The sequence below is a fragment of the Mytilus galloprovincialis genome, chromosome 7 (genome assembly GCF_965363235.1).
Source record: "Mytilus galloprovincialis chromosome 7, xbMytGall1.hap1.1, whole genome shotgun sequence".
NCBI lineage: Eukaryota > Metazoa > Mollusca > Bivalvia > Mytilida > Mytilidae > Mytilus > Mytilus galloprovincialis.
The window spans coordinates 63,655,867-63,895,977 of record NC_134844.1 but is presented as its reverse complement, the minus strand read 5'-3'; the positions used below and the strand labels follow the sequence as shown (position 1 = coordinate 63,895,977).

Sequence of the window (240,111 nt, the reverse complement as noted above, 5' to 3'; positions counted from 1 at the left end):
AACTGCCCTTGAAGACATAGAAAATACAATTAATGCGGCGTTAATAAACGTCGAAAAATGTATCAAAAGTCAAGAGTCGACTGGAAAAGGATTCGAAGAAAACGAAAGAGTCATCAGGCAAAATATTCTGGAAACACGAAAAAAGCTTAATAAGCATCTCGATCTTCTGCAACAAAAACATATTCAAATCTAAAGACCAAAAGTTTCTTTTGTCGATTGGCATACGAGGAAGCTCTGGATAAGCGTAATTTAGCAGATATAAAACTTAGTCAGCTAAAGAGAGAAATTGAGACGTTAACAGAAATGGCTTCTGATGTGCAAGTCTTCCTTGCAACGCTTGAAATCGACAAAACTGTGTCCGATGAAATACGATTTATCAAAGCCATAATTAACAGTAGTAAGTAATTTGAAATCACAATAGAAATCGACTCTACTTTTACGTCGTTACTCAACTGTGTCGACCAGCTTGGAGTAATATCAATTGAATAAAGAAACTCTGAGTAAGAATTCAAAGATGTAAAACTCGATCAAGCTCAAAGGCAAATATGTTTACCGACAGGAAGTACAAATCAAGTGATGGCTTTACAGCTTCAACAAAATGTAAGATTTTTGAGACCAGATGTTGAGTCAGGCGTGTCTGGATGCTTGATGCTATCTAATGGTCACATTTTGATAGCAAACTGTTTTCGATCGCAAATAATTATAGAATACAACGAGCGAAGTTACTTCGTCAGCTATATTCCATGTTCAGGCACTCCCTTTAATCTAACATTGATAGATGATAATCGTATTGCTGTTACCTTTGCATTTAACGACAAAAAAGAAATTATAAATATGAGAAACACACATGCATAAACGATAACCCTCGAAAAAAAATGCCTAGGAACTTTATATTATGGTGAGAACAATAGGAATAATTGTGTTAGACCTTTCAAGAAAAATCTTAAACACGGTGCCATTGGATACTGAACACTTATGCAACATTGCTACGTCAAAGGATAGAATATACTACACAAACGAACATAAGAACACTATACACTGCTTAAGTCTGAGCGATTCGGGATGAAAATTTCAGAAACTCAATTTTCGGCTCTCCCTTGACACCATTTGCGAGTATGGTCTTGAGGAAACGATGATAGTCCGTCGGAAGGGGACGATAAATGGCTGACCCGTGTTAAGAGAGAGCCATATCTCTTGCACGTTAAAGACAGCCTTGTAAATTTCGAAAAAGAGTAGGCTAGTGCCGCTACAAGGCAGCACCTGCACCCGCAAAGTGGGAAGGGATTAATATAAGTTGCAAAACTTGTTTCCCAATCCACTATTAATAAATATGTTTAAACTAATAATCTTTCTATCATAATACAAAATGGAAAGAAGAGTAGGATCCTATTTGACAAACCTGGTAATTGGATCACACCATGAGCTGTATACTACAACGTAGACAGGAACGAATTATTAATATGTAGTGAAGACAGTGGCACTGGTGCAGTGTACCAAGCTATTTTGGGTTAACTATAACCTAGATTACACATTGTTGTTAGTTTGCGCTACTTGCTTCAGCAACATTCTTCCACATTTCATTTTTGCATTTAAAATTGAATGCAATATACTTGTCTTGGTTGTAATGAGAAATAAGTATCAATAGTGTCAGATTCTTATCGAGAATAGTCCGAAGTATTCGATTTTTGTAAAAGTCATGCATTTTCAGATTAATTTCAATTCGCTATTTCATAACTTATGAAATGATTTATTTTTTGTTGTTATAGAAAATGGAATTTTGTACTGAAATTTGTTTTTCGAATTTGCTCAAAATCATTCTTCTTTCGTGACTGCACGAAGAAAATGTGGATGAACAGTTTAAGTCGACACTTTACCAGTGTGACGTTCAAAATCACGAATTCCAAAAAATGGGTGAGGACTTATTGGTGGTTTACCATACATAAGACCTGTTGAAACGGTCTCAGATATTTGGAAACCAGAAAAGTCGTCTTCACGATACATTTACCGATTATGACCTTTAGCCTATTGTGAAATTCACACTGCGGCTAATGCAAGAATAACGTGATAATCTTGCTCAATCCACTCCCTCAGTTTCGTTCCGTTTTCAGTTCATTTGATGACATAATGTGTTTTAATATTTTTCTTTCTTGTTTTTATATTAATAATTTCTATGAATATTATATCCAGGTTTTCATAAAGATTGACACATTGTTACTTGTTGCTAATGACCTATACGAAACATCTTCTTTCGAATCATATCAAATAAACAAATTCGTTTTTTTATAAATCTCTATTGACATTGAAATGATTCAGATTTTAAATGTTTGGTATATAAATGATTGATGATAGACTTATGTTTGTCTTGTTTTCTTTTAGCTATGTTTTTTTTTTTTAATTCACATGTGGTCATAGATGATCGCTTAGTATCTTCTCACTTTGGGCATCTCTATCGGGTAGACTTGGTAACCATATTGTTTTTGTTTCGATTTAAACTCCGTTTACTTTTAATGCTACCAATCATTTAATCCATTTGACTTCTTCATTAACAAGTCCGACCAATGATTCGTCTTGTTAGTAGATGGTGATGGTTTTTAGAAACTCTCGATGCCATATCATAAGTAAGTCACGGATTGTTATGATTACATAACTATATTTTCAAATGCTATTCTACATATATCAAGGAAATTATTTTTTAAAGTCAGTGTACGTTTAGAAAAATAATTTGTTCTTTTCTAGAAAAAGATGATCTTATTTGTTTCAGTTAATTTGTTGAATAAGTGATTTCTTAATATTTTTGAAATCTCAGGAGTTATCTGAAATTCATGAGTTGGCAAAGGAGTTTTTTTAAAGAACTATTATTGGTTAGGGATTTGATCAAATCTTAAAGGCGTTTTGAGTACTATTGTTTTTGTTTTTTTCCCTCTTTTTTAGACATGGCGTCTCTTTTAAGATAAATAATACCAGTAATAGAAACAAATCCAAGATATATTTGTAGGACTCTAAAGTGCGATGGGGACGCTAAAGTACGATGGTCACGCTAAAGTGCGATGGTTTACGCTAAAGTACGTGGTTTCATACGCTAATGTGCGATGGTCCGGGAAAATATAGACGTAAAAACGTAGTTCGATAATGACGTCGGTATAATAGAGATACATGTTTTCATGCAATAACTATAAATTGTCTTCTAAAACATAAGTTCGTACTGTGTATTGTAGAAAAAACATGCAAAAGGAGAAAGCTCGGCAAACATTGCATTTCTCTCGTATTTAGATTTAAGCTTATCATACATATTCCGACAATGAGCGAATTAGGGATTTTTAATTTTCAGACAAATGTAATAAGAGGTAGGTTGTAACATTAGAGTGAACGGCAATCTACACCAATGATTCAAATATTCAATACGCTCCGAATTTTAAAAAAATTCATTTTACATGAAATATAATATTAGCAAAACATAAATTACCTTGATAGCAAATTATTACTTGGTCGGACTTGTTAATTTAGAAACAATTACTTCCGCCTACCGGTAAATTGTAAAGCCTATCACATATGTTATACCTAAGCATAATATAATATAATAGTTTTTGCAAAAAGACTTTTTAAACCTCGATGTTTTAATACTTCGAATCTTACCCTTTGGACTATCACACTTTAGCGTGATACACCATCGTACTTTAGCGAACAAACAACCAACGCACTTTAGCGTGAGACACCATCGTACTTTAGTGTAGACCATCGCACTTTAGCGTGACCATCGCACTTTAGAGTACCATCGCACTTTAGAGTCCTACATATGTATTTATTTTTGAACAAAACTCTTGATGATAGTTACATGTATCTAGACTTCCAAATTGTATTTTTTATTCATCACTGACTATATATCAGAGAAGGATGTAAATCTTCTTAAACTTTTGTTTGAATTGTTTTGCACTTAACTTTTGGTGGCCTTTTATAGCTGACTATATATGGGCTTTGCTAATTATTGAAGGCCGTACGGTGACCTATAGTTGTTACTTTCTGTGTCATTTGATCTCTTTTGGAAAGTTTGCAATTATACCATATCTTCTACTTTTATGTAAAAACGGATGTAGAAATCGAATACTAGTAATAAGGTGATGCTAATAACGCTTCATAAATTTGCTACGTCTATACAGGATTAAAATGTATAAAAAAAGTATGAATTTCTATCAATAAAAAATGCAATGATAATAAAGACAAAGGTAGGAAACAATGATAGATTCCTGGGCGATATACTTGCTATAAAACATACTATTACGTTCGATTAATATCATTTATGTGACCTGGAAAACGATTTTACTTTACGCTGAGTTGTAATTTCGTTAAACATTTTATAAAAAACTAGATTCCTGCATTTTTGAAAATAAAAATGTTAGATCATGTCAGTGTGACCGCTATACATTTTTGAAACATTGTTTTTTTTACGAGCATTACTTAACTTTATCTTTATAAATATATTAATTCAATCACATATCGGTTTTATCCCGGTTGTAATTTGAACATAACTCTAGCTAAGGTATTCACACGTGTTTATGACAAACATACGCACACATGGCGTTATATGAAATCCCAAAAAATTAACGAAAAGGTAAGAATCATAAAAAAAAGACGGGTCCTAATTGAGATCAATGTTTTTGTGGTCATCCACTCGCATTATCTTATATATTTGTTATTACAAAAACATTAAATTGTAAATTAATAACAGAAATTTGTTCTCTTTGTAAATTTGAATATGTCTATTATTTATAATGATTGTATTTAAAACGTTAAAAAAATACAATAATTGTACAATCAATTATTCGTATGAAGAGATATTCGTTCAAAAAGTAGTTCATCGTATTTATTATTTTCTCAGAGTTTATCTAGTCTTATATTTGAAGAATAAATCTGTCCTGACAGAAAGGGTACAAAAACAGAACAGATTGTATGCTTTAGAGTCGACATGAATAACTGGGAGATATAAATACAAATCCTCTGTTGAAAAATTTGTTCCCAAAATCACATATTTTCTAATAATTGAACCCATTGTTTTATCAAAGTCTTCATCAAAAATGTTTTGTCATAAAAGTATGCAATATACTTATTTCTAGCTCACGATATTATATTTTCCTAATAACATGTAAAGATAATTACAGAAAGTTGATGTAAGTGCGATATGTGGATGAAACTTTTATCTATTGAATTTCTTTTATTAGCTGCAACGTCATGATTTCATTGATAAAGAGTATTTGCTTACAAAGAAGCTATTAAATCAACATGTCCAAATAATGAAATTGAAATCACCGCTTCGTTAATTTGATGGACGCCATCACAAGATGGTTGGCTGTTATGGAATCTAAATTTCATAGATGATAGCGAATATGTTCCTAATGTCGTTACTACAATCCCGTCTGCTAAAAAACGAATGTAACCTACCGAATTAAACTTGTTAGCGAGTTTGTACTAACATAAGCAGTAAGATGGGTGCCGCATATGGAGCAAGATCTGCTTTCTTTTTCGGTGCACCCGTGATTATCCCCCGTTTTTGGTGGGGTTCGTGTTGCTAAGTCTTTATTTTCTATGTTGTGTTTGTGTACTATTGTTTCTTTTTTAGCCATGGCGTTGTCAGTTTATTTTCGAATTTTGACTAACAGATTGAATGTGCCTCAGGTATTTTTCGTCTCTCTTTTATAAAAGTCTAACATAATTTCAAAATTCTTATACAGATGTACTAATAACATAAGTATATATACAAAAATTGTATGCATGAGCATACGTTTTATTTGTATGTACTTTTCGGAAATGTTCTGAGCAATATCATTGTGTATGTTTGTGTATTTTTTCTTCTTTTTATATTCACCAACAATGTTAGCAAGGATAACATCTTTTGCAGTATTTCTATGTTTAGAGCTTAACTTTTAATAAGGATTTATTATCCATTGTCATAATAAATCATATCTTTAACAATAGTTAGATAGAGCATATGTCTTTTTCTTGAAAATCAACACATTTTTTCATGACTGAAATAGCATAAATTGTTATTTTCTTCAAAATGCAATGAAAACAGTTCAGTAACTATTTGTTTTTTTACGGTGAATTCAGCTATTTGACGGCTATAGTGACTATAGTAGATTTTGGATTTTCAAACATTATATCGATCATCACTGAAGTCACACTATAAATCAAATAATAATATAGTGCAGTAAAATTGATATTATTTATTCTGTTAAAACCATTGTCAAGATTGTATGTATATGAGATCAAAACACTGAAATTGCTTTCCATAACTCCAAACCTTTTTCATACGAATTTATTTTATTAGAATGTGTATTTCTACGACTAGTGTTTTTGACAGCGGTAAATCAACATGTTTGCCTGAACAACTTAAAAATCAAACGTTCAAAAATATGACCTTTATAACATTTCATTGATCTGCGCCGAAAGAAGACTGAATATCTGTTTTACCCATCTATCAAAAAAATGAACCTTTAAAATTAAGAGTTTTACTGCAATAGTTGGGTTAAAATTACAGTCTTAACCTTTTAAAATTGTATTGATAGGCGATCTTCGAAATTCTTCATTAGAATGTACAAAATGTTTATTGTGGGGCGAATAGAGTTTCACAACGGGTAAAGACGTTTGCTTTGTTCAATTTTAATTTTTTGCTGTAAAATGGGTTTTGAAAATAATTCTTGAGGTATAATTGTAATATGTTTGCTTTGTAATTGATTTTTACCCGCACATATAAAAATAAGAAGAAATAATTGACAATGAAACACCCCCACAGAGACCAAATGACATAGATAGGTTCCCGTACGGCCTTCAACAATGAACAAAACCTTTCGATTTTGATATATATTCATCGTGATTCATATTAAGCAAGTTTTCCAACAATTTAATTTGGTAAAATCCTTTTTTATAAAAGTTTTTGAGGTTCTTTGAGATACAAAGATTTAAAGAAAGAAACTATGTAAAGAACAGATGTGGCAATGGTGAACTAAAAAGGTGAAAAGGGCAACAATTTCAGTTCAAGAGAGTATCATGGATAAATCAAATACGTCGAAGCGTAAAAAAACTAACAAAAGCACCTTTTTGAACATTTGCAAATGAGGTATTTATAAATACAGTATATATATATATATATATATATGTGTGTGTGTACTGTTCAGTATGATCCAATGCTCTATGTTGATGACTGCACTTGCCTTTCTCGGATTCGGCTATACTTTTTGGACCTTTTGGATTATAGCTCTTCATCTTTTATGTAAGCTTTGGATTTCAAATATTTTGACCACGAGCATCACTGAAGAGACATGTATTGTCGAAATGTGCATCTGGTGCAAGAAAATTGGTACCGTTAATTATATTGACCTATATTGGTTAACTTTTACCTATTGTGACTTGGATGGATAGTTCTCTCATTGGCACTCAAACCAAATCTTCTTATATTTATTTTGCTAGTGACTTATTTTTTTAACACAATAGACCACCGCATTTCTACCCCGACAAAACTAGATACTATTATTTGTGTATTTAAGACAGTATTACAAAACGGATTCCAAGAAGGATAAGATTGCTTTTCAAATTTTATTTTTTTGTAATTTTAATCTTCAAAATCGTAAGTTTGATTTGTAAACACTGAATATCGTATCACTTTCGACCACAAAACAAATATTATAATAAATAAAAAACGAAATGCAGTTTACTTCAGCTGGTAATAGAAACAAACGCCAATTCTAAACTTATATTTTTTTAACAACTTACTATCATTACAACAGTAACTGGCAAATGTCGATGGTCTATCTATTACTTCAGGAACAACATTTTCAAAATGGCTGGGTGATTGCATTCCACGATAAATGTTGTCCCTTAAAATGTCAAGTGTACTAGTAACTGTGGCAATTCTTTCATTCAGGTTTGACCATTCGTAGGAATGATTTTCTGTTTTGCCCAATGTAATGTGGATTGTCACAAATGTTTGGTTTTTAAAATTGGTTTACCTCTGGAATTCGATTGGTAGTATTTTGTGTTTTGGCATGATCTAAAAGATGCGTATTTTGTCGAATTCAGATTTACATTAACAAAGATCGCTATGTCAGGAAAAAATACTTTCGATAGCTTTCATCGTTCTGATGAGATCACCTTCTTGGAATGTTGTTATATTTGCCACACTCATGTTTAGAATCATGTGTCACCAGAAGTATCTTATATCTAAGATGGTTGACATCAATTATCAAAATTTCAATTAAAACCCTACTGGAAAAATAAATACACTTAAAACTTGTAAAACATATACTTGAAAATTGTATCAAAATTGATATTCCCATTTGCGTCAAATAAGTAACGATGCAATGTTGCTTCCATAACTTTGCATTTGGTCATAAATTGAAATATATACGGCTCCCTCAATTTAACACAATTTCACAAACAAGATAGTCAACTGAATTAATAGTCAGTTTAACAGTTTGTTTGGAGCCACACGCATGAAATATACCTTAAGAATTTAACCCAATACATTTAAATGTTCAAAACTCACCTTTATATAAAGAGTGCGATAGATTTTGATTGCTTTTAACTGTGTATACTACGGAAGCGTATTAGCGCTACACATTTTTTTCCTATCGTTGCGTTATAATGCAAACCTTTGCGTTATAACGCAAATATCTTGATTTCAATTATTCATTAAGTTTTGTATATATATCCGTCTGTCATTCATTTTGGATGTGATTTACTAGTAAATAAAAAAAGAAACATACATACAAGGCCAAATCATTATAATAAATATGCAAAGGAAAAATGGAATACTTGAAGTGCAATTGTACATAATAGTACGGCGGCTTTGTGAAAAATTGTGCACATCCTGCTACAAGCATGAAATTTGGCAAAGACCTTCCTCAACTATTTCTTTTTTTATTTCCGATAGTGAGGCATTTGAAAAAAATCTCTCACTTTCGGTTAAATCCAAAATTGCGGACATCAGACTTAAATCAGCCCAATATCGAAGGCTAGTATGTGAAAAGGTGTTATTAACATGTTACATAATAATATTTGGTACAAACCTTTGTTATGTACTACTTTTAGATATATGATATAGATTAGATGTCTTCAAAAACCTTTCGTTCCGGTAAAATCCAACATGGTGGACATTGTACTAAAATAGCATGAATAGACTTATTTTTAAGGGAAGGTAATTGAAATATGTTTTAAAGTATTGCTACTATCATTACTGTGGATTCATTTATTTTCGTGGGTACCAATTTTCGTGGATTAAGAAAAACTTGCATATTCGTGAATATTTAATTTCGTGGTTTTGCTGATGTCTGCATACAAACCTATAGAAAAATTATCATTCGTTGAATATTTAATTTCGTGGTTTGATTGTGCCCACGAAATCCACGAAAATTGGTATCCAACGAATAATAATGAATCCACAGTATATTGTGCAGGAACCTTTCTTTGATGCTTCTCATGGATACAATGTACAAGACATATGTCTTTAAAACCCTTACCTCCTGTGATATCCAATATGGCGGACATAGAAATATTGATAATTTTTCATTTTGATATTCAACTTTTTCAAAATGTAAAGAAAATGTTTTTTTTTTTTTTAAGCTTGTCATTAAACTTTTGGCTTCTAGTTTTTGCTCAAAATCACTAATTCTATTCAGCTTTATATATATGTTTAAATACAAAGTTAACACTTCGGTAAATAAAAACCAATATGACGTAAATTACCAAGATGAGTCCTCGATCCATATCTTTGATGTAGAGTTTCGGATAGATTGATTAAAACAAAATAAAATCATTAAAGTTATTAAACATCTTTAGAATGACTAATTTATGGCCGCGAATACATGTTTATTCACAATCGGAGAGCTTATTTTCCGAATTTACAAAGATCGTGGTATTGTTTCTTACATCTATAATATACAAGCTCCTGATAGGATGAAGAGGCCTCACAAAGGGTTATCCACAAGGGTTTCCATGGATCATATTTTTCCCTTCGCCTTTCATTAGCGTCTGGTCTAGTTAGCATAGGAACCAATACCAAGCTTGTTACTCATTCGCAACCGCCATGGTATATTGCACGTTTTACCTACTGAAAAAGATCACCGAGTCGTAGGAATAGCCTCAATAAGTATTTCCTCTTCCAAAAACACGTGTTTTCTTGCTTCGTTAACCCCATCTGATATGTTTGTTCGATCTTACAACAAAACCACGTATCGTTCTATCAATGACATTGTCAAATACATATCTGGTGATGTTGGCTGATCAATCATCATTCTAAATGATAGAGTCACATCTTCAAACACCATCCATGTCACCAAAGCAGTTCCTTTTCCAGCAAACGTGTAATCTCTCAATGCCTAATGTATTTGAAAGGTCATTGATAAATATATATCTGAAGCTTTTCCCACTTCCAAATGCAAGCCAAAGTTCGACTGCCCCTATGTCACTGAATAGCGAAACAGCAATGACAGCAACATCAGTATCGACTGTTCGAGTCATGACTCAGTTAAGTCTGTGTTTCACTGCATCAGACACATGCATCTTGATTCAAGTGTCAGCCTCTTCATGTGAACATGATGCTTAGCTTGAAACATCAATATGGTTGATAACACAGAACATCCTGAGCAATTGTTGCTACAACTACCTTTTCCTCAAAATCTATTGAGCAAGCTGTTTCGAATGAAAAATTTAAAGTTCTTTCTTATTGTCATCATCTCTCAGAAAACTTTGCCAATTTTGAGGATTTTGTTTTGACTGTGGATTCGTCTGTGTATTCCCTTTCCCCTAAATGTAGCTCTTGCTTCTTATAACAAATGCGCAGGATATTCTATCTTATCTACCTCGTGATGTATTTATCCCCATGTTCACATGAAGAGGCTGACAATATAATCATGGTGCATGTGTCTGATGCAATGAAACACGAACTTGCACGAGTCATGATTCGAATACTAGTAGTTGTTACTGATGATGCTGTCATTACTGTTTCGCTATTCAGTGACAGGGGTAGATGAACTATGGAAGTGTTTGGGAGGACAAAAAACTTTGGATAAATATATATCAATGATCTTTCAAATGCACATGGCAATGAGTGATTACATACGCGTATTGTGATTCATGTCTTTACTGGATGTGACTTTAAAATAAAGAAGGATGATTGATAAGCTTAAATCACCGCGGTTTAACTGTAAGATCATACAAACTTATCAGATGGGGTTAACATGGTTAACGAATCAAGAAAATAACTATTTGCTCAAAAGGAAAGACTAATTAAGGGTATTCCCTCAACTTGGTCTAGTCTTTTCAAGCATGTAGAACATGCAATATACTAAGGCAGGTGTTTAGGAGGGCGAGCTTGGAATTGGCTTTTATGCTAATAAAGTGCAGGCGCTAATTGATGGCGAAGGGACAAAGAGGATCCTTTTAAATACCTTTTTCTAAGGCCTCATCATTTTGTTAGAAGCTTGTACATTGTTGATGTACTGAGGAATGCGGTTCAATGCCAAAAAATGCTACATCCTAAGCATCAGCAACAAAAGCCATGAAATTTACAGTTTAAATGGACAGATACTACAACAAGTCAAGCATAACCTGTACCTAGGTCTACAAATTTCGAAAGACATCAAATGGACCACCCACATATTAAACGTGGCAAAGAAAGCAAATTCAACACTAGGCTTTCAAAGAATAAACTTGAAATATCGCCCACAAGATTGCAAAAAACAGCTTACATCTCGCTCGTCAGATCAACGATGGAATATGGAGCCATTGTATGGGACCCCTACACGGTAAAAAACATAAATAAGCTAGAAAGGATACAACGTCAAGCGGCAAAATATATCATCATAGATTACAAGTCAAGAGAGGACGGGTGTGTCTCCAATATGCTTGCCAAACTGGTACTACAAGACCTCCAGGCAATTGCAAGACGAACAAGCTAGAAGTTGATATTTATGTACAAAGTGGTTTAGGGGCTGATTCCTGCTATTGAACCAGACGAATTTCTAAAAAAAAAAAAACGTCCTAAGAGAAACATAACTGCCAAGAAGTTCGAAGAATACCACGCAACAAATATTGTGGAAAAGCAAGTAAAGAATCACTGTAAGTGTTTTGACATTCCACTTAGCAACAATACTCAAACTCATTCTTTGTAAAGACAGTGATCGCGTCGAATCAGCCAGACGACACTGTAGTGCGCGCATCAAGCATAGACAGCGTCAAATCTGCTCTTATGCCTCTTCGATAAATCGGCGGCGCTCTCTCAAACCGTTTTATTAAAGCCAGAATTGGTATCGACAACGTATTCATACACATACAGATACAGATACAAAGGATGTCGCGGTCGTTGTTAATGTGGAAGATCGGGTCTCCCGTGCACTGCTTTGTTTGCATGTGGTGGTGACTGTGAATAAATATGTATTTTTAGCCAAATAGTAGTAATTTAAAACATGTTTTAGTAATTTAGTAATTTTATTTTTTGTTTTGATCAATCTATCTAAAACTCTAAATCAAAGATATGGATTGAGGACTCATTTTTAAAATTTACGTTATATTGGTTTTTTTTTATACCGAAAGTGTTATTAAAAAATTTACAACAGAATTAAATTAGTGGTTTTAAGGATAACAAGAAGCCAAAAGTTTACTGACAAGCAAAAAACACCAACATTTTCATTACATTTTGAAAAAAGTTGAATATTAAAATAGAAAATTGATATTTCTATGTCCGCCATTTTGGATATTACCGGAAGTAAGGTTTTTAAAGAGATGTGTCTTATATATTGTATCCATGAGAGGCATAAAAGAAAGGTCCCTGCACAATGTTATGATAGTGGCAATACAATAAAACACATTTCAATTACCTTCCCTAAAAATAAGTTTATTCAAGTACTATGTCCGCTATGTTGGATTTTACCGGAAGTAGGGTTTTTGAAGACATCTTATCTATATCATATATCCAAAAGTAGTATAAAACGAAGGTTTGTACCAAATATTATGTTAGTAGCATGATAAAAACACCTTTTCACTTACTAGCCTTCGATATAGGGCCGATTTTAGTATGAAGTCCGCCATTTCGGACTTTACCGGAATTGAGATTTTTTTTTCAAATGCCTCCCTATCTGAAATAAAAGACTAATAGTTGAGGAAGGTCTTTGCAAAATTCCATGCTTGTAGCAGGATGTGCACAATTCGTCTGAAATATGCTTGTAGCCGCCAGACTATAAATTAAGACTGATTTGTGCGTCAGAAAAGTATAATATGAGGCAGGCATTACCTGTGAATTGGGACGAAGTCTATGATTTTTTTTTAATCAACAATGTTAAAAAGAGAAATGGAAATACCGTAACGTTTCCGATTTTGGTTTGTTGTTAGGGATTTTCAGTTGTGACGTTATTTAAGTTATGACGTCATATTCAATGTAAACAAAGAAACGGTGTCATCAGGTAACATTTTTTTTTAAATGAATTAGTATTAGTTCCTTTCTTAGACTGATAAATATACATTTTATTCAAAGTCTCATGTAAACAAGACCGAAAACGGAAGTAGATTTCTGCGCAGAGCCGGAAATTAAAAAACGCAACAAAAAAAAAAAATTGAACGAGTTTTCCCGATTTTTTTTTTTTTTATATATTGAATTTTCTACTGTAATAGGGGACTTCGTCCCCATATAATTTAACAAGAAAATAGATGTAGTTTAGTATATAGTCATTTTCAAATTGAAGATCAAAAATTAATGTCATACAATTGCGAAACCTCCAAGTCAAATAGACAAAATGATCTTTCTGCTTTAAAATGAATTAATAATAAGGAAAGATTTTTTTAAATCTCAGAATATGATCAAGATTCTTTGTTAGAAAGTCATTCAATTTTCATTTCAATATAAGGAAAGATTTTTTTAAATCTCAGAATATGATCAAGATTCTTTGTTAGGAAGTCATTCAATTTTCATTTCAATATAATGAAGTATTAAGATGCTTGGGTATCAATTTGAATAGAGAGAACATAATTTTATTAATAAAACATCTTCATTCTATACATTTATTGCCAAAGGGTAGCTTGTTTGAATCTAACCTACTTTACACAGTTCTCAAACGAGAGCTTACTTTGGAAGTATATTTATATTCGGTTATAGCTATATTAGCAGGGTTAATTTTTTTCTTCGGTATAACCTCAATTTACTCGATTTTCAACATGGATATCGTTTTGGGGGGGGGGGGGCTTTATAGTTTGTTGTTCAGTGTGAGCCAATGCTCCGTGTTGAAGACCATACTTCGGCCTATGATGGTTTACTTTTACGAATAGTGACTTAGATGGAGAGTTTTCATATTGGCACTCATACTACATCTTCTTATATTATTCTGCTCATTATTAGTCAATGATCTAATTATATATATACAAGCATTTTACTTTGCAATGACAACAAAGGTGATAAATCTTAATATATACAGTCTCCTCCATTAATAACTACTGTTTCCTTTGAATCTTATATAAGAAATAAGATAAAACAAATGTTTGCGTTATTTCGCAAAGGTTTGCGTTGTTACGCAAAAGTTTGCGTTATAGCGCAAATGATTGCGTTATAACGCAAAGGTTTGCTTAATTTCGAAAATTGTTTGCGTTATAACGCAAAGGTTTGCGTTATATCGCAAATGTTTGCGTTGTAACGCAAAGGTTTGCGTTATATCGCAAAGGTTTGCGTTATAACGCAAAGGTATATTGCAAAGGTTTGCGTTCGTTATAACGCAATGGTTTTCGTTATAACGCAAAGGTTTGCGTTACATCGCAAAGGTTTGCGTTATAACATAGGAAGAAAAAAATGTGTGGCGCTAATACGCTTCCGTAGTATACAGTAAAAATCACCTTTATATACAGTGTGCTATTTATTTTGATTGCATTTAACTATGTGTACAGTTATCACATGACTATTTGTCCTATAGTTTTATCTACGTTTCTATTTCGGTGGTGATCAATTATGTAAGTATACCTGAAAAAACATTTATTCTTAACAATAACACGGTGTAGGATGTGTCAAATGTTGTCCCTACATAAAATATTTAAGGTTTGCCGCATTTTTATTATCATTATTATCATATAATAATCACGTGTTTGTTCACACATGATATCTTTCATGATAAAACGCCCATTGTTTAAAGTTCAATCGTGAATTGTAAGCTACACTCTATCGTTGTTGTCAGATACTGAGACACAAGGTAACTGTATACAGTATTTTCCTTACATTTTGTCATTAAGATCACATATTTTTTAAATGTGTAGTATTATTTCTAATCTCATTTATGCATTATATAAATGTCGCTATCACTATTGGCAACGTCAAAAGACATTATTGGCAAAAATTATATACTTACTGCCTTATAATAACGATTTATGACTTATAGCTTATGTATATCTTTGATGAGGTTTTTTTATGCGGCACATGTTCTATTTACCTACCACGAAACCTCAGATTACCATAATTTTATTAAGGGTTCGTGTTGCTCAGTCTTACGTTTTTCTATATAGAGTTTATCAGAAATGTAAATATACGTGATATTGGTGGTCCATGAACGATGACGTTTTAGATTAAAGTTCCTGAATTGCATGGCCAACAACTATAGCCGCTGCTCTAAACAAGAGTTCGTTGTTTATTTTCCTAAATATTTCCATTCTAAGTCAATCACTATGCACTTTACTATGATATTATTACGTGATCATTTTTGTATTGGCTTTGTTATTGGTCAGAGGTTTGCTAAATTGGACTGAGGCGAAATCACGTAATGATATCTTTATAAATTAGCTACAGTGTTCAGCGATTTTTTTGTGTGTGTTTTATTTCCTTTCAGTAGATTTTGACATTTTTACAAGGAAAGTGAATTATCAAAATCTTAGTTTACTTTGATAAGCCAGCAATTATTTCTGCGCATTATCTTATAAAGATTATTAGCGTGAGTATAAAAAAGACGATTTGGTATGATGGCAAATGAGTGTCTAGTAGGCAAAACAAAGCAATGCGGAATTTACTCGAATTGCCCGTCGTTAATTTTGCTTTTAATAAAAAAAATTTGAAGAAATAGCCTTTTCGTCTACACAAACTAGAGGCTCTAAAGAGCCTGTGTCGTTCACCTTCCTTGGTCTATGTGAATATTAAACAATGGACACAGATGGATACATGACAAAATTGTGTTTTGGTGATGGTGATGTGTTTGTAGATCTTACTTTACTAAACATTCTTGTTGCTTACAATTATTTCATCTATAACAGTACTTTCTGTGGAAAATGTTATTAAAAATCTTCATATTTTAAGAAAATTGTTAAAAATTAACTATCAAGGGCAATAACTCCTTAGGGGGTCAATTGACTATTTTGGTCATACTGACTTATATTTAGTTCTTACTTTGCTGTACATTATTGCTGTTTACAGTTTATCTCTATCTATAATAATATTCAAGATAATAACAAAAAACAGCAAAATTTCCTCAAAATTACCAATTCAGGGGCAGCAACCTAACAACCGATTATCTGATTCATCTGAAAATTCCAGGCCACGCAGATAGATCGTGACCTGATCAACAATTTTACTACCTGTCAGATTTGCTCTTAATGCTTTGGTTTTTGAGTTATAAGCCAAAAACTGCATTTTACCCCTATGTTCTATTTTTAGCCATGGCGGCCATCTTTGTTGGTTGGGCGGGGCACCGGACACATATTTTAAACTACATACCCCAATGATGATTATGGCCAAGTTTGGTTAAATTTGGCCCAGTAGTTTCAGAGGAGAAGATTTTTCTAAAAGATTACTAAGATTTACGAAACATGGTTAAAAATTGACTATAAAGGGCAATAACTCCTAAAGTGGTCAACTGACCATTTTGGTCATGTTGACTTATTTGTAGATCTTACTTTACTGAACATTATTGCTGTTTACAGTTTATCTCTATCTATAATAATATTCAAGATAATAACCAAAAACAGCAAAATTTCCTTAAAATTACCATTTCAGGGGCAGCAACCCAACAACGGAATGTCCGATTCATCTGACAATTTCAGGGCAGATAGATCTTGACCTGATAAACAATTTTACTGTGTCAGATTGGCTCTAAATGATTTGGTTTTTGAGTTATAAGCCAAAAACTGCATTTTACCCCTATGTTCTATTTTTAGCCATGGCGGCCATCTTGGTTGGTTGGGCGGAGCACCAGACACATTTTTTAAACTAGATACCCCAATGATGATTATGGCCAAGTTTGGTTAGATTTGGCCCAGTAGTTTCAGAGGGGAAGATTTTTCTAAAAGATTACTAAGATTTACGAAAAATGGTAAAAAATTAACTATAAAGGGCAATAACTCCTAAAGGGGTCAACTGACCATTTTGGTCATGTTGACTTATTTGTAGATCTTACTTTGCTGAACATTATTGCTGTTACAGTTTATCTCTATCTATAATAATATTCAAGATAATAACCAAAAACAGCAAAATTTCCTTAAAATTACCATTTCAGGGGCAGCAACCCAACAACAAAATGTCTGATTCATCTGAAAATTTCAGGGCAGATAGATCTTGACCTGATGAACAATGTTACCCCATGTCAGATTTGCTCTAAATGATTTGTTTTTTGAGTTATAAGCCAAAAAACTGCATTTTACCCCTATGTTCTATTTTTAGCCATGGCGGCCATCTTGGTTGGTTGGGCGGGGCACCAGACACATTTTTTAAACTAGATACCCCAATGATGATTTTGGCCAAGTTTGGTTAAATTTGGCCCAGTAGTTTCAGAGGAAAAGATTTTTGTAAAAGTTAACGCAGGACGACGACGACGGACGACGGACGCCGGACGCCAAGTGATGAGAAAAGCTCACTTGGCCTTTCGGCCAGGTGAGCTAAAAAGGGGATAATAGAAAAAGATATAAATATAAATGCATATCTGTTTATACACAACAATATTACACTGCAAAACATAATATATATAACAGCAAAAATACATTTAATCGTCAATGAAGTGTAAATGAAACTATTTGAAATTCTATAATTTAAACTTTTATCATCAATTTCTTTATGGTTTTGGATACCTGCTTTTAGAATTTTTTAACAAGAGTAGCATATAGTTCTATTAACAAGTTAATTACGGTATTATATACACAAATGTACAAATAGGTACGGGCAAATAAAGTTTATATGTATACTTTACGAAAAAATGGGATATTTTTGATCAAATTGAACTTGTACAATTTTAAAGATTCAGTAATCAATCAAAGTGTCTACTTCAGTCGATTCAATTTGTTAATGTTAAAGATACAACATACATTTAGATATTCAGACTGAACAGTTACACAAATGCGTCTTCTTCAAGTTATAGAATTGTGAAGATTTAAGTACTTTTGCTTGACTTGATGATGCTAGCATTCGATACATGTACATTGTATTGTCAACAGCCCGTATTTATGTAACAGAAATTTTCGATTTTGTATTAAATAGCTGGAAGTTAACATTTTAACAATTATGTAAAACTGCTATAATTTTGGGTCAAAAAAGGGTCTTACTGGACCTCTTTTAATTATCTTGGAGACAATATATACACATAAGTACAAATAAAAATGTTAAAAAGGTTTACAAATTAACAAAAATACTCGAAAACAGATTTTTTTTTTTAAATGCACCCATACGAATTTCTTACGACACGAGGGAAATTAAAGTAGACATATCTAGATAATGACCAGCCGTGTGTTATATGTGAAGATTTACTCAATACTTAAACGACTGTTTCCAGTTTTTCATCGCACTATGACATGTATAAAGAAATAAAAAACGAGGCGAGTTTCCGATGGAGTTAAATTGATGAACATGATTCGATATTTAAATTTGCCGCGATATACGTAACATGTGACAACAGCAAAGATGTCAACCTGTGTTATATTCCCATTTTGGGCAGTCATTATATACATCTTTTTCCAGCTACCAACATACTGTTGATTTGACAAAAACACGAAACGATTACACAGGTTAGTTAATCTTTCCTAACACTTGATATTTCTCCATTACCACATTTTAAGTTATATATAATAATTCGTCGTCTCTTGATCATATCGTCGCTGGGCTTCTAAAATATCGTATATGACTTTTTTGGCTAAAAATACTTTTTAAAACCAATGGTCTGGGCGGGAGGAAATCTTTGGTATAACAAAATAGCATACAGTTAGACCGATCAAGATGTGTGAAATAAGACAAATTACGAAATTGCCAATGTCAGTTGTTTGTAAAGTTTGCTTCCAAAATGTTGTATGAAAACTTGAAAATTGTTGTAGAATGGCTTTTGGAAAAAAATAATTGTACATTTCTTTATTTCTGTGAAAATTAATTTAAGTTCTTAGATAATCCAGAAATGTCAAAGTTTTTATTTCACTGCTATTTACAAAAATGTTCAAGTTTCCATACGACATTTTGGAAGCATGCATTTTGCCAACATTTTCAAAGCCTGTTTGTGAGATATTTTTTTCTTGAAAAAAATGTAATTTACAACATTTTAGAAGCCCAGCGACGATATATCTTTGTATTGATTTTAAAATCTTGTTAGTTTTTGGATGATCAATATATATTACATTTAGATGAAGTTCAAAGAAGTTAAAGTTGTTTTGTTTGTTTTTGGTCATTTTTTTTTTGCACAGATGAATTATGTGTTTTTTTCTCATGTAAGATACAATATATCAAATGAAAATTCTATTTCTACTAATTTATGTACACATATACAATGTAAAAAATATATACAATGTAAAAAATATCCAATCATTAACTGAAAAAAAAATGGCAAAAGCATTCCAGCTTTTGTCATAAATATATACTCGTTAATTTTGATAGCAATTAATTTTTCAGGGCTGTATAAAGATACTATTTTACAATGTTAAAGCTTTATTAAAATATTTGCAGTTGAAAATATATTGTTTTATTTTAATTTGCAATATGATTTTGTAATATCCCCAAACAGAAAATGTTTAATGGTAAATGGAACACTTATACCATTGGACTAAAACTTTGAGTCAATTTCATCAATGAATGTTTGAACAATCTCACAATTCCAAAATAAATGTGCAATTGTTTCTACTTCTTCTTAGCAAAAAAGTACAATTTTGATTGTCAGTGACATTAATTTTCTTAGTAGTTAAACATGTGCTGATTTATTCTATATTGTAACCACTGCAGTTTGGTATTTTTTGTGACTATAAAAGTTAATTTGAAAATTAATCTCCTTTCATTTTCATCTACATTTAAAATTTTATCGCATTTTTCCTGACCCGTTGAAACTATCTTATTTCTAATTAATAGTAAATACATGTCTTCAGTTCCTCTTTTAAACAAAATCTTGGCAAATAAAGGAATAAATGGAGTGACTAGTTTATAATTATCAAAAACATAGCCCTTTCTTGCATTCTTTACAGCAGAAGTTATGCTGTTATATTTCCTAATATTTCTGTTATTTTTGAATTTTTCTTCTAACTGTTCAAACTGAGAATTTTTCCAACATCTGATACAATGTCATTAATGAAAAATATACATGTACCTTTATTAAACCAGTTTTTATAAAATACAGGCTTATTTTCTATTTTTATACAAAAATCCCACTTATTCTTTTCTTCTTTATCAACAATAATGTCCCATGCAAGGAATACATCATACCAAATATTATTTTTTATATTGACTTTATTGTCTGACAGATAACTATTTCCAAACTTAAATATTTTTTCTTGATTTATTATGGAAAATTAAACATTTTTTTTTATTGTCAGATTGAAAAAATTTTCGAACCCATTTAGATTTGAGTTCTATGATGAAGGAGCTAAGATTGATAATTTTCAATCCACCTTTACTATAATCCTTTTGCAGCAGCTCTTTCTTGACTCTATAAACAGGTGAATTCCAAATTAATGTAAAAATAAGCTCATTTATATATTTTTCACATTTTTCTTGATTTGGATTTGGCAATGTAGTTTTAAGGTGATTAAGGACAGGTAAAATCAGAGTTTTTACAACTATAATTTTACCGATTACCGTAAGATTTCTTTTTTGCCATATTTTGATTAGATTTTTTTTTTATCTTCAAAGCCCTCTCATTATAATTGATGTCAATAATTTTATCGAGATCCACATCAAAGTTAATACCCAATAACTTAAATGATGTTGCACCCCAGGATAAAGATCTGTTTGGACTAAGTATGTCACTACAATATTTTTTTACTCCCAATTCATTTCAAACCACCTTTGTTTTAGAAATGTTTATATTTAACCCTGAAAGTTTTGCATACCAATCTAATTCATTGAAATTTTCATTTAAGGACTGTTTACTTTCATCTAAAATAAGTGAAGTATCATCTGCAAACTTTGATAACTTATTTTCCATCCTAGTCACAGTTATGCAAGTAATAATTCTATTCCCTCGTATTCTGCAGCTAATTGCCAAAATTTTTGCACAAATGTTAAAAAGGTAGGGATAGATGAAATTTTATTATAAAATACTTTAACCCAGTTGATAATAGATTCACCAAAATTGAAAAATTGCAAAAATGACACCAGAAAGTCTCAAGATAGAGAATCAAATGCTTTTTTCAAAATCAATTAAAAACAATAAACCTGGAATGTTATGTTCTTCTGAATACTGTAAAAGATCTGAAAACAATCTGATGTAATCCCTAATAACACTTCCACTGATAAAGCCAGTTTGAAACTTTTTTTAATCTACTAGCAATAACCCCTGGACCAATTTTGTATACAGTATTGAGCAAGGAGATAGGTCTCGTATTTTTAAGTAAATGGCTTGGTTTATTGTCTTTTGATAAGCATGCAATGATACCCTGCCTTTGAGTCACTTATAAGTGTCCCAAATTTGAACCATAATCTAAGGATTTTACGACAAACGATTTAAAATCGATCCAGAAAAACTTTCAAAATTCTGTCAAAAAAAAAATCGGACCGTGATTTATTATTCATTTTCTATAAAGTAATGTTAGCTTCAATTATAGTTATAAATTCAATTGTTCAGCCACTGATAATTATTAAAATTTAAATCTTTAAAATCTCTTTCTAAATCACTCAGTTTACACTCATTGCCATATTTATTCCTTTTTTGTACAAATTTTCATAGAAGTCTTTTATCTCCTTTAAAATAATTTTCCCATCGTCCATTTAGACTTTGGGAATTATTTTGATTCTAAAATATTTTGATTGAATGATTCATATTCATATGTTTTGATTTATAAGAGTCTGTAATTACTCAAACATATTTTACGTGAACAGTGTAAAAATTCAACTACACGAAAATTTTCATATTACGTATTGATAAACGCAATAGCAGTGCTCCTATTTTCAGATATCGTAAATATAAAAAAGAAGATGAGGTACGATTGCCAATGAGTCAACTCTTCACAAAAGACAAAATGACACAGAAATTGAAAACTATAGGTCACTATACGGCAGTCAACAATAAGCAAAGACCATACCAAATAGACATCTTTCAAAGGCCCTGAAATCATAAATGTAAAACAGGTACCGGGAGAATCGTATGAATTCCAAACTAAGCGAGACTGGTATGTCGACAAAGTATACGTCAACTGCTACGTATGCAGCACATTACATTCCAACTCATTCACAATTACAAATTTGATAATAAGACACAATTTGTTAGATTACAAATTAGACGGCTATACTTCTTTTTACAGATATTTGACCACACACATATGTCGCTAGTGAGATACATACAAATCAGATCATACAACCATTTCGCGATGATTACCTTAAGACACGTGAAGTACTAGTCGTTTTTCTTTACAAATATGTTGGAGTAGTTGTTGTTTAAGACGCATCCATCCGTCAAGGAAGTTTGTATTGTATAAACGCCATGATATTGAGGAGATCATATGCTATTGTTGTGAACATAAATAGAAACATGTTGCCAATTATTATAGGGATAGAACTTTGTTCTAATTGAGATTGTGACAAGGTGATGACTGCTGTATCCCTATTGTGACAATTTTACCTTTACTGTCTGTTTTGTTCACGCATCGTTGTAAATATAATGGAATTTGATGCAACTGTCTAACAAGTGAGAGGTTTAGCGCTATTGAACCAGGTTCAGTCCAAAATTGTGTATGTTTCAAAATGTCTCTACCTAGTCAGGAATATGACAGTTGTCCATTCGTTTGATGTGTTTTATCATTTGATTTTGCCATCAATTTTTTGATAAGGGGTTTTTCGTTTTGATATTTCTTAGGTAAGAATTTTTTTTATTTTTCTTTTTTCTATACTTTAACAAGATTATGTTAATGAACATGTACATATGGGTCAATATCTTTAATTGATTTTACAAAGGCGGTATTGGTAACGTTTTTTCCTGTAGTTCAGTCCATATTGTAAACTTGGATATGTATGATAGCTCGTTTCGAAGCTGTATTTCACATATTTGGTTAAATTTTCGGGGTACGAAGTGAGATATCTTTTTCCGTAAATTAGCACACCCGAACATCCTTTCGTGATGCGGCTCCTTGTGGTAAAATATCCCCTTTTTAACACAATAAGTTCGTTGAAAAATTAATACTTTGAACACATTTAATAGCTCCATAGTTTTTACACATTTATTCTATGTTCCTCTACTCTCATAAAAACATGTCCAATATCACTACACAGAGAGTTTTTGAGTTTGTGTGGTAATGGCATGCTTTTTAGTTTTTCATTTCGATGCGCATTAGGGATGTTGTCCCATATGAATAACAAAATGTATTTCTTTCATAAATATTTTATTCAGGACAATGTCAACCAAAATTCTATGTGGTCCATGCAGATATCAAGACAACATTAAACATGCCAAAAAATGGTGTACTAATTGTGAAGAAGGGTTTTGCGAGGACTGTGAAAAAGTTCACAGATCTACTAAGATGTCTAGAAATCATACGCTTATATCTTTTTTTAGATTATCAAAAAATTAAAGGCGTTGCCATAAGCCAAACATGCGTAGGACATGGAAAGAGATACGATCTTTACTGTTCCATACATGACAAACCTCTCTGCATTGACTGTGTTGATCAGCATAAAAGTTGCCCCCAGCTCGTGTCTTTGGACAATGCTGCAACTAATGCTAAACAGTCAACTGCCCTTGCAGATTTAGAAGTTACCATTAATGGAGCGTTACAAAATGTCGGTAAATGCATAAAAAACCAAGAAACAAATCATAAAGAATTTGACAAACAAGAAAGTCTTATCAAGAAAACTATACAGAAAACGCGAGAAAAACTTAACCAACATCTAGACATTTTGGAACAAAAGCTGATACAAAGTCTTTCTACAAAAACTGCCGTCTGTAAATCAACATACGGTAAAATACTAAATCAGTTGAATAAAGCAGATGAAAAGTTTAGCCAATTAAAAGAAGAAACAGAGACTATGAAACAAATGGCATCAGATGTACAAGTCTTCCTTGGAACGCGTGAAATTAAAAAAACTGTTTCCGACGAAATACAATCTATCAAAGGCATAATAAACAGTACTAAGTATTATATCAAAATAGATATCGACTCTTCTGTAACATCAATACTTGATCTTACCAATCAGTTTGGTATAATTTCACTTATGGAAAGAAAATCGGAATATGAATTCAAAGATGTAAAACTTGATCAAGCTCAAAAACAAATGTATGTACCGGCCGGAAGTAGTAATCGAGTGATGACTGATAAGGAAATAAAATGTGAGGCATTGATCACTCATTTACCGGAACAAGAACAGATAAAAAAAATGCGTAAAAAAAACACAAAAACTACTTTGTATAAATAATTAAATTGTAATAATCAAACCATTGACACTACTTTTAATATTGTCATCTCAGATACTTTTTTAAATAGGGAAATGTTGTTTGAAGAAGTAGTAAATTCTATTGCTTACAATAAAAATTTCAAGGCACCAGGTATTGATCAGTTGTCAGTAAAATTATAAAGAAATAATGCATAGATGTTAGTTTTCCATAAGTAATTTAATATATGTTTCAAATATGGAAAAAATCCTTCTGTATGGGGTAAAAGTAATATAACCTATATTCCTAAGTCTTCAACTTTAGATCCACGATATCCTTTATCATACAGAGGCATAACTTTAGCGCCCTGTGCTTATAAATTATATTGTAGTATACTGAATAATAGATTAATGTATTGGTAAGAAATAAAAGACATTATTCAAGATGAGCAAAATGGCTTCCTTAAAGGTAGAAGTACGATTGATCATCTAAGTACAATAACTTCAATTATTGAAACTAGAAAACTGAAAAAGGTTATCAACATTCACAGCTTTCATAGATTTTTAAAAAGCGTATGAGAGTGTTAGTACAAAATTATTGTTGACTTAATTTGATGATGATTTAGGAATAAGTACACATTTTGAATTACATTGAAAGATATATATTTACATGTAGAATGTTGTATTAAACATAATGGCAATATGACAGATTGGTTTAGCGTTAATTCGAGTTTATACAAGGATGTTTATTATCGCCTCTTATGGTTAATACTTTTATTGATAGTTTAATTGATGTAATGAAAGCGCTAGATATTGGTGTAGACATTGATGGTGATAAAGTTTGTTTTCTTTTATATACTGATGACATTGTATTTATTGCTGAAAATAATTTACATGCTCTATTAGATGTATTAAGTAATTGTTATGTTACCAATTGTATAAATGTGAACTTAGATAAACATAAAGTTGTTAATTTTAGGAACAGTTCGGTTCAGCAAACATTTTTCTTATACAAAGGCTGTCTAGCACTGCGCTATCAGATTTTTTTATGGGTGTTGGCAAGTATATGCCAATTGATGCTATTAACGGGGACATGGAATAAAACAATAGACATGTGTCTTTAGGCACTGGGCAAGATGTAGTGACATAAACAATGACAGAATGAATTATAAAGTGTTCAAATGGTCACATAAAAATTATGTAAATAATAAGAAAAACTGGTGAATAGAGTCCGAAAAAAAAAATCAATTTTTAATTGTATACCAGCATTACAATTGTGCTGCATAAGAATACTGTTCTACAACTTGAAAATGTTTTATTTAATAAATATATGAAGATTGGCAAACGATTGTATTACTACAGAGTAATGGTAACACGCTTTGTACTTTTATAGATATATGAAGATGTGGTATGAGTGTCAATGATGCAAATCTCCATCCAAATAAAAATCTATAAAAGTAAACCATTAGAGGTCAAGGTACGGTCTTCAACACGGAGCCTTGGCTCACACCGAACAGCAAGCTATAAAGGGCCCCAACAATTAGTAATGTATAACCATTCAAACGAGAAAACCAACGGTCTAATCTATATAAAAACGAGAAACGAGAAACACGTATGAACTACAAAAACAGACGACAACTACTGTACATCAGATTCCTGACTTAGGGCAGGTGAACATTTGCAGCAGGATTAAACGTTTTAATGGTACCAAACCTTCTCCCTTTTCTGGAAAAATAGTATATAACATCACAACATAGAAAACACACTATAAAATATCAACTGGAAGGCTACCTCAATGAAAACAACGCAAATTAACACATAATGAACGAATAAATTTGATCTACGATACCTGAACGCTAATTCATAGTTGATAAAATTTATAAGGGATAAATAATTAAAGTCAAAAGTAAATAAACAGGTTTGAATAAAGTTAAAGTGAGATACCACTGTGAAATATTAAACAATTTATAGAAAACTATCACTTTTGAAAAAGGCTGCGTTATATCCTACACAGGTAAATGGAAATAATTTTGTCATAACGTATACTTGATCGTCTGTGTGTATAAACCTTTCGATTAGGAATACCAAGAAATTTCTTTAATACCAATAAAACTAATCTAACACTTGGTATATATGGGTTGAATATCAAAAATAAAACTATACAATTAGAGCTAGATAAAACTTCCTGTACAGGTGCAAAAACAGTATTTAAGGAGAAATGAAATAATTTGTATGTTCATAGTTCGAAAAAGTGAAAATTGGTAGTAATTCCAAATAATCAAAGCTGGTATATAAAATAACAAAAAGCTATACACAATATTGTACAGAGTTTTATTTAAAACAAAATTTGTCTATTAAATCTAGAAGTGTTAATGCAAAATTAAGATGTTGCTGGGCGCCACTTTAAATAGAAATATTATAGAAACTGGTGAAACTTTAATAAAATATTAAATGTATAATATAATTCATAGCTGTGTTTCAATTTGAAAGATTACTGAGCCTAAAATTTAAACGAATTGTTGAACGAAGAAAAAATGGAATGAGTTTACGATGAATTAAATTTAATAAATATGATTCGATATTTAAATTTACCGCGATATACATGATATATGTAACATACGACATCAAACAAGGTGTCAACAGGTGTTATCTACCCTTTTGGTATGTCTCTTTATCCAGTTACGAGGGGGGCAAGGGGGTCCCAATAACACCAAAACAGCAAATTGATTTGGCTCATAACAGATAACAAGGAATTAAAATGGACAAAAACAGATAACAGTAAATGAAATATTAAAATAATTCGGTCTTTGACAAATCAGTATTTCTTATTACGGATATAATCCTTTGTAATGCATTCCATTTTCTATGACTTTGTTTTTAATATTAATTTATGTATCTAAAATGTGTTTAAATTACTACTCAATATATTATAATATTTTTTATACGCTCGTTTACGGAACGTAACATGTCGGACATTACGTGAGCTCCCTTTTTGTTTTTTATTAAATTTCAGATTTTCAGTTTCTGGGTAATGACCTGGTTTTTATTCAATAAAATTTGTGGTTTTTTTCAGTTTTCTGATAATATCTCAAAAATGCTTTCACAAAGCAAGGAATTTTGGTGAATTGTTTATATCTATAAACATGAGGTCACTTTCAATTTTTATAAATTTTAGATTTTACGTTTCCGAGTTAACGGGTTTTATTAATTAAAAAGGGGGGATTATCCAGTTTCCAGACATTAACACAAAAAATGTTTTCAGCAGTTCTCATGAAACTTTGCCGAAATGTTTATATCTATTGTTGTAAACTCCCTTTCGATTTTTATTAATTTTAGATTTTATGTTATTGAGTTAAGGGATTTTATTCATTAGAAAAAGGTGGTATTTTCTAGTTTTCAAAAATAACTCAAAAATGCTTTCAGCAGTTTTCATGAAACGTTGGTATATTGTTTATATATATTGACTGAAGCTCCCTTTGTTGCTAATAAAAAAATGACCTAAAAGAGTTTGAATATTCTGACTTTTTCTAAATGACCATTTAATGATGTGTGTGAATTTTTCTTAATAAGACTATGAGGCAAGTGGTATATAGGGTAGAAAAATCAAAAGCACCAATTATAAGCATGCAATTTATCAAGTACTTCGAACGAATTTTAACACTCCAAAAGCAATTTATTCCACTATTTTCAAAGGCCTTATTTGAACAATTTTTTATCAGCTGAGGTTTTTGACTGTACCAAGCGTACTAGTAAGTAGAGTACATAGTTTAGTAGGGAAACAATGGCTTGAAATGAAATAAATCTTTGTTTGTAATGAGTTATGAGCAGCTTCGGACACAAGTACATGGTTGGAACTTTCATTGTATAATGCATTTGGTTCTGCTTTGAAAAGAATCACAGGGCTGAGTCTATGTACCATGTTATATAAAAGGTTAAGTGGTTGTTAGGACCTAGTCCTTAATTGAGATCCTTGTCAGATATTCCTGGCCATATGTTTTCCTATTTGTCATATTAAGAATTGTTTTTAATATGTTCGTACGGGAAACAAGGAACATTATTCTCATACAAATATTAAGATAGTTCTAAATACACATTCATAAAAAAAATGGAATTTATTACAAAGGATAATCATAAGATATACTTGAATTGTCCTGGACCTCACTTCTGAGATGGGTATATGTAAATGGAATCCGTCTCTGAATACGGGACAAACATGTTAGTAGTGGTGGACCCCAATGTCCAATGATCTTCAATTTATACCGAATATTGACTGTCAAAAACAAATGTTAACATTCCAATTTTCAATAACAGTTAACAGCAAATACATTATCACAATAACAGATAACAAAAGAACTAAAAGCCCAATAACAGCTAACAACGAATAAGACAAAAACAGCTAACAGCAAATATATTTTCAAAATAACAGATAACAAAGAATTAAAGTGCCCCATAACAGCATAAGAGTTAAAGCCCTTGACCCCCTCAGTTACCAATATACTGTAATTTAAAAAAAAAACCAGGAATATAAAATAATGACATATATAAACACAAAAGGGAGGGAATATAATGAAATCTGAAATGATTTCTTTATTGCTTTATTTGTATTCATCTAACAATGTCTTACAAAAGGATTTGGCAAAAGTCTCTGCGTTATGGAACCTACACAGCGGACAGATGGATATATGGTATATTTATATCATATGCGGCTAGGAATAGTAAAAAAGAAACAAAATTATATGAGATAGCTACACACATGGTATGTAAAAAGAAAAAAGAATAAAAAATATAAGTGTGTTATTTTGGGAGATTACTGAAATAAATATTTAAACGAATTGTTGTCTGTTTGTCACCGCACTATTAAGAATAAAAAAAAATGGAATGAGTTTACGATGAAGTCATGGTGAACATGAACCAATATTTAAATTTACCGCGACTTACGTAACATATGACAACAACCTGTGTTATCTCCCCTTTTTGGGTGGTTCAGAAGTTTATTTCCAGCAGATACTTAATACTTATTATACATGTTATATGTCTCTTATTCCATGTACCAACATACCATTAATTTAAAAGACCATAACGGTTAGTTAAGTTTGTTTTTGTACAATGCATATATTCTGAAAGAAACACTTTTCATGACTCGAATGGTGTATGGAACAAGAAATTTGAGAATGAATTGACAGATAAATAAGCGTTTGAAGCGGAGAGGTGAAAAATGTAGTTGGGTACCTTCTCGTAAATATACGTTGATAGTGGCTATTCCAATGGATAGAAACAAGTACCTGTGCGACCTACACCAAAACAAAACAAGCAAAAAACTAAGTTTTACTACCTCCATTGATATTTCATTTTCTATAAATTACTAGTAGTAATCGTTCATAAAATGATGAACTATTCCAAACAAGTAGGTTTTGCAATATCAAAGTATAAATTGCCTGCATGAGCCGTATTTGGTAATTTTTTGGGCTAAATACTCTTGAGCTGTGTGTTCGATATGGGCTACACACTTTTTTGAATCGAGTGCCACTGATGAGTCTTGTACTCACATGAAGACAAAACTCGCGTATTGCATATCAAATTATAAGTCTGGTATCTTTCATGAGAGTTTAACGCCAGTTATATTTCAAAAGATTCGAGTAAACATCAGCTTGTTGATAATTAAATCTCGCAAATCCCTTCAAAATATAAAATAGCGTGTGAATGATATTTTTATTGCTTTTTTTGTACATGTTGTATTCATCAAACATTTGTCTAACGTATATTGAGAAATGTAAAAAGAAAATCGTCATGGAACTTTCACAGTGAACTGATTTATCTAGTTTATTCATTTCACATGCAGTAAGGAATAATTGAAAAGAAACACAATTACATTATATAAGAACATAATATAATCAAAAGTAATTCCTTCATGTTTTTATTTTCTATTTTGACTGCCGGCCTCATCCATGATTATATTATACGGTAATGTTTCGTTCTTCATAATAAATTAAAGGGAAACAATATTTACATGTACCCTTTTTTTCAAAGTATTGGTTAAAAAGGTCCTATTTTTCTGATATTTCATATATTCAAGTTTTTTGTAAAAAGTTATCAAAGGTACCAGGATTATAATTTTGTACGTCAGACGCGCGTTTCGTCTTCATAAGACTCATCAGTGACGCTCATTTCAAAACATTTATAAAGCCAAACAAGTGCAAAGTTGAAGAGCATTGAGGATCCAAATTCCAAAAAGTTGTGCCAAATACGGCTAAGGTAATCTATGCCTAAGATAAGAAAATCCTTAGTTTTCTTCGAAAAAATCAGTTTTGTAAACAGGAAATTTATAAAAATGACCACATTATTGATATTCATGTCAACACCGAAGTGTTGACTACTGGGCTGGTAAAAGTCTGTAATCATTTAAAAATATTTTTAACGTGAACAACCCCAAGAAAATTTCTTGATCACTATAAGATGTATTAATAAAAGCAATAGTAGTTTACCGATTTTAAAATTTTGTAAGTTTAAAAAAAAAAGAAGATGTGGTATGATTGTCAATGAGACTACTCTTACAAAAGACAAATTTACACATACTTTAACAACTATAGGTCACCGTACGGTCGTAAAACAATAGGCAAAGACCATACCACTTATTCGTCTATTAAAGGCCTCAAAATGCACATATAAATAAAGACAAATGTAGTATACTGCTGTTCAAAAGTCATATACCAATTGAGAGAAAGCAAATCCGGGTTTCAAATTCAAACTGAGGGAAACATATCAACTAAAAAGAAACCAAGAGAATGAATAGTACTCTGTGATAAGTGATACCTGGGTAAATCGACAAAGTATATATTCTGCTATGTATGCATCAGATGACATGCAGAATCACACTAAGTAACAACGTCAATTTAATTGATTATAAGACACATTTAGTTAAATGGCAGATTAGACAACTATACTGGTATTTACAGATATTTGACCACAAAAATATGTCGCTAGTGAGACACCTTCACATCGAATCGGACAACCAATTTGTGATGGTTACCTAAAGACATGTGTAATACCGATTTCAGTCGTTATTTAAGGCTCTCACCCTTATTAATGAAATCTTTATTGTATGAACGCCATGACCTTGAGCAGATGATGTGTTACTGTTGTGAACATGTTGCAAATTATTTCGAGGGCTAGTACTTTTTTTTCTATCTTTGCGATGAAGCCTTCAAACTAATAATCTATACTTTACTAACCTTATGTTAAAGTTCTGTTACATATGAATTACAAATTGTATTTGTTTTATCGATATTTTATTCAGGACAATGTCAACCAAACTGCTATGTGGTGGTTGTGGATATGAAGACAACATTGAGCATTCCAAAAAAGGATGTACTAATTGTGAAGAAGGGTTTTGCGAGGACTGTGAAAAAGTTCATAGATCTACTAAGATGACCAGAAATCATACGCTAATATCCGTTTCAGATTATCATAATATTAAAGATGTTGCTATTAGCCAAACATGCGTAGGACATGGAAAGAGATACCATATTTACTGTTCCGTACACGACAAATCTCTCTGCATTGACTGTGTTGATCAGCACAAAAGTTGCTCACTGGTGCAGTTGCCGCAAATGCTAAACAGTCAACAGCCCTTCAAGATTTTGAAGATACCATAAATGAAACGTTACAAAATGTCGGTAAATGTATCAAAAGTCAAGAAGAGCGTGATATCGAACTTGACAAACAAGAAAGTTTTATCAAGAAAACTGTACATCTAGACATTTTGAACAAAAATTGATAAAAAAAATTCGAATAAAACTATCGACTGTAAATCGGCATTCGCTAAAGTCCTACGTCAATTGAATTTGGCAGATGAAAAAAAGAAATGCAGACTGTGAAACAAATGGTATCAGATGAACAAATATTCCTAGGAACACGTGAAATATTCAAAACTGTTTTCAAAGAAAAATACAATCTATAACGAGCTTAATTAATAACAGAAAAAGTTTTGAGATAAGTATAGACATAAATCGTACAGTTGCGTCTGTACTCGAAAGTGCCAAGCAGCTCGGAAACATATCAGTTATAGAAAAAAAATCTGAATATGAATTCAAGGACACAAAACTTGATCAAGCTCAAAAGCAAGTATTAACAGGTAGTACTATAGATTTACAGCGGAAAGGAACATTTAACTTCAGCAATAAACATGCAGTGAGCAGTTGTCTTATATAACCGAATGGTCATACACTGATTGCTGATTTTTGCTCAAGGAATCAAATAATGGAACTTGATGATCAAGGTCAGTCAGTTGGAAACTTGCATTTTTCAGAGAGGCCTTATTATTTAACACTTATAAATGATGATCATATTGCAGTTACCTACTTCTCTAGTAAAAGCATAGAAATTTTGAACTTAAAACGTGTGCCCAATAAAATAATAGAATTTGAAAAAGAATGTTGGAGAATCTCCTACCAAGATGATAAGCTCTATGTAGTGGTTGACAAAGGTATAGTTGTTTTAGATCTTTCAGGACACATTTTAGATTTACTGCCAATATACACCCAAAAAGAAAAGCCTTTTGCTACCACCAAAGACAGGATATATTTCACAAATCCTACAAAAGGCTTTGTTCACTGCATAAGTCTTACAGGACAGGAATTAATTGTCCGAGAGATGTCACTCCTGCAAACGACCAGGACGTCTTTGTTGTTAGTAAGAATGATCTTTCTATTATACAACAGAATGGAAAGGAGAGTACAATATTACTGAGGCGTACTGATGGCTTGTTGAAACCAAGAGCTGTATACTACAACAAAGACAGGAAAGACTTATTAGTGTGCAATGAAGGCAACGGGCATGCTGCATTGTATCAAGTTTCTGTAGCTTGGTCTATCTAAAACAATGAATGTGTGCTTCTGTGTTTGCAACATTTAAATAACTGTAGATCATTTCATATCACATACCATAATGACACTTCAATGATTTACTGTGATGTTTATTTTTCTGTAGCTCAAACATGGATATTGGAATTATGTTTCATTGAATAGAAGATGTCTCACCTTGTAGAAAATCCCATAGAAGACACGACGGCAGTAGGAACATATCCGTTATCATCTGCGAAACGGATATCCAATAAAGGTCAACCAACTTGATGGCGTCCGTAAAAATTTCAATGTTTTTTTTTCAACTTCACCACTTGTAAGTCTTAGTTTGATAGCTAGCTTACTTTTGACCAGGAACTATATGAGCTGTATCATTTTTCTAAAGTTCGATGGGATAAATTCGTTCAAAAAAGTCACCAAAGGTTTATTTATTTGTTTATGATTGCATCTGTTATACCACACAGTGTGTCCGGTGGTCTATAGAGTGCCTGACCTATGAGCTAATGATTGTTTTTGTTCAAATAGTTCTATTAAAATTTCAAATCTATATTTTATGTTATGGTTGCACGGCTTTATTCAATTGTGTGTTTTATATGCGATTGATGGATTGTTATTACAAGCCGTTCTCATCAAAACTATGTTTAAACCCTTTTTTCGAGAAAAACAAATACACATTGAGATTTAAAAACCTAAAATAACACACTGAGATTTTAAAAAGACACATTGAGATGAAATAAATTGAAAAACACACACTGAGAATTGTTAATTACACATTTAGATTTTAAAAAAAATACACACTGAGATTAATATGCAAATTAATAATGAATATTCATGAGATGAATCATTCAACAGATTAATATCTAGATCTCAAGAATTCTTGTCATTATAATGAAATACGATTCCTTCCACCAACATTCGTTATAAGTTTCAAGACATAACATCGCTCATATTCATAATTTTGTTGTCTTTAATTCAGATCATTTCTACCGGTGTATCGGGATTTTATTTACTTAAAACCGAATAAGCATGGGTCTCTTTTCAAAAGTCTACCAACTGTTACCCTGATTTCGCAAGGTAATCTTTTATATTTTTGTTACGTTTGTATGCTATTATAGACACTTGAGTAAAAATTTTGCGTTCTTTGTTTTTTTTTTTGCAGATTGTTCCAATGTTTTATTATAATTTTAATAAAGTTTTTCACCATTTGGTTATATTTTGTAATAAGAGTAAGTGGATATTTTTCTTGTTCTTGTATTACTAAAGCTTTTTTTTATAAATAATTTGGAACCAAATCGAGGACTAACGAGTTCTGTCCCCTAGTTGTTTTAAGCTTGTAATAGATTCAGATTAAGTATGCTAATTAAATATGTGCGCATAAAAAGTGCGCACTAATCTCAGTGTGAAATTTTAAATTCTCAGTGTATAATTTCAAATTCTAAGTGTGTGTTTTCAGTTTATTGATTCTCAGTGTGTCTCTTTTGAAATCTCAGTGTGTAATTTTCAATTCTCAGTGTGTGTTTTTCATTTTTGTAATCTCAGAGCGTCTTCATGAAATCTCAGTTTGTAGTTTTTCATTCTCAGTGTTTAATTTTTAATTCTCAGTGTGTGTTTTGAAGTTTTTAAATCTCACTGTGCTTTGTTGTAACTCTCAGTGTGTAAATTTTTCGAAAAATGGTTTTGACGAGAACGGCTTGCCATAGATTGTTTTATATGTTTTGTGTACGTTTTTATGTTAGATGTGTTTTTTACTATGTCAATTTGAAATTAATATATAATGTTTTCTTATCACTTGAATGAGACACATTATATTCGACATGCGTATAACCATGACGTACTGAAAAGAATGACGTCAGTTATGGTCAGCAGCTTGATACATGTGACAGTCATAGTTTCCAATGCTTTAACCCGAATAATCCAGTAGTTATATTACGATCACTTCGATCACTCCTCGAGAAAAGTAGTGGATAGTGGGCGCTGAATCATTCGAGTTACTATTCGTCCGGCCATCCGACTGCGGATGCGCAAATCTTCAATATCAAAAAAGTGTCATGTGATGCGGAAAGTGTCCCGGATGAGGTGTCGGATAACACACGCGCGTATGCAATGGACGTTTTGCATTACACCATGTTCAACCCAAACACTTTCTGAATATGTCCTGTACCAAGTAGGCAATATGTCAGTTGTTATCACGTAGTCCATTTGTATGTATGTTGGTGTTTGTTTTTGTAGAAGTTCAATGTTTCTGTTGTTCCATTGTGTTACCTCTTATAGTTAAATTGTGTTTCCTTCAATTTTGGTGTGTGTCACCAAGATTTTTTCTCAGCCATTAAATCGATTTATGACTATTGAATAGCAGTACACAACTATTGCCTTTATCTATTACGCTATTACAAATGTGTACATACAGGTACAGACAAATAAAGCGTATGCCTATATTTTACAAAAATGCGATATTTTAAAATAAATTGAAATTATATTATATATAACTGAGATGATTAAATAATCTAAAATGACAATTATAAATGATGATTATTCCAAAAATTTAATTTTCCATAGGCATATAAACATTTTGAAATAGACGGATGACAAAATATAGAAAAAGGGTAAACGAAGTTTGTTTTCTATGACTTTTTTGTACCGATTTGTTATATCAAATTGAAAAAAGCAAACTGAAATGACCCGAAAAGGGTTCTATATATGTATATTTATATGCTTAATGTAAGATTTTTTCAAGCCTTGTATTATTTAGGAAGATTATCTTAACTTAGTTTTCAAACGATATTTCGCTGTTTGTCACCGCACTATAAACATGATAAAGAATAAAGGATTGGATGAGTTTTCGATGAAGCAATTAAATGAACATGATTCAATCACAGGGATTTGTTACTATTTGCTGGGTTTACCATGTTTACTATCTATGGGAAATCCTTAAAAAAATAACAAGCCCCTGTGGTTCGATATATTTATATTTACCGCCGCGATATACGTTACATGTGACCACAACAGACCTGTCAACCTGTGTTATCTCCCCATTTGGGTGGATCAGAAATATATTTCCAGCAGAGACAAATTACTTATTATACGTATCTTTTTTCAAGGTACCAACATACCATTAATTTAAAAGACCTTAACGATTACATGGATTAGTCAGGTTTGTATTACTAAGTCTACCACTTTATAATTTTCGATCACCACATTTCAACTTATATAATATAATCATTCAGTCCTTTAAGCTGGGGTCACACATTCACGATTTTTACTGCCGTCCTTGACAGGACCATTCCCGATTAAAATTTGTCAAAAGTCTGATCAAGATCCTGTGAATCGTGGATGGAAATTCGATTTGTATCTTTCGCCAGGTAAAATTCGACCGAGTCTGTCACGACTGCGTCCCGATTCTACCGAATGTAATCCGACAGAGATCAGATAGTGACAAGACAGTGAACCGACGCTTACGGGAGTTATCCGTTCGAAAACTGTCGGCATAATCGGGATGATCAGGTACTGTCGGAACGTAATCCTATCACGGTCCGCTCTATCGCATTGCAAACGGCTTTGTCTGGTCTCAGTCGTATATTATTCTGTTATTGTCGGGACTTCTTCAGATCATTCCCGTTCCATAGGACACCGTCCCGAATACACAGAACATTGTTAGGAATTCGATCCGATACAGCAGAATCTGTCACGACATAGGCACGATTGTAATCCGACTAGACAAAATCGGCTGAGTCTCCCCGAATGTTACGGGACGCACCTAACTGTCGGGGTGCTTTGCCGAACTATTCGGACCCTTCCCGACCAGTAGGAATCTGTTACGAACTAAAACGACTGCGTTCAGACAATAATAGGACATTCCAGATAATTGAGGATACTAATCCGACTTTTTCACTTTTCGTGTCGTATCGCTGTCTGATCTCAAACGGGAGCAATAATCGGCAATGTGTGAACCCCGCATTAAATTTGTTCATATATTTATCAAATTGTTTTTACCATCCGGGTGGTTTTTGGATGTTTTCTGAAAATAAATAACGATAATATTGAAAATTGTTTGTATATTCTGCATATCATTCGATTATTTTAAGATGTCAGAAACAAAGCGAAGTATTTATCAGTATATAATTCTTCATTGATTTTACTTTCGTTTTTAAATTCTTTTATATTTCTTCTCCACAGATGTAATCGGCCTTTCAAATATCGATTGCATGTCAGAACACATTTTGTTATGACTCTTCCCCATCCCCTACCACCATCACACACACATGCGAACCCCTTTATTCCCATATGTATGGCCTTCACCCAAACAAAACAAGCAACAACAGGTTTACTAGGTTTGACTACCTCCATTGATATTTCATTTTCTATAAATTACAAGTATTTTAATCGTTCATAAAATGTCGAACTATCAGAAACAAGAAGGTTTTGTTACCTAAAAGTATAAATTGCCTGCATGAACCGTGTTTTCGTATTTTTGGTTCTTTAATTTCTTGAACATTGTGTTCGATTTGAACTTCTATTTCATTTGAATCGAGTGCCACTGATGAGTCTTGTATTCACATGTAGACAAAAACTCCCGTCTTGTATATCAAATTATATGCGTGGTATTTTTTATGAGAGTTTAACGCAAGTTATATTTCAAAAGATTCGAGTCAACCTCAGCTTGTTGATAATTGAATCTCGCAAATCCCTTGAGAATATAAAAAAAGTGACAAATATAAACACACAACTGAGGTTACATGTATATAATAAACTCTCAAACGTAGTACTGGAATGATCATTTGTATTCATATAAAGTTTGTCTTGTGTAAAGATATGTCAAAAACCCTCTCGTCATGGAACATTCACAGCGGACTAGCGCTGATATACATGTATCTGATATATTTATAGCATATGCATTAAGGAATAATTGAATAGACACGAAATGATAAGAAGTAGCTACACTTTTGATGGATATATAAGACGAAAATCATCAGTAAAAATAGAAAGTATTTCCTATATGTTATTATTTTTTTTACCGCTGATTTGTACCAAGATTACAGGGATAATTTGTTTTATTCATGGTAAAAAAAAGAAAAATGGCAACAAAAGAGCACAACTGTTGTTTTGTCGATATAAGTAATAATACGATATTTACGCTTACCCTCCTCTTGAAAGTATTGTTTGCAACGTCCAATTGTTCTGATAATTCATATTATCTTACCTCCTATACATTTCCAGGAATATGATTGGTTAAAAGCGTCCGCGTGCAAACCGTGTATATTTGATATTAGGTTAGTAGGGAGGCGGGGCTTATCTCATACACGGTTAGTAGTGGAGTTACGTCCCTTTATATTCCATATTAGGTAAGAAGAGGGCGGGGCTTATTTCATACACGGTTAGTAATGGTGTTATGTCCCTTTATAAAAACAAAACGTTACTGAGAAAAAATCTTAAAAGTTCCAACCTACGAAGAAATTGATGATTTAGATTGAAATAAATTCATAAAACACATTTAAACCTTACAAGTCGTTATTGTTGGCATCTGTTTTTGTAGGATTAATGGAAGTATTTTCTTAATGCTAACAGTATTGAAGACTTGCTCATTTTGAGAATCACTAGTCTTAATTTCACACGTTCAGATAGTCGGTAAGATAAATTCGTTACATAGTGTGCTAGTGACCTAATACGGTATATATGGGGTCAGCAAATTCCATATGGGGATTCGATCTTCGCTCTCACCCCATATGGAATTTACTGACCCCATATATACCGTATTAGGTCACTAGCACACTATGTAACTAATATTGTTACTGAGATTTTAGTAAGAGTGTAATCATTTAAACATATATTTGAACGTACAGTGTAAAAATTCAACTACACGAAAACTTTTTTGTCACTATAACATGTATTATAAATGCAATAGAAGTGTTCCGATGTTCATATCTTGTAAATATAAATATATTTTGTTTATCAATATTTTATGCAGGACAATGTCAAGCAAAATTATATGTGGTCCTTGTGGATATGAAGACAACATTAGACATGCCAAAATATGGTGTTCTAACTGTGATGAAGGGTTTTGCGAGGACTGTGAAAAAGTTCATAGATCTACTAAGATGTCCAGAAATCATACGCTTATATCGATTTCAGATTATCAAAAAATAAAAGATGTTGCTATAAGCCAAACATGCATAGGACATGGAAAGAGATACGACCTTGACTGTTCCGTACACGACAAACCTCTCTGCATTGACTGTGTTGATCAGCATAAAAGTTGCCCACAACTTGTGGCATTAGATACAGTTGCAGCGAATGCTAAACAGTCAACTGCCCTTGCAGATTTGGAAGATACCATAAATGGAACGTTACAAAATGAAGCTAAATTTATCAAAAACCAAGAAATGAAGAGTAAAGAATTTGACAAACAAGAAAGTCTTATCAAGAAAAATATACAAGAAACACGAGAAAAAGTTAACCAGTATTTGGATCATTTGGAACAGATATGGATTCAAGATCTTTCGACTAAATCTTTCAATTGCAAATCGGAATATGGTAAAGTTCTAAATCAGTTGAATTTAGCAGATCAAAACCTTAATCAATTGAAAGAAGAAACAGAGATCATTAAACAAATGACATCAGATATTCAAGTATTTCTTGGAACGCGTGAACTCAACAACACTGTTTCAGAGGAAATTAAATCTATCAAGGCAATACTCAACAGTGCTATGTATTTTGAAATCAAAATAGATATTGACTCTTCTGTTATATCAACTATTGACCTCTCCAATCAGTTTGGAATAATATCACTTGTAGAAAAAAATCTGAATTTGAATTCAAAGACGCTAAACTTGGTTTCGCTCAAAAGCAATTATGTGTTCCTGTAGGAAGTAGTAATCGAGTGGTAAATCTACAGATAAAGCAGAAAACAAGAACTAGAAGCCTAGGAGAAAGAGCATTTGTGTGGGCATGCTTGCTTTTACCGAATGGTAATTTTTTGATACAAGATCATTAAAGAGGGGATCACATAATGGAATGGGATGAGCAAGGTTGCCTCGTCCGAAACATTTCCTGTTCTGGCCAGCTGAATCATTTAACATTGATAGATCTTGACCGAGTTGCAGCCACCTACTCAAATATGGAAATAATCGATATTATTCATTTGCGAAATCAACAAGTGCATACAATAAAAACCAAAACATATTGTGAAGCAATATTTTACCAATATGGTAAGCTTTTTGTGGTACAGTTTAAGATAGGAATAGTGGTGTATGATATTTCAGGGGAAATCTTAAACGTGCTGGAAATGAATACCCAAGGCGTTAACTCAATTACGACTACAAAGGATAGGATATACTACACAAGTGGGAATACTATACACTGTTTAAGTCTGACAGGTCAAGAAATATGGGAGTATCAAAATGATCATATTAAATGTCCAAGAGGTATAGCTGCAATCAACAACACGGACGTGTTAGTTATTGGTTGTTTTTCGAATAATCTTTCTGTTATAAAAGAAAATGGACAGAAGAGTACCATTTTATTAAGGGAAACTGATGGATTAATCAGTCCAAGAGCTTTAAGCTACAATAAAGACAGAAACGAATTATTAATTTGCAACAGAGATGACGGGAGTGCTGCAGTGTACAAAGTTATTTTAGGCTAATTCACCTCGGTGTTATAATTTGTATTGTTAAATAACAAGATTTTTTTTTTCATTGACCGAACATTACTTAAAGACTGAGAGATGAAGTTCACAAAGAAACCAAAGGTTGCAAATTTAAAAAAGGAATATGAGATGCATTCAGGTTATAGTGATTGCATTGACTGTAATGAACTTAACGGCCAATTATCGTCCCGAATTCTTTGGTATAATTTGAAAATGGTTAAACAGGAACTCCATTTTAAAATTGTTTTTGTAGCATATGGTAGGTTACCAAAAGTTGTGTGTAACAACAATAATTCGAACTTTTACTCGTCTTTTATATGAAACGAAAAACGAAGTACTAGTGAGGCAATTTGTGCTCTTTACTTATCAAAAATAGTCGTTAAACACTCTGATTCTATTTATTATTAGTTTTGCAGCAACAGGAAAATGAATGTGTCTATTGAACTAAACACTTCGTTATTTGACGAATAATTCAGAAGGCCTTCTGATTTCTCTAAATCTATAAATAGAAGACGTCAACAGAAACAGAAGTTTGGCCTTTAGCTGTCTGGATCAATTGAGTGCATGCCTCTCATATATTCGACTGAATTGGAACTATAGAATCTTTGACAAACGTAATGATGTCAAATTTCCGATTGCCAACTTTCGTTTTTGAAAGATAGTAAAATGTATTTGTCCAATCGTATGGCAAGATTATAAAAAAGAAGATGTGGTATAATTGGCAATTAGACAACTCTCCGCAAGAGACCAAATGTCACAAACATTAATAGATGTAGGTCACCATGTGACCTTCAACAATAATTGGTTCTGAAGACTGAACAGAAAAAGTAAAAACACAAAAATACCGAACTCCGAGGAAAATTCAAAAAGGAAAATCCAAAAACAAAAGGCAAAATCAAAAGTCCAAACACATCAAACGAATGGATAACAACTGTCATATTCCTGACTTGGTACAGGCATTTTCTAATGTAGAAAATGGTGGATTGAACCTGGTTTTAAGGTAGCTAAACCTCTCACTTGTATGACAGTCGCATCAAATTCCATTACATTGTCAACGATGTATGAACAAAACAAACATACTCAAAGAGTAAAAATGTCAAAAATAGGGGTACAGCAGTCAATATTGTGTTATCATCTTAATATCACTATAAAAACAACAAATGTAACGAAGAATCACAAAAAGGCATACATCAAATTTAACATACTCATTTTGCTTTTCTTGTACCACTTAATTTATGTATATAAAGTCTACCCGTAAAGGAAAGAAGGTTTTCATTGCTGGTGTAAAAATGCGCGTTTGAAATTCGTACAGGTAGACATAAAAATAATTTTGTCGTTAAAAGTATGAACAAAACAAACATACTTGCATCACTATAAAAACAACAGAAACCGTGCAAAATATATCCTTTAATCCACAAAAAGCTAAAAGCCTATCGAAGTGATCAAGTTTTCAATACTTAGTATTAAGATCTTACTTCCATTGTCTATACAGAAAATAAAACGCCAACAATAACAACGCTTTAGCTTTAAAGGAATAGGTCCGGTAAGGGCCGATTTTGGCCTCAAATTTCAAGTTCATCTGACGACATATTTTAGACACTTTTTAAACACTTTAGTGTCTATTTCAATTGATTCCATTAGTTTTTGTGAAAGATTTTAACTGATTAAGGCATTAAAAAACCCCCGATTCAAGCTTAAATATGAAAAAACTGTTAAATTTGCCAAAAATCGTCACTTTTCAGATGGTTTTTGTCAAAAATGAAACTGGCCGCATCCGTGTTCACCCTCACCCTTTATATATATTATGTATAATCGTCTAATACAACTTGCATTTCAATATTATGAATGAACACGAATGCGGCCACTTTCATTTTAGACAGAAACCGTCTAAAATTTAACTAAAATGCTAGTTTTTTTTAAGGTTTCAGTAATTTAGCATGACGTTATGATGCTAGTACCCGATATATGTGCATTGTATTGTCAAAAACAGCCCATATTTATGTAGCAGAATCATTCTACTTTCAAATAAATAGCTTCATGATAATATTATCACAATTTTGTAAAACTGCTATATTTTGGGGCCAAAAAGGGGTCTTACTGAAACTACTCCTTTGTTACATGGATTTATAATATTTCAATCGTCCATTACATGTATCATTTTTTTAGTCTGTTGAATCCTTTCGGATTTGTTTTTTTGAGGGGAAGTAACTCCGTTATGCCAACAAAAACAACTTGTTAGCTTTAATTATGGTTAATGAGCTTATTTCAACCTTTAATCGTCAATTTATTCGTCTGCTGATTCCTTTCCGATTTTCCCCAAGTTTTTTTAATAGGGTTGTGGCATCTTGTTTTGTTTTGAATGTGAAGTAACTCCTTACTAAACCCAAATGGTAACTAACCATATATGGTAACTAATCCTATATTGTTTTTAGGACATCCTATATCAAATATACATAGTCACCACGTGTAGTCCTTTAACCAATCCTATCTCTAGAAATATATAGGAGGAAAGATAAAGAATAATAATAATACAAATTTTGGGCACAAACTAATATAAAACAAGCGAAGAATGTTTATTTTGCGATTAATCTAATGAAGATATTGAACACATATATTGGACATGCCACACAATAGCAGATCTTAATTTACAAGTATAAGTAAACAAAAATGAGGGAAAAAAGGGAAATGATATAAAAAAAAATCTGTATTTAAAGAACCAACCTATGAAAAATCAAATAAATTTTTCGAGACTAAACAATTATTCCAAATGCATTCTAATATGTATGAAAAGAATATATATATATATTCTAAATAAGCATGTCCGTTATACCTATCTCTGCTGCCTGGGACCCCTTGCTTTTATAACTAGATTAATTTATACAGAAACAATTCAGCATTACTTTATGTTATATTACTGTGTATATTCTTAAGCTTTCTCCACACCTTCATATACATGTATATCCTATATGTCATGTTGCAATACGTTGTTGATAGTTTTAGTTCTTGTTTGTGCTGATAACTGCCTGTTTTTCAGTATCTATTTGTGCGTTTGTGCGTGTATGAATTTTTTTTAACAGCAAACCATCTTTGCATCAATGTTTAAAATGTCAACTTTTAAGACACATTTTTAGATTCTATGTTTCCACACACCAAAATTTCAGTATTTTTCATCTATTTTTTTATTTTATTTTTCGTTTGTTTTTATTTTTTGCTTTACTTGTTTTATTTAGTATTTTCTCTTCTGTTGTCTTTTTTTCTTGATTATATAGTTCTCTCTCCTAGAACAATACTGTGTAAATAATGAAAACATAATAATATAGTAATGCATATTTCAGAATTTATATAAATGTTTAATGAGGCCGGATAAGGAACATGTACAAATGTACTTTCTGTATCAATTAACAAAATTATGTATTTATTCAATAATTTATGAAGAAATAAAAAAAAAATGTGACATCTGACCTTTACTAGTATGGATTTGTGTTCTAAGTTTGGATTAGTAGTTCTCCTCTTATGCTTGATGTGTTTCACTCAGTTTTAGTTCGTAACTCGGATATGTTTTTTACTGAATCGATTTATGAATTTCGAATAGCGGTATACTACTGTTGCCTTTATTTGATTTAGAGACTATACATGCAAATCAAGAGGCACATATCTTGTCGATGCACTCAATCTCGGTCTCATGCAATTACCTTATATTTTTATTTTTCATTTCAACACGATTTGTATCTTAATGTTCAAATGAATTCTTTAGATGTCATAAAACATTTAAGCATACACATGTTGAACTTATGTATTGGTAAAATCAAAATTCTATATCAAAAGTCAACTTGTTGGTGGAACTAAGGAACACAATATTATACTTGTCTAATGTTGAAGTCCTGAACATGTAGATCTTTAAGATAATATTTTTGTTGCTATGTTGCTGCTTTGCTAATTGAACGAATTTAAACCATTTCATTATAAGAATACTTAACATTTAACTATTATTACCAGCATTGCCTCTAAGTAAAATAGGAGGTAAATGGCCTATTAGACTGTATTTAAATACTCAAAGATATCCTTGTCAAATTTAATACGTTTTCCTGCCACAAAATAATATATAAAATATAGAATATTTTGTGCACCTTTTCCTTGATTAAATATCAGAAAATATTATCATTTTAGGTAAAATTAAAGGTACAAAAATATGACCATAATTCAGAACAACAAATCCCCCTATGTTCAAATATGCATGCAATTTAAAGTGGGCAAACCAGGATGACACCCTTGGGAACTCCTCAATTTTAACAGTCTCTCTTGAGCAGGAAAGCAGGAAAAACATAATATGAGTTAAACGTACAACAGTTTTACATACATAAATTTAACATGCAATTGATTTTACCTGATAAGCATTACAGTATAGCACATACTCATTAACGTGTGTCCAGTTCACTGACTGACATATGTTGCTTTAAACTTTAAAACTATATTAATTTATTGAACAAAATGATAGTTATCATTGGAATTGGACATTATCGATGTGATTAAACAAAAGTTGAAATTATCCTGCAACATTAGTATAGATTATTAAAGTATAAAGCACATGTGGTGAGTACTAATGTATTACGAAACATGATATATGTGGTACTTGCTAATCTACATAATTTGCAAAGACATATATTCAAATATCGATTAAAATACAAATATTTTTTGTTCACTAAGTTGATCCTCAGATACAATAAGATTATTATATATGGAAACGAACACATCTTTAGTTAAGAGCAGTACACTTAAGTATATCTTACTATATTCAATCGTTAAAGAGTTCAATTTTAAGCTTACCTGGCCCAAAGGGCCAAGTGAGCTTTTCTCATCACTTGGCGTCCGTCGTCCGTCGTCGTCCGTCGTCGTCGTCCATCGGCTGTCGTCGTTAACATTTACAAAAATCTTCTCCTCTAAAACTACTGGGCTAAATTTAACCAAACGTGGCCACAATCATCATTGGGGTATCGAGTTTAAAAAATGTGTCCGGTGACCCGGCCAACCATCCAAAATGGCCGCCATGGCTAAAAATAGAAAAGAGGGGTAAAATGCAGTTTTTGGCTTATAACTCAAAAAACAAAGCATCGGAATCGGACAACCCGTTGTTAGGTTGCCGCCCCTGAATTGGTAATTTTAAGGAAATTTTGCTGTTTTTGGTTAATATCTTAAATATTATTATAGATAGAGATAAACTTTTAAACAGCAATAATGTTCAGCAAAGTAAGATTTTCAAATAAGTCAACATGACCGAAATGGTCAGTTGACCCCTTCAGGAGTTATTTCCCTTTATAGTCAATTTTTAACCATTTTTTGTAGATCTTAGTAATCTTTTAGAAAAATCTTCTCCTCTGAAACTACTGGGCCAAATTTAACCAAACTTGGCCACAATCATCATTGGGGTATCTAGTTTAAAAAATGTGTCCGATGACCTGGCCAACCAACCAAGATGGCCGCCATGGCTAAAAATAGAACATAGGGGTAAAATGCAGTTTTGGATTATAACTGAAAAACCAAAGCATTTAGAGCAAATCTGACATGGGGTAAAATTGTTATTCAGGTCAAGATCTATTTGTTCTAAATTTTTCAGATGAATCGAACAACCAATTATTAGGTTGCTGCCTTTGAATTTGTAATTTTAAGGAAATTTTGCTGTTTTGGTTAATATCTTGAATATTATTACAGATAGAGATCAACTGTAAAAAGCAATAATGTTCAGCAGAGTAAGACCAAAATGGTCAATTGGTCTCCTAAGGAGTTATTGCCCTTTATAGTCAATTTTTAACAATTTTCATAAAATTTGTAAATTTTCACTATCATTTTCCACTGAAACTTACTAGACCAAGTTTATTAAAGATACAGATAATTGTAAGCAGCAATAATGTTTAGTAAAGTGAGATCTACAAACACATCACTATCATCAAAATACACTTTTGTCATGAATCCATCTGTGTCCTTTGTTTAATATTCACATTGACCAAGGTGAGCGACACAGGCTCTTTAGAGCCTCTAGTTTATCTGCATATATACTTTATATCCGATCGCAGAAAGAGTAGTTTCAATTCGTTTTTCATGTACAATTTCAACAAAGCCTCTACTTTATAGACTGCATATTCAGTTTAACTCAATCGAATTTGCATTTATTACGGATTTTTCAAATAACCCATTTAAATTAAATAACTATTGTATTATTCGAATTATATGTACATACAACTTATCAGTAAGAATTCTACTTCGTCAAAATTATCTCCCCATTACGTCAGTTAATTTCACAATCGTAGAAATGGAAGCCATAGGTAGAAATGACGCGCTGCCAATTTTGCTCTTGAAAACCGATAAATTTATCAGCATAGTACCATTACAAACAAGACCTACATTTAATGCACATTGAATAAATTGTGTGTTCCGGTGTATATTACAGTTTAATACTAGAAAAACATTTATTGTATTATATAAGCAGTGATTTTTGTACCAGTGCCACACTCTAGTCTTGGGTAGACTAGTGCAATAGTACACTATTAATATATCATTTGTTGATATGGTCACTTTTGACATACATTTTGCATGGACAACTAGATGCATGGTTTGTTTTATGGACATGTATACCATTGATTGATGCTTAACAATGGAGTCATTGGATAGGTTTTGTACAAAAAGGTTCAGAGTAATATATAAATTATAAATAAGAAATTGGTATGAGTTCCATACATTTAACTCTATAAAAAGAGACATTATTTTTTTGTCATTTACAACTTACGAATGAGTTTGTTCAATCACATCTATAGAACAACAAGGCTTAGGCTGGTCCGACTCGGAGTGTGAAATGGATGGTTGTAATATTGACTCTGTTTCCGAAATACTTGTGGATAGACTGTTTTTTGTGTTCCTTCCTTTTCCCTCTTTGACCACTTTTTGTGGGAGGTGAAGACTTGGTACTTTATGAACGGATGTACGTCCTTCTCCTCTCGGAAAATGATCTGAACAGACTGAGGTGTACGTTGATGGTTTAAAGTCTTTCCGACTAATTGCACGTAGCCATGCCGATCGTACGATTCCTTCTTTTGGTAATTTATGTAGTTTTATTGTTCTACCAAATCTCCCTTTGTCTCCGGACTTATTGTGACAGTCTTTGATGGCACAATAGTTAGGTTTCCCCATTTTCTTATTCTACCGGAAATGGTTTGACACCTAATAACAAGAAAGACAACTCCGACAACGAACGATAACTCTCGAAACCGCAAACGGAGAATATGTCAGTTGCATTTTAAAAGACAAATGTATCTTCTAGCTAACGAGCATCAGTTAATGATCTTGTCTGCAATGATACAACTTAGAATTATTGTCTAATCGGTTGTCAGGTGAAATTTTTAAAAATTTATAAATATTTAATAAAAATTCTCATTAAATATTTTGTGGAAGGGCAAACTAGATTTTTTTAGTGGTTGAAAACTATAAACCTTAGTTATCACACACAAAAAATACCAATTTTCGAAGATATGTATTTTCATCATCCAACTTTGAAAGAACTTTTACTTTTAGTAAAAAAAATAGCTATTTGCACACACCTACTCTGTTTTTAGGATTCATTAGATAGGTATTTCACTTGACCCATATATTTCATCTTTTAGTACCGAGATTGTTTATGTTATAAAGTCAACCTGTAGCTTTGATATATAAAAATTATAGAATCTGAAGCGAGATGATGTATCAAATATTCTTGCTTTGTACGTTTTCAAGACAAAATATTCAACTCCAACACGCTCTAACATAAAAAGGTGCACTCGATTTTTCTTTCGATACAATTGATACCCAGTTTTTAATTTTTTTTTCTTGAGTCACATAATGGAAAGGCAGACACGAAAATTACTGAACTTTTAGATTGATATGTTCTCCGTCCGTGGTATTTTATTTTTCAAAACAATCGGAAGTTATGCATTTTCTACATCCAACTTAATAGATACCCATGTCGTCTACTTGATATCTAATTGTTCTGCTTAACTATGTAATAGAGATAAATTGAAACCTTATGCAAATGGCGTTTTTAAAATAGAACACTTCGTAATTGCGAAGAAAATTGTCATTTTATTTGTTTCTATTAACGTTTATTTTTTTTGTGACTATAGTAAACATTACAGTAAGCATTTATCGCCTTCTTTACAAAGAGCTTCGAGTTTCCGCCAGTAATAGGAATATTTTTCAACAAGTGGCTCCTTATCAAAAAAAAATTTAATCCTGTGGATGCTTTCCACGGAAATTCTTTAACTTTACTATTGATTCATGTATCCATTTTACTAACATTTGCCAATTTTTTTCCAATTTATATACCCGCTATACAAATACTGTAATAAGAAAATCCTTAGTACTTCTATTAATTCATATTTTTGCAAACAATAAATTTATAAAAATGACCATATATAATTATATTCATGTCAACACGGAAGTGTTGACCTATGGACTGTTGATACCCTCGGGGATTAAACGTCTACCAGCTGTGGCATCAACCCAGAGGTGTAAAAAGGTACCCGGATTATAATTTAATACGCTAGTCGCGTGTTTCGTCTACATAAGACTAATCAGTGACGCTTCTATCAAAATAGGTAGAGAGCAAAAAAAGGAGAAAGTCAATGCCATTTGCTATTGAAATTTCTATCCGACTATCGTTCTAAGATACAAGTAAAAGGCAGAGAAGTAAGCGTCTTGCGTGGATAATACTTTTAAGTATGTGATAAATCTTTTTAAAAATGTATCTGATATTTTCTAACAAATTTACCAATATTAAATTTCATATAGGCAATTATGTAAACGATTTTTTTATCAGAACAGTGGCAGCTACAATCATTTGTGCATAAAAATTCAAAAAAAAATAGTGTTCTAATTGTGAAGAAGGGTTTTGCGAAACTGCGAAAAGATTCACAGATCTACAAAGATGTCGAGAAATCGTAAGACGATATCAATTTCAGATTATCACTTAATAAAAATCAAACATGCGTGGAACATGGAAAAAGATACGATCTATACTGTTCGGAACTCGGTTAATCTATCTGCCTTGACTGTATAAAAAAGAGGATGTGGTATGATTGCCAATGAAACAACTATCCACAAGAAACCAAAATGACACAGAAATTAACAACTATACGGCCTTCAACAATGAGCAAAGCCCATACCGCATTGTCAGCTATAAAAGGCCCAGATAAGACAATGTAAAACAATTCAAACGAGAAAAGTATCGGCCTTACTTAAAACAAATGAAAGAAAACAAATATGTAACACATAAACAAATGACAACCACTGAATTACAGGCTTCTGAATTGGGACAGGCACATACATAAATAATGTGGCGGGGTTAAACATGTGAGCGGGATCCAAACTCTCCTCCTAACCTGGGACAGTGGTATAACAGTACAACATAAGAACGAACTATAAAAATCATTTGAAAAAGGTTTAACTCATCAGATGGTCAAAATACCAGTGGACGCTGGTGTGATGATCAGCATAAAAGTTGCCCTCAACTCATGTCCTTAGACAAAGCTGCAGTTAATACTAAACAGTCATCTGCCTTTTCAGATTTAGGAGATACCACAATTGCAAAATGTCGATAAATGCATCAAAAACATAGAAACGAGTGATAAAGAATTTGACAAACAAGAAAGTCTTATCAGGAACAATATACAGAAAACACGAGAAAAACTTAACCAACATCTTAACATTTTTGAACAAAGGCTGATACAAAGTCTTTCTACAAAAACTACCGTCTTTAAATCAGCATACGGTAAAATGCTGAATCTGCTGAATTTAGCTGATCAAAAACTTAGTCAAATAAAAGAAGAAACGGAGACTATGAAATACATGGCATCAGATATACAAGTCTTCCTTGGAACTCACCAAATTGACAAAACTGTTTCCGAGGATATAAAATCTATCAAAGGCATAATCAACAGTGCTACGTATTTTGACATTGAAATAGATAAAGACACTTCTGTCTCTTCAATACTTAACTCTACCTATCAGTTTGGACTAATAGCACTTATATCAGAGAGAAAACATGAATTTGAATTCAAAGATGTTAAACTTGATAAAAAAAAATTATATATATACCGTCAGGAAGTATTACCCGAGTGATGGCTTTACAGATAAAACAGAAAGTAACATTTATGGGATCAAAAGTTGAGTCAGGCGTTTCTGTATGTTTGATGTTACTTAATGGCCACTTGATGATAGCAAACTGTTACTGACCGAAAATAATAGTGGAATGCAACGAGCTTGTTCAATACGTCAGCCATGTTTCCTGTTCTTATACGCCGTTTGATCTAATGTTGATAGATGATAGTCATATTGCTGTTACCTATGCATTTAAAAACAAAATATAAATTATAAATCTTAGCAACACACATGAACAGACGATAACCCTCGAAAAATATTGCCATGGAATATCGATCTACACAGATGGTAAACTTTATGATATGGTGAGAACAATAGAATAATTGTGTTAGATCTTTTAGGAAAACTATTAAACACGGTGGCATTGGATACCGAACACTTATGCAACATTGCTACCTCAAAGGAAAAAATATACTACACAAACGAACATACTAACACTTTACAGTGCTTAAGTTTGAGCGGTCAAGAAATATAGGAGTATCACAATGAGTCTATCATTCAACCATTGGGTGTAACTGTATCTGACAACCAGGACGTGTTGGTTGTTGGCTCTACATCTAATAATCTTTCTATCATAAAACAAAATGGACAGAAGAGTAAAATCCTATTGGACAAATCTGACAATCTAATTAACCCACGAGCTGTGTACTACAGCATATGCAGGAAAAAATTATTAATATGTGGTGAAGACATTGTTACTGGTGCAGTGCACCAAGTTATTTGGGGCTAATTAAAACATTTCTAACACTTAATGGTTAGTTTGTGCTACTTGCTTAAGTGACATTCTGCCTCATGATTTTTCCCCATTTAAATCCGTATGCAATATTCTTATATTTGGTTGTATTAAAATTGAGAAAGGAAATTATGGAATGTGTCAAAGCGACAACAACCCGTCCATAGAGCAGACAACAGCCCAAGGCCACCAATGGGTCTTCAATATAACGAAAAACTAAAACCGAGTTAACACTACAACTATAAGAGACAAACAATGAAACAATAGAAACACTGACGTTTAACAAAATATACGACAATGCAACATACATAGAAACTATAAGATAGCAAATGCCATTTTCCTGACTTGGTACAAGACATTTAAAGAAAAGAATGGTGGGTTGAACCTGGTTTTGTGCTAACCAAACCTCGAACTTTATGGCAATAATAATTACAAGAAAAATAATATTGAATGGTGTAGGTTACTGCGCTACTAACTGCACTATTTAACATGTTTAACTACGTGGGCCTTTCGTCCAAATCAAACAATGTAAAACAAATAAATAATTTACTCATAGGTGCGTTAAAGAAAAATCATACAAATAATGCCTGATTTATTATCTTTACTTTTACATACGAGAAAATTACAAACAAATAACAATCACAAACAACAAGACACAAAATGATATCCGATCAGAATTACAAATAAAACTTTGTACCTAAACACATGAATGCAGGATAACCAAATTCCGAGATACGTCTGTAAGCAATTCAAATTCAAACTCAGCAAAACAGTCATATTCGGGAATAGGTCATTTTCGGTACTTGAAAGACCAGACGACGTTAATTCAGGTAAAATACAATATAAGACGTGGTCAAAATGTTGTCCTTTGTTAGTTTGAAAACAGACACGTCGTATAGCCAATTCGTGATGGTGTTCATTAATTTTGTAATCTTTCATCATCATAACTTTGTTGGAGCAGTTTATTTATAAGGAGCTATGAAGTCCGCATACTACATGTATGACAATGCACGATAATAACGTATAAACTGATATATGTTAACACGATGGGGCAGAGGGTATGCTATTGATGAGAAAATGGAAATGATAATTCGGAAGTTGAAATCGTCCCGTTTCTTATAAATTTTAGTGCGAAGTCGTCAATCTGTGTCAATTTTGAGGAAGAGATCAAGGTATGAAGCAGTCATCATAGCATCAGTTTTATCCTTAACTTCAACTTCAATGGAATATATGATATGTCAGTTTTTGGTGCAATATTGGTTATTCTGTGATAGGACGTCATTATAATATATCTGAAATTGAAATTAAAGACTTTTCCAAGGTGCCTTTTTTCTTGCCTTTTAAAAGGTTCTACGGATTTTGCTTCAAAACTTTTGAATAGATGACTCAAGCTTACCACTAATAACATTTGATTAAATGATTTTCCTGTTAGCAGAATATTCTTTCCACAGAAATCGTCAAACATGTATCCAACGCATGTCCTGGACTAGTGTATTATATAGGATTAGTATATTAAATTCAGGAAACACAGTTGGACAAATTCAATCGGTGTTATTTTTTGGGACAAGAAATGCTCGCGGTAATGCTGTTAGAGTTACACAACGTGTGAATACATCATGTTCACTGGCTTTTTGTGCTGTACAGGGTCCTTTTAATAATTTTTTGCTGTATACTTGTACTCTGTTTGCCTTGTAATTGATTTTAACTCGAAAATATATTAAAAAAAAGTCGTGGTATAATTACCTCTACATTAGAGAACAAATGACATAGATAGGTCACTGAACAGCATTCAATAGTGAATAAAACCTTTTTAGTTTTTAATATGAATAGGGAAAAAACTTTAATGATTGCTCGGTTTAATCATATTCGCAAGTTTTCCAAAAATGATTTGTCATTATATCTTTTTTTACACACGTTTTTGCTCTAAGATAAAAAGATATTTCAAGAAAGCAACTATGTAAAGAACATATAAGTTAAAACAATGGTTAACTTAAAAGGTGAAAACGGCATCAATTTCAGTTCAAGATAGTGTCATGGCTACATCTAGTACGACGAAGCATAAAAAGGTTAAAAAAAAAGAATATTTGTGAACGTTTGAAAATGAGGTATATATGCAGTGTTTTGTCAGTGACTTATTTTAATACAATGGGCCACCACATTTCTGCCACTACAAAACTAGTTAATGTTATTTGTGTATTTAAGATAATTTTACAAAAACCGATTCAAAGAATTATAAGATTGCTTTCATTATTTTTTGTAATTCTAATCTAAGAAATCACAAGGTTGATATTAGATTGAGAATGGAAATAGGGAATATGTCAAAGAGACAACAAGAGCAGATAACAGCCTATGTCCACCAATGGGTCTTAAATGCAGCGAGAAAATTCTATATGTATACTTCATTAACATCTGATTTTATATCAGTTTCGACCAAAAACCTATATTTTAACAAAAGTGTAGTACAGTAGAACTCCGTTGGTAATAAAGAAACCGGACTTACAAAATAGAAGTACAGTGACTCAATAAAGATACAATACGATACATACATGATGTAATTCTATTACGTCATAACACTTCCGGTATTAGATAAAAGAGTAATCGGCCTGAGAATTGTGAAGGACTTGTACCAGTCCAAACCGATCAGTTAGTATGGGACCTGTTATGGCCCAGAACTAGAACTAATGACAATAGAATGAGACAATGTCAGACTACTGTAGTCAGAGGGGCAACTTATCTGTCCAAAGTAGTTAATAGACTAGACACAATTCTAGGTAAAGAAGATACTCAAAACAAACCTGAGTTGGAAGGTATTCTTGATGACTGTATGGACTCTCTTGCTTTATTTGGTCATGCCAATAAAGAAATATGCTTAGCTAGGAGAGAACTCATGAAACCTGATGTAAAAGATGAATATAGTCACCTGTTTAATAAAACACAACCTTTCAATAAATGGTTATTTGGTGGAGATGTCTCTAAAACAGTCAAAGACATTGGAGAATGTAGTAAGATTTCAAATCGCCTTTCAGTTGGTAACGGTTATAGCCAGTTTAGAGGCGGTTTCCGTGGTGGATGGAGATCCTCATGGAATAGACGCCGTGGTAGAGGCAGAGGCGGAAGAGGTCGTGGTAGTGCCTCAAGGTCAATTGACAAATCTGAGTCAAAAAACTCCCGTTGGACTCACAACAAGTACAGGAATTAGATGTTGTGAGTATTAACACAAATGATTTTCAAGCAGGAAGATTGAAATTGTTTGTTAATGAATGGAGAAAATTAACATCTGATAAATATATTTTAGATGCGGTTCAGCACTGTTATATAGAATTTACAGACAATAGACCTCCTATACAAAATAAAATGTCAATTAGAAATTCCAAATTCAATTTAAAGGAAGAAAAAATTGTTGATATTGAAATTGAAAAATTATTAAAAATGAATGTAATTCAAGAAGTTGAATCTGAAATAAATGAATTTATTTCCCCAATTTTTGTAAATTTGGTAATTCTAATTAATTTAGTAATATTTTGTCGTTTCCTCTGATGTATCCATACTGAAAAAATAGTGGCATAAACATGATAAAGTAACAAACAAATGGAAAATTCTTAACTTGAAATTACTGTAATTACAAAAGTAAAATGCCTAATGTCTATGTATAACCAGAGACATACATATATATATGTCTCTGGTATAACTTCAGGAACAATAGTTTCAAAGTGGTTACAGAGCTTGTTATTTTCAATTGTTTCTCCTTCAAATGTGACTAAGGCCGTGTTCACACCAAACGCCGTGTAGAGTAAACATGTTTACAATTAGTTTAGTGTAGTGTACACTGGTTTCACACTACATTTGTTCACATCTATACACCTTGTTTAGCTACCTGTACATAAGATTTGTTTCCACTTGTAAACTATATGTCATTTAAATGTTCATTACGTAGAACTGAATTCAAAATTTTTGGAAAATTTTTCTAGTGGTAAGGTAACAACCATTTGACTTCAAAAGGGGGGTGGGGGATGGGAATAGAAATTTTCCGATCCCCAATTTGATTAAAAAAAAAAAGGTCATACAGATGATAAAAAAAATTATTCTGAATCAAGAGTTTCCCCATACATTATAGTGTTAAATATTGAAAAAAAGTATTTGATCACCAGCATAAAAAAAAAAGACTAAAAACGTACGCGCGAAAAAAAATCTGACTCAGATAAAAATAATAACCCTCCCCCTTTTTTTAAGCTAAGTGGTTGCTACTTCATGAAAGCCATTTTTATAATTTGCAGTAGTTTGAATATACTAGAGATGTCTCGATAACGCATTAGAAAACGTTAGATGCAACAGCATTCTTACAGCCGAGAAAAAAGGATTGAGATATTAGGGATCTCTACATTTTTATCTTTTCTGTTCGTTTCAAATGGTATTTCTTCTCCAAGGAGTATTTGGTAAAGGAATAGGGTAAAGATTTTTTAATTTATTTTACGTGTTATTTAACGGATCTGAGATACTAGACAAACATATCATTTACCTCACACTTTTTTTAGTCATGCATTTATGCGTGAATCGTTTTTTGAGTAAAGACCAGTGGCGAATATTTCTGTGTACGTCAAGTCGATTCGGGAAGACCTTTTCAAATGAATAAGGCAACAACTATTTACTTCATTTTTTGTGGAGGGGGAGGTGGGCGTGAGCTATTAATTTTTTTCAGGACAAATTTTGGTGACAAGTCGAAATTATTAGCATCATATATAGTGACAGCTGAGGGTGAAACAAACAAATTTTTTTTCAGGGCCAAAAACTGGAAACATTTTTTGTTTCCAAAACAGCCATAGCCCACCACCCCCACCCCCTTGCTTTTATGTTTTATACTCAACTAATATAGCCCCCCCCCCCCCCCCGAAAATCAATTAGTTGCTGCCTTATGGGTTCGGCAATGATGCTGCTTTGAGTCTGGATTAGTGGTTAATAAAGTACGTTAATTTTTTTTATCAAAAAATAATCTGTAAAATTTAGACAACTAATAATTATCAAAAATAGTTTCCTCCTTAAAGGTTGCATTTCTGTAAATATTGACAATGCAATTTCCCATAGGAACTCCTTTTACGGCTAAAACTGTACCACTTTTACTATGAAGTTTTGAAAAAAATCTTATCCTAGAATTGAAAGTTCATTTGCACCACAATTTTTTTCAAAGGTCAAAATATAGGGCTGTGCGGCATATTTTCAACGTGTATATGCCCAAAACTTCTCAGAGTTGAAACTTATACTTATTTTCTTAACTACCCCTACCTCGAATGAAAGGTTACCACAGATTTCAATGTAAACAATAAGCACGTGTTTATTTACTGGTAACATTCCCCAGTTCTGTCTCTGCGATATGGAACACAGAGAGCATAACTGGGAACCAGTATGTAAACAAAATTAATTTTCTATGAATATTCTATTTCTCCCCAAAAGAGGCGTGTTGTCAGAAACAGCTGTATTTACAAAGTGCAACCTATACAGACATTTATTCAAATAGAAAACTCTCTAAAATCAGTTTTTCTCACATTATGACTCATTTATCAGAATTATAGTCTTAAAGAAATCACTGTGTATACTCTAAGTTTTTCTTTACTATACATTTTATACCCCCTCCCCTGTTGCAATTTTTTTAAAGAATTTGAAAATAAGACTTTCATTATTGCCAGCTTACCCTTTTTACATATTTTCTGATAAAAAATGCCTAGAACCTGATTAAAACTGTTTTGATAACATATTGAAAGCATATCAGAATATTATAAATGTAATGTTTAGCAGTCAATCATCACAACATTCAAGATTATATAAAGTATCCAATCCAGCCTCTGTCTCCAGTCCACATCTTACTGTATACCTATTTGTCAATTAAAGAACACATTTTCTGCCTCAAATGGTCAATTTAGAATTCTTGTCACAACAGTATCATCTGTAACCATATATCTGACACAATTTAGCTACTATATATACTAGAAGTGTTCAAACAAAGCCATATTTGCAATAGTTGTATGTATGCAGATACCAGTCTGAGATATAAATTCACTTAAAATGTTGTAGAGATGACTGCTAACATCTGATTTTTGCATAACTTCCAAACATAGTTATTGTTTCTATATCAAGAACATTAAAATCAGAAAATCATACCATTTACAAGTTAAATTATTTGTTTTATGACCCAGGGGGTAGGCAATTTTCTATGTTTTTTGCCCCTGGGGCCTCAAATTTCCTAAATCATTCTGCTGTTTCTAGCAATTTGAAATATTTAGTACATATTCAGGATAGAACACACTATTGTAAGTTTTCTTGAGATATTTTTGTTTTTCTAGCTTGTATTTGTTATGCCGTGGTGACAAAAAAGAAGAATTAGGTGTTGCGGCTTAATTTTGGGTTATCGAAAGGACACAAATACTCCATAAATAATATTCAGGAAGGATCTATGAGTTTCAATGACTGCGAAGAGTAAATATAAGCACTTTTTAACAATTTAACTTACAAATATGCAAATGTTATGAATTAATTTTGTATCCAGGACTTTAAGTAAACTATGCATACTGTAATCTGTGAATTTATGCTGAGTCATCATATCTAAGGCCCAGGATTCTATCAATCTTCATTAAATATTTATAAAACTTCATATTTGAGTTAATTTCTTTAAAATCTGTGAAATAAAGCAAATTTGGTTAAATTCTGAATGTTCCCCTTTTTCACCCTATATAGGTTGCATTTCTGTAAATATTGACAATGCAATTTCCCATAGGAACTCCTTTTACGGCTAAAACTGTACCACTTTTACTATGAAGTTTTGAAAAAAATCTTATCCTAGAATTGAAAGTTCATTTGCACCACAATTTTTTTCAAAGGTCAAAATATAGGGCTGTGCGGCATATTTTCAACGTTTATATGCCCCGAACTTCTCAGAGTTGAAACTTACACTTATTTTCTTAACTACCCCTACCTCGAATGAAAGGTTACCACAGATTTCAATGTAAACAATAAGCACGTGTTTATTTACTGGTAACATTCCCCAGTTCTGTCTCTGCGATATGGAACACAGAGAGCATAACTGGGAACCAGTATGTAAACAAAATTAATTTTCTATGAATATTCTATTTCTCCCCAAAAGAGGCGTGTTGTCAGAAACAGCTGTATTTACAAAGTGCAACCTAAATATATACACGATAAAACTAATGTCCTAAATGCCTAGTTTTGTGTACACTTAACCTACACAAGGCTTACATCGACTATCGACTGTGTGTAGGTAAAACATGATTTAAACTACATGTAAACATTGAGTTTTATCAATGGGAACGCAATTGTGTTTAGTTTACGTGTGAGTTACACTAACACAACACCGAATTTAGGTCAATGTGAACACGGCCTAAATTTGCAACTCTTACAATCAAATTTGACCATTTGTAGGAATTATTGTTCTGTTTTGCCTTGCTGAATGCAGTTTAACGTAAAGCTGGCTTATTCTAATTTTTTTTTACCTTCCGGTGGTTAGGTGTCTTCCTCCAAATTGGATTGTAAAAACAGTGAACCAAAGGTCCAGATCTTCTATCAAAATAGCAAAATTTGATGCAGAAATGCAGATATTTAATATGAATTTTCATTTAAAAGAACCCATTTATAAGAATATAACTTGTAAATATTAATATTTTTTCAAATGTTGATTTCTTTTGTTCGTTTTTTTTTTTTTTTTTAAATTGCCATTTTAAGGGGAGGTAACTCTAAAATAGTGCGTTTTCTGAAGGATTCTACATGGAATTGTCCTATTTTGTATTTTAGCCGGAAAAAAACTCACGGTGACCCTATCTTTTCTTTTGAAATTCTCAAAGCATTGTCTGAAAGCTATCTTTTCCTATAAAGTATTTAACAATTCTATCATTTTGTTTAATTTCTAACCACAAAATGGTTTTCCCCCCTGTATAATCCTTACAAAATGTGTCATTTTGTCGCGTCCTGTAGCTTGAGAAAATTCGCGGCAGCCTATCATTTTTATTATATATTTCAACATATATCAATAGATTCTACGTTTTGGCAAAGTATGAACAAATTCTATAATCTTTATTTTAGACTCCCATACCACCTTAAATAACTTTCATCGTTCTGATGAGATTTGGAATATTGTTATATTTGCCACACTTGATGTTTATTTTTCAAATCATTTGACGCCAGAAGTATCTTGTATTCATAAAGAGGGTTAAAATTTACCAGAGGGACATACGAACTCATAGATCAGATCGAAAATACACTGCCAACGCCATTGCTAAATAGAAAAAGACAAGCAGACAAGCAGACAAAAAATAGCAAACAAGACACAACGTAGAAAACTAAAGACTAAGCAACACGAATATCACCAAACACTGGGTGTAATCTAAGGTGGTACGGAGATGTAAGCAGATCCTGCTCCACATACAAATCCAAGCAAGATGTTCGACATCAATGATCAAACTTTTATATTAAACTTTATATACATGTTTACTTATTTTAAAAACTTGTTACACATATACATGAATTCTATTAAAATTAACATTCCCATTTCCGTCACATAAGTAACAATGTGATTTTGCTTCCTTCACCTTGCATTTGGTCATTCATTGAAGTATTTTTGGATGCCTCATCTTACATGTAACACAATTTCACAAGATACTTTATGTAATAAATCTTCAAATGAATCAATAGCAATTTTAATGCCCAACCTACGATAGTAGAGGGACATTATCTTTTCTGGTCTGTGCGTCCTTCCGTCCATTCGTCTGTCCGTCCGTCCGTTCGTCCCTCTTCAAGTTTTTGGTCAAGGTGGTTTTTGATGAAGCTGAAGTCCAATCAACTTGAAACGTGGTACACATGTTTCTTATGATGTTCTTTCTTATTTTATAACAAAATTAGACTTTTGACCCCATTTTCATAGTCCATCGAACATGGAAATTAAAGTGGGAGTTTCAGGTTAAAGTTTTTGGTCAAGGTAGTTTTTGATGAAATTAAAGTCCAATCAACTTGAAATTTAGTACACATGTTCCCTATTGGTTGATTTTTTCATTTTCTAGGCGAAATTAGATTTTTTACCCCATTTCACGGTCCATTGAACATGAAAAGTGATAATGCGAGTGGGGCATCTGTGTATTTTGACACATTCTTGTAAACAGTATGTTTGAAGCTAAATAAACGATAATATACTTGTCAAATAGCCATTAGACAATTGTTGAATAATTTTATAACACGACGGGTGCCGTATACGGTGCAGGAAATGCTTACCTTTCCGGAATACCTGATTTCACTCCTGGTTGTTTAGGAGTTCGTGTTGTTTCTTATTTATTGTTTATAACTGTTGATGTAAATGTCTTTTGGTTTTGTGAGACTTTGTTCAATCCTTAATTTTGATTGTTATTGTCTCTTAATTCAAAAAATTTAAATGTTTAAAAGTCACCTTTATATACTGTGGGGTATAGATTTTGGTTGCCTCTATCTGTGTATACAGTTATCACATGACCATTTGTCCCTAGTTTGATCTACGTTTCTATTTCAGTGATCAATGTATTATATCTTTAAAAACAACAATTGTTCTTACTAATAACATTCTGTATGATATATCAAATATGTTGTCACTCAGAGTAACATAGATTATTTAAGGTATACCGCATTTTCCTTATTATTATTATTATTATTATTATTATTATTATTTAATAATCACGTGTTTGTTCACAGTTTATATCTTTCATGATAAAACGCTCATTGTTGAAAGTTCAATCCTGAATTGTGAGCTACACTCCATCGTTGATGTTAGTTATTGAGACACACAGTAACTGTATACAGTATTTCTTTTCATTTATTTTATAATGAACACATATTTTTCTACGTGTTTAAAATAACCTCTATTCTCATTTGTATTTACTATGGATTCATTTATTTTCGTGGGAATCATTTCTTGTGGATTGGGGAAACCATTTTCGTGGGTATTTGATTTCGTGGTTTTTCCAATATCTGCACACAAAGCCTATAGGAATTTGATCATGCAATTCATTCATTCAATTTGATTTTTAACGGTATTATGAATTGGTTTGATTGCATTTAAAAGGTTTTGGAAAAAAATGTTTATCAATTTTGCGCATGTGCAACTATTTTTTAGATATTCAGAATGATTTGCACCCACTACCAGGTCACAATGATGTAAATCATAGTTCATCTTACAGACGAGGATTTGAATTTCGTAAACATATCTTGGTCGTCATTTAATTCCTTTAAAATTCTGTGTTCCTTTATTCAAGTAAGAGTAACTTTTATGATGCCACTGTTTAAAAACACACCCATTCAGTTGAATTGATCAATCATTCGATGGATAAGGTAAAAAAAAAAGTGGTTAGCTTTCAAAATTCTGACCAAATGCAATTATAGCTGCAGATCACACACTTTTGGAATTAGCTTAGCAAACTCAGTGGGAATGATCAGATTTGTAGGGAAAATATTAATTTATCGTAATGTTTGGTGAATAGTACATTGGAATGCCTTGTTTGAAAAAAAATGATGCTATATTGCATGAAAGTGAATGGACTTGTGTCATCACTGACGCCGATATTGCAACATCTAGAACTTCATAACAATTTCATGTATATTCAAATGTACTTAGGATTAGAAGTGCTCATCAGATAAATGCTTGTGTTTTGCTTGAATCATTAATGTTTAAACGGAGAAAATATAGGTCATGACTCTGTGTCGTACGAATATTTGATAGACTGATGTAAGAAAAGTTTGTCTTCCCTCTCAATCAGTTCATATCAAGCATGATATCGTATTATTTTGGTTCAGATCGTATTAAGTATGCTCGTTGGTTACTGATCCATCAACGATATATGGCTTTCTTTTTATGAACATCACACACAAGGTGGCAATGGAATTTGCAAATGGTAATTTCACAGTATGTAACACTAGTAAGTTGTCTTATATAGCAAGTCATCAGGCACAAAAACAGAATGATGCAATTGTGAAGGGCGATGTTGGTGCCACCGAAGATCCCTTTGAGACGATGGATAGAAGTCAGTAGATTGGTAGATAAATGTGAAAGATCTAGTGGTTTCAGTCATTCTAAAATAAATGAACGACAACATGAAGAATCTACGAAAAAGAAAAGTATTTCTTTAAAAAGTATCATAGACTTTCTAAGTGATGAACGAGTTTGGTTTGCCAGCAATGGTTAATTCAATATTTGATGATTATGCAAGTGATGTCATACTGCCTTACATAAAATCTTGCACCAATAAGTAATAAGGGAGAAGACATTGTATTTGATGTTTCCTAAATTAATAATTTAAAGACTGGACCGAGAATAGGCAAGGTGCTTGTGCTAGACGAAAAGTTGTTTGTTCTGGTAGAACGCCAAGACTTTGGAGTAATCTCTATGAAGATGACAACAAAACGGAATGATTCAAGTTTCTTGCCGACAGAATTGTTTCTTTATAGACTGATATGTGAGATATACTTTGCAATGTCACAATACGGATACTTCCCAGCTATCCCTATAAAACCACGTACAAGTAGATACACGTATGTTTGTCCATGATAAGCTTGCTGCTGGGAATGGTTGGTAAAAGTAATTTTATGTAGTACTGACACAGATTTATTAGTATTAGGGATTGCAGCTCACGCAGTATTAGGTATGGACAAATTGTGAATAGGTCTTCGAAGAAACAAAAACTTTCGATGGATTTATGTATATAATACATCAAATGTGTTTGGTCCTCGTGCAGCTGCTATTTTTTTCTTCCATGCATTCATTCTATGAATGTGACACTGTGTCAGCATTTGGTGGGAAAGTGAAGAGGTCAGCTTGGCAGACATGTGAAGTATTTACAGATGTAACTGGTGTTTTTTTCTGGCTTTAATTTTGTATAAAGACACAGACATTGACATCATAGAAGCATTTGCTTGCATCATGTGCGGCAACATTAACATTTGCTGTGAACAAGGCACGATTTGAATCCTTTGTCAGGAAGCAGCGTCCTGATGATGCCATTCCGGCTATAGCTACCAGAGGTTCTCTTCCGGAGCACATCAAATAAGAAGCATATCAAGATGGACTCAACTGGATTTATGCATTGGCACATGTTCCAAGTCAAGAACACTTGGTTTGGATGAAAGAAAAAAAATAATGACAGTTTGAAACTAAAATGGACTTCTTTGGCTGCTGTTGCACCCTAATATCATGAAATTTTGAAATGCGGATGCAAACAATCCAGAGGTGTTGATAACTATAAACAAACTCATCATAGATACCAGGACTAAAACGCTACCCTTCTTGTCTTCTATGTACGGGTTTTTGTATTGCTAACATTCAGATAATCATAAGAAATGTAACCTATCTTTTTTAACCAAACTAGGTATTTGAACTAAACAAATTGAGTAAGTGATATCTTTTATAAATTAGAAGAAAAGAAAAATAAAAGAAGTTTTCAGCATTGTTTTTGCCGCCATTTTAGAACCAGCAGTCACTTTTTCGTCATGTATGTATTGTTTCATCGTTTCACAGTAATCTGCGTTTAAGAAAATCTAACATTGAGTTTTATCTACAACACAACTCTAAAAGGATTTACGAAATGTAGCCATTTTCAACGTTTTTGTCACAATTTGGGAACCGGAAGTCACTTTTTCGTCATTTATATATTGTTTTATTACACTTTAGGAACTGTTATTTACGTTTTATCAAAACTTACTTTGGATTATACCTAAAGCACAGCTTTCAAATGATTTACGAAATGTGGTCATTCTTAACGTTTTTTCGGCCATTTTGGAACCGGAAGTAACTTTTTCGTCATTTATGTATCGTTTTATCGTTCTGTAGGAACTGTTATATACGTTCCATCAACACTTTATTTGTAATGTACCTAAAAAAAAGCTTGTAAAGGATTTACGACATGTAGCTTTTTTATATGACGCCATTTGCAAAATGAGCGGTGGCCATCTTGAAAAAATGGAAATTTTTTATGGCCTGCAGCTGATTTATTTTAATTATCGTTTGGTTAACCTTTATATTAAAATTTCATGCTTGTATCACGATTTGCACAATTATCTCCATAATATCTCTTACTATATCTAATACCTAGATGATTATATCTTGTTTTAGAAGTACTGATAATGTATTTATTCCTTTGCAGAATTGTTGATTATATATAAAGTACAAACCATAATATGTTAATTTCCTTGAGGTGATATACAGACCTGTACCTAGTTTCTTAAGCAAATCACTTAAACCTGCGGCGTTTCAGATAATTCATCATTATCTCTTATAAAACGAAAATTGTATGCTTTCACCTCAAATCGATAAGATGTGGCAGATCAAATTATTGTGATTGAAAATAAACTCATCATATATACCAGGACTATATTTAGTATATACACCAGACGCGCGTTTTGTCTACAAAAGACTCATCAGTGACGTTCGAATCCACAAAAGTTAAAAAGGCCAAATAAAGTACGAAGTTGAGAAGCATTGAGGACCAAAATTCCTAAAAGTTTTGCCAAATACAGCTAAGGTAATCTATGCCTGAGGTAGGAAAGCCTTAGTATTTCCAAAAATTCAATATTTTGTAAACAGTATATTTATAAATATAACCATATCAATGTCAATTCATGTCGCCACAAAAAGTGCTGACTACTGGGCTGGTCATACCCTCGGGGAAATAAATCTCCACCAGCAGTGGCATCGACCCAGTGGTTGTAAATAAACTCATCATAGATACCAGGACTAAATTTAGTATATACGCCATACGCGCGTTTCGTTGAAGTTGAAGAGCATTGAGGACCAAAATTCCTAAAAGTTTTGCCAAATACAACTAAGGCAATATTGAAACAGAGGGTTAATAATGCAATTGTACAAGGAAAAACATTTAGGAAAAACCTGTAGATGGTCTGTTTTGTAAATATTGTTGACTTAAATGTTGTTGTCACTCATTGTTGAACACTATCGACTTAGAAGATATTGACACTCATTATGTATGGATGTTTAACTTCTGTTACCGTCTGTAGTCTTAACTGGTATGCGTTTATTTTTCTACATTGGTTAGAGGTATAGGGGGAGGGTTGCGATCTCACAAACATGTTTAACCCCGCCGCATTTTTGCGCCTGTCCCAAGTCAGGAGCCTCTGGCTTTTGTTAGTCTTGTATTATTTTTATATTAGTTTCTTGTGTACAATTTGGAAATTAGTATGGCGTTCATTATCACTGAACTAGTATATATTTGTTTAGGGGCCAGCTGAAGGACGCCTCCGGGTGTGGGAATTTCTCGCTACATTGAAGACCTGTTGGTGACCTTCTGCTGTTGTTTTTTATTTGGTTGGGTTGTTGTCTCTTTGACACATTCCCCATTTCCATTCTCAATTTTATTGTTGAATATTAATGTTTATTTCTCAAGCACAGCTTATTTTGTGGTTTACAATGAAGTCTTCTTGATGTTTTTTTGCTAAAGTCATAATATTTTGCCTTAATGATTGTTGAATTTCAATGGTGATGTTTTCGATATCGGAAGAACTCGTGTGTATTGAAAGGGTAAACGCAAATCATATCCATAGAATACTGTAAGTTATTTGCTACATGATTGTTTGTGAAAGAGTAGTACGTTACTAGTGTTAGTTGAGCAACTTATAACTTTTCCGTAATTTAACTTGATGTGTGCATCGTACGGAATATGGGTCGGCTACCATTGTGTGACATGATAAAACAAAGGCGAAAGATACCAAAGGGACATTTAAATTTAGACGTAACAAATAAACTGAAAACGAAACGGGTAGCTGGAATCATCTCTTTTGACGTTCAGTTTTGTTCCTAACCTTTCTCCATTTTCAATTTCTTGGTTTAAAGCAAGATATAAAGCAGACTGAACTGTACTTCAGTGGTTGTCGTTTGTTTATGTGTTACATATTTGTTTTTCGTTCATTTTTTTACATAATTTCATAAACAAGGCCGTTAGTTTTCTCGCTTCAATTGTTTTTCATTGTCTTATCGGGGCCTTTTATAGCTGACGATAAGCGGTATGGACTTTGCTCATTGTTGAAGGCCGTACGGTGACCTATACTTGTTTATGTTTGTGTCATTTTGGTCTTTTGTGGATAGTTGTCTCATTGGCAATCATACCACATCTTCTTTTTTATATCAACTGTTGCATCCTTCATATCAAATTAGACAAGATAGATGCGTGCTGCGTGGTCAGCAATTTTGAGTTGAAAAAAGGTATAATCATGTTCAGGGTCTGTATTGTAAAATTCCGCTCCGTTCTCATTAGTTATTGCTGTTTATCCATATATAGTCTTAAATCTATCAATCAATTGCAAACAGTAAAACTCTGTCAGAGATCACATGTTAGAATATTTTTGTGTTTTCTAGAACATTGAGATTGAATTCTACTGTGAATATCAATTCACGGATTCTTTCAATTTTCATACTGTTGACTTACATCAATGGCAGAGGAAACGAGTTTTTTAAAGTTTGAAGTGTTTGTGATACTTTTGTAAATACGGTGTTGCATATTGTGGGAAGACAAAAAAATAGAAAAAAAAAAATGTCAACATTGTTTAAAAAACATTTGAGCGTTTTGTGTAATGGGTTTAATGGGATTATGTGTTGCAAAATGTTTTCTATAGATAGTCAATTAATTACCTAAATTATTGGCTACTTTTTCCACGTTTTCAAAAGTTTCATTGGTGTGCATGTCTTTTCTTTTTCAGTGTTTTAAGAGCATAATCAGTAAATGTTCTACGTAGTAAATAACCAACAACTAAACAATAAAAAAGCACATTACACTCATTAACATACTGTCGCAAATATTCAAAACAGAAAGTCCTTTATCAAATGACAAAATATATATCTCAGCAACATCAAACGAATTGAGAACAATCCTGAATTGTACAGGTATTTCCTTGTTAAAAAATGGTGGATTTAACCTGGTTTAACTGCTAGGAAAAGAATAAGGAACGAACAGGTAAAAGGGAGACAGGGGCATACGTATCAACTGTGAAGTTTTAACTCAACTAACACGAGATAAGAAACAAAAGAAAGAAACATCAACAGGTGCAACGTTTAAAAAAAAGGAAGGAATAAAAATTAAATTAGTAGCATGGTTATTTGAGTGCAGAGACGGATACATCTGCTCTAACCAGGTAATTTCCCCTCACATAAAAACTTAATTTACACCAAAGACAAGACAAGAAAAGAAAAGAGTGCATAACAAGGGGGAATCATCTTAAAGGCAATAAAGCAGGAATAAGTAAGCGTGTGTCAATCGAGTGAAACGACGGGTCATACGTGCTAATATAATTTTGTCACAACACGGACCTCATTAGTTACGCAATTAACAAGGAATGCAAAGGAAACGTTATAAAGGTAAAACGTATAACAAGCATGAAAAATGTTATAAAGAGTATAAGGAACAAATAAGTCTCAGGATAAAAGTAGAGCGCGGAAATTCGACCTGACGCGCTTACTGCATAATTTCGCCTATAATTTACAAGAGAAACAAAAAATACAAAGAAAATTATAAAATAGAGTAAGTATAAGAAAAACAGAGCGAAGAAAAAACGAATACGTAGCAAATTACTAACTGTATCTGTCGGGCGCATACACGGGTACGTTGACGCGAATATGGCTATTTTAGTTCAATGAACTCGTAACCTACAATAAAGACAAGAAATAAAAAGGGGTTTCTTTTAAAGGTACAACGTATAACCAGTGAATAACGTACTAATAAGTAACAGGGTAGCAACAAGAAAAGACATATGTAAAAAGGGTGCAAGTGAAAAAAAAAGGAACAAATAAGTTGTGAATTGATAAGTAATAGGGTATCTATCGGTCATGAAGACGCGCTAACAAGGTTACTTTCCCTAAATGAACTAGTTATTAACACTAGAGACAAGAAAATAAAAATAAAAAACATAAAGGTGAAACTTATATGAAGTGAACAACGAACTAATAAGAAACAGGATAGCAGTCGAGCATGTAAACGAGTATCTTCTCGTTAGCACCACAATAATACTTTCTTCAACCAAGCTTCTGAGGGGTCAACGTTTAAAAAATGCGCGGATAAACAAGAGGGTATCAGTCGCGCGCGTAAACTGTTAGATATGTGAAAAAGTATAAGTTCATCTCCACAAACGAAGATTGAAACACAGTCAGGAAAAGAAAGCATGTTTTATGGTTAATTTTCTGTTTTACAGTCCTTGTATCATATCGATATGTAAATTACATGCTGATGGTATTTGTGAATTTAAATGGGTGTCATTTGTAAAATCTATATTTGACAACTCAGGATTAGGTTATATGTTTTTCAACCAATACATTGATTATTCAACTTTCAAACCCGTTATAAAACAGATTCTTCAAGATCAGTTTCTTCAAAAGTGGTCCAGTAATATTGATAACTCGTCTCGTGGCGAATATTATAAGTTATTTAAATCTCAGTTTGGTCTGGAAAATTATCTATTACGTCTTCCAGAGGATAAAAGAATCTGGATTTCAAAACTGAGAACATGTAACCTAAAAATTCCTATGGAAACTGGCAGATGGTACAACATCGCTAGAACAGATCGCATATGTACCTTATGTAATGAATCATGTATTGGTGATGAATATCATTATTTATATGTATGTAATAATAGTTCTATTACTGAACTTCGGAAGAAATATATACCGAAATATTATGCAACATACCCATCTGTACTGAAAATGCAAAATATGCTGTCATTGTGTCACTGTCAGTTATTGTATAATCTAGCTATATTTATTAAGAAACTGTCTACCTTCATTTAGAAAGATGCATGTATCTTACAAGTTTTATTATCTTTAGAAATTACACTTTTGTTAATAGTTACCTGTCTATTCTGTCATTTATTGTATTTGATTTGTAATTTGTCCTCATGTAACACATATTTTGTGTCTGAGTGTAAATAAAGAATTGAATTGAATTGTACTGACGTTAGGTCCAGAAATTATTGAAGCGTGTTTTTTGCATCTAGCTAGATAAAAATCAATGGATTCAGAAAAGTAGTCACTCAAATAGATTGAATTTCGACTTTAGACCATTATATTGAAGACATGTGTTACAGTTTACCCCCTTTTTCCAATGTTTTATATCAAATATAGGAAAATTGTTTTCTAGGTCAAAAAGATTATATTTTACCATTTTGCCTATTGTAAATCAAATATATAGGGGATATAAAAAAGAAGATGTAGTATGATGACAACTTTCCACAAGAGACCAAAATGATACAGACATTAACAAATAAAGGTTACCGTATGGCCTTTCAGCCATACCGCATAGTCAGCTATAAAAGGCCCCGACATGACAATGGAAAACAATTCAAACGAGAAAACTAACGGCCTTATTAATATGAAAGAATGAACGATGTTGTTTCTGTATCTATACATACACATGGCACAACGGTAAGCCTTTTTTGCAAGTCAGGACTTAGAATATACACCGCGGAAATTTTAGATTTTTAGCGTTGGCCTGTACACAAAATTCTCTTGTATCTTTTTTAGTCCAGCAGGACCCCACTTGCTATCAATTTCAACACCATAAACAAGTGACAACTATTATAATGAAAGTTCATGTATTTTGACTGCTGTATCCGATTGATAAGTAGCTAGTTGGAAATATTATTCGACAGTGAATCTCAGATTGTTTTAAAATATCCCAACAGATACCAGACGTTCTCAACCTGACATACTTTATAACATATTCAGCCTAAGAAAATAATGTTCGTAAGAAAAAGTACAAAATGATTATTAAATATTAACTTTTTATTTTGATTAAGAAGATCACTTATATAGTCATATGTAGATTACGTATTTATGAACTCACTGTCGTGTTGTCAAATACTGACTGAGCTGGCCGCACTTACTTGCGGGAGAAAAGTCAATCCGATGTGATTTAATTATAAACTAAACCAAGTAATGAACGAGACATGTCCTCATTCAGTTATCTCTGGCAAGATATTCTCCTATTTAACAAAATATTTTCAAATTGACAATAAATTGACCTACATGTATCTATCTTTTTTACCTTTTGTTCCAGAACATTTCAACAGGGTGTGCCAGGAAACTTTCTAGCTCACCCATTTGCTTGAGATTCAATGGTTAATCAGGCGTATAAAAAGCGAGTAAGAAACAAATCAGTAGTAGTTTTAGTAAAATACCATTTCCTCTTACTCGCTATCATTTTTAAATTGTTAGTCGCGCACCAAACATTAGAGACGAGAAAATAATCGAAAAGAAAGCATTTAGAATAAGGTGCATTGTATAACAAACAAATAAGAAAGTTTTAAGGACAAACGCGCAAACACCTCCATAAAAAAATTTACATATTCCCAAAGACAAGGGGAAAAAAGGGGGACAAACACATAATGCTGTTAATAAGTAATAGATTATCAGGCGAACGTGCAAATAGGCATACACGCGCTTACAAGGTAATTTAACTTATTCACACCATGAACGAACGCCAGTGACAAGAAATAAGATAAAAGAACATCTAAAAATGGAATGTCATTTTTAAGGCAACAAAGTGACATAAAAGATTAATTGAAGTTTTATTTCGAAACATGTGATTAACTTTAAAGCTTTTAATAGATTTGCATTGACTTATACCACATTACTTCTATGTGTATTACATGTCACAAAAAATCATCAAAACTGTAAAGGTTAATCTTAATATTTGATTATATTTCAATAGATTCTACATTTAAAGGAACATTATACACCCTCAAACAACTATAAGAATCATATTTCCCATATCAAACATAAATTAAAAGAACTCGCCAATGAATTTGTTCTTGTTCCGGTTGATAAAGCTGCTAATTATTTCATTATTGTTTGACGGAAATTGAGGTTCTGCAAAGGAAAATCACGAGTTCACCAACATTACAACTGACTCCATTTTCGGAAAATGAAATCTGTAACAAACTTAAACTTTTAGTTACTTATTTGCAAGTAGAACCAACAGTTCCAACTATTAACTGAATTCCGAAGCTGCTTGAAACACCCTTCAATACAAATTTATTTCGTCTCCAAGCTAATGTTCCACTACTTAACTGTCTATTCTACTTACAAGTTCACATGGAAAAAAAACCAAAAACCTGATAATAAATTGTTCAAATAAGGTCTTTGAAAATATAAAGTGGAATTAATTACTTTTGGAGTGTAATAAAATCGTTGGAAGTACTTGATCAATTGGTTTTATATATTGGTGATTTTGAATCTGTGCAAAGGTTTGATTTATTTTTTATATATACCCCTTTGTTTCATATTCTTATTAAGAAAAAAAATCACACACATTAAATGGGTATTTTAAAAGTCAGAATGCGAATATATATGTCAAAACTCTTTTTATTTCATTTTTAAGTAAAAAGAAACAAAAGAACTATGTAAATTGCACTAACTTTCATATTATAATTGCCCGTGATGTTTTATTAAATACATGTTTGTTTGCATTGGAGATTCAGTATATCGTCAACTTCAATTGGGACTATCCGTGTACCACTTATTGTGGACCTGTTCATGTACATTGTTATTAGTTACATATTTAATAACAATTTAAGATATTTGGATGATATATTGGCTCTAAATAATGACGACTTCAGTGTGTTCAACAAAATGATGTGCATATTTTTGCTAAACTATTGATACACTTTTTCGGTCTTTGCATTATTTTATTTTAAAACCAGCTGTTGGCATTGTAAGGGTTTGTACATTTTTGATGGTGTGATACAAAACCGCTAACGGGAGGACTGTGTGTGATATATATTTGATGGACACATAATCTTTTAATCAATTTTAAAGTCTGGAGCTGGCATGTCAGTAACTGTGATTAGTCTTTTATGTATCATTGTGTTTTTTTTCTTTTGTTAACTATTCTGACATCGAATTCGGACCTTCTTTTTTGCAGTTTAAATTTGGGTTCTTTCATATGTTTCGGACTTGAGTATGGTGCCCTTTATCACATTTTTGGCTGCAATATTCCTCGCTGTATTGACTAACCACTGGTGGCTTTTAGCTGTTTCCCGCTGTTTGTTCGGGTTGTTGTCTCTTTGACATATTCCCCGTTATTATGGATTGTTAAACACTATTTTGATGTTTGTAAAATGGAATAAGTTATTAAATTTGTTAATTGTTATTGACTGATTCATATTAACTAATAATAACACAAGAGCGGTTATGCGTATGAACACAGAATATAATACAAAAGAAATATGTATTATATGTCTCTTGTCAAAAACAAATTCTTGATATTTAATACAATTGCAGTTATATATTTGAATAAGTTTCAATTGAAGTATTGTGAATTTTGTATAAAGTTTTGTTAACAAATGAAAAGGAATTTGAAACAGATACACTATAATTTTATTTTACTCAACTTTCAAAATGTATTACTGATCCATAGCGATATTTGATTTTAGAGGAAGTTAACATGCAAACCTTTAGTTTTTAATACAAGAGTGAATACAGATACATATTGCCGTTTTGGATAATTCTTGATACATAAGAGCAAATGCTTAGACTGGTAGGGTTATTTGAAAACTAAAAATTGAAAATATTTTGAACTTGACAACCTTTGCCAATTATGGCCAATATTCATATAGAAACAATTACGGCCAATATTCACATAGAAACAATTATGGCCAATATTCAAATTGAAACAATTATGTTCAACAAGCACTTTGTAAATATTGACCGCGAAAATTAAAAATATGGCTTACATAAATATATAATACCAGATGTCATATTACTACGGGCAACAAATATTTTTAGATTTTTTAAAATATTTAAAAACCTCAAATGAAAAAAAAATCATGCATATGTTTTTTTATAACTAAATGGTTAGTTTTCATTTTACAAACTATGTAGATATACGTTTTCTGAGGAAAATTCTTTAATTTGTCCACATTTAGAAGAAGTTTACTTATTTTTGATTACTTGCTTGCAGGAAACAATTCGCCGACATATTTTCCGTATGTATAGTGACCAGATCGTAACCCTCCTCGTATAAATCTGGTGATCGCAATACGTATGGATCTGTCATTAAAATAAACAATTATCTGATTGTAAATAAAATTGAGAATGGAAATGGGGAATGTGTCAAAGAGACAACAACCCGACCATAAAAAAAACATCAGCAGAAGGTCAGCAACAGGTCTTCAATGTAGCGAGAAATTATCACACCACGTCCTTCAGCTGGCCCCTAAACAAATATATACTAGTTCAGTGATAATGAACGCCATACTAATTTCCAAATTGTACACAAGAAACTAAAATTAAAATAATACAAGACTAACAAAGGCCAAAGGCTCCTGACTTGGGACAGGCGAAAAATGCGGCGGGGTTAAACATGTTTGTGAGATCTCAACCCTCCCCCTATACCTCTATCCAATGTAGAAAAGTAAACGCATAACAATACGCACATTAAAATTCAGTTCAAGAGACGTCCGAGTCTGATGTCAGAAGATGTAACCATAGAAAATGAACAAAATGACAATAAAACATAAATAACAACAGACTACTAGCAGTTAACTGACATGCCAGCTCCAGACTTCAATTAAACTGACTGAAAGATTATGATTTCATCATATGAACATCAGGCAAAATCCTTCCCGTAAGGGGTTTTGTATCATACCATCATAACATATATGAGAAGAACATAATCCGCGTCATGCCAAAAACTAGTTTTTGAATAAATTGGTTTATTTCCGATGCAAAGACCCTGTAAGTGAATCAATAGTAACGCAAAAATATGCAATCTTTAATGACCTGACAACAGTATCGTAACTATATCCCTTCTTAATAAGTCTATTCAAAGGTTTTGTTAGTTTCTGAGGTGAATACTGACACCTTTGTACTTTATAAAGAATATCTACATAAAAAAATGGATGTGAAATACCTGAACGTATAAGAAGTCTGCATGTTGAGTTATATTTACGAATGATGTCCTTATACCGATGATAAAATTTAGTAAATGTTTTGACTAGTTTGTGATATCGAAAACCCTTGTGTAATAATTTTTCAGTGATACATAAATTTCTCTCGTTAAAATCTAAAATATTGTTACATACACGAGCGAATTCAAGTTGAGATATATAAACACCGTAAGATGGTGCCAAGGGAACGTCACCATCTAAAATGGATAATTAACGATAAAAAATGAAAAATCATCTCTTTTATCATAAATTTTAGTATTCAGCTTTCCGTTAGTGATATAAATATCAAGATCGAGGAAAGGGCAGTGGTCATTGTTAGTATTAGCTTTATTTAAAGTAAGTTCAACAGGATAAATTTCTTTAATATACATACTGAAGTCGTCATTATTGAGATCAAAAATATCATCCAAATATCTAAAAGTATTATTAAATTTGTTTATAAGATGTTGTTTCAATGGGTCTTTGCTTATTTTTGCCATAAATTGTAACTCGTAGCAATACAAAAACAGGTCCTCAATAAATGGTGCACAGTTAGTCCCCATTGGAAATCCGATAACCTGACGATATACGGAATCACCAAAGCGAAAAAAAATGTTATCTAGTAAAAATTCAAGGGCATATCGTCGCTGGGCTGCTAAAATGTTGTAAATTACAAATTTTTCAAAAATGTTTTTTTCTCACAAACAGGCTTTGAATATTTTGGCAAAATGCTTGCTTCCAAAATGTCGTATGTGAACTTGAACATTTTTGGAAATAGCAGTGAAATAAAAACGATGACATTTCTGGATTATCGAAGAACTTAAATCTTTTTCACAGAAATAAAGAAATGTACAATTATTTTTTTCCCAAAACCATTTTACAACGGTTTTCAGGTTTTTATATAACATTTTGGAAGCAACTTTACAAAGAACTGACATTGGCAATTTTCTAATATGTCTTATTTCACACATTTTGATTGGTCTAACTGTATGCTTCTTTGTAATACCAAAGATTTCCTCCCGCCCAGACCATTGGTGTCAAAAAGTATTTCTAGCCAAAACAGTCATATACGACATTTTAGAAGCCCAGCGACGATATATAGTATCAAAGCATGTCCAATTGACATAGTTTTTTTGTTTATTGCTACTGAAAAATGACCTAAAAGAGTTTGAACATATATATGCACATTCTGACTTTTTAATTGCCCATTTAACTAGGTGTATGATTTTTTTCTTAATGAGAATGTGAGGCAATGTGGTATACAGGGTAGAAAAATCAAAACTTTCAACAGATTCATGTTAAACACGTGCTCAAAACCCTGGTTTTTGGTTATGTGTTTACTATAAGGTGACAATCGGTAAACTTCGGCTTTAAAACACGACATTTAATGAGCAGCCATATTTGTTCAATCATAAAAGACAGAGAAAAAAAAATGACGATTATACGATATATTTGCGTAAAAAATGACCAAATCGTGCACAGAGTTAATTCTAAGTTTATGATATATACACGCATTGGTTCAAAAATTTGATAAACATTATTTTTCAGCACTCACTGGTTTTATATGACTTTAAATGAAATCAATATAACATTTGGATTTCATTCACTAATAAAACGAAGTAATTAATTAAGCATTGATATCAATATTTAGTTTTTACCGCGAACAAGTAATTGTATAACTTGCTTTCGTCATGTCGAAGCTTAATGCTAGATCAATTGGGAGTGAACACATTGATATGTAAAATTAAAAAGACATGATTTATATATTTATGTATTCGACTTTTAATTGGTTTTCAATATAATTGCAAACACTCTAAGAGGGAATTGTCTTGTGACTTTTATAGTTTAAAGTTTTAATGTACTTTGTGTTGATCATATGAATCAAGCTATTTACAACTGTTTGTATGTTGTACTGATAAACACTGCCGGACTGTTGAAGGTTTGGTTAAAACATACCTTTTTGGCTGTGACAGGTGTTTCTTTTTTTGTCATATTTGATTTTTTTCTAATTTATATGTTGGTATATTTATCAATACTTTTTTTTCTCGATTCAATCATTTTCTATTTTTCCATAACGGATACGTAATTTTACAGAATGAATATTAAGCTGTATAGGGACCTTCATTTGCTTCCCTTCTCATTGATTGGTTTCTAATTAAAATTTGTACAACAAGCAATCATGTCCCATTTACATACTGATTTCTATTGAACTGTTTCACACATAACATTATCGAATGCATAGCAGAAAATCTGAAAACATACTTGAACACATTTCCTCTAACTCGCTGTCATTTTAAAAATTTGTTTTGATATACAAGTGCAGTAAAGTTCTTTCCAACACACGCGTTCGGGCATATATTGTATTTATGACGGAGACACAAGCTAATTTGATACGTTAAAAATGGTATTACCAATGTAGATTTATAAAACAGTAACGAAGTTCAAATCGATTAAATCAATCAAATTATGTATATCTTGCTACTTTTGATGTTCATGCAATGTTCTCAGGGTAAGCGTCTACTTCCTGGAATACATAACCCGTCATGCAAATCTATACTGCGAATAATGAATTCAAGCAACGCAAACGTACTATTGGAGATATGTAAACGTTATAAGATATAATGCAACCATATCATTCACATATTTTATGTATACTCTCTCTTGCTCAGCAATGTTTATTTACATTGGTTTTTTTTGTTCAGGGCCATGACAACCCCTGTTTACTGCGGTCCTTGTGGATTTGAAGATAACATTAGAAATGCTAGGAAATGGTGTACAAACTGTCAAACAGGGTTTTGTAAAGACTGTAACAAGGTGCACAGATCTACTCAGAAGTTTAAAAATCACCAGCTAATATCGATATCAGATTATCAAAAGATAAACGTCGTTTCTACAGACCAAACATGCGCGCTACATAGAAAAAGGTACGAACTATACTGCTCCATACACGACAAACCTTTGTGCGTTGAATGTGCCAACACGTCACATACTTGCTCTGAGATCGGTTCATTGAAAATGGCTGCAACAAACGCTAAGCATTCATCAGCCATAGATGACGTAGAGGAAACAATTAATAACGCATTGAGAAATGTCGGTACATTAATCAAAAGTCACGATTCGTGGGAAAAGGACTTCGAAAAACAGGAAAATCTTATCAAAAGAGATGTTCAAGAAACGCGAAAAAAGTTTAACGATCAACTAGATCTCCTTGAACAAAAAATCGGCAACTGTAAATCTACTTACAATTCAGTTCGAAATCAACTGAATTTCGCAGACCAAAAAATTAGTCACTTAAAAACAGATCTTGCAGCGGCGAAGAAACAAGCTTCAGGCGAAATGGTCTTCTTACGCATGCTTGAAATAAACAAAAGTGCTACCCAGGAGATAAAATCTGTCAAAAGCATAATAAACAGCCTAAAGTATTTTGAAATCAATTCCGAGATAAATCATGTTATAACATCATTATGTGATCGCCTTATTCCGCTTGTAGCGATGTCAGTTGCAGAAATTAGCAATACATTAGAATACAAAGATTTTAAACTTGATCACGCTCAAAAGCCAGTAACTAGAAGTAGTAAATGTGTGATAGATTTAAAGTTGAAACAACACATTGAATTCGTAGATTCAAGTTGGCCTAGGAAAGTATCAGGTTGCTTGATACTATATGACGGTCATATTTTAGTTGCAGACTTTTGTGAGGAGAAACATATAATGGAATACGACGAAGACGGTCTGTACATCAGAGATATATCCTGTTCTGGTGACCCGTACTATTTAGCACTGATCGATTCGGATCATATTGCTGTAACCTACCTATCAAGCAGAATTATGGAAATCATAAATATTAAAAACGCACGTGTTAAGAGAGTAATGCTCAGATGTGACTGTAGAGGTATTTCTTATCAAGATGGTAAGCTTTATGTTATAGTGTATAATATTGGGATAGTTGTGGTAGACCTTTCGGGTGAAATTTTAAACACACTGCAAATTAAGACCGATGATGTTTTTGACATTTCGGTGTCCGAGCGTAGAATATACTACACACATGTACTAAATAACACTGTATACTGCATAAGTCTTACCGGAGAACACATGTGGGCGTACCGAAATGAGTCTATTATTTATCCCCGAGGTGTAGCTGTAGCATATGACCAGGACGTGTTTGTTTTAGGTAGATATTCTGACAATATTTCCCTGATAAAACGGAATGGAAAAGAGAGCAAGATTTTATCGAGGGACATTGATAAATTGATCAGACCAGCAGCCTTGTACTACAACAAAGATAGGAAAGAACTATTAGTATGTAATGAAGGGAACGGGAATGCTGCAATATTCACAGTTATTGAAGATAAGTGAACCTCAACAAAAGACTAAGAGCTTTATTTGGAAAATCATGATTGACGTTTCAAAGCCCGAATTTTATTCTGCTCTACTTGAGGATCTGTCTAAAACTATATACAAAGTTTTGATTTCAGATTGCCTGATCTATATACTGTATTATACTATTAAATCTGGATACTTACATGTTTTAGCCGGTTTGTCTCCGAACAATCGTCTGAAGTATTGTATAATAACAAATAGTTAAATATGTAAAAGAGCTACGAAGCTGGTTTCTTACCGTCTACGGTTTGTATGCAGACGGACGAAAGTTTTCATTTATTTGTCTTGCATTTATCCATGTTATGACAACGTGGCCATGGTCAACTTTCACAACTCGAACACCCAAACTAATTATCAAACGTGCACCGCTTCATCAAACTCACCTCAATGGAAAAAAAAGATAAAAAAAAAAAAAAAAAGAAATATAACAAACTCAAAAAAATATGTTTAATCATTAGATTGCCTTTTTCATTTCCTTAGAAAATTCCTCCTTTTTCGCGCCACCCGTGTCACACAGACAGAACTCGCTCCACTTAAAAAATAAAATATAATACATACTAGCACCACCGAAAAATGTATGCAATCATAATCGAGTTCGAAATTGTGTTTTAATAGTTATTTCCTCCGTTCTTGGAGCATCCGTACCATGTGCACACAAAGACAGAACTTAGCAGTCATCTTTCGAGAAAAAAAAAACCCTAAAAACACCGAAAAATCTTTTCATAATCAGTGTCAAGGTTGTCTTCTTCGCTGAGTTATTTCCTCCATTCTAGGATCTAGGATCACATGTGTAAAACCTAGACCGAAGCTTCTAATTGTACATTTAAACTTCTATGGAAAAAGGACTTAAAAACTTATGCTCCTGGACGTAAACACAGTTTGAATAACACGTACCCAAGCTGTGTTATCACCAGGATAGAACCACCGAGCTAGGTTAGGAAAACTAATCATCCTTGTCAATAAAGATTTTAGTCGAGCACACCTACTTCGTTCGAATTTGAACTCATATCCTCAGTGTTGACGGCTTGTTTTACCTTGTATCTCTTGAAATGTTTTGTTCTTACGATATATACTGAAAACGTCCCGTACAGTTTCTGCTGTCATAAACAAAAAAATCGTCCACCATACATTATTAATTGGGATGAGTGTTGTAACATCAGGAACGACTCACTTCATACTTACTGCTCGAAATGGATAAAGCGAACACTGACAAGAAATAATAAGATTTTTTCTTAATCCAGTAATTAACATACTTGATATACGTATTCCACATTTTACTACTAACAACAACCATATTGTCACTATTTCTCGTATCAAACATAAGCTAAAAGATGGCTATGCCACCATATACATGTACCTGTCATACTATAGCAAGCAATATAATTGCGATCGTCTGTATGTATCCTATCCTTACGCGGTTGAAATTACCCAATCGTATTCGATATTTCGGGTCAGCTTGTTGAGAACTTTTCCGGAAAGATCTAACACAAATATTTCATTTCCTCCAGTCAGTACCACATACAGCTTACCATCTTGGTATTCCACAACAATCGTGCCCGACCGGTATTTTTTCTTACGTCTGGGTTATACTCTGGGTCAATGTTCTTCAACTTTGTATTTATTTGGCCTATTAAACATTTTGATCTGAGCGTCACTGATGAGTCTTATGTAGACGAAACGCGCGTCTGGCGTATAAAATTATAATCCTGGTACATTTGATAACTAATTATACAGATTTATACTACTTATGTTCTTGCTAGAAATGTGAGTAAAAGCAATTTGATCTGAGTTTAACAGAATGTGACCATAAGGTAATATAAGACCACTAGGAATTGAGTTTCGGCTTCCTGACATTTTTATTTTACATTTTTGTTTCAGCTGTAGACCAATTACACTATTACTTCCCTTTGCTGGGTTAGATTCTTGAATTTGAGCTTGATAAAGTTTTGCAAATTTTGAAAAGCAACTCAGATTTTCTTTCAATCACTGATAAAACTCCAAACTGATTGGTGTGATCTACTAAAGTCTTTATAGTAGGATCTATCGTCGTGTTAATCCCAAATTCTTTTGCGTTAATAATTGTGCATTTTATGAATTTTAGTTTCGCCGAAACCACTTGATTTATTTCACGAGTTCCTAGATTGACTTGTTTATTTGAATCCCTTTGTTTCATTGTGACATATCATTCTTTAATCTGCTTTAGCTTCTGTTCTATTAACTGCCATTGATCCAGATTTGAACAGTGTGTAGCTTTGCCGGTGGATGTTTTCTTTTTAAGATTTATTATTATTTGATTTTCAAGGAAAGCTAGACGTTTATTTATATTTGTATCGTATCCTTTATATTTTTCTTGATCAGATTTTCCTGTATTTAAATTGTTCTGTATTACGTTTTTCATCTTTGGTAAATTTGCCGACATTTTCAAATGCCCCATTGATTTTATCTTCTAAGTAAGTGAGAGCAGTGGATTGTTTGGCATTTTCTGCAGCTTTGTCTAGAGACAACAGCTTTGTGCAAGTTTTATGCTGATCAATACAATATATGCAAAGAGCTGTGTCATGTTTGGAAACAGTAAAGATCGTATCACTTGCCATGTTCTAAGCATGTTTGGCTGACAAACATTTTCATTTTTCGATAATCGGAAATTACTATTAGGTTGTGGTTTTAGGACATCTTCGTTGATCTATGAACCTTTTCGCATTCTGCAGAGAATCCTTCTTCACAGGTATTACACTTTTTCTTTGCATGCTTAATGTTGTCCTCACCATTGATAACGTCAGTCATCACCTGATTAAAAATAAGTTTTTATGTCTATTTATCTGTAATGTTTCAATATTTAGTTCGTGTTTCCAGCCCAGTAGTTAGCACTTCTGTGTTGACATGAATTATCATTAACATGGTCATTATCATAAATTAACTGTTTACAAAACTTAGAATTTTTAAAATGCTAAGGCTTTTCTACCTCATAAATATATTACCTTAGCTGTATTTCGTTATTAGGAATCGTTGGTCCTCAATGCTCTTCAACTTTGCGAACTTTATTTGGCCTTTTCAACTTTTTTTATTCGAGCGCCACTGATGAGGATTTTGTGGACGAAACGTGCGTATGAGAGCCAAACATATTTTTAGGGCAAATTAAGCTAGAATGAGCAATAATCCTTATAGTTAGTCCTCGGATATACTTAGTCATATAAAAAAAGAAGATGCGGTATGATTACCAATGCGACAACTCTCCACAAGAGTCCAAATTACATAGAAATTTACAATTATAGGTAACCGAACGGACTTCAACAAGGAGTGTTACTTATTGTTAAGTGTTTCGTTTGGTTTGTTTTTTTTTTTTGCTTTAGAAGACATACCTTCTATTTGATATAGCTATACACTCATGGAACAAACGTGAGCTCTCACTAAAAAATATCTTATCATTTAAACTTAAATCGATATTTTTCAAAAAAATATTACCGAGTAACAGTATGAGCGAATTTTATAGAAGAGATATCAAAAGATGTAGAAAATTTGTTTATTTGGCAATAATTTTCACGAGATTAGTTTTCACTATTTGATGGGTTAAACACAAATACATTTTTTTTACAATTTTAATTTGGTTAGAATATTTAGGGAACTTTTCAATAAATATTTTCTTTGTGTTCATCTCGGCAAAAAATCAATATGAATAATATCAGACCAAATAAACAATACAACTTTGTACATTTCTACATCTTATGGTATTTAAACATATAAATCAGTTCTGTGTTGGTTTTTTTTTTTTAAACTATTTATTTTAGTTGATAAGACATTGTAGTTCTGTGTATTAGACTTTAAATACAAAACATGGAAGTGAAAAACAATTACGCAAGTTCACAAAATATTGTTCACCAACAACATAAATTATATGATTCTTTTATTGAATGGACTTTCATTTTCTATTTTGGATTATCGATACATGTATCTATGCTTTTGAAGAGAAAGGTTCGTAGAAATAACAACTAAACGTTGATAAGAAAAGTCGTCTTCCTGCAAATAAAATTATATATTGCAGCAAAAATACCAAATATCAAGAAAGTATACTAGTATTTTATCGAATTGTTTTGGCGTAAAGTTTCGTCTGGAGTATTAAATTATAATCATGGTATCTTTGTACGTCGCTAATAACCACGTTTTAAAGTTTTACCATGTTTTATATTTGGCCTGTGTCGACGGGTCAAAGCATAAATTAATTTCTTATCCCGTTGTTGTTGCTATAAATGAGAGTCTTCAGATCTGATCGATCCAAAAACGAGTTTAAATTAAAAGACAGAAAAAACATTTGCAATTTGTGTTTACCTTAATTGTACATGAGAAACTCATTGATGAAAATTAAAATAAATCATGGTCTATTCCTTTCATACACATGCACAGCCAAATATTCTTTGTTATGATATTCTTTATTATTAATTACATCTGATAAAACAAACATTATTTTCTTACGGTATTTGACAACTTACTACAACCAGAAAGCTTTGGAGTCAGTATATTTTTCTTTTCAAATTCAAAATCAAAAATTATTATTTTTTATGATCAAATGTGTCTTCACATGACATCAAAGCAAGTTCTTTTAAGTTCTCTAGTTTTCTAAAATTGAGCACTGCATGTAAAAAATCAAAATGTATTTGAGCAGCGACTTCTCTTTTAAAAACTTGACATAATATCTCTTGCTCCTGAAGCCCCTTTTAAAATTCAACTTCTATTTATAATTTATTTGCACTAATTATAATTTCGTTAATGATTGTCTTTGATTAAAATTTTCACATAAAAGTTAACTCTCAAATGTTCCTGCTTATAAACTTTAAAATATTCTATAGGTTTTCAATTTTGTCAATGCTACTGATTTACTCTTTCATGTCTATCATCAAGTATATCGGTTTTAAATATTTTAATATTATTAATTCGTATATTTTAACAAATTTGATTCGTTTAGCATGTTTAGGGATAGGCAAATGTTAAACTATATTTTCGAAGGTAGAGAGAAAACGGCGGACAGCAAAAAGCATATTGACCGGCAAAAAGCATATCGCACGGTTATTTTTAGAATATCTAAAAACCGATATACTTTGTAACGTCAAGTAATGAATTTCAGGATATTGTTGAACGTTTTGAAACACATGATATCTGTGATCGATTATTTGACGAAAAAAGTCTCCAAATACATAAGATGTCAAAAAAAGGAAACGAAATAACAACTAATATTTTTAATTCGTATATTTTAACAAATTTGATTCGTTTAGGGATAGTCACATGATAAACCATATGTTCGAAGGCAGAGAGAAAGTGTCGGATAGCAAAAAGCATATTGCACAGAGCATATTGCACGGTTATTTTTAGAATATTTAAAAACCGATTTACTTTGTGACGTCATGCAATGAATTTCAGGATATCGCTAAACGTTTTGAAACAAATTAATGATATCTGTGATCGATCATTTGACGAAAAAAATCTTCAAATACCATAAGATGTCAAACAAACCAAAAAATAAAAATAAATAACAACTATTATTCCATATTGGTATTATTTTAGTAGGCTTTTCTATATGAATTGGATTTTGAATAAAAAAGCATATTCACCTGTGAAAGTGTTATTCACCGCGCTAAACGTCACGCGCTTTTACATGCAACGTTATGGTAAAATGTTTCATGTAAAAAAAAAATTGGTATATGTTTGTCATTAGATACATTTTCTTCTCTCGGACTATGGAATAAAACAATTACTGTCTTTTGTTTCGGTAAATATGGGGTTTTATTGACTTTTGAAAAACTGATATTCACTTCGGCCGTCGGCCTCAGTGAATATCATTTTTTCAAAAGTCAATAAAACCGCATATTTACCTCATCAAAAGACAGTAATTGTATAATATATGTTGTTATAGTCAAGGAGACAATATGATATCTTTCAAACAAAATCAAATGCCGATTTTGATTCAAATATGCACATTGATAATGGTCTGAAATTAATAATATAACAAATATAGCCTTTGTATGAGGTCAATACAGGATATATCGACCCAGAAAAGTATATCGACCTCGGACTTCGTCCTCAGTCAATATACTTCTTTCAGGTCAATATATCCTTGTTTCGACCTCGTACAAAGGCTATATGTGTATATTATTCTTCAACATATACATATAAAAAAGAAAAACAATCTAAAGTCAGAAGGATTAGACAAAGATGCGGTTAATTGTCAATAATTTAATTTTGGATGTAACACATTTTCTGATTGGCTGACGTTATTTTGTTATCAGCCAATAGACATAATGTAGTCATGTGACCGTGACGTCATCAACGTTTTTTCATTGTTTTCTACGATTTAAAATGGAATTTAGAATTAAATTATAAGAAATTGATTGTAATATTTTATATTGTTTTCCTTCTATTCGAAATAACACAAAAAATGTGGTGCACACTGTTGATTACCACGCTACGCGCGTTATTCAGTATGCACCAATTTGTTTTATGTTATATCTTCATTACATGCAACAAAAGCGTTGTGTTCATTGTACACAGCTTATCCAGCAGGGCTTCGGAAATTATTTTCACAATGCATCCATAAAAATGCACCTGTCAACCTATAGCAATCTACACTGTCATTGTCATCTATGTATATCCTATTTTAAAGGTTGCAATAACCCAAGTGTCTCTGGTATGTTTTGCTAGCTTGTTAACAACTTTTCCAGACAAATCTAATACAACTATTCCTTTTCCTCCAGTCAGTACCACATAGAGCTTACCATCTTGGTAGGATATTCCCCGCCACTCATGTTCAACCGGTATTGTTCTCACGTCTGAGCAATATAGATATATAATACGTATTTTCTTGCCACTAACGTGGGTAACAGCAATATAATCTGATTCAATCAGTGTTATATTAAACGGATTATCACAGCATGGAATTTTTCGAAGGTACTGTCCGTGTTCGTCAAATTCCATGATACATCTCTTTCCATGAGTTTTAACTATAAGCATATGACCATTAGATAATATAAGACAACTAGGAATTGAGCTTTGCCTTCCTGATATATTTAATTTAAGTTTGTGTTTCATTCCAATAAAGAAGTTACTGCAGGATTTACTGTCATGGTAATCCCAAAATGTTTTGTGGCAGTAATTGTGGTTTTAATGAATTTTATTTCCGCCAAAAATATTCTGTTCATTTCACGCGCTCCTAGAGAAACTTGCGCATCTGATGCCATTTTTTTCATTGTTTCAATTTTTTCTTCAAATTGCGTTAGCTTTTGTTCTACTAAATGCTATTGATCCTGATTTGATGTGTGTAGCTTTACTGGTTGTAGTTTGCTCTGTAAGATTTATTATCATTTGTGTTTCTAGGAAATCTAGATGAGTATTTAGATTTTTCCTTGTTTCCTTTATATTTTTCTTTATCAGATTTTCCTGTGCTTCAAATTGTTCTTCATTAAGTTTTTTCTCTTTTAAAATTTTGCTGACATTTTGTAATGCCCAATTGATTTTATCTTCAAGGTCAGAGAGGGCAGTTGATTGCTTGGAATTTTCTACAGCTTTGTCTAGAGACAACAGCTTTGAGCAAGCTTTATGCTGATCAACACAATCTATGCAGAGAACTATGTCATGTAGAGAACAGTAAAGATCGTACTTTTTGTTATGTTCTACGCATGTTTGGCTGATAGAAACATTCTTATTTTTTCGGTAATCGGACATTGTTATCAGGTTGTGATTTCTGGACATTTTCAATGATCTGTGAACCTTTTCGCAGTCTGCACAATAACCTTCTTCACAGGTAGTACACTATTTCTGTGCATACTTAATGTTGTCCTCATAGGCACAGGGGTCACATTTGATAACTTCACTCATCGCCTGAAAAATATAATAAATTAACAGCACCAATTTTCTTGCACCAGATGCGCATTTCGACAATACATGTCTCTTCAGTGATGTTCGTGGTCAAAATATTGGAAATCCAAAGCTTATATAAAAGATGAAGAGCTACAATCCAAAACGTCCAAAAAGTATAGGAAAATCAGTGAAAGGAATCAGAGCTTTGCATGAGGGAGATACATTCCTTAATTTATAATAAATCTAATATTTTGTAACAGCAAATTTACAAGTGTTTCTATTATTTGTCTGTAATGTGTAAATGTAATCTAACGGTTGAAACAATGTATGATTCGCGTTTCAATACCAGTGGTCAGCATTTTTTTGTTGACATGAATTATCATTGATTATATAAAACTTTAAATCTATAAAATACTAAGGCTTTTCTACCTCAGGAATATATTACCTTAGCTGTATATGGCTTAACTTTTAGGCATTGTTGGTTCTTAAAGCTTTCAACTTCGTTCTTTATTTGGCTTTTTCATCTTGTTTTTGTCGAGCCTTCGACTTTAGTCGAAAAAGCGAGACTAAGCGATCCTACATTCCGTCGGCGTCGTCGTCGGCGGCGTCCACAAATATTCACTCTGTGGTTAAAGTTTTTGAAAATTTAATAACTTTCTTAAACTATACTGGATTTCTACCAAACTTGGACAGAAGCTTGTTTATGATCATAAGATAGTATCCAGAAGTAAATTTTTCAAAAACAAAATTCCATTTTTTCTGTTTTATACTTATAAATGGACTTAGTTTTTCTGCGGGGAAACATTACATTCACTCTGTGGTTAAAGTTTTTAAAATTTGAATATCTTTCTTAAACTATACTGGATTTTTACCAAACTTGGACAGAAGCTAGTTTATGATCATAAGATAGTATCCAGAAGAAATTTTGTAAAAAAATAAATCCAGTTAACATAATATACAGTCTGCACTTTAAGTTTTTAAAACATTTATTCGATTCATAAACTATCCTGAAATGTATACCAAACTTGGACAGAAGCATCTTACAATCAAAAGATAATATCAGTAGGAATATTTTTATTGATTGTTTTCCTCATTTTTGTTGAGCCTGTGAGTTACAGCAAAAGTAGGCGAGACACTGGGTTCCGCGGAACCCTTACGAATTTTTTATATAATGAGTCTTTTGTAGACGAAACGAGCGTCTAGCGCATATACAAAATCTCAATCCTGGTATTGTGGATTCATTATTATTTGTGGGATATCTATTTTTGTGGATTTTGTGGATAAAGGTAAATCACTAATTCAAAATGTACAATGAAATACAAATGTTCTATAGACTTATAAATCAAATAATCAAAAATATAGTCCTAGATTCAGGCCCGTAGCCAGGAATTTTCAAGGGGGGAGGGGGGTTCGTTGGACTCACAAACTCGACTTTAACAGTCACAATTCGGACAGAACATTGACTTTAACATTGACTTTAACAGTGCTTATTTGTTTTCAAGGAGGGGGGGTCGCCCGAACCCCCTGGCTACGGATATGAGCTTCTAAAATAATCATGAAATATCTAGTCTGACAAAGGAATTTTCTCTATATAAACGGCCAAGTAATCGCATAACTAAAAACCCTATAAGAGGCTCATTTGACAGGTAGTGAAAACGACATATATTAAACGAAACATGAGTTAAGGTTTATGAAGAATATTCAAAAGTTATACATTATTGAGTTACCTTGTTTGTCAACATGTAACAGTTGATACAAATGGTTGATTGTTATTCACAGTTGAACTTTGAGCAATGGGCGTTTTATCTTTGAAGATTGTACATTTGAATAAGTAAATGATCATACGGTATAAATGTGTGATTATTCTAATTATGCCATGTTAAAATGAAGAAACTTTTGTTATTATAGCAAATTGTTATTATTATTATCAATTTTAAATTCACAAAATAATACTGAAGAGTTTTGATAAACTGACATTTTCAACTAAAAATTTACATTTAAATCATTGTTTTTAGACTTGATAGCAAACAGATGTTTTAAACACATAAACAGCCCTGTGAACATGATGAAGCAATGCGTTAGTAAAATGTCGGTTTGGGCAATACCGATAACCATAGGCGTATTTGGCACTACTTTTAGGAATTTTTGGTCATCAATGCTCTTAATCTTTGTTTGGCTTTCTTTACTATTTTAAACCTGAGCGTCACTGATGCATCTTATGTTGACGAAACACGCGTCTGGTGTATCAAATTATAAGTCTGATATTTTAAATAACAATAATCATGCCGTAATGTTCTATTGTATTGTTAATTTGTGACAATCTCTTTCCTAAAAGGGGGCGAAAAATACCAGAGGAACAGTCAAACTCATAAATCGAAAATAAACTGACAACGTCACGGCTAGAAATGAAAAAGACAAACAGACAACTAATATATAAATTAGACAAAAAACAACATAGAAAACTAAAGACACAAACCCACAAACAACTGGGGGTTATATCATGTGCTACGGAAGGGTAAGCAGATCCTGCTCCATATGTACCACCCATCGTGTTTCTCATGTTATTACAAAACCGGTAAATAGTCTAATTCGGTAGGTCACACTCAGAAAAATGGAAGGGAATTGTAGTTACGACGTAAATGATAATAATTCATGAGTTGTTTAGTATTTTTGCACTATTTTGAAGAAGTTTGAAGCCTTAATGAAAACATCTCTAGCTTATGGGGTAAATTGAAGGTCACATGAAAATGGATTCATGGAGGTCACTTGCAAGTCAATAAATCATCAGCTTTATATTTTAGCTTATGTTGACAAAATTGAACTAACTGGCTACTAAAAGCGAATTATTATTTCACTTTTATTAATGATTGAACAAAACAATATCATGTTTTTTTTTTAAATAACTCGTAGCTAATGCTACTTTAAAAGTTGTGGTGAAAAGGTAACAGTGCAACTTGCTTCTATTGTAATTTTCTTGATAAATGTGTATTAATGTACGTTTTTTGATTGAGTTAAGCCTGTCAATTGATATTTTATCGTGTTTTTTTCTATGTTGTGATGTTATGCTATTGTTTCAGAAAAAGGGAAAAGGTTTTGTACCATTAAAACGTTTAATCCCGCTGCAAATGCTTGCACCTGTCCTGAGTCAGGAATCTAATGTACATTAGTTGTAATTTGTTTATGTAATTTATACGTGTTTCTCGTTTCTCGTTTTTTTTTATAGATTAGACTGTTGGTTTTCCCGTTTGATTGATTTACACTAGTAATTTTGGGGCCCTTTATAGCTTGTTGTTCGGTGTGAGCCAAGGCTCTGTGTTGAAGGCCGTACATTGACCTATAATGGTTTACTTTTTTAAATTGTTATTTGGATGGAGAGTTGTCTCCTTGGCACTCACACCACATCTTCCTATATCTCACACAGTATAAACAAACAGAAGAAATTTAATTGTTGTCTAGAAAATACCTGTTCGTCAGTGTGAGGCTATCAACGTAAAATACTGATAGCAGGCTTTTGTAAAATTGAGTTAAGCATTGGCATGTTGCATAGTTTCTTCTGTTACCTATTCTAACATTCAATATCGACTAAGAGTTAAATGGTTGAGATCACACAAAACATGTTTAAATACTCAGCAATTGTGTCCCAAGTCAGGATTATTTAACCATCGTTGGACTTGTTTTTATTTTAAAATTTTTGTTCATTTGTTATGTTTTGGGATTTTGTGTCGCTGCAGATCCATTTGTAGCATTATGCTGTTTTTTCTGTTCCTTTATAGGTTCTCTCTTTGACTCATTCGCCGTTTTAATCACAAGATATACTCCTCTGTACTTTTTTCTTCTTACATGCTTATGTAGTATTGTCATCAATGAATAGATTTTATCCAGAAAAAAAACCACCAACCAGTGTATCAGTGACGTCTTGTCTATAAGTCAAGTCAAATAGACTAATGCCACATCACACTCAATCCGTACACTAAATACTTCTGACCTGTCATATACAGAATGTGGATTCCTATTTATTTGCTATGCACAAGATTATGTTTTTTTCCTGACACTTAATCCCGTCTCTTAACTATTTCTATTGGATGATAGATGTGTTCAGATTGACATTTTAGTCCTAGAAACATTTTTTTTATTACCCCTCATTGGCTTGGAACTCGCTTTCATGAACAGTGAGTTCTTTCAGTTCTTTACTTCATGTCTTTATTGCTTTTGTGAGTTGTTTTTGTACTTTGTATTGTTATGATGACCTAAAGCGCTTTTCGCAAAATTTTGTTTGTTTCTTAGTTTGTTCTTAAATTATGCTGTTAAAACCATTGTCAAAGCTAAGGCAAAGGGTAGGACGCTGGAAAACATGTTATCCCTGCCACATTCTGCATGTGGCATCTGTACTTAGTAGTTGTCTTTTGTTGTTTTATATCATTTAGATTTTGTTATTGGTTTGGACTATATCAGGCTGTTACTTTTCTCGTTTTAATTGTTTAACATTTATCAGTTCAAATCATCAGCTTGTTATGCAGTATGGACTTTGCTCATTGTTGTAGGCCATACCCTGGTCTGTTAATGCTTACTTGTACATCGATTGTTCTAGGTTAGAGATTTGTCACATTGGCAATCATACAACGTCTTCTTATTTTAATGTGAACCACTATGCCAGTTAGAAAAGCAATACCTATGTTATATAAATGTAATTGCAAATTAGACAAAACTGATAACACTCAAAGAAAATATATATAACTTTATTTTGGTACATCTGCACCATCATAACTGACATTATTTACATACAATATATATCCCTGATAAGTACAACAAAATCCGAGACAAAAGCATTGGTATGCGTTACTATGGTTACAGATAAGTCTGAGACAAGTCTTGATGTGTTTACACTGAAAAAATCTCACAGAAGTATCTTGAACTTCCAGATCAAGTTTATGTAAGTGGTGTAACTTTATGTTGGTATTTCATATTCACGTACCAGTAGCCTAAGATGAATTATTTACCCCTTATCAAGTTAAACAATGTTATCAATTACAGTGGATTTTTTATTTCCATGGTTACTTATTTTTGTGGATTTAGGAAAAAAGTTGTATTCAGAGATATTTGATTTCATTGTTTTGCAAAAACTGAATTAAAAGGTCTATAGAAAACTGGTTCATCTTTGAACATGTAAATTTATGGTTCATCTTCTCCTGGAAATCCATGAATATTAATACCACCAAATCCCATAGATAATAATGAATAGTATACTACTTTCAATTTGTGATGCATGTTTACTCAAAATACCTCCCAATAGTAGGATGGCAAAAGTGGTTAAAAGGTTCCTAGTTTAAGTGATACCATGTGACAAATGTAAAAAAATAATTGAAATCAAGGTAATTTAACTAAAATTGACAGATTTCAAAGAAATCCAACCTGACAGTGGGGGATAGTTAACAATAGGTAGCAGTGGAGACACAATTTCATTTAGATAACAATATTGAAGACCAAGGCAGCAATTTAACAAAAATGTCAATTACTTTGTCTATATAATCAACAAAAAACAAATAGTTATAATACAATGTAACAAATATAACATTTGGTATGTGTACTGTCCTTACTACTTATACAAAAAATTTACAGCCAATATAACATACAATTATAAAATTATCACAGTGGCGACTTGAAGCGATATTATCATACAAACTTAACATATAACACTGTAATAATCATTTATAATATTGATAATGATGACGATAATATGGATATGTTCGTGATAGGTCTTTGAACCTTATCAGTTTGAATGAATGTAGTTCACTGTTTTCACCATTATAATGTGTAACTGACAACTTAAAAAGGACAAACAAAATCAAAATGAAGAGGTTGAACATTATATTTTAATTATAATTACACACTGATTAAATATTGAGGTTATTTTCTTTATATTGGACTAGAGGTTATAATGTGTCAATAAATATGATGCAACAACAGAACATCTTAAAACATACTTTGAAGACCTTGATAAAAATGTGCTCTATATAAAAAAATATGATTTCAACAAATATATTCAGGGGGAGGGGGAGATATTTGTAAGTATTCTTGACAAATATTCTCCATAGTTATCATAAGAGGTGTTGGGAGCTTACAGTACATGTTAAAATAACTGTTCCATATAAATAAACATAAACTAATTTCATAATTCATACTTCAAAACAGATCAAAATTGGAATGTGCCACTTTATAAAATGAAAAACTGAGTAACGTTCATTTGCTGCTGTGATGAACATATGTACCTTATCTAACGTCACCGTTATAAAACCTTGTAACTGATTTTGAGATCATGTCAAAATAATAAGTACCCTTTGCACAAAAAGTAATTCAGACAGCACTAATATATAAAATCATTATTAACAAAACTAGAGACTGTATAATCAATCTGGTATCTTTAACCTCATGAACTGGTTAGCATACTTAGTATGAAATAAGATTAACATTTCAAGACTCATATATCTTCTTTGTTCTAAGGCTTGTATGTAAATAAATTATATATTAACTAATGGTGTAGAATATATATCCAGTGGCAGCTTAGTGACCGTTATAACTATAACGTACCTTCTTTGAAATAGTGGGAGGCGGAAAGGGGATCTGCAAGTCTTCTTATTCTTAAGCTCTTACAAATAAATCATAGCTTCTAGTTCAACATTTTTAACATTTCGAAGTACATGCATTTATCTACAATTGAAGCCAGCTTTATGGAAGGCTGTTCACAGTGATGGACACAGAAATTACGGCTATAGCCCATACTGACACACTAGACCATTAAGTCTAATTTAATTTAATTTAATTGTGTAAAGAAGGTTAATGCTGTTGATCTGGTTTTAAGGAAAATAAACAGTGTAAATAAACAGCCATATCACAAAAATAGTTGGTCCCAAAATGACAAAATGAATAACAATAACATGGTTCAAACTCATTTTTAAAAAGTGTCACAGTTATAAAACAAGAACTAAATAGTTCTTGTCTGGAAAACAGTTTTTCAATTGTTGTTTAGCTCTTTAATACTATACTTGTTCAAGAGGGGGATATGAAGCTATTAAACCAGATTTATTACATTGCAATTGGTTGCAGTAAAAATCCAGATTATGCAGTCCAATTAAAACTGTTGATTTTATGAGTGAAAAAAGATATGACACTTACTTTACATGGATATATGACAAACTATAGTATGCAGATGAATTAATAAACAATTCAGATGAATTAATAAACAGACTACAAAATTAATAACAAATATGAGATCCCTCTGGCATGAAACTTTTTTGAGAAGAAAGTAAAAATGTCTACTTCTTTATAAAAAAAAATATATTACCAATATATTTCAAAACTTGGCCAAACTATATCATTTTTAAGATTTCCATCCTTTATATATTCTAAATATAACTTAAAAAGCAAACTATTTACTTGAGAAACTAATAAAAAATAATGAAATACTACAAATATTTGATGCTGATCCATCTTAGATAATTGGATAAAAGTTGTTTTCATTTAATAACAAATATAACTTTGTTGGTAGCAGAAGATGAAAATCTTAAAACTGACTTGTTTTTTGGCTGTAAAAAATAGAAAGAACAGAATTGAGCATAAATAAACAACATATAAATGAGCAACACATTTTAAGAGCATAAAGTTAAAGCATATAGCAATCAAAAAGGATGTGTTTATAAGGGCATTTTTTATGCTGAAATTTCACTGAAACCAAGACTTTAATCTATTATATTTGTGAATGTATCGAAAATGCCATACTTCTTAATGTCAAACAGAAACATTAAAAGTCTAAATATTGCTTAAAAAATTAAAATTGCAACATCCTACTTTTTGTGTTTTTATGATATATTTTTATTGACATATTGAGAATTAGAAGTAGGTCATTTATCAGAGCAGAGCTTCTGCCATGTATACCAAAACCATTATATGATACTTGCATACTATTGGCATTTCTAAATCACCATTTATGGGCAAACCTAGCAGTATTTAGTCATTTAAGAATAGATATCCAATAAGTCCCTTCTTTTATTCATCTCATAATCTCAGTGAATATTTAAAGTATGTGAAAAACTATTTCATGTATAATTCTCAGGAATTTGAGTGACTACCTTATTTTGGCAAATAAGTTCCTTAGCATAGCAAGTCCTTTGTTGTGAAACATTTATTTCTATTTCAATGAGCACTGGCAGAACTTGTAGATTTATAGCAGATGTAGGTGTAATTGATTGATTTAATATTAAGAAAGAACTACCTTAATTTAGGTTTTGCAGAAAATTATCAAATAGTTAGCCATCCTCCATTTAATGCCATTTTAATGTACACTAGTAACTGACCTTACTTACAATAAATATGCTGATGCAGATGAGTGCCATTGTTTTTTTTTAATTAATCAGTAATGGATCAATCTCAACTAATTTATGCATCTTGCTTCGTATATTATGGTTATTCAGATATAACAATTATATCATGACCCTTTTTGAAAGAGAAATACAGGTGAAATACATAAACATATCAATTTGATCTACCGGTACCCAATTTGTACAAAAGCACCCTCTGTTAAAGTGTATGAATGAAATTGGAATGAATTATCTCCCTTTTGGAATTTATCCAGTATGCCAGTATGATACATACTGGTACCCTGCATACTGGTACCCTGTGTCTGCTGAGTTACCAGGAACGGTCTATTAACTTCCTAGTTATCGTCTGCTGTTTCCGAATGTTTGTTATAATTTTTTAAAGTTAATTTCAGTGTGTGTTATCTGTACCTCTTGTACATATAGTTTTCACTTTTACTTTTAGGACTGCTCAATTGATGTGTCCGGGGTTTCCAGTCCGGATTTGGTCCGCCAGATTCCCACAGTGTGGTCACTAGAAGTGCAAATAAAAAAGCAAAATGAAGCAACTAAATAAAACGAGAAATGAAATTCACATGTATGAAATAATAGATAAAATAAAATGGTTGTTGAATCTGGCTTCTCAAAGTACTTGATATTTTTGACAACGATATAGGTGCATTAGGCTCCATCCTATCATTAAAACAAATATTACATTGAAAACATTTGAAGCCAGATTCAACAAATCTGAAAGAAAAACATAATCAACTGCAAATAAAGAGTAAATGGCATAGATTCAAAATGAAATATTCTATGAAAAACAAACTTCACAACAGACAAAGCAAAACAGAATGTATATCTAGCAATTTAAGCTTGTTTTATTCTTTCCTATGTTTGCAGAAGCCATTTTGCCATGAAAATACTCTATGCAAACATTTCATCATCCAATCAAAAGCTTTATTCAAGGTCATAAAAGGGATCATTGAACACAGACAAGATTCTTCTTCAACTTAACCTTGTAAAACAAAATATGAAAATAACCCGATACTGTTAATTCAGAAATCAATGTGAAGTTTTCATTAATGAGAATTATGCCTCTGGATTAGTATTTCAATTAAAGAACTCTTTTTCTGATATATATATGAGGCATACATTTGCATTCAAATTTTCATGAAATTGCAATAGTTAATCTCTCATTTATGTCAATTCTTCAAACATTGCAATAATAAATGAACACAATAATTTTTGAATATACAGTATATATGCTACTTCACTCTTGTCAGCTTTAGATTATATCAAATATTATTTTGACATTTGGGGATTGGGGATTTTGAAAAATAAGTTCCTTTTTGACACATATGATATTAGTTTAGGTCTGCTTGTGGAAACACTACTTTTAATTTGATATGCACACTTTTGTTTATCATACCTGCCAACTTTTCAAAATGCCCATGGGGGTTTTGGGTGCAAGATGGCTGTCATAGTCATAAAAAACCTTCAAGGGGGCCTTCAAATAAATTTTAATGTTGTTTTTTTACTTCTTCATACCTTTACAAGCCTAAAGTCATTGTAAAATTAATTGTTTTGTTTAAAATTGCTCTTTCAAAATTTCAATTTGGGAGCCTCCATAGGGGAAATCCCCCGCAAATAGTGACAGTTGGCAGGTATGGTTTATATCAAACATACTATTTTGCACTCTAGCAATATTTATTTATCTTCAGCAGGCGAAAGAAAAACAAAAAAAAGTTTATGTAGAACGAAAATCATGTTTAAAATTTTAAGCAGTTTGTCTATAATGATAATCACTTTATTTTTCAGATCTTGCACCATTTCAAATAAAAAATCCTAAGTATACAAATCACAAGACACTGTACTAACATACATGAAGACACATCATGCATCATGAATCACCAATGTGTGTATACATATACTAAGTGACACACCTTTATATACACACAACACAATTTGATTGTCATAACAGCAGTGTATAACCAATAAAACCATCACCTACACATTTAACATTATACACTTGGTAAAATTTGGACATGGGACCTATATCACCTTGTATTTTTATAGACCATTATAAATATTAATAAAATCATGTCAAAATACCACAGCTCTTTTATTTCAGAAAACTGTGAATATATTGCTTATGTTCTATTTATAACACATTATGTGACAAACTTTTAAGTCATGTAATCCAAATGACAAGTATTTATGGAGGTGATACATATATGCAGTATATATCGTGAATATAGATGAATGGGTATATACTACATGAAATTTTAATGGAATGGATATCATTATGATGTTTTGAAATGACTTCTTTGAGGAGTTTGTTATTTGACAAATTTGATAAATGTAGGTGACCTATGTATATGGGGATTATATTTTTTATGTTATGATTGAAGCTTAAATGTGATGATTTTTACAAATAGTTCCCATATGTGTATGAACCTATGACTTATGGTGATTGTGTTATTGCATGGCTGATAGCAGTTACTTGATGGACAATATTGGAAAAAAGTCCAATTGTTAAAAGTACCAAAGTAAGGAATATTTACCCTTATTTGAAACTCCTGAATTTTTCATTGCATAAGCATGAATGATGGTCTGGAAAGGGGGGGGGGGGGGTCATGATTTTTAAATAATTCTTTGATTTTGAATGCTATTTTTCTTAAATCTTTATATTATAGTAACAAATGCACATTAATCTCTATTCTATATCTTAAGGTCCCATTTCTCTAATCTTTTCATTGAAACCCATTATTTCTCGATTCATCAAAACACATCCACGTTCTCATATATACAAAGAGGAGTCTTCTTCAAACTTTTCTGAGTACATTTAGTGGTAAAGGAGAAAAAGACACATCAATCTGTCAGCATTGAGAATAAGATAAATGTTTGATAGAAGACAGAGGCAAAATAAGGAGAAAAACAGAGAGAAATTTCTATAACATGCAGTTCAACAATCATGTCCATCAAATACATTACACACTAGTGTCGGAATTATATTCAAATAAATGCAGATTTCGTATGATTTTATGTGTGACAATCTACATAATACTTTCTGTGCATACATTTCTTCATTATACATAAAATTAGGATACATCCATCCACATTGATGGATTTGAAAGGATTTATCCACAATAGTGGATTTGAAGGAAAGATAATAATTGACAATGATCGTGCAATGGAAAACTAAGCAAAAAACGAGGAAAGTATCAAATATAAAATTCACATGTTTGTATTCTGTTAAACTGCCAGATTTTCACTGCAGAATCACTGGAAAAAAGAAATAAATGCAACAATGTTAAAATTTTTGTCTAATTTTTCTCCTTGCACTTATAAGATGTATAGATATGATTGAAGATTTTTATATGATACAGCTGACTACAATCAAATGAATACAGCATCAGAAAGAGAGCATGGTTTGAGGATCCTTTTCAAGTTCATCTATTTAGACATAAAAATGATGAATGACAATAACCACAATCAATTTAATGTTAAATATTGTACATCTTGGAGGGTTGCACAAGGGATCCTTACCAAAAACCTCCCTCATTTAACTGACCCCCTCCTCCCTCATCCCATTTTCTAATCTGTTTCCATCCTCTCATCTTATGATTGTTATCTTATATTTATCCTTCAAAATCGTGTTTAATGATCAAGGTTCATTGCAGATAAGGCATGAAAACATGTACTGATGAAAGCACTTGGATAAATCATTTTTCTGTTTTTAAAAGTAGTCCATATCCTCCCTCTTATCTGGAGCAGCTTAATAATTGAACATGAACATTTGCTATAGAACATATAATTATCCTTAGTTTGTTAATTTCCAATGAAGAATTTTTTCAAATCTGTAGTTTTTAGAAATGTTATTATAATATATGCCAAAATTCTTGTGTTAAACTTACTAACCTTAACATATGATAAAGTTTTACCCTTTTGATGTCAAAACCCTCCTCACAAGAAAATATTTTTTTTAGAGATTAGCTTACCTATTTTTCTTAAGAGATTAGCCAACCTTAATGTATACTTACTTAGAGGCAGTAAATATGGCCGACCCATTGGTTGCTATGGCATTTATAGGTGATGTATGAGCCTTTACTTCACCCATACAATGACAGTTATCCACATTCCACAACTTAAGATATCCACCACGACATCCACTCAATACAATATTAGAATCGGGTATAAAACTTAATCCACATATCCAATCCTTATGTGCTTGGTTTATAGACTGAAAAAATATTTAAAAGTGAGAAATGAATTATCTCCCTTTGGCTATAAAACAAAATATTTTCAGTTTTCATACAAAACTTTGTAGAGAGTATTTTTGAACTACATGTATTCTAGCCATTGATTTTCAGAAATTTGTGTTGGCCTCAGTGACTAAGTAGTCTCGGTAGTTCATCTACAGAACTCACAAGCCTGTCAATACTGAGGTTGGGAGTTTGAACTCTGTATGTGGAAGATGGGTTCATCTCATTCCAGGGCCTTTTACGTGGTATGGGTTTTTCTCATTGTTGAAGGCTATATAGTGACCTATAGTTGTTGACCTGTGTGTCATTTGTTATCCTGTGAAGAGTTGTCTCATTGTGAATCATACCTCATATTTTCTTTTTAAATCAACTCCAAGTGTATTGGACTAGGATTGTTCTAACCAACTTCAAAGTTTTAATTTGAGACATTTTTTTTTATATTTTACTGTTCAGTCTCTTTATGATAAATAATCTCTTCACCTAAGAATATTGATTGATTGGTGTTTAATGCCATTTTCAACACTATTGGCTATTTCAAGGCGGTCAGTTTTTATTGGTGGAGGAGGCCAGAGTCCCCAGAGAGAACTTCTTACCATCTGTGGAAAATCACATCAGAATATGATGAAATACAAATTTCAAAGTCTTTTGCTTGACTGCGTTTGGGATCAAACAGATGTCCCCTGAAATCATGATGATTATAGTTAAGTAAAACCATAAGGGATCTACAAAATTTCATACCATTACCTGTTTTAACGTATGTGTTTTTAAATCCCACTTTTTTATACAAGTATCTCTGGAACCACTAAATAAAATATTTTCTTTTATAGCTAACGACTGTATACCATCATAATGGGGTGGTTCTAAGTTATACTTAGGAGTTAATACCCCTGCCTTGTCATCTGTTACTTCAAAAATCTGGAAAATAAAATTACATATCAGTTATAAATGTTTTTCATACAATATATATGTAATTCAACACTTCCAAACTGAAACTTTTGATTCTTATAATACTTAGTTTCAAATAATTTGAAAATAAAACTTCTGCATGAGTATTTTTTCAATTTCTGGATCTACTTTCATGAAGATATTGATGGTACCATTGTATACACAATTTTTGTATGGGTGTGAGATTTGTAATTTATTACTGTTGAATTGTAATGATAGTCAATGTTATTAATATGTAAGCAATGCTATAAAATAAAACTTTATTGCACAGCACATTACCAGGGCTTCAAAAAAATATTTGAACCAGCCAGACTTTTTTTGCTGTCTTTCCCTGATTTAAATCCCTTCAGACTTAGCAACAAAAGGCAACCATAGTAATCAGTAGAGCATCATATAAATAATGATTGACACAAACACAGTATTTGACTTGGTTTTTAATATAAACTAGATATTCTGGCTTTTACTGTTAAATTCACAGTGCACCATTCAAAGTGTGCAAAATCAGCGTACTAATATCTGCCAGAGACGGATATGTAAAGTCAGGGTTTGTTTACAAAGCAAGATTGAATTTTAAGTAGCTCTTTCCACTTTGTTTCAACAGGAAAAGACTGGAAATGAATGTTAGATAAAGGTGTCAATGATATTTTTAGCATTTTTGAAAAGTAGATACAGTACAACCTGCCTAATCCGACACGCGAGTTTTCAGATATCTTGCTTAAACAGACACATTTTCTGGTCCCAAAATATACCTATCCTTGCAAAAAAAACCTGAGTATTCCGACTCCCTGCTTAATCAGACATTTGTGTCTGGTCCTCCAGTGTGTCCGATTAGGCAGGTTGCACTGTATAAGACGATGTGGTATGAGTGCCAATGAGACAACTCTCCATCCTAGTCACAATTTTTAAAAGTAAACCATTATAGGTTAAACTATGGTCTTCAACACGGAGCCTAGGTTCAAATCGATCAGCAAACTATAAAGGGTTCATCTCTATTTGCTCCTTTGAACAAGGCCATCATGATAAAAACTGGTACCTACTTTTATATAATGATCTTTAGAACCAGTTATGACAACATCATTATCCTTTTGTTGTTCCACAGCTAACACCATAACTGCTGCTTGATGCCCACCATTTAATTTACCTATTGCACTGAAACTATAAAACAAACAAATTGATTTAGTATTTGCTGTCAAATTTCATTGCTTCAAACTACTGACACATATTTGCTTTTGTTAGCACCTGTCCAAAGTCAGGAACTTATTTCTCAGTGGTTGTTATTTGTTGACGTGATTCAAAAGAGTTTCTTGTTTTTTATATAGATTTATTAGACTGTTGGTTTTTCTGATTGAATTGTTTTACACTAGTCATTTTTTTTCCTTTTAAAGCTGTTATTTCATGTGAGCTAAGGTTCTGAGTTGAAGACTTATAAATTGTTTACTTTTTACACATTGTGACTTGAGTGGAGAGTTGTCTCATTGGCACTGATACCACATCTTCTTATATCTATATAGAAAATAGGCAGACGCCTGTATAGTGGAATAATCCTGATAAGAAAAATTCTGAATTTGATCTCTAAATTTCTGGAAAAAAACAAATGTGATTTTACAAACAAAATGTAGAGCACAGTTATGTCCCTTTTCATACAAAAGGAGAGATAATTAAATCAAATAATGATGAAAACTGCACCAAACTTACGTAGTAAGATCCCAAACTCTGACCATACTGCCTGTAGCACTGTATAATGTATACCCATCACAACCTAGAGCTATGTCATTGATATTATGTTCCCCTGGGGGTAGTTCACTCTGTCGTATACCAGACTGGAAATTTACAGGGCCATCATGTGTTAAACCAGACGAACTGAAAAAGATTTTTTTAAGATAAAATTATGAGCTTCCAGAATTCAAGATATGTAAACACTTGCCATTGATGGATTCAGCTGAGTATATCACAAAATTAGTGCAATCTATACAGTACTAAATAAAAAATAACAAATAATTGAAATGCCATCATTTCTTCTTCTGAGATGACATTGTTTTGAGCTTAAACACTCTATTTTTCAAAGGATTTAAAAAAAAAATCTTTAAGGGCATCAGAAAGTATAAGATCTCTGGATAACATCAATAGAAAAAATATTTATGAGAACAACTTTTGGTATCGAATTCTCAATTTAATATAAGTGCAACAATCTACATTTTGATCTGGTCTTCAATATTTTGAAGAAAAAAAGTTTAATTCAACAATAAATGCTTTTGGAAGTGTTTGAACTTTAATAACATTAAGCCATGGACTAACTATTGATTTGTCAACTTAACATTGAAGACCCATTGGTGGCCTTCCGCTGTTGTCTGCTCTATGGTCGGGTTGTTGTCCCTTTGACACATTCTCATTTTATTAACAATAAAGATTTTCAAAACACTAGTTTTAGGTATCAGTGTTTACTATCCTATTGCTGTTATGTGTGTTAGATAAAAAGTGTCCAATAAGCAGGTCACTTTGGTGGATAGTTGTCTCATTGTCAATCATACCACATCTCCTTACTTCATACAGATTAGTGCTGTCTTTGTTTTATTGATTTCTATAGTACATTTGTATGTTATTTACACAGGATTATATAAAATCAGACAATATTTGAAAGGATATTATTCCCAACTTAATGGTTTAGTGTCGTTAAAATTTATTCATATAATCCTATTTATACATTTTATTCATTTTCAAATGATATTAACATGATAAGGAAGAAATCATGCTGATGCCAAATTTTCATAGTACTGAACTTACTAAACTTTTACCAGATGTTTTTCGTTCAAAGTTAAGTGCTTTCATTTCCAGAATGTGACTATTTAATATAATTTTGTTTTCTGTTGGCTAAAGCATATATCAATCATGTAGTTTTGATATGTCACTTGTACTTGCACAAACTTATCTAGTTTGTATATGAGTTGTTCAAATTTATTCATTTTTTTGGTGGCCTTTTAAAACTTGAATTTTTACCAGTGAATAATTTGGTAGGTCTTTGTCGCAATTACGTCAAATATAAACAAGAATTTGTTAGACCGTTAGTTTTCCCGTTTGAATGGTTTTACACTAGTAATTTTGGGGCCCTTTATAGCTTGTTATTTGGTGTGAGCCAAGGCTCCGTGTTGAAGGCAGTACATTTACCTATAATGGTTTACTTTTATCAATTGTTATTTGGATGGAGAGTTGTCTCATTGGCACTCACACCACATCTATCTATATCTAAGAATGTGTCCATAGTACACGGATGCCTCAATCGCACTACAATTTTTATGTTCAGCAGACTGCGAAGTTGGGGCCAAAACACTGATTTTGCATTAAAATAAGAAAGATCAAATCATAGGGAACATGTGTACTAAGTTTCAAGTTAATTGGACTTCATCAAAATCTACCTTGACTAAAAACTTTAACCAGAAGTGGGACAGACGAACCAACAGGTTGACTGACAATCAGATTGCTGAACAAATGAACAAAGGAACAGACTGAAAAACATAATGCCCCTAGGTGGGGCTTTAAAATATTTGTTATACAAACAGATGGAAAAACACAGATTATTGCAACATAGCCCTACTTAGAAAAAGGCAGCAGTTTTCTTAAAAAAGTGAGAGAAAAATAGCTTACCTTAATGTTTTGATACACTGAGTGGCATTCATACGATAATCCCACACATTAATATAAGACTGTGACACAGTAAATACAAGATTCAACAGTTCATTATATTTAACAGATAAAACATTGTTAGGATGGCCAGCAAATGACATGACCTCTTTCCCTGTCTGGAGATCCCACGCTTTAGCTGTGCGATCTACAATATAAAGGTTTTGTCATATATATATATATATATCAAATATATTCTTTCAATGTATCCAATAACACAGTAATATTTATTGCACATACATTTTGAAAATATATAAAAAATATTTAAAAATGAAATATAATTTTTTCTTGTCTTTTCCCTGACTTGCTAAAAATAGATGATTTTGCTTTCTATCTTAAATTACTACAATTTATTAACCTGAACGGGCGCACAGACGAACGGATGGATGAACAAATGAACAAACGAACGGAGCACAGACCAGAAAACATAATGTTGTATTTTTTTTAACTAGCAAAGCAATTCCATGTATATGTTGTCCTTTATTGATGTGGTTCAATAAGTGTTTCTCATTTTTTAAATAGATTAGACCATTGGTTTTCCAGTTTAAATGGTTGAACTTTTGTCATTTTTAAGGCCCTTTATAGTTTGCTGTTCGGTGTGAGCCAAGGCTCCGTGTTGAAGAACGTTTTGATCCTGTATTTACGGTTTGATGAAAATTTCCATATAGGCTAGTTTTTGCCTGCTTAAATCAAACATGTAATAAAAAAAATACCTTCATGTGCTACTTTTTGAGTTAAATGAGGTCGAAATTTTGTATATTTGCATAAAATTCGGATTTGTGGCCGTATTTTCACTTTCGAAAGAAAGCCATAACTTTTTTGTTTTAAAAGATAAAAACAAATTGTTTTTTGTTAGATAATTTGTAATTTTTGTATTTTATAAGTATCCTAAAAAATTATGCATTTTTTATTCAGAAATAACTCATATTTATCAAATGGTCATGAATTAAGAAAAAATCGTATTTTTTTGCTGTATATTTATCAAAATTAAAAAAAATCCTCTATTTACAGTTTTATAAAATTTGGTCCACATAATCTCCCTGCAAAATGAAACAAAATGTTGTTTTGAAAAATAGGGGTCCATGCACTCGTTTTCAAATTAAATCAGTTTGAATGACAAAAAATAGTCGAAAAATGCATCTTTTCCAGATATGTCATAGTTTGACGTCGCGAAAATAACATTTTACGTTAGCAACGTCATTACCTCCCCTGTAACTGTATCGTATGCCCTTAATTGTTTACTTTTACAAATTGTGACTTGGATGGAGATTTGTCTCATTGGCACTCATATCATATCTTCTAATATCTATTTACCAATACACTTACCTTTACTGCTAGTAAACAATAAATCGTCAGTAGCATAAACAGACAACACAGCTTTGGAATGTCCCTCTGCCATATGTGTACAAGTGACAGGAGCCGGTTTACCACTTGTCATTGTAATCTTACCCGTATTTGGATTAGGAACTATATTCCCTCTGAAAAGTAGAGTTAAGAGTGTATAAAGTTTTAGGAGTTGAAGTTTTAGGTCAAATTTACTACTGTATGTTTTCTCCCAATTTTGTTTTTACATGATTCTTCATAGATAGAAAAAAGATTGCAGTCATGCCTTTAATAGTAGCAAGCTTGAAGGCCGAATGGTGACCTATAGTTTTTACTTTTATGTGCCAATTGGTCACCGATGGAATGTTGTCTCATTGGCAATCATGCTCCATCTTTTTTATATTGTTGCTGTTCAAAAGATGACTTCTTGCAGTTTCATCCTAAATATAGTTATAAGCTTTGACAGCTGGGATTAAACTTTTATCAATTGGTGTAGAGAGTCTTATAACAACAACACTTTAAGGACTGCTGCAGAAAATTTATTGATCGACATGTTTCGGTGCCTAGGGCACCGTCATCAGGATAAAAACAATACATAAAATCATGTTGAAGTAAAAAATCGGGTTGTTAAAATTTAAACGTCACAGTGTCACAATGGTAAGTAACGTTATTAATAGCAACGTACTGAAAGTGAATGTGAAAGTTCATTGTAAGTATGTAAAAACACTATAAAAATAAATTAAAAATAAAATGTTTTTGTTGTGAAAATGTTTGTTAAAATTATTCTGCTAACATGTGTTTGTCCTCTTGCATCGTGGAAAGAATAATACAATTAGTTGTCAGGCTGTGTATAGACTGTATAGGTTGTGTGGTCTGAATTATCAATTAGATACAAATAAGATTCTCAATAATATGAGCAAAAAAACTTTAAACAATAACTTTAAGCTTGTGGGTGTGAGCCAAGGCTCCCGGCCGGGCGTTGAAGGCCTTACTTTGACCTTTAAAGGTTTATTTTTACAAGTTGTGTATTTGATGGAGAGTTGTCTCATTAACCCTCATACCACATCTTCTTATGTCTACTTATAGCACAAACCTATTTGGAGGGTTTAAAGATGGGGGCTGTGTGTTACTAGTCAGCCGTGAGAACACATTGTCATCTACAACTCTGGCTCTCCGAGATAATGTTGGTGACGAGGGTGGTGTTGTGTCCGAGGATGTGGTCGTATCCCTGTAAAAAAACAAAAAATATATAATTATATAATTAATTACACTTTAAGGTGGTACCTAACACTACAGGGAGATAACTCTGCAATATCAGCTAAATGTTTTATCATACTGTATTGTTCAGGGAATATTAAGCTTCTCAAAGATCAAAACTAGTGTTTTTCCAACTGCTATGTAACCAGCATAATTTTTTTGATAAAATGCTTGATTCAAATTTTATGAAATTTTTATATTTTTTTCAAAGGGTCAAAATAAATACTTTGTCAAATTTTTATGAAAATTAAACAAGCCAAATTAATTTTAGTGAAGGTGTAGGGTTACCACCTTAAATAAAACATTTGTACTAGTATACCAATAGAGATAAAAAAAATAAATATTATTATGTTATGGTCTGAAATTTGTTTATTTTCAAAAAAATTCCACTGATTTTTTTTTACATTAATAGTAAAATCAATATACCGTAGAATAACATTCAATAAATAAATTTGAATTATTTCAATATTATGCACCTCTTTTTTTATTTATTTACATCAATGATAGTTAAATCTACAAAATAGAAAGTCAAATTGACCACTTAAATCTATTTGTATCTAAACGTCTATTTGTTTTCATGTTTATAGTAGATAAATCACTTAGTGATATAATTTCCGAAACCATTTTCACAGTAGAATAAAGCTTTTCATCAAATTTAGACATGACATATTACATTACAAGCAATTTTGTTTTTAAATGATTAACAATTATTGGAAATAGTCAAAACAAAATAAAAACATGATAAACCAATTAACCTCGGCAATGATCCAACACCAAAAATTACTAAAATAATATCATATACCACCATAAAAATTTATCTAAAAATCAAAAAATGAATAGAAAAACGTCTTCAAATTCCAATTCTTTATCAGTGATATCCGTTAACAAGTGTCAAAACTTGACTAAAACAATAGGTCTCGTCATCAAGGTTGAAATGACAAAAGTGTGAAAGTAATGAAATGAGCGTGAAATGAGCGATACAACCGAAACTGATCTTGTCAGCGTATAGAATCATTGATAAAATAAATAGCTTGAAATCGACACTTACACTAAAAGGTGGGGTTAAGTAGAATAACATAAAGATCAAATTAAGTATAAATCTCAAGATTTTTGTCTTGCAACCAATATATACTTTCATACTTTGGCATTAGCAGAGAATCTGCAAGCTGCTATATATCATACAAAATACCAGATAGATAATAACATTGTCAAACTAGTTTTGGAATTAGCAAAGATGTAAGTTTATATATATTTTTTAAAGATATTTTCAGAGTTTTTGTAGTATAATGAATGAAAAAGGAGGAATAAATTATTTAGCAAATTGTAAAAATTATGCTTTTTCAAACATTCTTTCTCATTTTGTGCGCAAAATAGTTATATTGAATATTGGAGCTATAGCATTTCTGAGTAACTGCATGTAAGAAGGCTTTGTATTCCATTTTGATATATTCATTCTTAAATATATTGTTGCAAAATATAGTATAATAATATAAGTAACAGAAATCTATTTATCTATGACAAGAAACAAGAATAAAGCAAAATGTCAACAAAACATTGAACCACATATATAAGAAAATTATATATATTATAAATAAACTGATAAAGCCAAAAAAGATATAAAAATTCTATATTCATAAATCCTTAATTCATAATACCAAATGAAAAAAATCCCCAAAACAAGATCCAAAAAATTACCATTGGATGCATAATTAAGCCATAACAAATCATTCTGCCTCCATGCTGAAGAGTTATCTGCCCTTTCAAGGGGAGGTTACCTGATTAAAAGATACACATCTGCACTCTTAGGCCTCTCTTTTGGCAGTGAGTTATTAGGTCTTAGTCTTCTATTTTATAGTAATGATACAAACATTTAAAAATGTAAATTAACAACAATATTATATTAGAATAAAAGCGCACTAGAAATAAGATTTTAATTATGTTAATATGTACTTCATCTCCCTTTAAGTGTAATATTATACCTACCCATGTGTAAACCAGAATGTATTATCATATCATTCTTTGGTTTTCACATTTTAATTGTTTTACATTTTGGTTTTTGCTTCATAGCTTACTAGTGATTTTTCTCATTGTTAAAGGACATTTTAATGTCATATAGTTGCTTTCTACTATGTCTTTTGGTCTCTGGTGGACAGTGACGTCTCATTGGCATTAATACCACATCACCTTCTCTTTAAACTAATTAATTCTAACTTGTATTTCACATTCAAGTTTTTTTTTTTTTACTATTTACATAATTATTAAGCACATTTACTATTGATTAAAGGATAACAGATTCTGAATCCTTTTATTAAGCTGACCAGAAACCGAGGCTAACAAGTGTATCTCAACATCATTCAATTGTTTAAGGTGATACAAGGTTTGAATTGATTATTGACGGGAAAATTGGCTTTAGATTAATGAAATGTTTGTTATCATGTTACTTTTGTGCATGTTTTCTTTTTTTTTTTTGCAATATTGATTTTGGAATTTGATCATAGAGAAAAATGCCTTAGATGCTTATTTTTGACTGAAATGCCTCTATTTTAGACATTTTTATCTACTCATGCATCAAAATTGCACTTTATTACAACAGAATGCAAAATCATAGACTGATGCATAATAATCGTTGACATAAATGCAAAACCTGAATTTCTTAGAAAGTTCATATAACCTTTACTAAGGTGGCATATCTCATTAAGGAATCACAATCAGAGGAAATTAAAACCATTTAGAAAGTTTATGGGAAAACAGATAACACAGAGAAATACTGATAATTAATCAACACTTGCTAATTACATACATGGTAACATGGTAATGTTTTCGGATTTTAAATGGTTTTATTTCTCAATTATTAAAACAGATAGCATACCAGGCACTTCCTTGATAAGACATTAAGTATTGTTCCAGGTCTACTTTTTATCATTTCTGCTGTAAATTCAGAAATTAATGTGTACATTCATTATTGCAAATCACCGGTTACTAAGAAATACATTATCTGCGAAGGAAAGTCACAATTGGGAAATTATATCAATAATTGATTAATTGTCAGTTTTTTACACCACATTCAGCACTATTGACTGTATCTTGGCTGAAACATTGTTTGAATTTCTTTTTCTAGCTGCTTAATTTTAACAATTAGGTTTGGTGCAAAATGTCATCTGATTTTAAATAAACAAACAAGTAAGATAGATTATTTTGGGTTCAGAAACCTATCAAACAGCATGAATACCTTAACTGTGCTTTGTAATATCAATAAAAAGTTATCTTAACTGTGTTTTATAATATCAATAAAAAGTTATCTTTTAAAAATAAAACTTTGTAGCCAACTTTCGCTTTTTGTCTAATAATTTTGATTTCAATTAAGGGAACTACCAAAGTGATTTTTTTCGTCTAATTTACATCATTAAACTTATGGCACTTATATAATTATATATAAATTGACTACATGTTTGAATTTATTTTGGTCACAATCCAATATTACTAAAATAAAAAATGTCTAAAATAGAGGCATTTCAGTCAAAAATAAGCATCTAAGGCATTTTTCTCTATGATCAAATTCCAAAATCAATATTGCAAAAAAAAAGACAACATGCACAAAAGTAACATGATAACAACAATTTCATTAATCTAAAGCCAATTTTCCTGTCAATAATCAATTCAAACCTTGTATCACCTTAAACAATTTACTTTCATCTTAAAAAAAATTGAGCAATTATGCCGTTTATCTTTGATGCGTTAAATTTTACAAGTTCTTTATGGAGCTGTTTTAACATCCTGTAACGACAGCAGACTGACATTAACCACACTTGTTAGCAATTATCAGGAAAACAACAATCAAGATTTATATTTGAAAATTTGTTGCATCTTAAATGTTTTAAGGATGGACTGGAATTACAGAATTTCAGGTAAAATAATTTGTCATTTAGGTAGCTGCCAAGGGCGTCTAAATTTTAAAGATGACACATTTTTCTTAAACTTCTATAAAAGACACCTTGGTCAAAGTTCTGTCAAATTTCAATACAAATGTATTTGATCCTGCAATTTCATGACTTAAAATCATGTTTGCTATTTATTATGTCTCCAGAAAGCACAATTTGCCTTGATCAGAATTCCAGCTCACAAACTCAGTGTTCATTTACTACTGGTTGCTGTAGATGAAATACTTAAACCACTCAGCCACCATCAAGGCCCCGTAATTAAATGGATGTTGTAGTCTTAGATGAATTAATCTGGTACAAGTATATGTATATCATAATTACAATTATAACTTTTCAGAAAGCAAAATAGAGACAGTACAGGACTGCAAAATTCCAAAATGTCTGAGACTGAAAATAAGAAACACATTGAGAAGATTTTGACAAAAAGGGGCATAACTGCTGCTTACTTTTCAACCTCTGGAAATGTTGAAAACAAAGTATGGCATCATATGCAACAGCCTGAATCAATGACGAAAGAAGACTCTGGAGTTTTCCTGGGAAGCAGCGATGAAGATCCAGATTCAAGAAAGAGTGATGATTTCCAGACACCAACGCCAATATCAGGCGAAGATCTTAATTGTGAAAACATCATTTTAAAAATAGAACAGCAGACTACACAATTGACTGAAATAACTTTGCTAAAAAGTCAAAGCAGCTTCAGGGGAATGAAAATCGTTAAATTTGACGATAGACTTTCCATTATAAGTGAAAAGTCCGCAGAAACTGACTCACAGGTACCCTTTGTAAGAGATATTCACATGGAACAGAAAGTAATTGTCAAAACAAAACAAATACAACACCCGCCAGGAACCAAGACAAAATCTCCAGAAAGACAAAAATCTGTTTCCCGTAAATTGTCTGCTAAGAGAACAAGAAGGAGGGTCAAATTATTCCAATCACCAAACAGAAATGTTAACCTTGACATTCCACAGTTGTACCAGCGACAGAACACTACAGAGTTACTTCATCTGTATGATGAACAGATTCCAGTGGCCAGAGCTTCTGTGAACAGAAAGTGAGTAACATCATTCAATAAACGTTTGGGAACTTAGGTTCATACTGTACAGACAATGACTGCCAGGTCTTTCGTACAGTTTCAGTTACATAACCACCATAAGGGTCTTCTGGGTGTGTTGGTGTTCACCTCTATTGTTGGATGTCATGCGGTTGATTTCTAATGGGTCAATAATAAGGAGAGGATGGATTGGTGCTTAATATTCAATGTCAAGGTCAATTAAAAGATTCTTAAATTGGTACTTGCTGCTGTACATCTGCCAAACACATGTTATTTTAAAAATAGAAACTCAAAGACTATAGTCTCTTAGTCAGATCTTTTCACAAACTTTGCAAGCTTGCTAGTAATTAAGTCTGACTCTGTATGTTTGTGTAACATGTTTTTTTTGCCATCAATAGCTTCTTGTCTTGAAAATTTTGGTTGTGTGACCAGATATTTTGCCACATAAAACATCAACAGCTTAACTTGCCTATACAAATCTTTTCAAGACTTGCCAATAGGACAAAATATTACAATGCTGGTGATTAATTAGATATAAGAAGATGGTGTATCAGTGCCAATGAGACAACTCTACATCCAAGTCACAATTTGTAAAAATAAACCATTATAGGTCAATGTACGGCCTTCAAGATGAAGCCTCGACTCAAACCGAACAACAAGCTATAATGGACCCCAAAAATTACTAGTGTAAAACCATTCACAGTCTAGCTCAAAGTTATTAAGACCTATTTATGTATAATTGACATCACAATGCTTTTATATAAATTTCATGAAGTGCTGAGCAAAGAGATAACAACACAGTGAAAAGTGATCAATAAGGTTATTGATAGCAAGATGTGCATTTTTTTTTTTTTAAATTTCGCAAATTTTCAAATTACTGTTATTTTTTTTATTTTCAAAAGTACCAATTTTTCTGATTATTGATAATTTTGACAAAGTCTGCCGCATTTTCGCGCCTGTCCCAAGTCAGGAGCCTCTGGCCTTTGTTAGTATTGTATTATTTTAATTTTAGTTTCTTGTGTACAATTTGGAAATTAGTATGGCGTTCATTATCACTGGACTAGTATATATTTGTTTAGGGGACAGCTGAGGGACGCCCTCGGGTGCGGGAATTTCTCGCTACATTGAAGACCTGTTGGTGACCCTCTGCTGTTGTTTTTTATTTGGTCGGGTTGTTGTCTCTTTGACACATTCCCCATTTCCATTCTCAATTTTATTAAAGCCTTTTTTAAATTTATACTTCATTTGCTTTGTTAACATTTAAACATCAAGATATACTTGTACTAACAAAATCCATAGAAATTTTACTACCCCACAAATAATAATGATTCAACAATATAAATGAACTGAAGCCTTTTTTCTTTTAACTAAAACTCAAAATAAAGATCTCATATAAACAGTATCTTTCATAATGTAAGATAATTTACAATGTTTCATTGAAAAAAGCCTTGAGATGATCCTTAATATCTGATTCATTTAAAAATTATCACGTCTGATCACAAATGATTTCCAAACTTTTAAAAGCAAAATGACAAACCTAAAATATTAAATTTATGATTTAAATGACAAAATGACAATATATCATTATGCCCTCTTCAAAAGTGCACAGATTATTGACGGCTTTTCAAATTAAATTTGTGTTAATAGGAAAATGTTAAGAGCAGATAATTCAATAGGGAACCAAAAACTATAATATTGGTATTGTGTAAAAGGGATATAATTTAGACCTAACTATATAAACAAATTACTTCGGTAATAAATATTCTTTTTAAGTGTAGAGTAAAGAAGAAAAGACTATAATGCCAATAAGTACAGTGTATAAGAATTGGCTGTCAAAAAGTACACTTGGTGGCTAAGGCCAAGAAAATAAATATAAAATTCAGAATGGAAATTGGGAATGTGTCAAAGAGACAACAACTTTACCAATGAGCAGAAAACAGCTAGGCCGCCATGTTTTTTAAAAGACAAATATCAATATGTTTAAAGACATTTGAGAACATGGTCCATGGTCCAAACAGAATCTGATACATGTGAAGGTATCAGATTCTCAATAGCAGCAAATACTGGCTTTGGAATATTTTCTCAAAGAATTTATATTTGAATGCAGCATTTCCGGTGTCTCGCTGAAACTTTTCTTTCAAGAAATCAAAGTGGTGGACAAGAAAAAAAAATAAATCAAATCTGGCAAAAACATTTCTTAACCTATGAAAAAGCACTTAAGTCCTGAATATATATGCATGAAATATTTGCCACTAGATGTTAAGCAAATACCAATCTATCTCAATCTTTTAAGAGGTCCTTGCCAGGCAGTAACATATGATAAGCCTTGGTCTATAATTACACTTTTGGTATTAGCTGTCAATTTTGTCTCTGATTGTCCTTAAATCTGCTCCAAAGAACCTTTTGACGTCAAGCAATAATATCTTTTTAATTGTGACGTCAAGATTATATGTGAACCTGCATGATTTTACATAATGGCAGATAAAGTTTACAAGTGTAAATATGTCAATTGCTAATTTCAATATGCAATTTGGTCCATGTGGAAAATTGTTTCATTGAATTATAATACAACATCTTCTTTTTAAGTAATATATTTATCATTAAACCAAAAAGTTTTCAACTCAAATACATCTTATTAATAGCGATCTTGTAAAAAATCCTAACACACTTTAACTGTAAACTTAAGTGCTTTTTGAATTTTTTTTTCTTGTCCACCACTTTGATTTCTTGAAAGAAAAATTTCAGCAAGAAACCTGAAATGCTGCATTCAAATAAAAATTCTTTGAGAAAATATTCCAAAGCCAGTATTTGCTGCTATTGAGAAACAATAATGCATATAAATTCCCATCTGGCCTAATGACAATGATATATTGATACTGAAAATAGACTGGTTACCTTCTTATCTGGTTCTGAATTCATTAAAAGTATGCCAAGGAACTAGGTCAATTTCAAAGTCACTAGCATGCTCTTGTAAGGCTGTAGTATTACCAAATCAATTTTACTTTTTGTTTCCTTTTTTAATTAATATTTGCATAAGGTTTAAAATTTTGAATTTGAACTCCAATTTAAACTGCACTTGATATAGGTAAACATTGAGAGCTTTTGATAGAAAACTTTATCTGCATATATTACAACACTTGAGACAAATTGTACAAATTTTTCAACTTTGTCTTAGAAAAATCAGCTCAAAATAAAAAACAAAATACAGCAATATTGAAAATTGAAAATATTAATTTTAATAATAAACCATTTTTAAAATGAGAAATATTTGTTTTGATTTTCTCTTTTTTTTCTTCTTCTTTAAAAATTAATAAAAGTAAACAAAATAAGAAGACAAAAAAAGACACAAAGTTAAAAATGACAACTTCAAACCATCAGCAAGGATCACATAGATTTCACAACTTTTAAACAAGAATGTGTCCATAGTACACGGATGCCCCATCTGCACTATCATTTTCTACGTTCAGTGGATATATATAGTCAAACAACTACATGTTTATCATATTAACAACAAGAATGTGTCCATAGTACACGGATGCCCCACTCGCACTATCATTTTCTACGTTCAGTGGATATATATAGTCAAACAACTACATGTTTATCATATTAACAATAAGAATGTGTCCATAGTACACGGATGCCCCACTCGCACTATCATTTTCTACGTTCAGTGGATATATATAGTCAAACAACTACATGTTTATCATATTAACAACAAGAATGTGTCCATAGTACACGGATGCCGCACTCGCACTATCATTTTCTACGTTCAGTGGATATATATAGTCAAACAACTACATGTTTATCATATTAACAACAAGAATGTGTCCATAGTACACGGATGCCCCACTCGCACTATCATTTTCTACGTTCAGTGGATATATATAGTCAAACAACTACATGTTTATCATATTAACAACAAGAATGTGTCCATAGTACACGGATGCCCCATCTGCACTGTCATTTTCTACGTTCAGTGGATATATATAGTCAAACAACTACATGTTTATCATATTAACAACAAGAATGTGTCCATAGTACATGAATGCCCCACTCGCACTATCATTTTCTATGTTCAGTGGACCGTGAAATTGGGGTCAAAAATTTAATTTGGAATTAAAATTAGAAAGATCATATCATAGGGAACATGTGTACTAAGTTTCAAGTTGATGTAACTTTAACTTCATAAAAAACTACCAACTTTAACCTGAACTTTGCACTATCATTTTCTATGTTCAGTGGACCATGAAATTGGGGTCAAAACTATAATTAGAAAGATCATATCATGGGGAACAAGTGTACTAAGTTTCAAGTTGATTGGACTTCAACTTCTTCAAAAACTACCTTGACCAAAAACTTTAACCTGAAGCGGACGGACGAACGGAGGCACAGACCAGAAAACATAATGCCCCTCTACTATCGAAGGTGGGGCATAATAAAAAAAAATTCCTGAGAATTTTTTTTTTTTTTTAACAAATATACTTTTGCCAAAATTCATGTATTCTGCAATGAACATGACATAAGCAATATTTGTATGACTGTATGAATTATGCTGAATGGGTAAAGGTTTGAAATCTTAGCCTGAACTAATCTACCATCTGTAGGTAGGTCTATAAAATTAAGTACAAATAAGATACATTTAAATCATAATTTTATGCAAACAAATTCTTAATATTCACCTGTAGTTAAGCCTATTATGTAAGGCTTGTAAAGAATTTGCATGCAAATAGGATTAAATCATGAAATTTATATATATTGACCTGACAGGAACACGAATACTCCATTTTTCAATATCAAAATTATAATCTCAAATACAAAAACTTTCTTTTATTGAAAATTTTAAATCCCCATCTTTGATATGTGTGGACGCAAGTCTCCTTCAGATTTTTAATTAAAACCGCATACTTAATAATCTCTGCAACATTGTAACTCTTGTTAACGACAAAATAGACATCGTCAATTGATTTCTGCCTTACATCAAAAATTAATATACCTTGGTATTGTCAGTAAAATTTTGTCAATAAATTTTACCTTGTAACGCAAGTGGGGTTCAGACGATATTCATTTATCAATAAGAATCGGGACTGGATACTTTAAACAAATTGTTTTCTACTTTATTTATTACACCTTGTCTTAATGGAAAAGTTTTCGACTGTTATAAGTTCAATGTTTACTAATACCTATAATTACTGAACGAACAATTTTAATAACAGTTGGCTTAAAGGATTAAGTTTTAAAAACTTTGATCAGTGTTTAACCCAGTGGTCTTCATTTGAACACCACAGAATTGGATTAACGGATTGGAATTATTATATATTTTTTGGCAATTTATTAAAATTCACAATGCAGAATAAAACTTTAGACTGTGAACGTCTTTTTGACATTTTTAACTCTGTTGCAGAATTTCAAACGTTCGAAACAACATGTTCGGAAACAATCTTCGAGATTCCACCAAAAAGCTGCAGAATGACCTGCGGCAGACTATGAGGAAATATTCCACGGAAAAAAGTCAACTTTTGAGACAACTTTCAAGTTTGAGGTATCAACAAAACCAACTGGGAGATTTAAAACTGAGTGCTTTATCACCTTCAACCATGAGTGAATCATCCTCAGTCCAATCCTCATCAAGATATTATATGGCCCCTAACATTGCCGCTCACAAATTGAATAAAAAAAAGAAGAAGACACAGGAAACAAAAATAACAGCAATTCCTGAGTCATCACGAAAAGAAGGAATTCTTAAACTTCCAGTTCTTAGACAGGAGAGTTTATCGAAAACTTTAAAATCAAGATGTCCATCAAAGACGACATCAGAGTGGGACTCTGGGAGAAATAATTCAATGCAAAATCTACCGCCACTGCATCCACCACCAGGGATAGCTGCCGCAAAAGAATTACTCCAAGAAAGTTACAAAATTCCTAAAGTCCGGGATTCAACTCGTCATGATATCACTCGTGCAAGCTTACCAAGCAGAACAAGCAAGAAAAAAGTTCATTTTGCCGAAAAACATAGTGTGAGTGAATATGGACGTAACGAACATGTCGACAATGACTTTACATCACCAAAAAACTATTCATGGTCGGGGGACACCAAATCTCTCCCGCCAATATCAAATATGGACACTTTCAGTGTTGACAGTATTACAGCATATTCTGCCTTACCACCAATTTATGGCAAGAACTGTGACACTGACCCTAACGAGGTCATAAAAGCAACCCAACAGTATAAATCGTTGTATTTGAAAATGAAAGATCCCGAACAAAGAATGAAAACATTAGCAGAAATATTGTATTCTGTACGATTGAGAATGATTGAAAATGAACAAACATTGAAATATGGCATTAACCCTAAACATATGAAAAATGCTAATACACTGTGCGATTTTCTGATGAACAGGAACCATAACTCTTCAATGTCTATGTATTCTGTAAATTCAGAACTTTCAACAACTGTAAGTATATAGTAATTTTATGCAGAAATTTTCGTCAAATTGTGACCAACATTTCTAAAATAATGCCAAAATTTTATGATTTTTTTAACTGCTTACTTTAGCATTCTTGTCAGAAATGTTGAAAACTTAGTATGTAGTCTTGAAGAACATTTCTCTCTTTGCTATTTTTATAATTGAAAGATTAGCCATGTTTTTAAAGGCTTAAAAAAAGAATCTTATTTAAAAGAACAAAAGAAATATAATTTCCTGTAGAAATAGACCCTTAAAGTATATTAATAATATGAAAAACCCTTTCCCTGTCTCTACTAAAATTCTTCATATCTGTATCTCAATGTCCATTGTTTTGCTCTCTTGGTATACCCCCCCCCCCCCTTTTTTTGGATATAAAAATTATAAAAGACTCATTCATAAATATTCATAAAAAAAAAATCATATATAATACATGTAAATCTATTAAAGTTTAGCAAAAATAAACCATCCTCAACAAAAAATCATTTAAATGTTTGTTTTTGCAAATTTATCTAAAATCATAAACAGGATATGATAAGAACTGACAAGTTATACAGGATTAATTGCCTTTTGATAATTAAAGCTTTGAAAGTTACCAGGAAGGGCCAATTTAATTTTCAAAAGTTTTTAATTTTTAAAAGGGTTTGAAATTGACAAGTCAATATTTAAAATTGTTTTATGATAATGGGATCTTAATGTTCATTTCATACTAAGATAACTATCGGTTACATTACATTAATTATAAAGTTTGTTTTCCCAATTATCTTGTTTATTGATATTTAAAAGATATTTTATTTTATGAATAAATATCACCAATACTATCATGAAATGATATCTCTGTTATAACAGGACATTCTTAGTTAATACCTTACAGTTTTATTCAAAGGCATAAAAGGGGGAGGGGCATCCAACCATATGTCTCTATTCAAATGCATTGATCATCAAAAAAGGGGGGAGGGGCATCCAACCATATGTCTCCTTAGAGCTTGTGTTGCTTATTTGTACTCATGCCGAATCAAAATAAAGTTTTCTTATCTTATTCTTATCTCTATTCAAATGCATTGATCATCAAAAAAGGGGGGTTCTATCCCTTTGAACCCCCTTGATCCCACACTGTTTATATTTAAACTGAGTATTATCATTTGTAAGTTACTTTATGTTCATGGGTTCAGTTTAATCATTTATACCAACACTTTATGGTGCATGTATATTTCTTGAATACCAATGTCAATCTTTGGAACTTTTTTTAGCCTGATAATGTTTATTTTGAAAATTGTGGAATCCTGAGTAAACTAGATCCTAACTAGATTTTCTCTTTTCTATCTTAAAAGACAACATTTTTTTTCTATAAGAAAGTAAAAACCAATAGAGCTTTATATTCATAAAAGAAATAGATTTTTTTAATTTAAAAAAACAAAAAACAAACACAGTTCACCAATTGACACTGAAAGATATAGGACAGTTATTGAAGTATTATGAATGATTTCTATAGTTTCTGCGGCATAATAAATATTTCCATACATTAAAAACAGGTGTTCCAATGATACAAATGTTGATCTTTTATTGGATGAAGCTTAACTTGTTTCTCAAACTTTTTCATATTTCATAATACATGTATTGCTAAACCTTCTTTTAACATGTTTAATTTAAGTATCTGAAATTGAATTCAACAATTTCTTTTCAAAAAACCTGTACCAAGTTCTGACATGATTGACATCGTATAATAAATCTATCAAAAAAGATCAACAGCTGATCAATGAACCAGCCAGTTATTGAAATCTATAACAAATATGTATTTCATAAAACATCGCAGTGCATTTATTTTACGTCATCAGACATAGCAAACACGACCTCGAAACAACAGACCTTTTTGAACGCTGAAGTATGCTTACATATTGGCATATCTGGTACTTGAACTTTCGTTCTCCGTAAGATTAAACACGCTGGTTTATATTTTAAAGGCCTAAATTAATCAAACTTGCTTCACTAATCTCTAGTAGGTTAAAACGAGATTAAAAGTTTATAAATCTTTAATGTACTTCAATGTCAAAGTATTGGGAAATTTCAACGTGTTATCAAACATTGCAGTTCTATTAAATACTTTGTTTTATTATACAGTAGGTATAATATATGCATATTAAATTCTTACATTTGAAATATGAGATTGCTCTTGTTAAGTCAATATGTAAACTAACTTCAACTTTGTTTAGTAAAGCTGACAAACAAAAAAAATACAAATATTTAAATAGAAAAAAGATATTTTACCGCCTTTACCCAATATGTATAGTATATATAAATTTATGTAATTTAGACTTTAGAAAAAGGATCTTGGAGTATTGCAAAGACGTAATCTTTCTACAAATAAAAAATAAAATCTTCTCACTGACGTTACGACCCCACATAGCTTTTATTCATTTGTATAACAGACCCTGAAGTTGTAATCATTTCAATTATTAAATTTTACAAGCCTTTTTATTAGTTTTGAGAAAATACTCGTAATTTTGTTTTTAACAGTTACTCCTTCAATTGTTAATAACATTTACTATTTAGGAAAATACATATTTATACAGTGTTTGTTATTGAAATATATAGGTATTAACATTGTAAAGACCGTGCAGAAAAAGAGGTTTAACAATTCAATAGACAACAAGCGCATATTATCTGACAAAAAAATAAGACATTTAAAATTCAATTGGTTATTGTTTTGTGAAAAAAAATCTATTTTGAAAACACAAGTATAAATATTTTTAAATACTTTCTCTGAATGAAAATTTTATCATTATATCCTATTTTAAGGTTTACGAAATTGAGTGATTTAAGCTTTAAATTTAAAGACTACAATATATAATATTTAACAAATATAGTTGCAAGATTTTATAATTACTTTTATTAACAAAAGGGCTATTTCTGGTTACAATAAATTATGAAGTTCAAGCAGATAAAATCTTGTTTTTTTTTTTTAAATATAGGAATAAAAGTCATTGAATAAAGATTATAGATTCCCCAATAACATATAAAATACTTTTAAAAAAAAGTCCTGTTGGATTAATTTTGATTTCCTTTGAGGATGTCCGCTTGTCATGTTTTGGAATTTTTCGTCAGATTTTCGGAATCCTCTAGTTTTATCTATTTGAATGCCTTAAAAAAATTTGCCCATTGACCCCCATTTTTCTTTTTATAAATCTTTTACATATATATATCAAATTGTTTACTAAAAAGGACCTCAGAAATCAAGTAAGTAAACACATTTTAAAACGTTTAAACTGCCCAAAACCAAAATCACAAGCAAGCAGTAATGTTCCCTGCATACTAGTTATTTGATAGGAATTGAAACTGCACACATACACAGACACATATCTCCTTTAATTGGTAACAACAATTTTCAACAAAAGAACAGAATGATGCAACTCATACAGTTCTTTAAAAAAACTTTTTTATTCAGAATTACAGAAAAATCCATCAAATTTGGAATGTAACTAACGTTATCATTTTTTTTTCAAGGACGGAAGGAAATCAGGAATTCCAAGTAACACAGCTGCAAGGTCAGGAAGGAAGTCTGGCTCTCTCCAGTTGCAAAATTATCTACGCAAGATGTCACGCTCACGTCGTCCATCTGAAGAAATTCGCATGTCAAGGATGATGGCACAACCAGATATAATAGAGGGCCAAGAGGTCTAAATCTATTCAAACTGTGATAACAGTGACAATTACTGTTTTTTGCAAATTTGAGGACATATTTTTTGTTTTGCTGATTGTGATAATTTGAGTAGATACACATCGATGTTGCAATTAAATTGTGTTTCACTTAAATATGTACTTTTCATATTTTTATTTTTTTTACAAACTCAGCAAGAAATATTTTCCACTGGACTTTGATAAATAACCATCAATCAATCTTACAATTATAGTACCAGATGTTTATCTGACTTTTTCTACGAAGAACAATATTTTATTTGGGTCCTCAAATATCCTCATTTATAGACTAAAAACCTTCTACCATAAAGCCTCTGTTAGTGATTCTCAGATTGGTACTTCAAAAGAAAAGAAAGGATATATTGGGTTTCTATAAATGACACTTTTATATTCAGGGCACAACAAATACACAAAGAGCAAAGGAACAGTAGCCCTTTTCACAAAAAATCTTAAGTGTAAAATTTATCGTAAGTCTAAAATAATCCTTAACAATTCAACTAAATATTTTTGTCGTAAGATTAATTTTACACTTGATTTTTTGTGAAAATGGCTACAGAGCTTGTTTGTGTTATTCCTTTCAAATTCAGTGATGCCTTGAACACAAAACAAAAAAAAATATCTCACCTCACTGCAGGCTTAAGACGGCCCTTAGCACTGGTTTGAGAGGAATTCTTTGTAAACTGATGATTACACAGCAACTATGAATTGAAAGAAGCTAACTTTGTGCACAAGTTATTTTTTTGTTTGCATCTTTCTACTAAGTAATTTACCCCTTTTCCAGCTGACTTGACAATTCATTCTCATATTCAGTTGTTATACCAATGTCCCAGGTTTGTGGGAAGATTGAGCAACCACAAACAGGAGCTCATGATTCATTGTTTGTTGTTTGTTGACATTTTCATTTTTATTTTTCACTGAATTTTTTGTTATAAATCAGGCTGTTGGTTTTCTTGTCTGAATTGTTGCACATTTTGAGCCTTGTATAGCTTAATATGCATCATGGGTAAGGAGCACTTCTGAAGGCCATTATGAGACCTATAGTTACTCGCTGCATTGAAGACCTATTGGTGACCTTCTGCTGTTGTCTGTTCTATGGTCGGGTTGATGTCTCTTTGACACATGCCCATTTCCATTCTCAATTTTAAGTAGATAAACAGTATTCCTGACAAGAATCAATCAATAAGATTGTACAGGGCACTGATTACCATCCAGAAATAATATATAATACTACCGCTAGAAAAAAAGCAAGTTACATAGTACTATCTCGACTCATGGCTCATGAGCAACAAGAAGATTGACTGGTTAATTATCGCTTGCTTATTGTCCAGTCGAAGCAAGTATATAATGAAATGTTTCAAGAATCTAGATATGAAGTTATTGTCAAATTTTTTTTTTTATCCAAATGCAAAATCGATATAAGAAGATGTGGTACAAGTGCCAATGAGACAACTCGCCATTCAAGTTTAAATTTGTAAAAGTAAACCATTATAGGTCAAAGTACATCCTTCAACTCTGACCCTTAACTCACACCAAACAGCAAGCTTAATAAAGGGCACAAACATGACTTAAAAACAGAAAAAACAAAGGAAAAGAATTGAGACCTTAGGTTATTCCCCTTCTGAATCTCTACAGATTAAATATAACACATTATCTCCACTCATACATGTATCTAATTCAAATGACTTTTTAATTTGAAAATGTATTTAAAACTAATGTGATTAAAAAAAATTATTATGCAAATTAGAACAAATGAAAAGGGCCTTTTGAACAATAAAATTTTAACAAGAGCTGTCAAAATGACAGTAAACCGGATTCTTTAACATTTATTTGTGTTCTGGCATTTATCAATATTACAAGGACCAAAACTCCTAATAGGTAAAATTTATGATTATCAATATCAAACTTGACTTCCATTGTTGTCAACAATAACAACATATAAACTAGATAGAAAATGACCCTCTAGCAGGACAAACTGTGTGCCCTTAATGCATAAAGTAAGAAAAAATTACTAAGTCCACCTATCTAGGATTTTGAAAATATCTAAAACATAGAATGCTTCTAAAGTTAATGAATCCCATTTCTGTTGTATAATCTGCCAATAATACTCAGGTAACACAATTTTTCAATCTTTCAAGAACCGAAAGGTTTGGTTGAACGGTTCATGAGCAAATGCACGGACACAACATTTTTCAATCTTTCAAGAACCGAAAGGTTTGGTTGAACGGTTCATGAGCAAATGCACGGACACAACATTTTTTAAACTTTCAAGAACCGTAACTCCTGAACGGTAAAAGTCAAAATCGTCATTATTGAACTTGACCTCCATTTTGTTGTCAGTAACAACATATTAAAATTTTAAAAGGTTTGGTTGAACGGTTCATGAGTAAATGCATGGACACAACATTTTTTAAACTTTCAAGAACCGTAACTCCTGAACGGTAAAAGTCAAAATCGTCATTATTGAACTTGATCTACATTTTGTTGTCAGTAACAACATATTAAAATTTTAAAAGGTTTGGTTAACTGGTTCATGAGTAAATGCACGGACACGACATTTTTTAAACTTTCAAGAACCGTAACTCCTGAACGGTAAAAGTCAAAATCGTCATTATTGAACTTGACCTCCGTTATGTTGTCAGTAACAACATATTAAAATTTTAAAAGGTTTGGTTGAACGGTTCATGAGTAAATGCACGGACACAACATTTTTTAAACTTTCAAGAACCGTAACTCCTGAACGGTAAAAGTCAAAATCGTCAATACTGAACTTGACCTCCATTTTGTTGTCAGTAACAACATATTAAAATTTTAAAACGTTTGGTTGAACGCTTCATGAGTAAATGCACGGACAACATTTGGTTGCCGCCCGCCCGCCCGCCCGCCCGCTGTACATCCCCAAATTAATAACCGACAATTTTTGACACAAAAATCCGGTTAAAAATTTAAAACGTCATAATATATTTTTACACTCAAGTTTAATTTTTTGTATCAATATATGTAATCAGTGTCTGATATAGAATTTCTCCTCATAGAATTTATAAACAAGAATGTGTCCAAAGTACACGGATGCCCCACTCCCACTATCATTTTCCATGTTCAATGGACCGTGAAATTGGATAAAAAATATAATTAGGCATTAAAATTAGAAAGATAATATCATAGGGAACATGTGTACTAAGTTTCAAGTTGATTGGACTTCAACTTCATCAAAAACTACCTTGACCAAAAACTTTAACCTGAAACATGCACTTTCATTTTCTATGTTCAGTGGACCGTGAAATTGGGGTCAAAAGTTTAATTTGGTTTTAAAATTAGAAAGATCATATCATAAGGAACATGTGTACTAAGTTTCAAGTTGATTGGACTTCAACTTCATCAAAAACTACCTTGACCAAAAACTTTAACCTGAAGCGGGACAGACGGACGAACGAACGGACAGACGGACGGATGGACGGACGCACAGACCAGAAAACATAATGCCCCTCTACTATCGTAGGTGGGGCATAAAAATCCATGTTGCATATTCTATATTTACCAAAACAAAATTTGATGATTTTCTCAGCACATTTGTTTATAAAAAATGTTGCAATTTATATCACAGTAATCTTAATTTGCCACGCCCTCAATTGAGCACCAAATTGTAGTTGTTCATATCCTCATCAATTGGTCTCTGGTATATAGTCATGATAGTTGTCTCATTTGCAATAATATAACATATTATTATTTTTAAAATAAACAAGAATGTGTCCATAGTACACAGATGTTCCACTCACACTATCATTTTCTGTGTTCAGTGGACTTTGAAATTGGGGTCAAAATTCTAATTTGGCATTAAAATTAGAAAGATCATATCACAGGGAACATGTGTACTAAGTTTATTTGTAGACATTTGATTGGACTTCAACTTCATCAAAAACTACCTTGACTAAAAACTTTAACCTGAAGCGGGACAGACAGACAAACGGACGGAGGGACGAATGGACAAACAAACACACAGACCAAAAAACATATTGCCCATAAATGGGGCATAAAAAACTATCATCAGAATGATCATAGTAGTAATATGATCAGAGTTTGAACAAGTTTTTACAGTGACCAACAACAAAATTTGAGATATACAGACAAAAATTTGAAACGATTAATCTCCCAAATCCAAATGACAAACATGTCTAAATATTGACATATTTAAAACTACATCAATATTCATTTGGGGTAGAGATTGTGAGTCATGTTTCATCAACAAAATTAAGGAAAATGTAACATAATTGACTCATAGACAGATAAAAGAATAATGCGATTCCAATCTCTCCTCCAATTTCATTTACAGAAAGGCCATCATGATATTACCATATATACTTTTATATTAAATTCAGGATTTTTAAAACAATATATAGATATCAATAATACAATATTCAACATCAAATTTCAAAATTTAAATATGTTCCTCCTGTTTCTACCATGCTCCATTTAGTGACTTCATCAAATATTGATTATGACTACATCAAAGCATATAAATAATTCATTTTAATTATGATGTCTTGTTTCAGTATCAACTTTACAATTGAGATACGTTACATACCCACTCATTAAACTTAAACCTTAAATATATTATTCATATTAAAGTTATGATCAATTCTACTTTTCATGATTTTCAAATATGACTAGAGAAATAATCAATTTTATGATCTATTTAATTGGCACATATTGGTATATAAACAAATTATGAACATTTCGCTAAATGATAGGTCTCACTTAAGTTCCTTGTAAATGAAATCATGTTCATATGATTGCTTTTAAAAGCCAATCAAGTGAAACTATTTGCATTTAGATCCAATTTGAATTGTAAAGTATGCATAAAAATTAGTGTTCACTACACTTAATTTTGACTTTTTTGTTTGATATTCAGAACACTCTTGTTTTATCCATGAAGTGCATGCCATTTATATTTTTCTACCCTCTAATCCATGCTTTTTCTTTTATATGATTTTAGAACATGACTTTAAAAAGCCTGTTTTGAAAATTATACTATCAATTTATGACAGCCTTAAGCCCTTTTGAAAAGCTTGTAATGTTGAAACAGATATTATTCTAATACAGATAAAAAATGAAAACCAACAAAATTACATTACCTATCAATAATTATAAAAAAAAATATTGCAAAAAGTTTTTTAACATGGCAAAGCAGGCAAACACTAAATTTTACAATTAAGATTGAATATTTCAACAAAAACATAGTGTATATTCTTCATTGTTAATCAGTAACTAATTTTTGTAAGATTTCTTGGGTATGGATTTACAGCTTGCATGCAGAATATTTTAAAGCCACAATCAAAGTATACACGAAAATTCAACTCTTCCTAAATCCATGAAAAGCTAGTACTCACAAAAACAAACAAATTCACAATAAAACAATAGCAACAACAACAATAATATATATATATTGTACACAAACCACAAAAAGCAATACATTTCCATTATAATGTACTATAATACACTTACACAGAACTGGACCTTGTAATCAGGTTTGACCCGCTGTAGTTCTTTCTCTTTAGTACAGGTGAGGGATCAGGACTTGGCTTAGGGAATTCTTTTCTCCTCAAACTCGGTGATGGTCCAGGGTCAGCTCTTGACACAGAGGTCAATCTGTAACAAAACAGCACATAAAGTTCATGTATTTTTTAAAGGAAATAACCTCAACATGAATGGTTCTGTGATTAGAGAAACATGTATTGTGATATCCATATTCACAGAACTAGTACACATTTTGATTTAGGCGCCAGCCTCACATCTTCGCTAGCCAAGGGTTACGATCCACTCCCGCTCTCTTCACCCTTGGCAGATTGAGCCAACATTTGTGATAACAATGTTGCGCCATCTATCGGAAGATAAAAATCACGCCCATTCGGAATACATTATTATTGACCAATGGTAGCACTTGAACTCTTCAATTTGGAGGTAAAAACACGGCAGCGCCGCTAGATTATACACACTTGGTAAAGCCGGAAATGAAAATATACGTCAATATTCATGCATTTGTGCATGAAACATTCACAGGAACTTATATTGGTTGATTAAAAACATTCATGTTGTCACTAAATAGTCGTATGTTTAGGGATGTAAAGACTTGTTGCACAATAAGCACGTGGCAATTGTTTACAAACACTTTCTACATTTACACGTGATCATGTTATAGGCGCTTTTTGATTGGATGCAGCGAGTTTTGACTGCAACCAATAAAAATCCTTACCTTGTGTCTCCGAAATTTTATCTCAATCCGCCAAGGGTGAAGAGAGCGGGAGTGGATCGTAACCCTTGGCTAGCGAAGATGCCAGCCTCAGGGGTGCTGGATTTTCTTGCTGAGTTATATACACATTGGTGGCTCAGGCTATTTTCTGCCCTTTGGTGTGGTTGTTATCTCTTTGACACATTCCACATTTCCATTCTTAATGTTATGACAATTATCTTTTATAATCATAAAAGATTTGTGGATAAGATGTGAAAAGCATTTAACTACAAAAATTTGCTGAAAAATTTCAACATGTCTACAGGTTTAGTCTTAAAGAGTTGCACATGTTTGTCCTCTAAATGCATTTGCTAATGTTAATGTGTTGTTCTCACATTGACTTATATACCACTTCTGCTTGCTGTCTTAATTTACCTATAACATACTGTCCTTTTATTCTTAATAAACAACCAATCATGAATTTAAGGTAAAACCATCATTCTAATATGAATGGAATTAAGTTAACATTTTTTTTTTTTTTTCCCAAAATGAACTTTAATGTTGATAAGATATCTACTTCACATATAAAACACCAAATATTTCAAAAATGAAATTGAGACCAAACAGCTATGAATGCTAGTAATTGAAGTGGTGCACCTCCTTATGAAGAGGTCAGGTTGCATCAGGTTGAAAATAAACTTACCTAGGTAAATTAGATGTTGATGAGTTCTTGGGTGGTGGTTTAACAGGGGGTGGCATCAACTGGTTGTCACTATGACCATTAACCTTTGTCAATGTTTTCTGTGGTTCCTCGTGCAGTGTCTGTAACTGTGGGACAGCTATGATACCTTCAGACGAACCAGGATACAGTAGTTCCTCTGGCGTGGCAGTCTTCCTCCTTATCTGAAAAATGCAAAATGTTGAATTTGAAAAAATGAATGATGTTTAACCCCAACAAGTCTTATTGCTACTTTAAACCTATTGGAAATCATGCTACCTTGGTGTCTGATAGCAGTTTAATGCAGCATTAACTTAATAAACTTATTTTATAGCAGGGGGCAAGTTAATGTTGCAAATGACATCACAAGAAGTCTACCTATTCTTTCCCAAATAGTTCTTTTCATTATACAAGTTCTATAATTTTGACCCATCTACAGTTCAAAAATGCAATGTCTCCCATATAAATGATCAAATGCTGAATAAGTATGTTTGGATTATATAATGACAGACAGCAAAATGCTGTAAGATATAACTTCAATCTGAACTTAATGAACTCAGTAAAAGCAAGGTGAATTTTAAAAAAATTTCAAAACTCAAAACTGACTATTCAATATGTATTACTCTCACACTGAAACAGGGTTATCAAGGCATGCATTCCATTAATTGAAATGATACTTATAAACTTGAAATATGCAATTCATGTACCCTGAATTATGAATAGGGGTGAATTGACATATGCAGGTTTCACACAGTAGATCGATGTTTAAACTAATACACCTACCCACACCCACCCACTGGATGTACATTCCCAAATCAATAACTGATTTTTACTTTGAAAATCGGGTTAATAATTAGTAAATATAATTATACAATACCCAACACAAATATGTTCAACCGGATAACATATCTTTATAGTAACATATATAAAACAAATTCATAATAATAAATTTTAAGCGAGAGATTAATCATGCAAATAAGAGTTGTTTGAAATTAGCCTCAAAACACAGCAAATTCATGATTTTCATTTACAAATTAATAAACCCTCTATAATTTACATTTAATATGAGTAAATGTTTGCTGAAAAAACATAATTGTATTAAACAACATTTACATAATAATATATATGAATCTGTGTGCAATCCAAAAATTAAACAGCAGTTTCTATGACTTTTTTTCTCTAAAAAGATTTAAACTGAGAATGCAAATGGGCAAAGTGTCAGGATATCCAAAACCATGATGTTGTCTCTGTTTGTATATAAAAATAAGAAGATGCAGCATAATTGCCAAAATTTGGACTGCCAATGGAAAGAGGTCATGTTGGGTAGGGGAAAATTTAATATTGCAACAGTCCACTTACAGAGACCTGAAAGAGTTGCTGAAAGGATTCCAACTTGCAGAAGGTGTTGCACTCTCTCAACAAAAGTAAACCTACATTATAACTTGTCTAATTCTGAAAAGGTTTCAGTGTAAAAGGGAATTGTGTTCCAATAGACCTCTATAATTGTGAAATTATTATTACCACAGATATTTTTTAAAAGTAAAGTCTTTAGTCAAAGATTACTCTAGAAAAATGTTGTAATTCTACCATGTCTACTTCTAAATGAAATAATGTTAAAAACAGGTTTTCTAAATTTTAAATTCAAAATTTTAATGAAATATGTTAATTCTACATTATTATTAGTCTTGTAAAAAGTTTCTATCTAAAGAACTCTTAACGAAAAATTATCCTCAATATTTTCAAAGCTTATGGAGTTATCTCTCTTTATTAGTGTTGAATTATAGCAAACATTATTTATATAAAGCTATTTGAATGCATTAATCCAATTACTACTACCTTATTTTCTTAAACAAATTGCTACTAAATACATGTGTGTATTTCTTTAAAAAATAATTGTGTTAAATGCAATATCTAAATATGTCCATGTTCACAAAAAATGTATTCTTTTATTTTTGAAACTCATGCCATGACTATGTCTGATCGAAAAATGAAATTACCAATATCACATTTCCCAGTACAAGTAACTAATGTCGTGAAGAACAATCCCCACAAAATCACCCACTGTAAATTGTATTTCACTACTGTACACTTTTCTTGAGTGTTTGGTATATTTTGTACATGTGCGAGATATTTTGTAATACACAATAAGGTTAATATTATACAGAGTATGTGTAGTTAGTGTTACTCACCGGCCTACGTAATAAGTCCTAAAGATTAAAAACAGTTCTCTACTATATATATATGTTATTTTTAATTTGTGTGCCCAAAAACCTCTATGAAAATGATAAAAATTGTTGAAGTAAAATATTGAATAAATAACATATCTTTTCCAACTGAAAACCTCTAAGGAATCAGAAATAAAATTGAGTTGTGGAAACTGAAAACTGTCATGTGTTTTTTTTATACATGTATATACATGTGCTTCAGCAAGATTTGCATTTTAAAAAAAGTTATTGAATATCAAGGATTTTTCATGAAAAAGTGTGTTGTTTTTTTAAATGAAATTTTAATATGAAACAAACTTTGTAGCATGTCTTTTAAAATTATGAAAAAAACTTCTAATGACATGGAGTACAAATAGTCTCATAGTGTTCCAAATAAGTAGCAAGCCATCTCTGCCAGCATGTAAAAGTGTAACTGTTGTTTTCTTATCATTTAATCTATATATTCTAATCCTTAAACTATGTCTCAAATTTTTCTTCAACTCTCTAAACCTACTTAACAATGTTACTGTGCTGTATGAGTAACCTCAACCATATAATTATAAAAATAGAAAATTACAATTAAGTACACATCAAATACAACACAGAGACAAATAAGACAAAGAAGGACATGTATGAGTTTTAAAGTACAATAAAGTACAAAAATGTTGAAACAAATAAACTATTTCCATTCTCAATTTTATGCATAATAGGGGCCAGCTGAAGGATTTCTCGTTGCATTGAAGACCTGTTTGTGACCTTCTGCTGTTGTCTGCTCTATGGTCGGGTTGTTGTCTCTTTGGCACATTCCCCATTTCCATTCTCAATTCTATGACACCAGTGTGATAAATTAATCAGGTATAGATAGTTTATCACAGTTTTTTTCAGAAGCAAAAAAAAAAAACATATTCATTTTCACATCAAAGTTGTAAACTAACATGCTTTATGTGGATGAAACAATAGGCCTCATATTTGCATCTGAATTTTTATTATGAAAGTCAGAAAGGATGTAAACCAATGCCATAAAATTTTACCAATTAAATTTTGATGTGATCAAGTAGAACATTGAAATGGCAATAGGGGCCAGGGGATAGGGGGAGATATCATAAACAGAAATTGAATACTGTGGCTTCATTATTAATTGTGTGATATAAATTTTTCGAGGATTTAGGCAGTATAGAACTAAAACAATTTAAAATTTCAATAGAGCAAAATTTTCTAAAAATATGTACACAGACTTTAAAAAAAAGAAGATGAAATCAAATATCAACTAATATACCATTTTCCTCAATACAAAAACAATAGCACAGGCAAAAATAAATGAATTCACAGTTTAAGATTTTATATACATGTATCTAAAAATCATATAAAATTTAGAGAAATCAACAAGATACAGCTGACAGGATATAAGCCACAACACAAGTTATAATATACCTGAAAATTCAAATAAAATATTACAACACTGGCAGAATACCTGAGTGGGAAAGCCATCATAACAATATGGTGGCTGGTGGCACAGGGAAAAGATGGCTTTTTCTAGACGTCTTTCTACCTTGTGAGTGGCACATCTAAATAATGTGTAATGAACTTTAAAACGCTATGTGTCAGATCAATACTTTATTGAAACAAATACTCATGTTAATACTTATAATAGGTTTTTTAGGGGTTTTTTTGCCTAATAATTGGTCTGTACTCATTTTGCTCTTTGAGGACCAAATGGATTTTAGTGTGCAAGTTATACAAAAAAGTATCTGGTTGTATATACTTAAATTACAAATAAATTATGAAAATTTCACTTTTACGAGAACTAATTAACTTTGGATGCTCATAATTGTAAAAGTCTTTCAATTCAAATCATTGCAAAATTTGCATCAAATATTATGCCAGCTAATATTATTCTACTGTCAAAAACTTATCTTCATGAGCTTTGCTAAAAAAACAGCAATTTTGTATAGGTCAATGTTCGATTTCATAAAAAAACGACATGTGATATGGTCCCAGATAAAAGAAAGGTATGTCAAATTTTGAGAGAGTCTAAATTGTACATTTTCAAACATTTGATCTCAAAAAAGTTTGCCAAAAATTAACACTAACATGAGTATTTGATAGTCCTAGCATCTCCATATTTATTTTTTAATGCAAATTGACTACAAAGATACAAATGAACATGCTACAATCAAAAATACACAATACACAAACAATATGTATTTTTCATTTATTCCAACATATCATATACCTTGGAATCCATTTCTAATATGCAAATGATTATACAAATGTTTATGGAAATGAAAATAATGTTACCTTTGACAAGTTTTTAGACTGATCACCTCCTGTTGGTTGCCCTGGTAACTCAGCAGTCGACACCTTACTCTCAAACATGCTGTTGTAGCCAAGGGAAATAATCCAAACAGAAAATAAAAATAAAAAGCCAAAATTAAACCATGCAGAATGTAAAACTAAAACTAAACATTTAAGCTAAAAATAAAAAAACTAACATTTTGTAGCAGCTTCAGTTAATACTAGTTCAATGTTATAAAACAAAAAATGCATGATTGTCACAGAAGTATTCACCACTGGACATTAAACAGCAATCTAAGAATGTTTAAATTCTATGGCTATCATATTTTAGCAATAGTTTAACTACCATAACATTTAAGAATTTTCAGTATATGTCTTTACTAAACCTACTCATTAAACTAAACATAACTTAGTGTTAAATTCAGCAGTGTACATACTATATATTGTCTAAGAAAACTAAACACCATGAAATGTCCAGTGAATTTTATAAAATTTTACAAAATAAATTGTTTCTGTTTTCCTAAATTTGAAGATGTTTATACATACGCCATTTCTAACTAGTATTTACTGAAGCTGCTAATTTCTGAAGATCATCAAAAGTTTTAAAATGTGTTTCAAGTAGATCAAATACAAAAGTACCAGGTAACAGTGAAAAACATATCCCTTAGTTGGTACTAATAATAAATATGGTGGAATGGTCCTTCCCTCATGCAAACTTTTCCCACCAGATAAAATAACTAACAGAAATAATGGTTTAACTTTTGGAAAGGAATGACTGGAATATTACCTTTGATGGAGATATCGGGTGTAGTTCTAAAAGTCTGTAAAAAGTCATAATTTTTAAAATGTGGAGAGTCAACCTTTTTTTTTAAGTAAATCACTGCAAAAGTAATAAATTTTGTAAGTCTGACTTAAGCATTAACCCAAATTTTTGGGTCAATATTACAGGATACCAGTTGCAATGTTGAGGAACCAAATCTGGTACCAGTACTACACAATGATACAAGGAGTAGGACTGGTTTTATTGCCGGTTTTCTACCGGGAATGAATGCTTACAAAGATTTCATTCAACTCAAGAATAACAAGAATGTGTCCCCAGTACACGGATGCCCCACTCGCACTGTATTTTCTATGTTCAATGGACCGTGAATTTGGGGTCAGAACTCTAATTTGACATTAAAATTAGAAAGATCATATCATAAGGAACATATATACTAAGTTTCAGGTTGATTGGACTTCAACTTCATCAAAAACTACCTCGACCAAAAACTTTAACCTGAAACTGGACAGACGAACAAACGAACGGACGGACGCACAGACCAGAAAACATAATGCCCCTCTACTATCGTAGGTGGGGCATAAAAATAATCAATTTATGTTCTTACTCTGTTTGGGTATCTTATGCTCTTAAATTTTAACACAATGAGGCTCTATTATGAAAAAAACTACCAAAATAGAAACAGGCAGATACTGTCCCTATTTCAGCACAGTGGTTAATATTAAACTTCACTTCAAAATTTTAATAATGTCTTGGTTTAGAGTAAAATAAAGTCATCATTATGAGCAGGGAAGGATAGATGAAAGGTTGAATTGTTATCTATTAGCAAGGGGTAAATAAAGATTCACAATGTAAGACTTTTATTAACATGTGCTTTTATAATTCTTGCAAATCTTTAACAGTTGATAATCACATAAAATGCTATCTTTTTGTAGGTACAAGGAGGAATTAACAACATGCAAGACTGTTAACTTATCAAGAAACTTAAAACATTGAGTTCAGATAACATTTAAAGACATAAAGAACTTCCAAACTAGACTATTTTACATCTGCTGTCTGACTTGTGCATCTAAACACTTTTTTTACCAGTCAAAAAATAAATGCAATTTCTGTGTTTAAGATAAAAAATTGGTATCAGTACATCAAAAGTTCTCAATGTGTAGTTTGTGTATTGGTAAGGGAATAAAAGTCTGTTTCCCTTTTAAGCCTGTTTTTTTTGGCTTTTTTTTTTACAGTCCAGTGCATATTGTCACATTTGGAAGAAACTACTTAAATTTATTTGTACATGTTATACAAATAAAAACTAAATACAACGATTTCTGTAATTTAAATCATAAAGTGTTAAAACTGAAAGTGAAAGTAAGATAAAAAATAGTAACATACCTCCTGAATGTGAAGGTCATCACACCCAGAAGATTTCCAACAGTAAAAAGCACAAAATGGTGACTACAGCAAAGCAACAAAAGTCACTACAGAGATAAAACCCAGCCATGTTTGTTAGGTGTGGTGGTGTTCCGCAGCAAGGAGGAAAATAGAAGGGAAAAACACTAAATTAGTTTTCTAAAAACAAGAAACAAATCAGTGTTGTTATGTATTGTTCTGTTAGTTTATATTAGTAAAATGATTGAGCCAAAGGAACTTGTTTATTTGAAGTAGTTAGAATGATTGTTTTGAAAAAAAGTTAAATATACAAGAAACAATAATTAAAAATCTTAAATAATTTCATCTATACTTTATAAATGTTTCATCCACTGGAGGAAAACTTGATTAAAATTTAATTTACATAGTTATCTGAAAAGGTTGTTTTTCTAAATTTCAATTCCAATAGCGATAATGGACAATACAGTTTGAAATTTTTTTAAAACAGAACTGAAACATTTCCTTTTCTTTTTTTGGTTGGTTTTAAAATAGGATTTAAAATTAAAAGTTCCTTTGTCTTAACACAATTATTTACAGTGACTTTTGTTAGTCTGCTGTTAGTATAAGCAAAACCTTCACAAATGCATTGTTGGAAGACAAATTATGGATGGCTTATTAAATCGCTTCACCAAAATGATTATAGAAATATTAATATTGTAATATTTGATAAGTAGAAAGATGCTTTTCCCCAACCACAGGCAGTTTTACATGTATATTTAAGAAACTGCAAAAAGATGTAGTTTTTATAATACCAGATAACCATGGAAAAAATGTATGCAAAAAAAACTTACTAGTCCTTAATTTATAAGCAAGCTTCGTCATTAAAAACAATATTATGTTTTTAAGACAAGATGATTTTTTTTCTATTTAAGATGAGAATGATACACATTTGCCACAAATAATGAATGGTTTAAATAAACATTTTAGATTACAGGTTTTATCTACATATCTTAACTTTTAGGGTGAAGATAGCAAAATGTGTTTTTGGTTTATTGATGAGCACAGCTAGAATGGAATTTAATATAACAATTGAAAAGTTGACAATAACAATAGGATTAATTCATTCTTGTTCAGTTTTTTTTTCTTTTTCTATCAGCAAATATTTCCTTTATGTTCAGGATGAGAACAAAATAGAGATAAATACTATAGAAAGGTATTGTAATATGTGTCAACAGTGTGGAATGTTGGGAAATTTACAATGCCACTTGAAAATGAGGGAATAGAGAAGGACTTGCAAGATTTTAGGGCTTTGATACGATGATCTAATTCAGATGAATTTTGGTTTGCATAAATGGCTGAATAATAGTTTCAAGATTAGGGAATTGAAAAAAATGGTACCCCAGCAAAATTCAGTAATAGGAACAAACAAAAGATGGGCAAAAAATAATGAAAATAAATAAGGCCCTAAATATTTTCAAGACTTCAATCCAGAAATTCTTATAATGTTTTAGTAACCTTAGTTATTGGAAGGAGTCTTTTCTATAAACAGTGAATTAATGTAAATGAGAAGCTGTCAACAACATTTTTAAGAAACTGCATTTGAGGTCATGTTTAAATACTTTGATGTAAATGAACTGACGAAATATTTGATGATGATTTGATTAATGATGGCAATTTAAAAAAATTTTTAATGAATTAGTTCTTGCAACCAGCAAAATTAAACATTATTATCACTGAACAGCAATTCTGCAGAGCAGAAAATTACGTCCAAACTTAACAGCATAAATAAGCGTATGTCAGTATATTACCTATTTGTGACAAGATATAAGTAATAAATACTGTGCTTTTTATGAGATATCTTAACTCAAATTCTGGGTTAAATGAATGCATTTTTATAAGTTGAGCTTTCTATTATATGTATATGTTTATAAATAGTCTAAAGGAAAACACTAGTAAACTAACTCTGATCTGAGAAGGCATTATAATATCAATCCATTACATGTACCAGCAACAACGATAATTTTATATGAACTGCATACTTATGTCTCTTTATCAAAAGCCAGTATCAGCTCCACACATCGTACAATGTGGTAAGCAGTAGAATTCTACTTCAATTAACTATTGTTCTAAATTATATATCTTACCATACATTCTCTCAAAATATTAAATATTTTTTATACAAAGCCAATGTTTGGTTGTTTTCTTTGAATTGCTAGTCTAAAAAAAATTCCCCAAACAAGTTATTTAGGGAAAAATATAATAATTCCTTCATGACATTATCTATAACCAGATGCTCCGCAGGGCGTAGCTTTATACGACCGCAGAGGTTGAACCCTGAACGGTTGGGGCAAGTATGGACACAACATTCAAGCTGGATTCAGCTCTAAATTTGGATTGTGATTAAATAGTTGACACAGCATAGGTTTCTGACACAAAATGAATGTGTTCTAATGAACTTAAAATTTTTGTTTTCTCTTAGAGCAATTCACTATGCTGTTGAATATTAATCCTCTCAAAAAAATGTTTGAAGAAATTTTCTTTTTTATTTATGAAATTTCAAATGAGAAAAATTGAACCCAATTTTTTTAATCACTTCCCCCTTTCCCTTATTCCAAAACTAATCTCAATTAAAATTTCTAATGGAGTTTGCAACAATAACTACTCATTTAAATACATCATAAAATATTAAGATGTAAAAAAACTGCTTGTTATCACTGAATGGCAAAGATTATTTTAATTTATCAGTTGGTAGTAAAAAGTGAATATACATTGTATATTGTATATAAGAAAGATTTAAGTTGATTCTGGACAAAGAAAGATAACTCCAATTAAAAAAAAATCTTGCTATTGCACAATATTTTGCAATTAGATATTTCTTGCTTACTATTCTGGACAAAGAAAGATAACTCTAATTAAAAAAAATTTGCTATTTCACAATATTGTGCAATTAGATATTTCTTGCCATTGCGCAATACTGTGCAATTGAAAAGACTTGCTATTGCACAATACTTAATATAATAATTTTAGATCCTGATTTGGACCAACTTGAAAACTGGGCCCATAATAAAAAATCTAAGTACATTTTTGGATTCAGCATATCAAAGAACCCCAAGATTTCAATTTTTGTTAAAATCAGACTAAGTTAAATTTTGGACCCTTTGGACTTTAGTGTAGACCAATTTGAAAACAGGACCAAAAATGAAGAATCTACATACACAGTTAGATTTGGTATATCAAAGAACCCCATTTATTCAATTTTTGATGAAATCAAACAAAGTTTAATTTTGGACCCCGATTTGGACCAACTTGAAAACTGGGCCAATAATCAAGAATCTAAGTACATTTTTAGATTCAGCATATCAAAGAACCTAACTGATTCATTTTTTGTCAAAATCAAACTAAGTTTAATTTTGGACCCTTTGGACCTTAATGTAGACCAATTTGAAAACGGGACCAAAAGTTAAGAATCTACATACACAGTCATGACAGTTAGATTCGGCATATCAAAGAACCCCAATTATTCAATTTTGATGAAATCAAACAAAGTTTAATTTTGGACCCTTTGGGCCCCTTATTCTGTTGGGACCAAAACTCCCAAAATCAATACCAACCTTCCTTTTATGGTCATAAACCTTGTGTTTAAATTTCATAGATTTCTATTTACTTATACTAACGTTATGGTGCGAAAACCAAGAAAAATGCTTATTTGGGTCCCTTTTTGGCCCCTAATTCCTAAACTGTTGGGACCTAAACTCCCAAAATCAATACCAACCTTCCTTTTGTAGTCATTAACATTGTGTTAAAATTTCATTGATTTCTATTTACTTAAACTAAAGTTATTGTGCGAAAACCAAGAATAATGCTTATTTGGGCCCTTTTTTGGCCCCTAATTCCTAAACTGTTGAAACTAAAACTCCCAAAATCAATCCCAACCGTTCTTTTGTGGTCATAAACCTTGTGTCAAAATTTCATAGATTTCTATTAACTTAAACTAAAGTTATAGTGCGAAAACCAAGAAAATGCTTATTTGGGCCCTTTTTGGCCCCTAATTCCTAAAATGTTGGAACCAAAACTCCCAAAATCAATACCAACCTTCCTTTTGTGGTCATAAACCTTGTGTTAAAATTTCATAGATTTCCATTTACTTTTACTAAAGTTAGAGTGCGAAAACTAAAAGTATTCAGACGACGACGACGACGACGCCAACGTGATAGCAATATACGACGAAAAATTTTTCAAATTTTGCGGTCGTATAAAAATTTATAGATGCGCATAATGAACTGCCCAAACAAGAATGTGGTTGTATAAGTACTTTTAGAATAAGGTTCGTGATGTCTAAGTTTGCAGGTAAATGAGTTAATAGATGCCAAATGCAGGAGATATGGCATGACTACCATTATGATATCTTCTACAGAATAGATGCTATATTTGTACTAAAATATATATACTGATGGAATTAGCCTTCCAGATCCTAGTTTACTAGTGTATCTAATTTAATCAAACACCCTACATATACTTATTACATACCTGATCTTTGTCTGAACATTACTAAAAGTTTCAAAAACTTCTTTATAATATCTAGAAATTCTTAAAGAATATTCCCTTGAAAATTTATCAACTTCTTAACTGCAGTATATTAATACCCAATTGGGAAAAAAATAATACTCGTCAACTTTTCAAGTAAAAATTACAGATTCATATTTCTACTTATATATATAAATATACCTTTATGATCATATATTTCTATTTTTTCACATTAAACAAAGATGCTTTTTTAAATATTAAAATCTTTAGTAATTGATATTAGTTACTGGTATATTTCAATCATATTTGTTATGTTATTTTTTTTTTAATTGTCCTTCCTAGTATGACCTTAAAGTACATTTTTATACTGCCATCCGTGATTTCCCTTCCAAAACAAACTACAACAATATGCATGTTAAAACAACTTTCATAATTTTTTCCATATATATTTAGTCTGAAGTATTGCTCAACAATTATTTTTCATAAATAAAAATGTCAAAAATATACAATAAATCAGACTAAAATTCACAAAGATCATTTACAATGCTTTTAAGATGTGTAGAAATTTTATAAGTATAAGACAAAACTATACAGTAAACTTGAATCTTCTTGGCTGTACAAATTTTAGATCTGTATTTGAGATTAGTATTGCAATATGTTCAACTTAACAGAATTTCAATATATGTTTTAATGCAATAATCATATCTTTTTAAAATAAGTTTATCCCAAAACATACGATTGTTCATCTGTGCAACAGACACAGTTATCTCCCATTATTTCAAAGCACATGTTAATTTTACATATTTAAATACAAAAAAAATCCATATTACAATATTAGCATCCAAGTAATTAAAATTAATTTTGTATTTCATATTTTGAATAAAATGAAAATGACTCATATTTATGTTATTTGAGTAATAATTTTGATATTGAGTTCTCAAAACAAGCTCATCAAAAAATATCTTTCAAGAAATGTTTGAAAGAAATCTTCATATTTGTGACAAGATATATTAAATAAAATATGGACAAACATATCACTTTGACATAATGAAAAATAACTGTACCCTTACTAACAATAACCCAACACCAACAATTCATGCTGTCAAATTACTATGCAAGATTCTATGTCAGAATTGTAATACTATCATAATTTGATTTTAACATATAATGCTCAATATGCAATGTTCATCCTGTACACCTTAAGACATATTTTTGTTTGTATCCTTTATAATAACATTTTCTTATATTATATATTTAAAAACATTATTTTTTTTAAGATTGCACCTTTTTTAACTTTTCATTCAATCTAGCAAGATAATTTGAAAAATAAAGAGCCAAAATTTATTGTTAATCCTTTTCCAGAAATACCAGCAGTTTATTCAATTCTTCAAATATACAAGATGAAACAGAATACATAACTGCCAAAAAATAAAAGCAAGGTGGATTGAAAGAAAATTTCAGAAAGCACTATAACATCGCTTTCTTAATATTTTCTTCCTTTCTTCCAGCTAGCCTTACTTTCTGTCAATCATCATGTTTTTTTATTAATATTTTTAATTTTCTACAAATTATTTTTTTAAATCAGTCCTTATGCAATGATGCAGTCTAAAAACTAAAATCACATCATTAGCAGACGACACATACCTTTCTGCAGGTGATGATGAGGATGAATCTGTGGAACTGTCTAAATCTATGAAAAACATGGAAAAAACCCATTATTTTATCATATTAAAATACATTACATATTTATTTGCATTATTTTCGCTGCTTGTCCACACTTTCAATAGTTTTTCACTTAATCTTTAGTCCTTTTGCTATTTGTCCGCCATTACTCGACATCACACAAAAGTTCCCGTAAATGTTTGACGTCATAATAGAAAATATCTGACACCGCAATAGATAAGTGATTGTTGAATGACGTCAAAAATTCTAGCGGGACACATTCTTGTGACAAGCAGAACAGATTTCCACATAGCATTAAGGTGTATTTGTATTCAAGTCTGATGGGACAAGCAATTTCAAACTGATTTTTATGGCTTTTCTATTGTTGTGCTGTTACATCAGTCCTACGCTAGGGAAGCATTGACTGCTCAGAACCATATTTGACCCCCCAACCTTCTGTATGTGTGCCTGTCAGAAGTTTGACACCTGTTATTCAGTGGTTGTCGTTTGTTGCTATCTATCATGTTTAGAAATTTGCTATAACATTTATGACAGCTATAACATTTTATAACAGCAATATCAATATTATCAGCCAGATGTAGAAAGTTAAAATTATTTAGTATAGACTTAGCTAAGGACATTAAAGAAAAGTTTGATATGAAGCAGAAACATGCATTTGATCTACTGTGTTCATTGGATACCAATTTTCGTGGGTTTCAAAGGTACATGTGAACCACAAATTTAAATGTTCAACGAAATACAAATTTACATGTATATAAAGAAGTATCTACACTTTTGCAGAACCACAAAATCACATATCCACGAAAATGCAAGGCTTCCGCAATCCATGAAAATTGGAACCCACAAAAATAAATAAATTTACAGTACAGGTACAACCTTATGAATGTTTCTGGATGAATAATATCATATTAGAGAAACATTACAGCAATGATTTAAACAAAGATTTATGACCATTCATTCAACATTCTTTACCTATAATTCATCAGAGAATTAATTTTAGAAAAGATTATGAAAGCACAGAATAGAGTATGTTTTAATCAAGTAAATTGCACAGCAAACAATCCAATGAATTCATTCACTCATTTCCACAAGCCACGTAATAGGTTGTGTTCATTCAATATAAACATGATAAAAAGCAAGAATTATAGCAAAAAAATCTACTTGTATCAAAGCACAACAAAAGTTAAAAGCAACCTTCTCCAGTTTTTTTACATTTTTTAATCAGAGGTTATACATACTTTTCCTGATAACTGTTAAACAAGAGACAACATAAACAATAATAATCCATATTTCTTTACTTTTGTCAGTTATAATGATAACATCTGGGATAATCCTATCTGGATAAAAATCCAATGAACTATAAAATTCATTTTTTCTCCCATTTTTTGTCTTCAGACTTATCTAAATAATATGAATCTTCCAAAAATATGGATTTTCTTCATAATACATTACCATTTTTTTCTGAAAAATGTGTGCATGGTGAATATCTTCATGTTACAAAGTCATTTCGCATAGCAATTGAAATTTTTTTGTGATTTCAAAATGATAAAATGATAAAATGATAAACTCATAGATTAAATGTATTGTTCCATGTGCCCTTTGCCACCAATACAGTTTTCACAATTAACAACAAGCCCAACAGCCCAGTGAAGACAGCTATCAAGAGGGAAGATAACATGGCTTTGTGCAATGATGTAGTACCATTTGTTTAACCTGCAAATTATGTTGTGAAAAAAATATGGCTTTTAAGCTGTTTTGATATAATTTGACAAATAACTAAACTTTCACTGTTACACACCTAACATACCATCGGTGGCATTGGTCATCAGGTTATCGACCTCAATATCGACTCTATCATTAATCATGTGTTTCAACAGATCTTGTTGTAGCGTGTTGTTTAGTTCTGTCTGATGAAGCTGGGCCTGAAGCTCTCGAATCTCTGCATCTTTCTGTGACAATGCTACACCCTGCAGTAGATATAATTATAATTTTGGTTGATTTATACTTTCATGTCTCTTTTTAATCTCATATCAATATCAATCATTTTTTATTTATCTCATTTTGACATCAATCATTTTATTTGTTTTTTTGTTTTTTTTTATCTCATTTCATTAACAACGATTTTTTAGGATCTTTTTTTTTATCTCATTCCAATATCTGTGAATTTTTTTTAATCTCATTTCAATATCTGTGATGCTCATTTGTAAAGGCTGTTCATGGACTTAGAGATTTCTGAGTTCTTCATCATTTGGTCTATAGTGGAAAAGTGTCTCATTGACACTCATACCACACCTTCTTATCTTTTAAAAAATGACATCGCAACTTTTAATATACAAGTGCGACAAATGTTCATTACAAACAATTTAGTTTGTACTATATCAAAACTTTCATCACACTACATTGTAATATATCAAAATGTCAAAAATTCAGATTAATAAACACTAGAAACCAGCACAATAAATTAGGCCACGGTTTTTTAATTTGTTGGTTTACGGATTTTCTCCATGACAAAGTCAGGTCGGTCGGTCGGAAAAAAAATTAAAAAAAAATCTTTCTAGACAGAAAAATATGCAAAATGAATATATATTTCACCTTTCTAATAATGTTTGTTATGCTATTTTGTCATCATTTCTTAAATTTTAGTTCGATGAAATAATAATGCTCAGCTGTCATAAACATAGCATGACATTTTCTTATAATTTCCCGTAAAAAGAGGGGGGGGGAGGGGGGTGCACGGACAAAGACGAAATTAAATCGTCACGTCACTTCACTAACAAGAAAACACAGATTCGCGTAGCTCTTAATCAATTCCAGAAAACTTGCTGAATAATGATCTTCAAGCACGAAAACTGGTAAAGAACAAAATGTTAAAATGTCACGTACGAAAATAAGTTTCAACACAGGTGTCAAAAACGTAATAGACTCGTCCACTGGAAAAATGAGAACATCCGGTAAATCTGTTGTCATGCATTCCCGTTTTTTATCCAAATGGACGATATTTTTTAAAGAAACAAAAAAAATTCAAATGATCTGTGAATATTCAGTACTTTTAACTTGATGTCTTGAACTTCCACCTGTCCACATTTGGACAAGTCTATTTCTATGAGATGATGCATCTTACGGACTGATGACAAATAAGGGAAATGAACTTATTGTGTAATTGGTTTTAAACACATGTTTCGTTCCGCAAAATTATTTCTGCAAACGACATTTCAAGGTCAGTGATGATTGAAATGTCTATTTTTAGAAACGTAAACTAGAAGTTTTATTTTTTCACAACAGAAGGTGTTATCAATTCTATTAGTGATTAATGCATTTCGTTTCATAAAAAAAGAATATTTTAATTATTTTTCAGGGGAAATGAATTTGTAAGGGTCGGCGGGAATAAAAAAGCATGAAAAGTCAACTTTATTTTTATTCTGGAAATCAGCAAAATCGGGTCGGCGGATCCGTAAACCAACAAATTAAAAAATCCTGGCCTTATGCCAGGCCAGGAATATTTCTTTTAAGCTGATGTTTGCAAATTTCAATAATGTACTGTTGGTCCATTAATATTTGTGGGCTACAATTTTTTTTTGTGGATTTAGTCGCAACAATTGAATGCTGTTCAACAAATAGCAAAATTTGTATATGGTTGTATGTAGATTTTGTAAAATGATAATTATAGATTATCGTTGATCATCTCAACGAGATTGATTTTCTCGCTTGAGCCAGGACGGCGAAAACGAGAAAGGCAATCGAGTTGAGATGAACAATGATAATCTTTTTATCGCTATTTTACCTATGACGACATTGTCAATTTCATGTCAATTTCATGTCAATTTTGTTAGCATGCATGCTTAGTTTCTAGCGATAATTTTCTATCTCAAGCGAGTAGCATGATAAGAAAATTATCACAAAAAAAGATCAAAGGAAAAATGCACAAAATAGCGATAAAATTAAATATCCCTGAATATGAAAGTTTGTTGAATCCACATTAATTGCTACCCACTAAATCAATTATACACAGTACTTAATCAAATAGTAAGTGTACACACCTTGGTTATACTCATTGTAATGAAGTGTTCCAACAGATATTGAGCCTCATCTAACCCACATTTATTTACTACAGTTGAGACATCGATCACTTCAGCTTCATCCTGTACAAATTATATAAGAGCATTTGTTAAAATTTGATAAAAAAAGAGGTCAGGTTGATACATGCATGTCAAATATCGCTTTGAATATGTATAGCTGTTCTTAATTTATAAAGTTTCGGGTAAAATGTCTGAAATATGAACTATTGATGCTGTTTTAAAGCAATATCAAAAAAATATTCCTAAGTTAGTTTGAAAGTGTTTTGAAAAAATACAATATCTATGACTCTTTATAAAATATCAGCTATCAATATGATTTATTTTTTGCATGATATTAGCCAGCCTTTGATATTTTCCTAGGCTGCTATAACATAATAACTCTATGATGTTATCAACCTTAGATATTAACCTGAACAGCGGTGATATTTTCTGAGCTACTCAGATGTTCTATAAATAGATATGATGTAACTTACCTTAGTTTCTTCCATTTGCATGACATTTGCCTGACATTCAGTGATATTTTCCTGAGCCACTAGAACTTGATTACCCAAATGTTCTATAACATCATTTAAATCTTTTATCACAGCTGGTTCCTATGGGAAATAAAAAAAAGTGTATTTCACAAAACAATATAATAATAAATTATAATTGCATATAACTCAATGAGAGAGCAAACAAACCAGTGAAACAACATATTATAAACAGAAGACCTACAGTTGTTAATGTCTGTGTTATTTTGGTCTTTTGTGGATAGTTGTCTCATTGGCAATCATACCACATCTTCTTTTTTATATTAACTGACTCAGAGAATAATAATGTGTCAAGGTAGGGTGGCGTCTCTTCCTGCAGAAAAAGCTTTACAAATCTGTCTCAGAGTGTCATTCTAATACAAAGCTGGGTGAATATTCATTTTGCATTTACATGTTCTTGTCCGGGATATGCATTTAATTTGCCATCAACAACACATCATCATCATTAATTTCTCAGAAATTTCACATGCATTATACCTTGCCCGAGGCTATAGCACTTTCCCTCTTTTTCATATATTTTTCTCTCTTTTTACAAGTCTTTTCTCTCTGTTTCAGCCATATTTCCATATCTTTTTCCATGTTAGATATTGTTTGTTTCTTTGTTATCACAGACGATATCTGAAATATAGAGTATAATTGGTCAATTTGTTAAAAAGATCAATTTTCAAAATTTTTGAGCATAGTTTGCTTATCTCCCCTTAACTAAGGATTGATTCTATTCAACAGACAAGAAACCAATTTAAGAACTATACCAATTCTTCACTATCAACTCTGGTTGAATCATTCATTTTACAGCAATCATTCAAATTAACTAAAAGGTTAAAAAGTTCCTAAGAGTTCACTAAGTCATAAATTGATTTTCTTTATATCTTGTTATTACAAATAATATGTGAACTTGACATGACAGGACAGTCCGACACAATCTGACTTCTCTATGGCCTTTAATTCATTTTGGTACCTTTTCTGGAAGTATGAAAATGCACAGTATTCAATTCAATAGGGAAAACATGTATTTAAATATTCCTATTTTTTAGTATTCTGGGCTTTTGTGTTGATAGCAGATCTTTGGAGTCTTTTTTTTTTTATTTCGGGCTATTTATAGCTCTATATAATGTATAGACATTTGTCTTACATTGAAGATTAAATGTTGACCACTAAATTTCTATTTTTTGCCCTTATTAGGATGCAATTTCATACAAGTATATCCTAAATCCACTTCAATAGTTTTTGCTTTTTGGTCAGGTTGTTTTCTCTTTGACACATTCCCCATTTCCGTTTTCTCTTTGACACATTCCCCATTTCCATTTTCAATTTGATAAGATAACTCATTTGATAACTTTAAACATGTGACATCTTTAGAAAGATAGAAGTATATACTCACATTTTTCTCAATAGCATCCCACTTCTGTTTTGCTGCTTTAGCAGAAAATGTACCTCTCCGCCGTCTCCTTGGTGATGAAGTTACTGGCACTACAATATTCATAGTATTATATAGCAATGATTCTTTTTTAAATCACTCAATAAATTGATAAATATCACCATGAAAAACTACTTTTAGATATCCTTTTTTTTTACTTTTCTTTACTATTAAATATTGTAGACCTTAAAATAGCCTGCAAAATTTTAAATTACTTAAAATTTTTAATCCTTATTATTTGTGCAAAATTGTCTCAATAGCATTTATAACTTGTTTTACAGTATGGAAAATATCATCTTCGCTAGCCAAGGGTTACGATCCACTCCCGCTCTCTTCACCCTTGGCGGATTGAGATAATATTTCGGAGACACAAGGTAAGAATTTTTATTGGTTGCAGTAGAAACTCGCTGCATCCAATCAAAAAGCGCCTATAACATTATCACGTGTAAATGTAGAAAGTGTTTGTAAACAATTGCCACGTGTTTATTGTGCAACAAGTCTTTACATTACTAAACATACGACTATATTTAGTGACAACTTGAATGTTTTTAATCAACAAATAGAAGTTCCTGTGTATGTTTCATGCACAAATGCATGGATGTTGACGTATATTTTCGTTTCCGGCTTTACCAAGTGCGTAGAATCTAGACACTATCGTGTTTTTACCTCCAAATTGAAGAGTTCAAGTGCTACCATTGGTCAAGAATAATGTATTCGGAATGGGCGTGACTTTAATCTTCCGATAGATGGCGCGACATTGATATAACAAATGTTGGCTCAATCTGCCAAGGGTGAAGAGAGCGGGAGTGGATCGTAACCCTTGGCTAGCAAAGATGGGAAAATATAAATTTCCTAGTAAGCTGTAAATACAGAAATAAATGTTTTCAAAATTGACACAAGATTGGTGATTGTTAGTTTAAACATATTTATTTATAGTGAATTGGGAAACAAGTTTTGCAACTTATATTAATCCCTTTCCACTTTGCGGGTGCGAGTGCTTCCTTATAGAGGCATTAGCCTGCTCTTTTTCGAAATCTACAAGGGTGTCTTTAACGTGCAAGAGAAATGGCTCTCTCTTAACACGGGTCAGCCATTTATCTTCCCCTTACAGTGATTGTTAATAGAATGGTAATTGTAATGTCTGTTCCATTAAAACATACATGGTACCCAGGCAAGGCACTTTAAAAATGAAGAAATCATATATATATAGAGGCAAATCAATATTTCCACTATGTAAAAACAAAGATGACACCTAGATATGGTTGAGATTTGGAAGTGCCTTCCCTAGTTCCTATGCATATTCTGATAGGTCCAACACTTAGGGTTTTGCCAATACTACAATATCACTTGTAGATAGCCAGGTACAACATATAGATTGTGTGTGTAATTTACCTCCAATATTACTGATAGGTATAGTAGCTGGTCTGTCATATCTTCCTACTCTGCCAGCTGTTCTTACTGACATTGGTTTATTTCTCTTTCTCAGTGACTCAACCTTTGATGAAAAAACAAAATGCTTAAACTAAAATATTTGTTTAAATTTACATATGAGATGTTAAATAGTCACTTCTAAAGTAATAAATGTTTTAGATTTTGTAATTTACAAAACTAACCAATGAAAAATTAAACAATTTTATTTTTTAGTTCACAAATGTAACAGAAAAAATAAGGCAGACAAAAAACACAAAAAAGTGTGTCAATACCTTTTATTTTATTGCCAATCAAAAGAATTTCACAGCATTTCTATATTGCCAGTTTAAAAAATAAAATCTAACTAAAAGTAGGACAGGTATAAAACCTTTTACTAGCTTTTTGTGTACTTTTACCATGCACGTGTTCCTTGTAGTTGACTGCATTGGGCCATTCCAGTAAATATCTGCTAAAGGGGGTTGGATGGTCCTTTCTGAGAGGTGTAAAATTTATACATCTTAGGGGTGAAAATTTTTTTTTTTTTTCATCTGACACATACACTTATACGCAAAAAACTTCTGTGGGTCTTGCAGCAGTAAATAATTTAAAATAATTACATCCTAGGGGTTACAAAAATGCCTATGTCAGATCTTAGGGGTGCTTTTTAATGTAGACAGTTACGTATCATGCATTATCTGGTATTGTATTTAAAATTCTGATTGGTACAATCCTTGCAGTAAAAAATTCTGATAGGTCATTTTTTCCCATGAAAGCCCATCCACCCAATATTAACAGAAACTCTACATCTGATAGGTCTTAATTTTTAGATCTGATATGTAGTTTTTCATGATATTTTTTTCTGATACGTAAAATTCTCCCCATCCATCCCCACCTGTCAGAAATTAACTGGAATAGCCCATTGCATTGTAGTTTTTCAAAACTAAAAGACCTGAATTGCTCCAGCCATGTACAATACTATGGAATTTAATTGTGTTAATAACTATATATAACATTTTTTTCAAAACAAAACATCACATTTTTTTTCAAAAGTGTTTTGATGTTCTCTATTAATATAAAACATCAGTTGAAAATTATAATAATGTGTAGGAAAACGACACTGAACACACATGAAAAGTGAATATATTTATGGAAATAATGTTAATACAAGCATAAGCATTAAAGTGTTTTGAAAAAAAAAAAAAATGAAAATGATACTTTTGAAAACTTAAAAACAGCGATGACAGGAACATTAATTTGATTTTGTTATTATGATTTCTTGATAAAATGATATACTACAAACAGAGGTTAGGTTTCATAGATTGAAGTTCTTAAATATACTATGTAGATTCATTTAACACAACAATGTTTATTATCATGGTTATTAATTTCAGTGCATTGTTGAAAAGCTGTATTTTTCCAGTATTTTTGATTTCTTGGTTTTAAAAAGTTTGCTAATATTTCAATTGAAAATTTATACTCTGTTGAACATTTAAATTCATAGATACAGAATCTACAAAGATTGGTATCCCATGAAAAATGTATATGTTCTAGACCGTATGAGTACCGGTATTTGGACCATACGCGTACGGTCTGGACCGTATGCATACTTTTTCAAAATACGCATACGGTCGGACCGTACGTGTACGGTCCAACTAATAATAAGAAGATGGTCAAGTTTATCAGATACAAATGTAAATAACAGATAAAAAAATCTTATATCTAAAAAGTTCAATTGATATTGAAATGAAAACTTAATATTCTAACTTTTTAAAAAGGTCACGCTAGTTTAATCTGTTAATCTCCTGTAATTAGCATGTCAGTAATTAATTAAAGGCCAGTATGCTCATTGAAATTGAGATTAACGGATGTAAACAAAACGTACAAGGACAATTGTTTTATAATATTTGTGAACTTTAAAAAAAAAAATGCATATGCAAAGGAACATGAATGGACCGCAAACATGTAAATGTAAATTAATAAAAAACATAACATTCCTTGTGGTAGTTAGTGTCAACTGGAGCGAGAGTACAAAAATGGGATTCAGATATAGAATTAAACAAACATTTAATTTCAATTGTACGCTTATTCACTTACCCATCTGATGTAAAAATAGCATCTTGGAGAACTAAAGCTACAAATTTTTGGTTATTGTTTATTTTTTTTAATTTAACCCATATGATACCAAAACATGTATGGTCAGCTGGACCATATGAGTATACTCATACGGTCTGACCGTACGCGTACGGTCCAAATACTCGTATGGTCTGGAACATATATACAGTATTTGTCAGAGGATTTTAATTGTGTCCTGCAAGAATATAAAGGAAACAACACAGTGCAATTTCATTTTGTTTTTGGCTGTTGAAAAAATCAAAATGTGATAATTATATGTATATTGTTAGTTTTTTGAAAGTGTTCAAGGTGAGCTCTTTCATGTCTTAAGGAGGCTAGCGGGTATAAGATTTTCAGAAAAAAATTAAACATTTATTTTTCATTACAAATCTTATCAATTATACCTTTAGTAGTTGTTAATTTATGATATGGTACAAAAATCATTCCAAAAAATCAATTCGTATTGGCCCCAGGTGACTTTTAAAATGTAGATATCATTGAAAATCTCCAAATTATCTCCCTTTGATGCAAAAATGCCATTTTTTTGCATTTAAAATTGAAATATCTTTTTTAACTCATCGGTGACCTATATTTTATTGTTGTTTTCGAATAAGCTTAACATAAACCAAATAATTGTAAAATTTTAGCAATTTCTGTAATTTAGTTCTTTTTTTATTTTGATATTACTTTTTTTTCTGCTATCAGTTCAACAGAAAATAAGTACTTTTACAAACATGTATGCTTCTTTCGAAGGCAGATTGTGAGCATAAATGAACAGTGACCCCATTTTTTTATTTCATGTTTCTATTAAGTATAAGATAAAGTTCATTTACAGAAAAATGTAGCGAAATCCTATATTAAATAAAAAAAAATATTCAGACCTGTGAGCCCCCTTAATGAAGAAAAAATATGTGAAAACTTCACACAAAATACAACCTCTTTTTGTAATTCCTGTCAACCAAGATAATTAGTGTTGATTAATTAATTTTTAGTTTTTATCAATCAACCATTGAACCAACATATATTTTAAACGAACAATGAAATGTTCCATGTTGAGTAAAATTTGACGTGAAAAAAAACATTAAAGTAATATTGAAATAACTACTATTTTTGCTGGTCTTTGTTCTTATGAATACCCGACATCTTATTTTAACACTTGTGAAGTTTATTACTGAAATATGTGGCATGCACATTTAAGTCAATATATAAATACATGTCTTCTAAATATTAGATGCAATGTTGATATTTAAAGAAATATTTGATATACAGCTACCCAACAACAAAAGATTTCTACAAATTGGCATTTAGGGCCTAACATAAATTCTTAACTCATCCATACCTCTTCAACTTTCCTTTTCAGAACTGTTTCCTTCTGTTTCTTCTCTTTCTCTAGATTTCTGATTCTGTTTTCTTTCTGTATTTGTTCTCTCTTTAGTTGTGCCACCTCTTTATTACGTCTGGCTTCAGACTGTTTGTTTCTATCAGCCTCTTCTTTCACTTGTTTCATTAGTTTTACCTGTTAGATAGTAAAAAGTTTTGAAATTAGGGATGCCCCATGAATAATTGTGAGTTTGTCTACAAATAGAGCTGGGTTTTTATTGCTTTTCTTTTTTGGGGTTTCGTTTTTGTTGTCTTCTTTTCGTGTTTTGTTTTTTGGAAAGGATGTGTGAGTGTGTGTTTGAGATAATTATGAAGATTTTAAAGGGATGTTCTAGGAATAAATGTGAGTCGTCTGTCCATTGATTTGCTATTTAAGTAGGTTTGTTTATTTTGTGGAGTTTTCTTATATGAAAGTTGTAGAAGCAATTACCACACATTCAAACTCAATTACAGCATTTTCTCTGGGAACCTTTAAATTTTAGACATACATATTTTTCAAATATTCATTTTATTTAAGTAAAAAAAATCATAAAAACTAACATTTCTTTCCATCCAAGAGACATGTTCATATTTTTCTATTTCAATAAGTATGTATGAGATGAAGAAGCTGGACTTGCAAATAAGGGCTTTACATATGCATTCATAAATACTTTGAATGGACATCCAAATGATATCACATAAACGGTAGTTTATACATAACTTTACATTGTAGAAAATATCTTGAACAATACTCAAACTGAACAAATCTATGTTCAAATTTCACTTGAACTGTTTATTTAATTCAAAAAGACCAGACACTAAGAAACCTCTGCAATTTTATAAGATGTATCAATAGTTAGTTCACTCCATCTTAACAACCATAATTTATTTACAATATTTATACTTATAGAAAGTATTTCTTTATACAATTTTAACTTTACATTTGACTATATAAGTCTATATATATATTCTTTTATATGTTATCTCATCCGAAATTTTGAATTTTATGCATTTTTAATGCATTTTTTATTTTTATGTATATTATTTTTTAACTTCTCTGTAACCTTTGTACTTGCATGGTTTTATGAGAATAAACTATCTATATTGAATTTTGTGGTTTTTAATTCAACAAAGTCTACTAACCTTGGTTTTCTTCATCTCAGCTAATTCATGCTGTAATGTCTTCAGCTGTTTTTCATAATGAGACTGATTTTTCAACATTTTAGCATGTTCTTTCTTGGCAGCCTGTAATTTCTTTAGATCATTCTGAAGTCCTGTCAACTTTTTATCATATTCTACTTTGACTTTCTTGACTTTATCACTTGACTGGCTTTCTATAGAACCTGTTTATGATATATAGGAATAATACTTTTATTGATTAGTTAATGCCGATTATATGCCATACACAAAAAAGTCAGACAGAGAGTGCCAATAAGATAAATTTCAAAACTGTTACTTAATTAAGCAGACTTCTGCTCTTAGATCAGGTTGTTGTTTCTTTGACATATTCCCCATTTCAATTCTCAATTTTATTATAGACACTAAAAATCTATTTTAGAACTTATTTCCTAACACCTGTAGAGTAAAACTTTGGTTGGCTTGCTTTGTTATTAAAATTTACATCTCCATACAATGTATATAGGCATTGTTAGAGCTGTATATATGATTGGATGTCAGTCTGCATGGTTAGCCACTAGTCTGATGCCCCAGACTAGTAAAATTTCTTTTGGACTAGTGAGTTTTTTGCAAAACATTGTTTGGACAAATAAGAAAAAATGTCTTAATATTGGTCTTCGGACTAGTAGTTGAAAAAGTTTTTGGTGCAGACTGGGATGTTATCCCAATTACAATAGTACAATATGCAAACAAAGCAAGCAAGCTAACCAAAGTCTTGCTTTACATGCATTAGGAAATTAGCTCAAAAAGCACTACAAACTGATGAATTTAATTGTCTTGTATTTAGGGACTTCGCATATAAAGCTTTATGTCTTATGTCTATACAGACATACAAGAAAGAAAGTTTAGAAATTCAACATAAATTCATGTAAAATATATTAGGCATTTTAACAGAACCAATTTATTAACTTTTGATTAAATGCACACCAAATATCTAATTCTATTCTTGCAACATTTTCAATATGCACAATGAGAGCATATAATGTGCTCCTGGTGCAGCTGTTTATTTAATATGCAGAACATTTACAGGTAAGTAGTTATTTTTTTGGCAGAGTTTTGTGATTTTTATGACCAACCTGCTACACTTATTTCAAACATTGTGAAAAAAAATTGTAAGAGTCATCTAGAAAGGCCTCAAAACAAAAAAAAGTATTCAAGAAAAACTTTGTTTACAGTATTTAAAAATAACTCAAGACAAGAATGAAATTTTTGTAAGCTGTTTAAGGGAGTTCGCTTCTCAGTTTCAAAGTAATTAACAAAACACTAGTTTATATTGATAAGGAATTAATAAAGGAATCCAAAGAGCAAAAAAATATATAGGTCACCGTGCTTGTTTTCGAGATATGAGCCATTGAAATTTTGGCGGGAAAATATTCTCTCTTGGCTTTTCATAGCTTTATCATTGACCAATTAAAGTTCAAAAACTGTTAAAAAGTAATTAAAATTTTATAAAACTTTTACAGATGGCTTATCATTTTACATGTTAAAGAATTTCAAAAAGAAAAATGGGGGTCACCGGGCAAATTTTTTCAAGGCATTCAAATGGATAAAACCAGAGGATTCCGAAAATCTGACAAAAAATCCAAAATATGACAAGCCAGCTTCCTTAACAAATACCACACAACACACAACTTCCTGAAGATCTTACCAATATTGGATAGAATAGTAAGCTATTTAACAAATACCACACAACACACAACTTCCTGAAGATCTTACCAATATTGGATAGAATAGTATCTCTCTCCATTTCTATAGATTTAATTTTCTCCATCAACTGGACCACCTTGTCTTCGTACTGCTGCCTCACAGAGTGGAGTCTCTTCTGTGATTGCTCAAGTTCTTCGACAAGCTTCTGTTTGATGGAGATCTCACAAGTCAGCTCAGCAAGATCTTCATGTATATTGTCTGAATCTTGAACAAAGATTAAATAGTACAGTGAATATCATGTTGTTTATTTTACACATAATCAAAATAATAATCAAATTGTGGTTTCTACATTATATTCTCATTATTATTAAAATACCTTTTTATTTTTTTAGTATACTTAACTTCTGAATTTTTACTTCTATTGTAATATGAAGTATCAATCTTGAAATCATATGCTCTTTCTCTACAGTTGAGCTATGATAATTTAATGAACATGTTCAAGATTTTAAATCTTTCTGAATTATGTAACAATGCTAGGCTGCTGCAAATGTTTGCACCTGTCCTAAGTCAGGAATCTGATGTACAGTAGTTGTCGTTTGTTTATGTAATTTATAAGTGTTTCTCGTTTCTCGTTTTTTTTAAATTTTATATAGATTAGACTGTTGGTTTTCCCGTTTGAATGGTTTTACACTAGTAATTTTGGGGCCCTTTATAGCTTGTTGTTTGGAGTGAGCCAAGGCTCCGTGTTGAAGACCGTACATTGACCTATATAAATGGTTTACTTTTATAAATTGTTATTTTGATGGAGAGTTGTCTCATTGGCACTCACACCACATCTCCCTATATCTATTGTATCTTAGTCATAACCCAAGAAAACACACATTTTATATACCTTGCTTAGGTCAGGAATTTCAGAAGTTTTTTTCTATGTTAAGGTTGTAGTTTTTTTGTTTTTTGTTGTATTTTTTTTTTAATAAATTAAAAGAATTTTGTGTGAATGGACCTTTTGCAGTCAGTGCTATTTTATATGAGTTATTTTACCTTTTGACTATATACTTAAGGCTTGACAAACGGTGTACAATTGTCTTTTCTAGAGGAACAAACAATGATTAGGATGTCTCTAATCTTATGGTAATATTGTGTTGTCCAGTTGTTTTTCAAAGATGTGTACCCCACTCAATTCATGTGATTCAAATGTAGTCAACAGGGCACTGAGGTCACTTAATTTAGAAACTTTTGCCATGTTTTTAATGTTGCAAAAATTGCAAAAGAACAGGTTTCCACAAAAATTTTGAGAAACTTGTATTTTAAATTCTGACAGAATTATTTGTTACAATCAACATGATCAATAAAATTGTAGTAATTAATTTTGCTTTCTTGGTGAATAATAAATTTCTTGGTCAATAATAAATGCATGCAAAAATTTCTGAATTTACAAAAAAGCTGGGTTTTTTTCATGCTTTGGAAAAAATAAAAAATCTACAAAATGGTGACTGTCTATTTTATATGTACATGTATATCAACAAATAAAATATAAAAGAGTAATAACAATAGGCTATATATAATATATATACAAAAATAAAATGGTAAAAAAAAAGAAGAAAAATATACATCTAAAACAAAAGTCATGCATAAAAGACATTAGAGGTCAAATAATAAACACACTGATGGGGTACAACACTAAAGTACCTGCCCAATATAACCAATAATCCAAAAACATCTCCACTATACAATGTAAGAAAATTGGTATTATTCTAACACTGTATGCAAAATAATTCCTTGTCATGTTATTTAACACAGATTCTTCATTCTTTTAACAAATATTTGTTTATATACTTAAGTCATTCAAGAAAAGAGCTTTCTTTTTGTATGAACTGCTTTTTTTTTAAATTTCATACAATGTTTCTTTTTGTAATCTGCTTTTTTTTCATCTTAGATTACATTTTTTTCTTCTTTTTTTTTACATAATTTATGTTTTTCCACAATAAATTTTTAAATAAAAATTATAATTTGTACAAACTAACATCTTGTACACAACATATACATGTAATGACAAATTCCACTTAAATGATTGGCAGTGACAAAATACAGGGCTGCCATTGATGGACAGCTGGTATTGACATAATTAACTTTTGTTGTAGTGTAAGTTTACTGCTTGCTGAATTGAAAAACATCCACTAAAACAACTCCCTACTTCAATTTACTTTTTAATACATTTAAAAAAAAATTTGGTTAAAAAGAAAGAATTTATTTTAACATGTAATAAAATATTTCAAATTCCTTAAATTTCTATTTTCTATTAATCTTTTACCTTTATCTTCTGAATCCGAATCATCTGAACTGTCATCTAAGTCCTCCAATTCTTCATCATCGTCATCCTCTTCATCCATCTGTTGTCATGGAAACAAGAAATTGTTTTGAGTATGGAATGTTAACTTTGTAAATAGGATAATATTTTTAAATTGAAATAGGAAGAAAATCTCAACCAGAAACCAAATCACATAGAAACTAACAACTATAGGGGACTGTACAGCCTTCAACAATGAGCAATACCCATTTCACATAGTCAGCTATAAAAGGACCCGAAATGACAATTGTAGGCTCCTGACTTGGGACAGGAACATACAGATTGTGACAGGGTTAAACATGTTTGCAGGTGCCACACCTAAAAGACTGATCTAGTTTGTTCAATGCCATTTTTGAATTCAGAATTGCAAGCTTCTTTGTTTTTTTAATCTATGATTTGATTGTTCTATTTTATTCAAGAATTAAAAGAATTCAATGATTCTTTTGTGCTTCCATACTTCATACAAAATGTCCTTCATTCAGCCATTTCATGCAAATAAAACAGCTTTCAATTTGTATATTTGGAATTCTAATGCAGCAACGTTTGTAACGTTCATTTTGATTGGATAACGTCACTTTACAATTGATGCTATAGGAGTATGCACAAGCTCCGACGGCATATGACAGATTTTAAATACATGTTTAAGCGTTGTTTTCTGTCAGTTTCATTAGAATGGAGATAAAAATTTTGTATTTTAAGCTCCGACGGCATCAATTGGGGATTTGATGGTCACAAATACCCGTTTACTGTCTCCGCTAACGCATCGCCAGTAAACTTAATTTGCGACCATCAAATCCCAAATTGATGCTGTCGGAGCTTAAAATACAATACAGTTATCTCCTAATTATTTTACTAAAAATGTATACCTCTTCAACTTCTTCTTCTCCCATCATTTCTTCATTTTCTCCATTTACCTCTTCTTTCATTTCTTGGTCAGCCTCTGCTTCATTTTGCTCCTTCTCATTATCACTCACATTCTCTTTCTCACTGAAAATTAAAAAAATATATAATTAATAAATCATTGTAATATTCTATGTCTAACATTATTTATATTTTGCTGGGATGTTTTGAATATTTGTGTTTATGTTTTTGAAAAAAAAACGAACAATATAATTTTCATTCTCTTGAAACCTTTGGGCTGTGAAAAGGGTGCTTCCAGCTGACTATAGTTGTTATTTTTTGTGTCAATTAATCTCTTGTGAAGAGTTGTCCCATAGGCAATCATATTATATCTTCTTATTTTTATTTTAACAATTGTATACCTTCTAACATTAGCTGTAAAAAGAGTCAAAAAATATATTCATACCTAAGACTTCTAGACACTTTACTCTTTTTCATTTTCTTTAATTTTTTCAGGTCTTTCTTGGCATCGAGGAGAACAGAACTTCCCATAGCGGCCGGTGATCCACATATGTCCAAACTACTGGCCATACTAATAGGGGACATCATTGGACTCATGGCTGACATTCGCACTGGAGTATTTCTCTTCTTTAATTGTAAAGCCATAGCTTCTGATTCTACTAATTTGGACCTATAAACAAAAGTTGATGGAAATGAATATATATTTGCATAAAAGTTTCTGTGTTCATCAGTATTCATTGGAAACTTATTTCTGTGGATTTCCTGGGTAAATATTAACCACAAATTTAAATGTTCAACAAAGATTTTTTTTCATTTTCTAAAAGTATAACTGTTTCACATGAAGCTTGGTAACAAATTTAAGAAAGGTCAGGACTCAGAATCCCAGTTCTTGAGAAAAATGTGACTTAAATTTCAAACAACGCCAACTCAGAACCTCTAGCCTTTGTTAGTCTTGTGTTCTTTTTTTTATTTTAGTGTATTTGTATGTTTTAAAAGTTAAGTGTGGTCTCCATTTTGATAAACTAGATTTTCTCACTGTGTTGAAGGCCAATTAGAGGCCTTTGACAATTTTCTGCTCTTTGATTAAGTTGTTGTCTCTTGAACATTCCGGTTTCCATTCTCTATTCCATTGTGTGTAAAATTGTACAAGTGCTTGGTTAACAGGAAGTTAATGAGTGATAAATTTGAAAATTTATCAAATAGTTAAACATTCTTATATGAAACTTGAAACCAAAATTTCAGGAAAGCTATGATTTGTAATTTCTTAAATAGTGCTTGATTGTCTGTCCCTTTTTTCTTTTTATCATATGATTTAAGACATAAAATTGAACCAATAACAATTTAACGCTCGATAACAAATACAGATTATGTTTTTGTCCTTCTAATACCTTAAATCTTCTATTTCCTGGATATAATTTTCAATAATTTTGATAACTTCTCCTTCAATTGTACAAACCTGAAATCTTCTATTTCCTGGATATAATTTTCAATCATTTTGGTAACTTCTCCTTCAATTGTACATACCTTAAATCTTCTATTTCCTGGATATAATTTTCAATCATTTTGGTGACTTCTCCTTCAATTGTACATACCTTAAATCTTCCATTTCCTGGATATAATTTTCAATAATTTTGGTGACTTCTCCTTCAATTGTACATACCTTAAATCTATTTCCTGGATATAATTTTCAATCACTTTGGTAACTTCTCCTTCAATTGTACATACCTTAAATCTTCTATTTCCTGGATATAATTTTCAATCATTTTGGTAACTTCTCCTTCAATTGTACATACCTTAAATCTTCTATTTCCTGGATATAATTTTCAATCATTTTGATAACTTCTCCTTCAATTGTACATACCTTAAATCTTCTATTTCCTGGATATAATTTTCTATCATTTTGGTGACTTCTCCAGCTCTAGCATCCTCTGTCAAAAGAAAACCACAAAATTTAAGAATAAGAACTTTTTTTTACTATTGTCCAAGGCCTGTTGCAGTGCTTCTCATGTTACTGGGTGGGAATGTGCAATCACAAATATATTTTCTCCCAGCCCTTTTTGTATATGCCTATTCAAAATCTATAATTCAGTGGATGTCCTTGGTTGCAATTTGTCAAATTTGTTTTAGCTGATATTTTCGTCACAAATCATGCCACTGGTTTCTTGTGTCATATTTTATCATGTAAGATCTAGAGCATTCTATGGTTTATTATATACTGTATGGGTTTTGCTCAATATTGAAGGCAATTCTTTAACTTATAGTTAAGATTGAGCACTCACACATTTTTTTAACCCCACTTCATTCTTTATGAGTCTGTTCAGAAGTCAGTAGACTGCAATTTGTTGGTTATGGTCAGTTCATATCTGTCATATTTATTTTTTCATAAATATTTTTGTTAAAGGCAGAAAAGGTTGCTTTTAATTGCTTTCATCTATATCATTTGAACTTTGGTGGATAGATGTCTCGGTGGCAATCATACCACATCTTCTTATTTTTATAAAGTTAGTCAAACATTTTACTATCTAAAGCATTATGGATTGTATTTTTGTTATTCATGATTGATTTAATTTTGATTAGAAATGTTTTAATATACAGATAATATCTGCAGATGCAGTAAAGAATCTGCAATACCTACCAGAAATATTTGTAATGCCTAAAGCAGCTTTTTCTGCTATTAACTGAGTATTTTGTGTTTTGAGTGAATCAATCACTTCATTTAAAGCTTTAAGTCTCTGACGTAATTTATCATTTTCTGTCTGTAACATGGTGTTCTCTAGAATCATATCATTGACTGTTTCTACACCATCAGAGTCAACAGTCCGTTTACCCTGAAATTAAAACATACGCAACATCATAAAATTTTTATGAAGCAAGTTCCTAAATAAAAGAATCAATAGAAAATAAGTTTATTCATGGTTTGGTTAAAAAAAAACAAGCATAACAATCTTTTGTATCATTTTTTTCTTTCTTAATTTCCTTGACTTATATAAAGTTTAATTTTCTAAGTGTTTGTATGTCTTTTCAATTCGCTTTGCAAGTAGTTTTCCTTATGTACTAGTATATTACAGAAACTATTATTGAATAACTCTGAAACCTAATAGGAATAAACCTTGTGTTATTTTTATTTTGACTCTTAAACTGTTCTGATTGATGATTTTTGGGGTGCAATACAATGCTGACCAGATGTATTTTCTGTACAATAAATCTAATACTGTAAACCAACTTATTTTCACGGATACTTTATTTTGCGTTTAGCCATTTTTAGTCCATTTCACGGCGATTAAATTTTGCGATTTCTCAAATTTACCTGAGAAAGTTAACTAAGAAATAATCCAAGTTTAACATATTTGCGACGATTTATATTCGCGAACGTTTTTTACTTGTGAAAGTCGCGGAAATAAATCGCTCGCGAAAATAAGTTGGTTTACAGTAATCAAACATTTGACCTATCAGACAAACAAAACTAGTAATCTTGAATCTATAAATTACATTATGGTGTGAAAATAAGTTGGTTTACAGTAATCAAACATTTGACCTATCAGACAAACAAAACTAGTAATCTTGACCGTACACTGTAAATAACATTATGGTGTCAAAAACTATTTCTGTCTCACTGTATTCACAAACATATAATTATAACTTTATTCAATTTATTAAACCTAGAAAATTCTGCAATACCTACCGTTTTATATTCTAATAATTCTAGCTGTAACTGTGTAATTTCTGTCCGTAATATTGCTAACTGTTTACTGGCTTTGTCCTGGTTGGCTATTACTTTGTTCTTTATATTACGTGCACGATTAGCATATTTTAATGTATTTAATGTTTCTATAAAGTCTCTATCAGAAGGTGATATACAGGCAATCATTAAGGTCCGACTGAAAAAACAAATCAATTACATGTAAATTAACATGGTTAAACATTCTGCAGCAATTAGGTGAACCTCAACATGTGCTATCAAAATAATCTAATTTATTACATTGGTTGCAATAAATTACATTGATTTCCCAGTTAAATAAAAACCGATAATTTCACATGTGAAATAAACGTGGTTATTTCACTCTCTGACGTCATACAACAATAGGCGTTGTCAAGACGTCGATAACGTCGAATCAAAACAAATTGTAAATGCGTAGGAAAAACATATAGTCCCTTACATTTTCTACATTAATTTCATAAAAAAAAGCCATTTGACAATGTACATGAATGTAATAAAAAGTATAACTAATCGCCGTATTTGAATATCAAAAATAAGACAACTTGTGACCGAACGCCGCTATGGATTAAACTCGTGCTGCGCACTCGTTTAATCCATGCGTCGTTCGGTCACGCGTTGTCTTATTTTTTTATATTCAAATACGGCGATTAGTTATACTATAATTCATTTGACTCTGAATAACCTTTCATAAATAAGTGTGTAAAAACACATATGTTATGATGCTACATCTAAAACATATGTGCACATTTTGGTATTCTACACATGTACAAAACCTATGATTTAAGTCTACACATGAACCAAATGCTGATCTCTAGATGTCTGAGTATTTTGTGTTGTCGAGTTTCTCTCATTGATGCATACCAATACAACTAGATCTCTTTGTGTTGTTGGGTTGCTTTCATTGATGTATACCCAACTTCTCTTTTTATTCCCAATATTATATTTACTGACAGTACCACACAGATATTTTTTGCAAACTCAAAATAAAATGAAATTGATGTGTAACGCATCAGGCAAATCTCATCTGATATATATTTAAACCATTAAATTCATGTGAAATATATCCAAATATAACTTATTCTCTTTTTTTTTTTTTGCAATGATTAGCTTTTCACACACCAAAGGAATTTAACTATGTCTTTTTTAAACCATGCAATAATTTTGAATGATTTCTTTGCACAAATTTTAATTTTAATTTCAATACTCAAAGTTTTCTGAATAAAAAGTCCATTTCAACATGTTCAATGCAGCTGTCTGATAAAATACACCTTTTAATTATTTCATATTTTATAGTTAAATAACATACCTATTTCCTCCTAAGGAGTCTTGAAGTAGTCTGGTTAATTTAGAGTCCCTATAAGGGACATGAGTAGATTTCTTGGACATATCTCCAAGAGCAGATATCACATTTCCTAATGCAAGCTGAAAAATACATGGATCTTCATAAAACATGCAAAAATACAATGAAAACTTCCAATAGCAGGAAACCAATTCCTAAAGGATTTGCAATCATTCAATCATCATTTAATACCATGAATTTCCAGAGTATTCGTTTTGGGCAACATTCAATTCCAAGGATTTTTAGAAGACATAATTTATGAGTTTTTTCCATAAACCATAAAAAAAAAAAACCAGGTGCTCCGCAGGGCACAGCTTTATACGACCGCAGAGGTCGAACCCTGAACAGTTGGGGCAAGTATGGACAAAACATTCAAGCGTGATACAGCTCTGAATTTGGATTGTGATCAAATTTTTGACATTACATGGTTTTTTTTTACACAAAACAAATGTCAAGATTTTACAAATCAATTAAAGATTTCTTCTTCAAACTTTTTAAATCTAAAATTAAATAGTTGACACAGCATAGGTTTCTGACACAGAATGAATGTGGTCTAATGAACTTAAAAGGTTTTTTTTGCCTTTGAGCAATTCACTATGCTGTTGAATATTAATCCTCTCAAAAAAATGTTTGAAGAAATTTTCTTTTTATTTATGAAATCTGAAATGAGAAAAATTTAAACCCCCCCCCCTTTTTTTTTCACATCCCCGTTTCCCTTTTTCCAAAACTGATATCAATTCAAATTTCTAATGGAGTTTGCAACAATAACTACTCTTTTAAATACATCATAAAATATTAAAATGTAAAAAAAAAGTGCTTGTTATCACTGAATGGTGAAGATTGGTTGGTAGTAAAAGTGAATATACATTGTTTATTGTATAAAACAATAAAAAAAACTTCATCAGCAACATTTTATATTGGCGAATTTCCAATGAAGTTATTTACATAAAGTTATTGGCAAATAAAAATAGAAAATGACATCATAGTCATGTCTGACAAATGTCCAACATACATTATCTAAAAACATTTTAGATAAGATAAGGAAAAAAAGCTTCATCAGCAACATTTTATATTGGCAAATTTCCAATGAAGTTATTTACATAAAGTTATTGGCAAATAAAAATAGAAAATGACATCATAGTCATGTCTGGCAAATTTCCAACATACAGTTAACTCTCGTTGTCTCGAACTCGGTTGACTCGAAATTTCGGATGAGTCGAAGTTTTCACGTGGTCCCGAACTTTATTCCATACAAAAATATGTAATTCGACTCCTGATGAGTCGAAATTGGATGAGTCGAAATTACGGTTGAGTCGAACTAAATTTACGGTCCCAAGGTTAACAAAAGCATTCAAAATTCATTTTTTATCTCGAACTAATACATATATGTCAAAACATGACCTCCGGGATTTTTAAATATGGATTGAAGAGTTAATCTGACAATACACGTGTAATTAAATTTCCGGTCACTGAACACTGTATCGATTTATGACATGCTATTTCCATGAGTGTTTACCTAAGATTATCTTTTATAGAATTTTTATAAATAATTAGTGATACATTGTTAATGTTCATGAAAAAGGAATTTATAATGTTTACAAAACAATTAATTTGTGATTTACACTAATGAGCTTGGGTGTGTAAAAAGTGAAGATTATGGCTTCCGTTGATGATCACCTAAAAACTACTCAAACGGCGTTTTTAAACTTGATATATTTTCTTTTGAAAAGAAAGAGTGAGATAAAACAAAATGAATAGAAATCAAAATTTTCTTAAATCTCTTGTATCCGAGAATAAACAATTTTGTCAGCTATAACCGACCTGAATAACGAAACTATCGATTGGAAATTACTCTCTTGGAAAAGCCATAGGATTTTTTTTTTATTTGAATAAGTAAAAAAAAATGTCATTATAATAATTAAAGACTGTGACATACAAATGTGACGGGATTGCTTCCCTTAGAACATTTGGTAGATACTTAGTCAGCCGTAAGCGGTTGAGCTAAGGAAGTACTTCTTTAGCTCAGTCGGTATACGCGCTGCCTTGTAACAAAGAGGTCCCGGGTTCGAGTCCCGGTGGAGACAAGCAATTTTGTAATGAAATTCGTGCTCTCCGGTTACATTGGCGCCCAACTAAAAAACCCACGGTAGTTAGAGAGGAATTCTAGCTAGGGTATGTTTGTGTGAGAGTCATAATGGTATGATGACTCTTGAGGTGGGGGAAGTGTGACGGGATTGCTTCCCTTAAAACATTTGGTAGATACTTAGTCAGCCGTAAGCGGTTGAGCTAAGGAAGTACTTCTTTAGCTCAGTCGGTATACGCGCTGCCTTGTAACACAGAGGTACCGGGTTCGAGTCCCGGTGGAGACAAGCAATTTTGTAATGAAATTCGTGCTCTCCGGTTACACAAATACATCGATCTGATACTAGAATATCGATCCCCTTGCCATATTCACCCGGAATTATTTTAGCTTTACCAAGCTAAGCAAGAGTTGTGTCCCTTAGATTGTCGAACTTCCGGTATTCGTTTGAGTCGAACTACGTTTATCTCGAAATATTTCTCTGGTCCGGCTGACTTCGACATAACGAGAGTCGACTGTATATTATCAACTACTATTCTATACAAAGAAAGATAACTCCAATTGAAAATTAATTGCTATTGCACAATATTGTGCAATTAGATATTTCTGGCTATTGTGCAATACTGTGCAATTGAAAATTTCTTGCTATTGCACAATACTTGATATGGAATCCTGATTTGGACCAACTTGAAAACTGGGCCCATAATCAAAAATCAAAGTACATATTTAGATAAAGCATATCAAATAAGCCCAAGAATTTAATTTTTGTTAAAATCAAACTTAGTTTAATTTTGGACCCTTTGGACCTTAATGTAGACCAATTTGAAAACTGGACCAAAAATTAAGAATCTACATACACAGTTAGATTTGGCATATCAAAGAACCCATTTATTCAATTTTTGATGAAATCAAACAAAGTTTAATTTTGGACCCCCATTTGGACCAACTTGAAAACTAGGCCAATAATTAAAAATCTAAGTACATTTTTAAATTCAGCATATCAAAGAACCCCAAGGATTCAATTTTTGTTAAAATCAAACTAAGTTTAATTTTGGACCCTTTGGACCTTAATGTAGACCAATTTGAAAACGGGACCAAAAATTAAGAATCTACATACATAGTTAGATTCGGCATATCAAAGAACCCCAATTATTCAATTTTTGATGAAATCACACAAAGTTCAATTTTGGACCCTTTGGGCCCCTTATTCCTAAACTGTTAGGATCAAAACTCCCAAAATCAAACCCAACCTTCCTTTTATGGTCATAAACCTTGTGTTTAAATTTCATAGATTTCTATTTACTTATACTAAAGTTATGGTGCAAAAACCATAAATAATGCTTATTTGGGCCCCTTTTTGGCCCCTAATTCATAAACTGTTGTGACCTCAACTCCAAAAATCAATCCCAACCTTCCTTTTGTGGTCATAAACCTTGTGTTAAAATTTCATTGATTTCTATTTACTTATACTAAAGTTATTGTGCGAAAACCAAGAATAATGCTTATTTGGACCCTTTTTTGGCCCTTAATTCCTAAACTGTTGGAACCAAAACTCCCAAAATCAATCCCAACCTTCCTTTTGTGGTCATAAACCTTGTGTCAAAATTTCATAGATTTCTATTCACTTAAACTAAAGTTATAGTGCGAAAACCAAGAAAATGCTTATTTGGGCCCTTTTTGGCCCCTAATTCCTAAAATGTTGGGACCAAAACTCCCAAAATCAATACCAACCTTCCTTTTGTGGTCATAAACCTTGTATTAAAATTTCATAGATTTCCATTCACTTTTACTAAAGTTAGAGTGCGAAAACTAAAAGTATTCGGACGACGACGACGACGACGACGACGCCGACGCCAACGTGATAGCAATATACGACGAAAAATTTTTCAAATTTTGCGGTCGTATAAAAAGACAGCTTTAGAGTAACTGAAGCAGATTTTTATAATTGTTGTTAAATTAATAAATATTAAATAAATTTTTGAATTTCACAATTTTTTTCTTCATGCAACATACAAAGTCTACATATTTTATAGGTTTCTTTTTTTCTTTCTTCTTCTTTTTTTCTTATAAGTTTTGATCATTTGTCATACATTTTGTAATGCATTAAAAAAAAATTGTAAACTTTGTCATAAGAAGTAAAAAAATTAGACATGGTATAGTCCTAATTTATTGAAGACAGTGTTCTTCCGTGGTTTTTTTTCATGAAAACATCAATATACTTTTCCATCTACAATTTTTCCAACTTCACAGTATAAAAGCATATAATATAAAATTACCAATCCACAATTGATTGAAATGCCTTCTTTGGCTCTGTCTCCAGTAGCACCAGTTCTTTTAAGTCTCTCTGAACCTGCCAGATCGACAAAGTGAAATTTGGCCGTCAACGTCTCGAACTCATTTACCTCTCCCTGAGTAGAATCTGTTTCCTTCTCATCGTTATCATCATCATTCTCAGGCTGAAAAGTTTAACAAATATTGTAATTAAGTGCTTAGAAATTTGACAAACATTCAATTTTACGAACATTATTTGATCCTTGCTTGTTCTTTTATGTTAGTTTTAACTTTAAAACCAATAATGAAAATATCAAACTTTTCTAAACCAAAACCAATGGGAATAAAATGAATAAAGGCATTTTTTCCCCTTTAGGCTGGAGTCCTTTTTCATCCATCTATCATGTCTATACTGAAATATTTTCTAATAAAAACAGAAGATGTTATGTACTGATGATTTTGGTCCAGTAACTTATAAAATTACCGGATTGCTTCTTATAATCATGATTATTAGATAAATTGTGTATTTCAGTCTTGTCTTTTAAAAGATACATCTGAATTGGATTTACCAACAATGGAATTTGGTTTGGAGAGGAGATACTCCAAATTTTCAGTTTCATTTTTCACAACTTGTTTAGAATCATGTGACACATTGTACATGTTGTACATTTGTATGTATATTGTTTTAAGACTGTTTATTGACCTCTACATGTCTTTTGGTTTTTTGCGTCGTTGGGTTACTGTCGAATTGCCATTTTCCACACTTCTCCTACCATTCATATTTATGATAATTCACTGCATCAGATTACAACAAAAACTGTAATCAATTTCAGCCTATGTATGTTTGTTGTTGTTTAACATCAACTTTCAACAACCTTGGCTATATCATGGTGGAGGACCCGAGATCTACCAACCTTTTGCAGGACAACTTGCAATCCACAAGCAGTCTTTGAACTTACTTAAGCTGATAATATTGACAATAATTTTAAACCAATGTCTAAAATAGTGAAGAAAGATACCAAAGGACACTCAAAGTTGAAAATAAACTAACAATTGCATGGCAAAAACCGAAAGTATAAACAACACAATAGAAAATAAAGATTGAGGAACAAGAACCCCACAAAAAAAACAGGGTGACCTCAGGTGTTTTCAGACAGCTTACAGTATACTAAAAATACCTCATTAGGAACCATCCTATGTTGTTTTACATGTAATGTAAATATAGCGTGAGATCTAGAGGACTGTACATTCATATTAGTACTGGCTGTAGCACGTGATAAAGCACCATTTTGTAACAATTGCATAGTCTGAAATAAAATACAACAGATATTTACTGTTAGAATGAGACATTTCAAAATCCCTAATTACATGCACTTTACTTTTTGTGCCACTGCTATGAGTACTTGTAGAAAAATGAAAATATGACAATTTTTTTTAACAGTGGTTTTGCATATATTTCTTATTTCTAATGTAGCATTTTGATGACATGATTTATTCCAAAATTATTACTTTTTCAAACTTGTGTCGAAACCTGTCCTAAGTGAGGAACCTCTAGCCTTAGTTATTACTCTTGTGTGTTTTTTATTTAAATATTGGTTCATTTATATGTTTCACAGTTAAATGTGGCATCAATTTAGTTGACCTAGTATACATTATTGTTCACTACTCAGCCGAAGTCTGTCTTCAGGTGTTTGTTCTGCTCTTTGCTCAGGTTGTTGTCTCTTTGGCAAATTCCTGGCCTTGAAAGCATAAAACTTTGCTCAGTGCTCGAAGCACAAAAATCATGCTCGAAACATGAAATCCAGCAATTTGATTGGTTGATTTTCGAGTCCGAGTACAAAAATCATGCTCGAAAGTTTTATGACCGTGAGGCCAGGTTTTCATTACATTTTTTCTGTCAACATCACCATGTATATATTTCATAAACGACAGACACCCTTTTCTGTCAAAGATTTTGCATTTATTTTTAATACTGAAGAATTGTCAAGACAATAATTATCCCAAAAATGCCTTTCATTACTTGTGTAGCTGGCTTGCTGTTTTCTAAATATATACATCTTCTTTTACTCAACACCGTACATTGAAATCTTGATAAAACATATATATGGAATATACATCACCATGTAAATATGTCATGAGTATGGCTCTTCTGGTATTTACCATGAGTTATACTGCTTTTTGCACTTTATTTTAACTCCATTCATCTCATCACCCAAATCACATATACTTACATCATTTAAAGATCCCACAGACTGAGTGGTGACGCCAACCATGTATATGCCACCGGCAGCATCTTCGTGGATCTTGATATGAGACTTTCTACCCTATAAAATAGTAGTAAATAAGATTTAATAGTTAATCATATATAATATATACATATATCAAATAAATATACAATATTTCTTTAATATATACATATACAATATTTCTTTAATATATACATATACAATATTTTTTACATAACATACATATATACAACTTTTTTTATATAATGTGCAAATAGATCATGACATATTGTATTCTTCTATGATGAAGAAAGATTATCGAAAATAAACATGTTTTTAACAAAACCTGCAAATCCTGAATTCTGAATTATACTCAATTGCAACTTAATAGTTTCAATCAATTCAATTTTTTTTCTAAAGTGAATTGCTCTTACATTATTTTTTATCTATAGTACATGTGTAATATAATTAGTTGCTTGGAAAACTAAGATATATCAATATTCAGAGAAGCTTTAAATTTTACAACAAAAATTTTAGTCTGATGCAACCAATCAAAAATCAATACATGTATTAAACTATTATTATCTTCTATAGATACCTTTCAATTTCAATCGTTAATCATGACTAATTCTCAGAATGCAAAAAGGTCATAAAAAGTATTTAGCCATGATGCTTCATTTCTGCAGCACAACATTGTTGATTTCATTTTGTAATCAAATCAAAACTGTTCAAAATTTTAGAAGCAATGACTTATAAATGGCCACCTTCTTTAATCATACACCAATGCTATTAACAATTTTTTTGTCATCACTTGAAATACTAAGGCTTTTCTACCTCAGGCATAGATTACCTTAGCTGTATTTGGCAAAACTGTTAGGAATTTTGGTCCTCAATGCTCTTCAACTTCGTACTTTATTTAGCCTTTTTAACTTTCTTGGATTCGAGCGTCACTGATGAGTCTTTTGTAGACGAAACGTGCGTCTTGCATATATACTAAATTTAGTCCTGGTATCTATGGTGAGTTTATTGAATTTATTAACCAATATTCTATATATAGCCTTGTGAAAATAAATTTCATGTGTGGAAATTGACATTTTGAACTCAAGTCCCCAGACTTTTCCCATCACTTCATGACAAAATAATTCTATTTTAATCTTATGCTTATCTTCACTTTCATTTATTAACCGATATTCTATCACTGACTCCAAAATCAATTTTATTTGCGACAATAAACATTGTGCACTATTTTCATCAAATCTCTCACAATCAAATGACCAAATCAATACATTTCTACTTAGCTAGCAGCTGTATCAACTGACCACTAACTGACCACTAATGGGAACACCTACCCTTGAATCAGGGTCTCTTGTCGTGTCTAATAAGTCTAGGATTTCTTCATTATAAAGCTGGAAAATCAAAATAGAATAGTTTAGATAAAGTCAATATAAAGACAATTTACATATAAAGTTGCTGGCAAAATTATATTCCAGACAAATCTATAATGGATTACATTTAATGATAGAATTTAAGTGCATTGGTTTACTAAAACTTGTATGTGTCATATGCATGTTATAAATGAAATTGCAATGTGTTTTGTAGGTTTAAAAGTTGCAAGTTCGTTGGCACTGATTGGCCAAGACCACAGACCAGTCTGTCATGATCCCAACATAGCAGAGGACAATCCATCAACTTCTCATTTCCTTCATTAAATGGCACTTAATTATGTTGAATAGACTCAATTATGTTAAAATACATTAAACATTGTTAAACAAAGGCTTAAATAATACTCAAAATCTATGATCACTTTTTCATTTGATGTCACATGTGTCAGATATTACATTTTGAAAACACATCTACAAAAAGTTGACATTATACAAATATAGCCTTTGCATGAGGTCGATACAAGGATATATTGACCTGAAAGAAGTATATTGACTGAGGACGAAGTCCGAGGTCGATATATTTCTTTGGGTCGATATATCCTGTATTGACCTCATACAAAGGCTATATTTGTTATATTATTAATTTCCGACCATGTTTGTATCAAAATCATCATTTAGGTTTGTTGGAACTTTATAGATATTACATTGTCTCCTTGACAATAACAACATATTAGTTGTTATTTCATTTACTTTTTTTTTTGGACATCTTATGTATTTGAAGATTTTTTTTCGTCAAATAATCGATCACAGATATCATTTGTTTCAAAACGTTAAACAATATCCTGAAATTCATTACATGACGTCACAAAGTATATCGGTTTTTAGATATTCTAAAAATAACCGTGCAATATGCTTTTTGCCGGTCAATATGCTTTTTGCTATCCGCCGTTTTCTCTCTACCTTCGAAAATATAGTTTAACATGTGACTATCCCTAAACGAATCAAATTTGTTAAAATATACGAATTAATAATATTATGGTATATGTGACTTTGACATGTTTGAGATGAAGATCAGTAATAAGAAGCCTGTTTACTTGATTTTTATGTTTTTTGATGTGCTTAAACTGATTTTGTGTCATGACTAGTTATCCCGTATTCTATCTTCTCTATTATAAGTAGTTTTCAATCATAAATGCATGAACACTCTAGATGAACAACTCCGACCACTCGGCCACTGAGATTCCAATGTAATGAGTTAATATATCAACATATATTTTCCTCATACCTCGATAAACTGTGCTGTAATCTTAAAGTCTGGAGGAGGTTGGTTATTCTCTATGGCCTCTGTTTGACGCTCAGCAATACCCTTAAACAGATGGTCAACAGCTCTGGGTACAATACCAATCTCTTCCTCAATATGGTTGACATCAAACCCGGTACCCATAGTGTAGGTCTTACCAGAACCAGTCTGAAAAATAACATACAAAATAAACAAACCCTGTACCCATAGTGTAGGTCTTACCAGAACCAGTCTGAAAAATAACATACAAAATACAGTAAAACCTGACTAAACCACACCCTTTCCGGACATGAGATGTTGTTCGGTTTTGGCAGGTATTCTGTTGCATCAGGTTCACAATGCATAAAATGTGATATGATTGGTCCTCAGAACAAGTTTGGATTAGACAGGTTTCCGGTTTGTTCAGGGTTCAGTTTAATCAGGTTTCACTGTAAACAAATTGACTGCTGATAGAGGGAAATGTGACTGTGATTAAACATGTTCATCAATGGCATAACATTAGTATACAGAACTACAGGGACTAAACTTAACTGTTTTCCTCCAAGGGCCACCTGGGCTCCTAAAATATTTTTTTCAGGGGCCCAGTTGAAATTTTAGGAGCCCAACCATTTTTTATACGAATAAAATAAAACTTAAGTGTACATTTTATATACTAATAAAGCCATATTGTGTAATCCTACTTGTAGGTTTTGAGTCTTGAAAAAGTTGTGTGTGGTACTTTTATAGTATTTGAATTATTGCCACCATTATATCCTAAGATTTGACAATACTTATTTTAGGTTATTTCCTACCAAAATTGTCTCCCTTCATTAAGTTCAATTTCAACTTCCTGTTGACCTTAAGACAATATGGCTGTTTCTTTGATCATTAAATGTTCTTTCAAATCCAAGCCATCCTCTAATAGAGTTAATCAAAATATATTATTCAATAAGTTTTTATTATTAAAGATTTGATATCAAAGTAGATATCGGGATATCTATTTACTAGATTTTGTGTTTCGCTTTTTCATTAAATATTTTGTAAATAGCGATTCAGGGACAAGTTGCCGTCCAATACAGGCTTGTAATGACTCCCAGGTTAACTGGAAGGCATCCCTATTGTGATACTTATTGAACAGTTTGGAAGAAAACACTAAACAATAATGATTTTCAGAAATCCTCTCTATTTTACTATCACGCTTTAATAAGACTAGCAGGTTTCCTTTAGGGAACAGTTTTTGTTGATATCGCGGGGAAAGGGTAGAAATGGGTTTCACTCCAAAATATTTTACAGTCGCCAGCTGGGAGATCAGGATGATTAAATATATTCGCCCAGCTGAAAATCTGGTCGCCTTGGGCGACTGGGCGAGTGTTTAGTTTAGTCCCTGAACTAGAATTAAGCAACTGTTGTGAAAGAAGCTGTATACATGGTATACATGCATGAGTTTAAACCTGGACCTGTCAAATTTAAAGTCTACAAATATAGTTTGGATAAAATTTCCTCAGTCTTTGTGCCATATTCAATGATTTGTAGTTCATGCTCAACAATGCTCAAGTGTCAACATCAACTAATTATACATCACTTGTAGTTAAATAAATTAGCAATATACACATGCATGCATGGAGAAAAGAAGGACAGGAAAACTGTTGAATTTCTGAATGAAAGAACAGAGAGACGTCAATGGTTAACATTATAAGTCACCAAGCTAGGAAGTGGCAGGAGCATAAATCTGTAATTTCTATATCTGCTATTAATCTCAAAACAAAAACCAGGGGAAGAAAAACTAAGACAATGGTATTTTGATAAGAAGGTCACCCAAAATTTGTCATACTAGGGTAGCTTATGCTCAGATTCAGGATAGGCTGTTTCTCATGTATACATGTACATATATTCAATCCTACCAAAAACTTTAAATAAAACATCTATTTCAAAATGTCTATTCTGTTAAGTCTCATAACCTATTGACTTGACAAATCAACTTCTCTTTTAACTTGCTTACTTAATTAGGATGGTCTAGACTTAGAATTCCATTCTGATATATTGTGAATGTTAAAGATCATTGAAACACTATCAATTTGAAAGATTAAGAGAAACTTTTACGATATAAACATGACTGAGCATTTATCTTACCTTTATTTATTTACAATTCAACTCAATAATAAAATTTAATTGATTTTTGTATTTGCATTCTAACCATTTGTATTCTATCATCGATCATCAAATAAGAAAAGACAAGGTGAAAAAAGTGTCATGTCTTAAAATTTATCTTAATCATGATGCTATCAAAAAGACTTTCAAGCCGTACGGTGACCTATAGTTGTTAATGTCTGTGTCATTTTGGTCTTTTGTGGATAGTTGTCTCATTGGCAAATTAATCATACCACATCTTCTTTTTTATATTTCCTTCATTCTAGAAATCTTATTTCTCCCATTTACAATGATTTACCCTGCTCTATCATCAAATAAGAAAAGACAAGGGTGAATGAAGGGGTCATGTCTTAAAATTTGGCCCTTTTTTTTTTTTAAAGCTATAAAAAAGTTTTCCTAAATTCTATAAGCCCTAATTATTCCTTCCATTTATCCTTCTATCTCATTCCCACCCTATTTATCTATTTTTCTCTGCCTCTTCAGATAACAACTGTACTGTTCTCTGCTAATACATTACCTAATCAATTTCCTGATAAAAAAAATTTTGATTCTCATGTTAAATAAATTGACTTGGTGATCCACAAACAATTAGCGACATTTTGCAGATCAAATTGATATGTTTTTCTAGTTTTCTGTTAACCAAATCAATAATCCTTCATCTATACATCACTTTATTGAGTAAAGAGGTCAATGCTTCTCCTAACATGCATATAAATACAATTCTGTTATTTCATCACAGACATATGGCTTCCATCATCTTATTTAGCTCAATACTTATATGCAAATACCAATATATTTGAAAATCTGAATTTGCCAGTTGTACATTTTATACACGGTCTTTAAAAATACCACTGAAATTGAAAAGATAGACAGACAGAAGTAGGAACGAGGTAACTGCAATATACTGATATAGACCAACTTTTAAAGTGAGGTATTATAGTAACCACTCCATATATTATATAGTGTCTGAAATGTATTTCCTCTCATTCATACATTACCTTCATTGCACAAATTTTGCCATACCATTTGCATTCATAATTTTCAAATGAATCGGGTATATATTCAATCTGGTTATTTCAAATTCACAAATCTTATTTTAAAATATATGCATTGCTCTAGATCTGCCATAATATATTCTCAACCACAAAAATTGCAAAAACTTCTTCCAAAAAAATAATTATAACATTTATATTTCATGCACCGTCTTCTATTCATTTCATAATCATTTAAATTGCTGATTTTAAAGTTGGAGAGAAAAAAGTTAAGAATGTGCATTTAAATATTTTTCTTTTCAGAAAAATGAAAAGCTTTCGTACAAGCAATAAATTGAATATTGTATATATGTAATTACTGTGAAAAAGTTAACTTTTTAAGAATCAGACCATGAAATGGTTTTGAATACAACAATTTACACGGTATAAAGATAACGATCGGTACAAACATATATACACCCTTTGGGATAATTTTGTCAGATTCACCGAAGTGTATGATGCAACAGATATAAAAACAACTAAAACATCATTATGAATTATTACTTCCATATAAAGGTGAGAACTTTGATATGGGGGTTAACATGAGATATTTTTACCTATACCTTAAAGCTTCTTGAAAATGACCATAACTGTCAGAAAATATTAGATATCAATTAGTTCAGTGAACGATGATTCCATAGGTTTTCTTTATTTTCAACAACTTTCGAACATATAATAAAGAACCCTCTACTGGACAAAGCATAAAGTTGATAATTGGTCCAAAGTTTAAACGTCCATCTCAGAGGATGCTGCTTGACTTCATCATTTTCATTTTGATGCTGATTGCAAAATAATTAAGTGTCTCAGAAATAAAAACTTGCATTTTAAGTTTTGATAGCATAATTGTCAGCAGCTTGCACCATTTATAAGACTCTACACTTGTAAAATTTCATTCGAACTAGTAAATTTTAACAAAACTTTGTATACACATTTAAAAGACAGGGTCAGAAAGGATTTTAGTGCCAACTGTGTCTGCATTTTTTTTTTTAATTGCAATAAATAAACTCTTGTTCATGAATTTTATTTTTTTTATTTGTCTAACAATGGCAATAATAAAGATGAATGCATCCAATAATTTCAGTTTATATAACTCAACTATAAGTAATATATATGTCAGCTGGTTTGAACTCATTCATACTTTTTTACAGCCGAGCAACTCATGAATTGGCTATTAACACTATGAACAATTGTCCTTACAGCAAAGTGTTTACACCCTGGGAAATTTGAAAGATGACAGAACACAGCTCTATAGATTATTATAACATTGTGTGTTTAATGAATCATTTAATAATTCATATTTATGGCTATTTACACGACTTTTTATTGCCACAAGAGGAAATTGACACAAAGCATAATTGCATGTTTCAACTTCTGATCCAGAAAAAAGGCAAACATTTTTATAATGTTATTTTAAGGCTACCCGTACATGAAATTAATTTAAAGGTGATCTTATTTTAAGTACACAAAAGTTATTGATGAAAATTTTTCCTTAAATACAATTTTGATAGATGTTGCTGTAAAAATTGATTAAGTATTGATATAAATTATCCACAAAAGAAAATCTTTCTGATCTTTTAGATATTTTTGTATGAATAAAATGAGATGTGAATTGTGAAACATCAATGACACTACAATTCAATGATACAGTACATTACCCAAGGGACATTTAAAAATATATTCTTGATTTAAACAAAGCTTAGATCTATCTGTTTGCACCTTGGAAAAGGATCTATAATCATTCATCATGTATATATATAGTAGGTGAAAATCAAACCATTTAGTCTTTAAAAGGATAGTCATGATAGTTGTCTCATAACCATGATAGCCATCATACCCCTGGGTAGTTATTCTCATATTTACCAGACTATTTCTCATGTCCAGTAGCAGAGAACAAAAAGTTGAAGCTGCCCATTTTGGTTTATGGAAAAAACCTTGGTGAAGGATTAACTCTGATTACAAATATTTTATATGAAGAAAAGGAGAAGTGAGTTATACACAAATGAGACAGCAACCAAACAGCAAATTGACCAAAAGATATCGAATGGTCAATATCTACTGTCAACACTCAACTCTCCAAATAACTTTTCAATTAGCAATATAGATCATACGGTATATTCTTAGTTACAAGGTAGTGAAACATATACTCCTATTGATATACTATTGATATCAATAAACTTAAATCAGTGTATTTTCAATTCACACTGCAGTAAACATCATAACATGACCATTTAAATTCACATCGTGGATATTTTATACTCTATTTAAAATCAAAAGGTTGTTTTGATGGAATATAGATTAAGAACTTAAGATTTGAATGTAAAACTCAAAAGGAATTTAAAGTTAAAGGTCTCAGGAAAAACGTATTAATATTAGTACTCCTCCCACGTCACATGGCATACATGTATATTTATTGACATAAAACAGGTTGTGTTCAGGTCATTGGGGTGTAGGAGGATAAATTGAAATCAAATACCTATTACATACTTATAGTCTCTCAGTTAGTAAAAATATAAGGTTATAAATATCAAACAGGTGGATACAATATAGTATGCAAACACATATTGAGAGTAATAGAGGTTAAAAGTTGTGAAAAAAGTCGACTCATACACAGCCATAACATTTGAAGCAAGGAATATTTTAAAATATTTTCTCTGATTTTGGCTTCATCATTTTGTAAACATTAAAGATGTTCAGTATTCACATCTGTCAAGGAAGCTACTCTTTATGCCACTCTTGGGTAAATATCATAAAAATATGCAATACTTCAACAGCACTTGTAGAGTAATTTGTAACCCATATATACTTATAACAGTCCAAGTCATCATAACAAGTAGCAATTGACATACTTGAAATCGACCACATTTCACAAATCTTACTTGCAATATTGATAGTGACTGAACTTTATGATAAAACCGTTGAAGAAATGTCGGATCAAAGAAGAAATTTCCTTTACTGCATCTTATACTTAAAGACTATAATAAAGCACTATAAAAAAAAACTTAAGAATTGTACAATATGACAATAGATTGCTTTGATTTTACGATTTTTACAATAATCTAATCAACGATATTATACAATAATTAACCGCATTAATCGATAAAAATTTAAGCGATGATTAATGCATAGAAATACCTAGATCTATGGTAAAAATCAATATTGTCCCTAATCTAAAGCCTGCTAAGCTTATGTCACTTTTCTCCAGAGGATCAATGGTTTATAATTCCCAAGAATCAACATTCAAAGGTCGTTCACTCTTAGTTTTGTCAAGTCATGCTGTTAATGAAATATATTAATGTCTTCAAAAGCACTATTGCATGTACTAAATGACAAATCAGCGGGATACTTAAATCAGATTTAAACCAAAAACAGTCAATATATGTACTATGGTACTATAATATCAAAATTTCATGTATCATACTACATTTTTCAAAAACAAAAGTACATGTACACGGTACAATGTACAGTTAAATAAGCAACATATTTTACTACATGTATTGAAGAATACCAAAATGAATGAACTTTCTTAAAATTGGTAAACATATATACATTTCAAAAAGTTGAAAATATTGCCATGTCTACTTTGCATAAATTACATGCAGTAGTCTTCAAAAGCGGAAGTTAAAAGCATATATATAAAGCAAACAAACTTTATGTATTATGTAAGGTTCTTATCAGCTTTTAGTTTGCTAGCACTGGGTGAATACTGTTGCTGGTTGAGTATAAGTCCCAAGGGGCATTATAAGCTCATAGATTTACTGAGAAAAAGTTGCTGATATTTTTATTTCATTTTTCAGAAACACAAATAATGTCTAACTCTTTTCATATTAATGTATCTGTCTTAAATTCAGGTGACAATGCTTTCCAACTGCTACACATCTGGCTCAGAGGCATATTATAAAACATTTGAGGTTAAATATAATAAAGTAATGTCAAAATTTCAAGGGAGGTAACCTGTGACTCAATTCTAGGTGTATGTATATATAATCATGTCATACCTGACCATAGGCAAAAACTGTGGCATTGTAACCTTCAAAACACCTGGAAAAAATAAAAACATCAAAAGAATTAACAACAATGTCAACAAATAAACAAGATCAAAGAACTTATCACCTGTAATCAAAGACAGCATCAACAAGATCAAAAGAACTGATAATTAATATTCAACATTTAAAAAACACAATGATTATATACTATTTAGGTCAATATAAAGCTGATAAAATTGCTATATAGAGTTGTTAAATTCCTGTTAGAAATATGTCACAGTATGAAAATATGTTGTGATGGCATATACATGGAAAAAAGGCACCAGGCCTAAAGTGAAGCTGAGGTCCACCTCTGCAGTCTGGGTGCACGATTTTTCTCTATTTTCCTATTTGAAGCCTGCAGCTGTTATCTGCTCTTTGGTCGGGTAATTGTCTTTTGACATATTTCCCATTTCTATTCTCAATTTTAACTATAATCAATTTTAACTATAATTAGGATTAATAAATAACTGTGTTTTATCAATACTCATCTACATGATCTAAGGTCTGACTTTAAAAATACAAGTGAAACTGCGAGCTACTGCTCACTGATGATACCCCCGCCGCAAGTGGATAATATTAATAGTGTGAAAATATGCAAGTGTTCGGTAAACAGGAAGTTGTCGAGTGATGAATCTGAAAACGCATCACACGGTATAGCTGACTTATATAAATCCTGAAACCAAATTTCAGGATTCCTTGTATTGTAGTTCCTGAGAAAAATGTGACGAAAATTTTCAACTTGGCTATCATGTGTAAAATCAGACAAGTGTTCGGTAAACAGGAAGTTGTCAAGTGATGAATCTGAAAACGCATCACACGGTATGGCTGACATATATAAATGTTGATACCAAATTACAGAAAGGGTGGATGTGTAGTTCCTGAGAAAAATGTGACGAAAGTTTCATGGGACGGACTGACTGACGGACGGACTGATGGACGGACTGACGGACGGATGGACTGACAGACAGAGGTAAAACAGTATACCCCCCCTTTTTTAAAGCGGGGGTATAATAAAGATGCTGTGTCGGACAATGAACAGTTAGAGATTAATAGAACCTTTATCTATAACTAGAGTAATTATTTGTGGCACTTTACAAGCAACTCACAAACTCTGTTAGTATAGGAAGTAACAAAAGTGTTGGTGGCTCATTGACAAATACACAAAATCTCTTATATTTACTCATCATACATATAGGGGCCTGTTCTAATGACAACATACATGACTGTGTTTCATGTTTTGGTGCTGTCCATTAATTTCAATTCTCTCATAAGTTCATAAAATTATGTCAACTTCAAGAAGATTGGATACACACAGACTTCACCAAATTTGTCTTTCACAACCAAAAGCCAGAATTTTAAAAGATTATTGGTAGATGAAACCGTTTTCCGCTACCCAGCAGTACTATCAAGTCATAATGTCCATAAAATATATAATACTGAGTACTTTCCACTCATAAGTACTTAAAACAAGGTAACAGGAAGATATATATCAGACAGATTTAAGTGCAAAATATTACTACATGGATGTCTAATACATGTACATACATTTTATATATAATTAATGTACAAGTAATTTATCTTTTTCTTCACATCACCTAATGTATATCATACATGCATTGCCATTAGGTCAAGATAGTGAATACTTTTTCCGTTTAACAAATAAAATTTAGAACGGAAATGGGGAATATGTCAAAGAGACAACAACCCGACCAAAGAAAAGAAAACAGCCAAAGGCCACCTATGGGTGTCTTCAACACAGCAAAGAAATCCCTCACATAGAGGCTTGCTTTAGCTGGTCCACAAGACCTTAACGATAATGTGAACTAATTCAGTCAAAATGAACTTGTAAAGACTTGTAAAAGGGTGCTTTCCTTAGCTGAACTATAAGAAACCTTCTGAATTACTTTGATCACTGTTATAAACTATGTTTTACCAGGTGTTTAATTTATGTGATTGAATGGACAGTTGGGCTCCATAAATGGTGATTTACTTCTAAAATTGTATTTTGTGATAATTTCCTGATTAAAGTTCAAAGAGGATGAACGTTTGTATCTGCCTGATCATTCATTCAAATGAAATTACTTCCTTGTGTGTTCCACAATTACCTGCTAAATTACATGTACATGTATGTTTCAATATCCATTACAAATACACTGTTTATTTTGTCCTTAACATAAATAGATCATATTCCATAAAACATATTTTTGGAGTCACACTATACCAAAATTTAATTTAAACATGTCATATTTTATCTTTTGATCAAATACAAGACAAAAGTAGGTTTCATAAAATTAGGCTATTAAAAATTTGACACTGATGCCTTTTAAATACTATTTAACGATCCTAACTTAAACCATTATAGATTTTAAGTTCAGCTTACTTAAAATCCCTGATCAATTTAAAATAATTTACCGAAATCAAACAAGTGCCTTCATCGATACTTTATTAACGATCGTTTTGTGTAGTGAACTAAAAACTACAATTGTTATACCATTTCATTTTGTACAAATGTTGAATGAAAATTAAATAAAAATTGAGGTCTGATTGACGGGTTGATAGCTGACTTTTATTTCTGTGTCAATATTTAGAAAATAGTGTTTACTCTTGAATGAGCTCACATCAAAATATTATTGTGTATGCTTAAAAATTTCAAATGATAATTTAATAAACTGACCACCATACATTTCTGTAATGAATGTTAATAAAGTGTTATGGATGAGAAATAATTAAATTTCAAGGATATAATAATGTTTGGAGATTCTTGCGACAACCAAAATGAATGCTGTCAATTATTTTTTTTTTTTTTTAAGCAAAAGTTTCAAGGCCTCACATGTATATTACAGTAAACTTGGGTCCGCCTATATTAATCATGGTGAATGATTTGTTTAACGCATTTAATGATTCTTCGTGGCCAGACCACAAGATTTGTTACATATATTTTTTTTTAAATTGACCTAAAAATATAATCTATTCAAATAAAATAGAACAGTATATAGTAGATGAATGTGTGTCTGATATATTCTTTTATTAGAAAACATGAATAACAAACTGCCTGCATATTTATTCAGGAAGTATATATATTTATATAAAAGAATAAACTGTCAAAAATATTTAGATTTAAAAAATTCTAATCATATTACAAAAGACATATAATTATTTGCTCATAAAAATTTGATTTCATTTTTAATGTTTTATAGTTTATTTAAATATGCATAAGGATAAAATTATGCAAAAAATGGCGCAACTTTTTCCATCTTACATGGGTTTTTTTTCAATCACATAGAAGGCTTTAAACTTGTTGAATAATACTTTAACAAGATGAATGAACTGTTTTCTCTCTATACAAGTTGAACTTAAATGGGAAAAAAGATGAAATCACTGCTGGAGTCCTTAACCCATAATACTTCTATAGATCAGAGGGTAATCCTCTTTCAATGGAAGGAAGGTTATGTATGTGTTTAGAATAACAATCACAACTTCGTAGCTATCTCATAACTATGTATGATGTTAATTTCATACATAAATATGAAACTTACATTTCTTAGGAGATAACATTTCAAAAATTTTAAGTCCTGATCTCTTAACTTCAGCTTTATTTGGTGTGAAGATATAAATGTCAAATTATGATGGGTCACCCACATTTGATGGTGTATTATCGTCAGATCATGTTTATAGGATTAACCCTGAGCGTGTGGGAAACAAGTTTTTAATAAACACGCTTCTAAATAGACAAAAAACATTGCGCCATTAAAAAGAATGAGCTTATAAACATTTGATATTCAAAGGATGTAAAATCGTCCTTCTGACAACTTTATTTTCACCCAAAAAAATCACTGGAGAACTACTGAAAAAGTTTGCCAACTCTATACATTTTGTACTAACTACCCTGAATATGGATTGGGAAAAGACAAGTGTAGCAAAACTTGAACTTTTGCAAGTTTGACAGATCTATACAGTTTTTAAGGAAGTCAGTGAACGCAGAATTACCTGCACTCAAATAATTTGTTCTATTAATTTGTATTTTCCACTGACACCCGATGGTTTTTATTTGGATCCCTCGTCACTACATTTATTTAAGGAACAATACCTAACTGTACTACTTAATAATAACAGTAGCCGTCTTTGTAATGAAGTGTAACAACCCTACATTGTCGAACAAGACAAATGAATTAAATCAACCCGAATTTATCTAAACGATCTTGTCAGCTCAATATAATAGCGCAATGATTGGGTCATAGCATGGATCGCTGACCTTTCATAACATGACAACAACCGTATGCCACTCCTACGACAAACCACATACAATCACTGAACCCTACGTAAAGTCATTGCTCAGGGCATGTTTCTTTGTGATATGACATTACACACCCTATTTATAAAAAACCTACAAGATTTTGATACATGTACATGCAATTATATTAGCCCTCAGCTGATCATGATGAACTAGTATTGAAAAGGCATACATGTACATGTAATTCCTAATTACAGTTAGACAACTGAACATACATGTACATTAATATCTTGTAGCATATTTGTAAATACATATTGATTTAAGAAAAATACATGTACATGTACTAGTAATCAACAATGATATGACAACACCAGGACTTTTGATTCCAAAACTATTTCATAGAAGTTTAATAGACAATAGAGTATGAGTAAAATTAAAGAAAAATCGTATTGAACATGTTGAACTTCATTCTTTGTGCAAAAAATTACTAAGTGGCTTTTCAATCATTTTAGTTAATTAACATCTAGCACACCTCCTGATCATGAGACCCCAATGAAAAAAATGAAAATAATTGATAAGAATGATTTGGTTTTCCTACTAAATTTTTTTTAATGTTAAATTTCAATTGTTTATTGAATTTTTCACAAGCATATACATGTTCATGATATACATGATATATATGGATGGACGACTACAATTCATGGCACTGACTTTTTCATTTTTTCATTTTTCTTTTAATTAAATTAGTACAACATTCTTTTGTTTTTATATATGTATACATTGTAATGGCGACAGGCTGATCAGATATAATATAGATAGGCATGCCTCATTAACTTGATGTAATGTATCTATCAATACATCATAAATAGTGTCTATGATCAATAATTAATATAATTGGTACATTATCAAAATGGGATAATTGATCATAACAAATCTAGTTATATATTCCATTTGGCAATATTGCACAATAAACCTATAGATAAATAGCTAATGGGGATTTGTTGATATCAATATTTTTATTGATTGAAGGTCAGAAAAGAACTGTTGTTTATGAATGTAAAAATAATTTTGTAGTTTTGAACAAATGTGCACCAAGTCCCAAGTTTTTAATACTTCTGAATTTCTGGTTCACCTACATGAAATCCAAGAAAATTAGTACAAAGAATAATCAATCCATTATATATACATGATATATGAAAAGATAATAAGAAAACTTTCTTGACAAAACAATTCTTCCAGACCACATGAAAATAATGAAAGATTGTGATATGCCAAGTTAAAGATAAATAAGAATTGGTACATTATTAGTGCCAATGAGACAACCCTCCAACCAAGTAACAATGTATAAATAATTATAATAATTGCAGGTCAAAGTATGGCCTTCAACACAGAGCCTAAATGGCTCACACAAAAAAAAGCAATTGTTGGGATTCGTGAAGTGTTTTATTTTTAGTGTCTTTTTTTCTCTAAATTATTAACACATGCTTCTGTCCTTCTTAATCTTATTATATTTGATTGACTCCTTAGTACATGTATCTGCATTCCCTCCCCCCTCCTCCCCAATATTTTTCTTCATATTATCTTTAATAATGATACGCACATGTATACATTAAAATATTGTATTTCTTAATCTATGAAAACCATTTACAGGACGGCTTTTCTAGTGCAGACAACATATTACATTGTATACATGGTAAATTTATCCTATTTACTTGCATCAATACCTACACATATCTCTATCAAATATTCATAAAGTTAATGAAAAAGTTGTGAAATTGGTGCATTAAATTAATGCTTTCTTTTGATGAAAAAGGGCAAAACATACTGTTAAGAATGTTATTGAATTTCATACATTGTAAAATATACATGTAATCATATTCCATGTATTCAGAGCAGAGTGACACTGCTCAACTCCCATTTAAATTTCATTACAATTTTGTAGGCCAAGGCAGTACATCATGTAAATTTTGCAAAATACCTCTAGGTTTCAAATGAACTATTATGTAATAATTGAATAAGGTTCATATTATACCAGATTTTTATATCAAAAACCACTGTCGCCTTTATTTATTTATACCAACTTTAACAAGGTTATCTTCAGATTCAAAATATCTGTTATGATGTTTTAGATATGTAAATTTATCATTACAGAATCTTATAATGAAAAAGTTGACATCAAATGATTATCATTATCTTAGATTCTAAACCTATATTAAATACTACTAGAATCCTAAATTTCATAGAAGTCTACAAATGTAAAATATTTCCTGAAGTTTCCTGTGTTGTGATGTGACACTTGTTTCAGGTAAGTGTGAAGGTTGGTACCTATTAAAACGTGTAAACCTGCTGCATTTGTTTGCACCTGTCCTAAGTCAGGATCCAGATGTTCAGTGGTTGTTGTTTGTTGTTGTGGTTCATTTAGTGTTTCTTATTTTTCGGTTTTTATATAGATAAGATTTGACCATTATGGTTTTTCCATGTGAATGGTTTTACACTTGTATTTTTTGTGGCCTTTTATAGCTTGCTGCTCAGTGTAAGCCAAGGCTCTGTGTTGAAGACCTTACTGTACTTTGACCTATAATGGTTTACATTTATGAATTATGACTTGGGTGGAGAGAGCTCTCATTGGCACTCATCATGACTCATGCCACATCTTCTTATATCTTAGAAACACAAATCAATCAATCAATCAATCAATCAATCAATCAATTAATAATTCAATTAATCAATCAATCAAAGAGAATAAATTCACACTTTTTTTTCTATTCTCAATTTTCTTACTCTCACATATTTTCTCATACATGTACATGTATATTACAAATTCTACAGTTATATCTAATAGTTTGTTTTGAGTGCTTTTTAATAATTTATTGATCAGTGGAGGTCTGTTTGATCAAGATGTAATCCAATTTTCCAATAAATATATAAAACAAAATCTATTTTATCTGTCATTTGGGATCAAAGATTTTATGATGATAGGGCAGCCATTGATCTAGATAGTAAGGAAAACAAAAGTATCAATATTTCAAACAATTTCTATGTCATTTAGAAGTCAGTTATCAATTCTGTATACATGTACATTGTACATGACCATCAGTGTACTTGTACAAAAACTTTTTTTTTAAATGGCAAAATGTTCAAATTGTACAACCATGGTGTAGGAAGAATATAAACTTTTATGTCAAAATACACAATGTCTTTTATTTTTTTTTTTATCAATTTTAAAACAAGAAATGTATGTTTGTCACTTTATGCCCAAATTATAAAAGAATTACATGTATTACATTAATGATGCAAAACATTCATCATTTGATTGTTTTAAAAGGATAAAAAGATTGAAAACTTGCATCATCATAATTTTTCAATGTCATTTACTAGTATTAATTCTAATATTTCCATTTCTATCATGTCTATCTGCTTTTTATTTTTAATATAAATTATGAACGTCAACATTTCTATGTTTCACATTTGCTTCAAACAGCTTTCAAATGTTTAATAAACTATATTTTTTTTCCTTCAAAGTAAAACTCATTCTTTCCCTAGATAAGATACATTTCCAAAAAGTAAGGCAATTTTATTCACTTTAATAACAGCTTAGTTTTCAATAACCATGATAACTGCATCCAATTTAAGCCTGATAATAAAACCTTCCTTATCTAATTATAGGTTTCTACACTAAACTTTCTGAAAAAAGCATTATCCAGTTGTAGTGTAAACTATAATGAACCAGTACTGGTATGGCACATATTGTTGTTGAAAATGAAATGAGATCCATTTTAATGGTTAATCTGACTTATTTCTAGACCTGTTCAACATTACATTATACTGTAAAGGTTATTTAGGCTTTCTGCAAGAGTCTAAGGAGTTAAAGAAATAAAAACAGTGGATGTTTATAATGTGTCACCTACAGATGAATAATAAATAACAATTGCTTCACTGAGAACTGTATTAATTTGTGTTAATCCCAGTGTTGCTAAATCTTACATGTTCCTATGTATTGCTTCAATTTACAATAAATTGAATTATAGTTATCTTTTTTTTTCTTTCAACTTTCCTATTTCATCATGATCAGTATGCTGCTTACAATTTATTTATTTTTTTGGTACACGTTTATGTGCCCCCTCCCACTTTTTCTAGTATCTTCATCTTTTTTCTTCAAACACAAATCAAATTGTTAATAGACTACTAGTTTAATTCTGATTTTTTTATCTTTAGCTAAAACCCATTAATATTAGGACAACAATATTCATTTAGACGATTCAATAATTAGCTCAACAATATTTTAAACCACCAGACCCTAATATAATTTTTCAATACAACATTTCATTCTCACTAACATAATTTTACAGGAGAATGGCTAAAGCTAAAGGGATTAACCATCTACATTAAGATAAGCTTGAGACAATCAGATATATATACAAACCTCCTCAGGTGTGTAGTCTAATCACTGACCCAAACTAAATCTTAACTAAACTCTTAAACTTGTAAATGTAAATATTTATCTGTAAGGTTTAACATGTGGATAGCCTTTTCATTAACATATAAATGTTATTCCTTTAATCAAACAGAAAAGAAATTAGAAGTAGACCTCCTTGTATTCTCTGAGACTGACATGAATCTTCAGATATACATGCTATATATGCATTGAAGCATTTTTTAAACAAGTTTATACATTGTAGTGGTTATTTTTTTTTTACAAGCATGAGAATTGCAGATAAGTTTAATTTAACTGATTCTAGTGTTTGAATTACAATGCAACATACATTTATTTAGTTTAAACAAATTCATTTATAGTGGATTGGGAAACAAGATGTAATATATTTATATTAATCCCTTTCCACTTTGCAGGTGCAAGTGCTGCCTTGTAACGGCATTTAAGCCTGCTCTTTTTCAAATCTACATGGGTGTCTTTTACGTGCAAGAGATATGGCTCTTTCTTAACAAGGGTCAGCCATTTATCGTCCCCTTCCGAGGGACTCATAATCATCGTTTCTCCAGACCATACTCGCAAATGGTGTCAAGGGAGAGCTGAAAATTCAGTCCCTGTCAGACTGACATTTTCTCCCCCGAACGGGGATCAAAACAGGAACCTTTGTGTTAGTAGTCTGATGCACTAACCACTACACCACAGCTCTCTTAAACCTCATCATAGGCGGATCCAGGGGGGCCCGGGCCCCCCCTTTCATGGGAAAAATTTGGTTGATTATAAAGGGAATCATTGAAGCATGACTGGAGCAGGCCCCCCCCTTAGGAAAAGTTCTGGATCCGCCACTGCTCATATTTTAGCACTAACTGTAAAATACATTTAATTTATATGTACATGATGAAAAAGTTTCAATCACCTACAAACCACATGCTGTAAAACATATTCCACTACTTCAGTGAAACTTACCCGTCTATAAGATTTCTAACACATGAGTTGTAAATGGCATCTTGTTTGGTCGGAAGGTCGTACACGTAGTCAAATGTAAAGGCTTTATCTTTACCCAGGAGTACTTGGTTGTCCTCGGGTAGTACAGTGGAACATATCTGACACATGTCTATCTTCTCTCGCGCCAACTGGGGACGGATTCTGAAAATATCAATAAATATATACAATGTATCATTTTGACTGTGAGATGGAAACCAGCAATAAAAGCCCTGTTCCTTTGCTATTTGTGTGTTTGTTTGTTGTGTATTTACTGATTTTGTGTCATGGATTATTGGATACCGCATATATCCTTTTTTTTTTCTATTAGTCATGCATTTTTGCGCCTGTCCCAAGTCAGGAGCCTCTGGCCTTTGTTAGTCTTGTATTATTTTAATTTTAGTTTCTTGTGTACAATTTGGAAATTAGTATGGCGTTCATTATCACTGGACTAGTATATATTTGTTTAGGGGCCAGCAGAGGGACGCCTCCGGGTGCGGGAATTTCTCGCTACATTGAAGACCTGTTGGTGACCCTCTGCTGTTGTTTTTTATTTGGTCGGGTTGTTGTCTCTTTGACACATTCCCCATTTCCATTCTCAATTTTATGTCAGTTTATACATTTATGTTATACTATTGTTTCAGAAAAAGGGAGAAGGTTTGGTACCATTAAAACGTTTAATCCCGCTGCAAATGTTTGCACCTATCCTAAGTCAGGAATCTGATGTACAGTAGTTGTCGTTTGTTTATGTAATTTATACGTGTTTCTCGTTTCTCATTTTTTATATAGATAAGACCGTTGGTTTTCCCGTTTGAATGGTTTTACACTAGTAATTTTGGGGCACTTTATAGCTTATTGTTTGATGTGAGCCAATGCTCCGTGTTGAAGGCCGTACATGTACATTGACCTATAATGGTTTACTTTTATAAATTGTTATTTGGATGGAGAGTTGTCCCACTGGCACTCACACCACATCTTCCTATATCTACTTATCATATACAGAAAATGAAGGCTATAAGTCAAAGAGACAGCAATCAATTTGCATCTAGTAATACATGTATAGTGCTTTTAACATACTTCATTGTACTCTGGGATAGAAATCAAAGTTTTCAAGTGGTAGCCAAGCCAATAACTTTGGTTGACCAGTTGATTTGTGTGTGCGTCTTTTTTTTTAACATGTATTTTCTAACAAAAGTACATTTGTACCACAGAAATAAAGCATCTTAGTCATGTAGTTGGATAAATTTAGTTTATGGTTTTGTCAAGAAGAAATTTGTCAACCTCAAGATTAGTTTTCTGTATACAGTGTTGTTAAAAGAACTCCATGTCATTTGAGTGTGCTCCAGGTCACCTTTCCGTTTATTCATACCATGAATTTTTTATGTCACTTCAAGAAAGAAGTACAAGATTTTTTAATATAAATATCTCCAAAGATCCCATGTATTTCATTACTCAAACATGCACTAAATACATATATTTTGTGTTAAAACCTTTTAAGATGACTAATTAAATGTACTTTTAAGATTATTGATTACATAACTAGGACACCAGCTACTATTTATATGTCTGCTTTTAACAATGTGCTTATATTGATTCAAGAAAACACCAGCAAAGAAAATTTAAAATCAATCCATTTTTGTACAAGACTCAATGTACTTTCTACTTATGCATGTGCAGTAGTCATTCATTAGTCTTCAGGAGAAAATGTTTGCTTACTACAGTCATGATTGTGGTTGACTGTCATGACTGTAGAGACTAATGTACATGTATACATTTTGTAAATGTAACATACAGATTACAAATAAATGCATTTTCAATTTCACGAGTTAATTGCTAATTTCGCCATGAATATAAATGTACGATAAAATTCAAGGTTCAACACCATGTTTTGTAAAATGTCTGGATTCTGAAGTGACATCAAATTTCGTTTAATTTTTGGGGTGTCTGTGCAACATAGATATGATCCCTAGGCCTAGATCTTGGAATACAACTTTATCTAATTTTATATCAAATATGAAAAAAACCCACTTATATATATATATACATGTATATATGGCAAACCAACACCAGAAGTTACAATTATTGTGTGGTTTGTAATGCAGGGTGGTAGGAGTACCCAGTAAATACTGAAAATGGAAAACAGTTGGTCATCATCATTCATGCAATGTTATGGATAGTCATGATCAATAGAAGTCCATACAAATAAATTATCATGACAATACAAAAGGGAGAAACTGGACTACTGCCACTGGGTCCCTACTTCTCAATCTCATCATCATGTACCCTGATGTTCTTACAATCAAGCGGGGGAAAAAAATCAATTTTAAACTGCCTGGGAAATCAGGTCTCTAATTATGAAAGAACTTCCATTTATAGATGAGGTTAATATTGATTAAATCAAGATCTCCAGTGATGGAATGTTCGATAGGATATTTTATGACATAATATTGAGTCACTGTTACGTGTACTTAATTCATACCTTTGTAACAGATGCATATAAACAGAAATAGATTGTATATGCATATAAGGAACAGTACAAATGTCAATGACTTAAGATTTTTATTTACAAATAAACTGCGAAATGCATTTATAAACAACTTGTGCATCTACATGCATACATGTATATTAATTAAGATTATGAAGCAACTGAACGTGTTATGTAAAATGCCAACTGCTACCTACCATTCTTAGAAAACATAACATGTTCTCCAAGAGGATGAAGAGCTTTAGGGGTTAGACTTACAATTGTACAAATATACATGTACATGTATACATACATGTCATAATCATTGTTATCTAAATAAGGTGTCCAGTGCCTTTAATTTAGTTATCAATGGCAATGCATTATATTCATGATATTGCATGTTGCACATTGTAATACAAAATATTTAAAGAACAAATAAAGAGGCTACTGGCTTTATCATGTTTATGATTTAATGAAGAAAAAAATCATGCATTTTTGCTTAAATTTATCTGACATGATTGATTGATATTTAACACCACTTTTAACACTATTATGCTATTTCATGCATTGAGGTCAATTTTTATTGTTGGAGGAAGCCGGTCTTGAGAAAACTAACAACCTTTGGTAGTAAAATTGACAATCATTGAAATAAGTCATTAAGAATTGGAGTCAACTGCACCTGTCATGACTGTGAAGTACTGCACTCGAAGTCGCAACCTCAGCGTTGACTGGCAAGTGATGTAGTTAAACTTCTTAGACCACTGGGCAAATGAGGGCTTAGAGGTATAATCAACAGCAACGTGTTCAACATCTGCCATGTGAGAATATTTTAGGTCTATGGGAAAATTATACACGTCCAGACCGTCCTGACTGACCACTGCCAGTTACACTTATTTATGATTTCATCACTCAGATATATATTCAAAACAACATTAAATATTCCTGTCATTCAGGACATTGTATTAACCTATTTTTAACAATGATTTACATTTTGTAATATTGAAGTTTTACTGTTTCTTACTTGTACAAAAATGTACATATGCATAAAAAATAATGCATCTGTTGGATAATACATAAAATGTGATGTTAAATGAAAAGCTTCATTTAATAATTTGAATACTTCTTGCACAGATGTGCAGAATTGCAGATTATATGCAAATGAGCTTAAATCTTGTAAATGTTAATACATATGTACCTAACTGTTCATATTCTAATTAATAATTATATAATGTATATATTTGTAAAATGTCAACTGCTGGCCTTCATTTCATAGAAAGCATGGGATGTACAATGTACATGTATTGATGTACAGTACATGAACTTTGTAAGACAATGGTTAGACCCTGAAGAGTTAATATGGGTTAAAACTAAATGGAATATCCATGGTCTACATATTATATACATTTTATTGCCTTGCCAAAAAATTATTGAAAAAAAAATATTTTCATTAGAAATGTTCATGTTAATCATGTTAATACTACATGTAGTACATGTACATTTTTGTAGGACTTGCTTTTAAAAAGTATTTCTGCTGACTAATATTCAGTCAAATGTGTAGCAAGATGGACAAATTTTTAGTAGTTTCAAAAATGCCTAAATTTATGTATGACCATGATGACCACATGATGACAGTCATGACAGTTGTTTTGCATTCGATTGATGTGTTTGAGCTTTTGATTTTGTCATTTAAAAAAGGACTTTCCATTCTAAATTTTCCTTGAAGTTCTGAATTTTTGTTATTCTAAATTTGTACTTTTATCATGTTTATACAAAAACATTTTTTTTTTAATTTTCCTTGAAACATTTAAATTGGTGGAACATTGAAATCCCTATTTCCTAATTAATTTAACCATGTTAAACATGTACATGTTTACCAACAAAACTTTCATTAGGATAAATATACATGTAATACGTATAGCACGATTAGAGCCTACAACATACACATAACCATGTATGTTATACATGAAAGTTGTTTATCTCTTACTAATTTCGTGATGATTTGTTATGGTATCATCTTTCTTTGTTAAATATGATATGGTATACAGGTATATATTTATACCTTGTATACCATCTGAAACCTTGTATACTTGTCACAGGTGAGATAGTCCTTTGATGTCAATATCTCTACACCTGTAATTTATTTTTTCATTCACCTTTTAAAATATTTAAATTTTATCATATACCAGGGTTCTCGCTAAGGATTTTTGAAGGCGAGTCCAGGGACTCATCATTTTTGAGTATGATGAGTCCAACAGCAAGAAGAAAATATTTTATTGCAATATAAAGTAATATTTCAGTCTCCATTTCCTAACAGAGCAATGAAATGAAATCAAATTCAGATCACTTTTAAACTTTTGCTATAAAATGATGATATTTGTGTTTAACTGTGTTCAGTTTATACAAAATATTTCAATCTTGATGCATCTGTGGACTCACCAGTTTTGAAAATGGTGAGTCCAGACATATTTTGATGAGTCCAGGACTCATAGACTCGCCTTAGTGAGAACCCTGTATACTATAAAGTATGATGGAATTTTAAAAATTATGTTTGAACAAGTGTCAACAAAAAAATTGCACCACCTACATGGAACATAATTAAATACTGTTTTTTGGAATTGCTTAAATTACAACATGTTCAACTTCAAATCAATACAAAATGTACATGTAGTAAATGTTCATGAATCCTATGAACATGATGAATGCAAGTATTTGAAGTACATTAATAGTCTCAAAAGATTGCAGGTTGGAAATTGCGTTTTGAACACAGGGTTCTAACTAAGGAATGTAAGGCAAGTCCATGAGTACTGGACTTGTACTTGTAGTCTCATGAAAATCGATCTGGACTCATTATTTTCAAAATTGTTTATTTTTGCATAATAAAACTGATAAAATGCTCATGCAGGTATATCATTATTTCTAGACAGTATACATCATGTACATGTAGGATGTAATAATAGATATATTGCAACACATGTGTAAATTACATGTATATGTACATGTATCATGTGTACATGTACATGTATGTTCAGTGCAGGGAATGAAAAATATCATGACCATGATGACTATATTTTCTTTTAAGAGATGGTGTTAACATTGTACTACACGTATATGATACATGTACATGTATATAAATTTCCTCAAAAGAAGTGGAGTTCCAACAGGCCATGTAATTTTCAATGAAATTTTTTAATGAAAACCTCAGTAATTTTTTGATAAAATTACCCTCCTTGACATGTACACCACATGCCTAATTAAAGGAATAAAACCAGTGTTTCATGTATATCATCATGATCATGTATACATGTATGTACATTTATGGGGGTAGGAATGCCGTTTAGCATCAGGCGTCAGGGGCGGATGCAGGAATTTTCGAAAGGGGGGGTGCTAACCCAGGGCACCCAGGGCAAAGGGGGGGTGCAAAACATATGTCCCGATACAAATGCATTGATCGGCAAAAATAAAGGGGGGGTGCGCACCCCCGGAACCCCCCCCCCCCCTGGATCCGCCACTGGGCGTCAACCCTTCATTTTCGGCAACCTTTAGCATTAAATTGGTTAAAATTTTACAGTGCTTAGTCAGAACATCATTTATTTTCTGATTTTTTAGATGTCTGACTTACTAGATCCTTACCGTTAATATTTACATGTAATGTATTTTTGGAAAATAATTAACCAGATTTGTCAAAATCAGTTGATTTTCCTATCTTCTAAAAGAAAGTGATTATTTTATCGTCATGTAACAAAAACTACTGTTTACATGTACATCATTTTGTAATTTTTTTTACCATTATTCAACTTGAAGGTACATCCATTAATACAGTGAACAGAGGTGGATTTAGAGGGGGGCCCAGGCCTCCTCTTTTCTGGGAAAAATTTTGTTGATTATAAAAGGAATCACTGCAACATGACCGGAGCAGGCCCCCTCTTACTTAGGCAGTCAGTGGGCCCCACTTTTGAAAATTTCTGGATCCGCCACTGGTGTACCTTATACAATGTAGCGATTTTGTCCGTCATTACTGGACATTACAAAGTTCATGTAAAATTTTGACATAATACCAATATCTAAAGCCACAATTGGAAAGTGATTGTTGTTTGACATCAAAAAGTTCAAGCAGTCCAGATTCTTGGGTCAGCCAGCGCAGATTTCTATATAGCGGTAAGATGTATTACATGAGGGTAGTAATGCCCTTTAATGTCAGGCGTCAAACAGTCATTTTCGTCTACCGTTAGCGTCAAATTGGTTTAAATTTTACCATGGTTCGTCAGATGTCTGAAATAATCATGATAATTATCCTTACCGTCATTTTTGGAAAGAAAAAATTACGTGATTCATCAATATCATTTGATTTTTTTATCGTCAAAAAGATAGTGTATTTTATCGTCATATACCTTTAACGTCATTTGGCAAGAATTTTTTACTGTTATTGGTCATGAAGGTACCCCCATGTATGTGTAATCATTTTCAGGGATTCTGTCGGCATTGATTTGCAACACATTAAATTCAGAAAAATGCTCTAGTACACAAAATCCTAAAAGGGATTAATGTTTCAGCATGAACTAAATTTTGCTTTCCCATACATTTTAACTCTATTTGAAACACTTATCATTCTTATGAATATAAATGATGTCAACAAAAAAATTAACAGTTATAAAATTAAACTTATTATACAATTAGTTAATACCTCAACGCCACCCTGACACTACTGTCGTCCTCCTTAGTTTCCTTCTTCTCTGTCATCTTGCAGATTTTATTTTTTTTACTTGTTGCTTACAATTTTTTTTAATCTTTCCAACCCATTTTCACACCGTAAATCCCAAGAGTTTCAGCCGTACATTACGGCAAATAATATATTCCTTATCGATCACATTATTGGCATTGATTAATTTACATGACACATTTTAGAAATAATGAAAATATAAATCCAAAGAATATTCAAATTTTCTATCTTCACCCTCCTTTCGTTATTTTTCTCGTTTACAGTGACATCGTTTGGCGGAAACGAATCTAAGTGGAGATAACTCTGAATATGAAATGAAGAAAATTCCCGCCATATTTTCGAACTAGTGCACATGTTGTGTACAAGATGTAAGTTTGTACAAATTATAATTTGTACAGGGTTTTTGTACAAGTTATAAGTTTTTTGACACCTACCTTCTTGCAACAGGTGATACAGGTTTAACTTATAAAATGTACCAGTGTAATGTTTTAAATTCAAAAAAACATACGTCAACCTAACATTTAGTGCTATTCTCCTTGCCTTCAAACTGTAAATGAGGATACCTGAATGGTTTAAATTCTAATTTTATTTTTTTCCTTATACCATATTCATATCTATACAAAATCTTTGTGAGGTCTTATAAGGTTTCTGTATCAATGCTCAGTATTAGACTGTATCATGAAGTTGTGAAAAATTGACAGAAATATGCGGATTAACAGACTGTGTGCTTGCATCATCCATTTTTGTTCAGCAGGTCATAAAACACTGATAACTTGTACAAAAATTCTGTACAAATTATAATTTGTACAACATTACAACTTGTACACAACATATATATATATATATATATATATAATTAAAATAAATGAGAGTCGGCAAAGTACAAGAACATGTGGCATAAGCTGCATTGAAATGAGATCCAAGCCATAATATTACAATAATTTAACATAACAAAAATTAACACAAAAGGCTACATGGAGCCTGGGACTTATAATTTCTATTTAGAAAGTTCCTGATGGAGCTCTGTATACATAAAACTGAGGGGCGAAAGATACCAGAGGGACAGTCAAACTCATAAATCGAAAATAAGCTGACACCACCATGGCTGAAAATGAAAAAGAAAAACAGACAAATAAATTAATAGTACACAAGAAACAACATAGACAACTAAAGACTGAGCAACACGACTGCCCCACAAAAAAACTGGGGGTATTCATCAGGTGCTCCGCAAGGCCGGGTCAGCAGATCCTGCTCAACATGTAGCAGTAGTCGTATTGATCATGATATTGCAAACCCGGTAAATATTATAGTCCAATTCGGTATGTTACATTCATTAAAAGGGCCAAGGGGATTGTAGTTACGACGTAAGAAACATATCCGATATCATCTGCATGCATAAGTCGTGTATGTTTTATTTTTATTTTAGTGAATCTATAAAGTTTTAGAGTTTTAGTGTGACGTCCATTTTCAATGAACTAGTACACAATTTTATTTAGGAGCCAGCTGAGGACCATCTTGTTGGATTTTCTCTTACAGTAATAAGCAGACTTATGAGCATGATAAGCTACCAGTATTAAAGTTAAACGCAAATTCAAAGTGTAAAATAACCATTTTGTCGGGATGTATAAGTACCCGACCACGTCCACTTGTATGTTTGTCCATCTGATGAGTTAAGCCTTTTTCAACTTTTTTTATGTTGTACTGTTATATCACTGTCCCAGGTTAGGGGGAGGGTTGGGATCCCGCTAACATGTTTAACCCCGCCACATTATTTATGTATGTGCCTGTCCCAATTCAGGAGCCTGTAATTCAGTGGTTGTCGTTTACATATTTGTTTTTCGTTCATTTTTTTTTTTATATATAAATAAGGCCGCTAGTTTCAGTCTCGTTTGAATTGCTTTACATTGTCTTATCGGGGCCTTTTATAGCTGACTATGCGGTATGGGCTTTGCTCATTGTTGAAGGCCGTACGATGACCTATAGTTGTTAATGTCGGTGTCATTTTGGTCTCTTATGGACAGTTGTCTCATTGGCAATCATACCACATCTTCTTTTTTATATGATGAGAAAGTTGATTAAATGCAAAGATTAAAGATAAGATCTGATCTAAATGGTAAAAAAATAACAATTCGTATTCACAAGCTGCACAAACAGTTATTCCCATTCCAGACTTTAAAATATTTTTAAACTGGCTGATGTAGATTAGTATTTTTTTCTAAAACCATGAGGCAGATTATTCTATATAACAGCATCTGCATATCTAGAACAGTTCTTACCATGCATAAGTTAATACTAGTATCCAAACCAGTAATTACAAGTTAGATATATAAAAAAAGAAGATGTAGTATGATTGATGATGGCCAATGAGACAACTTTTTACACAAGAGACTAAACGACACAGAAATTAACAGCTTTAGGTCACTGTACGGTCTTCAACAACAAGAAAATCCATATGAAAGCAATATATTATAATATCTATATTTACAATCTTTTAGTATAACTAAAACATGTAAGTTTGGTACCATTAAAACGTTTAATCCCGCTGCAAATATTTGCACGTGTCCTAAGTCATGAATCTGATGTACAGTATATTGTTGTCGTCTGTTTATGTAGTTCATACGTGTTTCTAGTTTCTCGTTTTTATATAGATTAGACCGTTGGTTTTCCCGTTTGGATGGTTTTACATAAGTAATTTTTAGGGCCCTTTATAGCTAGCTTGATTTTCGGTATGAGCCAAGGCTCTGTGTTGAAGGCCGTACCTTGACCTATAATGGTTTACTTTTATATATTGTTATTCTGGATGGAGACAAGTGTTATTGGCACTCATACCACATCTTCTTGTATCTATAAACATGGTGGCGACAATTAAAGTAAAATTTTAAAACGTTCAATCTAAAGCGAGTATACCTTATTTACGACAGCCACTAAACTACAGGCTCCTGACTTGGGACAGGGTATCATAGCATATGGCGTGTTTGTGTAGAGATTTCAATTTTACTCTCTCCTAAACTAGAACACTACGTAAGAACAAATTTTAAAAATCAGTTAAGATGGTTGAATCAACTCATCATATTGCCAAGAACAAACAAAATCAAAATCAAAAACAAAAACAAACAAAAACTTTCTTTCGGCACTTAGTTACTGAAAAAGTTCTATTTATTCACTTAGTAATTATATGTTATGCGAAATTATATGGTGGCCTTGTGCTCTTTTCTGTTTATGGTCGGTCGGGTCGTTGTCTCTTTGACACACCAAGTACCCCGTTTCTATTCTGTACTCAGTGAAATTTGTTTTCTCATAATGTCTTAACTTAATTAATTGTTGAATCTTAAAACTCCTCGATTGTCTTGAACAGCTGCGATTCTGTTGCCGAAGTTAACCGAATCGTGACATTGATAAACAATCAGCACAGAACAAGTGGATCACGTGAAAAAAAAATAAGTGAATTGATAGAGCCATGATATATTTTTTTATATATTTTTCATGTGATACCGTTTTTAAATAAAACATTTCCTAACCAACTATACGATGATTTGGTGTATTTGATTTGTCCTTTTAGAACAGTTATTACTATTTGCCTTCCAGTACACTTTTGTTTGTAATCTTTTATCAGGGTTTCCATCTGTCGAACTTGGGCTTTGCGTCGACCAAAATATCGACGAATTTAAGTACAAGAATACCTCGAAAGTAAATTCTGTGTTTATCTAGAATGTTTTGTACATGCACTAGTCTCGTCTCACTTATAAAATTATCGGCCAAACTGTTTATTCTCAACATGTTCAATGTTTCCTTGTGTTGTGTCAGAACAAAATAAAATAAAAGGTGTTTTATGGTTAATGCAGTTGTTTCATCGGCAACCATGCAAAATTTCAGTTTTTTTGTCTCTTTTGTTTGTGGATTCATTATTATTCGTCGAACACGACATATTGTCTTAGGTTAGGGAAGAGTTGCATGGGACGGCTCAATTAAATATTTGGATCAGACCCCTGGATTTCCTTCAACTATTTTACATTTGTTTATGTCAGTGTCTCTTAATTATAACTGATTATGCAGTATTGGTTTTGCTCATTGTTGTCGGATGAACAGCTACATCATTTGGTTGATGGTTTTCTGATTGGCAATCATACCACATTGTCTTATTATGTGTAATACTTACATGTGTAAACATTCAAATTATAGCTGACTATGCGGTATGGGCTTTGCTCATTGATGAAGGCCGTACGGTGACCTATAGTTGTTAATGTCTGTGTCGTTTTGGTCTTTCGTGAATAGTTGTCTCATTGGCAATCATACCACATCTTCTTTTTTATAAATTGTATATTTTCAATATAAGTTCAATTATGATAAGTAAAGCCGTCGGAACATTTAAGTGGGTGCAATTCTATTTTAAGTCGGGGAGAGATGTTACATTAAGTATGAATATGTGAAATTTGCAATCGAATGAGAGACAAATGGAAACCTTTAACGATTCAAACGTTGTAGATTTTAGAGACGTATTCCATCTTAGTGAAACAAAAGAGAATCCTGATCTAATATAGGTTAACATGATCTTCAAATCAAAGAGACACACAACTTTTGTACTGCAATACGGCTTGAAAATGAAAAGGCTGTCTCAACAATAATAACAAAGTAATGACCAGCCCTGTCCCTCAATTTACAACTGACCGGTTGTAATCGATGTATGTACATTGTAGTGTAGTGTAATATTCTCTTCCTATTCCTTTTTTATAATTCTTTTATCGATTTCACTTTAAAAGCAATATACTCAGAGTGTCAGTCTTTAAACATAAAGCGTTTTTGTATTCGGCTTCATGGCAAAAAATATTTGCTTATACTCCATAATACCGAGTGGTTAGCTTAGTGGAGAAGCGGTGAATACCGATTTTCAAGTACTAGTATTTGCATTAAACCTGTCAGGCATCAGTCGAAGCCAACAACTCAAGCACCCAAAGAATGCACGCTATGACGAAACCAAAAAGACGATGCCGTTCTATTAGATAGAAAATGATTATTGAAAAAATAATGCAAAAATGAATTAACATTTTCATTCAAGAGTAACAACTCATTTTAAGTGTCTTTTGCCGATTTTGATCACAAGATTCATTTAGATTGGAATTATTTTGCTTCCTATTTTTTGCTGCTTATGGTTAATTGAGAGTTTCTCAAATGTGTAAATATCTTCATTGAAGGATAATAAATCCTTTAACGAATCATAATTTTTATGACGACTATCAGTTAAAACAACTTAACTAATAATTGTTGCTGCTTAAATTTTTTTCTCTGCAAGATTATATGCAAAAAGATAGAAAATGATCTTTCATGCCAATTCCTCTCAGAAGTCATTTGATGATTTTGCTTTGTTTAGTTGTTTATTATTTCTCTCTATCGGCTAGTTGTAACCACAACCTACATGGAAATTGGCATTAAAGTGCAGTCTCTGTCTATTAGCGAGTCGACTGGTGATTGCGGTCAATTGACGGTGGCTTGAAAATAAACTTGTAGATCCGTTGTTTTCCTAATGGTTATGCTTTTTAATAGCTTCTATTTTACTAATTTAATTTCTATATATCAACTTAAGTATTTGATAAAATGCAAGCAATGGTTTATATCGAAATATAATGACAATTACTCCTATGCGTCAGGAGTCAAGTTGACAATTTCCAACATATTGATCTAATCTGAGCTGACATTTTTGCTGTTTAAAAATGAGACTGCAATACGTTAACCATTTGTTGTAGTAGTCTCAGTTCAAATACATGATAATTTTCAAGATCATGTCCCAATAAATTGATACAAATCGTAGTTTAAGGTCAAAATCTCTCATTAGGAGTCGACTGTTACAGACTTTAAAAAAACAAATACATGTATTAAATAAATGTCTCTACTTATCGCTTCTTGTGGCTATTGTTTGAAGATCTGGTCTAGCTATTATTTCAAGTTAAAAGCGAAAGCAACAAAAGTAAAAAAAAAAAACCTGCGAAATATGCTTAGAATGAAAAAAATTAAGGGTAGTTCACACAAATGGGGTTGTCCAATTTATCTGGAAATTTCATGGCGGCTGGAGCATAAACGACGTGTGCAAAACTCTGGTTTTCTCAATTGAAAAACACTAATGAAATAACTACAAATCAATTGGAAACGCAAAGATGAAAAAAAGAAGAAAGGTCAGGAATAATTATGTTCATTTTTAATACACCGCTATCGTACTTGCAAGTGTGCAGATGGAATTTGAAAATTCCCGGCATTTACCAGTTTTTTAAACAGTCACGTGATTCATAACCTTCCTGGTAACCAGACGGGAATGAACTTTATTTCTATTTAAAAGGTATTTTTTTTAGTTTTTTGGGGGGTATTCAGGATTAATTCTTCTCTAAATATTTTATGTATTTTCCCTTATACAAGAATGACCTAAATATATCAAATTTCAAAATGTTTATGAATTTCAACTTTCGTTTTTGGCTCGTACGTATTTACATATATTATGTTTATGATTATTTCTATCAAGTCCCAGACCTGGGTCAAACTGTTGTCTTTGATGGTTTATAATTTCATTGCTATAAACAAGGATATGTATGATACTATACCAATACTTGTCTATATGATATATATATATTGTACCAATGGGAAGGTTTATACTAACAGGATAACTTAAATATGGTGTACATTGTATGTCTTAATACCTCAGCTTCTACAAAGGGGCCAGTTGACAAAACACCAAAGAAATACCACCAAATCTAAAGAAAAGTCCAAATCTTGTAATAGTTATCTTTAAATGTTAAAAAAAGAATAAATTCCCAAATTTTATTTGACATAATTGGTTACAACATAATGCAAAGAACCGTAACTCTTATCCTTTTTGTGTAACAATATAACATGTAATAATAACTAATACAGTTTTTAATTTATTCCCCTAAAAAAATAGAAAAATAGAGACTTGACACAATTGATTCATGACATGTTTTGTCAAGTAATATATTAGTCTTCTCTACCAAGATTATCATTCATTTTCAAATTTTAAAACATTTTTAAATGGTTGCTATGGAAACGAACTATTTAGTAAATTCAAAATTTTAACGTTTTCGAATAACTTAGGGTTTCGTTTGTTAACAATGTAAATATTCATATTGTTTTTATTGATTAACTAAATTTCGATGGGACTTTAAGTTCCCTTATTTTCAATTTCAAAAGTGTCTTTTTCACCTATATTCAGGCAAAATGTTGTTTTGACGGTTACCATGGCAATGCACATTATACAGGAAAAATAATGACAAAATTTACTCATATACCAATGTTTTTATCATATAGGGCAAAACAAATTAATTCTGTGACATGTCATGAATCACCCTCTGCATGATTTTTAACAATACAGGTACTTTAAACCCAAGTCAAATTGAATTCAATTTAAGAATATTTACTTTTAAAGATGGTACCACTGACTGCAAAACTATTGTTATGGCTAATCATTTATCATTGATTCTAATTTTGTAGTGTGTTTAATGGCTGCACCATCTCAAAGCTGTGGTGTTTGTGACCTCCGTCACATCACAAAACCATGCATAGTCTGGTGTACAGAATGTGACGAGGGACTATGTTCAGAATGCAAGGAACATCATAGTTTGTCTAAGTCATCGAGAAGCCACAGTGTGATACCTATTGCCGAATACCAGAAACTGCCAGCGGATGTCCTGAAAATTACTCAGTATTGTACCAGTCACGATAAAAAATATCAATTCTATTGCCAGAAGCATGAATGTCCCTGCTGCAGCACATGTATCGTGGAATGTCACGAAGAGTGCCGGAAAATTGTCGAATTAGAGAATATCATTCGTAACGCCAAATCTTCCAATGCTATGTGCGAGATAGAGGAATCATTAGTTGAGATAGCAGAAAATCTAAAGAAGATTCGCCAGCATCAACAAAACAATCTGTTGACTTTTAAAGAAAAAAGAAAAGAAATCGAAAAAGAACTAAAGAAAACTAGAATGAAGATCAACAACCACCTCGACAAACTACAAGAAGATTTAATGAAACAACTCAACGAGCTCGAAGAAAAAGAAAACTCTAAAATTTGTCAGTTAATGGCCTCGCTAGAAAAGAAAGAAAAAGAAATAGGAGAATGCCAAAATAGCCTATTGAACATCAAGAAACACGCAACAGATCTTCAAATGTTTCTCTCAATTAAGCAAATAGAAGAGGACGTTTATAGCAAAGAAAAAAAATTGCAGGCTCTTGTAGAAGGCACGGAACAGCATACTCTTTCATATCAAACCAACACCTCTATCCAGAATATCATATTCGATATCAGAAGTTTTGGGGAAGTGCGTATTGAATCTTATCCATGCGACATAGTTCTGATCAAGAAGAAGGCCAGACAAGCCCAATTGATGATTCCAATCGTTCCAAAAAAATCTATAGAAAATATAAAGCTAACGGTACACAAGTCCATCGACACTCAAGGAAATACTATTTGCGGATGTTGCATACTTCCAGATGATAGACTGGTATTTACCTACTGCTTTGCTAAACAATTAAAAGTTTTCAGTGATAAAGGATCAAAAGACTTTGAGGTCCTGATGCCGTTTCAACCGTTTGATATAGTATACAACAGTGACGACAATACATTGGCAGTTACGTCCGGTAAATCAGAGAAACATTGTATCACTATTATAGACTTGGAGAAGAAACAAATCAAGAAAACAATTTCACTCGATTCCGAAAGTTTTGGCATAGCACTGAAAGATAATCAATTGATTTATTCCAGTTACAACAAAGGAATACGAATGATCAATCTAACCGACGATTCTATAAGTGTTATAGTTCGAGACAAAATTCCCGATGACTGCCACATTGCAACTTGTAGGGACAACATATATCATACAAACAACGATAAACACACTGTTATTTGTTATACTTTTCAAGGTAAAATACAATGGACATTTCATAACGAAAGCGTTCTAAAGAGTCCTCAAGGTATTGATGTAGATCATGCTGGTAATGTGTACGTGGTGGGATGCGAATCGAATAATGTGGTAGTTATCTCCCCTGATGGACAACAACATAGAGAAATATTGACAGGAAGTGATGGTCTTAGTTTTCCTATCTCACTTCATTATAGTGGACCAAACAATCAGTTGCTTGTCGCTAACTCCAACAACAAGTCTTTTTTATTCAATTGTAATTGAAAAATTAACACTTTGACATTATGTCTGTTTATATCATTAATTGGAAGTCTATGGACAGTAGACAATATCTATTTACACAAACAAAAGTCATGAATTTCTTCTTCATAATAATAATAATTAACTTTTCAATATTCCTCTATAACATTTGACTGACGAACGACACAGTTTAGTTTAGTTCGAACAACATGTTATCGAACCATATTTCTATATGTAATATAAAAATTAGGAGATTTGGTATAATTACCAATGAGACAACTACCCACAGAGTTCAAATGAAGTGGATGTAAGCAGTTATTGTCTGCTACAAAAGGTCCCGACATGAGCAATATAAAACAACTAAATTAGAAAACTGACGACCTAATTTATGACAAAACAATTTCCGAAAAAAAACATATATAACAGACTTGAACCAAGGCAACCACTGAACAACAGGCTCGATCCTGACTTGGAACAGGCACATAAACATAGTGGCGGGATTAAATATGTTTGAGTGCGCTCAGTCCTCACCAAAACGGGGCTGGTGTTACAGCACAACACAAGCCTAAACTATTATAACTCAATTGAATTATCAGTTCACCATGTAAAACTATCATTGACGATATCAGACCAGACGTGGATCCAGTCTTTCTTAACAAACCACGGAAACGTTCACAAAATCAAATAAAATTGAAAAAAGTTGGGTTTCAACCACCAGAATACCATTCCCGCACAACGCTAATGCAGACTGCATCCATTGATCTTCAAACATTAAAATGTATTGTTGAAGCTCAAATAAAAAAAAAGATTATAATACCAAATCACTGTAATTTAATCGTTACAGAACATGGAAAACAGACATATATTGCATTAGATTGCAGTACATTAAATGAATATTTATATGACATAAATTTCATTGAAAGTAAAAACTGTTCATGAATGTTGCAGAATAGATAGCAGATAGCATTTCTTACTTGAGTGTCGTAATTATGCATAACCCCAAAAAAGTAAACCCTAGCAACTATTATATTCCATGCAAATATCACTTCGCTCTTTGGCCTATAATGAATTCCTCTTTATCTCTGATTTTGAACAGCATTGAAACATATATCATAATGACATTTGTGTCATAAGTTTAACCTGCAACCGAAAATATCAGTGCTTAACCAGTTTTTATAAAGAACATTTAAAATCATTTAATTACGAGTCAAACAAATCGGGTCAATTAAGATATTTCTACTTCTTTTCAATTTTTGTTTACCTAACTTTTGCATTTAAGTTGGCAAATCGATTGTACAGGAAAGCTCCAAGTGATTGTACAGTAAATCTTCATGCGATTGTACAGTCAATAAAAATATACGACATTTAGAAAACGAATATACTAGTATTTGGGTTTCGTCTGGGCTTTGAAACTTTTAGAAAGGTAAGACTATATTTTCAGAAAAGGTAACCTATGCTTGGGATAAGAAAATCCTTGAATAATGCATACTTTTGTAAACAATAAATTTATAAAAATGACCATATAATTGATATTGATGTCAACACCGGAGTGCTGACTACTAGTCTGGTTATACCCTCGGCGACGAAAGTCCACCAACAGAGGCATCGACTCAGTGGTATACATAGTTATCAAAGGTACCAGGCTTATACTTTGATACGCCAGACCCAGGTTTCGTCTACATCAATCAATCAAGACCTTATAAAAAAGGATACAGCGAGAATACCAATCCCGCTAACATGAAATCATGCCTTCCTATATCTTATATATGTTTCTGTTCTTGAGAAAATATTTCATAACGTGACTGTTTTTTAATTTCACTGGATTTAAATATATTCATCTCAGGCACTATTGAACCAATTGAGATATAACTCTAACACTCTTAATTATATGTGTAGCTGAACTTGAGAGTATGGGTCATTATAAAAAAAAACATGCAAAACTATGTTATTTGGTTTGTTTAAGTCAAAAACATGAAAATATATCAAAATGTATCAAAATAACACTTGCATATGTTAAATATGAATGTTTTGTGATACATTATATACAGTTTACAGTATAAAATGTTATAAAAACATTCTTAATGTTTTCTTAAACCCTTGGATATAGACAGAATCAACTGTTATTTTTGACTATTAATCCTTTCAGACCTGTAATAGGACTATTATTCATATCATTTGTTATTATGATTTATCACTTTTTATTGCATTTTGATACATACAAACATTTTTTTAATGATTTCGGAGGTGTATCTTGGTTTTAAAATAAAAAAAACTTCACCAAAAGGAAAAGTCTCATTTTTTAAGTCAATGTATAGAGGGTTACTGCTCACAAGGAAGCTATTAAACCAAGAGTTCCAAATGGTGAAGTTGAAATCATCCTTTCGTAAATTTTACGGACGCCATCACGAGTTGGTTGACCGTTATGGAATAACCGTTTCACAAATGATATCGGATATGTTCCTTACGTCGTAACTACAACCCCCTTCCCTTTCATGAATGTGACCTACCGAATTAGACTATTTACCGGATTTGTAATCACATAAGCAACACGACGGGTGCCACATGTGGAGCAGGATCTGCTTACCCTTCCGGAGCACCTGAGATCACCCCTAGTTTTTGGTGGGGTTCGTGTTTTTAGCCATGGCGTTGTCGGTTTGTTTTAGATTTATGAGTTTGACTGTCCCTTTGGTATCTTTCGTCCCTCTTTTGTAAATGGTAGGGTAAGAGTTATCTTTCTCAAGATTTCAGCATTTGCAATAGTTTCTCCTTTAGCAATGTTACCTGTAAGCATGTTATGCAAAAGAAAACATATATTTATGTTGAAAATTTAGTGAAAAAATCTTAAAAGTTAGTAAAAGCTATATCATAAATGAAAATAGTGTCCATGGTGTACCCTTATAAAAATCATTTTTTTGAAAATATTTCCTGAACTTTGAATTATGAAATATATTGATTACAGAAACATGCACCAGTAACAACATATATAATAGGGAAATGGAGCACTTATTTCGTAACTGAATCTTAAAAGACAACTTAAATCATTGGTGTTACTGTCAATGGTGAGACCATTTTGGTAACATCATTGACCAGTTTAGTAACACCACTGAATATATCATGACAATCAGCATTGTTTTGTGTTTCTTTCATGTTTAACAGCGAAACATCATATTATTTATTAAAAAAACAATACTTATTTAACACTGTTTTAACATTATCATGTATTACATATACAAAGTTTTCACAAACTGATGTATGATGGTAACACCAATGACACTTTTTAGTAACACGATTGACATTTTTAGTAATGGATGTTTTGTTATATATATTTGAGATTTTTTAGCCTAAGAAGTATTTTTCATCTTTTTCTTTTGCTCAGTGTTCTTGGATTGTGTTCAGTACTTAATAAATGTAAAATTTGAAATGTGATGTCAATGGGGATACTTCTGTGTCATTGGAGTTACAGAAGGGTCAGTCGGTGTTACTATATAAAAATGAGACATTTTTTATTTTTTATTCATAAATGAAAGTGTTTTTAGGTCGTGTACAAAGGATTAAGTATATTATTATCAATTAATCTTGTACATTGTACATATATTCAGTTTGAGTGTATTTTTTAGTATTTACAACGGCCATAATTAGGACAGCCAACTTTTTTACGACAATTTAATGTATTCTGAAATTTATGTTTGAATAGAATGCACAGCTATATGAATAATGTCAATAAGTCGTAATTCAAAACTAAACAACAAATTGGATTAGTTGTTTGATGTATAACAATAATATATAGTACCTAAATGTATGTTTTAAATTGGTAACACCATTGACACGATTCTATCAAAGGATGACCTAAAATTGTAAAAATTGAAGGAACTCTTCATTTTTTCCCATTACATATTTCTGAATATCGTTGCTACCATACTATAAAATAGAGGGACAAATTTAAATGTTTTAAACAATGACATCATTTTTCAAAATATTACCTCGTCGAAATTTGCACTTTTTTTTATAATGACCTGTATATTTCATAAGATGCCGATGGTGTTTCCATTTCATTGGATTTAAAGATCTTCATCTCTGATAGTATTGAACAAATGGGACTCAATTGGCGTGAATTATCATTGAACTTGTATAAATTTAATTCTGTTCAATCAACCATATCTACTTAGTACTATGACCGAACATAGATATTACAGTTCAGTATAAATATACATGAAGTGCGCCTTTATCTGCATGTCATTTTGAAAATATATACAGATCTATACACGCACGTCTGTTTGCATTATTCTCTTTTGTAGTATATAGACACATCAAATTAATTCTAGATCGAGAAATAAGGACAAAACAAGCTTATATAATTACGATAACTTGACGACCCAAAAATCCATGTCTTCAACATATTTTGGGAACTTTTTGTCACTTTACAAAATAAATGTGTTTCCCATCGACGGAACCCACTTTTGATTGAGGATGTACGTTAATTCACCATCATTCAATGGCACGACCTTTAAATGCCAAGAATATAGCAACCAAAAACACATATGAGTACGGTATCGAGAAGTTTGATAGCATATGACTTGCATTATATATAGACATTCTTGGCGGGTGCACCAGAAGAGAAGTATTACAATTAGAAAAGTGGGATTCGGTCTCAAAACAAGACACAACTGAAGCTAGAGGTCATAAAAGTGAATGAAGTTCACGAAAAATGGCTCATATACGCGCATAACTGATATTTCTAAATAACGAATGCATTTAGAATCGTAAAACATCTTCTGAAATTTGAAGACATTAATTTCTAAACGAAATGTAATGGATACATAGTACAGCTAGTAGGCGTCTGTAATCGGATTTCCAAGAATTCTTCCTTAACTTAATACCGTTTTGTAAGAATATGTTTGTCTTTCTAAAAATGAAATTATTTATAAAATCAAGACGATAAAAATGAAATAATGGCTATTAATATCCAGTTGGAAATAAAATTTAAATTTCAGTATGAGAACATGATGAATGCGGTGTGAGTATGAAACATGTTTTGTACTGACCAACAATGTGATGGCCTAGATGTTTAACTAGCGTGTTAGTTCCCAAAGTAACAGTCCACATAAAGCAATTAATGTCCTGATATCCGTAAAACATGTATGTATTCTTTAGATGTGTGACACAGAAAATGTGCTAAGACTTGGTTGTTTTCTATATGATGACTGACTTGGTAACTGTATAATTTACAGTAGGGGTTCAATTCCTACAACTGGTTACCTTTCATTGGCTGAAAGACTAATCCTTTTATTCCGTCAAATGCTTTCAATTCGTAGGAAAACAAGAGTGCACACGCCTGCTTCACTTATCATTGAATTTATGTTGAAATGTGTAACATGAAGTTTTTACAAGTATCATATACATTTAACATTATCCATGTTCTGTGATGGTGATGTCATGATCAGATGAACCAGGCAAGACAGACATGTACACCTTATAATCTTTCAATACACCAAATATAGTTGACCTGTTGCTTATAGTCTCTGGAAGGCTGACAAAATTACGAAAGTTAGACCAATGAACCATGAAATTGGGGTCAAGGGGAAATAATACAAGCCAGACGGACACGTACACCTTATAATTATTTCATTTACCAATAACAGCTGTTCTATTACTTGTCTTTAAGGATTTGAAAAACAGATCGAAACCAAAAACACTTAACATTGACCAATGAACCATGAAATGAGGTCATGGTCATATGATACTTGATAGAATGACGTGTATACCTTAGATTAATTTGATACACTAAATAGAGTTGACAGATATACTAGTTGAAGTACTTGGAAAACAGACAAAAACCTAACATTAACCATGAAAATGAGGACAACGTCATACGATACTGGCTAGTGACATGTATACCCTACACTAATTTTATACACCGAATAAAGTTGACAAATATAGTAGTACTTGAAAAAAAACAAAAATAGCCCAACAGTTAACGTTGATCAATGAACCATGCAAATGAGTACAAGGTCATATGAAACCTTCAACACTGACATGTACCCATTACAGTCATTCCATACATCCCACTTCTAATATTATTTGAAAACGGACCTAATCAAGTAACTTTAAGCTTGATCACTGATAAATGCAATGAGGTCAATGTCAGGTGAATCCTGTCTAATGGACATGTAGACTTTACAAGGAACCCATATACCAAATGTAGATATCCAAAAATTTAAGTGAGAAATTCGCATTACAAAAAAAACTAATTTCACTGAACCATGAAAATGAGGTTAAGGACATTGGACACATGGCAGACGGAAACTTCGTAACATAAGGTATATGCATACAAGATATGAAGCATCAAGGTCTTCTACCTTCTGATATATAAAGCTTTAAACATTCTGAAATATAGAAAATTCATAAAAAAAATAGTTTACGCCGCCGCTGCCAGATTGTAATACCAATGTCTCGCGTACTGTAAATTTTATCACAGGCGAGATATTTTATAAAGCAGCAACCAATGCCCAGTATCGGAAGGTAACTAAAGATCAAAGAATCATCAGCTATGTCAAGCTTCTTATAAACACATCTATTTGCATTGATCGAGTAGTTGTTGTGCCTATATTTTTTTTAAAAACAAATAGAATCATTTACCAAGCAACTCTTTTGTGATTTTCATTAAAATTATTACCTTAGGTAATAATATTTTACACTTAAAATGAGTTTATAACTTAAAAATCTGATTTGATATCCTTAACAAATTGCTTGAGATGTATATGGATAAGTCTGAAAATTTTCATCACACGGCTCAAAATTATTTGTTCTCTATCTCAGAAGCAGATGGAACTATATTATATAAATAGATTATTAGGACACATTCGTTTTGGAATGCTGTACACATGTTATGCAGGGGCCTTGACCTGTTAAGATTATTATCCAATCAGCAAGGGGGTTTCCCAGTCACTTCTGCATGTGCTTTTCCTTTACTAATTGTTTTGCGAGATCATACTAATTAACTAATGAGATTGCTGCTTATTAATTTTCAATTAACAAAGCAGCACTAATTAGCATTGTCTTTGTTTTAAACACAAAATCATAATTATTCTAAAAGCAGCGCTTGCAGTCATTTTATATTTTTCGGGAAAATAGTTTCTTCCCACCCACCACTCCCTAGTGAACATTTTTTTTTATTTGCTATGTACATATATTACGGATATTGTTGCATTCGTAGAATCTATGCATACTTTTACATGTATATTGTTTAATTAGTAGAGTAGTATTGTTTCAAAGAACTCACAGTTTTTATGTACTTCTTGTATGGAGTACCACAGTTTTTCAATTTGATTTTGCTTTCTTTGTAAATATGTTTATTGCTTATTGATATGCAAAGAAATATTAAACTGTGATTCTTCTCCCGAACCTGAGAAATTAAATTAATAACTATGAAGCAACTGACAATATGGTTTTGATTGCAATCCAACCTTTACACTAAAAGCATGCTCTTCTCATTTTATTTGTTTTATTGGCATTGTGAATGAATGTATTTATTGTGCCTATTTTGTTTTGGTATTTGTGGTTGTAGTCCATATACTTACTTAAAGATGACAATTTTTAAAGGCTAATTTAAACTTCTATACTACACTTTGGTACAATTATAATTATAAGGACTAATGTTAACTTTAACAAATCTGAGAGAACAATTCTCCAACAAATTCATAACACTAGGTGGACAGTTACAATATGTGTTCATTCTTTAAAAATATAGGAGTTAATTACACAAATGTGTACATTCTTTTGAAAATCTTTCTTGTAAATTACTAAGTTTCCAAAAATTGTTTGGAAAATGGGAAAATTTCCTAAAAAATGCCATGACAGCCTGTGCAACTCTTATATATGTACAGTAAATCTGTGAAGCTAAGATTATCTAGAATGAACACTGTAAGAGATTTAAACAGAATATTTACAATAATTGTCAGTTTTGGTGACTATGATTATGAAGTTCCCAAATTTGAAAAAATCCTCTTTAAACAGTTCTATAAAAATTATATAGTGTATTAATTTACGTTTTTTGATTGAGTTGAGCCTGCCAATTGATATTTTATCGTTTTTTTCTATGTTGTGATGTTATGCTATTGTTTCAGAAAAAGGGAGAAGGTTTGGTACCATTAAAACGTTTAATCCCGCTGCAAATGTTTGCACCTGTCCTAAGTCAGAAGTCTGATGTACAGCAGTTGTCGTTTGTTTATGTAATTTATACGTGTTTCTCCTTTCTCGTTTTTTTATATAGATTAGACCGTTGGTTTTCCCGTTTGAATGGTTTTACACTAGTATTTTTGGGGCCCTTTATAGCTTGTTGTTCTGTGTGAGCCAAGGCTCCGTGTTGAAGGCCGTACATTGACCTATAATGGTTTACTTGACCTATAATGGATTATTTTTTTAAATTGTTATTTGGCTGTAGAGTTGTCTCATTGGCACTCACACCACATCTTGCTATATCTATAATAATGATCCTTTATTTCATTTTCTAATTTCATAAAACAATTTTCAAAAGTCAACTATACGGTTTAGCTCAACATTTTCTTTGAATAATGCCTATAAACCATTATCAATATAATCGAGTGTTTGTATTTGTCAGGTTTTTGGACTTCCCACTTTCCTTTTGCAATTAACCTTTTAGTACTTTTGTTCATACTATTTTGAACTACTGAAAAATAATTCATTTATAGAAATGTAAAGTAAATATTTCAAAATCTTCAGCTGGTGAATGCACTGGGTCAGACCTGCAAAGAACAGTTATTAAAAAATGAAAACAAAACTAGGTTTGATTTATTTTTAATTCCAGGTACCTGTAGATACATGTACATAAAGTATGAGAAAAAAATCAGATAGATGAAATATTGGTACAAATGATCAGAATATGAAACATGAATTTTGCATAGATCAGTGGGCATATGTTGTTTTTCAAGCAATAAACCAATGGTCACATGGTGTTATATGCATTTTAAAATACCATAAATCATTTTAAATTAAACCTTATAGATTAAAAATATTTTTAGTCCTAGATCTTAATATGATACAAAACTATTAATGCCTATTACAATGTATTACAATCTACTGTATCTTAACAAATTGACAGATAATAAAAATGTTATTAGTAAAAAGATCAACTAGATCAAAGTTTTGTTGAAGACCAATGAATTTGTATGACTTTGTTTGTCTTACAATTGCCCAAATGTTTTTTCCTTGTCACAAAGTTTGGGCAAAATATCTTGGACAAGTCATTTTAAAACATGTGCAAATATTGGCAACTCTTTGCAAAAGAAAAGAAAGTTGTCCAATTGATGAAAATTGTAAATACATAAATATTAAACTGCTCCAATTATATTGCTAAATACCTACATTTTAAGTAATAACACCGGGAAATCAATTATAAAGGAAAAGTAAGCAAGCTTTGTTAAAATCACTGCACCCTGTCATAACAGACTCTGACCTGTCATCTTGCCGTATACATGGGATCAGTATTTAACTTATAGATTCAAAGTTTGAACTTTTATCTTTTTTTAAATCAAAAAAATTTAAGTTTCTTAGCAGATAGATCTTGACCTGATGTCAGAACGTTTGTTTTAAATGTTTTGTTTTCAGAGATATAAACCAAAAACTGCATTTTACCTCTATGTTTTATGTTAAGCCATGACAGCCATCTTGTTCAGCTGGCGGGGTCTTCAGACAATTTTTTTTAAAACTAGATACCCCAATGATGACTGTGGCCAAGTGAGGTTCAATTTGGCCAGGTGAGCTAAAAATCAGGTCCTTATAATCTCTCTTACTATATACAAGTTTGCAGACTTTTCCTAATTATTGACTTCTGCTACAACCTTACAAGTAAAGTACTATATAGTCATCTTATTCTTTATTGTCATATAATATTTAATGTTTAGTTCTGAGATTCAAATGTAGAAAACTAACCATTCATTCAGTTTTTATCTTTTTCAAGAATTGTAATTTATTTTGATTTAAGGTTAAATTACGCATATGTCCCAAACACCATGCACTTGACAAAGAGGATGGCATAAATATATGGCAATTACAAAGTAAATAAATAATTCTATTTTCCATTTAGCTATTTAACATGATAATGACAATAACAAAACAAAAAAATTGAAAACTATTTCAACTCTTCATTTTAAAATGAGTAACAAAAATTAAAAAAAATTATATAAGAGACATAACAATATTACCATAAACACCAAATAATAAAAAAATTACTTGACACACAAATTAGCTTTATGCACCAATTAACCTGATAGTTTTCAAATTTTTTGCTATTTTCAATTTTATGTTCTCAATACTTAAATTTACTTAAATTGAGCAAAAATTTATATAGCAATCAAATATACAGATGATAAAAAAGGAAGTTTTTCACTATTCATGTAATTCTTGAACTTCATACTTTATTTGTCTTTTTTAACACTTCTTTGATTCAAGCATCACTGCAGATGAAATTTTAATCCTGGTATCTACATTTTGAGTTTATGTGCACCATTTTTAAATATACAGTCATAAAATTTAATGTCATAAAATCTAAAGGTATTTATAGGTAAACTTCATTCATGACACATCAGAATTCATTGAGAATCTGCAGGGGCAAATTTTTTGTCATCATGAAAAACTGGGTTTTCACTGTGATATGAATACAAAATGTTTCTTTCCCTATCCTACAAAGTAAATCAAGCCAGTAAAAAGTAAAAAAAAAATGCTTTATGATAAATATGCGTAATAGTTGTGTAAATATAAAATTCTTTAACAAAGTTTAACAAAACTCCACCACAAATACACTTATGTGTAGTCCGACGAAAATAAAACCATACAATTGTCCCAGATCACAGAAAGCTTCCCTTCCAACCTAGTTATATTATTAAGTAGCTGCCCACACTAAATGATTGTTTACATTAGCTTCTTTCTCCTTGTCTGACCTCTGGTTTCTCGTCACTAGGCCCTTGTTCTAGGTATAATGGAGAAACAAAACTCTTTCCTTTCACCAGATCTTCTAAACCCTGTAAAAAAACAATGTTTTGTAATATTAATAATATTGTTGGTAACTTCAGCAATGTTTGTATTAATTAATCTCATGCTTTATTGAAGGGTCTGGATGGCATCCTTATATAACTAATTTCTGTATTCTTTTATTTTTGAAGGACATTTTTCTCTATGCATTTTTAAAAAAAATACTATTCCTTATTCTTTTTATATCAGCTACCTTTTTTGTTTTTATTCTCTTCTAGCTATTATTTTGGGCACTTTTCTTTATATTTTTTACACTTTATTCTACACGATGTGCCAATTATTCTCTATTCTGTAAAACCCATCCATACCTTTTTAATGGAGATTTTATGATTAACACAAACAAAATGAGCAGTATATAAGAACACAAGAAAATGTAGATCTTGGTTCAATAAAAAACTAAAATAATCAAGATTCACTTTGCATTTGTGAAAAAATTATGATGCCTTATTTAAAATAAATGAATATGTGGGTTATGGTCAATGAGACAACAACAGTCTTTGATGCTATAATTAGCTCTATCAGCAAGATCTTTATAACTTTTAAAATTACTATGATATGAATTTCCATTGCTAACTCTAAGTGCATTACAGAGGAGTAATTAGATAACTGGTAACTAAGTTTTGGTGTTACATGTACTGTTTTATATAAACTAAGCATGAGCATATATTATTAAAGAAGTTATACTCAATTATGTTGCAGTCTTGCTTTTTTGTTGTGCTGTTGGGTATATGTCTCATTGATGTTTTTACCCAACATCTCTTGTTATTCATAATTATAAAGTGTATAACTTATAACTTAGGGTGCAGATTGGATGTTACAGTACATACCTCACCAGCATAAGATACTAATGGAGAGATTTCACAGACTATTCCATTTTCTTCATCAGTATCTTTTTGACTGAAAAAAAGCAACAATGATTGTACACTAAGTTATTCAGATAAAATCCAAGTGATTCAATTCTATGGATTCCTTTACCCTTGGATTGAGGAACAAATACTATTAACATTGAAAACTAGCAATCATGGTTTTGATAGCAGACAAAAGTTTCAGAAAATTTGTATTTTAAAGAGTACTAAATTTATGATTCATCTTTACCCATGAAATCCTCTAAAATTAGGTTTACAAATAAGAACATATCCAAACAAAACACTAAGTGGAATAAACCTTTATATACACCTTCCTCACCATTTTTCTTTAACATAGTTCAAAATCAGTTGAAAATAACTTTTTAAAATATCAAGATCAAACAGATATTACAAAATATCTCATCCTTACATTAAATGGTAAATTATGCTTCAATTTCAAGAATAAACTGTGGCTAAAAATCAAAAGAAAAAACATGAGGCCCATATAATACTAGAATAACACTTTAAATTCTAAAATATACATGAATAGAGTTATCCCTCCTTTGTCAACAAGAAATAACGATAAAGGCTACTTACTCTATGTTCAATACATGTTATACTAATTAAACTTAACTAACAAAAGCATTTAAATTCTAATAGAAAATGACAGAATTAAATATCTATCAAAAATATTAACACAGGTTTATTAGCTCACCTGGCCCGAAGGGCCAAGTGAGCTTTTCCCATCACTTTGCGTCCGGCGTCCGGCGTCGTCCGTCGTCTGTCGTCCGTCGTCCGTCGTCGTTAACTTTTACAAAAATCTTCTCCTCTGAAACTACTGGGCCAAATTGAACCAAACTTGGCCACAATCATCATTGGGGTATCTAGTTTAAAAAATGTGTGGCGTGACCCGGTCAACCAACCAAGATGGCCGCCACGGCTAAAAATAGAACATAGGGGTAAAATGCAGTTTTTGGCTTATTACTCAAAAACCAAAGCATTTAGAGGAAATCTGACATTGGGGTAAATATGTTTATCAGGTCAAGATCTATCTGCCCTGAAATTTTCAGATGAATCGGTCAACCCGTTGTTGGGTTGCTGCCCCTGAATTGGTCATTTTGAGGAAATTTTGCTGTTTTTGGTTATTATCTTGAATATTATTATAGATAGAGATAAACTGTAAACAGCAATAATGTTCGGCAAAGTTAGATTTACAAATAAGTCAACATGACCGAAATGGTCAGTTGACCCCTTTAGGAGTTATTGCCCTTTATAGTCAATTTTTAACCATTTTTCATAAATATAAGTAATCTTTTACAAAAATCTTCTCCTCTGAAACTACTGGGTCAAATTGAACCAAACTTGGCCACAATCATCATTGGGGTATCTAGTTTAAAAAATGTGTGGCGTGACCCGGTCAACCAACCAAGATGGCCGCCACGGCTAAAAATAGAACATAGGGGTAAAATGCAGTTTTTGGCTTATAACTCAAAAACCAAAGCATTTAGAGGAAATCTGACATGGGGTAAATATGTTTATCAGGTCAAGATCTAGCTGCCCTGAAATTTTCAGATGAATCGGTCAACCCGTTGTTGGGTTGCTGCCCCTGAATTGGTCATTTTGAGGAAATTTTGCTGTTTTTGGTTATTATCTTGAATATTATTATAGATAGAGATAAACTATAAACAGCAATAATGTTAGGCAAAGTTAGATTTACAAATAAGTCAACATGACCGAAATGGTCAGTTGACCCCTTTAGGAGTTATTGCCCTTTATAGTCAATTTTTAACCATTTTTCATAAATATAAGTAATCTTTTACAAAAATCTTCTCCTCTGAAACTACTGGGCCAAATTAATCCAAACTTGGCCACAATCATCTTTGGAGTATCTAGTTTAAAAAATGTGTGGCGTGACCCGGTCAACCAACCAAGATGGCCGCCACGGCTAAAAATAGAACATAGGGGTAAAATGCAGTTTTTGGCTTATAACTCAAAAACCAAAGCATTTAGAGGAAATTTGATGTGGGTAAAAATGTTTATCAGGTCAAGATCTATCTGCCCTGAAATTTTCAGATGAATCGGTCAACCTGTTGTTGGGTTGCTGCCCCTGAATTGGTAATTTTGAGGAAATTTTGCTGTTTTTGGTTATTATCTTGAATATTATTATAGATAGAGATAAACTGTAAACAGCAATAATGTTCATCAAAGTAAGATTTACAAATAAGTCAACATGACCGAAATGGTCAGTTGACCCCTTTAGGAGTTATTGCCCTTTATAGTCAATTTTTAACCATTTTTCGTAAATCTTAGTTATCTTTTACAAAAATCTTCTCCTCTGAAACTACTGGGCCAAATTAATTCAAACTTGGCCACAGTCATCTTTGAGGTACCTTGTTTGAAAAATGTGTCCGATGACCTGGCCATCCAACCAAGATGGCCACCACGGCTAAAAATAGAACAGGGGTAAAATGTAGTTTTTTGCTTATAACTCTGAAACCCAAATCATTTAGAGGAAATCTGACAAGGAGTTAAATTGTTAATCAAGTCAATATATATCTGCCCTGAAATATTCAAATGAATTTGACAACCGGTTGTTGGGTTGCTGCCCTCCAATTGGTAATTTTTAAAGAAATTTTGCTGTTTTTGGTTATTATCTTGAATACTATTATAGATAGCGATAAACTGTAAACAGCGATAATGTTCATCAAAGTAAGATCTACAAATAAGTCCACATGACCTAAATGGTCAATTGACCCCTTAAGGAGTTATTGCCCTTTATAGTCAATTTTTAACAATTTTCATTAATTTGGTAAATTTATGTAAATTTTTACCAAATATTTTTCTCTGTTACTAATGGGCAAAGTTCATTATAGATATAATTGTAAGAAGCAAGAATGTTCAGTAAAGTAAGAACTTCAAACACATCACCATCACCAAAATACAATCCATTTGTGTCCTTTGTTTAATATGCACATAGACCAAGGTGAGCGACACAGGCTCTTTAGAGCCTCTAGTTTTAATAGTACTCATACATGAACAAAATGGAAGAAAATATAATACTGTCGATTCATTTATTTTTTTATGCCCCACCTACGATAGTAGAGGGGCATTATGTTTTCTGGTCTGTGCGTCCGTTCGTCCGTTCGTTCGTCCGTTCGTTCGTCCGTTCGTCCGTCTGTCCCGCTTCAGGTTAAAGTTTTTGGTCGAGGTAGTTTTTGATGAAGTTGAAGTCCAATCGACTTCAAACTTGGTACACATGTTCCCTATGATATGATCTTTCTAATTTTAATGCCAAATTAGAGATTTTACCCCAATTTTACGGTTCACTGATAGAAAATGATAGTGCAAATTTCAGGTTAAAGTTTTTGGCTTCAGGTTAAAGTTTTTGGTCAAGGTAGTTTTTGATGAAGTTGAAGTCCAATCAACTTGAAACTTAGTATACATGTGCCCTATGATATGATCTTTCTAATTTAAATGTCAATTAGAGTTTTGACCCCAATTTTACGGTTCACTGAACATAGAAAATGATAGTGCAAATTTCAGGTTAAAGTTTTTGGCTTCAGGTTAAAGTTTTTGGTCAAGGTAGTTTTTGATGAAGTTGAAGTCCAATCAACTTGAAACTTAGTATACATGTGCCCTATGATATGATCTTTCTAATTTAAATGCCAAATTAGAGTTTTGACCCCAATTTTACGGTTCACTGAACATAGAAAATGATAGTGCAAATTTCAGGTTAAAGTTTTTGGCTTCAGGTTAAAGTTTTTGGTCAAGGTAGTTTTTGATGAAGTTTAAGTCCAATCAACTTGAAACTTAGTATACATGTGCCCTATGATATGATCTTTCTAATTTAAATGCCAAATTAGAGTTTTGACCCCAATTTTACGGTTCACTGAACATAGAAAATGATAGTGCAAATTTCAGGTTAAAGTTTTTGGTCAAGGTAGTTTTTGATAAAGTAGAAGTCCAATCAACTTGAAACTTAGTATACATGTTCCCTTTGATAAGATCATTCTAATTTTAATGCCAAATTAGAGAATTTATTCCAATTTCACAGTCCTTTAAACATAGAAAATGATAGTGTGAGTGGGGCATCCGTGTACTGTGGACACATTCTTGTTGGTACCATTTTTTCCTGGATTCTGGAATAATCACATTTTTGTAAATATTTGTTTTGTAGGTTTTACAAATGTCGGCACACAAGCCTATAAAACTGTTGTTCTTCATTGAACATTTAATTTCATGGTCCACATTAACCTATTCCAACGAATTCAACAAAAATTCGTATCCCACAAATAATAATGTATCCAGAAACTATATTATTTTTTATGTCATTGACCTAGAAATACTTACTTGTCTCCACTGCCATTTCCTTTTTTAGCGCTGAAGATAAAGGAGACAACATTGATGTGTTAGAACATGCAAATACAGATTATCATAAACAAAGGGCAGATAACTCATGCAAAAACAGTGAAATTACAACATGCCAACAGACAACAAAAATTAACATGGTCATATACAAGGAATTTTTAAGCTTATACAATACAGTTATAGCTTTGTAGAGGCAGAAAACTATCAACAATAAAAATGTGAATGGTGACAGCAATTTGCAGAAAACAGGTATCTGTTTGCATTAATAATTACGCCAGCACATAATGGGTGAAATTCCATGTGCCCTATTCAATTGCTGCCATCAATAAAAATCTATTAAAAAAATATTTTAAATGGAAAAGTCTGTAATGTTTATAGAAAAGCTGCTGTTCAAGTTTTATAAACGCCATGAAAGTAAAAATGAGTTATTGATTTATTGTTTTTCAAAATATACTCAAAACCACAGACTGAACTTAGACAACATGCAGGAATGATATGTATTGCTTCCAGGACTATCATCTCAGGCTCAACATACATGATAAAGAACAAAGTCATTATCATTTGTATATAAGAACTGACTGTAATATTTTTTCTGTCTATGAAGAAATAACATAAAAAATTTGGCTCACACTGAATAACGCACGTAGCGGGTTTTTTAACAGTGTGCACCACATTTTTTATGTTATTTCAAATAGACAGAAAAAATATTACAGTCATTTCTTATAATTTAATGCTAAATTCCATTTTAAACCGTAGAAAACCATGAAAAAACGTTGATGACGTCACGGTCACATGACTGAATTATGTCCATGGGCTCATAACAAAATAACGTCAGCCAATCAGAAGACGTGTTACATCCAAAATTAAATTATTTTAATTTAACTTAATTACAGCATACATTTTTATTTTAAATATGCCAAATTCAGACAAACATATCTTAAAAACTTCAGGTACAATTTCCAATTTCAAATGAAATAAAAAAAAATATATATTGCATGTCAACTACACTGTATAAGCTTTAGAGATGGACAAAGCAGCATAACATTCAACTTTAAGTATTCAATTGAGAAAAATTATTCATGTATTCGTGAATTACTAATCAATCATAGATTTTAAACATGACAATCACAAACTTTTCAGGCTCTCACTTCTGTCTCATGATAACAAATGTGTATATGGGTTAAAACATAAATATCTGGCATTGCATTAATCTTTCTAATTTTTTACAATACAGTGTAACCTGCCTAATCCAACCCCGGAGTATTCCAACATCCTGCTTTAACCGATACATTATCTTTTTCCAATATTATGCCTATCCTTGTAGAAAAAAACAGAGTATACCCACATTTTTTTCTGCTCCCCCTGTCACTGTGTGTCAGATAAGTTAAGTTACATTTTATATACAGTTAACTCTCGTTGTCTTGAACTTGGTTGACCTGAAATTTCTGATGAGTCGAAGTTTTCACGTGGTGCCGAACTTTATTCTATATAAATGTATGTACTTCGATTCCTGATTAGTCGAAACTGGATGACTCGAAATTTCGGTTGAGTCGAACTAAATTTATGGTCTCAAGGTTAACAAAAGCATTCAAAATTCATTATTTATCTCAAACTAATACACATATGTCAAAACATGACCTCGGAGTTTAAAATGGATTGAAGAGTTAATCTGACAATACACCTGTAATTAAATAATTGGTCACTGACCATTGTATTGATTTATGACATGCTATTTCAACGAGTGTTTACCTAAGATTATATTTTATAAAATTATCTGAAAAGTGACGATTTTTTGCATATTTGATAGATTTTTCATATTTTTGCTTGAATCAGAGGGTTTGTAAAGACATAATCAGCTAAAATCTTTCACATATACTAATTGAATCAATTGAAATAGACACTTAAGTGTTTAACAAGTGTCCAAAATCTTTCGTTAGATGAACCTGAAATTTGAGGCCAAAATCGGCCCTTACCGGACCTATTCCTTTGAAATTGCAAGCATGACCTGACTTAAATACCATAAACAGATGCACCACAAGGGATGCTAGGTGCTAAGGCCTAAATTAATATTGTTTGTTTCCCAAATCCCGACCCTGCCAAACCAGGTGTGGGTAGCTATAGGTAGGTAGGGAAATAGTTTTATTTTTTCCCAAAAGCTGGAACAATATCTGTCTTTCCAGCAAGCCTGAAAATCAGAAAAGAATAAAATAATATTTGGCTTAGTTTCGACAATAAAAATTTGTGAGTCAGACCATTTTTGCAGGGTCGGTCGGGGATTGTGGAAACAAACAATATTTTATTTTAGGCCTACTATTACTGTCAAAAACATACAGTGCTAGGTTATAAAAAAGCAATGTAACATCATGGGAAAACATGCATATCAAACATTGTTTTCAGTGTAAGGGATATAATTAGGATATTTGGGAATTTTTATTTGGGTATTCATGCTATATATTTCAGAGATTTAGAAAATTATAATGGGATAATTATATTCTTATTTGTTAATTTATAAAGAACAAAACTGTCACCATGTCCACATGACTAAATACAGTCTGACATATATCAGACCTATTTCTAAGGTCACCACAGTTGTAAGGTACCTCACATCACTTTTAAAAGTTTATTTCCTAGTTATCTTTTACAGTAATTAAAAATATATTATCTCAACACCTATCTTTACAAGTTTTAGCACCACATTATTCTCTTTTCTTTATTTTTTTCTGCAGTATTGGACCATAATTCTTTTTGCTGTCAAGCCTACTCCCTTTCAATAGTGACCAAAAAACATTTACAGATTATATCTTTGGAAAACTTCATTCAGTTACAAAATTTTCATCTAACATGTGATAGTTACCTCTGAATGTCAGGAATTTCTGATCCATCACTGTGAACAAACTTGCCTCCAGCTCCCAATACAAATCTTCTGTGCATGTCCAGTAGAGCATGACGAGCTGTAGTGGGTGTGTCTTTAGGCTCTGAGTTAGCATTCTTTAGGGGAGAGAACTCATCCTCTCTCAGAACTTCCCATACAGCAAAATTCCTGTCTCATTTACACAAAAAACCACAAACACAACCACATTCAGGATAATAGGCATGCATATACACAATATTGACAAACAAATAAACATGTGCAAGGAAAAGTTACGTCATATAACAATGAGTGTAAATAAGTAAACATGCGCAAGGAAAAATTAGGTCATATAACCATGGGGATAAACAAATAAACATGTACAAGGGAAAAATTAGGTCAGGACACAGTATGGGTAAAAAAATAGGCATGTGCCAGGAAAAATTAGGTCATGAAACCATCAGAATAAAAAATATTCATGTGTAAGGAAAAATTAGGTCATGACACCATAATGATAAACATGCACCACAAAAAACGATAAAAAATAAACATGCACCAAGAAAATTGGAGTCAAATAAACAATAAAAAAACATCCAACAACCAACACAAGGGAAAATAACATTCAAAAAGTGTAAACATGCAGATGTTAAAAATTTGAAGGAATTTAGGGAATGGTAGAGGAATTCAGAAGAAATGATGATAAAGGATAGAAGATATATGTTAATGATTCAGGTATAAAATATAGTCATGCATAAAACATCACATTCATACAAACACACACACACACACACAAATTCACAAATGAAAAAGAGAAAGAAGAAATATATGAATTAGTTTTGTATCATGGAAATAATTGAATCTTTTTAACCATATAAGAGGAAAGCTAGAATGTGTTTCTTGAATTGTTTTAAAAATAGGGTCAATAATTTATATTTAAATTTGATTCCTATTAGACCAGAACCAAGTTTTTATTGGTGGAGGAAGCTGATGTACTTTGAGAGAACCAGTGACCTTCAATACAGGGTATATGTTGATTGCTAGCACGAGCATTTATATTATATAAATGAAACCCAATTGAAATCAAAGATTTATTTATAGGCAGAACATTCTGTGAAAATTTCTTTTGGTCCAAAGACACAATTACCTTTATTAAGATCTACAGGTATAGGGTGTCCCCCCCCCCCATTGTAGAAGGCAGTCAGTGGTCTACATAGCATATGAAGGTTATTTAGCAATTCTTGTATCATACACAATAAAACTGATATTAAAAATGTGTTTTTGCTTGTGTTCGTTTATTCTAAACTGAATGGAGGTTCGTGTATAGGGGGAAAATTGAGATCTTACAAAACATGATTAACCCTGCCCCATTTTTGGGACTGTCCAAAGTCGGAAACTTCTTGTCTTTTTTGTCTTGTATGATTTTTTAGTTCATTTATATGTTTCGCAGTTTAGTGTGACATTCATTTTGTCTAAACTGATATACAATACGTTTAGGGGCCAGCTCAAAAGCCAACCTCCAGTGCGAGATTTTATCACTGTTATACCCATTGATAGTCATAAGCTGTGTCCTGCTCTCTGGTCCAGTTATTGCCTCTTTTACACATTCCCCTTTTTCATTCTCAATTCCATATCAATATCTTATTTATTTGTTATATGTACCTGGCAAAGTGGAAAACATCAAATACAAATTTCTCCATTTTGATTCCATTGGGTGAAGTTGGTTTGATTGTCTCTAGATTCTCTCCAACATATGGAATCTTCTTTTTAGCAACATGGTGTGCTAGCTGTTCCTCTTGTGCTTGGCTGAAGGAATAAAAATATTTATCATATACTTAGCTTAAGATGATAGCTTTTGCATATACCGGTATATGTGTAATGGGCAGAAGTAAACAAGCCATAATTTCCCATCTGATAACATATGTCAGAGGTGTGTCATGCAAAATACCCATAACAGTGCCTCTTGTGCAAGTTACTTCCGGTATATCTGGTATCGTATGTTTACTTTTCCATTGTGGCGTCAGATCTTTTTTAAAATGACGTGAAAATTTTACAGGAACTTTTGTGATGTCAAGTAATATGGTAATGGCAGACAAATAGCGATAAGGTTTATTGGATCCAGTGGTAAATCTGTTTGTACAGAACCAGCTGTTATTGAAACACAGATGTTAACATAGCTAAATCCAATGACATAGATTTTCAAAATGATGCTAGTTTACAATTGATAGTACTTGATAAAAAATGCCATGACAATTATGAATGATCTCATATAGAACAACATGTAGTAATAATGATCTTAAACTGTTCTTTCATGCTTCCAGCTTCCAAATATTCAATGTTTAAAAATGCCTGGATAGGAAATGGTACCATAAATATATATATGGAGGTAGTGATGCTATTGTCGGATAATTAAAGTGTATTTGTTGGATTCATAATTTAATTTCTTTAAAAAGTTTTTGACTGTTTTAGTTTATTTCATTTGTTTATTTGCCTATAACATAATAAAACAATTGTCAGAAGTATATGATAAAGAGATTAATACATGGCCTTTTCCATATCAACCCGGGTATCATCCCTTGCACAATATATATCAGCACCTCGACCAAGTCTCTAGCTGTAATGGGGGTCTCAGGATAATACCTGGGCCAATATGGAAAAGGCCATGTACTAATCTCTATGTAATATATATCTTATTCATATAAGCAAAATAATATATTGTAAATTTAGAAGTTTTTATTGCAAGTATTGTGCAATGGAAAAAAATGTGAGATAAATTATGGCAGTTTCAGGAAATAGTGCATACAAAAAATGCCAAAAAAATAAAAAATTTTGCTATTATTCTTGAATTGACATCACATATATTTAGTAATATATCAAAATCTAAAAATAAACTTGTAAGTACATGTATCATAACTTTAAATTTCCTGATTCATTTAAAAAATTCTCATCTCATTCTATGACTAAGCATAGAATTTACCTATCTTAATACTACTATTATTGAAATGGTACAACAAAACTCAAAATGAAACTCACGCTGACACATGTTTTAGAAAATCTAACTGGAAGTAATGATTGCATATATTTCCTGCATTGAAAGTAAGTCGGCCATCTTGGTTCCTCTTCTCAGCAGTTTTAAGTGTTATTTCACTATATTCTACCACCTGGTAATTTCCTTCTACTTTACACACCACTCCTACAGCTTCTGTAGGTACAGTCTTTTCTACAGCCTGAAAGATAAACATTAACCTAAATTATAATAGAAATCTGTGATTAACTTCACAACACCTATAATTTTAAAAAAGTAACGTAGGAAAGTGAGTAGATAATATACTGCTATGGTTTTGATAGGATATTTGAAAGATCAAAACACCAAACAAGGGTCTGATGGAAGGAAATTTATTTCTCCCCCCCCCTTTTTTTTTAGATTTATATTCCTCAATATTAAGTTCACTGTCTAGTGTGTTGTTGACTAATTTGTCTTTTTGTTGTTATGGTATTGCCTGTTTTTCTTTGACGCCTTTTGATAGCTCTATATGTAGCTTCTTCCCTTTTTAAAATTTCTTACTAAAAAATAAGAATTCACAGACTCTTGTTCAGAAGCTATATATGTCTAGTAGTTAGTGTGTACCTTAGCTCCACATCTAGCCCCTTTAGCCATACAGAATCCTATAAATACAGGATCAGCCATCTTGACAAGTATGTTATCTACACAGTAGACGTGTATATGTTTGATCCCTCTGGATTCCATATTTTCTACAATGCCATGATGTACCAAGCCCTTGTACAAACCACCATTTCCATCTAGAATATAAACAATGCCTATCAATGATGTCTTTACACTAAATCAATTTGATGTGTACTGATTGATACTTAAGTCTTAATAAATACATGATTTTGTTTATTGTTTTTGTAAATGGGAGTACTCTCAGATCCATACTTAAAGAGTCTTTTTTACTGTAAGGATGTATAAATACCCTGTCACGTTCAGTCTGTGTTTTTGTAACTTATTTTTCAGCTTTTATTCTGCAATCTGGTGCTTAAGGAGGCTCGAGGGTATAAAAATTTCAGAAAAAAATTAAACATTTGTTTTTCATTACAATTTTTAGTTATTACCTTTTGTAGTTGTTACTTTATCATATGGTACAAAAAACAGTCAAAACAATTAATTAGTGTTGGTCCCAGATGACTTTTAAAATGGAAACATCATTGAAAAAGTTCCAAATTATCTCCCTTTGGTGTAAAAATGCCATTTTTTGGCTTTAAAATTGAAATATCTCTTTTAACTCATCGGTGACCTATATTTTTTAATACAATTTCAATATATATGCTGTACTTAAACTAAATTATTGTAAAATTTGAGCGATTTCTGTAATAAATTTCTTTTTTTATTTCGATATTACCTTTATTTCTCCTATTAGTTCAACAGAAAATAAACACTTTTACAAAGATGTATGCTTCTTTTGAAGGCAGATTGTGAGTGCAAATGAACGGTGACCCCATTTTTTTATTTCATTTTTCTATTACGTATAAGATAAAGTTCATTTATAGAAAAATATAGAGAAATCCTATATAAATGATTTAGACCCGCTGTTTGTTCTTGTGTTGTACTTTTACACCACTCTCACAGTGTTAGGGAAGAACCCACTACTGTTATACTTGTCTCATTGGCAAATATACAACATCTTCTTATTCTTATAAATCAATATTCAATTCAAAATATTTTATTGTTCAAATATCCAAATGTACATTTAAACAAAGGGATTGGACAAAAGGCAGTGCCTATACAAATCCTTTCCCATACAAGATGGATTGAATAACATGCATGATAGTATATATTTTTCTGATAAGTTAATAGATCAATAGATCATACGTTATTGCAGTAAGACAGGGGAGGCAATTCCCTCACTTTATGAAGTATTTTATTGTGTATACTACATATATAAATAGCTTTGTGAAGATATAAATCAATATGTGTTATGTGAAGTTTTTTGTGCTTCAGTCATATTTTATGCTATTTATAAATATATATAACTTTCTGTTTACCCTCTGTTTACTTTCTGTTTACTTTCTGTTTACCCTCTGTTTACTTTCTGTTTACCCTCTGTTTACCCTCTGTTTACTAACCTGGAGCAAGAGCCACTTTGTATGGTTTTTCCAAAATAATTTTTCCTTCAAAGTCCATACAGGGGAGACGACCCTGTTCAAACAAGATCACATTCTCTTTTTGTAGACCAAAATAATTATGCTTCTCGAAAAAATCTACTGTAGCCTGCTTTGTGTGTTCACTTGTCATTATATACCTGAAATAAAGTTTATAATTTACAACATGGGTCACACACTTAAAAATATTTTGGTTTGTCCAAACTCTTCCCAAATGTTGAAACAGTGGGTAGGAAGGAAGGCATTTTCTTTTCTTTTTTTTTCAACAAAGAGAAATTTAAGCGTCAAATGTTTTTTAGTCTTCATGCCTATCTGATTAAAAAAAATCACATCAGGAAAATACAAGATTTTGAGTAGGCAGCTATTAATCCGGGTTAGGGCAAACAAACACACATAATCTATTTTATGGCCCTGGTTATAATGGATTTGGATATGGACTATCCCTTTAACTACATGTAGTCAAAATGGGATATTTAAGGTGGTACCTAACACTACAGGGAGATAACTCTGTCAAATCAGCTAAACGTTTTAATTACATTGTGTTGTTAAGGGAATATTAAGCTTCTCAATGATCAAAATAAGTGTTTGTCAAACTGCTATATAACCAGTGTAATAAAACGGTTGGTTCAAATTTTTTAGAATTTTTATATTTTTGTTAAAGGGTTAAAGTAAATACTTTATCAAAATTTCAAGAAAATTAAACGAGCCAAATTAATTTTAGTTAAAGTGTTGGGTACCACTTTAACAGTAAATACGGATTTTTGTTTGTTAATTGTGGACATTTTTTAGCTGACTATACTGCATTGGTTTTGTTAATTGTTGAAGGACATTGGGTGAAGTCTCACTGACTTTTAGTTGCTTACATGGATCATGTGGATGCTTAGTAAAAGTGAAAGGCTTGTTTCAGTTGAGTTCTTGTTGGGTTGCTTTGTTCTATCTAATTGATTTTTAGACTAGTTTTGTTTTTATTTTGATATGTATATTCTTTGTTTATTAAGAGATTGTTGTCTCTAAATTATACAAGGTAGTATCTTATTCATATGAAACTTCAGTTCCTTGAAGATAAGTAAAATCTAATGCATACATGTGATTCTTCCAGCGGGAGTCAAATTCTCCTGCTTATCAGACCCTCTTCCATCCCTCCTGTTAAAATTTAAAATGTCTTCATTTTACTTCTTAGAATTCAGTATTTATTAGAAATGACCTAATGGTCCATATATCAACTTACCATGGCACAACACATGAGTTTCCTGTCTGTTTTTGAGCCATTCTCTGTAACTTTAGTATCCTCTCTGCCTGCAGATTATATAAAGTTTTTCCTGACGGTAAATCAACATTGTACATCCCTTTAGGATAAGGTACCCCTAGCCTGGTCCCCTGTCCTCCTGCCAGCAGGAGCACAGCTACTCTATTATGTCCAACTTCTTCCAGTCCTAAAATGACATATTTGAGAATGTATTAGCATAATTGTGATCATGAATAAAAAGGATATCGGTAAATACTATTTGGACAACAACCCATCAACACAAAAAATTTGCAAAAATGGTTAAAAGAAAAAAAGAGAATACAGTAGGGATTTAATTACTGTAATTTCAAAAGTTATTGCGTGCATTTATTATTGCAATTTTGTCATTTAGACTAAAGCATGATTTTAATTGTTGCGATATTGAGAAGAATCCTGTTTAATTCATTTAAAAAAATATATATATATTTATTAATCAATCTAAATTATTAGGATTATGACATGTATTATCATGATTATAACCTTGTTGCAGTTTTTGTAATAATAAAAACATCGCAATAATTTCTGAATTTACAGTCTATGAGATATATATTTTAGTGGGCAAAAAAATAAAAATAGAGAATAATCATATAATGGTATAGAAAATCAAGTATTGAAATGAAGACTCTCCCCTACCCATGTAAACCCTCAAATATAAATATTTCAGAGCATCATTAAAGTGTACAAATTGTGTACATGGTGTCAGTCAACTTACCAAAAGTATAAACCTAAATTGCATTGCTACTTCAAATCAGTTTCATATACTATATTATAACTATTTGGATGAAGAAAACCTGTAAGATCTTCTGGGCCACAAACCAAATCAATGTTGTATTGAGACAGAGATTAAAAGGAAAAGATCATGCGTTGAATTGGTTTATGTATTTAGGAAAGAAAAAGAGGATATAACCAAGATTGCTTTGTGATAGACACCTCATGGTAGATAAAAAGGAGGAATGCCAAAAGAGACCAGGCGCATTGTAGAAACTGAAACAAAAGAATTTTGGAAGACCTGGAAAGAGATTGAGAAGAAAGTAAAAGACAGACAAATGTGATGAATACTAGCTGAGGCCTTGTGTGCAGAAAGGCACAAAGGGGGTAATGGTTAAGGCCTTATGTGCTGAAAGTTAGACACGAAGAGGATGAGTGAGTGATCCGAGTGACTACTTTGATGAGCTGGGTACTCATTTACAGCAAAAGGAGACAAATGATAAAGGAAGTTTAGTCTAGAAGAACAAATCTTTAACTTGGAACTAGAATTTCATGGCAAAATATCATTATATTAACTTGCATATCTTTTTATGTAAAGAGAGAAAACAGCATGTTTGTACAAAATCAATTTGTAATGACACATTGGATCAATGCATACATGTAGGAATTCACCCACGCACAAAACATTTAAAGACTCTAATAATTCATTCAAGGTAAATACTTGTGTGAAATGGTCCTCTGTAGTCTATGATAAGAAATATGACCCATGTGAAAAATCATACAATAGGTTTTACACACAATTTGATTAAAAAAACTGCCATCTTACGCAAATTTATAAGATCAATGTCAACAATTTATAAATCGTTGTATCTGTTTGTCTATATGATTTACCGTGATAACATATCTATTTATCTGGTATACAAACAAACAAAAGTAAGTCTCATCTCTCCGTTCAAATATTGACAAACAATAAAAGGACAACAAGATGTTACCTGCAATTTGTTTACCTTGAATTGGTTAAAAATTTATATTGTGGCCATCACGTATTACTGAAATTTCAATGATACAAAATGTATAAATAAAAGTTGTATTTTTTTTTATGAAATAGTATTCAAAATTGTTCTGAATTAATTTTCATTGGAATTGATGGCAGAATCTTATAAATATAAAAAAAAGAAGATGTGGTATGATTGCCAATGAGACATTAACTCTCCAGAAGAAATCAAAATTGTTTGTGTCAGTCCCATATAGTTTACTATTTACAATGATTCACAACAAGTGCGATAATGGGAAATCCAGTGTGACGTATTTAAACATTGAAGTATGTACATTCAACTCTAAACAGCTTTCTCCAACTTCCTACGACCAAACATCAGAGAACTTACACCCAACAAAGGAAAAATGTAGACATCATTAACGTTGAGTTTATACTAAATTAACGTATGACATCGTATGTTTAAAACAATGTTGTGATCTAAGCTGAGGATATCTGATAAAAATTATGTTTTAATTCCTACTTTTATTTTAAGGATGGCAATACATTCTCTCACTTGCAACAGTAGAATGGTTACCTGATAAAGATATATCATTTTGACATGGATTATCTAACACCACAAAGAATTTAAAATTTTACAAATATGAAAGGTCTATGACCTTTTCGAATGCAAATAATCGTTAAATACCCGGTTTTTCAATCTTGTCAGGAGAATTTTTATTAATAATTCTATTCTGTTACAAAATTTCAACAGATTTAAATTTCTAAGAACTACTGAATACAGAAAATTAAGAAATCTATATCTGTATGTGTATTCTTGCATTTTCTTCTTTATATATTTAATCAAAGGGCATTTTCAATTTAATACATGTACAAAAAGAACCTTAACACAAACACCTTAATAGATTTGTAGGGGAAATCTAGGATAAGACGAAAGATTTTTTGACTGGCCTTACAGTTTCAATGTTTACAGGCCATGTGGTCATAAAACTGAGTAAAGTTTTATAACCAAGGCACCTTAGTATTTTAGGCACATATGCTTTTTATTTCCTATCATCATGCAAGCATGTTATTTAGATCTGGTTCAGCCTTTTAATCTAGTACAAAGCAAACCTCAAATACATGTACATGTATGTACATTCAAGGGGGTAGACATTGGTTCAGGAAGATAACTCTTTAAATCAGTTAAGTGTTTGTAAAAGCCAAGTTCATCAATGTTTTTTAAGCATTTACCTGAAACAGATTGAAAATAATCTATGTAACCTAGAAGCTTAGAATATGTTTTTGAAAATGCTTGACACAAACGTACTGATGATTTCAAGAGTTATTTCCCTTAACCTATTGTTGAAGACTGTACTTTGAGCTATAATGGCTTACTTTAATAAATTATGATTTGGATGTAGAATTGTCTCATAGGCAATCATACCATATCTTCTTATATCTAATTAATCAACAAATGATAGGCAATACCTATACCTATGCTGGGAATTCAAGATTAGGCCTATTAAACATGTTAAATTAATATATTGTTTGTTTCCCCAATCCCGACCCTGCTAAGCCAGGTGCAGGTAGGTAGGTAGGGAAATAATTTTATTTTTCCCCCAAAAGCTGGAACAAATTATCAGTCGATCAGGTAAGCCTAAAAGTTGGAATTGATTAAAATAATATTTGACAAAATTTTATGAGACACACCGTTTTTGCAGGGTAGGTTGGGATTGGGGAAACAAACAATATTTTATTTTAGGCCTTATTCATAGGATACCAATGTTCATGCTTTTCGTGGATATATATGTGAACCAAAATTAATTGTTGATTGAAATATATATAATTATAATATTCTTTAGGCTAAATTAAATAATAATGCACAAAAATTCTCCTCCATCCATGAAAATTATCCAATATCATGAATAGTATTCCAATGCAGATATATAGTACATTTAGTATTTTGAAATTTTATAATTTTTTTTTTTTATCAAGCATCCAGTGTTGCACACTACAAGCCTGACTTTAAACTGGATCACCTTCATGACATTTAAAGTCAGTGTACTGATATTTTTTATCAATACACAAAAAGATCATGCATTCATGGCTATTTCTTACATTTTATTTAAATGCAAAGATCTTTAAATCTGTTAATTACACCATTTGTTCAGTCAAAAATGTATAACCATCAGTGAGGGGTACGTTTAAAGAAGAGATATTTTAAGTAGTTATGCATTTTAAAATTAAATAATTCAACAAAATTTGAAAACCAATCTTATGAATCATGTAAATTAATCATTTTAAGAGTAAGAATTTATACAATTTAAATCAATGTATATATTCATGATATATTTAGTAGACGATTACTAACATTTTCAAATCTTTTTAACGATAACAAAATCCCTTTTAAAGTAGGTCCCCTGACTGACCATAAACATGATAAACTGAATGTTATGCTACAAGAGTTGGGTAGATATTTTTTATACTCCTATATTGTAGCTAGTTTGGAGTATTTTATTTCAATTACTTCTAAAATATATATCAAATCTACAATGTATCTTAGCATCTCGGCCATTCACCACTATACTGAATGCAAAACTACATAGATATACAAATATCTATGTGGCATAAGTGCCAATGAGACATCTCTCCATCCAAGTCACAGTTTATAAAAGTAAACCATTATAGCCTATAGGTCAAAGTACGGTCTTATAATAAAGGACCCCAAAAAATTACTAGTGTTAAACCATTTAAATGGGAAAACCAACGGTCTAATCTGTATAAAAAATCCACACATGCATGACATGTAAAAAAAGTTTATCTTATTAAATATAATAAATAGATTAACTGTCAGGAAGTGTATTGATTATAAAATATTGAACAATACTAAATATACTACCGGGTCCTATATCATGTATATTGGCTGATTACTGAAGTACTTATATCGATAAAAACTGATTAATTTAAAAACTTAAACTACCTGGTTGGAAATTGACATTATGTAATTAATATCAAGACTGTTTACCTTGTCCCTCATTTGTTTACTATTATAGATATGTACAGTAAATATGTTATCTAATGTAGGTCATTTTCAAATTAGGTTAATTTAAATGGAGGATATTATACATGTTCTACATGTCTTAATTTTGTTTTTAAAGATTTATTTCACCAACATTTCTAAGAAACTTATAACAATGCATGTGTAATAAAGGTATTATCTTTTAAACATTTCTTAGAATCTGACAATGTATAAATTGAACTCAGGAATACCCCAGAATCAAAGCTAACATATATATGTTGTCCATTTCCATTTTTATTAACAATCCTTGCTAACTTCATTTTGGACTTTTTAAATTTAATTAAAGCAATAAAATTTGATGGACCACAATCAGTATCTTCATAATCTTTTGATTCATTTTTGTCTTTCCTTTTAGCCATGGCATTGTCAATTTGTTTTCCACTTGTGAGTTTGAATGTGCCTTTGGTATCCTTTACCTCTCTATGTTTACATATACATTTAGTTTCTTATTGATTAGGAATAGAAGGATAATTTTTTGGGCACTTCTGACATGATTGGATTTTTATTTTGGTGGACATGGTTGAAATTTACATTGGGATTTACAAAATTTAAGAAATCATAGACTCAGGAATTAATGACTTTTTTTTTAGGAGTGGAGAAAGAATGCTACATTCTTTAAGGGGAATCAGGATTCAGACTTACAGTGTAAATTTTTTCAAAAACTTCAGAATGACACTACTACATGTCCTACCTGTCTTTCATTAATAAAATAAATTCTTTTTTTTTACCTGCTGTCTGATAACTATTAAGAGTATCTTTGTCTGTTGATGTAATTCTCCCACAGACTTCAGCAGGCAAAGGTTCCAAAGAATCATCAATTTTCTGTGATGCAGAATTAAGAGTTTCCATTGCCGCCTTAAAGTATTTGTTTATTTCACTATAATTAAGTTTCACTAAGTCATTATGCAACTGTTGTTTTTCATCATCTGCAAGCTGATCCCAATATTTCAGTAAATGTTCCTGTCCATTTTCAGTCAGAGTTGTCCTTAATCCATTAATATCCATTTTGAGTATGAGGTCTGTATATTACTCCGTTTTTTATCCTTAAAAAATAATGCTCATCATGTGACTTGATACAAATATCATACATTGATTTTTTAGCATGTGCCATCACATGGTGGTCATTATGACCCACTTGACAATTAAAAGTTTGAAGTCAAAAGGTCGTACAATAAAATATATTATATACTATTGGGTTTGTTCATGCTTAAAAATTATCACATGCAAGAGTAGAATAGAAGTGTATAAGACTGTCGGACCATCATTATGTAAAGTCAAGGTGGTTAATCTACCCTTAAATTAAAAATAGAAGCAGAATAGAAGCTGCTGTTATGAGTTTTGCTTGCCTTAACAAACATTGACAAATGTAATGAATTATCATAATAAAAAAATTGCTTGGCAATCAAAAGATTGTTTCTTTAAACTAAAAGAAAACAACATTTACTGAAACACAAAAAACAATATAATATACATGTAATATGTACACTTTAAACTACAGTTTCAAGGCATCATAGAAAAACTGTCAATTCATTTATTTTCATTTTGTACCTGACTAATCAAGCAAAATAAAAAAGTATGTGTGGTTCCAGTAACCCTACCGTTCCTACTTTTTCGGCTTAAAAATAGCCTACCCTAAAGATTTTATTGTCATTTTTCATTAAGCACTGTTAAAGTCAGAATGTTGCTCCCATAGACTCAATATAAAAAAAAACATAAAATAAAAAAAAATCCCTACCTACACAATATACCTACCCTAACTTTTTTTCAGATGTAACTGGAACCACACATACTTTTTTATTTGGCCTAAATGAAACATTAAGTACATGAAGTACTAACTGGCTACATGCAAATGACATGTAAAGGGTATCCTGAATCGTACAGGTGTCATTCTACAAATGTACATGCCAATTGAGACACTTCAGTACAGCCTTTTAAAGCAAATAATCAATAATTTTTATATTTAACAACTGCAATAATTTGCAGGTTTTTTTTTAGTCACCCCCTGAGCTCTATAGTAGATTATCTTTAATAGAGACAGTCATTTTACATAGAGGTACATGTAGGTATGAGATTTTTGAAGAGACTAGTACATGAAGTACATAGATGTGTGTTTACTATTGACAGATCATTAAAAAAATATATAAAGGTAATATTTAAATAATTTTGTAACAGTTAAAATATATATTAGTTGATGAAAATGCAAATTAAATATCGTGCGATTTTTTAAATATTTCTAATGGCTTGAGTGATTGCACATGGTTAACTAAAACATCTAGATGTATCTTTCTAGTATGAGTACATAAAAAGTAAATACATGTTTATGAGAAGAAACAAATAAACTATCAAATAGCATTTAAAATATTTTTAAAACCAAGACGCTTTCTAACAAACATAACAAATGGAAAACAAATATACATGTATAATAAGCAACTTCGGTTAATACTGAAAATATTTGCAAGTTGAAAAAATATAAATCAGGCCGAAAAGAAAAGACTCACCTGTCGTTTAGACGTTCCTCAGGTGCAGACGATGAAAGATAATATGTGTGTCCCGGAAGTAAAACGTGTCGAGTGACACCGGCTTTGTATTTGTTTGTTTACGCGTACCAGTAATTAACGGGGTGTTTTTACCTATTCAAACATTCTACGAAGTGGATAATCTATTTTAGGTATTCAGAAACCCACAGAAAGTTTATTTTGACTGGAAACATGTAGATTTCTGGGGACAATTTCCAGAATGAAGTTATAACACTTAGACTCGTTTCCCATCACAGAACTGAAAGATTTCCGAAAAAAAACTAGCTAAGTTCTGGTCCAAGATCAATTTAATTATAAGTCTTATAAATGTGTCAGTCAAAGTTACGTTGTTTTTTTTAAAGACAGAGATTTAACAAATTATTGATACAGTGGATGACCATTTTTTGTGAATGGGATACACATATAATGATAAAGTAGAGGGTCAGGTTGGCCCGCTGGGGTTCTTCATTCTGTCACTGTGTATTTTTTTCAGTATATTAAATGCCGGCCATTTTCCTCTTTTATAATATTCTCTATTCTTTACACATTTAAGGATGATGGCCATCCCATTATTCTCTTATCTTTCTTTTATAGCCTATTTTTCTCTATTCTTTATAATTGTTGTCCTTCATCATGCAGTCTCAGACACTCTTAATTGACCTTTATTTTCTTTTCTCGATAAAGCCCATCTAAGACCCCCTCAACATGCTCAAGAGTCATAGTAATATGTATCAATGCTGTGGACCTAACATGTATCTTTGGTCCAGTGTCAAGTAATCAATCATATTATTCTATGATAAA

General features: G+C 31.6%; 3 protein-coding genes and 1 long non-coding RNA gene across 20 annotated transcripts; 2 read left to right on the top strand and 2 right to left on the bottom strand.

Moving 5' to 3' along the window:
• Nucleotides 1-92,049: 92,049 nt before the first annotated feature.
• On the bottom strand, nucleotides 92,050-197,606 carry LOC143083461 (kinesin-like protein KIF21A). Of its 14 annotated transcripts, none has more exons than XM_076259717.1 (41): nucleotides 197,289-197,606; nucleotides 190,129-190,308; nucleotides 180,476-180,518; nucleotides 173,308-173,490; nucleotides 171,990-172,046; nucleotides 170,647-170,739; nucleotides 169,594-169,722; nucleotides 168,421-168,600; nucleotides 164,032-164,147; nucleotides 162,690-162,885; nucleotides 161,643-161,835; nucleotides 160,869-160,935; nucleotides 159,453-159,677; nucleotides 159,013-159,133; nucleotides 158,111-158,189; nucleotides 157,489-157,524; nucleotides 155,869-156,063; nucleotides 154,120-154,319; nucleotides 152,957-153,133; nucleotides 149,488-149,590; nucleotides 148,060-148,148; nucleotides 147,156-147,296; nucleotides 146,622-146,741; nucleotides 146,110-146,211; nucleotides 143,871-144,039; nucleotides 142,034-142,079; nucleotides 140,393-140,413; nucleotides 133,732-133,810; nucleotides 131,419-131,436; nucleotides 129,215-129,414; nucleotides 127,788-127,931; nucleotides 108,918-108,986; nucleotides 106,979-107,113; nucleotides 105,889-106,040; nucleotides 104,527-104,710; nucleotides 102,583-102,747; nucleotides 101,925-102,042; nucleotides 100,687-100,857; nucleotides 99,721-99,920; nucleotides 98,919-98,962; nucleotides 92,050-96,212 (listed from the first exon to the last, which is right to left on the bottom strand). In XM_076259717.1, exons 1-41 carry the CDS (start codon nucleotides 197,342-197,344, stop codon nucleotides 96,100-96,102), a joined length of 5,109 nt encoding a protein of 1,702 aa, XP_076115832.1. In that variant the 5' UTR covers nucleotides 197,345-197,606; the 3' UTR covers nucleotides 92,050-96,099. The 14 variants fall into 14 exon arrangements, with proteins under 14 accessions (XP_076115832.1, XP_076115833.1, XP_076115842.1 ...); XM_076259718.1 differs by having other exon boundaries at nucleotides 143,880-144,039; XM_076259727.1 differs by lacking the exon at nucleotides 98,919-98,962.
• LOC143083463 (uncharacterized) lies at nucleotides 108,301-122,405 on the top strand. Its single transcript, XM_076259733.1, has 4 exons — nucleotides 108,301-108,378; nucleotides 111,418-112,134; nucleotides 117,536-118,586; nucleotides 122,097-122,405. The coding sequence occupies exons 2-4, from the start codon at nucleotides 111,458-111,460 to the stop codon at nucleotides 122,271-122,273; spliced, it is 1,905 nt and encodes a 634-aa protein (XP_076115848.1). The 5' UTR covers nucleotides 108,301-108,378; nucleotides 111,418-111,457; the 3' UTR covers nucleotides 122,274-122,405.
• A 5,967-nt stretch (nucleotides 197,607-203,573) lies between the features above and the next one.
• On the top strand, nucleotides 203,574-205,274 carry LOC143083460 (uncharacterized). Its single transcript, XR_012980716.1, has 2 exons — nucleotides 203,574-203,649; nucleotides 204,813-205,274. It is a non-coding gene; the product is annotated as an uncharacterized LOC143083460 (long non-coding RNA).
• Nucleotides 205,275-215,284: 10,010 nt separating this feature from the next.
• LOC143083459 (UDP-N-acetylhexosamine pyrophosphorylase-like) lies at nucleotides 215,285-239,540 on the bottom strand. Of its 4 annotated transcripts, none has more exons than XM_076259714.1 (11): nucleotides 239,293-239,539; nucleotides 237,523-237,837; nucleotides 231,975-232,179; nucleotides 230,711-230,886; nucleotides 229,215-229,387; nucleotides 228,620-228,813; nucleotides 227,249-227,392; nucleotides 225,596-225,781; nucleotides 222,724-222,753; nucleotides 218,356-218,425; nucleotides 215,285-217,518 (listed from the first exon to the last, which is right to left on the bottom strand). In XM_076259714.1, exons 2-11 carry the CDS (start codon nucleotides 237,797-237,799, stop codon nucleotides 217,414-217,416), a joined length of 1,560 nt encoding a protein of 519 aa, XP_076115829.1. In that variant the 5' UTR covers nucleotides 237,800-237,837; nucleotides 239,293-239,539; the 3' UTR covers nucleotides 215,285-217,413. The 4 variants fall into 4 exon arrangements, with proteins under 4 accessions (XP_076115829.1, XP_076115828.1, XP_076115830.1 ...); XM_076259713.1 differs by having other exon boundaries at nucleotides 225,596-225,788; nucleotides 227,250-227,392; XM_076259715.1 differs by lacking the exon at nucleotides 222,724-222,753 and having other exon boundaries at nucleotides 225,596-225,788; nucleotides 227,250-227,392; nucleotides 239,293-239,540.
• Nucleotides 239,541-240,111: the final 571 nt, after the last annotated feature.

What these genes read in the sequence shown, in the direction of transcription:
- LOC143083463 (XM_076259733.1), top strand. Translation starts at nt 111,458, where the DNA reads ATGTCTGAGACTGAAAATAAGAAACACATTGAGAAGATTTTGACAAAA. An exon ending in AGAGCTTCTGTGAACAGAAA is followed by an intron (nt 112,135 to 117,535) that starts GTGAGTAACATC and finishes ACTCTGTTGCAG; the next exon opens with AATTTCAAACGTTCGAAACA. An exon ending in ATTCAGAACTTTCAACAACT is followed by an intron (nt 118,587 to 122,096) that starts GTAAGTATATAG and finishes TTTTTTTTCAAG; the next exon opens with GACGGAAGGAAATCAGGAAT.
- LOC143083461 (XM_076259717.1), bottom strand. Translation starts at nt 197,344, where the DNA reads ATGACAGAGAAGAAGGAAACTAAGGAGGACGACAGTAGTGTCAGGGTG. An exon ending in CTGTGGGATCTTTAAATGAT is followed by an intron (nt 169,723 to 170,646) that starts GTAAGTATATGT and finishes ATTTTATTTCAG; the next exon opens with ACTATGCAATTGTTACAAAA. An exon ending in CAGGAAATAGAAGATTTAAG is followed by an intron (nt 159,678 to 160,868) that starts GTATGTACAATT and finishes TTTTGTTTATAG; the next exon opens with GTCCAAATTAGTAGAATCAG.
- LOC143083459 (XM_076259713.1), bottom strand. Translation starts at nt 237,799, where the DNA reads ATGGATATTAATGGATTAAGGACAACTCTGACTGAAAATGGACAGGAA. An exon ending in CAAAGTGGCTCTTGCTCCAG is followed by an intron (nt 229,388 to 230,710) that starts GTTAGTAAACAG and finishes TTTATATTCTAG; the next exon opens with ATGGAAATGGTGGTTTGTAC. An exon ending in GGGCTAGATGTGGAGCTAAG is followed by an intron (nt 228,814 to 229,214) that starts GTACACACTAAC and finishes TTTATCTTTCAG; the next exon opens with GCTGTAGAAAAGACTGTACC.